General features: G+C 42.2%; 1 protein-coding gene across 4 annotated transcripts; it reads right to left on the bottom strand.

The window, feature by feature from the left end:
• Positions 1-70,161: 70,161 nt before the first annotated feature.
• On the bottom strand, positions 70,162-192,686 carry HOMER1 (homer scaffold protein 1). 4 transcript variants are annotated; one of them, XM_075838762.1, is made up of 11 exons: positions 192,533-192,686; positions 191,257-191,515; positions 189,776-190,337; positions 170,849-171,005; positions 166,154-166,285; positions 157,508-157,600; positions 142,771-142,913; positions 80,237-80,396; positions 78,993-79,103; positions 77,359-77,439; positions 70,162-73,462 (listed from the first exon to the last, which is right to left on the bottom strand). In XM_075838762.1, the coding sequence occupies exons 3-11, from the start codon at positions 189,778-189,780 to the stop codon at positions 73,274-73,276; spliced, it is 1,071 nt and encodes a 356-aa protein (XP_075694877.1). In that variant the 5' UTR covers positions 189,781-190,337; positions 191,257-191,515; positions 192,533-192,686; the 3' UTR covers positions 70,162-73,273. The 4 variants fall into 4 exon arrangements, with proteins under 4 accessions (XP_075694877.1, XP_075694885.1, XP_075694871.1 ...); XM_075838770.1 differs by lacking the exon at positions 191,257-191,515 and having other exon boundaries at positions 192,553-192,686; XM_075838756.1 differs by lacking the exon at positions 191,257-191,515.
• Between the last annotated feature and the right edge of the window lie 95,672 nt (positions 192,687-288,358).

Below are 288,358 nucleotides of genomic sequence, written 5' to 3' on the forward strand. Positions count from 1 at the left end.
AGTGTGAATAGTTTTAAAAATTTTCATTTTCAGCTCTTGTAGTAGTGGTTCATAACTTAGATGTGATAGATTACAGGTGGACCCTGTGTGCCAGAGACACTGAACTCATCAGGTCCGCGGGACTGCCGGATTCAGTGAATAGCGCTAGATACAGTTGCTCTGTATAGAGAATACAGAGCGGCTGTATGTAAAAAAAAAAAAGTAAAATTTATTTTTAATACGTATTTACAAAGTTACACAAAACACACTGATAGGCATTTCAAAGACTTTCAAAGGTTTACATAGCCTTTAAAGAGGCTCTGTCACCAGATTTTGCAACCCCTATCTCCTATTGCAGAAGATCGGCGCTGCAATGTAGATAACAGTAACGTTTTTTTTTTTATTTTTAAAACGAGCATTTTTGGCCAAGTTATGACCATTTTTATATTTATGCAAATGAGCCTTTCTTATGTACAACTGGGCGTGTATTGTGTTCGTTACATCTGGGCGTTTTTACTTGTTTTACTAGCTGGGCGTTGTGAATAGAAGTGTATGATGCTGACGAATCAGCATCATCCACTTCTCTTCGTTAACACCCAGCTTCTGGCAGTTCACAGACACACAGCGTGTCCTCGCTCATCCGACGCGATGAAGTTCCTGTGGGAGGAGTACCTGTGACGTCACAGCGTGATCTCGCGAGGATACGCTGTGTGTCTGTGAACTGCCAGAAGCTGGGTGGTAACGAAGAGAAGTGGATGATGCTGATTCGTCAGCATCATACACTTCTATTCACAACGCCCAGCTAGTAAAACAAGTAAAAACGCCCAGATGTAACGAACACAATACACGCCCACTTGGACATAACTTTAAACACGCCCAGTTGTACATAAGAGAGGCTCATTTGCATAACTATAAAAATGCTTATAACTTGGCCAAAAATGCTCGTTTTAAAAAAAAAAACAAAAAAACGTTACTGTTATCTACATTGCAGCGCCGATCTGCTGCAATAGGAGATAGGGATTTGAAAATCTGGTGACAGAGCCTCTTTAAGGACGCTGCCTCTTCTTCTTTTTTTTTTTTTTTTTTTTAAGTCAGACATGTCACTTTATGTGGTAATACAGTTGTATCAATCCTTATCTTGACTGATAACTTGCTACAGCATGACAACTTATTTCTTAAGCCACTAACCCCTTCACGACTGCCATACGGCTATATACGTTCTAACTGCCGATGCCCCGTGCAGTTAGCACGTATATAGACGTTTGCAGCGTGCATCGGGGTTTGAGTGCAGAGCTGCTTCAGCGGGAGCAGCTTTGCACTAATTGAATTTATGTGTCTGCTCTCTTTACAGGCGTCCACCCGTCCCTCCTCCCTCCGTCGGCTTGTGCACACAGATAACAGAGCCGATGTGCTCGTTATCTGGGCAGATAAAATACTAAAAGTTTTGTTTTAACTCTTTAGTCTTCTCTCTCCTGGTCAGTTCACACAAGTTGTTTTTTTACGCGGAAACCGCGTTGGGAAACGTGACAAAAAACGGCCGAAAACGCCTCCCGGAAAAAAAGCTGCTCGCGGGAAAAAGGGACATGCCCGATCTTCGGACGTTTACGTCTCTGACCTACCATTGACATCAATGGGAGGCAGAGAAAGCGTATTTCGCTGCTTTTATTGCCCGCGGCACTCAATGGCCGTGGGTGAAAAACGCCGCGAAAATCTGCGTGCAGGCAGAGCAAAATCTGCCTCAAAATTCCAAACGGAATTTTGAAGCAGATTTTCTGCCTGCAAAAAACTGTGAACCCAGCCTAACTGTTAAGGAGCTGCAACAGTGTGTGTGTGTGTGTGTGTGTGTGTGTGTGTATGTATATATATATATATATATATATATATGTATGTGTGTGTGTGTGTATATATACACACACAACAGATCAATATAAAAAAAAATGTTTTTGTTTTTTTTGTTCCATATTTTTAGTGATTTGTCTGCTCATAATAAAAATGTAGAACATGGAATTAATTCAACTAATCTAGAAAATTAAAGCCTCGTAAGTCTTGTAAAAAAAACAAAGTAAAGATAGTTAGGATATTAAAAGCGGTTGCAAAGATATTTTCGTTTAAATAAGTGCACATCAGAAATGAAAAATTGTACCTGGACAAGGGCATCAATGGCCCTTTGTCATGAAAGGGTTGAGGACCATTGAAAAAAAAGTTAGTTTCTTGCCACGGTATATTGAACACGTTAAAGTATAATTAAATATCACTACATCTGTAACTTTGGAGCGCAACAACTTGTCCCACTGGAGTCACACAACCCATACATTTTTCTTTGGTATGGTAATACCCCACCCCACATATGGCTGTAATTATTTGGATTTTGGTTTAAGCGCCATGTTCATTTGCATAGTATTTTAGATCCCAGTGCAGTGGAAACCCCAGAAAAGTGACCCCATTTTGGAAACGACACTTTTAAGACTATCCTCTAGGGGTGTAGCGAGCAGTTTTCCAAAATGTAATGCGGTGGATGGTGCAGAGTAAAAAAATTCAGATTTTAAACATTCATGCTATTTCCGTGCCTAATAAGTTGCACTTGGCTTGTGCAACCAGAGATGCACACCACATTAATTGAAATGTGGGTTCTTCAGGGTCCAGCAATACCCCACATGTGACTGTAACCTGCTGCCTGGACACCGGGCAGGATAAGGAGCGCCGTTTGGTTTTTGGAGCACAGATTTCCCTGGGTTCAAATAAATAATACATTTCAAGAGACGTACGGTTCGTTTTTAAGCAATCCTTTTATTCACAGGCTAGGTTGTGTGGTGCATGTTTCACAATAGTGTCTTTTCCCCCTTTTTTTTTTACACACTTTCAGCACTTTTGGGTCCTGTCCTTCTCAGTGGAGGGTATTTCACTTGGAAGGTGTTGCCCTGGTATAATGGGTGTAGCCTTGCTTACAGAAGTATTGGGGGCCCCCCTCTCCCTGGTTGCCAAATATTAGGGACTTGATCACCACCTCTTGGAAGTCCAGAAATGTCCCTCTCTGGCCTGCACTTCGATAAGGCACATATGCATTATACAGTACCACCCCCTTGTTTTCTGCATGCCGTGCTGTACGGCTGCAGCACTTGATCTGACAGATCAACCCCTCCGATGTACCTATTCTAGTCCAGGATGATAGAGTTGCTGCTATGACCGTGTAATGTGTTCACCACACAGGACATTCCTCTTGACCTTATACTTGATGCATAATAAAATGTTGCTGAATAAAGCTCTGCTTTTGACTTTTCTGATTGTTTGCCCAAGCAGAGACCTATGGAGGATGATTTTTTATTTAACAGTGCTGCATGTTGCAGTACTTTTGGAAACAAGGTACTTAAATAGGGGGTTGCTGGTGCTGAATTTAACCAGGTAAGTGTGGAGACCCTGGCCCAGCAGTGGGCATACCAAATACCACACTTTCCAGTATCTCCCAGGAAGGGAGGGCATTCTGAGGGAGTCAATTGTGGTATCTTTCTCTTCACAAATATTAAACCTGTGGCTGTGCCATATGTACTTTCGTGCAGATAAGAAATATGAATGCCATACCTTGGTCTTTTTCTTGGCAGGTACTGGCTGAATTGAAGCCTCCTGTCACGAAGGGTCTGTGGATCCACTGGGCCGTACTGCCTTGGCGGGAAGGCGGCTGGCCGACAGGGTGCAGGACAATGTCTATAGTTCGTATAGGGTACCTGTGGCAGTTCGGACAGTAGCAAGGCAGGCTCGGCTAGGACTAGGCAGCAGGTAGACGTCAGGCGAGGTGAAGCAGGTCAGACGTGGAACAGCACGACACGACTTTGGCACAACAGGGTGCTAGACAGGGTGGTATGGAAATGCAAGGAACAGGAACACGTACAGGAACTGGAACACACTAGGAGGCCATCACATAGACAAACTTATAGGGAACAACAACAACAACACTCAGCCATAGAAGCTGGGGACTGGACCCCTCTTATAGTCTAGGGTACTCAAGGGTCATCAGAATGTCCGGTGCGCGCTGCTCCTACGGGATCCGGCTGAAGTGAGTGGACGCGAGCGCTGGCGTCTCTTGAGGAGGCTGGGGCCAGCGCTTGCCAACTCGTGGCTGCGCCTGTCAGTGGGAGGTAGGAGCTGACGGACATTACACTTCCCTTTAAAATGTACCAGGGACTCCGACAGAAATGCACTTCAGGGTGTAAGCCTGGGCAAACTCGGCAATGAAATTGTCTAAGGGGCCCAATTTTATTCACGCGGTTAAAGCTGGGATCATTTCGGGGTGGGCACTACGTATTATAATAACATTAGTATAGCGTCAAAGCATGTCCTGGCCATGCAGTACATCAGGGTCTAATACAATATATCTGTGCTTCAGTAGGACCTAATGCTTGGCTTCATTAATATAAAGCCCCAAAATTTGACCAGCTCCGCTACATATAGGGGGTCTACCTATGGAGTTTGGCATAAACTTAACTTGGGTTTTAATAGTTAAATTGTTGGGTATTCAAATTAGTCTAGGCCACAATTACATCGATGAAATTGTCCGGAAAAAAGTTACTTAAAGGGAACCTGTCACCAGCATGTCACCTATTAACCCGTTAGTGACCGCCAGTACGCCTTTTCACGGCGGCCACTAACGTGCTATATTCCGATGCATAAGCCTTTTCACGGCGCTGCATCAGTATAAATAAACAGGGCAGGGAGCCGTTAAATCTCCCTGCTCTCAGCTGCCAGATGTAGCTGAGAGCTGGGGGCGTCCCTGCTCGAACGGGTGAGATCGATATCAGTATCGATCTCACCCGTTTAACCCCTCAGATGCGGCGCTCAATAGCGCGTGCTGTATCTGAGTTGTTTTGGAGAGAGGGAGGGAGCTCCCTCTCATCCCACCGACACTCGACGAATAAAGGCCCCCCAGGTCTGCCTTTAGTAAATGCCTGTCCATATTAAACTGACAGGCAGTAATACACTGCAATACAAAAGTATTGCAGTGTATTATAATAGTGATCGTAGGATCGCATATTAAAGTCCCCTAGTGGGACTAGTAAAAAAGTTAAAAAAAGTTTAATAAAGTTAATAAAAAAAAGGAAAAACCCACTTTTTCATCCTTACAAAATTCTTTATTAGAGCTATTACATTATTTAACCCACACGGTGAACATCGTAAAAAAAATAAAATAAAAAACAATGGAAAAATTGCTCATTTCTGTGAATCCTGCCTTAGAAAAAATGTGATAAAAAGTGATCAAAAAGTCGCATCTACTCCAAAATGGTACGAATAAAAACTACAAGTCGTCCCGCAATAAAAACTCCCTCGTACAACTGCTCTTCAAATATGGAGACACAAAAACAAATAATTTTGAAAACAGAGTGTTTTTACTGTGTAAGGCCTCATGCACACGACCGTGCTCGTAATTACGACTCGTAATTACGAGCACGGGCAGCCGGCCGCTTTTCCGCACCGTGCTGCCATTATAAAGTATAGCAGCACGGCCCGTAAAATAGAAAAATAGAACATGTTCTATTTTTTTAACGGCACGGGCACCTTCCCGTGAGAAAACGGGAAGGTACCAGTGGCTAACAAGTCTGAGCCCGTTATTGCGGGTTGTAATTACGACCCGCAATAACGGGTGTTTTTACGGTCGTGTGCATGAGGCCTAAGACCCCATTCACACGACCGTAATTACGGGCCGTAACTACGGCCCGTAATTACGTGCCCATACACTTCTATTGGCTACGGGTACCTTCCCGTTTGCGTACGGGAAGGTGCCCGGGCCGTTGAAAAATATGGAACATGTCATATTTCAGGTTGTAATTATGGCACGGGTAGGCCCATAGAAATCTATGGGGTTCCCGTAATTACGGCTGGCTACGTGTGTGCACCCGTAATTATGGGAGCGTTGCTAGGCGACGTCAGGGGATTAAAATTTTTGAATAAAGAGAAGCAGAGAAAATGGCGTCTGAGCGATCATGTGACATCATTTCCATCATTTATGGGTACATAAATACGGGTGGAATACGGATGACAACGGACCCGTAAATACGGGTTAAATACTGGTTAAAAACTTGTGACAACGGAGCTGTATTTATGGCCAGTATTTACGGGAGGGAAAAAATAAGGTTGTGTGCATGACAAAAAAGTGTTTTTTACTGTGTAAAAGTAGTAAAACATACAAAATCTATACAAATTTGGTATCGTTGCAATCGTGACAACCCGCTGATTAAAGTTATTGTGTTATTTATACCACACGGTAAACGGCGTAGATTTAGGATGCAAAAAAGAGTGGCTAAATTTCTGGGTTTTTTCTATTCCCCCCCCCCCCCAAAAAAAGTTTATAAAAGTTAATCAATAAATTAGATGTACCCCAAAATGGTGCTATTAAAAAACACAACTTGTTCCGCAAAAAACAAGTCCTTATACAGCTATGTCGATGCAAAAATAAAGAAGTTATAGCTCTTGGAATGCGACGATGGAAAAACGTAAAAAATAGCTTGGTCGGCTGGTCATTAAACCAGCAATACCTGGTGGTAGTGGGTAAAAATTCATTTCTATATAACCTATAATTGTCTTTTTAGTCGGCTCTGTAGCTTTAGTATTCAGTTTTTTGTGTTCCCACACCGTATGCTAATGATCATAAAAGTCACATCTTCATTTGAAAAGAGTCATATCTTCATTCCTCAAGTCTTTCCGAGTTTACCCCGCCTCCTTACTTTTCATTGACAGTTCCTCGCTTTCCCCCCGCACACAAAATCCCACGCTCGTGCATTGATGTTCTCTTCTGGTGTGTGCGCACAAAGGGACACCGGATTATTACGATAAAAATCTCGAAATGTTTGCAGATCATTATTTACAGTCGGAGGAGGAGTTTAGGAGCGGGGATAACAGCAATAAACTTTTGATAGCAGCGGCCAGTGAGGGATAAGTAAAGTTCAATAGGTGAAATGCTGGTGACAGGTTCCCTTTAAAGATGCTGTCGCCAGTTTATAACTGCCCTATCTTCCTTCCACCTGATCTAATAGGCGCTTTAATGTAGGTAAGTTTATTTTTGACAAAGTTATGAGCATTTTAAGTGTTATACAAATTTGTTCTTAATGCCCAAGTCATTAGCCATGCCAAAAGACATTCATTCTCCCGACACTCCGGTAAAGTTAATGTGGGACTCACGCTGTGCTGTCACTCCCACGGTAACTTTACCGGAGTGTCGGGAGAATGAAACGACATCGCCTCCTGGCATAACAATTAAAATGCTCATAACTTTGTCAAAAATAAACGTTTTTTGTTTTTTTTAAAACAACACATTACTTATCTACATTAAAGTGCCTGTCAGATTAGGTAGAAGATAGGGCAGTTATAAACTGGTGACGAAGCCTCTTTATAATCCTGCTCTATGAGCCCTGCTATACCCCTGAGTTTCCAGTGATCTCTAATCTGGAATACAAAATTGCTGGGGGTTATACATATGGGGTCAGAGGACTCGGGCTGCGTCAGTGGCAGTTCTGGGACGCTTTCTCAGGAAGAGAATGACCGGAGGAAAGGTTTGTGATCCTAGCTAGCTGACACACAGCAGGGAGCCGGACCCCTAGCATCATAGTTATCTATGATGCTAGGAGTCCCTGCCTCGTTGTGAGAAATCTGTCCCTTAGGCCTTATTCACACGAACGTGTGCATTTTGCGCTCGCAAAAGATGCAGCATTTTTTGTGCGTTGCAGTGCCGTGTGTCATCAGTAGTTGGTACGTGATTTTCGCGCATATGACATCGAGTGTCAGACACTCTGTTTTTATGTTAATAAACAGAAATGAAGGAGGTGGTTTTATTTGTCCCTTCATTTCTTTAATAACTGTTGCGCGAATCACGCGCAGCACGCGGAAGTGCGTCTGTGTGCCGCGCGTGATTTTCGCGCACCCATTGACTTCAATGGGTGCATGATGCGCGAAAAACGCCCAAGTATAGGACATGTCGTGAGTATTACGCAGCGGACACACGCTGCGTGAAAATCACGGACTGTCTGAACGGCCCCATTGAGTTACATAGGTCCGCGCGACACACGTGATTTTAACGCGCGTATCACAGCCGTGAACTACGTTCGTGTGAATAAGGCCTTACTGTAATCATGTTTTCATGACTGCGTTCCGTTCCCACGGGGAGTTTTTTACGTGGGCATTTTTAAAAACGGCCCCGTAAAAAAACGCCTTGTAAAAAGAAGTGCATCTCACTTCTTGAGCCGTTTTTGGAGCAGTTTTTCATTGACTCAAAAGAAAAACAGCTCCAAAAATGGCCGTAAAAAACGCAAGTTGCTTAAGAAACGGCTGAAAATCGTGTGAACATTGCCTAATAGAGCATCCTTGGGATGCAGCCTGAATGTGCAGCCAATAAAGCTACAGAAACGACATGATGTTATTATGACAACATTGACCAGAATCTCCAAGGAACAATAAACTTTTAGTGATCTTATTGCTATAATTACGAAGGACTTTTATTAACCTCTTACTCTTTGTGTTTTATAGTGTGAAATAGTCATGAGATGACTTGGAAAGAAAGAAAAGGTAAGGTAGTAAATGAAGGAAGTTGTCATAGAAACTGGTTTCTTGCTGCACATGCAGATTTCACAAAACTACTAGTTTAGTTAAAACGACTACATAGTCACACGCCTTTCTAGCGGCACTGTAATAATGTGTGTTCCCGGGCAATGCTGTGACACTGGATCTTGTCTGCGTGTGTGTATGACCTCTCTGGTCCTATTTGTTTTGCTAGGGTGGTCTTGTCTCTTAGGCCTCATTTACACGAGCGTATGCGTTTTGCGCGCGCAAAAAACGCTGCGTTTTGCGCGCGTATGCATGGCGTATGCACTGCGTATACGCAGCCTTGTTGCGTTTTAAACGCGCAAAAGGCATTTGACAGCTCCGTGTGTCATGATGCGCGGCTGCGTGATTTTCACGCAGCCGCCATCATAGAGATGAGGTAGTCGAGGCCCGTCACTGTCCAAGGTGCTGAAAGAGCTAACTGATCGGCAGTAACTCTTTCAGCACCCTCGACAGTGAATGCCGATCACAATATACACCAACCTGTGAAAATAAAAAGACTTTCATACTTACCAAGAACTTCCTGCTTCCCCCAGTCCGGGCTCCCGGCCGTTGCCTTGGTGACGCGTCCCTCTCTTGCCATCCGGCCCCACCTCCCAGGATGACGCCGCAGTCCATGAGACCGCTGCAGCCTGTGATTGGCTGCAGCCTGTGCTTGGCCTGTGATTGGCTGCAGCTGTCATTTGGACTGAACTGTCATCCCGGGAGGTCGGACCGGAGTTATCGGTAAGTCAGAACGTCTTTTTTTTTTTACAGGTTCATGGATTTTCGGAGCGGAAGTCACTGTCCATGGTGCTGAACCAGTTTAACGCTTTCAGCACCGTGGACAGTGACTGTCTCCTGACGTCGCGTACCCGAACATTTTTTACCGGTTTCGGTCAAAACGAGTTTGGCCGAACCCGGTGAAGTTCGGTGCGCTCATCTCGAATTTGACACTCCGTTTGGATGTTTGTAACCAGAAAAGCACGTGGTGCTTTTCTGTTTACATTCAGGAGTTTGACAGCTCTTGCGTGATTTTCGCGCATGCAACGCAGGACCGTCAGTGTGGCATGCGTTGTTTTCACGCACCCATTGAAGTCAATGGGTGCGTGTTGCGTGAAAAACGCAAGAATATAGAACATGTCGTGAGTTTTACGCAACGCACTCACGCAGCGCAAAATTCACGCATCGTCTAAACAGCCCCATAGACTATTATAGGTGCGTACGACACGCGTGAAAAGCACGCGCGTCGCACGCGCGTATAATACGCTCGTGTAAATGAGGCCTTATATTGAGGGTGAATATTAAAGGTTATGGAAACCTTTTGGTGACCATTTTTTTCTTTAATGTATATATTTGGTAATAAGCACTTTTCTCATATAAGTTTATAAAACATTTTGCCCTGCAGCTTCTATGAATCCACTTTACGTAGACTAACTGCAATTATTCCTATATTTAACAGGAGAATTATCAATCGTTATTCATATACATTAAAATAATTATAACCCCCATAAAGAAGATTTATTTTTCAAAATTCCACAAGGAGTGCTGAGCTTTTCCTCATGAATGTTGTTCCTATAGCGTGGAGATCGCTGTCTTCTTCGTGCACCTGGGAGGGTGAGCTGACATTTCTACTTTTATTTATTAAAGAGGCTCTGTCACCAGATTTTGCAACCCCTATCTGCTATTGCAGCAGATCGGCGCTGCAATGTAGATTACAGTAACGTTTTTATTTTTAAAAAACGAGCATTTTTGGCCAAGTTATGACCATTTTTGTATTTATGCAAATGAGGCTTGCAAAAGTACAACTGGGCGTGTTGAAAAGTAAAAGTACAACTGGGCGTGTATTATGTGCGTACATCGGGGCGTTTTTACTACTTTTACTAGCTGGGCTTTCTGACGAGAAGTATCATCCACTTCTCTTCAGAACGCCCAGCTTCTGGCAGTGCAGACACAGCCGTGTTCTCGAGAGATCACGCTGTGACGTCACTCACTTCCTGCCCCAGGTCCTGCATCGTGTCGGACGAGCGAGGACACATCGGCACCAGAGGCTACAGATGATTCTGCAGCAGCATCGGCGTTTGCAGGTAAATCGATGTACCTACTTACCTGTAAACGCTGATGCTGCTGCAGAATCAACTGTAGCCTCTGGTGCCGATGTGGCCGACACGATGCAGGACCTGTGAGTGACGTCACAGATCTGCACTGCCAGAAGCTGGGCGTTCTGAAGAGAAGTGGATGATACTTCTCATCAGAACGCCCAGCTAGTAAAAGTAGTAAAAACGCCCAGATGTACGCACATAATACACGCCCAGTTGTACTTTTACTTTTCAACACGCCCAGTTGTACTTTTGCAAGCCTCATTTGCATAAATACAAAAATGGCCATAACTTGGCCAAAAATGCTCGTTTTTTAAAAATAAAAACGTTACTGTAATCTACATTGCAACGCCTATCTGCTGCAATAGCAGATAGGGGTTGCAAAATCTGGTGACAGAGCCTCTTTAAACCCTATCAAGGACATACAAAAGTGAGTTAAAAATTAATCCATGGACTCCCTTATTTTTGAAGATATGAATATTATATTTTGAATCTGCTAATCAGCAGATATAGCTTATAGGGGAGAGAGGAGAATGTGTTTACACATGTTTCCTTGTGAAATTAAAGTTAGTACTCCAATTGGGAGGAAAACAGTCCATTTCAATGACGAGAGGCAGTAACTATGATATGGAAAAAGATATACTAATAGTGGTCTGTTCATTTGAGTGCAACTGGAGACATTCCTCTTAGAAGAAACCCTTTACCCTAAATTATCTAAGGTAATCGATATTCTCAATATTGAAAAATGGAGGCATTCATCCCAGTGTTTCAGCAGACTATCTAGAGTAGGGGTTTCAAGCACGCGGCCCGCGGGCCGCATGCGGGCCCTGGGGCTGTCATCTGCGGCCCGCGGGACCCAGAGCTGCTTGTATCGGCTCTGCTCCGAGACCCTGGAATTCCCTGATATCGCTGTCCACATATGAACAGTGATATCTGCGGGCTTCCCCAGAGCTGCAGTCCAGGGCAGAGCGCTAGTACAGGCTCTGCTCCGGGACTCTGTGGAACTCCCTGACATCGCTGTCCACATATGAACAGCGATGTCTGGGGCTTCCCCAGAGCCGGAGTCCCGGGCAGAGCGCTAGTACAGGCTCTGCTTCGGGACTCTGTGGAATTCCCTGACATCGCTGCCCATATATGGACAGTGTATCAGGGTCTTCCCCAGAGCGGAGTACCGGGCAGAGCGCTAGTATAGGCTCTGCTCTGGGGAAGCCTCTGACATCGCTGTCCATACATCGACAATGATGTCAGGGGCTTCCCCAGAGCAGGAGTCCAGTGATGTCAGGAGCACAGCTGGAGTCCCAGGAAGAGCCTAGTAGCGCTCTGCCCGGGACTCCAGCTCTGGGGTTGCCCCTGACATCTCTGTCCATATATGGACAGTGATGTCAGGAGCAGAGCTGGAATCCCAGGCTGCACTCACAACTCTACTATTATATCATGTACTTTACTCCAGTCACATCCAGAGCTGCAGTCACCACTCTACTGTAACATGTTATACTCCAGTCACATCCAGAGCTGCACTCACAACTCTACTGTAACATCATGTACTATACTCCAGAGACACCCACAGCTACACTCACAACTCTACTATTATATCTTGTACTTTACTCCAGTCACATCCAGAGCTACAGTCACCACTCTACTGTAACATGTTATATTCCAGTCACATCCAGAGCTGCACTCACAACTCTAGTGTAACATCATGTACTATACTCCAGAGACATCCACAGCTACACTCACAACTCTACTGCAAGATCAGTAGATGCAGATGCAAACATCTTGTTTTATACTCCAAACAAATCCAGAGCTCCAGTCACAACTCTACTATTATATAATGTGCTATACTCCAGTCACATTCAGAGCTGCAGTCACAACTCTACTGTAGCATCATGTCTTATACTCCAGCCACATCCAGTGCTGCAGTCACAACTGTACTGTAACATCAGGTCCCATACTCCAAACAAATCCAGAGCTGCAGTCGCAAATCTACTGTAGTTCGAGTGCTAGAAGCGGCTCTGCTCTGGGACACCAGCTCTGGGCAAGACCCTGACATCACTGTGGTAGCATCTGCGGAGGGCACTGTGGCCTTATCTAGGGGTGTGTTGCATTATCTACAGAGGGCACTGTGGCAGCATCTACTGAGGGCCCTGTGGCAGCATCCACCCAGGGCACTGCGGCAGCATCCACCGAGGGCACTGTAGCAGCATCCACCGAGGGCACTGCGGCAGCATCCAAAAAGGGGCTGCCCAATCTTGACATGTGTGTCTGCCAAACGCTGCGAACTGAGCCGCCGGACTGCATTTAGCGACACTTAAACTGGAAAGCTGGATTGTTGAAATAAGCACGTGGAGAAATATCTCACATTTTAAACCTAGCGGTATTATTATAGTAATGTAGTATTATTATTATTATTATTATTCTAGTAATATAGTGTTATTGTAGTTCAAATAACTAATTGATTAATAATTTTGTATTGTATCAAATTTGAAAGTAATGCGGCCCGTCAACTTCCCATTTTTTCTATATGCGGCCCACTTACCCGGCCGAGTTTGAGACCCCTGATCTAGAGTCAATATATAGACTCCAAACAAAGTTGTAACAAGGGCTGGGAGCTGTTTGAACCAAAACTGTCCCCCCATATCATCTAGGCAGCTCCATGATAATCCATATACCATAAAGAAACAAATCAGAGCCTTTAAACACCAGTGTATATATATAAAAGTTTAAATCTTTATTACACAAACACAATAAATAATTAAAATGACATAAAGAGACGATTCTAGTATAAACGGAGACCGCACCAAATATTGTTACTACCCATCATCTAGGGGTAGCTATATAAATGGTTAGATACACATCTACTTTAATTACATCATAACAGTAGTACACCATTTCTCAAGAATAAGAAAAGTAAGGGAAAGGCGTAATATCTCCATAGATAGGAGGTCATAAGCAGGAAAAGGTGCAATACATATCATAGGAAGTAGTGATTAGTGATTAATCGAAAACATGACTACTAAGTCACAAAGCTTACCCATAGATAGAGTCAGGTAAGTATGGAAGGGTGATGTCCACTCCGCTGCATAGACCCCGACACGCGTTTCGCCACGTAGTGCTTCCTCAGGGGGATGCCATCATAAAGTAAACATATGGTAAATGTTAACTAGTAACTCTTTTGTGTAGTATTACTATCTGTCTTACAAGCATATACATTTATATTTTAAAAAAAATCCTTATTTTTGCTAACTTTCTCAACATTTTTGTGTTTTTCACAAATAAACACTGTATGCATCGACCAAATTTTGCCACTAACATAAAGTACAATTTGTCACGCGAAAACAATCTCAGAATCGCTTGATAAGTTATTGCCCCCTAAATTGACATATGTCAGATTTGAAAATAGGGGCTTTGTCCATAATGCTAAAATTGTCTGTGTCCCCGAGGGGTTTAGTAAGCATCTTACCAATTTATCTCACAACCTAAATCAATGATTCTTATTGACTTATTTGCTGAGAACGACAAAAACTGCTGTTTCTATGATATCTCTAGAGAGGAAATAATTGTGTAAGCAGATATCAAAACAAACATAAAATGTCTACTGCTCGGAAATGAGGAAAAAAAATCAAAGGATAGGTTTCTGCCTTGTAATGGGATCCTTGGCAATACATTCGGCCTTATTCACCACAAGCTGATGTCCCTTTTTTATCCATCTGAAAATTGGGAGTAATGCAACTGTGAAGCTTAAGTAAAATCCTGGCTTTTTGGCTACATACAGAATATATTCTGCTTTTTATTAGTGTCACTTTGTTTTACTTCTTGTCACCTTGACTCTACCTTAAATAAATTGAGTACGATTATTTTAGCTATAGTCATCTACTCACACGGTACATCTGTTTCTTAGCGACATGGTTGCCTCGTTTTTTGAAAGGATGTAACATCAAAATGTTATTTAAGTATATTGACATTTAAAGTAGTATGTAAGAAATAATCAATTCTAAGCCATGAATAAGGACGGAGACACCATCCGAAACGCGTAGGCTACCTACCTTCACATTTTTCATTGCAAGATATATTATATACGCCATTGAATACCCTCTTTTAATCAAGAACGAATAAAACTTGGAAAAAGATTCCTTTTACCTCTGCCAGCGCTGGATCCAACCACTCTTTCCTAAAAATAGCAAGTTTTCCGTGTGCCACCACGAGGATCCGAGCGCCAGGATTACTAATTACAAAACACACAACTTTCACAAGGTGAGCTGGAGAAATCCTCCCTATTTTTACTTAAGAAATAATCAGTGTCGTATGTAAATCTTGTGTCTGCAAAATAGATATAAAACTGATGAAGTCAGCCAACTGTGGTGGTAAACGCTGGCATTCCACTTTGCCTATACTTAGTCTTTGCCTCATTTGCCTCTTAGGAAATGAGGCAAATCTTACTCTAGCTACAGTTATGAAACACCAGTCTTAAAGAGGCTCTGTCACCAGATTTTGCAACCCCTATCTCCTATTGCAGCAGATCGGCGCTGCAATGTAGATAAGAGTAACGTTTTTTTTTTAAAAAACGAGCATTTTTGGCCAAGTTATGACAATTTTTATATTTATGCAAATGAGGCTTTCTAAAGTACAACTGGGCGTGTTTACAGTAAAAGTACAACTGGGCGTGTTTACAGTTAAAGTACAACTGGGCGTGTATTGTGTGTGTACAGCTGGGCGTTTTTACTTCTTTTATTAGCTGGGCGTTGTGAATAGAAGTGTATGATGCTGACGAATCGGCATCATCCACTTCTCTTCACAACGCCCAGCTTCTGGCAGTGCACAGACACAGCGTGTTCTCGAGAGATCACGCTGTGACGTCACTTCCTGCCCCAGGTCCTGCATCGTGTCGGACGAGCGAGGACACATCGGCACCAGAGGCTACATTTGATTCTGCAGCAGCATCGGCGTTTGCAGGTAAGTCGATGTAGCTACTTACCTGCAAATGCTGATGCTGCTGCAGAATCAACTGTAGCCTCTGGTGCCGATGTGTCCTCGCTCGTCCGACACGATGCAGGACCTGGGGCAGTAAGTGACATCACAGCGTGATCTCTCGAGAACACGCTGTGTGTCTGTGCACTGCCAGAAGCTGGGCGTTGTGAAGAGAAGTGGATGATGCTGATTCGTCAGCATCATACACTTCTATTCACAATGCCCAGCTAGTAAAAGTAAAAACGCCCAGATGTACATACACAATACACGCCCAGTTGTACTTTAGAAAGCCTCATTTGCATAAATAGAAAAATGGTCATAACTTGGCCAAAAATGCTCGTTTAAAAAAAAACCAAACGGTACTCTTATCTACATTGCAGCGCCGATCTGCTGCAATAGGAGATAGGGGTTGCAAAATCTGGTGACAGAGCCTCTTTAAAGGGTGTCTATCACCAGATGTCCGTATTGAACTAGCAACAGGGTATTATACTGTAGATTAGGCTAACCTGATTCTGACGTGTATTATCTTTTTCTATAGAGTGCCTCCTTTGCAGAGATAAAGCTTTGATTCCATTTATGCAAAATGCTCTCTCGTCATTCCCCAGTTTAACCCCCTCCCTGCTTCCTTTTATTGACAGGGGCCAGGCAGCGTACTAGGCGAGTTCAATCCTGGCCCCGTAGTACAGTGAACGTGCGCACGTCTTCATCCTAATCGGTGCATGATCAATTTTTATTCGATTTTGTGGGAGATGAGGTGACCGGAAATCAGCAATTCTGGCGCTTTAATTTAATTTTACTGCGGTCACTGTGCGGGTTAAAATATTGTATTGTATTGTAATAGCTCTGACTTTTACGGAAAACAATTTTTTATTAGTTCCTCTAGGGGACTTGAACCATCGATCGTTGCATTGCTTGAACGATATACTGCAATGCTAATGTATTGCAGTATATCGTGACTCTGACACTCCCGTATTAAGCCCTGCCGTAGGCAGGACAAAATTATAAATGTGATGGGATATATCAGTAATATTACCTTGTGTCTTCCAGTTGCCCCGCTCTGACGTGGATGCGCCATTGTCCCCTCTTTGTTGACTCAAAATGGCTGCAGCGCTTCTCAGACGGAGTCTAAGACAGACCGTCTGTTCACGGATTGGATGGAACTGCTCAGGAGAGCAGCTCTAGCCAGTCCGAGAACAGTGGGAGTGTCACAGACTCGTAGTCTAATAGCGATACGTCCAGTTTGGGACAGCACAGAAGAGACCCTAAAATGGTGGATAGACAGCAGTGGGGCAGAACTGGGGGGCATCAGATATTATTACTCCATATACACCATCATATTTAACCCTTTAAAGACCAGGCCAATTTGAGTTTTTTTCATTTTCATTTTTTCCCCCTCTTTCCAAAAGCCATAACTTTTTTATTTCTTCGTTGGCATAGCCATATGAGGGCTTGTTTTTTTGCACGACAAGTTGTAGATTTCATGGCACCATTTATTGTAACTGTAAAGGATCTGCCAGGCACAGCTTCTGTATCCACGCCAATAGGTAATCAGTCTGCACCTGCTTCTATGTCTGTGAGACTGACTCCTTCTTCCACCACTCAGGATGGCAGGCTTAGGAGTGGGAGAGCCTATCGCAGCCTGGCCAGACGGAGCTAGCTTCCGCCCTCTGTCTATTTATACCTGCCTTTCCTGTTCCTCCTTGCTTGTGATTCTTCTCGTTTGGTTTCCTGGCCCTGCTGCAGCTTCTTGTACTATTTGTCCCTGCTTCATATTGACCCCGGCTTACTGACTACTCTTCTGCTCTGCGTTTGGTACCTCGTACACTCCTGGTTTGACTCGGCTTGTTCACTACTCTCCTGCTCTGCGTTTGGTACCTCGTACACTCCTGGTTTGACTCGGCTCGTTCACTGCTCTTGTTGCTCACGGTGTTGCCGTGGGCAACTGTCCTATTTCTCTTAGCTTCTGTGTACCCTTGTTTGTTTGTGTGTCGTGCACTTATTGAGTGTAGGGACCGTCGCCCAGTTGTACCCCGTCGCCTAGGGCGGGTCGTTGCAAGTAGGCAGGGACTGAGTGGCGGGTAGATTAGGGCTCACTTGTCTGTTTCCCTACCCCTATCATTACAGTAACGCATAATGTACTGGGAAGCTGGGAAAAATTATTTGTGGGGTGAAATGGGCAAAAAACAGCGATTACCCCATTTTTGGAAGGGATTTGTATTCACCTTATTCTACAGGTTAATTAAATTACGGAGATATCAAATTTATATGTTTGTGTTATGTTTTACCACTAAAAAAATAAAACTGCTTGCTAAAAAAATGTTTTGTGTTGCCATATCCTGAGAGCCATAACTTTTTTATTTTTTTTCCATCAATTTAGCAGTGTGAGCTGTAGTTTTCACCTATACCATTTTGTGGTACGTGCGACTTTTGATCACTTTTTATTCCTTTTTTTTGAGAGCTAAGTTGACCAAAAAATAGCAATTTGCATGTTTTATATATATTTTTACGGCGTTCACCAAGCGGGTTAAACAACGCCATATTGTGATAGTTCGGACTTTTACGGATGCGGCGATATAAGTTTTTTTGTTTTTTTAACCCCTTCCTGCTCCTGGACGTACTATTAGGTCATGGTAACTATAGCGTTCACGCTCCTTGACCTAATAGTACGTCTCGGGAGTAACGGCCATTTCGGCCGTCCTCCCGACACATACAGGAGCTGTGACAGCTGCTGTCTTGTTCAGCAGCTGTCACAGCTCCTACAGCGGGGACCGATCGCTGTGTCCCCGCTGATTAACCCCTTAAAAGCCGCGTTCTATAGAGATCGCGGCTTTTTAGGGCTTAAGCTGCCATCGCCGGCCTGCTACACGATAGCGGCCGGCGATGGTGACTATGGCAACCGGACACCAAACAATGGCGTCCGGCTATGCCATAGACGGAAGCCTAGTGGGTCCTGACAACGTCAGGACCCACTATGCTTGCTGTCAGTGAGTAGCTGACAGTTCTAATACATTGCACTACGCATGTAGTGCAGTGTATTAGAATAGCGATCAGGGCCTCCTGCCCTCAAGTCCCCTAGTGGGACAAAGTAATACAGTAAAAAAAAAGTTAAAAAAAGATGTGTAAAAATAAGAAAATAAAAGTTTTAAAAGTATTAAAAGTAAAAATCCCCCTTTTTCCCTTATCAGTCATTTATTATTAATAAAAATATATAAACAAACAAATAAACTATACATAATTGGTATCGCCGCGTCCGTAACGGCCTGAACTACAAAATTATTTCGTTATTTATCCCGCACGGTGAACGCCGTAAAAGAAAATAATAATAAACCGTACCACAATCACAATTGTTTGGTCACTTCACCTCCCAAAAAATGGAATAAAATGAGATCAAAAAGTCGCATGTACCGAAAAATGGTACTGATCGAAACTACAGTTCGTTACGCAAAAAATAAGTCCTCGCACGGCTTTATTGATGGAAAAATAAAAACTTTATGGCTCTTAGAATAAGGTAACACAAAAAGTGAATGATTTTTTAAAAAACGTATTTTATTGTGCAAACGCCATAAGACATAAAAAAAACTATAAACATCTGGTATCGCCGTAATCGTATCGCCCCGCAGAATAAGGCTGGGTTCACACGAGCACATTAACGTCCGTAATGTACGGACGTATTTCGGCCGGAAGTCCCGGACCGAACTCAGTGCAGGGAGCCGGGCTCCTAGCATCATAGTTATGTACGATGCTAGGAGTCCCTGCCTCTCCGTGGAACTACTGTCCCGTACTGAAAACATGATAACAGTACGGGACAGTTGTCCTGCAGAGAGGCAGGGACTCCTAGCATCGTACATAACTGTGATGCTAGGAGCCCGGCTCCCTGCACTGAGTTGGGTCCGGGACTTGCGGCCGAAATCCGTCCGTCCTTTACGGACGTTAATGTGGTCGTGTGAACCCAGCCTAAAGTGAATATGTCATTTATAGCGCACGGTGAACGCTGTAAAAAAAATAGAATAAAAAAACAATAGTAGAATTGCTGTTTATTAGTCACCACGCCACCTAAAAATAGAATAAAAACTGATCAAAAAGCCGCATGCACCCCAAGAAAACTACAATGGATTCCTCAATGGGTCTAGTTTCCAAATTGGGGTCACTTTTGGGGGGTTTCCAATGTTTTGGCACCACAAGACCTCTTCAAACCGGACATGGTGCCTAATAAAAAAGAGGCCTCAAAAATCCACTAGGTGCTCCTTTGCTTCGGAGGCCGGTGCTTCAGTCCATTACCGCACTAGGGCCACATGTGGGATATTTCTCTAAACTGCAGAATCTGGGCAATACGTATTAAGTTGCGTTTCTCTGATAAATCCAATTGTGTTGTAAAAAAAATGGAATAAAGAGGATTTTCTGACAAAAAAAAAAATTTTTAACTTCACCTCTACTTTGCTCTAAATTTCTGTGAAACACCTAAAGGGTTCATAAACTTTCTACATGCTGTTGTGAATACTTTGAGGGGTCTAGTTTCTAAAATGGGGTGTTTGATAGGGGTTTCTAATATATGGGCCCCTCAAAACAACTTCAGAACTGAACTGTAACCTTAAAAAATAAATAAATGAGGCAATACTTCGCTTCTTACATTATACTGATAATGAGCCGTGCCCACCCCGAGATAACCCCAGTATTCACCTTTTGTATAAACGGAGACCCCTATTAGACCGTTTCAGAGCCCGGTTTTCCCAAGAATTCACCCCCAAGAAGTGTATTTCTATTGATGAGTCCCTGGTACATTTTAAAGCGAGGGTTCAATTCCACGAGTACCTGCCGGGTAAGAGGGCAAGGTATGGCGTGAAGATGTCTAAGCTGTGCGAGAGTGCATTAGGGTATACCTACATGTTTAGGATATATGAAGGAAAGGCCACCCCCAAACCTGACTGCATCCTGGACTACAATAGGTACATGGGAGGGATGGACTTGTCAGATCAAATCCTGAAGCCCTACAGCGCCATGCGGTGTGGTATAAGAAGCTGGCCGGGCACATCATACAGATGGCTTTGTACAATGCGTACGTGCTACGTCGATGTGCAGGCCAGACGGGAACTTTCCTGGAATTTCAAGAGGTGATTATCAAGAACCTAATCTTTAGGGACCAAGAAGGGGGGGCACCCAGTGCTTCTGGAAGCGGGGCCACACGCATCGTACCAAAGCGGCAACACTTTCCAGGAGAAGTTCCCCAAACTGGCAAGAAGGGAAAAAGTCATAAGAGGTGCAAAGTCTGCTATAAGAGGGCGATAAGGGAGGACACAATATATCAATGTGACACGTGTCCCGAATAACCAGAGCTCTGTATGAAAGAGTGTTTTAAAATGTATCATACATCCCTTGGTTTATAATTTACCCCAATTTTACTTACCCTGATGCATTCCGCACAGCTTATCCCCCCTCGTCTTTCCCCTCTGAGCCCTGCTGTGTGCCCAGGCAGCTGATAACAGCCACATGTAGGGTATTGCCATACCCGGGAGAACCCACATTACAGTTTATGGGGTGTAGGTCTCCTGTCAAAATGCTCACTACACCTCTAGATGAATGCCTTAAGGGTGTAGTTTTTAAAATGGGGTCACTTCTTGCGGGTTTCAACTGTACTGGTACCTCTGGGCTTCTGCATACATGACTTCGCACTAGAAAATCCCCAGTAGACCAAATGGTGGTCCTTTCCTTCTGAGCCCTCCGATGGGCCCAAACGGCAGTTTATCACAACAAATGGGGTGTTGCGGCACTCAGAACAAATTGCGCAACAGAATGGGGTATTTTGTTTCTTGTGAAAATAAGAAATTTTCAGCCAAAACTACATATTATTTGAAAAAAATAATTTTGTTTTCATTCCCAGCCCAATTCAAATAAGTTCTGTGAAAAAACTATGGGGTCAAAATGGTCACAACACCCATAAATGAATTCCTTGAGGGGTGTAGTTTCCAAAATGGGGTCACTTCTGGTGAGTTTCTATTGCTTTGCTACCTCTGGGGCTCTGCAAATGCGACATGGCACCCGAAAACCAATCCAGCAAAATCTGGACTCCAAAGAACAAATAGCTCTCCTTTGCTTCTGAGCCCTCCCATGGGCCCAAACAGCAGTTTATCACCACAAATGGGGTATTGCCGCACTCAGGACAAATTGGGCAACAAAATAGAGTATTTTATTTCTTGTGAAAATAAGAATTTTTGAGCTAAAATGACATATTATTGGAAAAAAAATATATTTTTTTCATTCCCAGCCCAATTCAAATAAGTTCTGTGAAGAAACTATGGGATCTAAATGGTCACATTACCCATAAATAAATTCCTTGAGGGGTGTAGTTTCCAAAATGGGGTCACTTCTGGTGGGTTTCCATCGCTTTGATACCTCTGGGGCTCTGCAAATGTGACATGGCACCCGAAAACCAAACCAGCAAAATCTGCACTCCAAAGAACACACAACGCTCCTTCCCTTCTGAGGCCTCCCATGAGCCCAAACAGCAGTTTATCACCACAAATGGGGTATTGCTGCACTCAGGAGAAATTGGGCAACAAAATGGAGTATTTTGTTCCCTGTGAAAATAAGAAATTTTGATCACAAATGACATTTTATTGGAGAAAATGACATTTTTTTCATTTCACAGCCCAATTCAAATTTGTGCTGTGAAAAAACTGTGCAGTCAAAATGGTAACAACAACCATAAATGAATTCCTTGAGGGGTGTAGTTTCCAAAATGGGGTCACTATTGGGGGATTCCTACTGTTTTGGCACCTCAACACCTCTTCAAACCTGGCATGCTGCCTAAAATATATTCTAATATAAAAGAGGACTCAAAATGCACTAGGTGCTTCTTTGCTTCTAGGGCTTGTGTTTTATTCCACGAGCGCAGTAGAGCCACATGTGGGACATTTCTAAAAACTGCAGAATCTGGACAATACATATTTAGTAGTATTTCTCTGGTAAAAGCTTCTGTGTTACAGAAAAAAAAATGAATAAAATTGAAATTCAGCAAGAAAAATGAAATTTGCAAATTTCACCTCCACTTTGCTTTAATTCCTGTGAAATGCCTGAAGGGTTAAAAAACTTTCTAAATGCTGTTTTGAATACTTTGAGGGGTCTAGTTTTTAAAATGGGGTGTTTTATCAGGGTTTCTCATACATAGGCCCCTCAAAGCCACTTCAGAACTCAAGAGGTACCTTAAAAAAAAGGCTTTTGAAATTTTCTTAAAAATATAAGAAATTGCTGTTTATGTTCTAAGCCTTGTAACGTCCGAGAAAAATAAAAGAATGTTCAAAAAACGATGCCAATCCAAAGTAGACATATGGGAAATGTGAACTAGTAACTATTTTGGGTGGTATAGCAGTCTGTTTTACAAGCAGATGCATTTAAATTCTGAAAAATTCTATTTTTTCAAAATGTTCTCTAAATTTTGCAATTTTTCACCAATAAACACTGAATATATCGACCAAATTTTACCACGAACATGAAGCCCAATGTGTCACAAGAAAACAGTCTCAGAATCGCTTGGGTAGGTTTAAGCATTCCGACGTTATTACCACATAAAGTGAAATATGTCAGATTTGAAAAATGGGCTCTGAGCCTTAAGGCCAAAACTAGGCTGCGTCCTTAAGGGGTTAACATTGCTTTAGGGAAAAAATGGGAAAAGGTTTTTTTTCTTGAGCTTTTACTATATACACTGCGTTCCAAATTATTATGCAAATGTTATTTTTCGCTGATTTTCATAAATAGTCGATGCAAATGACAGTCAGTATAATCTTCAAGCCATCAACCGTTAGAGTATAATGCGAATTTTATTGAAAAAATCTCCTAATGAGAACACATTTTTTTTTTAGAAGTAAAAAACTCAAAATGCACTGTTTTAAATTGTTATGCACAACAGAGATCAAAACATTTTAAAGGTTGTAAAGAGAACTAAAATGGTAATTTGTTGAATTTGCAGCATCAGGAGGTCATATTTACAGAAATCAAAAGCTCTTTCAATAAAAAAAAACTTAGCAGGCCAAGTTACATGTTAACATAGGACCCCTTCTTTGATATCACCTTCACAATTCTTTCATCCATTGAATTTGTGAGTATTTAGACAGTTTCTGCTTGAATATCTTTGCAGGATGTCAGAATAGCCTCCCAGAGCTTCTGTTTTGATGTGAACTGCCTCCCACCCTCATAGATATTTTGCTTGAGGATGCTCCAAAGGTTCTCAATAGGGTTGAGGTCTGGGGAACATGGGGGCCACACCATGAGTTTCTCTCCTTTTATCCCCATAGCAGACAATGACACAGAGGTATTCTTTGCAGCATGAGATGGTGCATTGTCATGCATGAAGATAATTTTGCTACGGAAGGCACGGTTCTTCTTTTTGTACCATGGAAGAAAGTGGTCAGTCATAAACTCTACGTACTTTGCAGAGGTCATTTACACACCGTCAGGGACCCTAAAGGGGCCTACCAGCTCTCTCCCCATAATTCCAGCCCAAAACATGACTCCGCCACCTCCTTGCAGACGTCGCATCCTTGTTGGGACATGGTGGCCATTCACCAACCATCCACTACTCCATCCATCTGGACCATCCAGGGTTGCACGGCACTCATCAGTAAACATTTGCAATGTCATTTTAGCAGCTGCTCTCCTAATCCTATTAATTTGTCTGACAGAAACCTTCCTTTATCTGAATGAACCCGTCTGTGCTCTGAATCAGCCACAAATCTTTTCACAGTACGATGATCACGCCTAAGTTTTCTTGAAATATCCAATGTTTTCATACCTTGTCGAAGGTATTGCACTATTTCACGCTTTTCGGCAGCAGAGGGATCCTTTTTCTTTCCCATATTGCTTGAAACCTGTGGCCTGCTTAATAATGTGGACCGTCCTTCTTAAGTAGTTTTCCTTTTATTGGGCACACCTGGCAAACTAATTATCACAGGTGTCTGAGATTGAGTACAATGACCCAAAGAGCCCTAAGACACAATACCATCCATGAGTTTAATTTAAAAATGAATAATTAAATGTTTATGACACTTAAATCCAATGTGCATAATAATTTGGAACATGGTGTAGATAAGGGATAGTATTATAATAGTTATATTATTGAACATAGAGGCTAGTATTATAGTAGTTATATTCTTGTACATAGGGGATAGAATTGTAATAGTTATACTGTTGTACATTAGGGGGTACAATATATAGATGGTACAATTGTGATCAAATAAAGTAATAAAATAAGACTGGGTGATAACAGATCGACAACAAGGTATGCTATGCCCCCATTTATATATGTATGTGTGTTATGTGTATATAGAGCTATGTGTGTAATGTGTATATATATATGTCTATAAGTGTTGTGTGTGTATATATAAATGTGTAAAGTGTTTATGTGTGTAATGTGTATATATGTATATGTGTAATGTGTAAATATGTATGTGATGTGTAAATATGTATGTGTATTTGTGTAACACGTATGTGTGTAATGTTTATTTGTGTAAAACTTATAAATATATTTATATAATGTGTATATATGTATGTATGTAATGTATATATGTAATGTGTATATATGTTTGTGTGTAATGTGTATATATGTATGTGGGTAATGTGTATATATATATATATATATGTATGTGTATATATGTATCTGTGTAATCTGTATATTTGTACTGTATGTATATGTGTATAATGGGTACCGTATATGTGTATAATTTGTACAAGTATGTGTGTAATGTGTATACATGTTTGTGTGTAATGTGTATACATGTATGTGTGTAATGTGTATATATAAATGTGTATATATACTGCATGTACATGTGTATAATGTATACTGTATATGTGTGTAATGTGTACAAGTATGTGTGTAATGTTTGTGTGCATGTAATGTGTATAAATGTATGTCTAAATGTGTAACACGTATGTGTATAATGCATATGTATATAATGTGTATGTGTGTAATTTGTATAAATGTATGTAATGTGTATATATGTATGTGTTATGTGAATATATCTGTGTGTTGTGTATATATCTGTGTGTAATGTATATATATATATATATCTGTGTAATGTGTATATATGTATGTATGTATGTATGTGTATCCGTAATACACTGTATATGTACGTGAGTAATGTCTATATATGTAGAAGTGTTGTGTGTGTGTATGTATGTATATATATATATATATATATATATATATATAAATGTATATGTGTGATGTGTATATATGTATGTGTGTAAGATATATACACACATATATATATGTGTGTGTAATGTATATGTTAGTAATGTGTATGTGTGCAATGTGTGTATATATACTGTATATGTGTGCAATATGTATGTGTGTAATGCTTATATATTTATAGGTATGAGTATAATGTATATATATATGTATATATATGTATATGTATGTGTGTAATGTGTATGTGCATGTATGTTTATTTGTGTAATTTGTCTATATATGTGTGTGTGCAACATGTATGTAATAAATGTGTATATATATATATATATATATACATATACAGATGTGTGTAATGTTTCTACAGTATATGTATGTATATTAGTGTAATGTGTATATATGTTTGTGAGTAATGTCTATATATGTATAAGTGTTGTGTGTGTGTGTGTGTATATATATATATATGTGTGATGTGTATATATGTATGTGTGTGATGTGCATATATGTATCTGTGTAATATGTATGTATATGTTAGTAATGTGTATGTGTGCAATGTTTTATATATATATATATATATATATATGTAATGTTTATATATGTATGTGTGTATTGTGTATATATGTATGTGTGTGATTTTTATATGTGTATAGGTATGAGTGTAAAGTGTGTGTATACATACATATATATATGTATGTGTGTGTATTGTGTACATATACAGAGGTATCCCCCTGCTCTGCAATCTACTAGCGCCACTGTAGCTCCCTGAAGGAGCAAAATCCCTGTGTGGCCGGGGGTTCCGCTCCTGGTGTGCTACTCTTGATGTCTCTGTCCGTATATGGACAGTGACATCAGGGGCAACTCCTGAAGGGGAATCCCTGTCCACAGCATTGCCGACTCTGTGACCGGAAATTCCACTCCAGGAGAAGCCCTTGACGTTACTGTCCATAAATGGACACAGACGACAGGGGCTTCTCCTGGAGTGGAATCCCCGGTCTCCGCGTCGACAACGCTGTGGATGGGGATTCTGCTTCAGGAGTTGCCCCTGATGTCACTGTCCGTATATGGATAGAGACATTAAGTGGAGCGATCCAGGAGCGGAATCCCCGGCCACAGGGTGATTCCGCTCTTTCAGGGAGCTACAGTGCCGCTATCTACAGGAAGGGGGCTGCTATCTACAAGGTGGCCGTGGGCTGTGTGGCACTACCTGCAAGGGGGCTGTGTGTCACTACCTACCATGGGGCTGTGTGGCACTAACTACCAGGGGGCTGTGTGGCACTACCTACCAGGGGGCTGTGTGGCACTACCTACCAGGGGGCTGTGTGGCACTACCTACCAGGGGGCTGTGTGGCACTACCTACCAGGGGGCTGTGTGGCACAAGCTACCAGGGGGCTGTGTGGCACAAGCTACAAGGGGGCTGTGTGGCACTACCTACAAGGGGGCTGTGTGGCACTACCTACAAGGGGGCGGTGTGGCACTACCTACAAGGGGGCGGTGTGGCACTACCTACAAGGGGGCTGTGTGGCACTACCTACAAGGGGGCTGTGTGGCACTACCTACAGGGGGCTGTGTGGCACTACCTACAAGGGGAATCCGTGAGTGACGGGCTGATGGTCATTTTACTGTGAGTGGGGGGCTGATGATCATTTTACTGTGAGTGGGGGGCAGATGGTCATTTTACTGTGTGTGCTGGGCTGATGGTCATTTTACCGTGAGTGGCGGGATGATGCTTATTTTACCGTGAGTGGCGGGCTGATGGTCATTTTACCGTGAGTGATGGGCTGATGGTCATTTTACTGTGAGTGGGGGGCTGATGGTCTTCAAGTGGTTTCCACCTCTGACCTCAAATTTAAATTAATAGCGGGCAGTAAATACCTTGTGTATGGCACAATCTACAAGGGGAGGTGGGGGGCTGCATGGCACTATCTACATGAGGGAGGTGGGGGACTGTATGGCACGATCTACAAGGGGGAGGTGGAGGGCTGTATGGCACTGTCTGCATGAGGGAGGTGGGGGCTGTATGGCACTGTCTACATGAGGGAGGTGGGGGCTGTATGGCACTGTCTACAAGGAGGAGGTGGGGGCTGCATGGCACTGTCTACATGTGGGGGGTTGTATGGCACGATCTACAAGGGGGAGGTGGGGGGATGTATGGCACTGTCTACAAGGGGAGGTGGGGGGCTGTATGGCATGATCTACAAGGTGGAGGTGCGAGGATGTATGGCACTGTCTACAAGGAGGAGGTGGGGGGCTGTATTGCACGATCTACAAGGGGGAGGTGGGGGATGTATGGCACTGTCTACAAGGGGGAGGTGGGGGCATATGGCACTATCTAAAGGAAAGCTGTATGGCACAATCTACAGGGGGCACTATATACAGGGGGGCACTATCTACAGGGGGGCTGTGTGTGGAAGCCAGGGGAGGGGGCATTATACTGTGTGGGGGCCACTAAGCGGACATTATACTGTTATGGGTACTACATGGGGGCAATATACTGTGTGTGGCAGCCTAGGGGAGGGGGCATTATACTGTATGGAGGCCACTAAGCAGACATTATACTGTGTAGGGGCACTACAGATGGCATAATACTGTGTGGGCACAATTAGATCACAAAATACTGTGTCCTTCTAGGGGTTATAATATATTATTATTATACTGTATGGGGGGAACTAAAGGGGCATTATACTGTGGGGAGCATTATACTTTTTTTATGGGGCATTTTTTATATTATGGGGTGGGGCGCTGAAAGATAATTTTGCACGGGGCGCCATCTATCCTAAGGCCGGCCCTGTCACTACCCACCATAGGTTTGAAGGCTATGTAAAACTTTGAATGTGTTTTTTGTTGTTTGGTGCTACTTTGTAAATACTTTTTATTAAAAATTATTTTTACTTTATGAGATACAGCTGCTTTGTATCCTGTATACAGAGCAGCTGTATCATGCACTGAAACCTTTATCTGTCAGGTCAGCGGAACTGAAGGGTTCAGTGTCAGCGGGTCCTGCGTGTCCCTGTTCATAATTTAGATTTCATCGATAACAGGTGGATCCTGATCCGCCGATACTGAACCCGTCAGTCCCCAGACCTGACGGATACAGCTCTCAGCGCACGATACAGCTGTTCATGTATCTCCAAAAGTCAAAATTATTTTTAATAAAAAGTATTGACAAAGTTTCATAACACACACTAATAAACTTTTTCGTATATAAAAAAAAGGTGTCCATAGCCTTAAAGATCTCTCCCCCTCCCCCAGGTATCCTCTCTCCTTCCTCTACACCTCCCTTCAGATATCCTCTTTTCCCCCAGTTATCATCCCCCTAGTATAATGTCTCCTTTAGTGTCATCCACCCTCCATTATTATCTCCTACCAACTACACCATCATCTCCCTGTCCCCATTGTCATCTAACCTTCCATAGAAAGCAAGTGTCTTACCCAGGTCTGTATGATCCTCCGGACACTGAAGCTCCGCATTGTATCACTAGCAGCGACGGCTCTTATCTCCTGTGCTGCGGGACAATAAACCTGTCTTCTCCCTACACAGCATGGGAGATCAGAGTTAAAAACTGCTGCTGGTGATACAAGACCATGAACCAGAGCTGAGAGTGTATAGTGCCGACATGAGTAACATTACTTTGTATTGGGGGGATGTGATGTGAGGAGGCTCCAGGCAGCAGCAGCCTGACAGACATTACATACTGACTGCGTCAGGAGTCTTCTGCTGCTGCTTGTCGCCTCCACTGCATTGAAACCTCCCGCCACCTTCCTGACGTCTCCCCTCCTCGTCTCCTCCCCACACGCTGTCACGCCGCTGTGGAGGAGCGGGAGGTGTGGGCTCTATGTGAACAGCGGAACCTTATGATTTTACTTTGATGCAAAGAACGGTGATGGGACCTGTTCCTTTCACCAAAGTGAAATCATAAGGGCCCGTGATCAAAAGAATTCCAGCAGTGGAGCGCGGGCCCCCATTTTTTCCACATTTTTTCACAGTACCGCCAGTACTGCCCTGATGGTGGCCATGGACACAGCAGTATTCACAATGTCTCTCTTTTTCTAGTTGTAGGACTCCTCTTCCATCTGTCAGCTAGGATCTCCTTCTCTATGTTTGTTGGTGTCTTCTGGATGTTGGAGGCGGTTTTCTTCTAGGTGTATGCTGGAATCTTGTAGTTGCTAGCCGGAGTCTAGATTTTGGTCAGGACTCCTGGAAATCTCAAAGACTGGGATGAAGATCTCCTGAAAAAACAAGAAAAATATTTTGAGAGAAAAAACTTTACAAGGCGTAGGATCCTTGACAGAGACATAACTTGAAGCTCTTGGGCCCTAATACAGAATACATAACAGCGACTCCCTATATATGCTTAATTTGTAGTACTGTTGTTCTACTATGGGGCAGAGGGAACTTTTAGGGCCCCTCAGGCTTCATTGCTTGGGTGAGTCTAACACCACTAAATCCACTAATATTCCGGAGTATCAGCCTGGGTCCTCACGTCGTGGTTAAAATTCAATTTTGCAGCTAACTACAGTTGGCAGCAAGAAATGCATTTTAACCGCGATGTGAGGACCCAGCCTTAATAGATATTATTTATCTAGAACCTGCACATAATTCTTGTATTATATGATTGTCTGTATACATTTTAGTCCAAGCAGAGAAGCAGTAAAAGTAATTTTTATATAAAATCTATTGCAGGTCCTATGGGATGACAGAGGGGGCCCCCTCCACTCTTTCTAACAGCTTAGATGCAGTGGTAGCTATTGACCTGCAGCATCTATGTTGTTAAATTGCCAGGATCGAAGTTATCTCCGAGCCCGGGCGTTTCATGTGAGGTGTTGGCTGTAACATACAGCCTACACCTGCTGGTTATGGAGTGGGCTCAGAACGTAAGTTACGTCAAAGTGTTGTGTTAGAAGTTATAGTGGGGCTTTAAGGCCAGCAGGTAGAGTATTTGAGCCGGCATAGGCTTGGCTGATATAAGGAGGGAACAGAGGGAGGGGTTAATAGATGTGCCGCCAAAAGCAGGAAAGTTTCCGCCCATCTACCCTTTAATAAATATTTGTCGGTGAGGTTGATTAAGTCATTGCAGCAGAGGACAAGTGGGTCTTTGTCATGGAGTAATATTACCTGGTGCCCTCCAATCACCCCCTCTGCCATGGATCCGCCGTTTTAGGGTCCCCACTGTGTTGTCTCAAAATGGCCGAAGCGCTTCTCAGACTGAGTCTGAGACACTCCCTCTGTTCACGGATTAGACGAAAGCTCTTGCCAATCTGAGAACAGTGATAGTGTCTCAGACTCGTAGTCTAAGGCTGGGCTCACACGAGCATGTTTCGTCCGTAATGGACGGAACGTATTTTGGCCGCAAGTCCCGGACAGAACACACTGCAGGGAGCCGGGCTCCTAGCATCATAGTTATGTACGACGCTAGGAGTCCCTGCCTCACTGCGGGACAACTGTCCCGTACTGTAATCATGTTTTCAGTACGGGACAGTAGTTCCACGGAGAGGCAGGGACTCCTAGCATCGTACATAACTATGATGCTAAGAGCCCGGCTCCCTGCAGTGTGTTCGGTCCGGGACTTGCGGACGTAATATGCTCGTGTGAATCCAGCCTAAGAAGCACACAGCATACTTAGCGGGTGTCGGCTGTGCAATACAGCCGACACCTCACTGCAATAGGAGGAATCAAAGATAATTTTTGTTCCACCCGTTTACCCGCATCTAAGGCCTGATTTACACGAGCGTGTGCGTTTTTCGCACGCAAAAAACGCGGCGTTTTGTGTGCGTAAAAGGCACTTAACAGCTGCATGTGTCATCAGTGTATGATGCGCGGCTGCGTGATTTTCGCGCAGCCGCCATCATTATGACACTTTGTTTGGATGTTTGTAAACAGAAAAGCACGTGGTGCTTTTCTGTTTACATTCAGAGTTTGACAGCTGTTGCGCGAATCACGCAGTTCGCACGGAAGTGCTTCCGTGCGGCATGCGTGGTTTTCACGCACCCATTGACTTCAATGGGTGCGTGATGCGCGAACAGCGCACAAAGATAGGACATGTCGTGCGTTTTTTTCAGCGCACTCACGCTGAGCAAAACTCACGGACTGTCTGCACGGCCCCATAGACTAATATAGGTGCATACGACACACGTGAAATGCACGCGCGTCGCACGCATGTATATCACGCACATGTAAACGAGGCCTAAAGGTGTTAGAAAGTGGGGGGCGGCCCCCTCCGACAACCCGTCGCCGTCCCCATGACAGCCGAAGGCTTCAGGTCTGCCTTTTATCTGCTCCTGTTAACCCCTTAGTGACCAGCCTACTTTAGGGCTTAATGACCAAGCTATTTTTAAGTTTCTCCATCGTAGCATTCAAAGAGCTATAACTTTTTTATTTTTGCGCCCACATAGCTGTATAAGGACTGTTTTTTGCGGGAAGAGTTGTATTTTTTAATAGCACTATTTTGGAGTACATATAATTTATTGATTAACTTTTTTTGGTAGGATAGAAAAAAAAAAACAGCAATTTTGCCACACTTTTTTGCATCCTAAATTTACACCGTTTACTGTGTGGTATAAATAACATAGTAAAACGTATACATTTTATTTGATAACTCTCTAAAAACAGGGCCCCACCGTGCTATTTAAAAACGTATTAAACAAATACTGCAATTACTGGTTCATTTGTGAACCCACATCTAACTGAGCATGCTTGAAAGATATATATGGGATCAGCGTTTAAACATTGGTGTATCAGTGGATTGGACCCTAAAACACACCAGAGTCTGCAGTTACCGCTCCTAAATCACCTGGTGTTAGGGTAAACAACGATGCCGCCGTCACCTACGCTATGATCCCTCATTAAACTGACCCTACGCGTTTCCGTTTCTATACATATATTTCATCAGGGGTCTATAACTTCGTCATTCTGGCTATGATGCCAGCGATATTTAGACAATAACAGATATTCTGCTACACAACACGGAAGCGTGCTCGCATGGTTGTCAGCGGCACGCTTCATTCGGGACCAGGAGTTAATATAGCTAATACTCCTCCCCCAGGGCTGAGGCAATGCCCCTACAAACAGCCAATCACAGTGGCCCACCTCATCTGTGACGTCTGGCCATGTGAATCCCGGCCGTCAGCTGACATACCCGGAAGCCAACCCACCACCATCAGCCAAACGCGCAGGCGCAGTGAGAGACCAAGAGTGCATCTCATTACTGCTCTAAAGCTCTAAAGCCCTGCTCTAAAGCCCTCTATTGCCAGGGACGGAATATAATGATCACATTGGAAAACATTGCGGATCAGCTCAAAACCGCAACTTAGCCAGAATGACGAAGTTATAGACCCCTGATGAAATATATGTATAGAAACGCGTAGGGTCAGTTTAATGAGGGATCATAGCGTAGGTGACGGCGGCATCGTTGTTTACCCTAACACCAGGTGATTTAGGAGCGGTAACTGCAGGCTCTGATGTGTTTTAGGGTCCAATCCACTGATCCACCCAGAGGCGTAGCTAGGTTCTCCAGCACCCTCAACCTCTTTCCCGACATCTCTTGCCCTTGCCATGTTTGTTTTCTCTACCAATCGACATGTCATTTATTTTTATGTAACGCGAGCATAAAAACATTTGTACATTTTACAAGCAATATGGTTCTATACACAACACCAGAACCAAGCTCAGTACATATATACAGCCCCAGAAGCAAGCTCACTATATATACAACACCAGCACAAATACAGCTCAATTTAGTGCAACCCCTGCCGTATAGGTGTGTACGGCGTAAAACTACAGCTCCCAGCATGGCCCAAACAATGATAAGGATATGCTGGGAGATGCCGTTTCACAAAAAATAAATCCTATCATAATCATACCACCCATCATCTCGCTGCAGATCATCCAGTGACTACAGTGCTGATTAGAGGCAGAATGAACATTTACATTAAGTGACTCACCGGTGACGTCTCAGATTCTAGTTCTTTTTCTCCATCCGGTCCAGACCTCTATGATGAATTCTCCCGGTCTCAGGCCATTTCTGCAGTTTGCTGCTCAGATGTCTTCAGCTTCTCACTTTTCCAACATTTCTGCACCTATAAATAAATATAAAGTTATCATTATACCACACACACTACGCCCCTAAATATAATAGCGCCATACACTGCACCTCTAATTATAATAGCACCATACACCGTGTCCTACACACACACACACACTGTGCCCCCTGTAGATAGTGCCTGCCATAGAGCCCCCTGTAGATAGTGCCTGCCATAGAATCCCTGTAGATAGTGCCCCCTTACAGACCACCCCTGTATAGTGTCCCACAAATAACTCCCCCTATAGTGCTCTACAGATAGCCCACCCCTGTATATAGCCCCCTGTAGATATAGCCCACCCCTGTATATAGTACTCTACAGATAGCCCAACCATGTATGTAGCCCTCCTGTAGATATAGCCCACCCCTGTATATAGTGCTCCACATATAGCCCACCCCAGTATATAGCCCCCCTGTAGATAAAGCCCCCTTTGGTAGATAAAGCTCCCCCTGTAGGTAAAGCCCCCCCCGGTAGATAAAGCCCCCCATAGATAAAGTCCCCCTGTAGATAAAGCAACCCCTGTAGATAATGCCACACACTTTTTTATTACGATAAAATAACAAACTATTCAAACTTACCTTAATCCCGCTCCCACGCCGTCCGGCAGCAATGGAGACCTGCTCTCTTCTGCGCAGGTCCCCTGTATATAGTGCTCCACATATAGTCCACCCCTGTATATAGTGTTTCACAGATAGCCCACCCCTATATATAGCCCCCCTTGTACATATAGTCCACCCCTGTATATAGTGCTCCACTAGATAGTCCACCCCTGTATATAGTTCTCCACAGATAGCCCACCCCTGTATATACTATATACAAGGGTGGGCTATCTGTGGAGCACTATATACAGGGGTGGACTATATGTACAAGGGGGCTATATACAGGGGTGGGCTTTCTGTGGAGCACTATAGGGGGAGCTATTTGTGGGATACTATATACAGGGGTGGGCTATATATACAGGGGGACTATATACAGGGGGACCATATCTACAGGGGGACCATATCTACAGGGGGACCATATCTACAGGGGTGGGCTATATCTACAGGGGTGGGCTATATCTACAGGGGTGGGCTATATCTACAGGGGGCTATATACTATATAGCCCCCCCTGTAGCTATAGCCCACCCCTGTATATGGTGCTCCATAGATAGCCCACCCCAGTATATAGTCCCCCTGTATATAGCCCACCCCCTGTAGATATAGTCCACCTGTATATAGCCCACCCGCTGTAGATATGGTCCCCCTGTAGATAGCCCACCCCAGTATATAGCCCCCTGTAGATATAGTACCCCTGTATATAGCCCACCCCTGTAGATATAGTCCCCCTGTATATAGCCCACCCCCTGTAGATATAGCCCCCCTGTAGATATAGTCCCCCTGTATATAGCCCACCCCTGTAAATATAGCCCCCTGTAGATATAGTCCCCCTGTATATAGCCCACCCCCTGTAGATATAGTCCACCTGTATATAGCCCACCCCTGTAGATATAGTCCCCCTGTATATAGCCCACCCCCTGTAGATATAGCCCCCCTGTAGATATAGTCCCCCTGTATATAGCCCACCCCTGTAAATATAGCCCCCTGTAGATATAGTCCCCCTGTATATATAGCCCCCTGTAGATATAGTCCCCCTGTATATAGCCCACCCCTGTAGATATAGCCCCCCTGTAGATATAGCCCCCCTGTAGATATAGTCCCCCTGTATATAGCCCCCCTGTAGATATAGTCCCCCTGTATATAGCCCACCCCCTGTAGATATGGTCCCCCTGTAGATAGCCCACCCCAGTATATAGCCCCCTGTAGATATAGTCCCCCTGTATATAGCCCACCCCCTGTAGATATAGTCCACCTGTATATAGCCCACCCCCTGTAGATATAGCCCCCCTGTAGATATAGTCCCCCTGTATATAGCCCACCCCTGTAGATATAGCCCCCCTGTAGATATAGTCCCCCTGTATATAGCCCCCCTGTAGATATAGTCCCCCTGTATATAGCCCACCCCCTGTAGATATGGTCCCCCTGTAGATAGCCCACCCCAGTATATAGCCCCCTGTAGATATAGTCCCCCTGTATATAGCCCACCCCCTGTAGATATAGTCCACCTGTATATAGCCCACCCCCTGTAGATATAGTCCCCCTGTATATAGCCCACCCCTGTAGATATAGTCCCCCTGTATATAGCCCACCCCCTGTAGATATAGCCCCCTGTAGATATAGTCCCCCTGTATATAGCCCACCCCTGTAGATATAGCCCCCCTGTAGATATAGTCCCCCCTCCCGCGCAGATACAGACACACACTTCTATTACAATTAAAAAAAATAAAAAATATTCAAACTCACCTTATTCCCGCTCCCACGCCGTCCGGCAGCCATGGAGACCTGCTCTCTTCTGCGCAGGTCTCCAGGGGGTTGAACACAGCGTTTATGAAAGGCGCTGATTGGCTGGGCAGTATGACTTTCCCTGCCAGTCAGTCGGTGTCTTTCATCGACGGAAGCGTCACTGGTACAAAAGGTACCAGTCGCTTCATTCGTGGAGAGGCGCTGAATGGCCGGGCACGGAACGTGCCTGGTCATTCATTGCTTCTAATTGTACCTGTGTCCTTGCGACACAGGTACAATTATAGTGAAGGAGGTGGCGCTGGCGCCCCCCTCTGAGCTGCGCCCGGGGCATGTGCCCCGCCTGCCCCCCCCTAGCTACGCCCCTGGATACACCAATGTTTAAACGCTGATCCCATATATATATTTCAAGCATGCTTAGTTTGATGTGGGTTCACAAATGAACCAGTAATTGCAGTATTTGTTTAATATGGTTGTAAATAGCACGGTGGGGCTTTTTCACAGTGGTGATTGTACCCCTGTTTTTAGAGAGTTATCAAATAAAATTTATAAGTTTTACTCATTTATCACTTCAGTGAATCACAATCTCCTATACCTTGTGGGAGCACAAGTAAAAAATATCGTAAATAACAGTGAATTATGTATAAATAACATAACTTTATTCAGCGGGTCCTTACGATTGGGATGATACCAAATGTATATGTTTTTTTTATCTTTTTCTAATTTATACTGTGTAGGGGTACTACAGGGGGCATACTACTGTAGGCACAATTAGAGGACAAAATACTGTGTCCTTGAAGGGGTTGTAATATATTATATTATTAAATATTATTATTATACTGTATGGGGGTGGGGCGCGAAAAGATCATTTAGTACGGGGCGCCATCTATCCTAAGGCCGGCGCTGAAATGCTTTGTTTTTTAAATGGACACCTATGAAGGACGCATGTCACTCAGAGGCATCTGTTTTTTAAACAGTTTAATGCATCTGCCGGCAGCTTTATCAGCACATACGTTACCCTGATAGAAATACTGTGAGGTGAAAGCCGACTAAGAGCGTCCAATGCAGATGTGAGCACAGCCCAACGCTGACAATGATAAGGCTGCATTATTAGATCTAATACCAATGTGGCTACAGCTAACGGTTTCCTGACTCCACCTACTTGTGTTGACTCTCCCCACTACATGGGGCCACTTTTAGATGTTTTTCCAGGGCCACTTTAAGTTTCCAATCCGCCCCTGTCACCTGCAACTGCCCTGCCTACGCACAGCAGAACTTCAAAAGTGTAGTCCCTAGTATGTTAATATAGCAGGACTGTCGAGACCTGATTCTCTGATGTCAGCATGCTGAGAGATGCTAAATGCATACCTCCCAATCGTCCCGCATTCAGCGTAATAGCTTCCCCTATACAGTATAATGCCCCCATATCTGACCCCATACAGTATAATGCCCCCTTAGCTGCCACCATAGAGTATAATGCCCCTTTAAAAAAAGTTTCCTTTTAAACCACACCTAATCCCGCCCAATCCCCGCCCATACACACCAGGTTTAGTCCACGCAGTGTCATTCTCCCATAGTGCCTCTCACACAGTATAATGCCAAATAGCTGCACCCACACAGTATAATTCCCACACAAATTCTTCCATAGAGTATAATCCCCTATAGCTGCCCCTACACAGCATAATGCCTCCATATCTGCCCCATAGAGTATAATGCCGTCATAGCTGCTTCCATACAGTATAATGCCCACATAGATGCCCCCATACAGTATAATGCCCAGACAGATGCTCCATATAGTATAATGCCACCTTAGCTGCCCCCATACAGTATAATCCTCACACAGATGCCCCTATACAGAATAAGTACCAATACCGAATAATACCAAAACAGAAGCCCCCATACAGTATAATGTCCCCATAGTTGCCCCCATACAGTTTGATTCCCCATATCTGCCCCATGCAGCATAATGCCCCGATATCTGCCCCATTGAGTATAATGCCCCCATAGTTGCCCCATACAGTATAATGTCCCTATAGCTTACCTTATAATGTCCCCATAGCTGCCCCCACAGAGTATAATGCCCTCTAGCTTCCACCATACAGTATTTTACCCCCACAGTTGCCCCCATACAGTATAATGCCCCCATAGATGCACCCATACAGTATAATGCCCCATAGCTGTCCCATACAGAATAATGCCCCATAGCTGCCCCATACAGCATAATTCCCCAATAGCTTCCCCCATACAGTATAATGCCCCCATAGCTGCCCTTATACAGTATAATGCCCCATATTTGCCCCTATACAGTATAATGCCCCCTCTGCTGCCCCATACAGTATAATGCCCCTATAGCTTCCCCATACAGTATAATGCCCCATTGCTGCCCCATATAGAATAATGCACCCTCAGCTGCCCCCTTAGCCGCCGCTAGTGCCAGTGCCCAGGTAGATAGTGCCGCAATGCCTTTGTAGATAGTGCCATAATGCCCATGTAGATAGTGCCACACACAGTGCCCATATAGATAGGACCACAGTGTCCCCTGTAGATAGTGCCCCTTGAAGATAGAGCCAACACCCTGTTGATAGCGCTACCCCTTGTAGGTAGCGCCATTGGGACTCGCTCTAGGAGCTGAATCCCCAAACAGAGCATCGGCCATGCTATGGCCGGGGATTCCGCTTCAGGAGGAGCCCCCTGACATCACTGTCCATATGTGGACAGTGATGTTAGGGGTTCCCTCTAGGAGCGCAATCCCTGGCCAGAGCATTGCCAACACTCTAGCATGGCATTCCGCTCCAGGAGTAGATCCTGATGTCACTGTCCATATTTGAACAGTGACGTCAGGGGTTCCCACTAGGAGCAGAATCCCCGGCCAGAGCGTCGGCACAGCTCTGGCAGGGGATTCTGCTCCTAGAGGAGCAACTGACATTGCTGTCCATATGTGGACAGTTACATCAAGGGCTTCCCCTCAGTAGCGCTGTGCCTGTGGAGTCCTCGACGAGTAGGGGAGCTCCCTCTGCTCCTCCGCTCTGTACTAAGGCCGGATTCACACGAGCGTTGCGTTTTTGCGCGCGCAAACAACGCAGCGTTTTGCGCGCGCAAACACTATTTGACAGCTGCGTGTGTCATCCGTGTCTGATGCGCGGCTGCGTGATTTTCGCGCAGCCGGCATCATAGAGATGAGGCTTGTCGACGCCCGTCACTGTCCAAGGTGCTGAAAGAGCTAAATCTTTCAGCACCCTCGACAGTGAATGCCGAACACAACAGCGAAAAACCTGTAAAAAAAAAAGATAAAGTTCCTACTTACCGAGAACTTCCCGGCCGTTGCCTTGGTGACGCGTCCTTGGTGACGCGTCCTTGGTGACGCGCCTCTCTTGACATCGAGCCCCACCTCCTTGGATGACGCGGCAGTCCAAGTGACCGCTGCAGCCTGTGATTGGCTGCAGCCTGTGCTTGGCCTGTGATTGGCTGGAGCTGTCACTTGAACTGAAGTGTCATCCCGGGAGGTCGGACTGCAGGAAGGAGACAGGAGTAATCGGTAAGTTAGAACTTCGGTTTTTTTTACAGGTTCATGTATTTTGGGATCGCAAGTCACTGTCCATGGTGCTGAAACAGTTTAACTCTTTCAGCACCATGCACAGTGAATGTCTCCCGACGTCGCGGACCGGATTTTTTTTTGCCGAGTTTGGCCGAACCCGGTGAAGTTAGCTTCGGTTGTCGGGTTTCGCTAATCGCAAAGACACTCCGTTTGGATGTTCGGAAACAGAAAAGCACGTGGTGCTTTTCTGTTTACATTCATCCTTTTGACAGCTGTTGCGCAAACACGCAGTTCGCACGGAAGTGCTTCCGTGCGACATGCGTGGTTTTCACGCACCCATTGACTTCAATGGGTGCGTGATGCGTTGAAAACGCTGAATCAACGGACATGTCGTGAGTTTTTTGCAACGGAGCAACGCTGCGCAAAAAACGCTGCCATGTCTGCACGGCCCCATTGTCTAATATAGCTACGGGCAACGCACGTGAAAATCACGCGTGTTGCACGCGCGTATTTTACGTTCGTCTGAATAAGCCCTTATGCTGAAGCAGGGAACTGACAGTTCCCTGCTTCAACATTGGGTTCAACTGTATCTGCATTCTAAGGACGCAGATGCAGTTGACACCAGGACCTACCAGCCGCACGGAACAGCTAGATACTGCCCGGAATCCGGGACTGTCCCGCTGAATCGGGACGGTTGGGAGGTATGTATTCACATGATATTCACATAAACTCACCTTTTTTTGCAGATGGGGCACCTAGCAGGAGAGAGAGCCTTCTGTACTTGTCCTACTTTCTGCCCTGCAGTGTGTTTTTTTTCAGAGACCCTTCCCCCTCCATCCTGAGCTCTGGCTGCTCTAATTCATTGCCGTTTGAGGGCTGTACAGGAGATGGTGTAGGGGCATAAGAGTACACTTAAAAACATGAACTGCTTCTGACTAACTGTTCTCTGCTTGTTCCCACTGTTTGCTGCCAGCCTAGTCTCCGGAGGCCCCTCTCAGCTACGCCCCTGCGTAACACACACAGCACTCAGTCTCAGAGCACGAATATATACTCATATATATATATACAAACACACACATATACACACACACACACACACACACACACACACACACACACACACACACACATATATACGCACGCACGCACACACACACACACACACATACATACATACACACACACACACACACACACATATACACACACATATATATATATATGTGTGTGTGTGTATGTGTATGTGTGTTTGTATATATATGAGTATATATTCGTGCTCTGAGACTGAGTGCTGTGTGTGTTAAGCAGGGGCGTAGCTGAGAGGGGCCTCCGGAGACTAGGCTGGCTGCAAACAGTGAGAACAAGCAGAGAACCGTTAGTCAGAAGCAGTTCATGTTTTTAAGTGTACTCTTACGTCCCTACACCATCTCCTGTACAGCCCTCAAACGGCAATGAATTAGAGCAGCCAGAGCTCAGGATGGAGGGGGAAGGGTCTCTGAAAAAAAACACACTGCAGGGCAGAAAGTAGGACAAGTACAGAAGGCTCTCTCTCCTGCTAGGTGCCCCATCTGCAAAAAAAGGTGAGTTTATGTGAATATCATGTGAATACATACCTCCCAACCGTCCCGATTCAGCGGGACAGTCCCGGATTCCGGGCGGTATCCAGCTGTCCCATGCGGCTGGTAGGTCCTGGTGTCAACTGCATAGCTCCGTGTGACATGAGCAAACAAGCACCGATCAATGATGTCTCGTTAATCGGCACTCACTGCACCATTATCGGCTAGTGTAATAGGCTCTTAAGGCTTTGTTCATATCTCCATCCAGACTCCGTTCATGGGTTCCATCGGACCTTTCCGTCAGGGAAACCCATGAACGAAATCCAAACTGGAACAAACGCAAACCACAGGTTTCCATTTGCATCACCATTGATTTCAATGGTGACGGATCCGATGCAAATGGTTTACGATTGTCACCATTTGTTGTTTTGATGGAAAGAATAGCGCAGTTGACTATATTATTGATTCCATCAAAACAACGGAACCCTTACACAACGGTAAGAAACGGAAATCATTTGCACTGGATCCATCACCATTGAAATCAATGGTGATGCAAACGGAAACCTGTGGTTTGCGTTTGTTCCAGTTTGGATTTCGTTCATGGGTTTCCCTGACGGAAAGGTCCGATGGAACCCATGAACGGAGTCTGGATGGAGATGTGAACAAAGCCTTAAGAGCCTATTACACCAGCCGATAATGGTGCAGTGAGTGCCGATTAACGAGACATCGTTGATCGGTGCTTGTTTGCTCCTGTCACACGGAGCTATGAATGGGGACGAGCAGTCGTTACTTCGATCGCTCATCCCCATGCATTATTATCATTTCGGTAGCACGTCTCCCTGTTTACACAGGGAGATGTGCTGCCGACAACGATAATATTTTACTTTTTTAAAACAATACAATCAGCAGATGTTCATCCGCTGATCGCTGCCCTGTTTACACAGGGCAATTTTCGGCAACGAGCGTTAATCACCCAGTGTAAAACCCCCTTTAGTCCCCACATACACAGATGTATGCAGGACTCTACAGGAAAGTATTAGAGCAGCCCCTGATCAGTAGAGCGGCCGGTCCACTGGAAAAATTCCCGGCTAAGTACATTGGCAGTCCACTCCTGGTAGGCACATAATCTTTAATGCTGCTGGGCAGCTCACCTATGAGGCACATTAGGGAAGAAGACTTCTTCTTTCTCCAACCAACCTAATGTACCTGCAGTGCAAAGAAAAAAAAAAGTGACGGACAAGAACCCTGCCAACAATACGGGTGGCCCTAAACATGTACTGGGAGACCGGCCCAGGAGGCACATGCCTTTTTGCCTCCCAGTCGAGCCTACCCCTGCAGGCTGGGTATGAATCTAACCAAGGGCAACATTAGAATGAAGTTTGTATTTTCCTGTCTGTGTGGGTTTCCTCTGTGTACTCTGGTTTCATCCCTCACTACAAATACATACAGATAGGAGATTTGGCTTCCTAGGAGATACAGCGCTGCGGAATAAGTTGGCGCCATTTAAGCACTGGGAAATAAAGTTCTTATCGTTCAACACAGAATGAATATCTGGGAATCTGGGACTGGTGAGGGACCCATTCAACAGCTGTATGAGCTGTCTATACCATCTCACCCATAGGAGCTTCGGAGCTGTTATAGATGTCTTGCTCTTCTTGTTCCCTGGTACACAGATTGTAAAGTATATTTAGCTCTAGGAACACTTGCAGCTTTGGGGTTTTAATGGACAGGACCCCTCCCCCAAGTGCGTCCCTGCCTCTATGATGTTTATATGAACTAATAGAGCATTAAGAGTCACTGTATAGGAGTAATAAAAATATTTGGCATATACCTGTTGTAAATTGTATTTCTGGAATTGCTGCTGGACCTGTTCTCCATTATTCCAAATTTAGCAATTGAAAGCACAATCAGCTAATTGATTCCCATAACAGAACAATTTCCATATTTTTCATCTTTATGCTTGCTCTGGGTTTGGCAGTTGTCACTCCATGTGTAATTATGCCAATTGGAAACTGCCCATCGTAGCAGATGCTATACATGCGGATCTCCTGCTAGCCTTAAATTGCTTGTCGGTAAAGAGTAAAATGAATGGACTTTTTACGTTTAAATATATTCCCGTCATAACTGGAATAATAAAAACTATTATCCTGTATTTGCTTCATTGAGTATTCTGCTTATATCTTTAAAATATTATCACATCCAAATAGTACAGACTTCACCCACATGTACAGAATCTGTAGTTGTCAGACAAATCAGGAAAGCATTGCAATAAGAATATCATTATTTCTACATTTCAAGTACAGTTTATATAATGACATTGAGTAAGTGTTCACCATGTCACACATCAATAGGCCTCAGATCTTACAATATCTTATGCATGTGTATTGCAGTGCCAATTGGGCAGGTAAAAAGCTGGGCTTTTGGTTCCCCTCCCCACTACATAATACATACAAATCCATATATGCTGATGTGCATACATAGGTTTGTAATTTTTTTGGGTCTAATTCAGAAGAGTGTGATTCTCATTCATGTGCTGAGCTTTGAACTAACGCACAGCACACAAACCCATTAATTTCAATGGCCATGCGTGAGTTTTCACGCAACGAGTCTCCGTTGTGTGAAACTCACTGCAAGTCCTAAATTGCTGCGTTTTCACGCACCTAGTCACCCATTGAAGTGTATGGATGCGTGAAAACCACAGACAGCACACAGATGCACATCCGTGTGCTGTCTGTGTTTCACGCATCAATTACATAGAAATGCAGAGAATTGACACAAAAAAAAAAGAAGTGCTTGCACGGATGTTAAAAATGCATGCCACACGCAAAGCACACGATGAAATATAGAAAGAAACGCTGCGTCTGAGGAGCAGAGGTCATTACTTTGTTTGGCAAAACAGCATTTGATTCATTTTTTCATTCCAAATTTAGCAGCCACCGCATTCAGGTTCACATTACTTCAACTACAAGAAGTATTTTTCTGTGGTCCTCATGGCGGTGACTGATGCATCGCACAAGTTTGTAGCTATTGACGTTAGCACCTATGGAAGCACTGGTGACTCCCGGGCGCTAGTGAGCTTGGATTTTGGGGGACAAATACTGCTTAATCAAGTGACTACCTCCTCCAAAACGTCTTCCGGGTACCACACATCCAGTCCCCTTCGTGATGGTATCGGATGAGGATTTCCCACTGATGCCCAACATGCTGCGCCCATACGCACGGAGGAGACTAGATGCCCAGAGGAGAGTCTTCAGAGAAAAGCTGAGCCTGGCACGATGCTTCGTGGAGTGCACCTTTGGGATCATGGTGAGTAAATGGAGGGTCTTCATCTGTGCACTTCAGTTGGATGAGGCGACAGTTGATGCTGTCATTAAAGCTGCCTGTGTTCTCCACAACTATGTGCGTGATCACGATAGGCCTGACGTAGGGGTTGAGACACAAATAGCTTTCAGTGACCCACACTTCAACTGCTGCTTTGGTAGACTATACAACCATGGAGTACAGGTGAGAGAGGCCTTCACGGACTACTTTATGAGTCCCGAAGATGCAGTGCCCTGCCAGTACTCCAGCCAGACTGATCAGCAGTCAATCCAGGACTAACAATACATTACATTTTAATGAAGATTGCTGCCTGCCATGTCCTGTCTATTGTATAATGCTGGGCACTGCCAAAGTGTTCATGCAGTTATTTTGTTGTGCTGGAGAAGTGTGCATCCTTTACCCCTTCAATACATCAATATGTGGTGTATTATATCCTTTTAATTAAATTTTTTTAATGTGTCAGATTTATTTATTGAAGGGTTGTTTATAGTGTATATGAATAATAAATGAAATAATTTAATAATGAAAGAAGTGTTTTTTTGTCTTTTTTTTTTTAAAATAAAACTTTGAATGTTCAAAATGTCATGAATGTCCCATTTTTGTGTTATAAATAAAAAACATTATTTTTACATAAACACATACAACAGTTTATATCCCTAATCACCCAAAAATTATTTATTGATTATAAAAATTGTAAAAATAAAATGCACATTTTTCATATATTATTACTCCACCCCCCACCCAATCAAAATATCCATAATAACAACAGTGTTACATTTTTCAAAACTATATATAAAATTAGAAACTCTACCACCATTCAGACTAAATTAATAAAAAAATTAAATCAGAAATGAATAATATGGTGAATGTTGGGTGGAGCCAGGAGTATAACTTTGGGGAGAGCCACTGCTGGTGTATTGGGAGGGTGGGTAAGGGTAAAAAGAGTTATAAAATTCAGCACCAGGAAAGGACATGGAATGGGAGGGAGGAGGGTGAAAATTGTTAACGTCGGTCTGAGTGGAGGTGGATAGTAGTCCGGGACGCATCAGGTTTTCTGAAGGAGCCTCCCTATGACCCACTCCTCTCTGCCTTTTTAAGATCCTTCTGAAAGTGGTCTCATACAAACTTCCACCTATTTTGAAAACAGGCTCTAACCAGAGTAGAAAGAGAAGTGTGAGGCCCCGCTGCACAACCGAGCAACAAGACAAGTACATTAGAGTCTCTAGTTTGAGAAATAGACGCCTCACAGGTCCTCAACTGGCAGCTTCATTAAATAGTACCCGCAAAATGCCAGTGTCAACGTCTACAGTGAAGAGGCGACTCCAGGATGCTGGCCTTCAGGGCAGAGTGGCAAAGAAAAAGCCAAATCTGAGACTGGCTAATAAAAGGAAAAGATTAATATGGGCAAAAGCACACAGACATTGGGCAGAGGAAGATTGGAAAAAAGTATTATGGACAGACGAATCGAAGTTTGAGGTGTTTGGATCACACAGAAGAACATTTGTGAGACGCAGAACAACTGAAAAGATGCTGGAATAGTGCCTAACGCCATCTGTCAAGCATGGTGGCGGTAATGTGATGGTCTGGGGTCGCTGTGGTGCTGTTAAAGTGGGAAATTTGTACAAGGTAAAAGGGATTTTGAATAAGGAAGGCTATCACTCCATTTTGCAACGCCATGCCATACCCTGTGGACAGCGCTTGATTGGAGCCAATTTCATCCTACAACAGGACAATGACCCAAAGCACACCTCCAAATTATGCAAGAACTATTTAGGGAAGAAGCAGGCAGCTGGTATTCTATTTGTAATGGAGTGGCCAGTGCAGTCACCAAATATCAACCCCATAGAGCTGTTGTGGGAGCAGCTTGACCGTACGGTACGCAAGAAGTGCCCATCAAGCCAATCCAACTTGTGGGAGGGCCTTCTGGAAGCATGGGGTGAAATTTCTCCAGATTACCTCAGCAAATTAACAGCTAGAATGCCAAAGGTCTGCAATGCTGTAATTGCTGCAAATGGAGCATTCTTTGACGAAAGCAAAGTTTGAAGGAGAAAATTATTATTTCAAATAAAAATCATTATTTCTAACCTTGCCAATGTCTTGACTATACTTTCTAGTCATTTTGCAACTCATTTGATAAATATAAGTGTGAGTTTTCATGGAAAACACAAAATTGTCTGGATGACCCCAAACTTTTGAACGGTAGTATATATATATATATATACATACATACATACATATATACACAACACACGTTGTCAGGACACCTTCTTAATTAACATCCACAGGTAACCATGAATGAAGAACAGTTGTCTCAAGGGTTTGTTTTCAACAAGACATATGTTGATTTGTGACCATTACATTATAGTGTATATATTAGAATTATTTGTATTTTAAGAAATTTTGGCAAAAAAATGTACAGTATGTAAAAAAAAAAACTTGCTGTTAATTTGGGCATTAACAAATTATCAACTTACTGGTGGAGTGCCCTGTTGGGCAGGAGGAATAAAAGCTGATGATGGAAAGTTTATTGACTACTTTACGAGGGAGAAGACCCACTCCTCTCTGCCTTTTTAAGATCCTTCTGAAAGTGGTCTCATACAAACTTCCACCTATTTTGAAGATCTTTCTCCGTAAAATTAATTCAGAAAAAAAGGGTATAATAAATTTACAATATCCGTGTGTTTATTTTAGACATTATAAGTTTGTGAAGAATTAATAAATGTGCCATACAAACACATAAAATAGAAATGGTATGCATGTTACATTTGGCATGCTCCTCAGAGGCATTCCCTACTACAATGTCATCACAAACTTATTGTGTTGCTGTCACACACTCATTTCTTGCTATTTTGGCGGAAAAAAAACATGTTCCAAAGACTATTTACATTTGTTTCAAACTCGCCAATTTCCCCCTGCTCCTGTCTTTTGCGATCCGCCCAGTCCGAGTACAGTGCCACACAAATTTCCTCCCATGCCTTTTGCCTGAGGGTACAGTTTCTGTACCCGGATGCCCCTTTGTCCCAGAGAATGGGGCGAGCCGGTATCTGAACAAAAAAAAAAAATATTTATGATATGATATGTAATGAAACAATTATAAATTTAAAAAACAAATTTGCATTGCTGTCTCCTCAAGCATTGCTATTGGCCTTTGGCAAAGAACCAGTGGAATCAATAGCGCAACATGCAAACAAATTGATTCACACACAACCACATATACAGGGGGGTGCAGGCGGGGCATGTGCCCCCCGGGCATAACTTAGAGGGGGGCGCCAGCGCCACCCCCTCCTGAACTATAATTGTACCTGCGTCTATAGGACACAGGTACAATTAGAAGCAATGAATGGCCGGGTACGTTCCATGCCCGGCCATTCAGCGCCTTTCTACGAGTGAAGCGACGCTATACTTTGCACCGCTTGCGTCGTTGAAAGGCGCTGATTGACAGGGAAGCGTTCAACCTCAGGAGACCTGCGCAGAAGAGAGCAGGTCTCCATTGCTGCCGGACGGCGTGGGAGCGGGATTAAGGTGAGTTTGAATAGTTTGTTATTTTATCGTAATAAAAAAGTGTGTGCCATTATCTACAGGGGTTGCTTTATCTACAGGGGGGCTTTATCTACGGGGGGAGCTTTATCTACCAAAGGGGGCTTTATCTACAGGGGGGCTATATACTGGGGTGGGCTATATGTGGAGCACTACTTACAGGGGTGGGCTATATCTACAGGGGGGCTATATACAGGGTTGGGCTATATGTGGAGCACTATATACAGGGGTGGGCTATATCTACAGGGGGGCTATATACAGGGGTGGGCTATCTGTGAAGCACTATAGGGGCCGCTATATGTGGGATACTATATACAGGGGTGGGCTATATGGAGCACTATCTACAGGGGGCCCTATCAGGGGCACTATCTACAGGGGGCTCTATGGCAGGCACTATCTATAGGGGCACTGTGTGTGTGTGTGCGTGTGTGTGTGTGTGTGTGTGTGTGTGTGTGTTTGGGACACAGTGTATGGTGCTAATATAATTAGAAGTGCAGTGTATGGCGCTATTATATTTAGGGGTGTAGTGTGTGGTATAATGAGAACTTTATATGTTTTATCTAGGTGTAGAAATGTTGGAAAAGTGAGAAGCTGAAGACATCTGAGCGGCAAACTGCAGCAATGGGCTGTGACCGGGAGAAGTCATCATAGAGGTCTGGACCGGATGGAGAAAAAGAACTAGAATCTGAGACGTCACCGGTGAGTCACTTAATGTAAATGTTTATTCTGCCTCTAATCAGCACTGTAGTCACTGTATGATCTGCAGCGAGATGATGGCTGGTATGATTATGATATGATTGATTTTTTGTGAAACAGCAACTCCCAGCATATCTTTACCATTGTTCGGGTCATGCTGGGAGCTGGAAACAATTTAGTGCAAACCTATACGTCAGGGGTTGCACTAAATTGAGCTGTATTTGTGCTGGTGCTGTATATATGTAATGAGCTTTGTTCTGGGGCTGTATTTATGTACTGGACTTTGTTCTGGTGCAATATTTATGTACTGAGCTTGGTTCTGGTGCTGTATATATGTAATTAGCTTGGTTCTGATGCTGTATTTATGTACTGATCTTTGTTCTGGTGCTGTATATATGTACTGAGCTTGGTTCTGGGGCTGTATTTATGTACTGAGCACTATTCTGGTGTTGTGTATAGAACTATATTGCTTGTAAAATGTACAAATGTTTTTATGCTCGAGTTACATAAAAAGAAATGTGGAAAAGAAATGGCACGTCGATTGGTAGAGAAAACAAACAAACATGGCGAGGGGAAGAAGATGTCGGGAAAGAGGTTGGGGGGGGCACCAAACGGAATCTTTGCCCCGGTGCTGGAGAACCTAGCTACGCCTCTGCACATACACATCGATTGAATCTTTATTTATAAAACAATGCTTACTGACGACCGCTGGTGTTGTCCGTGGTGCTAAGCACTGTAAAAAAAAAAAAGCGTTTTCGTTTTTTTTCATTGCTACGCTCCTATCACAGAGCATAGGAATGCATAAGACCAAACACACATATGCACATAGACTAAACTTAAATTTATTAATTACATTTATAGAGAAACACAGGAAAAAAATACATGTTGTAAAATGTGTAAAAATAGTGTGCATGATCATTTAAGTGGCATTTAATATAACTGTATGCTGCAGAAAAAGAAAAAAAAAATCTTTAAATTAAGACAGCTATTAAGGGTTGTACAGTTAGCTGGTACACACAGGCCCTAATGGCATCTCTACATAATAATTAAAAACAGTAATGTAATAACTAGAGATGAGCGAACTTTTCAAAAGTTCGGTTCGGCTAGTTCGCCGAATTTCACAAAAAAGTTAGATTCGGACCGAACTAGTTCGGACCGAACCTGTCACTTCCGTGCACCGAGCATGCTACTGTCCAGGGTGCTGATAGAGTTAATGGGCTGCACTAACTCTTTCAGCAACCTTGACAGTACATGCTCGGCACGCGGAAAAGAAAATTTTGATGTAATAAAAAAATAAAAATAATATGTTCGTACTTACTTTCCTCCTGTCCGGCCTCCAGCGATGACGTTTCATCCCTTTCGCCGCTGCAGCCAATCACAGGCTGTAGTGGCGGTCACGCACGTCAGGGTGACGCTTCATCCCACGTGACCGACTCTGCAGCCAATCACAGGCTTCAGCGGCGACATGGATGAAACGTCATCGCTGGAGGCCGGACAGGAGGAAAGTAAGTATGAACGTATTATTTATTTTTTTTGGCATGTATGTATGTTGGCATGTATGTATATATGTGCATGTTTTGTATGTATATTTGCATGTATGTATGTTTGCATGTATGTATGTTTGCATGAATGTATGTTTGCATGTATGTATGTTGTCATGTATGTATGTTGTCATGTATGTATGTATGTATATATGTGCATGTATGTTTGCATGTATGTTGGCATGTATGTATATATGTGCATGTTTGTATGTATATTTGCATGTATATATTTGCATGTATGTATGTATGTTTGCATGTGTGTATGTTTGCATGTATGTATGTTTGCATGTATGTTTGCATGTATGTATGTTGGCATGTATGTATATATGTGCATGTGTGTATGTATATTTGCATGTATGTATGTATGTATGTTTGCATGAATGTATGTTTGCATTTATGTATGTTTGCATGTATGTATGTATGTTGTCATGTATGTATATATGTGCATGTATGTTTGCATGTATGTTGGCATGTATATGTGCATGTTTGTATGTATATTTGCATGTATATATTTGCATGTATGTATGTATGTTTGCATTTATGTATGTTTGCATGTATGTATGTATGTATGTTGTCATGTATGTATGTTGTCATGTATGTATGTATATATGTGCATGTATGTTTGCATGTATGTTGGCATGTATGTATATATGTGCATGTTTGTATGTATATTTGCATGTATATATTTGCATGTATGTATGTTTGCATGTATGTATGTATGTTGTCATGTATGTATGTATGTTTGCATGTTTTTATTTTTGCATGTATGTTTGCATGTATGTTTATATATATGTGCATGTATGTAATTATGTTTGCATGTATATTTGTGCATGCTTGTATATCTGTATGTATGTATCTTTGCATGTTTGTTTGTATGTATGTTTTCATGTGTGTGTATGCATGCATGTATGTATGATAGTTTGCATGTATGTATGTATATATGTGTGTATGTTTGCATGTATATATGTGCATTTGTGTATGTTTGTATATATGTATGTATGTATGTTTGTATATATGTATGTATGTATGTTTGCATGTATGTTTGTTTGTATATATGTCTGTATGGCCATGTATGATACTGTCTGCTGGCGCCCTGTATCTAAGTCAACTTCGCGGCAGGCTTCTATACATGGTATAACAGTCAGTATCACACATTAAACTGAATCTAAGCCTACGACATGTTTTATTTCACTTTTATTTTTTTTCTACAGGTTTGGTGTTTGGACTACGTCGGTTTCGAGGACTACTTCGATGACGGTATTTTTTTCTACAATAAAATTGTTATGTTGTGTTGTGTTGGGGGTGCTTTATTTCAATAAAATATTTTATCAATATCTTTGTCTTTTTGTTTTCAAATTTTATTACTACCACTTTAGTAATGGCCGCTGTCTGAGTGACAACATCCATTACTAAGGCGAGGCTTAGTGTTAGCCGGTGCAGAGGCTAACACTAACCACCATTATTACCCCGGTACCCACCACCACCAGGGGTGCCGGGAAGAGCCAGGTACGATCCAGTACCCGACCATCTGTTGTGATGGTCGGGCTCTGGGGCGGCCGCAGGCCGGTATTATGAGGCTGGGAAGGGCCAAAAACAGTGGACCTTCCCACCCTTGTAATGCTAGGCTGCTGCTGCTGTGTTGTATCTGGCTGGTTATAAAAGTGGGGGGGACCCCACGTCATTTTTTTAAATTATTTATTTATTTTTCATTTTTTTTTAAAAAGACATGGGGTTCCACCCAATTTATCATAACCAGCCACATACAACACAGTGTTATTAGCCTGGGAATGGACAAAACCAGTGGCCCTTCCCACCCATGTAATGCCAGACTGCTGCGGCCTTGTATATAGCTGGTTATTAAAAATGTGGGGGACCCAACGTCTATTGTTAAATTTGTTAAATGAAAAAAAAAAAAACGACGTGGGGTCCCCCCCATTTTTATAACCAGCCCGATACAACACAGCAGCAGCAGCAGCAGCAGCCTAGCATTACAAGGGTGGGAAGGTCCACTGTTTTTGGCCCTTCCCAGCCTCATAATACCAGCCTACAACCGCCCCAGTACCCGACCATCACAACAGATGGTCGTGTACTGGATCGTACCAAGCTCTTCCCGGCACCCCTGGTGGTGGTGGGTACCGGGGTAATAATGGGTGGTTAGTGCTAGCCTCTGCACCGGCTAACACTAAGTACCGCCTTAATAATGGACGCTGTCAATCAGCCAACTGCCATTATCTAGGCACTAATAAAGTTTTAAAAAAAACACAAAGACAATTCTTTTTTATTGAAATAAGAAATCCCCAACAAAACCCTTGTTAAGCATTTTATTAAAATTTGAAAAAACGTAGATCTTCGCAGTAGTCCAACGAATCGAAGATGTAGTCCAATCGGTACATCAAAATCTGCAACAACCTAAAAAAACAGTTATCAATGTGAACAATACCAATACTTCTACTCACCTACACACATATATACACGCACACACAAACAAACAACCATACACAAACACACACATATACACAAACACACATATACACAAATACACACATATAAACAAACACACCCATATATACACAAACACACACACATAAACACACACCCATATACACACACACACACACACACACACACACACACACACACACACACACACATATACAAAAACACACACACACAAACATCTACACACAAACATATACACAAATACACCCATATATACACACACATATACACAAACACACCCATATATACACAAACACACACATAAACACACACCCATATACACAAACACACACATATACAAAAACACACACACACAAACATCTACACACAAACATATACACATACACCCATATATACACAAACATATACACAAACACATATACACAAACACACCCATATATACACAAACGCACATAAACACACATATACACAAACACACATATAAAAACAAAAACAGACAAAGACACATACCCAAACACACACACTGTTTCTTTTAAATGCTGCTGGGGGACCTGCTCGATCCACTATATAAGGCTGCGCTACAGTGCAGCATTTAAAAGAAACAGGACCCTGACATGTCCATAGAGTTTAAGGCAGCACAGAGTATTTCAGGAGATGAGCGTGCAGATTCAGTGCTGCTGTGAACTCTGCTCTTACCACTACGTAGCTCTCAGTCTGTTACCTCTCCTCCACTCCTGTCCTCAAGAACACCTTCACATGATTGGCAAGTCATCACGTAATGGTAAGAGCAGAGTTCACAGCAGCACAGAGTATTTCAGGAGATGAGCGTGCAGATCTTGTGCGGGGTGGTGACTTGCCAATCATGTGAAGGTGTTATTGAGGACAGTAGTGGAGGAGAGGTAACAGACTGAGAGCTACGTAATGGTAAGAGCAGAGTTCACAGCAGCACTGAATCTGCACGCTCATCTCCTGAAATACTCTGTGCTGCCTTAAACTCTGTGGACAGGTCAGGATCCCGTTTCTTTTAAATGCTGCACTGTAGCGCTGCCTTATATAGTGGATCGAGCAGGTTCCCTAGCAGCATTTAAAAGAAACAGGATCCTGACCTGTCCACAGAGTTTAAGGCAGCACAGAGTATTTCAGGAGATGAGCACGGCCGGCCACAGGCAGCCGGTCGTTTTTCCAAGCCGTGCTCCCATTATGCACACGACCGTAAAAACACCCGTTATTGCGGGTCGTAATTACGACCCGCAATAACGGGCTCATAGACTTCTGTTACCCACGGGTACCTTCCCGTTTTCTCACGGGAAGGTGCCCGTGCCGTTAAAAAAATAGAACATGTTCTATTTTTCTATTTTACGGGCCGTGCTGCTATAATTAGGGTATGTTCACACGACAGCGTCCGTAACGGCTGAAATTACGGGGATGTTTCCGTAATCCCCGTAATTTCAGCCGTAACGGCATGTGCAGGCGCTTGAACGCCGCGTCCATTACGGACGTAATTGGCACTGCTATTCATTGGAGTCAATGAATAACGGCTCAAATTACGGCCAAAGAAGTGACAGGTCACTTCTTTGACGCGGGCGTTTATTTACGCGCCGTCATTTGACAGCGGCGCGTAAATATACGCCTCGTGTGAACAGACAAACGTCTGCCCATTGCTTTCAATGGGCAGATGTTTGTCAGCGCTATCGAGGCGCTATTTTCGGGCGTAATTCGGGGCAAAAACGCCCGAATTACGAGCACGGCCCGTAAAATAAAAAAATAGAACATGTTCTATCTTTTTAACGGCACGGGCACCTTCCCGTGAGAAAACGGGAAGGTACCCATGGCTAACAGAAGTCTATGGGCCCGCTATTTCGGGTCGTAATTACGACCCGTAATAACGGGTGTTTTTACGGTCGTGTGCATGAGGCCCCGTAATGACGGGTGGCTACATGTGTGCACCCGTCATTACGGCAGCGTTGCTAGGCGACGTCAGTAAATAGTCACTCTCCAGGGTGCTGAAAGAGTTAACTGATCGGCAGTAACTGTTTCAGCACCCTGAAGAGTGACTACCGATCACAATATAGAGTACCTGTAAAAAAAAAAAGACGTTCATACTTACTGGGAACTCCCTGCTTCCTCCAGTCTCCTTGGTGACGCGTCCCTCGCGACATCCGGCCCGACATTCCTTGATGACGATGCAGCCCATGTGAGCGCTGCAGCCAATCACGGCTGTAGAGGCTTCTGCAGCCAATCACAGGCTGCAGAGGCCTCTGCAGCCAATCACAGGCTGCCGCGTCAGAAAAGAAGGTCGGACTGGAGGAAGAAGAGGGACTCGTCACCAAGGCAACGACCAGGTACGTATGAAATGCTTTTTATTTTATTTTTAATCAGCAGCCTCTTTTCTCTATCAGTGATTGATAGAGATAAGTGGCTGCCGATTTGTATAATATTTTTGACCGGGTTCGGTCAAAACGGGTTCGGCCGAACCCGGTGAAGTTCGGATTCGCTGCGAACCGAACTTTTCCGGAAGTTCGGACCGAAACCGGGTTCGGTTGTCCCGGTTCGCTAATCTCTAGTAATAACATTTAATTTGGGGGACATACAAAAATAGCACTGAGGCATAGAAAGTTTAAGTCTAGGTCTCAGACATTACATGAACACATTATAATAAGTGGCTATGCACATGTTGTACTTGCATAGTGTGTGGAAAAAGTTCAAACACATATTGCTTAAAAATAGGATTAAAACACATCAATACACAATAAAAAAACAAAACATAATTTGATTAAGGTGGTCCTTACCTCAGAGATCAGTGCATCCACATCTATGTTCAACCTCCGGTACGGTCCGGGTGCCATTGGGAAGCTCCTTCAGTTTTCTTTGCCAAATGGCAGTTTGCCATATGAAATAACCAAAGAAAATGGCTGCTTTGGCAACACCCCTTTGGGAGGGTTTCCAAAGCAGAGGCGTTTTTATAAGCGTATTTTGAGCCGTAAACGCCTCAAAAAACGCTCCAAATGCTTTGCCAATTATTTGAAATGTTATTTTATGCCTCCCAAAATGAGCATCAAAAACAGCTTAAGAAGTGACATGTTTCTTCTTTTTACGCACTGTTTTTTTTAAAACAGTGGCATAAAAATACGCCCCGCCTGAACTGAATGCCGTTTTTCCCATTGAATTCAATGGGCAGATGTTTGTAGGCATTTAGCTAGCGTTTTTCAAGGCGTATTCTGAGGCGTTTATGCCACGAAATACGTCTGAAAACACTGCGTGTAAATATACCTTTAGGTCGGGTTTCCACGTAGTGTATATACTGCGGAATATCCGCAACCGAATTCTGTGCGAAAATTCCTCCGCTTTTACTGTAGCAGCAAAGGATGAGATTTAGAAAAAAACGCAGCGTAAATGTTAATAACTTGACCTGCGGTGCGGAATTTAATTCCGCAGCATGTCAAATTATGCTGCATTTTTGTTCATTTTCTATTGTGGGTTTTACCCATTGAATTCAATGGGGATGCAAAACCCATAACAGAAAGCGTTGCGGTATTTACGGCGTAGTCACAGCGTTTACGCCGCAAAAATCTCAACGCCAGAAGAAAAAAATTAACATACTTACCCAGAACTCTTCATGCAGTCTGGCCTCCTGGGATGACGTTTCGTCCCATGTGACCGCTGCAGCCAATCACAGGCTGTGGCATCACATGGCCTGAAACGTCATCCAGGGAGGCCGGAGCAGAAGTCATAGGAGGGAGGGGGTAAGTATGAACGGCTTTCCTCCGCAGCAGAATTTCCGTCTGACAAATCCTGCGGGTTCCGTGTTGGACACGCTGCGTGATTTTTACGCAGCGTATCCGTCCCGTGGTAACCCAGCCTTAGGATATATTCCCACACACAGGATACACTGCAGATTCTCTGCAACATAAAATCTGCAGCACAATCTCTACAAAAACGCTGGTAAATCTGCCACAGAAATCCGCACCAAATAGTGCGTTTTTCTGCTCATATTGCTGCATAAACGCTGCGATTTTTTCTGCAGCACTTTTACCTGCGTATTTAGTGTTAAACATTGGTTATAGCAAAGTATATATATACCTGTGGATTTCCAGCGTTTTTTTTTACTGCGTTTCCGCTGTGTAAACGCTGTGAAAACCGCAACAACATAAATCTGTTGGAGAATTTCTGCACCCCATTGAAATCTAGGGGCCAAACACGCAGCATCTCCGCACAGAACACACTCATAAATTGACATGCTGCGGAATTGAAAAACGCACCGCAAAACACTTTCCGCACTAATTTTGTGCGTTTTTTTTCCCACAGCGTTGGCATGAGATTTTCTAAATTTCATTCACTTTGCTACTACTGTTGTGAGGGATCATTAGCATGTATATTGCTTGCAAAAATATTATTACCTTCCATAAGCTACATATCAGTATATTTCACAGAGAATCTATGCAACAAGATGGCACCTGCATCTGAGACAACGCCCATAGAAGACACCGCCCTGGAATGCAAGAGGAGTGCGCAGATGAACTCACAACTGAATAGAACCAATGGGGCTTAAGCACGTCCCACATTTCTAGGGAGGAAACTTGTAATTCTTGGGTAATAAAGTTCAGTTGCATTTCCTACTCCACTGAGAGAGGACCTGTACCAACTTCTCTGTCTGGTGTAATTCTTCTACGCATGCACTCCGTTTCAAATCTACAGAGGTGGTTATTCGGTGTGAAATCACAGGGAAAGGAACCATGACAGTTGGCGACCAATGTGGGGCTACACTCGAGGGGATCTCGGAATCCGGACAACCGACGACCACAGGGTGAAGCATCGGACAACCCGTGACTGCCCACTAAAGGAGACTGATCACCTCTGCAATAACACGGTAAGTCAGTTGATTTTATAAATCTTCGACTTATCTGTGTTAGTGGACGGTCTTGTGGGAGTCTGTAGATCCCTGGTCGACTGGCTTGATTAAATCAGGCGACAGGAGAGACATCCCCGCTGTGTGGTCACGAACCTGTAAGAAATTAGTCGCGCCTGACTAACCATCCTCTGGGTAATTAGGGACTAGATAGAAAATATAACCTGTCCTATACAGGGGCACGTGGGGTGTGTAGAACACTGATAAGACGTGTGATAAGTCGTGGGTAATATTATAACCTGTCTTATACAGGGGCACGTGGGGTGTGTAGAACACTGATAAGACGTGTGACAGGGGCACGCGGGGAGTGTAGAACACTGATAAGACGTGTGACAGGGGCACGCGGGGAGTGTAGAACACTGATAAGACGTGTGATAAGTCGTGGGTAATATTTTGGCCAGACCACGGTAAACCGGTCACTAGAGGGTTGCAGACCAAAAGTTGTTATAGAAATTACGTGAAGTATATAGAAGGTTAGAATGGATGGTTTACGCTCCATATTTAAATCATCAGGATCACCCGTACCCGGACGATCCTATTCGTATGATTTGGTAGAGCGAAGGGAAGGGAAACAGTATGTGAGTAAAACGAAGAAATGTCAAAGTGATTAGAATATGTTTAAAAGATAACATTTTGCATGGACTCCATCTTGTATGGTAGGCGTTCATTTTGGATTGTTGGAATCCATGTTTTGGCCTGAAGGAGCCATCTTGAGATTAATAAGTAAAAAGTAATATGTCAGCAGATGTCTTGAAGCAATTATATGTTGTGTTCTTGAATTGAATGTTTTATTACTCTTGTAAGGAGCAGATCAAATAGCCTTGGTGGAATGGACAATGACATTGTTTACCACGAGGGAGGGGATTCAGCCCTGGAGAAGCGCTCTGTTTAAATGATTTAATCTTATCTACAGTCCATTCTCTAGTGAGATAAGAAGTAGAGACAAATTAACTTGTAGGAACCTTGGAGGGTGAAGAATTATTATAATGCATTGAAATATTCTCATTGGCTGAATCAGAGTCATTATCATATTGTAGATTGGCTGTAATCAAAGCCGACACATTTCCTGTCATTATACTTATATACTTGTTAGGATCAATAAAGAGCAGAGAAGGATTTTGAGCATACAAGCACTGTCTCTTGTGTCGTCTTTTCTCTCAGATATATATATATATCTCACCTATGATTTGGAAACTGGATAAATCACTGGAGGGCGGGTATTGGTTGACATACCCATTACAAATTTCAGTCTAATATATATTTTGGCCCATGATTGCATTAACAGTTTTTGGTGCCGAAAACGTGGGAGATTGCTCGTCTGATACGCTGTCGCTGGAGGCCTGACGGCATATGCATCAGTGAATATCAAAAACCGGCCGGTACGTAAGAAGCTTATTCTAACAAACATGGTTCACTCATTTATTGCCGAGGCCGGAATTAGCAGTCATGACGTCACATCTCCTGACACGCAGTGTTTATCCAGCAGGTATGTTGAAAGCTTTTAGTGTGATGAATGATTACAGATACGTACGTTACCTTGAGTTGTTGTACAGATGTGTGAATCTTGGAGGTTCATGGTATGGGAGAAGTTTTGCCGGCATTGAAATTGTTAAGATTGTGAGAACAGAAGATGTAAGGAGTGAGTGCCTGACCCCCTCCTGTAGAATGTGATGACGTAGTAAAAAAAAAGAGAGAAACTTGTGCAGAGGTAGTGTGAATCCATGTTGTACATCTGTCTGTGTTAAATGAGGAAGCTGAATGCTGTTTTGTCAGGAGAAAGTCACTTTTGTTTTAAGCTATTGTGTATTAAAAGGGGTCAAACTAGTGCCCTCAGACAGAGTGCCCGGCCTTATTAGGTTGAGATATGTAGTTTTGAACCCTGCTACATTACTTTAGCAGAGTCCAAAAAGGAGGGAGTAGTGAGGTGACTGATCAGGTACAATTTAATTTTGTTTGGAATTAATGAATTTGTTTTGAGGAGACCTACAAAATGTGTATGAGAGTAACCTAAATTTTGAGGTTTTTCTGTGTAGATATTTCCAGAACAGTAAATCTGGCACTGGGTATGCTGTGCTGTAGTCTCCACCCAATATGAGGTATTGTGTAAGAGACCATGAGTCTTTACAGATTTAGTTGGGAAGGAGGTGAAAATTATCTGAACATTGTTAATTTTATACCAGATTTTTATGAAATATAATTTTTGTTGTGGTACTAATTTGTGGTAATAATTACGTATTTATATGACCTGATTGGGGTGAAATTCTCAAGTGTTCTGGATTATCAGATGAGTGTGGAGAAGTGTATAACATTTGTTTTTATTTTTGAGAATGAAGACGCCACCCCTTTGAAATGTTCTATCTATATGTGACATGGGTTTTTAATGTAGAGATACTTCATCATATACAGTATGTATAAGACAGGATACGAGGCACAAGGTAAATTATCCAGAAACCACTCTCACCTTCTTGTTCATCTCAAGAAGTGGAGCTGAAGGTGTTCGCTGAGACTTGTAACCTGGCAAATAGAGTATGTGCAGCCAGGTCTCAGTAAATTGGCTTGTCCCTGGATACAATAATGCCACCACTAGGTTTGTAGCAGCCTGCATGATGTGCGCACTGTATGACATAGGTAAAACAGCAAAGGTACCTATGAAAAGTGCACCCCGGCCAGATTACCTGTCCCAGCGACTGCAGAACAAACAACTACCCGAGGTAGAAGTGTATGAAAATGTGGTCGTATGTGTAGACCTGTTCTCAGGGTGGCCTGAAGCCTGGCCGGTATCTTCCCAAGTGCAGACGTTGTGTGTAGTGACAGGGGAACAGTGCTTATCCAAAGTATTGAACTGGTGTTTGTACAATGATAAGATGTCAGCAGTTCTCCAGATGTTATTCCAAAGTTAGTTTGTTTAATAACAATATTCAAAAAGTTTTGTGGGAAAATTAAATACACAGGTTAAGTTTTATGTAAAGTTCTGGATCAGCCTTAGCATTGGACTATTGGAGGCATGCGTCAGTGTTATGTTTGTGTAAATGATAACTTCTTAGTGCAAGTAGATTCCCATTTGAAAATATTTTTGTTGTGAAAGGAAAATTTTAGAGCAGAGAATTCTGTGTAGTATATAAAAAGAACAACAGTTTGTATGTATCAGTTTTACTTACTGCCCAGTGTGAACGTTTAACATAAATATGTAATTTTTAATGTTTTTCTTCAATTGAATAATCTGATTAAGATCAATTACTGATTATGCGATGAAAAGATTGTTCTCCACAGGAAGTGTCCAACTGGGAGCGAAAGGTGTAAGAACCAGATTCCAACAGAATGTGGACGGATAAAGGAAGGTAAAATGGTAGCACCCAAGGCACTCTTGATGGCGCTTGCATTGATGGTGTGTGACCTCACATATGCCCCAAGACTGCAAGGATCGATTTGGTAAGATCTAATTGGTATGTCCCAGGCTTTACAACTGTTGCTGCTAAATTCTGTTAGAGCTATTTGATTTGCCTACAGAACAGTTCTGGAAGACCGGTGCCAACCTTATCATACCCACCTCCCACGAAGAGAACAGACCTTGAGAGGCCTTCCCAGGTAGAACAAACCAGAGTAGGAAAAAATTGGTTTGAGACACTTATCAGATAAAACGTATGGTATCTGTGAATATTTCTGTGAGTAGAAACTCTTAAAGGTAATCAGCTCATAATAAGGTATACATCCTGCTAAAAAGTGTAACACCAAGTGCAAATACAATGTACCCAGTAACTACACATTTTCTAGGTGCCCTGTCCAGTGGAACAGATTCGTTTTTCTTATATAAAGGTGTTTGTTTGATGGAGTTTAAGGGCCTGTCATTATTATTGTATGTACTTAGAACAACGTTTATAGTGTATGCGGATGATGTTATCACAAGATTAGCATTTATTTTAACAATTGACAAGGGTTGGGTCCCCAGCAAGTACCAGTAAACATGAACTAGAAGACTTTTAATATGATGAACTCCATCACTGAGATGTGGCAGGCGCAGCCTGAGCCAATACAACGCGTTTGTCATGAACTGACGGCAGTGTCACAATTCTAAGCAGCCGTGCAGACAAGTAACTTGCCAGAGGAAGAGGACAGATGCGGAGGGTTTGTGGTAGTCACAATAAAACTCCACTACTCCGTCTAAATGGGATCTCACCCCGGGCTCACAGCATGAGATGCTATGTGCTATGTACAGCCCTGTGACGTATACTAAAAGAGATGGTGTCTGAAAGAGGAGAAGGACCAAACCAAGTCTTGATGACATCAGCAAAGATCAAAGTAAAGACCAAAGACCTGAGTGAATCCGTCAGCAGTATCCAAGTGTTTTAATAAGTAAGTGACCAGGAGGAGGATAATAATAATAAATCCCCCACTGGACACCACCGTACAGTCTGACTCCACAATTGTGTGGGTTACCCTAAGGGCGACACAGTCAGTGAAGAGCAGAAGACAAAAGAAGAAAAGGACGATGATTTACAGGACTTGCAATGAACTGATGGGACCCAAAACCTGAGGGTGATAGCATGAGATTGGTGATAGCATTATATTATTAATTGAGGCCCTATTGTTTATATTGTCTGAGGTTTATTATTATAATGTATGTAAATATGCCATGGTACTGCAAATTACAATCTGAGGAGTTTTATGTGGAGGTGTGAGGTGAAGGTCACTGGTTGTTGTCACTCATATATAAGAAGTACATGGCAGCAATGAGAGCCCGGAGGTTATGTTACCTGGGTGTCTTTAGGTTTGAGGAAGATGCTGCCCATGACCTGTTATATCTGCAGGGGTAAAAGTCCCATTAGGACAGTAAGTGACTGTGCGACAATTATGATCAATACAAGTGCCGTGGAGGAGAAGTTTGGATTATTGCCAATATTGGTAGGTTTAACAGTAAAGAATGCGAGGGACCTTAGAAGCCAGATTCGAGGGTCCATACCAGGTCCTCCTGATCTCGCCCACTGCAGTTAAGCCGGAAGGAAGGCCAACATGGCTCCACGCCTGGCACTGCAAGAGGGTCTCTTCCAAAGAATGACTATCACCATATACATCCTTATCCTTTTTCGTGTTATTGCACAGAGTGCTGAGGGGGGACATGTAGCAATCACCCAGGCTGATGGGGTGACCACCTTTTGGTATAATTCTTCTAATACACATGTAGCTACATACCAGTTTGAATTTGAGTCTCTTATCCCAATTATTACCGTTAATAAGAATGTAGACTGGATTAATTATATATATATTACAACCAGCAGTGGTTTGTAAATTATACCCGAGATGCTTTACAAGGGTTAGCCGACCAACTAGGGCCCACCTCAACTATGACATTCCGGAATAGAATGGCTCTTGATATGGTATTGGCTGAAAAAGGTGGGGTATGCAGAATGATAGGGACAACCTGTTGTACGTATATCCCCGACAACACCGGGCCCAAAAGAAAAGTCACAATGGCCATACATAAGTTGGAGAGCTTATCTCAAGAGTTGAAAAGGAACTCAAGTATTACCGACCCATCTGACCAGTATTTCTCATGGATAACGGGATGGCAGAAAATATTAGCACAAATAGGAGTAGTGATAGTGGTCTTTTTAATACTATTATCTGTCCTTGTGTGCTGTGTTCTCCCTTGTATCAGGAAAATGATGACGAAAGCTGTAGAACAGACTGTGCCCACTATGTTTAAACAAATAGACGAGGTGACACCGACAGTCCCTTTAAAGATAACCATCCTGAATCTTGAGGAGAATAGGGAAAGTTAGGATCATTTAGAAACCTTGGAAGTCCAGGTACAAAGGGGGGTTACTCATAAGGAGTAGCTCGTCTCAAGCTGGTGAAGAAATCCAAAACCCCTACCCGCCTGGTTCGAATGATCAGTAGTAGGTTGATAGGCAAGACTCAGGGATAGAGTAATAGAGTAATAATATTTTTAGGGGGGACTGTGAGGGATCATTAGCATGTATATTGCTTGCAAAAATATTATTACCTTACATAAGCTACATATCAGTATATTTCACAGAGAATCTATTCAACAAGATGGCACCTGCATCTGAGACAACACCCATAGAAGACACCGCCCTGGAATGCAAGAGGAGTGCGCAGATGAACTCACAACTGAATAGAACCAATGGGGCTTAAGCACGTCCCACATTTCTAGGGAGGAAACTTGTAATTCTTGGGTAATAAAGTTCAGTTGCATTTCCTACTCCACTGAGAGAGGACCTATACCAACTTCTCTGTCTGGTGTAATTCTTCTACGCATGCACTCAGTTTCAAATCTACAGAGGTGGTTATTCAGTGTGAAATCACAGGGAAAGGAACCCTGACACTGTAAATGCTGCGGAATTTCCGCACAGAATTCCATTGTGAAAATTCCTGAGCGTTTACACTACGTGGGAACCCAGCCTTAGGGTAATCCCAACGTTAGGTGATAGATAAATGCTATCAAATCAGTTCACTCTGTGTTCCTAATTGTAATGGACGACAGCTGTCGGATAGTACACACAGACACACAGTGCTGTATTATGGTGTCTCTAAGGACATTCTTTTCTATGGCCCCATGCACATGACGGATACTACTAGAACTCTGCCTGAGACACTGCTCTGGTCCTGACATCACCGTCCATATATGGACAGTGATGTCAGGAGCAGAGCAGGAGTCCCAGGCAGAGAGATAGTAGCACTCTGCCCAGGACTATGGCTCTGGGGTTGCCCCTGACAGCACTGTCCATATATGAACAGTGACGTCAGGGGCTTCTACTGAAGTGGAATCCCCAGCCATAGCATAAAGAATGCCCCAAAGGCGCTACCTCCAGGGAGGGGGGCTATGTGACACTACCAGGGAGGGGGCTGTGTGGCACTACCAGGAAAGGAGGCTGTGTGGCACTACCTGGGTGGGAGGCTGTGTTGTACTACCTGGGAGGAGGGGGCTGTGTGGCATTACCTGGGGGGGCTGTGTGGCACTACCTGGGAGGGGGGCTGTGTGGCACTATCTACAGAGGGCACAAAATTTATGGGGGTACAAACTGGGGGCCTAACTTCTATAAGGGGCCATATACAGGGCCTAACATCTATATGGGGGCATAAAGTGAAGTTTCCTGCATGTTACTGCTGCCGTGAGTTCCCCGGAAAAATGGCATACTAAGTCTGTGTTGCCCAAGGGCCAACATAAACTTGGAGCCGGCCCTGAACACATGAATCAGGAAACACCAAGCTTTTTTCACTAAAAGTATTTATCATGTTCCTATGAAAGAAGATGGTATATATATAAAATGATAGAGTAACATGTATTTATTAATGTAATGTTGCAAAGAGCATTTTATACTGCTATGGAACATGTATTACTGTTTTATATTTAATTGGTTAAGTATATACTGATGCGTTGAATGATTTTTGTTCTCCATATATACTATATTTGCACCATAAACTTGCTTGAGAAAGGTTCCAGATTAGGAACCGAAACATCACGCATGTAATAAACCCACTGGATTTATTTTAATTCTTTTTTTGGAATGCTGCCTCTTTTTTGAACATATTGACACAGGACTCTGGCCCGTCTCCTGTGGCGTGCACCTTAAAGTTTGTTACTTTTACATATATCTTCCCACTGAGCTGCTTTGGATCTTTATTTGACATTTTTGGTGCTTGAGCTTGCACGTAGAGTGTTTTTTACTTTTTGTTTTTTAACTTTTTCAATTTTTTCTTGTCTGTTCCACTATGGAACAAATACAGTTGGATTTAAACCATTGTTTTTCCTAAACAGAGGGGGGGGGGGGTGAGGAGAGGATACTCAGTGGGCTTCAGGGAGATGCTTCATTCCTGAATACTCAATAGCCAACTGAATTGAGGAGGTATGAAGCTAATTCAAAAAGGTTGGTGACTGTAAAATTACATCTAACAACTTTGGGCGAATATTATAAGGCACAAAATATTCCTAGGGGCATGAGATCAAGAATATTACCTAATGGCGAACCTGCCCCTACCTACCCACTGCAGTTGAGGCTCCACAAAAAGGTTGTCACAGCTGTTCCTCATTGAAACTAAAATGTCAGATTTAAGTATGCCACTTTAGTTTGTGAATATTGGCAGTTAAATGGTTATATGTAGCAGAGCTGGATTAGTCATTTACTGTAAGTCTTTGATATGTGTAGATCAGCAGCACAGGATAAATTTTTCAAGAGGGTGCACGTCTCCTGGGTCACAGTCCGAGTGACCCCTCAGTCAAGACAAAAAAGAAATGGAGACAGCACTACCGAATTTTCAAAGTGAAGATCCTTTTATTCCACGGTGCAACGTTTCAGCTCAATACGAGCCTTTCTCAAGCATAATAATGTGACACATAAGGCGCATATATATGCAATACAGGGTCATAAAGCCAATTACATACATATAATAAACTTGTGCAATAATGCTACAACAGGTATACAAAATTTTTTATATCAATAGGATCCCCTATGGATGTGCTGATACATGAATAAAAAAATAAATTAAAAAACATTACATATACATAGTATAAATAGTGCATTCACTGTAATAAGGCCAATCAATCAGATGGGCTACACGTGTATAATGACATGTGATAGTGTAAGAAAACAGGTGTATAAAATAAAGTTAAAAACATCTTACCCTCGCTGGATCGGCTGATAGCGTTGTGCACTTTCCTACTACATGAAAACTAGGCATTGCGTAATCCTAGCACCTGTGTGTATGAGTCATCGCATGATACGTCATTATACGCATGCGCATTATCTACTAGAGGCGCTAGTCGCCATATTGAAAGAGGGCTATACACCCACAAATGTTTCCCATGGATGACGTCGGATCCTGTCCGTCTCAAATATGAGTCATTGGACATATCGTGGATTCGCATCTGCGCAATGCCCATTAGGGATCGTCGGACCCATTTTGAAAGAGGGCAACATCATTCCATATGTTGCACATACATCCCATCTACTATGGAGTCCAATTGGTCAAATATAAAACGATGTGATCTATATATACTATCTCTGTAAACTGTGAATAAATATTATATCTCAGACCAGTAATCCCTATGCCTCATCTGTGATGATGGGGATTTAGGAACACATATGGCTATATATAGAACTCATAATATACAGACACAGATTTACACATCGTCTTAGAGATCTTGACGCAAGACATGAATAACATATATGGAAACACTTTTCAAAAAATAGGATGCATATAATCAGTTATAATGACGTATCATGCGATGACTCATACACACAGGTGCTAGGATTACGCAATGCCTAGTTTTCATGTAGTAGGAAAGTGCACAACGCTATCAGCCGATCCAGCGAGGGTAAGATGTTTTTAACTTTATTTTATACACCTGTTTTCTTACACTATCACATGTCATTATACACGTGTAGCCCATCTGATTGATTGGCCTTATTACAGTGAATGCACTATTTATACTATGTATATGTAATGTTTTTTAATTTATTTTTTTATTCATGTATCAGCACATCCATAGGGGATCCTATTGATATAAAAAATTTTGTATACCTGTTGTAGCATTATTGCACACGTTTATTATATGTATGTAATTGGCTTTATGACCCTGTATTGCATATATATGCGCCTTATGTGTCACATTATTATGCTTGAGAAAGGCTCGTATTGAGCTGAAACGTTGCACCGTGGAATAAAAGGATCTTCACTTTGAAAATTCGGTAGTACTGTAAGTCTTTAGTGCTGCATTGTTGGTTGTGCATTGTGATAACTTGGCCTATGTTAAACCACACCTAACATTGTGATATGATAATTTGTGCCTAATGACAAGCTCATCTCTGCTACATCTGTAGGTTGCCATGGTAATCATTCACCTGCTTTGTGTTCTACTCTCATTTACATTTGTGATACTGTGGGGTAGACAGTTTTTCAGCTCCTCTTGTTCGCTTCCAATATAAATAGTTTCACTTATTCAAATCCTCCAATTTCTACAAGCAATCCCCAATTTTAAGATTTATTCTCATACCAAATCTCACTTTTATTCTTTATCTTGTATAAGTGATATCTTAAATCTTGAAAATATATAAGTACATATAGTATCATGGCATGCTGAAGACAAAAGTATTTTATGTATATATAGGTGTAGTATGTGCCGATAGAAGGCTATCAGGGTTGTATATATCTATAGGAACAGTAGGCATGTACCTGTAGGCGGTCCTGGGGGAAGGGCACATTTCTGGTAAACTCCATATCTAGTGTATACTAACAGTAGTAACATTTTATGTAGTTGATGTCTCTATGAGTTTACTCTACTTTTGCATTCAGTCATCAGGGGTCCCTTTTTTTTATAACTGTGTGCGTGATCGATGAGGTAATTATGGGTGGAATTAAGGGCTTTACGCCAATTTTCTAGTGATAAAAAGTTGTAAATTATATTTGAGAAATAATTTACTACTTTTCGGCGTTTCTTGCTGCTCACGCTAATTTTACAAAGAGTGGGCAAGGTTTAGGGGCGCAGCCACCGGAGGCCTGTCAAAAAATGGCGTAAATTATATCACTTTGTTCCGACCACATAGAACGTGAATGTAATAAGATGTACATTATAAGTGCATTATTTTTATCAGTGCTGGATGTAACCGAATACCATTTTTACCCAACCTGTGGAAAAAACAAAGTGAGCAGCCATGTTGTTTAACCATTTCCTAATGACGTATCAGAATACCCTTTGTTTTGTGGTGTCTATTTTTGTCCAGTGAAACAAGTGACTACCTGAATTCAAAATAATTCCACCTTTATAGTTAGATCTTGAAATGGCTTATTCAACATTTGACTTGATTGATCAGTTATTGCATTTTTTTTGTGCATTATAACAAGCAAGACAGTTCATGATTCTGAAAATAAATAAACCAACACTAAAACAGAGTAAGAAGGATTTTTTTTTTGTTTTTAAATCAGTGACATCAGTTTAAAAGAACTGTAACACCTCTGGGCACCGCCAAGGGAGATAAAATACTCCTCTGCACCTTAAGGATTTAGGCCCACTGTACAGGTAATTGTGAATTTACATAGAATTCTCAAAATATGTACAGAAGGGAAGAAACAGATATATAGTAAAATAATTCTACCCTCATCCCACATCAGAACCTTATAACATCCACATCACGTCCAGGTGGGGACCCCACATACATATAGTCTTTGACCCCCATGAGGAAAAAGATCTTTTTTTACAGTAATACTATTATATTATAAAGTTTGCATTTGGTAAACAGGAACAAAAAATTATCCCCCAAACATGTTTCTTAAAATAAATATATTATAAAGAAATGCATGGTGTCAAAATGTAGTTAAAAGTACAACTTTAAAACCTTAATATTGAGGAAATGAAACCATTCGATTCAAGGTTTGCATTTAATCTTCAATGAACAGTTCAGAGTAATGCTGGCTGTAATTGTAAAAGGTGTTCATTAGAGAGTACTCCCATCTAAATAAAAATCCCTAGTATATATAACTGCGCTTCTGTCAAGCTGGGAACATTTCTATTCAGATGTTTCTTTGTTATACCTCTTACTGAAAAATATGTATGACAATCTATACATACCTGCCAATAGAACCATTCCTCATGGGAGTGTCTAAAAAAACAGTACTGGAAAAGGGGTGGTGCTTATATAAATTGGCACAAGGTTGTTTCTGGTCAGTTTTGGGAGCTCCTATGCAAAACATAAGAAGGGCTGAAATTCCCTTCAATTTTGTATTTAAATGTTGAGAAATATGCCATAATACAGTTCCCCCAGGGGGTATACATCAAGTTTTCTTAGAGCCCTGATTGGATAGTATGGAAAGTCCCCACTATCAGTGTATGACTAAGCAGATTTATGATTCAGGAGTCTAGGAGTAACCAATATGGCCACCATTAGAGCTTTAATAGGGATTGCCAGCAAGCTTTCCCAGACTCCTGATTGTCATTTTTGCCTAGTTATGCAATGATATGGAAGTGAATGACGTATCACTGCAACACTCAGTGATTTCCAACCTTATTACTGTGGGGGACCCCCAGAAAAGTATGGCATGGCCAAATATATTTGTAATTCAAGACTCTAGTAAAGCCAGGAGACAATCCTTGTGGGAACTGTAAAATGGTTGTCATTCAGCCGTGCTGAAATGCTTAGTAGAAACATTTTAACATCTTGAAATACTAGGGCAACTCAAGGACATATATTTTATGGTATTTCTTTTTCTTCTATTAGATGGCAATGCTCTTTAATGACCACCAAGCAACATTTATTTAGCCCCTTCATCCTTATCATCCACTCTTATTACAATCTACGTATTCGCACTTAAGACGACCTCCCCCTGACATAGTCTCAGAATGACCAGAACAAATACATTTTGAAATACATCATAGTACATATTGTAATTTCCATGGTGTTTTGTTGGGGTTTTTTTTACGCTGCATTTTGGAGCCAACTAAAGACATGTAACGAAGAACAATTTCTTTATTTGAAGCATCAATCTTTCTCACTTTAAAAAATAATTTAAGTTGCGTTAATGCCACAATGATTGCAAGAAGCAATTTCTGTATATTACAGTGTAGTGGTTAAGGCAGAGATTGCACCAGTATTATATGTAGATATCAGCAAAGTGTGTCTTCACTACTTACGGAATAAAAAATATATATATGTATAATTTGATGGCTGAAGTACAAGAGAAGAGCTGAATTAATAAATCACCTATATGCATTCATTCAAAACTCTCAATACACAACCAAATCTGGCAGGAGACTAAATGGGTATTATTGCTTTCAAATACATTTGACTTTACAGCTCACTGCTGGGTACACAGTCTGCCATTTGCGGGACTTTAAAGCCTACAAGGGAGCATTACTGAAACTCAATGTGTCATAAAAAGACACTGGGAAAAAAATGGAAAAATTACTAAGCACTATGATTCAATAATACAGAATAGCTGGCTTTAAGGCTCCGTCCATACTGACGTCCATCAAGTTTCCTTAAGGTTGCTGCGCTATACTTGCCTTCAGTTAAGGACAGAACACTGACGGATGCTCCTCACAACAATGTAAACAGAGCCCGTTTCTGTTTTGTTAGTTTCTTCCATCAGGTTTAGAACTAGGTTTCTTTAGAAAATAATTCTGTCATAGGGGAGTAAATAGAACAAAGGGCTTCCCTTGGTTCTGGCTCATGCCACCAAACATGGCCATTTAGAGAGAAGATGAGGACAACCCCCTAATTTGCTAATGTTGGGAGTCTTTGGAAAGGGAAAAAAAAACCTTCCAGGCTTAGGCCTCATTCAGATGCGCTTATTGTATTAATGTAAAACAGTTCATTTCCCAGATGTAACACTCAGAAACCTACTGTTCTACTGAACCAAACTTGCAGCACCATAGGGATCTATGGTTCTGTAAATTTGATTTAGTAGAACCGGGGGTGGGGGGTCCAGTTCTTACAAACACTAGAGCAATATACCCGCCTGATTGATTGAGGCATTACACTGGGTAAACCTGAACTAATGACCCGCTCTCTAGGGTTCCCTTAGAGCCTGCCTTGGCTCTCTATGATACATATGCCCTAGCTGTATAGGCTATAGATTAGACTACATCTTGTTTTTTCAACTCCTGGAATGGTTATGGCTTCACAAAGAGGCATCGTCATAATGAAATTTCCATATTTTTTTTTCTTAAGAGGCATGGCCCAAACGTTCTCAAATCAGTCAGCGTGATACATGTATGACTTTAACATGAGATAAAATGTGACCTCATTATATAGTACTGTGCACCCATAGTGGATATTAAAGTAGACTGTTCCAGTAAAATATTAAAAAAGAAAAAGATTAGGTGCTATGGTCATTTTTATGTAGCAATGTGTTACAAAAAATGCCACAAAAACATTAGTCTTCCAATTCTTTTGTTAAAAACTAATAATATTGGGGAAGCTTTATTTTTACATTTATACAAGATGCTTACCCAAACTTAGAAGGGGACATTTAAAATGTAACAGTAATTGTATAGTTTATAAATTTATGTACATTAAATAAAGTATATTTTTTGCATTAAGACACAGACAAGAGCTTATAACTAATAAACGTATATTTTGAGGTATTGAAACCCAGAAAGTGCCTACGTATATGCTTATAAATGCAGCACCAGAAACATACTGTGAACATCTCCTGATCTCCCTCTTAGAAACCCAATTACATTATTCTGGCAATTGGTACAAGAAAAATGTTACCAAGCTGGAAAACCCATTGGCATTTTGGTAGAGATTCATACCTATCCCATGGGAGGTCTTTGTAATGAAGATGACCGTATTCCAGGAAAACTGCAGAAATGGGCTTCATGGATGAAGGGGCTAAACTGGGATCATTACATCTCCGAGAAATTTAGTTCACAGTTTGATCAATTAAAATGAACAGCTTCCCAATAGAAGTACATCCTTAAATATAATTAGAAACAAACAGGATTTCCTATTATCACTTACTACATACATTGAGATGCATTGGACGCTCAGAAATGATGTCTTCCAAAATACATAAGTAAACATTTTGCATTCATTTCAAAACATACTCATATGCAGTTAAAAGTCCATATATTAAACTCTTGTTAAATATTCTTAGTAATACTCTTCAAATATATACTAATGTAACAACTTTAATCTCCATAGTTTTCAGCTGCCTTTGGAGTTGGCTTTACAGTGTATAAGAAAATGAGACTGATTTTTTTTTTTTTTGGAAATAAAATTGCCTTAAAATAAACCCCAAAAAAAAAAATGGTAAACTTTACACCAGACGTTCTAGTAAAGAAATAAACACCAGAGTGAAGTTTGTAAAGAGACATGTTCCAGTATAAAAAGAAAGAACATTATACAATGGGTAGCAGGGTACCTCTGACTACTGTCAGTTAAAGTGAAGTCTCTCTCACTCCTGGCTAGGTGAATTAGTAATGCACTTTTTTTCGACAGTGCAAAAATATCCTGAGAAAATGTTCAGATTTCAACAAAAATATAAAGGGCTTCTCCCTTCACTAAGGGTTTTTTTTTGTGTTTTTTTTGCACAAAACACTGCAAGCAGGTATTTCATAGAAAAGAACAAAATAAAAACCTATAATATAAAGCAATATTCTGTATAGTATGTCTGAATAACAAACAAAAAAAAACCACTGGCGACTAATTTTTTTTATATTTATCTGTCAGCAAACCGGAGATGGATTGCTAAAAACTACTGGAAATAATCTTGTACATTCAGGGCTAGACTGTAGGACTACCTGGCACTGAATGTGTTAAAGTTCGTTATGGCCAATAAGGGAATAAGGAGGTAATTTGTAATTCAAGTTTTATTTTTAATTTCCTCTCTGTTAGCTAATAAAGCAAGTCTCAATTTCACACTTCAGCCAACTACGAAATTTGCAATTAAACTCTCGGAAAGGAGTTTTCCCATTCAGATTTTGGGCAACTCTGATACAGAGCCCACCACCGTGCTGTGAAGAGAGACAGTGCGTCTTTAAGAAGGTTGGTGGTGGCAGCCCTTTTTGCCTTTTTAACTGCACTCTATCAACTTGGCCAGGTTGTCTCGCAATTCAGTGAGTTCAAAGATTTTGCCATCCAGAATTTCTAAAAGTGTCTTCAAGTTATTGCGAAATGCTTCCTGCTCGCCCTGACTTTTCTCTAGTCGCTTTTCTAAGTCGGTTAGTTGTCCTTCCAAGTCTTTGTTATGCGTCTCCACTTCCTATGGTTAAAAAGTGAGATCAACAGGTTAACATTTCTGTATAGATTAACTTACTTGCCAATATGACAAAATGGTGAAGTAGTTCTGAATGTCTTGAACATGATAAAGATGTTAAAGGGGTTATCCAAGAAGAACATGGCTGCTTTTTTCCAGAATCAGCGCCACATCTGTCTATGGGTTGTGACTGGTATTGTAGCTCAGCTCCTTTGAAGTGAATGAGCTGCAATACCTCACACAACCTGTGGACAGGCGTGGTGTTGTTTTTTGGAAGACAATCCCTTTGGTTGTGGTGGAGGTCTATGAAAAACGCTCCCAAAGCTGAATATTTAAATTCTACCTTACCGGAGAAGCCTGCTTCTAAGATCTCTGGAGAACTATTCATCTTTCTAGCTCTTTTATGAAACAAAAGTTGACCTTCACCACACTGGCTGATAAAATGACAGCCCTAAGCATCAGGGACTAAGCGTATCTAGAGAATTCTGTCATTGACCATGCTGCTTAGGTTGTACTTCGTGAAAAGGCAGAAATGGGGAATGGGACTGATATCTAATAAAAAAATTCCCTATCCCTTTCTGTTGTCAAGAGCAATGGTAATAGAGTCAGGAAGAAGAAGGAATCCCAGTGTCCCAGGTTAGTTAGCTGTGACAGACCAAATGTTTATATTACATACAGATTTTTAAACATTGGTCAACTTTTTGAACCGACTAAGCATAAAATAAATAAAAAAAACATTAAATCATGACAGTCAATGTGAGACGAATCTCTAATGTATGTTATATATAACCTCGGTGCACATTAGATTTTCCTTTATGTTTGACTATACAAGGGAGATTTAGCACAGATGGTTATCTTCTAAAAATAAACAGATATCCAGGGTTATGCTTATAAAGTTATGTTTGGAAGTTGAATTGCATGTTCATTGGTGTGAGGGAATACTCTGAACAATTTCCATTGGAGCCATCGTTTGCCATGGTTATGTTGTGTATCTGATTTTTTAGCTTTTGGTCAAACACTGACTTTAAGGATCTCAACCTTCTAGTACAAGGGTGGGGAATCATTTTTCTGCCAAGGGCCATTTGGATATTTATAACATCATTCACAGGCCATACAAAATTATGAACTTAAAAATTAGCCTTCTATATATGGTCAAACATTTAATTAACTCATGCCTAATGTGATGGCTGGAACTGCTTCTCTTTGGTGAGGCGTGTGATGTTAGCCGGTATTGGTGATGTTGCTACTGCGTTAGTTAGTCTGGAGCGCAGTCGACTCTTTACAATGGCAAGTTTTAAAAGATCTCGCAGCAGTAAGTTATTCCGACTCACTTACTTACTCTCACCTCTGGGACCCGCACCTATCTCTAGAAGTGGGCCCCCTAAACCCTGTTCTACCTCTCTGTGTTCCGGCTGATTTCCGACCATGAAGAAGAAAATAGCGTAGCTAGCTGAGCAGCGCTTTTTCTGTAACTCCCATAGTAGTGAATGACAGTTACGGAAACAGCGTAGCATGCAAGTTAAGCTGTTTCCATAACTACTATTCAGTTCTATCGGACTTACGGAAACAGCATAGCTCAGCAAGCTACGCTGTTTTCTTCTTCATGGTCAGAAATCACATGAGTAAGCGACAACACGAAGAGAATGAGATTTAGGGGGCCCCGTTCTAGAGATAGATTTGGGACCCAGAGGTGGAACCCGCATCTATCTGACATTTATGACATAACCTGTGGATATATCATAAATGTTTTTGATGGAAAAAAAACACTTTAAATCACCTGACCTCACTTCATGAGTTTACGACAGGTCTTATGTCTAAACTACAGCTAAATTTCTACATTTAGGCCTCAGCTGAGTTTCTAAATTTTACGTCAGGAGCAGGAGGAGGGCAGATGGAGCCAAGTACTGTCATTCACTACTAGTGAATGAGGATGCGGCGGTCTCAGAGAGGAGATCAGGTGACTGGACTGGTCCACTCCGGTCACAGCACGCACCGGCCTAAATTAGACCGCCGCCATACTTGGCTCAGACCGCAGCTCTCCTCTTGATCCTAAATGTGAGTGAATAGGGTGGATCCAATGAGGGAATGACACGGCGGCAGCGGCGGTCAGAGTGAGGTTGTGGTGTGCTGTGACGGGAGTGCACCAGTCCAGTCACCTGGCCTCACATCACTGACAGAGCCAAGTAGTAAATTACGCGGCGGCAGCGTGGTCTGAGTGTGAACCGGCCACACCAAATGATCCGGATGTTCCCCACCCATTTGGTAGTAAGACATGTACCAAATGAAACAAAGTAAAATCACTCCAAAAATATGCAACAACTTCTGTCAAGGGGACTTGTACTTGGCTCTTGCTAATGGTTCTTCGGCTTCTCATCCTGCAAGATTCTAGAGTACTAATTAAAAATGGCAAAGACATGTATAGAATTGCCAAACTACAGAGTGGAAGATTGTTAAAAATGTTTTGGCGTTCTAAGATACAGATTTGAAACATGACTCTTGGCAGTAAGAGGGTTACTTACATTACTTTTTACCTGCAAGTCATCATTGACATAATTTACCCAAAGCTGGCCACAGACTTGTTGTGCTGACAGTCATGTTAATAGATTCTGTACACAGCAGCTTACAGAGTCCCTATGTGTCTGTATTACAGACCTGTACACACTCTGTGGGCCGCCATATGGTACCTCCGTAGTATTGCATACAATGGTGCTTGCCACAATTTTTTTCTCGTGGATACCCACAGAATACAGTATGAGCACATAGCAGGAAATTATAATAAGACAACCCCTTTTATAATGTCCTATTAGGGGATATGTATGTAAAGAGGAAGGTACCCCGCTCAAGAACCCGCTCTTTGAGTCAGATCAGAGAACCACTAACAGAGATCTTCTCTTGTTCTAACGGACTAAGGCCCACCATCTATCCATCTATACTGTACATAGTCATGACATGCCATACTACATATCCCCTGTAGCGGTGAGCCATAATGGTGATAAAGTCTGATCAGTGGGGGTTTCAGAAGTCAGACTTGCAGCGATTAGCTGAATTAATTTTATTAAGGTGTTCTCTTGATTGGCCAACCCCTGTAAAGGGGTTGTACAGGATTAGAAGAAACATGGCTGCTATCTTCCAAAAATAGTGTCACACCTGTCCCTAGGATGTACGTTGTATTGCAGGTCAGCCCCATTTACTTCAATGGAGATGAGATGCAATACCAAAGACAACCCATTGACAGGTGTGGCACTGTTTCTGGTAGAAAGCAGTCATGTTTTTCCAATCCTAATCTAATGACTGTCATGTATGGGAATTATTACGCATTTCTATCTCACAGCTTAAAGTAAATTGAGTCTTTTTACTGTGCCTTTTGTTTTAAGTGCAGTTGTCTATTAGGACAATTAGCCAACCGCTCTTACTAGCCTTCTGCTGTACCCACTTATGAAGAATTCTTGAGTTAGAGAAGAACTGTAATTAATCTCCGTCTACCCTCAACTACAAAGCTCCAAGTTGACTGCCGTGACTTGAAAATATTTTACATTTTATTATTGCAATTAAGTGTCTGTCCTTTTCATTACTCTCTATATTATCCCTGAGCTTTATTTTAAATTAATTATTTAAGGCTTATCAAACGTTCTTTCATATTCATTTAACCAAGATTGCTGTGTCCATATATTGGCTTCTTCATGAACCATGCAATTAGAATCTTATCAGTCTATATTAATATTCCTTTAATGATACAAAGAATCTGAATATTTAAGCAGATTTTACATTTCACGCAGAGCTAAGCATTTTCAAACACGCCACATGATTGTAAAGAAATATTTCAAGTTTTTTCTGTGTATGTACAGTGCTGCTAGGTTAATATATGTCACTTGTATTACTCGGATAATGATCTGGAAAAATACCTGTAATTTTTGGCTCAAAGAATCCCTCTGGTCTTGTAGTTCCTTAGCATGCTCAACTTCTTCTTTCAATCTCTCTATTTCCTAAAACAGCAAAGTTGACAGTATGTAATCCTGCTCGAGGACACAAAATTGTCCCGTTACAAAACACAAAATATAAGGTGGTATATTCACTGGCCAAAACATGTATATATGCACCACCAATATTGTAGATTCTGGGGTTTGCATCAAGTTGACATTACTCTCTCTGTTAATAAGCAATAAGCTGAGTTACAGTTTGTATTATAGTCCAGATGCATTCATATTTCTTCTGGTTGTTATTAGAAACAGTCAGCAAGCTTATTGACATTCACACCCCTAACTGTTAAGCAGAACTTCTATAATCAGAACTTCTATAATGTAGTGGGACAGTTAGTTTTTCCTGAATTATATTACTGCACACTGACTGGTGTTAGGCCTTATTCAAGCAATACAGCTTTGGTGCATTTTTTTCTTAATCAAAACCATAAGGGTATGTGCACACGTAGTGACCAAAAACGTCTGAAAATACAGAGCTGTTTTCAAGGGAAAACAGCCCCTGCTTTTCAGACGTTTTTTGAGCAACTCGGGTTTTTCGCTGCTTTTTCGCGGCGTTTTCGCAGTGTTTTTTACGTCCGTTTTTGGAGCTGTTTTCATTGGAGTCTATGAGAAAACAGCTCCAAAAACGTCCAAAGAAGTGTCCTGCACTTCTTTTTACGAGGCGTAATTTTACGCGTCGTAATTGCCGTACGACGCGTAAAATTACGCGTCGTGGGAACAATACAGCGTTATACCCATAGAAGGTAATGTGCAGATGTGAGACAACGTATTTGAGACGTATTTTCAGACGTAAAACGAGGCAAAAAACGCCTCGTATACGTCTGAAAATAGGTCGTGTGAACCCAGCCTAATTGGATCAAAAGGGAGAAGTCAAAAACTAATTTTTGGATCCAGTTCCAGTTTTTACTAAATAAAATGTATCCAGAAACTAAATGAACATGGCACTGTGGGAGTAAGGCCTAAAGATGACACTTCCCAGAATACAACTCAGATGTAGCCCTGACCCAGCAAGGAATGCAGAGAGATTTCAGCTCTGAAATTTGTAGAATTGCGAACTCAGCTCCCTGCCATAATACATGCTGTAAAAGATAAATAATGCAACATTTGTGTTGATCGATTCTTTAAGAAAACTGTAAAATGACATTCAAATTTGTACATACAAATACTAGATATCAAGTTATCAGCTTAACTAGTTAATTAAAAACTCAATAGCAGATCTCAGTAATGGACAAGGCAGCAATAGCATTGGGAGTAGCTCCTTCTATCTCTCTGGACATTTCAGAAAAGCCAACACTTATTGACTTGATATATGGATAGTTCTGTATTTGGCCACTTTGAACATAATCCAGATCTGATGGTAATGACAATGGCAATATGCTGCCCGTTTAGAGGAATATTTAGGAAATATGATCTCTGGCATAGACATAAGAAAAATAAGGGGACGCTGGAGGAAACCAGCAAAGTCTCACATTCCAGTGAGTGAAATCCTTTGTATGAATAGTTATGCATGTATCATGCAATATTGTGTAATACACCTATAACATGTAGAAATACTATACCTCTTCTTTCTTCTTCAGTGTGGACTCTAATTCTTGTATTGTCTGGTTCAGTTCTGTTTTGTGCGATTGCACTGCATTTGCTTGACTGCTGAGACATTCTAACTCACTCACCTGGGGAAAGATTAGATAACAGTGATCGATTATTCTCCTATATTTCTACTCTGGTGGGATGAATTGCTATGTAGTGTCCTATGTCCCATTCAATAAGTTTGAGGACTAAACTAAGACATGATTCTTATATTTTATTTACAAGTTTATTGGCAGAATTACTCCTCTTTATAATGGGAGAGATTGCAATAATAATAATATAAAACGTAAAATGTTCAAAATACAAATCCCAAATATTATAACTTAAGTTTGTGTGATACTATTTATTTCCCATTGCTCATCTAAAGCCAATTTATTCCACATTAGTCCCTGTCCCCAATGGGGCTTACAGTCTAATTTTTCCTCAATCTTAGGCTAGATTCAAACAAGCGTGGGGACACTCGGACATGAAAAACGTGACGTTTTTCACACCCGAGGTCCCCCCATGCAGGTTCAGTTTTCAAAATGGAAGATAATATGACGTCTGAACGGCCCCATTGAAAAACATGTGTCCGTGTGATGGCCATTGTTTTAACGGCCGTCACATGGACGTATTCAACGTTCGTGTGAATAAGGCCTTAAACACACACACACATTTATGCCATTTTCATAGAACGGTATTACATTCTGAGGTACTGTGTGAGGCCATGGATTTATATGGGTGCCATATGGTATTATGGATCTGTAATACAGCCGTGTGCATGAGCCCTTACTTATATTTCTAGTGTTATACTGCTATTCCTTTCACTGCATATAAAATGCATATGAAAGAGATATTGGTGACAACTTACATAAGTCAGCCAATAAAAGCAAAAATAAAATATGCTATTTTAGTGGTTGTCACTTGTCAATCTCAAAACCTGAAAAAGACAAAAATAGATGCTGGTACCCAGGACTTACTTGGTTTTCACATCCAAAAACAAAGCAAAATGGATCCTTGTATTACACTGCACCTGGAGATATCTCTCAAAAAAGAAAGCTACATAAAAACTGGCGAAGGTAATTATAAGTTCATTAGAATGTACAGAAATTTACAGGAAATGAATATATCATGTCATTATCTGTGAATATAATACATCAAAAATAGTTTGGTCCGAGTTACCACTGGAGGGTCTTTCATTTTTGACCCGGCACTGGTACAAGATGTCACTACCCACCCGTTTGTGGAGACGCTCTGCTTCTTCCTGATACGCAGCAAGCTGTTGTTTCCATTGTTTGACATTGGCAGTAGACTCCAGCAAGGCTGCTGTGAGCTTGGCATTGTTTCCTTTGAGTGTGGCCAGTTCTGCTTCCCAGTGCTTGTTAATTACAGAACTGCTATAAAAATACAAAATAAAAGCAATGAGTTACAATAGCTACAACCTATAGCACTAACTGAAAAACAAACTAAATAACAAAATAAAAAATATAATTAGGAAGAGTCAAGTCTGTAGCATTTAATATCATAGTCAGTCTCTAAAATCATAAACAAGTATTACAATTTTAGGCTTAATTGACATGTCTATTGGAGGCTCCGTTAGTGGCCTCCGTCACAGATTCCGACGAAAATACCTGAAATAATAGTTCAGCATGCAGCACTGTTGTTTCCGGTAAAACCACGGCCTCCACGACAGAAAACTGATGGAACTTATTAAAGTCAATGGGTTCAGTCGGGCGCCGGTTGTCTTTGTTCAACAGAACCTACGCTTCCGGCATTTTCGTTGTTCTGCTCTTCTGACGGAGTAGAACAACAGAATGCCAAACGCAAATGTGAACAGGGCCTAAAGCTACTACCTGCAAAGCATATCCACTTATTGAGAACATGGGTCTTGTTACACACTGTGAAGAAACCAGAGAATAAGGTGAAGGAGAACCGATCATATGCCTTTCCTTCACTTCATGAATTGTTCTATTTCTATCCTTCTGCAGCATTACTTTGTTTCAAATATTGGTGCCAAGTGTTAAAAAAAAAAGGACAGCTAGGTTCATCTTCCTTCCCAATTAAAAAAAAATAACAAATAGCTCCATTTTGCAGGAGGCTGTTCACTTGGTGGGACGTCAGATAGAAGTCCTGTGTCTTCCATTTATGTATTTATAAGGTCTATGTCTATGGTTTTGTGTTTGTAACATTGGCTAACTAATAAACTTAGAGAACATGCAGTGCCCAAATAATAACACTGTACAGTATGCCCCTAATATCATAGTGTCCAAATAATACTGTCATGTAGTGCTTAAATAATACTACTATAATTATACAGTACTCAAATATATCAGTACCCAAATAATAGTGTTGTGTAGCTCTCTCCCACTCCTGTGCTATCTCTTGCTCTCTCGCAGCCACTCAGTTGCCACTGTATGAGCAAATATAAATCTGGCTTTTTAGAAAGGGCTATACTTAAACTTAGGACAGGGAGAAAGGGGGTGGTTTAAAGGGAATGTGTCGCTAGAAATTTCTATTTAATTTTTTTTAGTTAAACAATTATTATTTCAGTGATTACACATTGTTTTAATTTTTTCACAAGTCAGGAAATATTATAAATTAGATTCTAATTTATAACATTTCCATGTGCTGGCCACTAGAGGGAGCAGTTCCCAAAATTGCAGCATGGTCAATGTGGTAAAGCAACCTCATTGATTTATGCTGCAAATTTGGGGTAGACACACTCTCTTCTAGTGTCCTCACACAATACCCCCTCCCTTATTCTGGCTAGTGCCAGGAGAAGGAGGAGTTTGAATCTTCAAACCTCCTACACTGTGTGCCGCCATTTTCTGAGCGACTGCACAGTGTAGGAGGATTAGATACAGTGCTAAGCAGACAGTATAACACTAACATACCCGAACATAATACACACATCCCATACACAAACATAACTTACCTGCTCCTTGCGCCTTCGCTTCCTTGAACATATGGACGGAAGCCGCAGCTGGAAGTCGTCATCTTACTGTCCGGCAGCGGCTTCCGGTCCACATGAAAATGGTGCCGGATTTCGCTCTGTGAACGAGCTTCGTTTTGGTCTGTGTGGGAGCGGCGCATGCGCCGTTCCCACACAGACGGCGTACGCTGCAGAGAATGGAACGGCTCCCGTTCGCATTCTCTATGGGTTTGTATGTGCCGTATTCCATCTCTGTATGTGTCGTTAATCGACACATACAGAGATGGAAAAAAAATGGCAGCCCCCATAGAGAAGTAAAAGTAAGAACAAAGTAAGAAGTAGAACACGAGAACACAAATAAATAAAAATTATTTTAATATCATACTAAAAGCAATATGATAAAAAAAATAAAAAATTCATGACACCTTCCCTTTAAGCCAGGAGTGATGTGAGCACTGGCGTAGCTATAGGGGTCGCAGCGGTCGCAATTGCGACCGGGCCCCGAAGCCAGGGGGGCCCACAGCCCCCCGCACCACATCAATAAAAAGTTACTATAGTAACTCGGGCCGCGGGCCCCTGTTACTATAGTAACAGACTTTACTTACCTTCCTGGATCGCAGCGGAGGTTCTGACGTCAAGCGCTGTGCGCAGCGCATGACGTCACAGCGCTATCCGCCGCGCACAGCATCGAGAAGACAGAACTCCCGCCGCGGCCGAAGAGGAAGGTAAGATTAGCCCTGACTGGCGGGGTCCGACTACCGGGACCCGCCAATCAGCTGTTTTGAAGGGGCCGCAGCACTCGTACGAGAGCTGCTCCCCTTCATTCCGACCCCTTCATTCCGGTCACACTGTGAATCTGTGTCGGCGATTCACAGTGTGAGCGAGTAGTGAAATGAAGGGAAGCAGCTCTCGTACGAGTGCTGCGGCCCCTTCAAAACAGCTGATTGGCGGGTCCCGGGAGACACATCAGCTATTGATGGCCTATCCTTTGGATAGGCCATCAATGTTTAGGGACTGCACAACCCCTAAGCCTACGATGTAGCAGGCTTAGGGGGCCCATGAGACAGGATCTCAGATTGTGTGATCCTGTCTGCTGGGCCCTGTATCTAAGCCAATCACATGGTAGGCTTAGATACATGGCCCATGTGTGATCCTGTCTGATGGGCCCTGTATCTAAGCGTACCACACTGTAGGCTTAGATACAGGGCCCCAGCACACAGTAATCTTATACTGTATAAGATTACTGTCAGCTGGACCCTGTATCTAAGCCTACGTTGTGGTAGGCTTAGATACAGGGTCCCACAGACAGTATCACACATGGGCCCTGTATCTAAGCCTAACACATGTGTTACTAATCGTTTTTCTTGTGTGTTTTCTTACAGGTTCGGTCGTTGGACTACGTCGGATTCCAGGACTACTTCGATGACTGCTTTTTTTTTTATTATCAATAAAATGGTTAATGAGGGTTGTGTGTTTTTTTTTTATTTCAATAAAATATTTTTTGTATGTCTTTGTGGTTTTTTTTAAAACTATATTACTACCGCCTTAGTAATGGCCGCCGGCTGATTGACAGCATCCGTTGCTAAGGCGGGGCTTAGTGTTAGCCTGTGCAGAGGCTAACACTAACCCCCTTTATTACCCCGTTACCCACCGCCACCAGGGGTGCTGGGAAGAGCCGGGTACCATCCAGTACTTGACCATCTGTAGTGATGGTCGGCCACTGGGGTGGCCGCAGGCTGGTATTATCAGGAGGGGAAAGGCCAGATACAGTGGCCCTTCCCACCCTGGTAATTCTAGGCTGCTGCTGCTTTATTGTATCTGGCTGGTTATGAAAAATGGGGGGGGCCCACGTCATTTAAAAAAAAAAATAATAATTATTGAAAAGAACGATGTCGGGTCCCCCCCAATTTTCATAACCAGCCAGATACAACACAGCAGCAGCAGGCAGCATTAGGTGCCACTGTTTTTGGCCTTCCCCAGCCTAATACTACCAGCCTGCGGCCACCCCGGTGCCTGCCCGTCACTACAGATGGACGGGTACTGGTTCGTACCCGGCTCTTCCCAGCACCCCTGGTGGCGGTGGGTACCGGGGTAATGGGGTTAGTGTTGGCCTCTGCACCTGCTAACATTAAGCCCCGCCTTAGTAATGGAGGTTGTCAATCAGCCAGCGGCCATTACTAAGGCGGTGATAATAAAGTTTAAAAAGATACAAGCACATATAAAAAATATTTTATTGAAATAAAAAAACACAGCCCCCATTAACCCCTTAGTGACCAGCCCATTTTAGGCCCTAATGACCAAGCTATTTTATTCGTTTTTCTATAGTCGCATTCAAAGAGCTATAAAGTTTTTATTTTTTCATCTACATAGCTGTATGAGGACTTGTTTTTTGCGGGATTAGTTGTGCTTTTTAATAGCACCATTTTTGGGTACATATAATTTTTATATTAACTTTTATTAACCTTTTTGGGGGGGATTATAAAAAAAAACTGAAATTCCGCCATTGTTCTATGCGTTTTTAAATTGACGCCTTTCATTATGCGACGTAAATAACATGTTACCTTTATTCTATGGGTCGGTACGATTACAGCGATACCACATATGTAGAGGTTTTTTTATGTTTTACGACTTTTGCACAATAAAAACACTTTTGAACTAAAATTATTTGCTTTTGCATCGTCGCTTTCCAAGAGCCGTAATTTTTTTTATTTTTCCATCAATGTAGTGATTTTTTGGGCTTGTTTTCTGCGGGACAAGACGTAGTTTTGAATGGTACTGTTTTGGGGTACATGGGACTTATTGATTCATTTTTATTATGACTTTTTTGGGGGGCAATGGAAAAAAATTGCAATTCCGCCATGGTTTTTTGCGTTTTTTTTTTACGGTGTTCACTTCGCGGTTTAAATTACATATGAACTTTATTAATGGAGTCATTACGGTCGCGGCGATACCACATATGTGTACTTTTTTTTTTTTTTACACTTTTACTAAATAAAACCACTTTTTATGGAAAAAAATTGTTTTATTTATTTTTTTACTGTACTTTTTATTAATAATCTTTATTTCACTTTGATGATTTATTTTATTAGTCCCACTAGGGGACTTTACTGTGCGATATTCCGATCGCTGCTATAATACTCTGGTATACTTCGTATACCAGAGCATTATTGCCTGTCAGTGTAAATCTGACAGGCAATCTGTTAAGACGTGCCTCCGGTGCGTCCTAACAGGAATATGTCCAGGGCAGACCTGGGGGCTTTTATCAAGCCCCCGGCTGCCATGACACCCCATCGGAGACCCGCGATTTCATTTGCGGGCCGCCGATGGGTGACAGAGGGAGCTCACTCCCTCTGTAAACAAAGTTAAATGCCGCGGTTGCTATTGACGGCGGCATTTAACGGGTTAAACGGCCACGATCGAAGTAAACTTCGATCGCGGGCGTTGGAGCAGGAGCTCAGCTGTCATCAGACAGCAGAGCCCCGGCTCCTGCCTGCACGGGAGACCCGTGCAGGACTTAGACTAGGCTGACGTGAAAAGGCGTCAGCCTAGCCTAAAGCCCATTAGTGACCGACGTAAAAAGGCGTATTAGTGGTCACTAAGGGGTTAACCATTTTATTGAGAATAAAAAAAAAGCCGTCATTGAAGTCCTCGAATCCGAAGTCCAACAACCGAACCTGTAAAAAAACACAAACACACAAAAATAATCAGTAACACATAAAGAAGCTAAATTATTATTCTTACCTTTCCTGGGTCCAGCGCTGGAGCCGCAATGTCAGCAAGCTGAGCCCTGTATCTAATCCGATCATGTGTGATACTGTCTGCTGGGCCCTGTATCTAATCGTATCATGTGTGATACTGTCTGCTGGGCCCTATATCTAATCCTATCATGTGTGATACTGTCTGCTGAGCCACTGTATCTAATTCTATCATGTGTGATACTGTCTGCTGGGCCCTATATCTAATCCAATCATGTGTGATACTGTCTGCTGGGCCCTATCTCTAATCCTATCATGTGTGATACTGCCTTCCGAGCCACTGTATCTAATCCGATCATGTGTGATACTGTCTGCTCAGCCACTGTATCTAATCCTATCATGTGTGATACTGTCTGCTGAGCCACTGTATCTAATCCTATCATGTGTGATACTGCCTTCTGAGCCACTGTATCTAATCCTATCATGTGTGATACTGTCTGCTGAGCCACTGTATCTAATCCTATCATGTGTGATACTGTCTGCTGAGTCATTGTATCTAATCCTATCATGTGTGATACTGTCTGCTGGGCCACTGTATCTAATCCTATCATGTGTGATACTGTCTGCTCAGCCACTGTATCTAATCCTATCATGTGTGATACTGTCTGCTCAGCCACTGTATCTAATCCCATCATGTGTGATACTGTTTGCTGAGCCAATGTATCTAATCCTATCCATAGTTATAGGGTCGTAGTGCTATAGATATGCTGTCTCCTATACACACATTTTTTTGGGGGCGGACACATATGTATTGGGGCTATTTCCCCTGACATTTTAAGCCCTGAGGGTATGTTCACACGGCAGCGTCCATTACGGCTGAAATTACGGTGCTATTTTCAGGAGAAAAAAGCTCCGGAATTTCAGACGTAATGGCATGTGCAGGCGTTTTTCGCTGCGTCCATTACGAACGTAATTGGAGCTGTTTTTCTATGGAGTCCATGGAAAACGGCTCCATTTACGTCTGAAGAAGTGACAGGCACTTCTTTGATGCGGGTGTCTTTTTTACAGCGGCGCGTAAAAAAAATGACCGTCGGCACAGAACATCGTAAGACCCATTCAAATGAATGGGCAGACGTTTGCCAACGCTTTTGAGCCGCATTTTCGGACGTAATTCAATGCTAAAACGCCAGAATTACGTCCGTAAATAGGGTGTGTGAACCCAGCCTTAGTGATGCCCCGGCCTTAGTGATGCCCCGGATGTAACCAGGTGTGGACACACCATACGTGCTAGCTGCACAGGGCCCAGTCGATTATGTGTGGGGGCACTGCCACCTTAAAATCAGCTACTTAGTTTTATAGTACTCAATTACTGGTGAATTGTTAGCAAGACATAAGTGGGTTGGTCTATAATTAGCCATTTGAGACCAAAGGGCCAATACATTGCTATTGCACGGCACCCTCTGCCTTCTGTTCTTGCCCCTTGATGTAACAGTGGGGACTTAGGGTTTATTGCACCTATTGTCCTCCTAATCCAGCTTTGTATATGTGTAGCTGTGCCACATGTGTGTTAGGCTTCGTTCACACCTGCGTCAGGGCTCAGTTCAGGCGTTCCGTCGGAGCTTTCCGTCAGAGGAACTCATGAATGGAACCCTGACTGAAACAAACGGAAACCATAGGTTGATTTCAATGGTGACGGATCCGGTGAAAATGGTTTCCGTTTGTCTCCATTGTGCAAGGGTTCCATCGTTTTGATGGAAGCAATACCGTAGAACACTGTTACTGTATAGATATTAAGCCTCATGTATAAAAGGGAGAGAGTGAAGCTTCCAGCATCCACTACAGTAACTGAATACAGACACATTTGTGATTGTTACACAGTGTCTCTTTAAGAATTATCATTCAGATCAGTAGGAAACATCAGCTCGCTCATATCCCTTAGGACAGGTTTCGGCATCAATTCTATAAATTACTTTTGATCTCTGCAGTTAATGTTCAACCTTAATCATTCATAAATCTGCAAACAGTTCAAAGCCGATCTCCCATTTCATTCAGAGCGGGAGGGACAAGTTTATTTAACCAAGGAAAAAGCAGTCATCAATTGTATACAGATCTGCCAAAATCACCTCATTAGATGCAGATTATAAATAAAAGAGAATAGTAAAGGTAAATCAGAGAACGCATTCATGTTATCTGTACAGATCCTACAGTAGTTGAACATATACAGATTCAATATGTGCTGTGTCGTCTCGGGGGTGTAGTCAGTCATAGCTAAAGGATCATGGGCCCCCGATGCAAAGGTTCTTCTTGGGCCCCCTAAACTTCAAGGCCGATGGCCCGCAGCGTTTAGCTGCATCGCTGGGTCTCCTAAGTGACCCAACGATGCAGCACTAGCAGCCAGGGGCATCACTAAGGTCTTAAAACATCAGGGGAAAAAGTCCCAATACATATACCCCCCCAAAAAATGTGTGTGTGTATGTATATTTGTATATAGGAGACAGCATATCTATAGCACTACGACCCTATAGCTATGGATAGGATTAGATACAGTGGCTCAGCAGATAGTATCACACATGATGGGCTTAGATATAGGGCCCAGCTGACATTGTGGCTCCAGCACTGGACCCAGGAAAGGTAAGTATTATTTTTTTTTATGTGTAAGGCCCCATGCACACGACCGTGTTCGGTCCGTGATATACAAGTCCGCATGTCGGCCTCATCTCCGGGACCAAACACAGTGCGGGGAGCCGGGCTCCTAGAATCACAGTTATGTACGATGCCAGGAATCACTGCCTCGCTGCGGAACTACTGTCCCGTACTGAAAACATGATTACAGGACAGGACAGTTTTCCTGCAGCGAGGCAGGGACTCCTGGCATCATACATAACGATGATGCTAGGAGCCCGGCTCCCTGCACTGTGTGTTTTTTGCGGGACAAGTTGTATTTTTTAATAGCTGCATTTTGGAGTACATATAATTTATTGATTAACTTTTATTAACTTTTTTTTGGGGGAATAGAAAAAAAAATCACCTCCCTTTTTTGCATCCTAAATTTATGCTGTTTACATTATGGTATAAATAACACAATAACTTTATTCAGTTACGATTGTCGTGATACCAAATTTATATAGTTTTCTTTTGTTTTACTACTTTTACACAGTAGAAACACTTTTTTTTATTATTTATTTTTGTGTCGCCATATTTTAAGAGCCATAAATATTTTATTTATCCGCCGATACAGCTGTATGAGGGCTTTTTTTTTTTTTTTTTTTTTGAGAGACGACTTGTATTTTTTTTTTGTTCCATTTTGGAGTACATGCAACCTTTTGATCACTTTTTATCAAATTTTTTTGAAGGCAGGATGAACAGAAAACAGCAATTCTGGCATTGTTTTTTATTCTATTTTATTTTTTATGGCGGTTAAATAATGTAATTGTTTTATAGTTGGGGTCATTACAGATGCGGCGATACCAAGTATGTGTAATGTTTTTGTTTTTTTTTCATAATGAAGCATTCTGTAAAGGGAAAAAGTGGCCTTTTCATTTTTCTTTACTTGGGATTTTTATTTATTTATTATTAACTTTATTAAACTTTTTTTTTTTTAGTCCCACTAGGGGACTTTAATATGCGATCATTTGATCGCTTTTATAATAAACTGCAAAACTTCTGTATTGCAGCGTATTATGCCTGTCAGTGTAAAACAGGCATTCACTAGAAGTAAGGCTGCCATAGAAACCATCGGCACCCAGCGATTGCATTGTGGGTATGCCGATGGGGTGAGAGAGGGAGCCCCCTCCATCTAAAACCACTCCGATGGAGTCGCTATTGACCTCTGCATCTGAGGGTTAAACGGGCGGGATCCATGTTGATTTCGATCCCGCCTGCTCAAGCAGGTCTGCTCGAAGCCCTCAGCTACCTCTGGTAGCTGAAAGCAAGGCGCTTTAACTGCTCCCGGTGGCACTTCTTCATTCTGATGCAGCGCCGTAAAAAGGCTACTGCCTCAGAATAAAGCCCATTAGTGACCGCTGTGAAAAGCCGTATTGGCGGTCACTAGCAGGTTAGAGGGAATCTTTCAGCAGTTTTGATCCCTCAAAACGGCTAACAGTGCTATATACAGGGTGGGGAGAGCAGTGTAACTAAACCTACATTTTAATGTTCCCAGGTGCTGCGATTGCAAGTGTCATGGAGGCGGACTCTTCATGTTCAAGTGCTCTGGGCTCTCTGAACTGAAAGCTCCCCATCCCCTTCCCTCTGCTCTAGGGTCCAACCAGGAGACAGAAAGTGGCACTTATGATCGCGGCTTCACAGACATCCAAATGTAGATTTCTCAGCCATGCAACTTTCATGACCTACAACATAGATATGTGTAAGCTGCCCTACCCACCCGGTATATAGCACTGTTAGCAGTTTTGAGGGCTCAAAACTGCTGACAGGTACCCTTTAAGTCATGTTTGCCATTAAAATATTTATCTGCTCTTTCAAAACAGAATATTGCATTGCGCTTCTCACAACATCTAGCACCCTCTGGAGCATTTACCTTGTCCCTTCCTCTTATTCTGATTGCCTATTTATCTTTCTAATCATACTTAATTTACATTAGAATACACACTGTTCAGTATATGAATATGTAAACTTTCCCTTCAGCAGACACCCCTCCCCCAAGCCATATATAGGGCAGGCCCACTATGCCAATTGGTAAATCTGGCCCTGCAGATGACATCAGAAGCCTATATCTGCAGCTTAAAGAAAGCTTCCAGCATGGATACATCGCTCGGGTCCTGGCTCTTCCTGAGTCAGTCATGAGATCAGCACAATAATTCTTCATTAAGGAGTCTCTAGGTCTCCCTAATGGACATTTACAATGAGAAAGTCTATTATTCATACATACTCACCAGATATGGTAAATCTATAGTGATCTAAGTTCAGTTTAGTAAAATAACATGGGGTCTATGTATTGAAGTCAAAATATAGACCCTAAAATGCTCAAGCAAGCAAACTGTTGGAGATGGGACAAATTATAGAATATGAATTAAAACCACGTTGCTGTTTGTTTCCCTATCTGCATTGATGGTCTGGTAGAGCATACATCTATTCCATACATCTGAATGGGGATGTTTTGTACAGCATGTGCATTGGATTTTTGCAAACCCCATTCAGATGGATGCCACTTGTGAACATACCAATCTTTGTCTGAAGATTTTATTAGCGTCCTTAGGGGGCATGCAAATGGAAAAGCTGTGTGCGTGGACCTTGTATGGTGGCACATGGAGTCCCTCTGGGTCCCTACTATAAGTACACTGTGTGTATTGTATGGAGCCTCTGTGAGGCACAGTATTCTCCTCTAAAAGCAATGCTTCTGGGTTAGAATACCTGAAAAATTTGACATGGGACATGCAGAAGCTATGAGACATAACCTCTGTGTGGCACCATAAAAAGCACAGGTACATGCAGCTACTGTTTGGCCCCATAGTAGGCTATGGGCACCATACTACGGATCTGTACCACGTGAATCCGTAATACTGCCTTGTCCATGAGATCTTACTCTAGATCAATGGGACACCAATTGACTTATAACATTTGCAGTCTCCACGCATATGGTTCCCTGAATGAGAATCAAACCCAAACCCCCAGAGTGGACAGTAGCAGTGATAGCCATGATGCCATCTTGGTATATCATCTGGGATTCATGGTGCCTTATTTAGAACCACTGAACATGGACGGACATGAATATTGTATTACCTGTGCAAACCATTAAAAGGAAAGCTAATAATCTTCCAAGTATCTTAACCTATGACATTTCAATACTCTTTCAAGTGAAGAATCCTCGTTATGGTATAGAAAGTAATTAAAACACCAATGAAAACAAAACTACTGATGGAATTAGGGTTCTTTTAAAATAAAACACAAATGCATCCCAGTCAGTCCTATTTCACATACCCACAGCTCTCCTGATTAATTTAATGGCGTACATCAATGCTATTTCACGCTGTTAGACCATAAACCCAGCTGAACGAGCTTCTCTCCATGTTGGAAATTATCATTAGAATTAATGTGAGTCATTAAAGAAGTACCTTCTCTATCTGTGCGTCGGATCAGAATTCACTGCCAAAGGCTATGAAAGCAGTTTTATTTTCTGCAAAGTAGGTCAGTTATGAAAAATAAATCCCATTAGTTTCACCATATGGAGTATTATTTGGCATAGAAGATAAGCATACAATTATTTAAGCTCACCAAAAAAAAATGCAAGCAAAGAGAGTATTAGGGACATTCTATAAAAGGTAAGAGAAGCAAACATTCTCCTAAGATCTGAAGTGTAGGCTCTTAAAGAAATCTAAAATCTGGACTGAAAAGATGATCTGTTAATTATTAGAATATCTTTAGTTATCAAACGAATATGTTTTATTAAAGCAGCTTCAATCTTTTTAGTCACTAACAAACAGGGACGCAGTTATAGGGGGTGCAGAGGTAAGAGTCGTACCCAAGCCCTGGTGACTGGGGGGGGGGCTAAATTTCCCTTTGCCCACATACGAAGACACAAGTATTATAAATGGCACATGGTAGGTGGGGTCCCTGTTACAGGTTGTCTCCTTCAGTGGACTTGTTCTTACAATTGTACATCAGCATTTTTTTAAAGGCAATGCTTTGGAATATTCTTCACAGTGTCAGGAGAAATGTGATTTGTGGCAGGATAAAAAATGAAGACAACCACATAAAATCAAAAGCAAAAACAGATATGATTAATACAAAAAAGCTAATCTCAAATAACTAGAATAACTTTTATCTAGTGAAATGAAAGATTTATGAAAAATGTCTTTACTTAAACAATATTTAACTTGTGAGACAGTCTCCATAAGGCTTGGTAATTACGAAAACTCTAGTCCTTGATTTAGATCAAACACTAATTTTACGTGGCAGGAAATGTTTCACAGTTTTTCAATAAAAACAACAGAATTTGTGATAGAAAAATGTAATACCAATCAGGAAATTAAACATCTATTTAAGAAATGAAAACTATATAAAGATCATCCACAAAAATAATCTCTGCGACATAGATGAAAAAATCAGCAGGAATTAAGGTGGATACCATCACATGGAATAGTACTTTTATGCTAGTGAATTTACTGTCCAAATGTAACTCCTACCTCCAAGCTTCGAGAATTATTCTGTACGAATTGTATATGACACCTCATCTCCTTTCGTTGATCGATTCAACGTCCTCTAATACTTATTGGTGCTGCTCTGGAGTGGTAGGTGACAAGAAGCACATATTTTGGGATCGTATACCACGTAAATGTTTTAGAAAAAAAGTGGAACATTTAATAAAAGATGATGATCTCTCTAGAGAGGTCCCCGGCCCTAGCGTTATTACATATAGGTATCAGTGACCTTGCTTCACATGAAAGAATGATTGTATTTAATATCTTAACCTCTGCACAAATCATCACTGCTAAGCTCAGGAAAAGTATTGCCATCCTCTCAATAAGCAAACGTATTCATTATGAAAATAATAATTGTATTATGAAATGCTCTGTTTCTTCCATGCAAGGGAACTATCCTTCTTATACTTTTAGATGGGAAAAGAGAACTTCTTCTCCACACTATATGAACTCGTGACAATTAAATAATTGAGATTGTACTTTTTTGTAATATGATAGATCAGAAAATGGTGGTTATTTTAACCTGGACTAGGACAATGTTATGTTTTGTTCTGTTTTATAATAGTGTGTTTCTTTCACAGAATTTTGTTTCTCCTTCTTTATGCTTCTGATGCATTGTGCATATAGCCCTATATATGACTCTTCTCAATTATAATACACCAGTACCGCTATTGTACTGATGGGTCGCTTGAAATGATAAGCAATGTACTTCTCTGCTCCTTTTTCCCTGTATTGCTGATGCTTTTCCATATATAGGAGTTGTTTGCACAACATAATTTCCTGTATGCTAACTGTATTTTAATACTAATAAAAAGTTTGTTAAAAAAAAATAGTGAGGATAAGATAATACAGTACACAAAAGGAGCAAAACATTTTCAAGAGATTATGTTAATTGCAGTGTGTTTATTGCTAAATAAAATAATTTCGGCACGTTCCAACAAAATATACAGGACTCTTTGACTCGTCGATCTTACAACATTGTTAGAAATTTCCATACACTAAGTCACACAAACACCTGAACAAATTAGAAGAACCCCGATGTCTCAAGAGATAAATATATGTAGCGATTTAGGAAAGGGTACGGAACACAATAACACTAATAATAATGAGTTGGAAAGCAATTTCAGTGTACCAACAACTAATGCGTTTTAGTTCTTAGGTAAAATTATGGATCAGGAAGGATAGTAGAAACAGCAGTACACACAATAGAGACATTCGCCAACAGACTCATAGTAAGTAACATAAGACAAGATATGACAAAAACAGTAATATTAACCCCTTCCCGATATCCATCGTATATACACGGGGCTGTTGGGCAGGGCTTCCCACAAAGTACCGTAACATTACGTCGCAGTGATAGTGCAGGCTCAGGAGCTGAGCCCGCACCATCACCTCCGGGTGCCAGCTGTATTTTACAGCTGGCACCCTGATGTAATGGTCAGGATCCGAGCTAGCCTCCGATCGGCCGATTAACCCCTCAGATGCTGCGTTCAATAAAGTTAGCAGCATCTGAGGGGTTTTTAGCCACCAGCACTCAAAGCAACGTGATCGCTGGGTTGTCGGTGGCTGCAATGGCAACCGGAGGCCTAATACTAGCCTCCCGGTCTGCCAGCAATGGAAGCCTCCTATGCCCCGTTCCGAGGCGGGGCCTAAAAGACTTTTGGTACCAACTGCAAGATGCCAGCTCAGCTCCCGGCTCATAAGCTGAGCCGGCGTCATCAGCAGTTAGTGTTCCTGTAACAGCAGGAACCAGAGCTTGCTCCAATCTCTGCCATTAACCCCTTAGATGCAACGATCGAAAGCGATCTTTGCATCTTAGTGGTTGTTTTTTGGTCACCTTGTCTTACAAAAGTTGAAATAAAAAGTGATCAAAAAGTCGCATGTATCCAAAAATGGTACCTATAAAAACTATAGCTCGTCTCGCAAAAAACAAGCCCTCATCCAGCTTCTTCGATGAACTTGAGACGCATGGTGAACGCTGTATAAAAAAATAACTAAAAGACTATGCCAGAATTGCTATTTTTTGGTCACATTGCCTCCCAAAAAAAAAGGATAAAAAGTGATCAAAAAGTCACATCTACCCCAAAATGGTACCAATAATAACTATAGCTCGTTCCGCAAAACAACAGCCCTCATACCACTACGTCTATGTAAAAATAAAATAAGTTAAGGCTCCAATAAGTCAGGAAAGAAAAATATGCAGTAATGCACCCGAGGGGAACATTTCTTCTATTTCACGAGGCGATTTATCAAGGCACTAAACTTAGGAAACCAGGACGGGGAGGACTCTAACACATCTGCTGGAAGCGAGGGTGCGCGTATTATACCAGGACAACACTTTCCCAGAAAAATTCCCCAAACTGCAAAGGTGCGGAGTGTGGACCAAAAGGGGGATAAGAAAATTCACCATTTATCAGTGTGACACTGGCCTGTGTATAAAGGATTGTTTCACAGCATAACACACATCTATGGATTATTTTACCCCAATATTATACCACCTGACTATGCCCCTGATGTACTCTGCACAGCTTACATATGCCCGCACATTATAAACTAAAATACCAGTAAAACTCCAACCCAAACTACTACCAAGCAAAATCCAGGCTCCAAAAGCCAAATGGCGCTCCCTCCCTTCTGAACCCTACAGCATGCCCAAACAGCAGTTTACTTCCACATGTATGGCATCACCAAACCAGGGAGAACCCTTTTAACAATTTTTGGGGTGTGTGTTTCCAGTGGAACAAGCTGGGCACTACATATTTGCCACTGAAATGGCATATCTAGGGAAAAATTTGTATTTTTACTTTGCACCATCCGCAGCGCATTCATTTATGGAAAAGACCTGTGGGGTAAAAATGCTCACTATACCCCTTAATAAATGCCTTGAGGGGTGTAGTTTCCAAAATGGGGTCACTTGTCAGGGGTTTCTTTTATTATTTCACATCAGAGCCTCTGCAATTGTGAACCAATACTTTGTAAGTTGCCAAATTAGTCCTCGATTTCGCATGGTACTCTTTCACTCCTGAGTCCTGTCGATCATCCAGGCAAAAGACTAGAGCCACATGTAGAGTCTTTCTAAAACCGGGAAACACCGCATAATAATTAGAGACCACTGTTTTGGTCCCACAGGGGCTTTGCAAATGTGACATAGCACCCAGAAACCAATCCAGCAAAATCTGCACTTCAAAAGCCAAATGGCGCTCCTTCCCTTCTGAGCCCTACTGTGTGCCCAAACAGCAGTTTATGACCACATATGGGGTATTGTCATACTCGGAAGAAATTGCTTTACAAATATTGGGATGGTCTTTCTCCTTTTATTTTTTGAAAAAAGAAAAATTTTGAGCTAAAGCTACGTCTTATCGGGTATAACTACAAATTTAGGATAAATGAAGGGAAGGACACCAGTATTCAGCCCCCAGAATGCCCCCCCCCAGCATCCCACTCTTCAAATGCCTCGCTTCCAGAAGTACTGCGGCATGCGGCACTGCTAGAAGAAATCTGAGAGGCCTCCCTAAGACTCTGCTTGGGCAAACACTCAGAAGGGGTGAGAGCGGGGCACAATCCACCAGCAACATATTGTGTGTTAAGTACAAGGACAGGAGAGATGTCCTTGTATTGACAACAATACATGGCCACACCAGTCAGTACCCACGTACCGTACGAGGTACCAGTACAAGACCCCCAAACCAGACTGCATCCTGGACTACAATAGGTACATGGGAGGGGTCGACTTGTCAGATCAAGTCCTGAAGCCCTACAGCGCCATGCGGTGTGGTATAAGAAGCTGGCCGTGCACATCATTATCAAGTACCTAATCTTTAGGGACCAAGAAGGGGGCACCCAGTACTTCTGGAAGCGAGGCCACACACATCGTACCAGGGCAACACTTTCCAGAAGAAGCTCCCCAAACTGGCAAGAAGGGAAAAAGTCAAAAGAGGTGCAAAGTCTGCTATAAGAGGGGGATAAGGGAGGACACAATATATCAATGTGACACGTGTCCCGAAAAACCAGGGCTCTGTATGAAAGTGTTTTAAAATTTACCATACATCCCTTAGATTTTTCATCTACCCTGACGCACTCCGCACAGCTTATCCCCCTCATCTTTCCCCTCTAGGCCCTGCTGTGTGCCCAGGCAGCTGATAACAGCCACATGTAGGGTATTGCCGTACCCAGGAGAACCCACATTACAGTTTATGGGGTGTATATCTCTGTATATTGGACACTGAAATGGCATAGATATATTGAAAATTGCAAATCTCACACTGCACCATCTGCTGCGTATTACCTTTTACACAGTACCTGTGGGGTAAAAATGCTCACTACACCTCTAGATGAATGTCTTAAGGCAGGGGTCTCAAACTCGACAGGGTAAGTGGGCCGCATATAGAAAAAATGGGAAGTTGACGGAGCGCATTACTTTCAAATTTGATACAATACAAAATTATTGTTAATAAATTACTTATTTGAACTACTATAACACTATATTACTATAATAATGATAATAATACTACATTACTATAAAATGAATACTACATTACTATAATAATACCACCCCCTTTTTAGATAGTGCCAAAGTGCCCTCTGTAGATGCTGCCACAGTGCCCTCTGTAGATGCTGCCACAGTAACCCTCTGTAGATGCTGCCACAGTGCCCTCTGTAGATGCTGTCACAGTAACCCTCTGTAGATGCTGCCACAGTACCCTCTGTAGATGCTGCCGCAGTGCCCTCTGTGGAAGCTGCCGCAGTGACCTCTGTTGATGCTGCCACAGTACCCTCTGTAGATGCTGCCGCAGTGCCCTCTGTGGAAGCTGCCGCAGTGACCTCTGTTGATGCTGCCGCAGTGCCCTCTGTGAATGCTGCCGCAGTGCCCTCTGTGGATGCTGGCGCAGTGCCCTCTGTGGATGCTGCCGCTGTGCCCTCTGTGGATGCTGCCGCAGAGTCCTCTGTAGATGCTGCCACAGAGTCTTCTGTAGATGCTGCCACAGAGTCCTCTGTAGATGCTGCCGCAGAGTCCTCTGTAGATGCTGCCACAGTGCCCTCTGTAGATAATGCCACAGTGTCCTCGGTAGATAATGCAACACACCCCTAGATAATGCCACAGTGCCCTCTGTAGATAATGCCACAGTGCCCTCTGTAGATAATGCAACACACCCCTAGATATTACCACAGTGTCCTCTGTACATACTGCCACAGTGCCCTCTGTAGATGCTGCCACAGTGCCCTCTGTAGATGCTGCCACAGTGCCCTCTGTAGATGCTGCCATAGTGCCCTCCGCAGATGCTGCCACAGTGCCCTTCGCAGATGCTGCCACAGTGCCCTCCACAGATGCTTCCACAGTGATGTCAGGGGCTTGCCCAGAGCTGGAGTCCCGGAGCAGAGCCGCTTCTAGCACTCTGCCTGGGATTCCAGCTCTGCTCCTGACATCACTGTCCATATATGGACAGTGTGTCAGGGTCTTCCCCAGAGCTGGAGTCCCGGGCAGAGCGCTAGTAGGCTCTTCCTGGGACTCCAGCTGTGGTCCTGACATCACTGGGACTCCTGCTCTGAGGAAGACCCTGACATCATTGTCGACGTATGGACAGCGATGTCAGGGAATTCCACAGAGTCCCGGAGCAGAGCCTATACTAGCGCTCTGCCCGGGACTCCGCTCTGGGGAAGACCCTGCACACTGTCCATATATGGACAGCGATGTCAGGGATTTCCACAGAGTCCCGGAGCAGAGCCTGTACTAGAGCTCTGCACTGGACTCCGGCTCTGGGGAAGCCCCAGACATCGCGTGTCCAAACATGGACACCGATGTCAGGGAATTCGACAGAGTCGCGGAGCAGAGCCGATACTGGCGCTCTGCACGGGACTCCGCTCTAGGGAAGACCCTGACACACTGTCCATATATGGACAGCGATGTCAGGGATTTCCACAGAGTCCCGGAGCAGAGCCTGTACTAGAGCTCTGCCCGTGACTCCGCTCTGGGGAAGACCCTGACACACTGTCCATATATGGACAGCAATGTCACGGAATTGCACAGAGTCCTGGAGCAGAGTCTATACTAGCGCTCTGCCCGGGACTCCGCTCTGGGGAAGACCCTGACACACTGTCCATATATGAACAGCGATGTCAGGGAATTCCACAGATTCCCGGAGCAGAGCCTGTACTACCGCTCTGCTCGGGACCCCGCTCTGGGGAAGACCCTGACACATATATGGACAGCGATGTCAGGGAATTCCACAGAGTCCCTGAGCAGAGCCTGTACTAGCGCTCTGCTCGGGACTCGGCTCTGGGGAAGACCCTGACACACTATCCATATATGGACAGCGATGTCAGGGAATTCCACAGAGTCCCGGAGCAGAGCTGATACTAGCGCTATGCACGGGACTCCGGCTCTGGGGAAGCCCCAGACATCGCTGTTCATATGTGGACAGCGATGTCAGGGAATTCCAGAGTCTCGGAGCAGAGCCGATACTAGCGGCTGTGTCCCGCGGGCCGCAGATGACAACCCCAGGGGCAGCATGCGGCCCGCGTGCTTGAGACCCCTGTCTTAAGGGGTGTAGTTTTTAAAATGGGATCACTTCTAGGGGGGGTTTCAACTGTACTGATACCTCAGGGGCTTCTGCATACATGACTTAGCACCAGAAAAACTCCAGTAGGCCAAATGGTGGTCCTTCCCTTCTTAGCCCTGCCGTGTGCCCAGGCAGCTAATAACAGCCACATGTAGGGTATTGCCGTACCCGGGAGAACCCACATTACAGTTTATGGGGTGTATATCTCCAGTGGCACATGCTGGGCACAATATATCGGACACTGACATGGCATATATATAGAAAAAAATTCAAATCTCACTCTGCACCATCTGCTGCGCATTATCTTTTACACAGTACCTGTGGGGTAAAAATGCTAACTACACCTCTAGATGAATGTCTTAAAGGGGTGTCGTTTTTAAAATGGGGTCACTTTTCAGGGGTTTCAACTGTACTGGTACCTCAGGGGCTTCTGCACACATGACTTAGTACCAGAAAAGCTCCAGTAGGGCAAATGGTGGTCCTTTCCTTCTGAGCCCTCCCATGGGCCCAAACGGCCGTTTATCACCACAAATGGGGTATTGCCGCACTCAGGACAAATTGTGCAACAAACGGGGTATTTTGTTCCCTGTGAAAATAAGAAATTTTGATAAAAAAATTACATCTTATTTGAAAAAAAATTTATTTTTTTAATTTCACAGCCCAATTCAAATACGTGCTGTGAAAAAACTGTGCGGTCAAAATGGTCACAACAAAAAATAAATCAATTCCTTGAGGGGTGTACTTTCCAAAATGGGTTTCACTTCTGGTGGGTTTCCATTGTTTTGATATCTCTGGGGCTCTGCAAATGCAACATGGCACCCGAAAACCAATCCAGCAAAATCTGGACTCCAACAAACACATAGCGCTCCTTTCCTTCTGAGTCCTCCCATGAGCCCAAACGGCAGTTTATCACCACAAATGGGGTATTGCCGCCCTCAGGACAAATTGGGCAACAAAATGGGGTATTTTGTTGCCTGTGAAAATAAGAAATTTTGATCAAAAATTACATCTTGTTGGAAAAAATGTCATTTTTTTAATTTCACAGCCCAATCCAAATACATGCTGTGAAAAAACAGTGCGGTTAAAATGGTAACAACAACCATAAATCAATTCCTTGAGGGGTGTAGTTTCCAAAATGGGGTCACTTTTGGTGGGTTTCCATTGCTTTGATACCTCTGGGGCTCTGCAAATGCGACATGGCACCCGAAAACCAATCCAGCAAAATCTGGACTCCAACAAACACATAGCCCTCCTTTCCTTCTGAGCCGTTCCATGGGCCCAAATGGCAGTTTATCACCACAAATGGGGTATTGCCGCACTCAGGACAAATTGGGCAACAAAATGGGGTATTTTGTTCCCTGTGAAAATAAGAAATTTCGATCAAAAAAATTACATCTTGTTGGAAAAAATGATTTTTTTTTCATTTCACAGCCCAGTTCAAATACGTGCTGTGAAAAAACTATGTGGTCAAAATGGTAACCACAACCATACATGAATTCCTTGAGTGGTGTAGTTTCCAAAATGGGGTCACTTTTGGGGGATTGCTTCTGTTTTGGCACCTCAACACCTCTTCAAACCTGGCATGCTGCCTAAAATATATTCTAATAAAAAAGAGGCCTCAAAATGCACTAGGTGCTTCTTTGCTTCTAGGGCTTGTGTTTTAGTCCATGAGAACACTAGAGCCAGATGTGGGACATTTCTAAAAACTGCAGAATCTGGACAATACATATTTAGTAGTGTTTCTCTTCTAAAACCTTGCGTGTTAAAGAAAAAAAATTGAATGAAATTGAAATTCAGCAAGAAAAATGAAATTTGCAAATTTCACCTCCACTTTGCTTTAATTCCTGTGAAATTCCTAAAGGGTTAAAAAACTTTCTAAATGCTGTTTTGAATACTTTGAGGTGTCTAGTTTATAAAATGGGGTGTTTTATGCGGGTTTCTAATACATAGGCCCCTCAAAGCCACTTCACAACTGAACAGGTACCTTACAAAAAAGGCTTTTGAAATTTTCTTAAAAATATGAGAAATTATTGTTTATGTTCTAAGTCTTGTAACGTCCAAGAAAAATAAAAAAATGTTCAAAAAACGATGCAAATCTAAAGTAGACATATGGGAAATGTGAACTAGTAACTATTTTGAGGGGGGTATAACCATCTGTTTTACAAGCAGATGCATTTAATTTCAGAAGAATGTTATTTTTAAAAACAATTTGCTAAATTTTGCAATTTTTCACAAATATACACTGAATATATCGAACAAATTTTACCACTAACAAAAAACCATCTCAGAATCGCTTGGATAGGTTTAAGCATTCCGACGTTATTACCACATAAAGTGAAATATGTCTTATTTAAAAAATGGGCTCTGAGCCTTAAGGCCAAAACAAGGCTGCGTCCTTAAGGGGTTAAGGGCTCATTCAGACGAACGTGAAGAACGTCCGCGTGTGGCGCAGGAAAATCACACGCAGCACACGGACCCATTGATTTCAATAGGGCCGTTCACACATGCAAAAGTTTTCAAGCAGCATGTGTCTGTTGCGTAAAACTCACTGCATGTCCTATATTAGTGCGTTTTTCACGCACCTATTGCCCATTGAAGTCAATGGGTGTGTGGAATGAACCTCACAAGCACACTGATGCTTAACGGACCAGATTCACTCACGTTTTTCACGTGCGTGAATCTGATACTCTCGTGTGAATGTAGCCTAAGAGCACTGGCACCGGCTACATCAGCTGCTCCTTCTACTATATATACAGAGCTGAAGAACCCATTTAGTAATTCTGCCTTCTCTTGATCACCTGTGACCAACTCCCCATTACCACTATTTAGGGGTCCTACATGTTCAGACCTTGACTTTTTTGCATTTATATACTTGAAGAATTTTTGGGGATTTGTTTTGCTATCCTTGGCCACCTGCCTTTCATTTTGTATTTTTGCTGATTTTTTTACTTTTTTATAGATTTTATTAAGCTCTTTTATTAAGTTCTTTATAATTTACAAAGGCTACAGCTGTACCTTCGGATTTGTATTTTTCAAATGCCCTTTTTACAGAAGGTGTAAGCTATGTAGGGTTTAATTTTAGTGGTTACCTATAGAAATAAATTTTGCACTATAATTATACAAAGTGTATTTTAAGATCTCCCATTTATCATTTGTACCATTAACCCCTTCCCGACATTTGACGTATCCATACGCCAAAGTCGGGTAGGGGAAGTATGGAGCGGGCTCACGCAGTGAGCTCGCTCCATACGATGACGGTGTCGGCTGTATGTTACAGCTGACACTTCAGAGTAACTAGCGGCATCGCGCTCGAGCGCGATCCCGCTAGTTTAACTCGTTAAATGCTGCGGTCAATACTGACCACGGCATTTAAATTGTCAGAAAGAGGGGGGCTACCCCTTCTAACAGCTCATCGTGCCCCCCGCAACGCAATCGCGGGGGGGCGATGGTTGCTATGGCTGCCTGGGGGCTTAATGAAGGCCCCCAGTTCCGCCATCTTTGTACACCTATTAAGCCTTGCCTCCGGCAGAATCACAATTTACTGCAATACATTAGTATCGCTGGTTGAAGTCCCCCAGGGGGACTAATAAAAAAAGTAAAAATGAGTTAAATAAAGTTTTTTTGGGTGTAAAATAAAAATAAAAAATGAAAAGTTAAAAAAAAAACATTTTCCCCCTAGAGCATAGTAAAAAAAATAAAAAAATAAACATAATTGGTATCGCCGCGTCCGCAAAAGTCTGAACTATTACAATATATCATTATTTAACCCACACAGTGAACGCCGTAAAAAAAAAATTGTAAACGCCAGAATGTCTATTTTTTGGTCACCTCATCTCCCACAAAAAATGAAATAAAAAGTGATCAAACTGTCGCATGTACACCAAAATAGTATTACTAAAAACTACAGCTTATGCCGCAAATAATGAGCCCTCATACCACTTAATCGAAAAATAAAATAGTTGTGGCTCTTGGAATTTGGCGACGCAGAATAAAGTTTCTTTTTTACACTTAGGTTTTTACATGTAAAAGTAGTAAAATATAGAAAAAACTATATATATTTGGTATCGCCGTAATCGTATTGACCCACAGAATAAAGTTAACATGTTGTTTTATTTGCACAGTGAATTCCGTAAAAACAACTCGCAAAAAACCATGGAGCAATCGCTGTTTTTTTCATTTTCTACCCCACAAATAATTTTTTCCCCGTTTCCTAGTACATTATACGGCAAAATAAATGGTGCTACGAAAAACTACAACTTGTCCCGCAAAAATCAAGCCCACCTAGTACTGAAAAATAAAGACGTTATGGCTTCTGGAATGTGGGGAGGAAAAAACTAAAATGAAAATCTGAAAGTTGTTTACGACGGGAAGGGGTTAATTGACATTAGTTCTTCCCAGTCTATGTCCTGAATTGCAGCCCTCATCCTGGGGAAATTGGCCTTCTTAAAATTAAGTGTTTTTGCCCTCCCAGCCTGTGTTTGTTTTTTACAGTATATGTAAAATATAACTATATTGTGATCACTGTTACCAAGGTTTTCACGAACATTGACATTCCCAACAAACTCTGCATTATTAGAAATTAGATCCAACAGAGCTTCACCTCTAGTTGGGTCTCTTTCCTGCAACAGTGAACCATGACACCAATTAATATTTGGGTAATGAAAATCTCCCATTATCACTAGAGTACACGCCTGTGCACCCCACTCCATCTGTTTATATAGCTGACCTGCCATCGCTTCAGTTGTATTGGTGGGGGGGGGGGGGTCTATATATTACACCAAAAAATAATTCTTCACTGTTTACCTACCTTTGTAATTCCACCGACAAGGTTTCAACCTCCTCACAATCTTCACCCACTATTGTCTCTTTCCCACTCGCCTTCATATCACTTCTCACATACAGACGTACTCCCCCACCTTTCCAATTTCCCTGTCTTTTCAAAATAGTGTAAAACCCTGTAGATTTACAGTCGAGTCATGCGAGGAGTCTAGCCATATTTCAGCAACACCAACTATATCAATGTGTTCCTCTAGTACCAAGGCCTCAAGCTCACCCATTTTGCTTGCTAGACTTCTGCCATTTGTGAACATACACTTTTAGGCCTTATTTACACGACAGTGAAAAATGGCAGAGCGACGGCCGTTCTTTGAACAGCCATCTCGCGGCCGTTTTCAGAACAATAATATTCTATGCGTGTATTCACACGGCCGTTTTTCTAATGGCCCGTGAATAATGGGCGTCAAAAAATAGGACATGTCCTATTTTTAGCCGTTTTCACGATGGCCCCCATAGAAGTCAATGGATCAGTTTTTAACGGCTTTTAATACAACCGTTAAAGACGGACCTGTGACATTGGGATTGGCAAGGGAACTACTAGTTCCCTTGCTGGCTATCGGCGACATACTCACCGATGCTGTGCCCTCTTCTTCAGGTGTGGGCTCTCGTCTTCACGAGTTTTGTGAAGGCGACGCGATTACGTCATAGCGCCACCTTCGCAGATCCCGTGCAGACGAGAGACCTAACCTGAAGGAGACGAGAGACAGCACTGCATCAGTGCATATGTAGGGCAGCCTACAGTTAAATGTAGTGTATTGTTGTGCTCACTACAAGGGTAGTGTGGCGCTAGTACAGGTGGCATTGTACATAGTGGTCAACTGTAGTGAATTTTCTGGGACTGTCCAGAATTTACAGAGACAGTCCCTGAAAATTCCTGAAGGGAGGGTGGGGGTGGGTGTGTGTGGCATTATCTACAGGGGGTCTGTGTGGCATCATCTACATCGGGGCTGTGTGGCATTACCTACATCGGGGCTGTGTGGCATATACAGGGAGTCTGTGTGGCATCTGATACAGAGAGGTGTGTGGCATCATCTGCAGGGAGGCTGTGTGGCATCATCTACAGGGGAGCTGTGTGGCATCATATACAGGGAGGCTGTGTGGCATCATATACTGGGAAGTTGTGTGACATCATATACAGGGAGGTGTGTGGCATCATCTGGAGGGGGGCTGTGTGGCATCATCTACAGGGGGTCTGTGTGGTATATACAGGGGGTCTGTGTGGTATATACAGGGAGGCTTTGTGGCATCATCTACAGGGAGGCTGTGTGGCATCATCTACAGGGCGGCTGTGTGGCATCATCTACAGGGGGGCTGTGTGGCATCATCCACAGGGGGTCTGTGTGGAATATACAGGGGGTCTGTGTGGCATCATATACAGGGAGGTGTGTGGCATCATCTGCAGGGGGGCTATGTGGCATCATCTACAGGGGGTCTGTGTGGTATATACAGGGGGTCTGTGTGGTATATACAGGGAGGCTGTGTGGCATCATCTACAGGGAGGCTGTGTGGCATTATCTACAGGGCGGCTGTGTGGCATCATCTACAGGGGGGTTGTGTGGCATCATCCACAGGGGGTCTGTGTGGAATATACAGGGGGTCTGTGTGGCATCATCTACAGGGAGGCTGTGTGGCATCATCTACAGGGGGCTGTGTGGCATCATATACAGTGGGTCTGCGTGCCACCATCTACAGGGGGGCTGTGAAACAATCATGACAATGACCTTCCTTTGGGTATTTTCAGGGGGTTGGGACAAAAAAAGAATGACAAATGAAATTCATCAGTTTTTTTAACGGCCATGAAAAACGGATGCAAAATGGATGTCAAACGGCCATTAAAAACAGACAGACGGACTGGAAATGGATGAAAATTTGGAGACACAATGATGCAAAATGGCCATGAAAAACTGACAGTTGATCAGTTTTTAATGGCCATTTTTTTTCCCACTATCGTGTGAATATAGCCTACCTTGCCCTTCAATTTTCATCAGAAGTGTAATTATTTGACATTATTTGGGCATTTTTATCTTCAATGTTGTTTTGTAACAAAAGGATCTCCTTATCCTGTTGTCTAGTCCTCTCCCCACAGTCTATTTCTCCCCCCACCAATTTAGTCTGAACCCTCTCTAACCTAACTACCCCTTTATTTTGTACATTGACCTCCCTCCTCAGCCTTAGTTTAAATACTCTGCCACCTCTGCTATAATTCTCTCCCCTAGCACCTTCCATTTAGGTGCAAATCATCTGCAGAATACAGTTTGTACCCCAATGAAAAGTCAGCCCAGTGCTCTAGGAACCCAAAGCCTTCTCCTCGACACCAAGACTTAAGCCATGCATTTAACTCCCTGAGCTCCTGCTGTCTTTCCTGTGATGTGCATGGCACAGGCAGTATTCCTGAGAATCCTACTTTGGAGGTCCTTCCCTTCAGCTTGTAGCCTAGTTCTTTAAAATTATTCTTAAGGCTCCTCCACCTACCATTGATTCGGTCATTGGTTCCCACATGGACCACGACAGCTGGATCATCACCAGCCCCTCCCAGTAATTTATCCACCCGTTCCACCACATGACGAACCCCCGCAACAGGGAGACAACAAACCATTAGTTTGAGGCGGTCTTGGCGACATATTATTCTATCTGTCTTCCTGACTAGAATCCCCTACAACTACTAATTATCTTGCCTTACCTCCATTGCCATCCCACCGACTACTAGCTGGGCTGTTCTCCTGGCTGTTAGGGAGATCAGTATCCACTAAGACTGCCATTTCTGAGACTGACACATTCGCATCATTACCCAACTTGGCAATTTTGCTAGGAATATCAGAAACAGGATTGGCCTTCCTTTTCTTGGACCCCTTTCTACTGACCCTAATTACATTAACCCAGCTACTTACCTGGTTCTGCTGACACATATCTTCAACCTTTAGATCTAATAAATACCTATAACTGTATGTGAGGACAGATATATGCACTCCTAAGGGTAAAATATAAAACCCAGTACAACCAAAGAATTTGCAAAAATATATAATCCTTTATTACAATAAATACAAGAACATTTTGGCCATCAAGACCTAAAAACCACAAACAATTAAAATATACACAGTGGACAAAATGGGATTTATTGACAAATGGCATATATACAATAAATCAAAAAATGCCAAACAAGAATCATACTGTCAGTCATGCCATAAATGTGTATACTCAAATGAATATATAGCAGAAGCCTGGAACTGTATCTCCAGAAAGATATGCAAAGACTTAACAGTATAGTGTAGACCCTGGTCAAAAAATGACATGCAAAAAAAGCTAAGTAGCCAACACTGAATAGTCAGTGTGAATATGTAGGTATAGAAACCAGAAAATCACCTAAAGTCATAATAAGTCCCAGAAGCCATACCAACCAATATATTGCATGCCAGATCAGTGTAAATGAATGTCCACAGCAGGAGCCCCGACGCGCATTTCGCGGTAGCTTTTTCAAGGGGTACCGCGAAATGCGCGTCGGGGCTCCTGCTGTGGACATTCATTTACACTGATCTGGCATGCAATATATTGGTTGGTATGGCTTCTGGGACTTATTATGACTTTAGGTGATTTTCTGGTTTCTATACCTACATATTCACACTGACTATTCAGTGTTGGCTACTTAGCTTTTTTTGCATGTCATTTTTTGACCAGGGTCTACACTATACTGTTAAGTCTTTGCATATCTTTCTGGAGATACAGTTCCAGGCTTCTGCTATATATTCATTTGAGTATACACATTTATGGCATGACTGACAGTATGATTCTTGTTTGGCATTTTTTGATTTATTGTATATATGCCATTTGTCAATAAATCCCATTTTGTCCACTGTGTATATTTTAATTGTTTGTGGTTTTTAGGTCTTGATGGCCAAAATGTTCTTGTATTTATTGTAATAAAGGATTATATATTTTTGCAAATTCTTTGGTTGTACTGGGTTTTATATTTTACCCTTAGGGGTGCATATATCTGTCCTCACATACAGTTATAGGTATTTATTACTTGTTTTCCTTGATATGTGTGGACGTTTACCATAACGTTTATTGTTAGGTCTGGTTCTATATAGGTATTTATAACCTTTAGATCTAGCCCACTAACTGCTTGCTCAGTGAGCATCCTTCGCTCTATCACCCTCAGTATTGCATTTTGCTCCTCCAGATCTCTAATGTGAGCTTCCAGATAAACAACATGCTCATATCTGCCACAGAGGTATTCACCCTGAAACTCCGGCTCCAGTCGTGCATACATATGGAAAACTGTGCACTGGAGAAAACCTCCAATATTGCTATCCATTATCCCAGTTACAAAGAACAGTGCACAATTGAAAAAGTAAAAGAAAAGAAGAGTACTTACAAGGGACTTGAACTCCTCTTTTCAACTCTGGTTTATTAACTCCACTTATTTCACAAGCCACTTAGGCTTCGTTCACATCTGCATCAGGGTCCCATTCTGACGTTCCGTCTGAGTTTTCCGTCAGAACAGGACCCTGACTGAAACAAACGGAAGCCATAGTTTTCCGTTTGCATCACCATTGATTTCAATGGTGGCGGATTCGGTGACAATGGTTTCAGTTTGTCTTAGTTGTGCAAGGGTTCCGTCGTTTTGACTAAATCAATACCGCATGCACTGACAGCTATAGACTATGTTGAGGATCAACGTAGGTTGGTTATTTCAGTCAAAGGCAGTTATCTATATTGAATGAAGTTGCATTGCCTATAAATATTTCAGCTACTGTTTTGGCCTAGAAGGACTTTTGGGGCCTGTGGTCCCAAAATGACTAGAGAACCCTGGGTGGCATAAACTTATCATAAGGGTACTAGATCCTGGAGATTGGGCATTGTTCCTGGGATTTATTCTGATTGCCATATTTGCCACATTTAAAATTGGGGAGGAATTTTTCCCCTAATCAGGCAACTGGCGTCCACCTCATGGGAGTTTTCGCATACCTCTGGATCAACAAGGTAGGATTAAATGTGCGACTTGATGAACCTTTGTCTTTTTTCAACCTTATCAACTATAAAACTATGATAAGAATTAGAAATTATTTTCTGGATTGTCGCTTATATGAATAGAATAATTGATGGCACGCAAATAAGTTGTGAACATTGAAGCATAGCAATATTTAATGTTTCTATGGCGACAAGATGATTTTTGTTTTACATAGCACATAGATATTCCAATATATCCAAGTACTAAAATACAAAGGATTATGCTTTGATTTTCTTGGATTCTCATGAAATACATTTGGGTCCGGAAGTATTTGGGCAGTGACACAATTTTCATAATTTAGCCTCTGTACACCACCACAATGGATTTCAAATAAAGCAATACATATGTGATAAAGGTGTAGACGTTCAGCTTTAATTCAAGGGGTTTAACAAAAACATTGCATTAACCTTTTAGATAATACAGTCATTTTTTACATAGTTCCTCCATTTTCACAGGCTTAAAAGTTTTTGGACAATTGACTGATAAGCAGTTTTATGGCTGGTGTGGTCTGTTCCCTCCTTATTGAATGACAAATTAAGGCGATAAAAGGTCTGGAGTTGATCCCAAGTGATGAATTTGCATTTGGTAGCTGTGCATGGGAACTCTCAATATGCAGGCTAAAGAGGTGTCAATGGGAGTGAAGGAGGCCACCAGTAGGATAAAAACACAAAACAAACTTTTCAGAGGGTTAGCATCAACAATTTGGTCAACACCAAAAGGTCTGGAAGACCACACAAGACAACTAAAGTGGATGATCACAGAATTCTTTCCTTGATAAAGAAAAACCCCTTCAAAACATCTAGACAAGTCAAGAACATCCTGGACGATATAGGTGTATCATTGTAAAGGTATATAATTAAGAGACACTTTCATGAATGTAAATACAGAAGCTTTATCTCAAGATGCAAATAACTGGTAACGGTAACATTTAAGAACAGAAAGGCCAAATTATATTTTGCCAGACAACATCTAAAAAAGTCTGCCAGTTCCGGAACAAGATTCTTTGGACAGATGAAAACATGATGAACTGTTCCAGAATGATGGAGGGAGAACAGTATGGAGAAGGAAAGAAAGGACTTACGATTTGAAGCATACTACATCATCTGTTGTTTACTGACGATGTAACTACAGATAGAAGTAGCAGGATGAACTCTGAAGTGTATACAGCTATACTTTATGCTCAAATTCAGTCAAATGCTACAAAACTGATATGCGCTTCATAGCACAGATAGATAATGACCCAAAATATACAGTGAAAGCAACTCAAGAGCTTCTTGAGGCAAAGATATGGAATATTCTTCAATGACTGAGTCATCTGACCTCAACTTGAATGAGCTTTTCACTTAAGACAAAACTGAATCAGAAAGACCCACAAATAAGCAGCAACTGAATAAATCTGTTGCATCCTCCCACTGGCCGTGACTGTGGCCATGTGCCATGATTGTGGCGCAATGATCGCGGCATTGCGCCATACATTACCCCATCCCCACAATCAGATATAAAGTGAAAAAATTGTACTTACCTCAGTGCGCTTCTTCTTCCCTCTGGCTCTGCATGCTGCGGCTCATTCAAAATCCTAACGCCAAGCAGCGTCAGTGCCTTATATGCGAAGCAGCACTTAACTTCATCAGTGCTGCGTCACATACAACATACTGAAACTGCACAGTGTCAGTACGTTGTATGAGCCGACTCATGCTAAGGGACCCGGAGGGGAGGAGAGTAGCTATGAGATGAGCATAATTATTTTTTTATTTAATTGTTCAAAGGGAGGGAGGGGAGTTGTCTGATCTAGGGGGCAAGGTACGGGCCCAGCACAGTCCTCTAACTTGCTACGCCCCACAAAGTGAAATATACGCCAGTTAATAACCGGTGTAGATTTTCACTATCATTTATGCCAGTTTTCTGGCATGAATTATAATAAATTTGTTGGGCAGTTGTGTCCCTGCCCCTTTTTTTGAAGCAATGCACCTTTCCACAAAAGTGGCGAGAAGGGCATAAAAAGGCCCTTTTGTGACTCTTCTATGGCAAAAGAATGGCATGGAAATGTTCAGAAATTTACCCCATAGTCTTTACTTCATACTTTCCCTCTGTTTCATATCCAGTCCTGGGAACACATGGAAAACTACAGTACACCAAACTACCCTGTGTGAACCTGACCTTAGAGGCAGGAAAGTAATTATGACTAACTGGTCGTAGTGCGGATGGATGTGTTTGTATCTGGCAGAAGAAAATCACAATGTCACATGTTAAAGTTAACCAGTTTATCTGCTAACACTTTACCTAGGGAAAAAATTCCATATCCGTCATAACATTCCATGTCCATACTGGGATATGTTCAGGAACCTTCACCAATCACACATCTAAATTAAGAAAGTATATTCTTATCACCTACACTCATGATAACAGAAATATCTTCCCTGTCACACAGGTCCTAGTAATGTCTCATGTTCTCCTCACTTGTAATGGATTATTTTACTTTTTCTTTGCCAAATTTCTCTTATCGTTAAGTATCATTCTACTTTCTGGTCAAATTGTAATAAACTAACATGAATTTCTTCACCAGACACCAAATGTCTTCTTCATAGACCAGCGACATGGTGAGGAAATGTAAGACACAAAGGAAAAGCAAATGCTAACTGTCTATGAAATGGGACTGGAAAATGTTATCTGCCCTTGTATGTCTGTTGTGCAACTAGTTCCGCCATCAGTTATTCTTCATACTTTATGATCAGGGGTTCACCATCTATGAGGCGAGAACTCAGGTGGCACCTTTCCATGATGGACGGTGGGCAGAATTTTGACAGATACTGTATACAGTCCACATCCCAGCACTTTGCCATCTCCAATTTGGGCCATGGGGGAGGGGCACTATTAATTTTTTTTGCCTCAGGCATCAGTGTAATATAAATATTTACTGCAATGTCATTCTGTTGTAAACTCCACAAACCAGTTATGGTCCCAAAAAAATCTAAAAGTCAAATTTATGCCTTATATATTTTATTGAGTTCTCTATCGATAATACAGGAGTCAGTAACTTGCAGAAATGAGAGCAAGACAAGTTGGATACAACAGAAATCCACGTGACGTAAGAGACGTTACAAATAGTAAAGCTTTGTTGAGAAAAATGATAACATAAAAAGAGGGGACATTGAATATTTGGAAAATGCACATACAGATGTAGCATAGTTTAAGTTAACTCTAATCATTTTCTGCAGCGTGATAACACACAACAAAAGCCATGGAAAAAGTCAAGTGAAAGTTTCTTGCCACGGTGTATTTAACACGTTAAAAGTCAAGTTAAAGATTGCTACATCTTTAACTTTGCAGTAGTTGCATAAAGATCAAAAGAACAAGTAGAATATAACCTTCATTATATTGAATTATTATAGTAAAAGATACGGGCAAGAAAAGAAAAGTAACTGTATCTATGTGTAGGTAACATGAGCGATTGAAACCGGGTATGTAAAAAGTGTACCTTCAACTAAAACAGGGAAGAACCCAGAAAAATGTGATAAAAGTATTCCCACAGCAATACAGTTAGGTCTAGAATTATTTGGACAGTGACACAATCTTCATGATTTAAGCTCTACATGCCACCATATTGGATTTGAAATGAAACAACTGTGATGCAATTGAAGTGTAGACTTTCAGGTTTAATTCAAGGGGTTGAACAAAAATATCCTGTGAAATGTTTAGGAATTGCAACCATTTTTCTACACAGCCTCCTCATTTCAGGGGCTCAAAAGTTATTGGACAAATTAACATTACCATAAATAAAATATTTTTTTAATACTTTGTAGAGAATCCTTTGCAGGCAACGACTGCCTGAAGTCTGGAACCCATGGACATCACCAAACGCTGGGTTTCCTCCTTTGTGATGCTTTTCCATGCTTTTACTGCAGCTGTCTTCAGTTGTTGCTTGTTTGTGGGTCTTTCTGCCTTAAGTTTTGTCTTAAGCAACTGAAATGCATGCTCGATCAGGTTGAGATCTGGTGATTGACTTGGCCATTGCAGAATATTCCACTTCTTTGCCTTAAAAAACTCCTGAGTTGCTTTCGCAGTATGATTTGGGCCATTGTCCATCTGTACTGTGAAGCGACGTCCAATCAACCTTGCTGCATTTGGTTAAATCTGAGCAGAAACTATATCCCTGAACACTTCAGAATTCATCCGGCTGCTCGTCTTCAGTCACATCATCAGTAATCACTAGTGACCCAGTGCCTTTGGCAGCCATGCATGCCCATGCCATCACACTGCCTCCACCATGTTTTACAGAGGATGTGGCGTGCTTTGGATCATGAGCCGTTGCAAGCCTTCGCCATACTTTCTTCCTCCAATCATTCTGGTACAGGTTGATCTTAGTTCCATCTGTACATAGAATGCTGTTCCAGAACTGGGTTGGCTTCTTTACATGTTGTTTGGCAAAGTCTAATCTGGCCTTTCTATTTTTGAGGCTGATTAATGGTTTTCACCTTGTGGTGAACCCTTTGTATTTGCTCTCATGAAGTCTTCTCTTTATGGTAGACTTAGATACTGATACACCTACTTCCAGGAGAGTGTTCTTCACTTGGGTAGATGTTGTGAAGGGGTTTTTCTTCATCATGGAAAGGATTCTGTGATCATCCACCACTGCTGTCTTCTGTGGATGTCCAGGCCTTTTGTAGTTCACGAGATTTTTTTCAAGAATGTACTATACTGTTCATTTGGCCATTCCTAACATTTGTGCTATCTCTCTGATGGATTTTTTTCTTTTTTTTCAGCCTAATGATAGTCTGTTTTACTTGCATTAACCCGTTAACGCTCCATGACCTACTATTAGGTCACGCTAACTAGAGCGTTCGCGCTCCGTGACCTAATAGTAGGTCATGGGAACAACCGCCCTTCTGCCCCCTCTCCCGGCACTTTTATGAGCTGTGACAACTGCTGTCTTGTACAGCAGTTGCCGCAGCTCTTTCAGCGGGGACCGATCGCATTGTCCCCGCCGATTAACCTCTTTGAAGTCGCGTTCAATAGCGATTGTGGCTTCTTAGGGGTTAAAGCACCATTGACGTCCCACGACAGTATCGTGGGCGGCGATGGTTGCTACAGCATCCGGAGGCCTAATAATTGCCTCCGGCTATGCCATCTACGGAAGCCTAGTGGGTCCAGACAAAGGCGGGACCCACTATGCTTGCTGTCAGCGAGTAGCTGACAGCTCTAATACACTGCACTACGCATGTAGTTCAGTGTATTAGAATTGCGATCAGGGCCTCCTGCACTCAAGTCTCCTAGTGGGACAAAGTAAAAAAGTTGTATAAAAATAAAAAAATAAAAGTTTTAAAAGTAATAAAAGTAGAAATCCCCCTTTTCTCTTAGCAGTCCCTTTTTATTAAAAATATAAATAAAATAAATAAATAAACTATACATAGCTGGTATGGCTGCGTCCATAACAACCTGAACTACAAAAGTATTTAGTTATTTATCACTCACGGTGAACGCTGTAAAAAAATAATAATAAATCATACCAGAATCACAATTTTTTGGTCACTTCACCTTCCAAAAATGGAATAAAAAGAGATCAAAATGTTGCATCTACATAAAAATGGTACTGATCAAAACTACAGTTCATAGTTTACACAAAAAACAAACCCTCGCACTCCTTTCTTGACGGAAAATTAAAAAATGTATAGCTCTTAGAATAAGGCAACACCAAAAGTAAATGATTTTTTATAAAAAGTATTTTACTGTGCAAACGCAGTAAGACATAAAAAAAAACTATAAACATATGGTATCGCCGTAACCGTATCACCCCGCAGAATAAAGTGAATGTCATTTATAGCAGTCACCATGCCTCTTAAAAAATAGAATAAATGCTCATCAAAAAGTTGCATGCACTCCATGAAAACTCCAATGAATTCCTCAATGGGTCTAATTCCAAAATGGGGTCACTTTTAAGGGGTTCCCCCTGTACTGGTACCTCAGAAGCTCTACAAATGTGACATGGCGCCCAGAAACCAATCCAGCAAAATCTACACATCAAATAGCGCTCCTGCCTTTCTGAGCCCTGCCGTTTGTCCAACCAGCAGTTTATGACCACATATGGGGTATTGCCATAACCGGGGAAATTGCTTTTCAAATGTTGGGGTGTTTTTTCTCCTGTATTCCTTGTAAAAATTTTAATTGTGTACCTTTTATTGGAAAAATATGTGATTTTCAATTTTACAGCCTAATTCCACAAAATGCAGCAAAAAAATTGTCTGGTCTAAATGCTCACTATACCCCTTGATAAATTCCTTGAGGGGTGTAGTTTGCCAAATGGGGTCACTTTTGGGGGTTTCCACTGTTTTGGCACCACACGACCTCTTCAAACCTGACATGGTGCCTAAAATATTATTGAACAAAAAGGAGGTTTCAAAATTCACTAGGTGCTCCTCTGCTTCGGAGGCTGGTGCTTCAGTCCATTATCACACTAGGGCCACATGTGGGATATTTAAAAAAAAACTGAAGAATCTGGGCAATAAGTATTGACTTGTGTTTCTCTGGTAAACCCTTCTGTTTTACAGAAAAAAAAATGGAATAAAAAGGATTTTGGGACAAAAAAAATGAAATTTGTACATTTCCCCTCTACTCTGCTTTAAATTCCTGTGAAACACCTAAAGGCTTAATAAACTTTCTAAATGCTGTTTTGAATACTTTGAGGGGTCTAGTTTCTGAAATGTGGTGTTTTATGGGGGTTTCTAATATATAGGCCCCTCAAAGCTGTTTCCGAACTGAACTGGTAACTAAAAAAAGAGGCTTTTGAAATTTTATTAAAAATATGAGAAATTGCTGCTTATGTTCTAAGCCTTGTAACGTCCTAGAAAAATAAAAGAATGTTCAAAAAAATATGCCGGCATATAGTAGACATATGGGAAATGTGAACTGGTGACTATTTTGGGTGGTATAAACCTTTGTCTTAAAAGCAGATGCATTTAAATTAAGAAAAATGCAATTTTTTCCAAATTTTCTCAAAATGTTGCTATTTTTCACAAATAAACACTGAATATATCGACTACATTTTACCACTAACATGAAGCCCAATGTCTCACGAGAAAACAATCTCAAAATCGCTTGGATAGGTTTAAGTATTCTGAAGTTATTACCACATAAAGTGAAATATGTCAGATTTGAAAAATGGGCTCTGAGCCTTAAGGCCCAATCTAGGCTCCATCCTTGAGCTGCTTTGACTACATGTTGTGGGTTCACAGCAACAGTTTGCAAATGCAAATGCCACACCTGGAATCAACTCCAGACCCTTTACCTGCTTAATTGATGATAGGTTGACGAGGAAATAGCCCATGCAGGCCATTAAATAGCTTATGAGATAATTGTCCAAATACCTTTAGTCCTTTGAAAAAGAGGCAACTACATATTAAAGAGCTGTAATTCCTAAACTCTTCCTCAAATTAGGATGTGAATACCCTCAAGTTAAAGCTGAGAGTCTGCACTTTATTGATTATATAACTGTATATTCAATATGTTTTGGTAAACAGCTAAAATGGCAAAACTTGTGTCACTGTCCAAATAATTGTGGACCTAACTGTATATAAAAGGCATAAGCAGAAGTATATAAAAGGCATAAGCACAAGTATATAAAAGGCATAAGCACTCGGATCCTTAGTGGGAGGGAACATGTCTGACATCCTAGGAGAACGTAACAGTGATACAACTTAGGATTGTAACTTAAATATGAATAAAGAAGTTTGGATAAACAACAAAACGGGTAACATATATATATATATATATATAGACACCCACTAGGATATTTATATAATGCCGCAATAAGATGCTAATGGTTTAACGTCAATGTTGTCCTTGTTGTAGTGACAGGAGACAGTCCTAGGACATGAGGATAGGTAGGCATTATTGAACGTAACCCCAACAGACAAGTTTAGGGAATAAACTGATTCAGGCAATGTGGGCACTAGAGAGCTGATGTTAAGCTGATGGCCGCCGACCACCGCCATCCTACCTCCCCTGGCGCTCACAGCTTCTCTCATCTCTATGCCGGTGTCTCCCTTATCCTCCTCGGGGACGCCGGCGTGTGTTGTTTCCTGGTCCCCGCTCCTGTAGGGTGTGGGCACGCGCTCCGGTGGTCTCTTAAAGGGCCAGCGCACCCTTTAAGAGACCACCATGTTTCCCTAGCCTATCCCTGTATACCCTGGGATATATAAGCTGGCCTGCCCTATTCCCCAGTGCCTGAGCAATGTTGTGTCTTTCCTTTGATTGTTTTGCAAATGGTTCCTTAGCTGTATCCTGAAGCCCGTATCATGAATCCCGTTTCCCGTATCAAGTATCTGTGTCTAGTTCTAGTAGACAAGTCCAAGATGACTGCACTACTCCAGTCCGGTGTCATAGCCAAGACCGGTGTCCTAGCCAAGTCCAGTGTCCATGATGATTACACTACTCAAGTACAGAGTCCTAGCCAAACGCCATTATTCTGCACAGGCCTGCTTCCACCTGACTGTCTGGCAAAGGCCTAACCCACTCTAAAGGGCACCCCACCAGCTATGGTAAATCAGTGCCTCCAGGGATTCATAGATTGCGTCATACTTCTTTACTGTGGTTGATCAGCCATCGCAAGTCTAGCCCTCGTTGGCGTATCCTCCATAAAAGCGAAAGACTAGGGACATTTCCAAACCTGCTGCTTTTCTTAAACTACAAACCGATTCCCTGTCCCCTATTGCCATACACAGAGGAACCACACAACGTTGCCCACTATCCCCAGTGCTATTCGCACTTGCAATTGAATCATTGGCTATTATGATATTTATGAACCTAAATATTTCGGATGTATTAATAGGGGATCATGAATATAAAGTCAATCTATTCACCGATGCAAAGCTCCTTTTCCCAACTGAACAAATAACAATACTTCATCATTTTTCTGAGGTTCTATCATCTTTTGCCAGGTTATCCGGTTTGAAAACAAATACCTCTAAATCGGAAATCCTCTTCTTTTGTGGTCTGACTAGACCACTATATGCCTCATTTGGGAATGAAAATCTCTAAAACCATTGATTCTGTCTCTAAGTAGAATTATCTTGATATTTTTCCTAAAATGGCCAAGGACCTAGAATCTTGGAATTGTCTGACATTATCCTGGGGCGGTAGGATTCACATAGTGAAAATGGTGACATTACCCAGGGTCCTTTACTACTTTAGAAGGCTTCCTACTAGAACGACTATGTATTTACATAAATGGGTAGGTGGGTTATCAATCCCGAATACCATCTTGCTTGTTGGTTTCACAGCCATTTATAATAAGGAAAAACCGCCACAGTGGGCGCCCTGAATTCCTACTTATCCTTACTACACCTGTTTCCCTTCAGGCCTGATATGGTCCCCTTATTTAACAATATCCCAATTCAATGTCGCTGCTAGGTACATTTATTATATGATACAGCTATGGCGATGGGTTCAATTTTCCTATAAGCTACAACCCATTTTTTTCTAATGGTGCTTATTTTCCACATTCCACTTTTTCCCTCAGGTCTTTCACCCAGTGATTTCATCTGGTTGAAACATAACAGACTAAGGATCCTTATTGACCTTGTCAATCAAAATAAGGTTCTCTTTAAAACATACCTCAACACTCATTATCTTCCACCTCCCACTGAATCTCTTAAGAGTCCATCAAATTCAGAATTTTTTAAACTCCTTCCACCCACCGGACACCACTGTAAATTCCATTGTGTTTAAAAGACTATGCCTTTATAGGGCTGGGGACAGGGGATCTTTATCCTATAATTATAGTGAACTGAATTCCTCCCACCCAGTTAAGCTGGGCTTTATATATGGATGGGAAACTGACCTAGGATTTACACCACCTCTAATCCAATAGCACCTGTGATGCCCTTTGATTAGTAAGGGTAGTTGGCAGGTAACACTAATGGAATCTTCTCTCAAAGTCCTCCATAGAACTTATATGGTTTCGTCTAAAATTCACAAATTTTACCCTAAAATCTCCCCTTACTGTTTTAGATGTTGTCAAAGTTCAGGACCTAGTTTCCATGTATGGTGGTCTTGTCCGAATGTGAAATGCTTTTGGAAGGCTATAAGACGTCTCCTATATCAGATTTTTTTGGTTGCTATTCCTATGACTACAACAGCCTTTCTGCTAGGAGATAAACCACCTGGTTTCTCCTATGCATCCTATATGAAAACTCTTGAAATACATACTTATGACCGCTAGAATACATATAGCAACTAAATTACATACCCCTAACCTCTATGTCTCAGAGGTGATCAATGGAGTAAATAAGATAATGCTCTTTAAGAAAATTAATGCAACTCTTCCAGACACTAGAGATCACTTTAACCAAGTATGGGCACCATAGGTGGGTAGCACATGGACTCCTAACTACCTATTACCTGCACCTTTACTACTAGAACTCGACACTCCCAATGTATTCTATTCTATAAGGAGGAGGGGCAAAGTGGAAAGGCCGTACGGAGGAAAGTAGCAGACAAATGAGAACATATATTAAAGGGAAGTGCCTTTTTTTATTTCTCTTTTGCATACATATTGACCGAAATCATTCTGTTAATGATGATTTTTTTTCTTTTTTGTTCCTTTATTATTTGTACATGTTACTCTGTTGTTTTTTTCTTTTTTTCTTTATCTGAATAGATACATGTCTTTATTGTATGCGATATTATTCCAAATGTAATTTGAACTTGTATCTTGTATAATGGCTTTTCTTGCACACACATGATGGACAATAATTCTTGTAATAATGTATGATGTATACATTCAAAAACTGTCATTTTATTGACATATCTTTAATAAATATCTTTTGAAACTAATAACTAGGGACATATTAGGATTAAATCATCCACGTGGCTCTTTCTCAGGTAGCCTATGTTCAATATTTAGGATTTTACTCGGTAACTCCATAGAGTGGGGAAGAGCTGTTTAAAAACGATTATTCTTTCCTGCATATTCAAGCCAAGACTTTCCTCAAGTCAATTTTAATCTGGAAGTACCCAACCAACTTGGAATTTTTAGGAGCTAATTTTGACGGTGAAGATCCTCTGACCAGCATAAATGAATAGACGTTCCCCTGGACAGTGAATATGTTTCCTTTGAATTATATCAAGCTGACTTGATGATGTTTTGTCCTACATCTGCTGGAATAATGGAATTGAACTGTACAGAGATCATAATATTGAATCTTTGGACCTATACTACATGTATAGCACAACCAAGTTCTTACTCAATTTACATTTTAAAACTTACATTTTTAACTAGAGTATTTCGAGGGAATATTTACCAATGGGATCTTCTGGATGGAGAAAAACCTACAAAGTACTAAAATAAACCACTGTTCCACCTCATAAATGACAAGGTAAAAAAGTACAAGAAATAAAGTTAAAGTTTAGTAACGTACAGTTATAGTTGGATTATTTATTAAGAACAAACATGTTCCTTCATAAGCATTAAAAGAATAAAAAGCAGAAACAGTCTCTAGCAAACAAGCCTACTTAGACATCTGCCAAAGCGTTGGTGGGTTGTTGGTTAAGAGCAAAGTGTATGTAAGAACATGAGCTTGTCTATTAGATAACTCAGTAATGCACAAGGAAACCAAGACATGATAAATCATAAACTGTCACGGGGTACGCTTATTTTTATTAAACTGATTATGTAAAATTATAGGTAGCCGCACTGTACTGAAATTTCAACCAATACATGTTTGACACCTCTAAGGCATGGCTATACAGGTGATATATGGCTCAGGAAACATTACAGCCATGCAATGTTTTGTGATGTAGTTTGACCATTGTTTGGATTTATTTGGTTCCTACTGTTCCTGGATGAAGGTACAATTAAAGGGATGTATGAGATTAGCAAGTATAGCTGTTTTCATCTAGGAATAGCGCCACTCATGCCCACAGGCTGTGTCTGGTATTGCAACTCAGCCTCATTCAAGTTCATGGGGCTGGGCTGCAATACTAGAGCCCAATGACAAAAGTGGCATGAAGAAAGCAGCCATACTTTTCTCATACAACCACTTTGTTGTTTGGGGAAACACCTAAGTCAGGTTCAGAGGACACAGCTTTACAGCACTTTAGCTTTAATCTATAGGGATGTCCCCCGTGTTATCCTAGGTTAAAGGGGTTTGTCACGTAATTTTCTTTTTAGTTCTTCTTATTTTTTGCTTATAGCAGATGTGCACTAATACCAGCCATTTACTTTCTTTAGGGCTGACTTCTTTTTATTTTGGTTTTGCTTGTAGCTCAGCTTCATTAGCTCAGATTTACTGCATTGTCTAATAAGAATTTGAGATAGTCTGAGTTACTCTAAAATCTACTCTGCTGCTTTATCCCCATGCTTTATACTGTAGTCTGCTTTTTCAGAGCCATAATACCTACCTGGAACTTAGGCTACTGATTTCCATTACAGAGAGGGTAGAACAAGTATAAACGACTAATCCACCACTGAAAAAAAGAGCCTTAGTAAAAATAGCCTGAAGATCCATGTTAAGAAATGAAAAATATCTGTTGTTTTTTTTATTTGCATGTTTGTTTTATTACATATGACATTGATCAAATTACAGATAAGGAATTAATACTGTGCACCATATAAAGAAGAGGAGGTCATCTCATTTGATCCAACAAAAGATGCTGGGAACACAGATTTCTCTGGTCTCATAGAATCTCCAGAACTGATGACAAATCATAGATAAAGGCATGTATGCTTATAGCGTCAGTAGCCACCAACATACACATTTTGAAATCTGTTGGGTTTTCCTGAATATATGTGTATATATGTTGGTTTTTACTAATATTCCTTTAACCTTAAATTAATGTGGTTAAAAAAGTATTTTCACAACGTTTCGGTTCACCACAGAACCTTTCTCAAACTTTCTCAAGCTTGAGAAAGATTCTGTGGTAAACCAAAACGTCACCCACTTGAGGTGAATAAAGCAACCGTGTTTCATCTTCATTGACGACCTGGAGCCGTTCCTTTGTCCTATGGTTTCTTCTACAAATTCATTGGGGAAGTGATTCATCCTCTGGTAACGTGCACATGGCCTAATATTTAGCTATGTTGGAGTGCTGTGTTCATCTGGACTGTATATATATAAGAAATCCCACAGCACTCCGATGTAGAAAAAAAGTGGTTTATTCAGTCAACCCACAACTGCAACGTTTCCGTCCTACTATGGGACCTTTTTCAAGCATCCATGACTGAATAAACCACTTTTTTTGCTACATCAGAGTGCTGTGGGATTTCTTCTATATATATCTACAATCCTTGGATCGGGATTACCCGCTTGCACCCATTACCATTGTGGATTTGGACATAGAGTGCTGCCTATTTCTGTTTGTATATATATATATATATATATATATATATATATATATGTCCAAATCCACAATGGTAATGGGTGCAAGAGGGCAATCCCGACCCAAAGATATATATATATATATATATATATATATACACACACACACACAGTCCCAGTCCCAGTAAGCTGGATCTAAACAGTGCATGCCTGTGGGGTGAATAAACACACCTCTTTTTTCATCCACTACTTTGGAGTGCTGCCTCAATTCATCTGCTTGCTGTGTATCTGAGGGCTCTTAGCCTGAGCCTGGGAGGATTTGCACCCACCACTGGAGCGGTGCTGCTTTCCTATTTTTTCTATATATACATATATATATACATACATACTGTGTATGTATGTATATATATATATAAATATATTAAGTATTGTGGATTAGTTTGTTGTTTGTTCACCCATGAAGGAACACAATATAAGGTTAAGTTGCTAATATCCATATAACCTTGGAAGGAATAATAATTCTGACTATTACTGCTTGTGGCTGCATGATATTATATTGGTTCACAGAACTTCTAGATTGCTTATAATTAATAATTGAAATGTAGACCCGGTGACCAGATGATTTATAAACATTACCTTCTGGCCTGGAATAGGTAACTAATTATATTTTTACATTTTAATATAGTAGTAGCCAATTTCATAGAGGTGATTTTTAGCTGTCCAGAGAGAAAGTTAAGAAAAGTGTGTGTTATCCTGAAACTTGTCTCAGCAGGTAGGTAAAAACTATATTATGATAGTTCTTATGAAAGGCAGGTAGGGATATGGAGATACCAAATTAAAGGTTTATTCCTATCTAAGTCATTTATGGCATATCCATGGTATATGACCTAAATGTCTGATAGATGCAAATACCAGCACTGGGATCTGCACCCATCTCCATTCTAATAATTGCCATAGGACTTGCTCTCCTATATTCACACCACTGCCAATACTAACTACTTCACTATCCAATTTTATATAAAGGACAACTTGAAGGGCACTATATCCATAGTCTGGGACTAAGGAGTAAACTTTGGAAGCAATAAACATATATGCTAGGAAAAATTACTTCCTTGAAGAAAATATATCCGATACAGAAGAAGCATATAATAACAAACTGCCTATTTTTATTGGGGGCTAAGATAGTTTGGTTAAAACCAAAACTCCACCCTACCTGCAGATGGTCCTTTTGGCTGTTAATAAGTTTTATTATAGAGGCAGAAGCTATAACTTAAATATACAAAATTCTTCAACTAGCAGGGAATGTGTTTGTCTATTCTACTGTATGCAAATCATTCTTCAGAAGACATGATTTCCGAATCACACAACTTCAATTTAGTATATGTGCTCATCTTAAAGAGGTATTACCAATAGAAACCATAGAATATGGCATAAATGTCTGATAGATGCAAATCCAAGCTCTGGGACCCACACCTATCTGGAGAACAGGGGTCATCCAACCCTCATTCCACCTGCATCAAGGCAGATAATAAATGATGAGGTGGCGAAACAGCTCTCTGTTCATTTCTCTCTACCACTCCATTTATTCTGCAGCCACCCCGCCATTCATTCTCCCCTGTTTTCCAGAGATCTGCAGGTTCCAGAGCTGGGACCTACATCCATCAGACATTTATGGCATATCCTGTGGATATGAGATAAATGTTTCAGTTAGGAATACTCTTCAAGTCATAGAAGGAGGACCATATATGCCTTAGTGACTCCATCCTTCCCCTGTTAGCAGGTCCCTGTTAAAAGGATTGTCAGCAGAGCATTGACTATATCGAGAACTTGATTTGTTAGAAAGTGGCCATAGTTCCAGAACATGATAAAAATTCTAACTTGTGTCAACATTAACCGCATCACATCATAGGTCTAGTGACAGAAGCTCCATATAGTGATTTAATGATGGCAGCAAGCATACTAAACAACCAGACCAGGGTCAGGAGGCCCAATTGTGGAAAGTTAAAAGAAAATGGCAACACTATAATCATATATATATATATATATATATATATATATATATATATATATAAAAATGAATTTCTGTTATCTATTCCTTATGCACGGCCAAATGACTGGTCCGATCTGCACCAAGTAAATCAGGCACTTTCAAAGGTTTTAGACCGTGTTTCAGCTCTGTCGGGCCTACCGTTCTCGACATATTCACAAAAAATTGCAATACAAAAGCAAATATGGCACTACTGGCTTCCACATCAAGAGTCTGCATCCATATCACATCAGATGACCCATATTAGCCAATAGAATCTCGCAGGTTCTTCATTCTTAGCCTCACCCACATACGGACAGTTTACATAACACTTACTCCCGCAGTTCCTTCACCGGAGCGATGGGAGAATGACCAGACATCGCCTCCAGTCGTCCCAGGACTGCTACTGAGGAAGATAATCGTCCTGGCACAGCTGGAGCCGATGTCTGGTCATTCTCCCATCTCCGGTAAAGGGACTGCGGGAGTAAGTGATGTCACAGCGCGATCTCGCAAGATCACGCTGTGCTGTGAATAAAGCTGGGCATGAATGAAGAGAAGTGTATGATGCAGATTGGTCCTACACTTTTCTTTACAACGCCCACTTGGTGAAACGGAAAAAAAACGCCCGGATGGGCATTTAGAAAAAATTAGCATAAATCTAAGAATAATCAGAACTTTGTCACTAATAAACATTTTTTAAAAACAAAACAAAACAGTAGTTACCTACATCAAAGTGTTTATTAGATTAGGTAGGAGATAGTGAAGTATTAAACTGGTGACAGAGCCTCTTTAATACTATATGGTTCATTCTAGGATATGTGATGCACTAGAAATGTAATATACTAACTTTTGCATTGGCATGAGACCTGATCTTTACTGATAAAGAAGGGCTTGGATCTCAAGATGACCATTTACCCTAAGACTATCTTATACTGTTCCATAGATTCTATATCATGGATCTCTCTGTCCCTTCCTTCTGAGGGTACCTAATTCTGCTCAATCTTCTCACCAAACCTTCTCACCACTATATACCATAAATGTTTATTGCTTCTGGGTCAGATATGTCTTATTGTGTACCTCTTCTTGTACTCCAGTGTGAGTCTATGTACATGTTTTAGTTATATTTATAATTTAAGGGTATGCAAAATAGTTCTCCAGAAGGATAAAAACTGTCTCTCTAGTACCACATATATGTGGCTACCCTATAAACCTGATAATCTAAGTCATGTTTTAAGACTTTTTAAAGGGGTTTTCCCATCAGGGACATTTATGACATATCTACAGGATATTTCATAAATGTCAGATAGATGCGGGACCCAACTTTGGGATCCGCACCTATCTCTAGAACCGGGCCCCCTAAACCCCATTCTACCGCTCCGTGTTGTGACTGAAGCGTGTGATTTCCGATCCTCAAGAAGAAAACAGCGTAGCTCAATGAGCTACGCTGTTTCCGTAAGTCCCATAGAACTGAATGGTAGCTCGCAAGCTACGCTGCTTCTGTAACTGCCATTCACAACTTATGGGAGTTACGGGAACAGCGTAGCTGCTTATAAATATGGTTATTCATTTTATTTACAATTATATTCTGACAAATAATTACAGTTGGGAAACAGGATTAATTAATAATGATTGAGCTTTTAATAGGTTTGTACTGTATAGTTCTGCCAGCTGCTACCTACAGAGGGATAGTAATGACTTCTCGAAAACACTGTATCTAATGATAATATAATAATTACATTTAGTAATTGCACCACCTTCTGATAATTCAGGTTTCCTATATTGTTGGGTTAACTGTGGGCCGCTAATGTGTTTTTAATTCTGTTGCATCTGATACCCCTACTATCCCTACATAGCTATGCCGCTGACTACCTGGAAACTGTAAAATAAGTTTTGTGCCTACTGTGCCATCTTTTCCACCTTGTGGTTCACATCATACACAACGAATTTTAGGCTAGATTCACACGGGAATTGCGCATCTCGGACGTGAAAAAGCGTTTTTCACGCCCGAGGTGCATCCGTCCTCTGCGCTGCGGGATGCGATATCACGCATCCCCCATAGACTAGAGTGTATCGGGGGATGCGTGAAGCGTGAAAAAATAGGACATGTCCTATTTTCTCACGGGCCCTTCACACAGTCCTTTGAAACAACAGCCGTGTGAACGGCCACACTGAATTATATAGGTCCGTGTGATGGCCGTTGTTTCAACGGCCATCACACGGACGTTTAACACGTTCGTGTGAATAAGGCCTTAGAGTTAGGTGGATCTGTAAGGATTGGTTTAAATGACACAAAATACTTCTTAACTAAGCAAAACACAGAAACAAAGGCGTAACTTGAAGCCCCTGGGCTCCAATTCATCATTTGTAAAGGTCCCCACCTATCATGTGCCCTTTATAATACTATGTGGCAGAAGGGCCTTTAGGCCCCTTCAGTCATGAAGGCCTGGGTGTTACTGCTACCTGGGCAAGCTCTAACCCAGCACAGAAGGTCACTTTCATCGCATATGCAGAAAAAAAACACTTTTTATGCCTTAAAGCGGCTGTCCTACCAGTAAATATTATATTTATTTAATAATTGAATAAATCAGCAGTACTCAACTGGTAGACCGTGGTCCAAATCTGGACCGAGGATTCCGTTTGTCCAGACCCAACCTGTCATAGATGCATTGGAGGAGAGCAGTGTCTCCTTAAATGCATCTATGACGGTATATTTGCAATACGGAGCATAAGTACCACTGAGGCCTGGCAAACAAGGTCGAGACGATGGTCAGCGTCAAGAAGTTGTGTGCGGCGGTGACTAGAAGCGAAGAGGACCCGGGAGCGGTGAGTACATTATATATTTTTATTTTTGTCTGATCTGGAGTCTAAATTAGTTTAGGTGGCTGGTCTGGAATGAATTTTCCAGGCTGGTCTAGGGTCTGAATAATTTTGGAGGATGGGTCTGGGCTCTGAAGTAGTTAGAGTCCTGCTTTATTCTTCCGTTTACAACTCGGATTGTGTAACATGTCACAAGGACACCATTTTATTGAAACATACAGATAATATGACGTTGATTCGCCTGATTACAATGTGACCGGGTACTGGTCTGAGATACAACATCTGGAGAGGTGGTTTAGGAAGAATAATTTGTTTCTGAATGTGGAAAAAACTAAGGGGATGGAATTTTATTTCCAGAAGAAAGCACCGGAAAAATCCCGGATTAGTTGGGAGAAAGGTGGGGAGGGTCTGGTAGGGGTGGTGAAAGAATTAAAAATTCTAGGAATTACTATCTGTTATGATCTGACATGGTCTGCTCCAATATATGTTACAGTCAAAAAGGCCCAGCAGCATATTTATTTTTTAAGAAATGTGGGTTCAGTGCTAAGACCTAGCAGAGATTTTATCAAGCCACTATTGAGGGCTTTCTGATATATGGTATTACATTATAGTTTGGAATGGCAATTTTGAGGGAACGGAATTTGCTATGTAGAGTGATAAAGACTGCCGCTTCCATAATAGGCTGTAATGTTATAGAATTATCAGACATTTTTGAGAAGCAGTGGTGTTGGTGCTGTGAATAAAATTCTGCGGGACTAGTCACACCCCTCTCATAATTTGTTTGAGCTATTACCAGCGGGCCGGAGGTATCGGGTTATTAAGGCAAGAAATTTGCAGGTTTAGAGAGAATTTTTATCCATCTGCAGTACATTTTTTAAATGTGTATAAGTGAATGTATGTGTATAATTGTAAAGCACTAAATCTAATGTATTTTTACAATTGGGAATTGAAATTTTTGCGATTTTCAGTGTTTGGCAATAAAGTTTCTATTCTATAGTATGGCAGGGCAGAGCAGAACCTGTACAAATTCTTCTTAGCTTGTTAGGACTGTAAAGTTCTGCTACATGACAGCTGATATGAACCCTGCACATGCCCACTCAGTCTTTATTGTTAGATTTTATTATATTTTCATTAGTTTCTAGAGGAGTGCAAACTATGGAAGTCACAAAGTATGCAGCTATAGACACCATTTCTCGACTTTTAAAATGAAAATGAATTATGGGATAATTCCCTTTAAAGCACTGCTCTCTATGAACTTATATACTAACATGTGAATATCTATAACTAGCTAGCAAGTTTGTAGCAGCTGTAAGCAAGTTTAAATAAATAGCGCTGACCTTATAAACTGTATCTATGAATATATACTAGCGCTTCAAGAGGCTTAAAAAAACAAATTTGTGTCTCCACCCACTATCCTTAAAGGAACATTCCAGGCAAGGCCGGCCTTAGGGGTATGCGACCTGTGCCATTGCACAGGGCGCATCACTCCAGCAGGTGGAAGGGGGCGCTGCCAGTATAGCAGAGAAGGGAGGTATCTTATATATGGACAGAGACAAGCGGAGCACTCCAGTAGCGGAATTCCCAGCCACAGGAGGATTCCGCTCCTTCAGGGAGCTACAGTGGCGCTATCTACAGGAAGGGGGGGATACTATCTACAAGGGAGTTGTGGGCTGTGTGGTACTACCTACAAGGGGGCTGTGTGGCACTATCTACAAGGGGGCTTTGTGGCACTACCTACCAGGGGGCTGTGTGGCACTACCTACCAGGGGGCTGTGTGGCACTACCTAAAAGGGGACTGTGTGGCACTACCTAAAAGGGGACTGTGTGGCACTATCTACAGGCGGAATCTGTGAGTGGCGGGATGATGGTCATTTTAGTGAGAGTGGCGGGCTGATAATAATTTTACTGTGAGAGTGGCGGGCTGATGGTAATTTTACTGTGAGTGGTGGGCTGATGGTTATTTTACTGTGAGTGGGGGGCTGACGGTCATTTTACTGTGAGTGGGGGGCTGATGGTCATTTTACTGTGAGTGGGGAGCTGATGGTCATTTTACTCTGAGTGGTGAGCTGATGGTTATTTTACTGTTAGTGGGGGGCTGATAGTCTTCAACTGGTTTCCACCTCTGATGCTGTATGACCGGGGATTCCACTCTAGGAGAAGCCCCTGTTGTCTGTGTCCATAAATAGACAAAGCCGTCAGGGGCTTCTCCTGGAGTAGGATCCCAGATTCTGTGACCAGGGATTCCACTCCAGGAGAAGCAAGTGACGTCACTGTCCATAAATGGACACAGATGACAGAGGCTTCTCCTGGAGTGGAATCCCCAGTCACAGCGTCGGCAATGCTGTGGACGGGGATTCTGCTTCAGGAGTTGCCTCTGATGTCACTGTTCATATATGGACAGAGACATCAAGCGGAGCGGTCCAGGAGCGGAATTCCCAGCCACAGGGGGATTCCGTTCCATCAGGGATGCTACAGTGGCACAATATAGAACAAGAAGGGGGGTGCTATCTACAAGGGGGCTGTGGGCTGTGTGGCACTATCTACAAGGGGCTGTGTGGCACTACCTACCAGGGGGCTCTGTGGCACTACCTACCAGGGGGCTGTGTGGCACTACCTACCAGGGGGCTGTGTGGCACTACCTACAAGGAGGCTGTGTGGCACAAACTACAAGGGGGCTGTTTGGCACTACCTACAAGGGGACTGTGTGGCACTACCTACAAGGGGGCTGTGTGGCACTACCTACAGGGGGCTGTGTGGCACTACCTACAAGTGGGCTGTGCGGCACTACCTACGAGTGGGCTGTATGGCACTACCTACAGGGTGTTGTGTGGCAATATCTACAAGGGGGCTGTGTGGCACTACCTACAAGGGGGCTGTGCGGCACTAACTGCCAGTGGGCTGTATGGCACTACCTACAGGGTGTTGTGTGGCGATATCTACAGGGGGCTGTGTGGCACTACCTACAAGGGGGCTCTGTGGCACTACCTACAAGGGGGCTGTGTGAAACTACCTTAACTACAGAAGGCTGTGTGGCAGTACCTACAGAGGGCTGTGTGGCACTACCTACAAGGGACTGGGTGGCACTATATACAGGGGGCTTTGTGGCACTACCTACAAGGGGGCTGTGTGGCACTATCTACAGGGGGAATCTGTGAGGGGTGGGCTGATGCCCATTTTAGTGAGAGTGGCGGGCTGATGGTCATTATACTGTGAGGGCTGGGCTGATGGGCACTTTACTGTGAGTGGCTGGCTGATGGTCATCTTTTTTCCAAAAAGGTTGGGAAACTCTGTACTAGGCTACAGGATCACGCCGGGCTATGCAAGGATCACATCGTGGAGCAGATCAGTTTGTCGTGGGAATGGGGCCTAGGTGAGTAAAAATGTTTGTTTGTTTGGGGGCACTGTCCACAAGGGGGAGGTGGGGGCTATATGGCACGATTTACAAGGAGGAGGTGGGGGATTATGGCACTGTCTACAAGGAGGAGGTGAGGGATTATGGCACTGTCTACAGGGAGGCTGTATGGCACAATCTACAGGAGGGGATGTGTTAGGCAGCCAGGGGAGGGGGGCATTACACTGTGTGGGGGCCACTAAGCGGACATTATACTGTGTAGGGGTACTACAGGGGATAATATACTATGTGTGGCACTTAGGGGTCATAATACTGTGTGGGCACAATTAGAGGACAAAATACTGTGTCTTTGAAGGTGTTATAATAGATTATTAAATATTATTATTATACTGTATGGGGGGCACTAAAGGGGCATTATACTGTGTGGGGGTACTATATAGGGAATTATACTGTGGGGGCATTATACTATTTTTATGGTGCATTTTTTTATGATGAGGTGGAGCGCCGAAAGATAATTTTGCACGGGGCGCCATGTATCCTAAGGCCGACTCTGATTCCAGGTAAGACTGATTCACTGTGTCACCCCTAGTGCAGGGGCTGTTGCAGATGGTATAACACTAGTATTAAAATACTCATGAAATACGATGAGCTGGATCCCGAGGCCAGATAGATAAGTAGACACTAGCAATCCTTACATAGAATTATCAATGCGGGGAGACACGTCAATTAAACTAAAATGATAATAGATGACTAAGAAATATTTACATGACATATAAGCGGATATCTACTAATCCCTCAGCACATGACAGATATCCCCAGATCTACACATGGAACTCCATCTTGTTTTGCCATTCTAATTTCCTGAAGATCATAACGTAACCCTCTTACAGGATTACATTGTTATTTGTGTAATGCAGGCTAACACTCTACTTTGCGTAAGGCACATTGCTATTACTTAACTCTTTGTGGTCACCCTGATTTATTCATGAAATACAAACTAAACCATTTCACGTCTATTTCATGCTTTGTTCCGATAAATACTTCAGGGAAACCAACACAAGAAAGAGAGTCATAGGCTGTGATAATCTTTTATTTAGAAAAAAATAATGCTTTTTCCTGTTTTGTGTGTTACTAATTTACTAAAATTGTAAGTATTCTTATACCAAAGAGAAATACATGTTATAGCAACCATATTGTTAGATTACGGGGAGACTTGTATTATATATAGATCAAAGTCAATAGATAATGAATGTAAGTCAAAGGAAAAAGAAAAAACAGTATCTGCAGCAAACGCTCTATTCTCATAGCCTCTCCAAAGGAAAATCCGGATGCACAGTCACAATGGAATCCCTCTTAAACCACCAACCGCAAAGACCAGATTGTAAATCGAAGACTAGAATAGAATGAAATGGGGCATGGCTAAGGAGGGTTCTGGTTACAAGGGGAGATGCCCTCAAACCACTCTACATTGGCTTTAGATACAGGACTAGGGTAGCAAACTGAATCTTTGCACCAGGTGAAGGAAAGCCTAGCTACAACTCTAATATAAAATATTAAAGGTCATTCCTCAAATTCTGGAATTTTCTTTTCTGTAGTTGTTAAAAAATGTCAGTTGTTTTTGGTATCCTTACTTTTATGGATTCAAGGTTATGCTCTGTTCACACTAGTGTCATGGCTTCAATTTATAAGGGAGTCATGACAGCTATGCCAGATCTGTTTTTGAACACAAATCTGTGAATCCAGATGGACGCCATTGACTTTAATGAAGTCCTTTGGGGTTTCATCGAGGTTCCATTATATTCTAAGTCAAAAATACCACTACAGACTGCACTATTTTTGCTGTAAAAAAAAACAAAACAGATAGCCTGAAGGAAACCCAGATGGACCCCATTAATGCAAATATGAACAGAGCCTAACACAGAAGTGGACATGGTATAATAAGGATTTGTAGTGTAATTCATACACGTGATATTTGTTTATCAGGTTAGTCAATTCTAAATTGGCAGAAATGTCTTGAAATTTTCTAATATTTTTGAGATGATCAGAGAAGATGTTTATGGCGCAACTCTGAGTATCTCTGAACTTCAATCACTGTTGACATTCAATTTTGCTTACTTATTAAGTAAGCCTGTATACCATGTGCCAATAATGGCTTAAGTATCTGAAGTCAGCAATTTTTGTATTATGCCATCTGTTCTATCTCCTAAGTAAAAGCCAACAAATGTAATAGTACTCAGTAATCCTACACAATTCTCCAAGACCTTAAATTGTTGGTTAAGAGATACAAGATGTATTAGATGGAATTTCATTTTCTTTTTTTTTTTATTTCCACATGATCTGTCCCAGAAGTTGTTTCAGACAAGTTTGTGAATTTAGTCTAAGACTAAAAGGACAAAAGAAACAAACAACCATTTTGAGTACAATTTTGTGATATTCAGAACAGAACATTTCCGTTCCCCTAAGGGTATGTTCACATGGCTTATTTTCTGCTGTTTTTCGGGCAGTAAACGGCCGAAAAACGGCTGTAAAATTGGAGCCAAAACACCTACAAACATCTGCCCATTGATTTCAATGGGAAAAACCGGCGTTGTGTTCCGACGGGTCGTTTTTTTACGCGGCCATTTTGAAAAACGGTCGCGTAAAAAAACGGCCGCGAAAAAGAAGTGCATGTCACTACTTCAGCCGTTTTTGTAGCCGATTTTCATTGACTCTATAGAAAAACAGCTCCAAAAACGGCTGGAAAAAAACGCAGCAAAAAACACGAGTGGCTTAAAAAACGGCTGAAAATCAGGAGCTGTTTTCCCTTGAAAACAGCTCCGTATTTTCAGATGTTTTTGGTTAAGCGTGTGAACATACCCTTACAGAGAGGTCAGCTAGACATGAGATCACACAGTCTGAACAAAACAAAAGTCTAGGAGATTTTTGAGCTACCATTGTCCTCAAATTTGGCACTATGTAATGAAAGGTCTAAGAATAGGAAGATCTAAAACAAAATGTAAACATTTTTCGAATAGCCAGTGACCTCTATTGATGAGACTTTAAAGGGGTATTACACTGGATAGGTGATAAATGTTCGAGTGATAGCGGTCCAACCACTGGGACCGCCACCATTTTCTAGAATGGAGGACCCCAATCTCACGTCTCTACCCCTGCTGTTACATATCACCATGTGGGAGTTACAAAAATATACATGTTATCTCTAGTGGTTAGGTAATAAATGTTATTGGCAGAAATACACCTTTAAGCTAGTAAAGAAATAGGGGTACTTTGGTATTGTATGAGCCATAAACTTATTAATAAACTATATTGCAAGGAGAAAAATACATAACGAATCGTAACAATAGAAATATTATTAGATCTAGAATCCAACTGCTTCATTATGTAATAGTAAATTTAGCATTGAATAATATGTAATTATGTTATGTGGCCTGTGTTCAAATTCAGTAAAACCTGGGAGCCTTTTATCTGTAAGTCAACAAGTTTACAATATACAAATAAAGCAAATAAAGAGGTCCTCCGCCTATTTTTATACAAAAATCTAATCTATGATGGGTGTAAGGAAAAAAAAGTGATTTGGTTCTGCAAACACTTCTTGCCCGTATCTGCCCTCAGCTCTCACTTTAGAGCTGAAGACCTGAATAATATGAGAAAGACTGGTTGCTAAGTATACTGTGTCTGACAGATAGTGTATCCATAGCAACCAGTCTGTCTCAAATGCCTTAGCTGAGAAACTCAAACATAGATTGTAGCAGTTGTAAAACAGCATAGAGGGATAAAAGCAACTTGGTATAAGGACTCCTGCACATTGTTTTATTTGGGTTCCGTACATGATCTGATTTGTACAAAGCTGTAATACAGACTCTATACAAGTTTACGGAACCCTACTTTATCTCTGTATGCCTTCGATTTCATACAGAGACGCAAAGAGGTTTCTTTTATCACATCCGGTATGAATCTGACATAAAAAAATTGAGCGATTTGGATGGCATGCTTCCTTTAGGAAGAATAACTCCGTAATATGATATTGTACGGAGCCATCATACAATGGAACATGGAGCCGTATGATCGACATAAAGGCTCATTCACACGGCAAACCATTGTTAGCCATTGTTGTCACACAGATTTTTCTAAAATTACATTTTGGTGGAGCAGAACCTTAAGTAACAAATTGGTCACTAAAATAGAGTGACAACATATTTCATTATTAATAAGCAGTGTAAGCATTATAAGCCATATAAGAGAGAATATTGTATTTAGTGCACTAGCCTATGATTCTCAATGTGATGTAGAAAACATTATGTGGATATTGTGCATAATATGCGCCTTTAATAGACTAAAGCACAACATTTAAAAATACTCTTTAATGTCGACATCAGAACATTTAATCGGTTTGCACACATGCGGTACACTGATATAAGGAGATCAGACGTAGAACCAAATTGCAGATACTACCCAAAAGTTAACAGTATCATTTCAATTTCTTTAAATGAACAACATCTTCAAAAGTTTACTGCTGTTTTTATTACTATGCTGCAAAATAAACACAAATTTGATATTTGACATTTCAGTGCAGACATGCAGGTGTTTGTTAATGCCTATATACATTTTTGCTACATAATATATCCCATAAGTTTACTTATTTGTGCTGACTGTTGTCTGAGTGGGGGGAACATAAAACAAACCTGTGTAGCGTGGAAAGGCAGTGTATTGTATAAGAGATAGAACTTCATGTGACGACTTAAATACATGTAGCCACAGGTGCCCATATGGTGGTCATCCAGATGGGAAGGAAACCGGTTGTTAGGCAACCAAACTATGAATACAAAATACATAAAGGAGGTGCTATAGGATAATAATTAAACACAGTCTGCAAAGGTATGTAATACTAATAACAACCTATAGGCAATAATGTATAGGTACATACTACAGAGCACTTAGTCTTCAGTTTAGAAATAATAAAAACACATATCCAGAATATATGTAGCTTTTCTCTATACAGGTTTTATAGCACTCACTGCTTAGAAGAATTTATTATGTTGCTAAAACCTGTGGTTAACGTGACATTTATATATATTTAACAGTGAAATCCCACAAGCTTTATTATAGAAGGTCTATAATAGAAATATTTGGCCAACATTAATTAGAAAAAGTCTCCAGCTAAATGTATTATATAGTCTACTATAGCTGAATACAAATACGGTCCAGATACATACTGTTAGTTGAGTTTACCCACAAGAACATGAAAACATAGATAAGGACTTGGCAACCACTCAAAATAGTTAATTGCTTCTTGCAATTTAGAATGTAAGTGAATGTTGCTTGCTTTTCTTTACAGATCTTTATATGATCTCTCTCGATCGATCTAGCAAATCTTCTCTAATGAAGAGCATGTAATGCATAGCACCATGTAATGTATTCATTATATTTGTAAATTCATGACTTATATACTAAAAGTGCATGTAGTAGAACAATTTCCAACATGTGGTGCCAAATCTTAAAACTGCTTGTAGCCAATAAATGATAAACTAAAAGTCAAACATTTTATAAATGTAGCCTAAAGCTGGAGACTCGGCAACTGGTGGTTCATGGTCTAGAGTTTAGACAATGACCTTAAAGAAAGACTATACCTTCCCTATAATTCCGTCAGTCTACAGATAAATGTTGACAGGCAATCCTCTTTCTTATTTATCATAACATTCATTACTTTTTTAAATCTTTTCTGGTAATTTTTGTGCCCAGCAGCCATAATTTTTTTTTGTGGTCTCTCTATAATGAAGCTCCTACTTTAAATGCTAAGTTGCTCCAGCAGAAAGAGACAGGGAGGCACAACTACTATAGTTAAGTACTACTACCACTAGCAGGCTGACTACCATATTACACTAAAACATAAGCACAGAGATAGTGGTCACCTCATTGCCACATGACAGCCAAAAAATTAATGCCTCAAAAAGGGGACATCATTCAGGTATATGTGGAAGGTGTGGAGTATAATAAAGTATTATCTTTAGCACTTTTCTTTATGGCACAACCACCCACTGTAACCTCCATAGTCTCCATTGCATGACATCACATTTAATAGTAACTGTTCTCAAAACACGTCCTGACAATATACATATATGAAAAATAATTCAATTAGAAACTTCAGCCATAGTTCATGAGGTATTATTTTTGGTTTGTCGTTAGTACAGTGCTACTTGGGTTAAAGCACTGGATAAGGGTTCTAGGTACATTCATTTCTGATTACCTTAGTTTTTAACTAAGAACAATAGTTTTTCAAGCTCTACATGAAAACTGAAAACAGCCCCCCTCTCCCACAGGGTAAGACTGGCCAACCAGAGGATCCGCCAGAGAGACCAACCTCTTAGACAATAGTGAGCCAAAAAGGTCCACCCGAAGACAACCCCATTTAGAGTTGACTCTGGAGCCAAATACTTGCCACTTGGGTCTATTTCTTATCAGATGATTCACATATAACCTATTATACCTTATTATATTATAATATTAGATATGTTTATGAAACTTGATTGATTGACTTTATTATCCACAGAGCAGAACATGGCTGCAGAAGAAGTGAATTGAAAAACTTGGGTGGATGTACTCACAGTTATAGCTGAAATTTTGAGAATTTTTGCTGGAGGAATGGGCGTACAAACATTTTTATCTCATTTTTAATGTAAATCTTAGTATAAAATCTCCACATATCTATGGTGTGAAACAAAGCAAGGTGTCCAGTAAGTTCTCATAAATATCTCCTCTACTTCCATGGCCTGGTTATTCTAATAAAACCATCAAGGAGGAAATAATAACATTTTATTGCTATTTTCTGAAATCCTTTTTGATCAATTGCTTTCCCATTTTATCCTGCTTTTTGCATCACGTGTATTATGGTACAAAATACTATGGTACTATGGTAACACACCAAAAATATGTGATTTGCATTTCTATATAAATACATTACTTTATAAAGGCTGTATAAATGCTACTTTAACATATTTACAGGGGTTTTGTTGTATGATATTAATAAGTTTCAAATAACATGTAAGGTGTATATAATTGCTAACATATAAATTTGATCCTTGAAAGCTGAACTCGGGGACTGTGGATGCTGGTGGGAAATTACCTATTTACATAACGCACTATAGGCTATCTCTATGGATAAGATATACTGCATATAAGCATAGAGGCCTATGGAGAGCTCATTATATGCAACCCTTCAGTACTATTTTGCTTTCACCCCATACACTCCTATGGGTGATGTATTACAGATCTGTGCAACTCAGAGGTTGTACGGACCCATAATACAGTCGTGTGCATGAGGCCTTAGACTCCTTATGAAATGGGGCATTGACTTAAAGGGTAGCTATTTAAATGGCAATTTAAATACAGTTTTCCTTCTTTAGAAGTAAAGCTATTTGCTTTCCTTTTCTGTTAAAGCTTTAGCAATATGTATATTTGGATGGGAGGATTTGCAATATTATGTATTATATAAAGTTAACTGGTCCACCTACCATATTAAATAAAAGAAAAATTGTAAAACATAGTTTTTTAAAGTACATACACAATACAAATATAATATTTGCATAAATATATGCAACACAAGAAACACATTTTTACAAAAATACTAAAATAATTTACTGCATTGTCATGCTACCAAGATAATATAAAATCTCTGCTTGTTTACCCTATAACAAGAACAGATACCAAGTCCAAAAATTGCATGATTATACATTGGACAATATTTCTAACAAACAAACCATGTAATATCTAATTTCTCAAGCACTTAAGTGATTATAAATGATTGTAAATATCTACATTCCTAATAACCACAATACATGTATTTGCTTAAAGAGAAGCCTGCAGACCGAGGAGTGCAAAAGAGAATAGACACATTGTATAATACCTTTCAAAAATAGAAATTGTGATCAATAATTAAACAGGACACTCAATGTCAAAGGAGCAAATAATAGATTCAAACCATTTACACTGCGTGCACACTATTTACACTGTATAGTAATCTGGTAGCCAAAAACTGTGTATAAAGTACACGGTGCAAAACTTGCTATGACAACAACCTTAAACACATACAGTAAATACTAAAATGAAATAAAAAATGAGTCTGCGTCCATAGTTGAGGAAGAGATTGCACCATAGTTAGCAGCTTAAGTACAGGGCATTGAAGTGCACACTAACATATTACATAGCTTCTTCTTTTAAATATTTTTATGCATTAATTTCTGTGTTATTTATCACAATCACAATTTTGTTGCTAACATTTTGGCAATAGTAACATACTTTCTCTAGGACTCGCGTCAACCTTATCCTCACATCCCAAAAACTGATTTGTGAGTACCAGATCTATTTCACCCTGCCTCCTTATTATGTCAGACCAATCGTTTGCAAACTCCCTTATGCACCAGACGTTTTCCCTTGACATTGTGGTGTCAGACCACTCCTTCAGCTGTCTATGTAGGACGGCACTTCATTCCATTTCTAGCACGAATTTCTGCCAGACCACTCCTTCTCCAGTTCAACTATGTGCCTGACCAGTCCTTCCCCAGTTTACATATGTGCAGGACCACTCCTTCCTCAGTTCTCCTATATATTGGATCCCTCCTTCTTTAGATCTCCTTTGTACTAGATGAACAACCTCCATAATCCGAATCCAGCCCCCCTTCCGTCTCCAAGATTTTTCTCATGCTGCACCAGTTGTATGGAAAGCACTACCCTGGACAATCAGATCAATTCCCAACATCCACAGTTTCAAACATGCCCTGGAAACACATCTTTTTAGACAGGCCTATAACATTCCCTAATCTGACTCCTTTCCTTAGCCCCCCTTTTACATTAGTCATAAGAACTTGACCCCTTCAGTCAGCAGTATCCCCTACACTCCTTGCACCCTAATGCACTTCATGTCATACACAGACACTGGCTGGTGACCGGCTCATGCAGCTTTATGTGTACTACCCCATATGTATAAAAGTTGGCTGGACCATAGCACGTAACAAGCACTTTCTACATTTTGTGTCTCCCTTATTTCCTCATAGATTGTAAGCTCTTGCGAGCAGGGTCCTCACTCCTCTTGTTTGAATTGTTAATTAGTCACTATGTAATGTCTGATATTGTTTGTTTCATGTCCCCTCTGAATTGTAAACTGCTGCGTAATATGTTGGCGCTATATAAATAAAGATTATTATTATTATTACTAGATCACTCCTCCAGTTTTCTTATGTACATATGAATTCTTTCCCTACTTCTCCTATGTACCAGACTGTCTTCTCCAGTTCTCCTATGTACTAGACAACTTCTTCTCCAGTTCCCCCCATGTGCTAAACCACTCCACCTAGCTTTTCTAATGTGCCAGACCACTCAATCTCTGAATGAAACCATTTCAGAGATTACATACTGTCTTCTTCTAGGCTGCAGCTGAAGCCTGTGCCGACTTGGAAATGTAACAACCGATTGGCACTAACATGAGCCACCTGGCATGCTGCATAGGAAATACTACAACTGCCGACTACTGCAGTTTTCCTATGCTGCCCGCCAAGTGGTATCATTCTGGTAAGTAAAAATTTGGGGAGATATAGAGCCCTATGGGATTAGCCAAAAGTACATTTTTCATTTTCACTTTAAACTATTTGTCCTAGTACTAAAATACATTTGGTAAAAAGAAGAAACCAGTAAGAAAATGCTAATTATTTACACTTAAAAATTACACGAGAGTGAATGGAAGTCATATGAACAAGAACTTTTTAAAGAAGAAAACTGTAAACATTATCAAGACACCAATATAAATACTAATAACTCAAGGCACACGGACATCAATCCAGTCATGTTGCTTTATCTAATGCAGATGAATGAACATTATACCAGGTACAATAGAAGAACAGGGAAATGCACTCACATTTCTATTGGGTTTGCCCGGTTAAGGTACAGTTATTTGTATGGATACAGTTTGGAACCCCAGAAAACCCCTTTAATGTACATTGTGTGCTCATATACTGCAATGTACATTACACTAACAAGCCATACTGATGTGGTATAGTTGAGGCCTTAAAGTAGTGTATACACACACACGTATGAATCAATACAAATACATTCATATTTTTAAAGAGTAAATATTAAAATGCATTAAATGTATCCATTTTCCCATGTGCATAAGTTAAAGGGGTTATCCCATGATTACATTTTACACTTCTCTGTTAGATCACACAAACCATAAAAAAATTTCAATTAAACTTGTTCCTAGAGTTCTTTTTATTCTCTCTTAGAACGTCCACCTAATGTGTTCAGTGCCGGTGGGTGGTCACACATGCCCAGTAGCTCAGTCTCCCTGCCTGTATTCTCTTGTACACTGGCAGAGGAGTGATTCCTTTTATTGTGCAGGCCAGCCAATAAGAATCGGTGCACTAGAAGTGGCTTCTTCTCACCTGCACTTGAGACTTTAGGTGGACATTCTAAATGGGAATCAAAAGAACACTGGGGGTACCATAACAAGTATATAACAGCAATATCTACACGCAGAGAATTTTAGAGTAACTCTACTTTCAGAAAATTGTTGATATGTCATAGAGACATATCAGAAGTTTAGATAGGTTGGGGTCTGGGTGCTAAAACGGAGGTGCAGAAGAGCTAAACTGAGAACCCTGCGTCTTTGGCTCTGATTGGCACTACCTGTTAGGCTAAAGACAAGCTCATAGACGTTTTCTGTAAGCGGTCTCCAGCCTAACAATCAGCGCTGATCATAGCCGAAGGTCCAGGGTGCCGAACAGAGCACTTCTGCTACGTCGTTTCAGCAACTGTGTGGGTCTCAGCACCCGGATCCCCACCAATCCAAATATCTTATATGTCTCTTTGACATATCAAAAGTTTGATGAAAGTACAGCCACTCTTTAATATTTATTAATGGGACTACCCCTTTAAAGGGGTTTACAGGAGTAGAAAAAGTGTATGATTTTTTTTTCCAGAAACATTGTCACTCTTGTCCATGGGCTGTTTCTAGTATTGCAGTACAGTTCTATTCAAGACAAAGTCGTAATGCCATACTAAGCTTGTGTGCATGAGCCTGAGCACTAAGAATAGCTCTGCTCTCTCTTTTTTGAGATATGAGAAACTTACATAAAATGCCAGTACATAGTAACATCGCAGGAGAACCTTACTATATTACTATGTAACACTTTCATGCATTCTGCATTGGCAATGAATTAGGGTCAGTTCACACAGAGTTTTTTGACATGTTTTTTGACGCAGAAACCGTGTCGGAAAACGCACCAAAAAACGGCCAAAAATGCCTCCCATTGATATCAATGGGAGGCAGAGGCGTTTTTTTTCCCGCGAGCGGAAAAAGAAGGGACATGCCCTATCTTCGGGCGTTTATGTCTCTGACCTCCCATTGACATCAATGGGAGGCAGAGAAAGCGTATTTTGCTGCATTTTTTGCCCGCGGCGTTTAATGGCTGTGGGCGGAAAACGCAAGCAGAATTTTGAGGCAGATTTTCTGCCTGCAAAAAACTCAGTGTGAACCCAGCCTTAGACATTTTCCTATAACAAGAGCTCTAGTTCCGTTACTTTTGCCTATATACTTTGACTCAAGCATATGGAATAGGGATCAATGACCCCTATATGTGCTCCAATACTTACTATTCTATACTTTTACATGCAGAATACACCATTAGTGTCTGAACCACACATAGGCATGTACACGGAGAAAGAACCCCCGATTTCACGTTAATCACTGTGAAATTATTGTTCAACAACATGTAAGTAAATCATATAGGGTTATTTAGTACCAGAATGTAAAGGCCCATAGAAACTAATTCAATCTCACCACTCAGCTTGCATTGGATTGCCGACCACTGACTGATCAGTATGGGTGACTACACATTTGCGCGTTGAAGGTAAATTTTGTTGTCCGCTGTACCATGTCGGACCAGTACGCTACAGCAGATAAAGTATTGCATATAACCTGCCATCTATTCAGGAGGTAATGAGATTATCAAGAGTTCACACAGCACAGGATTATAACCCCACATATTAGTAGTAGATACACATCAGTTAATCAAGATTTGTGAACTGAATTGGTACCTATGTGTAAATGGCAATGCATTCTGCGTAGGTTCAGCCCTTGGTTCAAAATTTTGCGTCACATCAGGGGTTGTTCTTTCGTCATCCGTTCCATTAATACTTTCTGGTGTTAAAGGAGACTGAATATCCCCTCCGGCAGATTCCTTTAATGAAACATATACAGAATTAGTATCAAGAAAGGACATGACTCAGAGACTATTTAGATTAATCTTAAAAAAGAGGGTATAGTGTTTTGGACAACCCCTTCTCACTGTGCAGGTCGTCCCTGCTAGAAGCAAAACATGGGGGAGAGACTGCTGTTGCTGGGAGTTGTTATACCTCATGAACATAGATGCATTACAGATCCATGTTGTACAGACAGGCCCATAAGGGACTCATATGGAATTCATGAGAAAAAAATGGTCACATACTCCATTGCATTCTATATTATGGAGATATTCTCCCTCACGGCAGCACATGGAGCACCTATAAGTCCGCAAGTACTACATGTGCCTTGGGCCCGTGTACATGTCTTTGCAGGGTGCATGAGCCCTTATCTGTGGCCGAACCACAATATCAATGTTCATTTGACATTGTGGATAAAACTTCAGCAAGACATGGTTCCCTCAAAACTAACAGGTGCAGTATATGTATTAACCAGACGTCTTCAATAATAAAGATGAGACCTGCAAGGATATCAATGTATTTATTGTTTCATTGTAAAACTAGAGCTCAGCAGCCTTGGAATAGTCAACAATCAGGTTGCTTATTTTCCAATGCCAGATTAGAGCTGAAATCGTTTTCGTTGGCTATGGGTAATGTCTCTACTTTTCACTTGCACTAGTTTAGATAAATTGGAGTTGGCTCAGGATAGACATTGATAGACATCACTAGGATATGCCATCAATGGCCGATTGGCAAGATGTTGACCGCTGTGTGAGGGTAGAAAAGTGCCATTTCATCTCCTGTGGCTCCACTCTGCTTTTTCAGGCTGCATGGTTAGTCATATATTAGAATAGGCCAACCATGCAGCCTCTGAAGAAAGCCAAGCTGAGCCAACAGGAGATTAAATGACATGGCTCTCCTTAGACAACAAAAAAAATAGAGAAACCGCAGAACATCTTACTTGAGGTATCAAAAAATTTTAAAAAAATATTTATTCCACCATAAGGCCGTATTCACACGAGCGTGTTCAGTCCGTGATATACGGTCTGCAGGTCGGCCGCATTTCCCGGACTGAGCACACTGCATGGAGCTGGGCTCCTAGCATCATCGTTATCTATGACGCTAGAAGTCGCTGCCACGCTGCGGGAAAACTGTGACGTACCGAAAATATGTTTTCAGTACGGGACAGTAGTTCCACGGAAAGGCAGGGACTCCTAGCATCATAGATAACGATGATGCTAGGAGCCCAGCTCCATGCAGTGTGGTCAGTCCGGGAAATGCGGCCGACCTGCGGACCGTATATCACGAACTGAACACGCTCGTGTGAATCCGGCTTAATAGACAGCGACGTTTCGACCCTAAGTGTGGGTCTTTCTCAAGCAGCTTTGAGTGGACTTGGCTATGACTTATATTGCGTGCACCAAATATATACCTGAAAATTGAAAACCATCTCCCATAAAGTTACTGGGACTGTGATGTGCTGCTATTTCTCTTTTTCAATCCGGAGACAACCTCTTTACAAATCATAGTCTTTCTAACCACATATAATCACAATTCTAAAGGACTGTATTAGCAATCGGTAACTGAATTTCTCATTCTCAGTTTAAATTTTGTCATATATTGAATGTTCTTACCCCTCTCTGGAGTTGGGGTGGCTGACGTATGCAAAGCAATTCCACTGAACTAGGCACAGTTGTACTGAGTTTAGGCAGTCTAGTATGTGCAGCATATTATTAATGGGGGAAAATACAATGGCAAAAATATGATGCAGCAAGACACTAACGGGTTATGCACAAGACCGAGTGTGCCGTCCAAGTCCCATCAGTGATCCGAGGAAAGAGAGGACATGTTCTATGTTTCCTCGGATCGGTGACTCTGACAATTTTTCACGGACCCGATTCACCTGTCAAAGTGAATGGGTCCGTGAAGCCGATCGGGTGCCACTCGGATGCCGTCACAACCGTCGTGTGCAAGAGGCCTAAAACTTAAATAATTTTCAGAAACATATTAATGTGGCTCGTAAACTTTGGCTACATATTAATATTTAACTTTGCCAACTTTTGAAAATACTAAGCTGATTTTGCTTTTTTTCATTTCCTTGCTTGTTGCTTCGTGGAAACCATCAACATGCAGCTGCTGATGTGACCTTTTACAGCTTTTTATTCTGATTATAATGAATTTGAATACCCAGGCAGCTCAGCTTATCAACTCATCAATGTCTGCTTTCCATTAACACGTCAGAAATAAATGGTTTCAAATGTTCCACATGATGCCATATTACGAAGGTATTTTCCATAATGCAGTTGTAACGGCCGTGGTCGCTGACCACAAACTCCTTCCATTGAGTCAACGCCCTTCTCTCCATAGATGTCTGCACATACGGCCGTCCTGTTCCACAGTGACCACCAGGGTGCGTTCGCGAGCTCAGTCCAGACTTAAGAAGCCAAAGTGCACACATGTGGGAGATTGAGCTGATTGCTCCCAGAGCACCCTGGGCTATAAGAAGGTCCCAGCCCCATCCTCCCATGCCGGAGCGTTGTTTGTCGTATCCTAGTTTGTCTATGTAAATGGTCTTCTAGTGTCTTCCAGTTACCAGTGTTTCCCGTACCTGTATCCTGTATCCTGTATCCCGTGCTATCCTGGTCAAGTGCCGTCCTGAGCTGTAGTCGTGCTGTGCTGCATACCACGCCTGTCCTGCTACTCCACGCCTGACTTCGGCCTGTTGCCTAGTCCCAGCCGAGCCTGCCTTGCTACTCTCCGAGCTGCCACAGGTACCCTATACGAACTATAGACTGTTTCCTGCGCCCTGTTGGCCAGCTGCCATACCGCCAAGGCGGTAAGTTCCAGTGGGTCCACGAACTCAACGTGACAGTACGCTCAGGCCATGGACCCCGCAGGTCGATCCAAGACCAAGATGACGTCACAAGAGATGCGGGCGGATATGCTGGACCTCCTGTCTCGACAGGACCGACTCCTCCAGGCCTTGAACATTCGCACATCGGCAGGAAGCACAAGCTGCCGTTCCTCCTACTACACCTCCTGGCAGTGTTGATCCTCAGACTACACCTCCTGGCAGTGTTGATCCCCGTTTTTCTTTGCCACTTCCTGACCGCTATGATGGTGACGCAGGTACCTGTCGTGGATTTTTGAACCAGTGCCAGATACACTTCAGCCTGTATGCAAGGGCATTTTCGTCTGATGGCGCAAGGGTCGCTTTCATCATCTCTATCTTCACTGGCAAGGCTCTTGCATGGGCGAATTCTATCTGGGAGAGACGAGGACTTTTCGCATGGTGTTTGAGGAGCCTGGACGAGTCTCATCTGCAGCGGCTTCCTTGCTAAACATACGCCAAGGAGACACCTCCGTGGGCGAGTACGCAATCCACTTCCACACCCTGGTGGGAGAACTGTTGCGCAACAATGAGACCCTGGTGGCTACATTCTGGCAGGGACTGTCGCCTAAGATTAAGGACGAACTTACCACTCGAGATCTACCATCTACCCTGGATGACCTCATCCTTCTGTCCGCCTGGATTGATATGAGGATCCGAGAACGGCTCCAAGAAGCTCGTCAGGAGGGAGGCCTTCCTAGTCCGGTCCCACCCTTGCAGCAACCTCTGCTGTCCTCAGGTGCCACATCCTCCTAAGGAGTCTGTGAGGCTGGACCAGTGTAAGCTATCAACCCAGGAGAAACAACGAAGATGCACTTCGGGACTCTGTCTATATTGCGGCCTCGGAGGCCATCTTGTGCGTCTGTGTCCCCAAAAGCCCAGAGACAACCTTGGGTAAAAAAGGACTTCCGTCTAAATTGTCCATACCCGTGACCATAGTGTCCGGCGAGAAAACGCATCGGGTCTCTGCTTATCTGGACTCTGGATCCGCTGCTAATTTCATTTGTAGAGACCTGGTGGATCTTCTTCAATTATCCACTACCCCTCTGGAGAGGTCGTTGACGGTTGCATTGGTAAATGGACTACCTCTGCCAGACCCAGTTATAGCTGTGACCAAGCCGCTGAGGCTCCAAGTGGGAGCTCTCCACTCCGAGCTGTTATCGTTCTTTGTCTTGTCCAAGGCCATTAACCCTGTGCTGCTGGGCCTGCCTTGGCTCCGATTACATGCCCCAGTCCTGGACTGGAACTCTGGAGAAGTTCTCCGGTGGGGCCCCGAGTATCACAACCGTTGCCTGGGACAGATTAATTTGGCTCCGCCTCCTCTGCCTCAGTAATTGGCAGGATTGCCTGGTCATTATGCTGCACTTTCAGACGTCTTCAGCAAGAGGGAGGCGGAGACGCTGCCCCCACACTGGGCGTATGACTGCCCTATCGAGCTGATTCCTGGTGCATCCCTTCCCTGTGGTAGGGTATATCCTCTCTCCTTACCAGAGACTCTGTCCATGTCCGCCTATGTTAAAGAGAACTTGGAGCGGGGCTTCATACGGAAATTTTCCTCCCCAGCAGGAGCCGGGTTTTTTTTCGTCAAGACAACCAGATCACGGTGAAAAATAAGTACCCGTTGCCATTGATCTCTGAACTATTTGATCGTATACGCGGTGCCAAGATTTTTTCCAAACTAGACCTGCGTGGGACTTACAACCTAATCCGGATTCGCCAGGGTGACGAATGGAAAACTGCATTTAACACCCGTGATGGACACTATGAATATCTAGTAATGCCCTTCGGCCTGTGTAATGCTCCCGCGGTCTTCCAGGAGTTTGTTAATGACATGTTCCGTGACCTCCTCTATGTTTGTGTAGTAGTCTATATTGATGACATCTTGAATTTTTCTCCAGATCCTATGACTCATCAGAGACATGTCCGTCAAGTTTTGCTGTGGTTAAGGGAGAATCATCTGTACGCCAAGTTCGAGAAGTGCATGTTTGAGAGAGATGCTCTACCCTTCCTGGGCTACATCATCTTGAATCGAGGTCTCGAGATGGATCCTGAAAAGGTAAAGTCCGTCCTGGAATGGCCACACCATCAAGGTTTGAGGGCCATACAGCGCATCCTGGGATTCGCCAATATTTACAGACAGTTCATCCCAAACTTCTCCTCACTGATATATCCTATCCCTAACCTCACCAAGAAGGGCATGAACGCCAAGGTGTGGACTCCTGAGTCAGAGTCCGAATTCAATAGTGCCTTCACGTCAGCCTCTATCCCCCATCATCCAGATGTTTCCCTACAGTTCTCGTTGGAGGTGGACGCCTCCTCTGTCGGTGCTGGTGCACTCCTGTTCCAGAAAGGTTCCAAGGGCAAGTCAATGGTGTCTGGATATTTCTCTAAGCTCTTCTCTTCCGCAGAATGAAACTACTCGATTGGGGATCGGGAGTTACTGGCCATCAAATTGGCTCTGGAGGAGTGGAGACATCTACTAGAGGGTGCAGCTCATCCCATCCTAATTTTTACGGGAACCACAAGAATCTCGCCTATTTCCAGACGGCCCAATGGCTGAATCCTCGTTAGGCCAGGTCGTCGCTGTTCTTTACCAGATTCCAGTTTGAGCTCCATTATCGCCCAGCTTCCAAAAATGTGAAGGCCGATGCTTTGTCCAGGTCTTTCGAGACAGAGGACACCATGGAAATTTCACAGAACATTATTGATCCGTCTTGCATTGCCTCTGTCAACCCCCTGCAAGTTGGGGACATTCCTCCAGGGAGGACTTTTGTGCGCCTGGCTGACAGAGGGAGAATCCTCCGCTGGGGACACTCCTCTAGACTGGCAGGTCACGCGGGGACCCGTAAGAACCGAGATGTGATTGCCCGTCATTTCTGGTGGCCCACGCTGCCCAAGGACATTATGGACTTTGTTTCTTCCTGCTCAGTGTGTGCAGCTAACAAGGTCGCTCACTCCAGACCTGCTGGCCTGCTCCAGCCATTGCCTGTGCCCGATGCTCCCTGGCAGCGTATAGCTATGGACTTTATCACTGACCTGCCTCTCTCTGCTGGATGCAGTACTGTCTGGGTGGTGGTGGATCGATTTTCGAATATGGCCCACTTCGTTCCTCTGACCGGTCTTCCTTCTGCTCCTCAACTGGCCAAGCTTTTCATCCAACACATCTTCCGCCTGCACGGCTTGCCGCAGCATATTGTGTCTGATCAGGGGGTTCAGTTCACCTCGAAGTTCTGGAGAGCCCTCTGCGGTCTACTAGGTGTAAAGTTGGACTTTTCCTCTGCCTACCATCCTCAGTCCAATGGTCAGGTTGAGAGGGTCAATCAGATCTTGCAGAACTACCTACCTACGCCCCTTCATCTACAAGCAGCATGACGACTGGGTACAGTTGCTTCCGTGGGCTGAATTTTTTTTATACAATAATCACACCAGCGAGTCCACAAGGAATACACGGTTCTTTATGTTCTATGGCCAACACCCACAAATTCCTCTCCCGGTGCCTGATACGTTCGAGGTACCAGCAGCTGACACTGCTTTTAGGGACTTTCTGCAGATCTGGCAGCAGACTCGATCCTCCATCCTGCTGGCGGTCGACCGCATGAAACGGAAGACAGACACAAGGAGAAGAGAACCTCCTCATTTTCTCCTTGGCACGAAGGTCTGCATGTCCTCCAGGAATATTTGACTGAGGGTGCCATCATACAAATTTGCTCCCAGGTTCCTCGGACCCTTCGAGATCCTACAGCAGATCAACCCTGTCACCTACAAGCTTCGGCTGCCTCCTACCCTCAAGATCCCCAACTCCTTCCATGTCTCCCTCCTGAAGCCGGTGGTTCTGAACCGTTTTAAAAAGACTCCTAGCCCTGCGGTTGCCTACAGCGGTCCTTCAGACACCTTTGAGGTTAAGGAGATCCTGGACATTAAAAAAGTAAGAGGAAGAACCTTTTATTTAGTGGATTGGAAGGGGTTTGGTCCAGAAGAGTGGTCCTGGGAGCCAGAAGAGAATCTCAATGCTCCTACCCTCATTAAGAGGTTTCTCTCTCGTTCTGGTCCCAAGAAGAGGGGGCGTAAGAGGGGGGATACTGTAACGTCCGTGGTTGCTGACCACAAACTCCTTCCATCCAGCTGACGCCCTTCTCTCCATAGATGTCTGCACATACGGCCGTCCTGTTCCACAGTGACCACCAGGGTGCACTCGCAAGCTCAGTCCAGACTTAAGAAGCCAAAGCGCACGCACGTGAGAGATTGAGCTGATTGCTCCCAGAGCACCCTGGGCTATAAGAAGGTCCCAGCCCCATCCTCCCATGCCTGAGCGTTGTTTGTCGTATCCTAGTTTGTCTATGCAAATGGTCTCCTAGTGTCTTCCAGTTCCCAGTGTTTCCCGTACCTGTATCCTGTATCCCGTGCTATCCTGGTCAAGGGCCGTGCTGAGCTGTAGTCGTGCTGTGGTGCATACCACGCCTGTCCTGCTACTCCACGCCTGATGTCTGCCTGTTGCCTAGTCCCAGCCGAGCCTGCCTTGCTACTGTCCGAGCTGCCACAGGTACCCTATACGAACTATAGACTGTTTCCTCCGCCCTGTTGGCCAGCTGCCATACCGCCAAGGCGGTAAGGTCCAGTAGGTCCACGAACCCAACGTGACAACAGTACTCCATTATGGCACCATATGGTGGGACATGGAGTGCCTACAGCTCCACTGTACAGAGGTTCAGCGACTCTGATTTTAAATACATTTACCTTATAAATTCCGTCCCGGTCTACCACTATTTTGATTGGAAACTAGTGATGTGACTTTGATATAGATATACATACGTGACCACGGATGGCATACACTACTTTTCAATGAAAATCGAGGACTTGTGCGGCACAATTATATTGTTTTAAATAACCCATTTAAAACAATAATTATAGATTTAAACTACAATAGACAGTCTTTAAACTGATCATAAATTGTCTCCGGATTTTCTCTGACCTTACCTGTATTCCAGGAAACCTGGTGTCTACAAAATATTAACATTTAAGTGTAACTCCACTACTCTGCAGAAGATAGAAAACGACTCAAATCCCCAACCATACTTTATTAATACAGACAAAATAATAAAACAACAAACTAAGAAAGATAAAATTTACGGGAGAATACAGCACCTTACAGAGAGGCTATATGGCAGAAATGGAGTTCCTACTGCTCCATAATACTGACCAATAGGTACACTTCCCACAGTATAAACTCTGTGCATACGGCTTGGTCGTGTGCCAGAGGCCTTAGGATATAAGCCTAGTAAATTTCCAACATGCCTAACTTTAACAACTGCAACAAAAGCTGGAATTGACCAGACGATTGAGAGAGAAAGACAACCAACTATGGGACTACAATGATAAAAAAAATAAAAAGATTGTATAAGATTTATGTTAGCATTTCGTTTTGGACCACTAGGAAGTAGCCTACCTCCCTAAGTAAGTTTTTATATAGTTTTATATTTGATTATCCAGAATGCCTAATAGTCCAACACCTGTCAGCTCCCATTAAGGCAGGATTAAAGGAATTTTACTTCATCTGCTTATTCCCACTCTTCAATGATATGAAAAAAATAACAGTGAGAAATAACCTTGAAGTTATTTCCAAAATATCACCTTGTAAATAACTATTTATTTGTAGAATAAACCAGCAGGGCATACATAATCCAGCAGTGTGACTTCGTTTCAGAAATATAATGTCAGTTCAGAGCATGAATAACATGTCCCTCTTAAACAAAAGAACCAAAATAAAGGGACCGATATATACATAATTGGATTAGAATTTTGTGTCAGCAGGCTCTCAATCTCTCATCTCTCGGTGGAGATGGCTAAATCATGCCAACTGTGATTACAGCTTTTTCCAGCCAATTTGGACACCTGTGTTGTAAAAACTGGACCTCCACCAATTCTTTACTTAACAGGAAATGACCAGATGTCAGATGCAAATGGCCTTCAATCTACTAAACTGGTAAGTGAAGAACGTACACTATTAAGGGACACAGGATGTTCAAGTTCATGTTTCTTTTAGCATATAAAGGAGACATGTTGTAGGATATTTATCAAATTTATGGTAAAATAGCAACAAAATGGATCAAAGAGTAAACATTAACTTTTTTCTATGCATATTTAATAAATTATAAACATATTAAATACAAAGTAGCAATATCGGAGTGTAAAGGTATTTTTTTAAATGTATTTATTGACACTGTAGATAATAGACAGATTGCTAACATGTTGCCACAACCAAAATCATTATTGGCAATCATAAGGTTTACAAAGGTGAGCTCTAAAGTTATTAGAGCTCCCATTAAGTGTATAAGGCCTTTACTGTAACTACGTATTAATCCAACAGAAAAAAAATTGTGGCATGCTCCATCGAATGCCATAGGTCTTCTCTTAGAAGCAATAGATCTAGAGGAGAATGGCTCTGTACATACATGTTGAAGCTTGTAAAACAACATGTCCTCCGTGCACTTCCATATAGACTCTGTGGACATAGCTCTGCCATGTGCATTGTGCTTACTTGTTACATGATGTACAACGCCCACTTGGTCTAAAGTAAAACACGCCAACTTGGGCATTAAGAGAGTCATTAGCATAAAGCTAAAAATCGCTCATAAAGTGGTTTAAAATAGATCGTTTTTCTAAATAAAAGGCATTACTGTCACCTACATTATAGTGCCGATCTTCTTACATAGGAGATAGGGCACTTATAATGTGGTGACAGAGCCTCTTTAACATTGAAATTGCAACACCAAGAAGGAAAAGTTTTGGAATTGTGGAAATCACAGGATCGATAGACATGTTAATGATATTCAAATGGTTGTCTGAGGAATGTTATGCCACGCTGATTGCACTTTGGCAAACAAATCATCAAGATTGGCTGCTGGCAGCACCCTTTGCAATTTCCGACCAATGATGTCCCAGATGTGCTCTATGGGAGACAAGTCCAGAGACGCTTCAGGCCATGGCAGCACGTTTAGGCCATGCCGGCTGCTCACAGTAGCACAAGATACATGCGGCCTGGGATTGTTCCGTTTAGAAATTGCTTCTGGAACACTTTGAAGAAATGGCTGTACCACTGGTTCCACGACCAATGTCGAGCTGTTAGTGTACCTGAAATGAAGGCTAGAGGTGTCCGGCTGCTCTACATTATGCCACTCCACACCATAATCCTTGGAGTAGGACCGGTGTGACATTCCCTTGTGAAGGCCTATTCATGGCGTTGCCCACATGGCCTCCAGACCAATCTCCGGCTATCATTTCATCCGAGACAAAAGCAGGACTTATTGCTGAAGAGGATATACCTCCATTCCAGCCTCCATTGCCATCTTGCTGTGCACCAGGATAGCCTATGAGAGCAGTGGCGTGTAGTCAATGGAACATCTCTAACTGGACATCTGGCTCGTAGCCCAATGTTATGCAAACGCCTTCTGATGGTTTGTGTCGACTAGTTACCGCACTAGGCTTGGGTTGTGACGTCCAATTTCACTTATAGTACAGAATGGATCACTACGCACCATTCTTCCAATCTGACTATTTGTCTTTGCAGAGGTTCGGCTCCGCGAACCTCTTGCTGTCATTCCCGTTCGTTGTTATTCTGGAAACCTCTGGGAAAAGCAACGTTGAACAGTGCTGACTTCTCGGCCTAGGCGCGTAGTGATCTGCCAGAGTGATAAACTAAGGTCTCTCAGTTCTAAGATTCTGTCCCTCTCAGTTTGCGATCAGTGGCGATAACTGGCATGTCAATGAAGATGAGAAATCGTACAATAATCCCACACCACTTAATCCGATTTTTGAGGTTTCATGTGGCTAAAAAACTTTGCTTTCAAATTGGCTTTTATGCCCCTCCCAAATGCCACAGATTGGACCGAGGTACTTGAAAATTTCATAATTTGCAGAATTTAGCGACAACTGCTACTTCCTTGATTTGCATAACCTTATGGCTTGTCCTCCTTGAAGTTGCAATTTCAATGTTGAGGTGTGTGTGTAAATATATTATATATATACACTACCGTTCAAAAGTTTGGGGTCACCCAGACAATTTTGTGTTTTCCATGAAAACTCACACTTATATTTATCAAATGAGTTGCAAAATGACTAGAAAATATAATCAAGACATTTACAAGGTTAGAAATAATGATTTTTATTTCAAATATTAATTTTCTCCCTCAAACTTTGCTTTCGTCAAAGAATGCTCCATTTGCAGCAATTACAGCATTGCAGACCTTTGGCATTCTAGAGCTGTTAATTTGCTGAGGTAATCGGGAGAAATTTCACCCCTTGCTTCCAGAAGCCCCTCACACAAGTTGGATTGGCTTGATGGGCACTTCTTGTGTACCATACGGTCAAGCTGCTCCCACAACAGCTCTATGGGGTTGAGATCTGGTGACTGCGCTGGCCACTCCATTACAGATAGAATACCAGCTGCCTGCTTCTTCCCTAAATAGTTCTTGCATAATTTGGAGGTGTGCTTTGGGTCATTGTCCTGTTGTAGGATGAAATTGGCTCCAATCAAGCGCTGTCCACAGGGTATGGCATGGCGTTGCAAAATGGAGTGATAGCCTTCCTTATTCAAAATCCCTTTTACCTTGTACAAATCTCCCACTTTACTAGCACCAAAGCAACCCCAGACCATCACATTACCTCCACCATGCTTGACAGATGGCGTCAGGCACTCTTCCAGCATCTTTTCAGTTGTTCTGCGTCTGACAAATGTTCTTCTGTGTGATCCAAACACCTCAAACTTCGATTCGTCTGTCCATAACATTTTTTTCCAATCTTCCTCTGTCTAATGTCTGTGTGCTTTTGCCCATATTAATCTTTTCCTTTTATTAGCCAGTCTCAGATATGGCTTTTTCTTTGCCACTCTTCCCTGAAGGCCAGTATCCCCGAGTCGCCTCTTCACTGTAGACGTTGACACTGGCGTTTTGCGGGTACTATTTAATGAAGCTGCCAGTTGAGGACCTGTGAGGCGTCTATTTATCAAACTAGAGACTCTAATGTACTTGTCTTGTTGCTCAGTTGTGCTGTGGAGCCTCCCACTTCTCTTTCTACTCTGGTTAGAGCCTGTTTGTGCTGTCCTCTGAAGGGAGTAGTACACACCGTTGTAGGAAATCTTCAGTTTCTTGGCAATTTCTCGCATGGAATAGCCTTCATTTCTAAGAACAAGAATAGACTGTCGAGTTTCACATGAAAGCTCTCTTTTTCTAGCCATTTTGAGAGTTTAATCGAACCCACAAATGTAATTGTTAAGGATCTGCCAGGCACAGCTTCTGTATCCACGCCCATAGGTAAACAGTCTGCACCTGCTTCTATGTCTGTGAGACTGACTCCATCTTCCACCACTCAGGATGGCAGGCTTAGGAGTGGGAGAGCCTATCACAGCCTGGCCAGACGGAGCTAGCTCCCGCCCTCTGTCTATTTATACCTGCCTTTCTTGTTCCTCCTTGCTTGTGATTCTTGTTTTGTTTCCTGGCCCTGCTGCAGCTTCTTTAACCATTTGACCCTGCTTCATATCGACCCTGGCTTACTGACTACTCTCCTGCTCTGCGTTTGGTACCTCGTACACTCCTGGTTTGACTCGGCTTGTTCACTACTCTCCTGCTCTGCGTTTGGTACCTCGTACACTCCTGGTTTGACTCGGCTCGTTCACCACTCTTGTTGCTCACAGTGTTGCCGTGGGCAACTGCCCCTTTTCCCTTGCTTCTGTGTACCCTTGTCTGTTTGTCTGTCGGGCACTTATTGAGCGTAGGGACCGTCGCCCATTTGTACCCCGTGGCCTAGGGCGGGTCGTTGCAAGTAGGCAGGGACTGAGTGGCGGGTAGATTAGGGCTCACTTGTCTGTTTCCTTACCCCCATCATTACAGTAATGCTCCAGATTCTCAACAAGCTCAAAGGAAGGTCAGTTTTATAGCTCCTCTAAACAGCAAAACTGTTTACAGCGGTGCTAACATAATTGCACAAGGGTTTTCAAGTGTTTTCTAATCATCCATTAGCCTTCTAACACAATGTACCATTAGAACACTGGAGTGATGGTTGCTGGAAATGGGCCTCTATACACCTATGTAGATATTGCATTAAAAACCAGACATTTGCAGCTAGAATAGTCATGTATTTCTGATTAATTTAATGTTATCTTCATTGAAAAAAACTGTGCTTTTCTTGCAAAAATAAGGAAATTTCTAAGTGACCCTAAACTTTTGAACGGTAGTGTATATATATATATATATATATATATATATATAAAATCAGAATCTGTACGTAAGGGTGGGGGCTGTGGTTGGCAATGAAAATGTAGATACAGTTCAAGTTTAAAGTCCACGCTAGGCTTTATTCTAGTACAAAAATAAACAAGTGCTTATTCACTTGTTCAGCATAAGACTTGTGGCATATAAACAAAATAAACACCTGGCCCATCTGGGCACTTACTAAACAGCAGGTTCCCTCACCTATTATAAACCATGAGTACAGTATTCCGTGTATCAGCCTTTCAACACTATCTTTGTGTGGATTCCCAGGCTCTGACCCTCTCTGTACAAACTGCAGAGCTTTCATGGCTCAGTAACGAGCCCAGTAGCTTCACCTGTACTGATTTGGACTAGGGTAAACCCTGTACTGGAGCGGGAAGGGAATGGCAAGTTCCACTGCCACTCTTACTTGTCATTTCATAGAAATCCAGGCCTGTACAACAGACTTATCAAAAGCCTCAGCAAATTAAGTTTGGAAGAGAAACACAACTATCCTAGATTCCTCATGTCACCCATCTTAACCAGCCGAATAAATAATAAACCCTCTCCAGTACTTTCCCAGCCACAGCCATAAAATAAATATATATATACAGTATATAAATATCTCACTACCATTTTTGTGCAATTACCTTCCATATTGGCTCCAAACAATCTCGCTGTCTAATACTGATCAGTCATATCATTACTATTCAGGGTGTAACTTGTCATCTAGAGTAGTTATTGGGTATCGCTACTGAGTAGTAATCAGATACAATAAAGTCTCCAAGAATCCAAGTACTTAGCCTGAGACAACACGTGGGTGATTTCATCATGGTGTATAGGTGTGTGTAACAAACTGAAAATGTTAAACTGGGCAAGATGCCTGATATTTTAAAACAAATTTTAAAGCTAAGGTAAGGTTACAAACTAAACTTCATTGAGTCCTGAGTCATAATTTGCAGGGGTTCTCTCATTTGTGTGTCCATTGTTATACTATCACTATAACTGTGTTGCAAATAGAATAACTGAAATTATGGGCTCTTAATATCTTCAGTTTGGAACCATCACTTTTAATAGGAAACCAAGAGATGATGTCCTGAATTTACAAAATACCCTAACATGTACTGGACATTTGTCCTGTTTTTTTTCATGCTGTGCAATGCATAAATGTACTGAAGTCTGCCCCTCACCCTACCAGACAGGTGTTCTGGCAGTGTTAGGCACGGAATCAGGGGCAGAGCTTTATTGCAGAATTTGCATGAAAATTGCATGCACCTTGAGAGTGAACAATGATGCAGGTCCTCAAATGAAAGATAATAGAAGAAAGACGGAGAATTGTTCATTTTAACTTCAATTGTCAGGTTTCCCTTAATGTGTGGTTAAACAGGTAAGACTCAGCAGGTCACATATGTACTATGAAACCGTTTATAACAATGATAAATATGATAGAAAGGAATATTACCTGGGAAGGAGTACTAGTCAACTCCATCTTTTCTTGGGATTTCTCCTTTGCTAGTCGAGCAGCTTCTTTGAATTCCTGAAATTTTTCTGCAAACTAAATAATAAAATGGAAAATAAATTAAATCCAGTAGATAAATACACAGTGCCCTGGGCAAGGTGCAGAGATGTATTTGAAATATAAGCCAGTATAATTGCATGTATAAACATATAATGTAATAGTCAAGAAGGATATAACATTGAAAATTAGTATATTAATATTAGAAAGAAAAATATGCACACCGGTACACTGTTACATAGCGAACATGCGGCTTTAGGTGTGGGCTACACTTTCGTTGTGTGACTTTAACAGCAGCTGTCACACTACTGCCACATCATTTATTTAACCCCATGCCTTTCATATCGGTATTCTATTTATTTTCGTCATATGAAAATTTAATCAAATTTGCATGTACATATTACTCAATGTATCATACCTTCCAACCATCAAATTTTTTGCGGGATTGTCCCAAGAAATGGCTCGCAAAGGGAAAGGGCTTTCCAAATGTGCCCAGAGGGAAGTATTTTCGATTTTGTGGGCATTCCTGGGGGTATAGGATGAGGGGTTTAAAAATGTTCAGCAACTGGGGATTCTAATGTTGGTAGGTATAAATGTCTCACTATGGACTGAGACCATCACCCGATAGTTACTATCACAGCTCATGCACCACAAAAAGTCTGTGTTTAGACATTTTCAAACCCACGGTAATAAATTTGATGAAATACATTTTTATTGTCTTCTGTCCATGGCAGTTTTTGGTCATCAACACTTATCAATTAGCTTTAGGGTATGTTCACACGATGAGAGGCATTTACGTGTGAAAAGACAGACTGTTAACAGCTGCCTCGTTTCACACGTAAATGCTCCTCCTCGCATTTTGCGAGCCGTCTGAGACACTCGTAAATCTTGAGCTGTGCTTCATTGAGTTCAATGAAGAACAGCTCAAATTACGTGGCAAAGAAGTGCCCTGCACTTCTTTGCCGAGGCAGTCCATTTACGCGTCGTCGTTTGAAGGCTGTCAAACGACGACGCGTAAATTACAGGTTGTCGGCACAGTACGTCGGCAAACCCATTCAAATGAATGGGTAGATGTTTGCCGACGTATTGCAGCCCTATTTTTAGACGTACAACGAGGCATAATACGCCTCGTTTACGTCTGAAAATAGGTCGTGTGAACCCAGCCTTACAAATCACATTTGAAACATTATTTGAAAATGTATTGAAACAAGCACATGATGTGCTCCTACATTGTAACATTGGTGATGCACTAGTTTATTACCTGACAGAACATCTTGGAGACTGTGATCACCTGGCCATCCATAATGGCATACGGATGCACTACGGAAGTTTTTTTGCGCACAAATCGACTGCAAATACAGATAACGGATCCCTTTTTTGCGGACGGCAAAATCACCACGGTCACGTGCATTAGACCTAAATAGTAAATGCATGAGGCCTCAGATTGTAGACATACCATTTACAACCTGTGCAACTTTACAAGGGTCCTGCAGGCACAGGGGCCCACTGCTATCTTAAAGAAATCATAGCACCCCCTACAGTCTATTACTGTCTAGTGGCTAAACTAATGATTCTCATCCATGGCTTACCATTACTGGTTGATTGTCAGAGCAGAGAGGGTTTTTCTGCAAATGTCCTATGACTATTGCCTCTCTCAAATCAAATTATCAGTTGGAAACCAATGGGCCCAAATACCAATGGACCCTGTACTTGCACAGCCCGGTTCTCCCCTTGTGTATATAATTGCTATGTTTGTATTAGTTTTTGTTTTTCTGATAAATGTACTGGCAATTTTATTTGTATCCATGTTTCTCTACCATACTATACAGTGCCACGAAAGATGATGGTGCTATATAAATAATAATGAAAAGGATAAAAAATGTATATGGTAAGTTGCAGAAACACAGTTAAAAATAGGCAATGGCGTCAAACAAGAGCAGCAACCGCAAGAAAAAAGCAACACTCATGTATTGAAGCAGATTTATCAATGTGTGTAAATGAAAAACTGACATAAGGATGATACTAAAGACGGTCACATGCACTATATTTATTAAACAGCTACAACATTTTTGAAACTACTTGTGATACCTGAAATGTTTATATTTTATCTTTCCCAAGGGGCATGACGGGGGTGTGCAGTGGACTGACGTGCCTTGGGCAAACCAGGGTAAAAGTTTGTGAGGGCCCACCCTCCATCTATACAGAACATGTGCATGTCCACTTTTATCTTCATCCTCAACCATGCTATTACGTTTGTATACACGGGTCATATTCTTAACCCCTTAATGACCGGGCATGTTTGTACCTTAATGACCAAGCCAGATTTGTCAAATCTGGTATGTCTGACTTTATCAGAGAATAACTCTGTGAAAGTTTTGAATATCCAAGTAATTCTGACATTGTTTTTTCGTCACATGTTGTACTTTGTTTTAGTGGTAAAAGTAGACTGATACAATTTGCGGAAATTAATAAAAAAATAGAAAAATGGAAGAAATTTTGTAAAAATTTAAATTTTCCCTATTTTTAACTGCAATATGTCACATATGTACACACATACTGTACAATTTTTTTAATTAAATATATATTTCCATCTCTTTACTCTATTTTGGCAGCACTTTTGAAAAAATAAAATAAATTTTCAGCAATTTAGAGGACTTACAAATTGAATAATAATTTTATAAATTTTGAAGTACATTTTGTTTTCCTGCACCAAGCCAGGTTTTCAGAGGCTCATAGGTCTCAGAGTGATGGAAACCCCCACAAATGACCCCATTTAGAAAACTAGACCCCTTAAGGTATTTACCTAGGGGTATAGTAAGTATTTTGACGCCACAGTTTTTTGCTAAATTTAATACATAGCAGGTGAAAAAAAAAAATGTTTTTCATAAAAGTATCAGTTTGAAGACCGATTTCTTTGTAAAGCGAACATGAAAATGAAGAAACACACCCCAAAATCTATCACCCTCTTTCTCCTGTTTTCAAAAATACCCACATTGTGTCCCTAATGCGTTGTTTGGACACACGGCAGGGCCCAAAATGAAGGGAGCCCCCGGAGGCTTTCAGGACTCATATTTTGCTTGAAAATGTTTTAGGCCCCACTGTACATTTGGAGAAGCTTTGAACTGCCAGAACGATAGAAACTCCCCATAATTGACCCCATTTCGAAAACTAGACCCCTTAAGGTATTTATTCTGGGGGTATAGTTAGCATTTTGACCAGACAGGATTTTCGCTAAATATATTGGAATTAGTCTGTAAAAATTAAAATGTACTTTTTTTCTGAAACAACAGAAATTATTCATATTTACAAGGAATAACGAAGAAAATGCACCCCAACATTTGTAAAGCAATGTCTCCCGATTACGACAATATGCCATATGTGGTAATAAACTGCTGTTTGGACCCACAGCAGGGCTCAGAAGGGAAGGAGCGCCATTTGGATTTCTGATTTTGCTGGAATGGTTTTCGGTGCCATGTCGCATTTGCAATGCACTGGAGGGACCAAAACAGTGGAAACCCACCAAAAGTGACCCCATTTTGGAAAAACCTTCAAGGAATTTTTCTAGGGGTATAGTGAGCATTTAGACCCCACGCGTCTTTTGCAGAGTTTATTAGAATTAGGGCGCGAAAATGAATATCAAAATTTTCCACTAAAATGTTGAATTTTCTCATTTTTACAAGGGATAAAGGAGGAAAAAAACAACCATTTTTTATAAAGCAATTTCTCCCGAGTACGGAAATACCCCACATGTGGTCATAAGTTTTTTCATTAGAAATGAATTAAACCTTTCAGGACTGATCCATTTTTTGCTTTCTTATTTTAGATTTTCACTCCCCGCTTTCCAAGAGCCATAACTTTTTTATTTTTCCATCAACAGAGCGGTGTGAGGGCTTATTTCTTGCGGGAGGAGCTGCAGTTTTTATTGGTACCATTTTTTGGTAAACAAAAAACTGTGATTTTGCCGGTTTCAATTATTATTTTTTTTTAAGGTGTTCACTGTGCAAATTAAATAATGGTATATTGTAATAGTTCTGACTTTTACGGACGTAGCGATACCAATTTTGTACATTTTTTTACATTACTTTAGAAGAAAAATGGGAAAAGGTGTTTTTTTTCTTTTACTTTAAAAAAAATAAATTCTCACTACTAATAACTATAATTCTTCTACACATTTTATTAATCAATCCCCTTAGGGGACTTGATCCAGCGATCATTGGATCACTGGTACAATACGCTGCAATACTAATGTATTGCAGTATATTTTTATTCTTACAGGCAATCTGTAACAGAGCGATCGCTGTACCTGTCCGTTAGTCCCGGGTGTCAGCTGTAATACACAGCCGACACCCGCAGCGTATGGAGCGGCCTCAGCATGTGAGCCGGCTCCATACATCAACCACCGCACCATGATGGGCAATTAAGTCATAGTGCGCAAAGGGGTTAGTGCACAGCGGATGGTTCAAAGTGAAAATTGCAATTTTCCACGGATATGCCATTTTAGTGCATAATATGTTGTGCCCAGTTTGTGCCACAGAAGACAAATACCTCATAAAACGTTAAGCGGGTTCTCCCGGGTATGGCGATGCCATATGTGTGGGCGCAAACTGCTGCTTGGGCACGCTGCAGGGCTCAGAAGGGAGTGAGAGCCATTTGGCTATTGGAGCGCAGATTTTGCTTGGTAGGTTTCTGTTTGGGGTTTTACTAGTATTTCAGTTTATAATGTGGGGGTATGTGTAAACTGGGCAGAGTACATCAGGGCATAATAAGAGGGTATAATAATGGGGTAAATAAATAATAATCCGCTGATGTATGTCCAGTGTCGCACTGATAAATGGCGCCCGATCTTATCCGCTTTTGGAACACTCTACACATTTTGCATCACCATATTCTGAAAGCCAGAACTTTTTTATTTTTTCACCACCGGAGCCATGTGAGGGCTTATTTGTAGCGAGACAATCTGTAGCATTGGGGGGGTACATGCGATTTTTTTTTTTATCACTTTTTATTACATTTTTTTGCAATCCTGACCAAAAAACAGGAATTCTGACACCGTTTTTTTGGTTTTCTTTTTGCGGCGCTCACCGTACGCTATAAATGACATTTTTACTTTATTCTGCGGGTTGGTACGATTACGGCGATACCATATGTATATAGGTTTGGTCCTTTTTTTTAGCGTTGGCACAATCAAATCACTTATTTATAAAAAAATATATTTATAAAAAAAATTATTTTCTGTGTCACCATATTCTGAGAGCCATAATTTTTTTATTTTTTAGTCAAAAAAGCTGTGTAAGGGCTTGTTTTTTGCGGGACGGATTGAAGTTTTTATTGGTGCTATTTTTGGGTACATGCAACTTTTTGATCACTTTTTATTCTTTATTTAGGGAGCGGTGGTGACCAAAAAAAATTGCGATTCTGTCGTAGTTTTTTATTGATTTTTTTTGGGGTGTTCATCGTGCGGGAAAAATAACATTACAGTTTTATAGTTGGGGTCGTTACGAACGCGGTGATACTAAATATTTGTACTTTTTTAACGTGTTCATTTTTTTTCTATAATAAAAGTCTTATTATAGGGAAAAAAAGCATTTTGTGTTTATATCACTTATAACTTTTTTTTTTACACTTTTTTTTAAAATATTTTTATTACTTTTTTACTTGTCCCACTAGGGGACATTTAGACTTGCAGCTTTGATCGCTGCTAGAGTACATTACACTACACACATAGTGTAATGTACTCTAACTGTCATTGTGACGTAACTGTCACTCTGACAGGAAGCCGAGGAGGAACGGCCGGAGGCTGCTACTCCGAGGCTTCCGTACATGGCAACCCGGAGGTCATTGTCTGACCTCCAATTGCCACGACAAGCATCGGTAGCCCCCACGATCATTTGGTGGGGGCTGCCGATGTCCTTCAAACCACTTAAATGCGGCGACGGCCTTAAGGGGTTAATTGCCGAAAGCAGCGGCGATGGTCCGCTGTGCGGCGAGACTGATGTGACAGCTGTCAGCGCGCGCCTGTCACTCTGTGTTTACACAGAGTGACAGTTTGAAATACTGACGAAAATGAACGTCATGGTGCGGGAACTAGCAGCCGACCGTGACGTTCATTTTCGTCATTCGTCGTGAAAGGGTTAATACAGTTTAAAAAGTTACGTGTAAGGCAACCCATAAGAAAAGCATCCATTATCAAGTGATCGGTGCCAAATCAGCTCTTCTGCTGTAGCTTTAGGGACATTTAGGGCATGACCACACGTGGCGGATTTCGTCCGCAACTGTCCGCATCAATGCCGCACAGAATCTGCGTTGCAGATTCTGCTGCGGATCTGCACAAAATGTGCAGTAAATTGATGCGGACTAGCTGCTGCGGACTGCGGGAAAAGTGCTTCCCTTCTCCCTATCAGTGCAGGATAGAGAGAAGGGACAGCACTTTCCCTAGTGAAAGTAAACGAATTTCATACTTACCGGCCGTTGTCTTGGTGACGCGTCCCTCTTTCGGCATCCAGCCCGATCTCCCTGGATGACGCGCCAGTCCATGTGACCGCTGCAGCCTGTGCTTGGCCTGTGATTGGCTGCAGCCGTCACTTAGACTGAAACGTCATCCTGGGAGGCCGGACTGGAGACAGAAGCAGGGAGTTCTCGGTAAGTATGAACTTATATTTTTTTACAGGTTGCTGTATATTGGGATCGGTAGTCACTGTCCAGGGTGCAGAAACAGTTACTGCCGATCGCTTAACTCTTTCAGCACCCTGGACAGTGACTATTTACAGACGTCTCCTAGCAACGCTCCCGTCATTACGGGAGCCCCATTGACTTCCTCAGTCTGGCTGTAGACCTCGAAATACATAGGTCCAGCCAGAATGAAGAAATGTCATGGCAAAAATGCAAGACGCATCCGCAGCACACATAACATGTGCATGACAGCTGCGGACTTCATTGCGGAACTTAGAATCTCCATTGAAGTCAATGGAGAAATTCCGCCATGAGTCCGCCACTGCTCCGCAACAGACAGAGCATGCTGCGGACACCAAATTCCGCTCCGCAGCCTATGCTCCGCAGCGGAATGTTACGCATCGTCTAAACGAACACTTCTAAATAGAAGTGGAAGTCAATGCAGAAACGGCTCCGCTGCGGATTAACGCTGCGGAGTGTCCGCAGCGGAATTTAAGTGAAATTCCGCCACGTGTGAACCCAGCCTTATTGTGTGAGAACCTGGGCTCACCTGAAGATTTTCTGATACTCTGGTGGATGAGGACAACTTGGGGGTGTAGCTTGTCTGCAATATATTCTGCACAGTATATATCAATGCCTAAATACAGTATATTCAAAAGTGAAAAATGTGTACAAAATTTTGGAGCTGGCGCAGTTTGTTCTCATGCTCACGACCGTAGTGGTGTGCACGGGCCGTTATTTGCGGCTCGGACGTCCGCGGATTGTCACCCGCGGCCGCCTGCAAATCACGGGCCGTGCACATGGCCGTGTGCATTAATTTCAACGAGCCTGGACTGCAACATGCAGCCGTAATAAGACATGTCCTAACTCTTTGCGGGCCAGGATCCCGGGCAATGCACGGACCGTGGAAACCACGGTCGTGTGCATGGGCCCATTGAAATGAATGGGTCCGCAATTCACCCGCAGATTTGTGGGTGAATTGCGACCGCACAAATACATTTGTGTGCATGGGGCCTCTGTGTTCGTTTTATAACAGTGTATTATAATAGAGACATTTATCATGAGCTATGCAACAAATTAAAAAAAACAAAAAAAAACATAACTTTTACGTAGCACCAAACCTCCCCAAGGCCATATTATTAATAAATCTGCTCTTCTGAGCTATATTATATGTGTTAAAGCCCTGCTATAGCTCAAATTAAAAGAAAGGATACAAAAACATTCCATATATGATAAGCCTTGTTAACACGGTGCAGATTTGATGCATGTATTTTTTAAGACAAAACCAGAATTGGATCTAAGAGAGGAGACACTTTAAGGTCTTCCTTTATATATTTCATTTGTTTAAATTCTGTTCCTGGCTTCAGATTAAAAAAATACATGCAAAATCTGCATTAAATCTGCATTGTGTAAACAAGGCTTTAAACATAAATTGGTGCCAGCAGAGAGAGGTGAATGTAAAAGGAGTATCCATACAACGTATCTGGTTTATTTTTGATTATTGTTATTTAGGACAGCGGCTAATAACCTGAAGCTTTCCAGCTGTTGTAAAATCTCAACTCTCAGCATGCTCTGACAGCCACCCGCTATTTAAAGCATGCTGGGAGTCGAAGTTTGATAACAGCTGGAAAGCCACAGGCTGCAAATCACTGAGTACTGTCACCTATACAGTATAGGTTTTATGTGCAGTTTTCATTATCTCATTACAGGTTCACTTTAAATTGACAATAAATAAACTGCTGGGTAAATGTACAAAAAATGCACAAATGTCTTATATACATTCATTTTATTTTAGTCTTTTTTAAAAAAAAAATTGTATTGAAATAAAAAAAAAGTTGGGTTGCTGCACAAAGGTTTAGCTATGAAGTCACCACCAGACTACGCAGTGTAGCAACCAGCATTGCTCTATCGTAGTATATTCACCTTTGTGAGATGATGCTCAGAGGAGAAGCCAAGGCCATATACTGTGTTAGCCCTGCTGTCCGCCCATTGGCCAAACTTCTGGGATGTTTTAGTGAATGTCATGTTGGGACTGATGGTGCTGTTTATTATTGCCTGGCAGAAAAAGACATAATAGTTTAAACATGAGCAGTAAAAATGTAAGCGCCAATCCAAAATTAAAAAAAAAAAGAAAACAAGAGTGAAAAAAAGTAACGTGGCATTAAAAACGAATTAATAGAGCATAGTTTATTACATACATAAAAACAACTACCATATACTATTCCTACCTTCAGTTGAGCCACAATTACAAGGTAACATAATCCCACACACTATTTTTACATTAGCAATTTCCCTAGATATAACACTTTATAAGTCCCGGCTTTAGTGCAATACTAGCACCATTTCCAACCTGTTGGATAAGACCTGACACCGCTCACATCTCTGGGAAACAGAACTTCTGTGAACTTAGATTCAGGTTTCTGTGGGTGACGGTTGGAACATACCAGTTACATGTATAAACCGTCACAGCTTAACTTTTGAGACAAACTTAAAAACATTACTTAACGGGTGCCAGATATTGGAAGGATTAACCATTAGGTACTTTCTAATGTGTTCACTAGACATTCCAAGGCCTCTCTGTCGCATCAGGTTGTAAGACAGGTTGCTGACTCACCTCTCCTCCCTCACTCCAGCGATGCCTTCTGCTGGCAGATGTAGTAGACCTGTTCCTTGTCTACAGCTCCCCTCCTTACCGCTACTATCCACGTTGGGTTGTCATGGCGATTTAAAGGGGAATTCGGCCTGAAAAACTCGCCTGAAGATTAAGGTGCATCCTGGTTTGGCTCTTTGTTCCTCATCCTAACACTGAAGTTACATTAATCCTGATCTTGGCTTTATCTTGCATTTTGCTTCTGTCTTGCTCCTTCGATTGAAAGTAAGAAAATCCAAGACAGAATCCATGGTGAATGCGGTGATGGATTTTGCTGTAACGGATGGATGCGGATGGATGAATTCACAGATTTTCTTACTTTGGATATGAAGGTCTGAATTAGTTTTTTTTTTGGACAAGGTAGATTTTGGCATCCTAAGACATTCCAGTTTATGCCAGTACTGCTAGAAATCAACTTTTATTCTTGCTCTTTGGATTTGTCGCCTGGTACCTGTTGTCCTACTCCTGGTTCTGACCCTGAGCCCGTTCTCTGACTACGATTCCCATCTCATCTTCTGCATTGCATCCCGATTGTTTCTCTGGTGACATCTATTGGCTCAGTTCCTGACTACGCTAAAGTTCCATCAGCGCACTTACTGTCAATCAATCAATCAATGACTTGGGAATCCCACCGGGAAAGCCCACAACTCCTTAGACGCCACACCTGAGTCTAGCCAGCGCCAAACCAATTGTAGCAATGATGATCCACAGCTTTAGAGGGAAATGTAACAAGTTGATAATAAAAAGCCCCTCAATAGACTTTCAATAAATCGATAGGGCAAAAAAAAATAAAAAAAATACATAAATATTGTTTGGACAGACACTTCGGCTAACATTTTTACATTTTGAAATTTCTAAGTTTCAGTCGTCTGTAATGATAGGGCTTATTGACACTGTTAATGCTCCTTAGGAGTGGGGGGGGGGGGCATATGTCAGTTCTGCCAATACATCAAATAAAACTTGGCATTACACTGTATTTAGCTAAAACCAAAGAAAATTGTGCACACACATAGTATTGTATACCAGTAAGAGGTATCTGCAATTTGTACTGACTTACTGTATATATTTTTATAATGTATACATAGAAATTCCCAAGTTGTAGTCTATTTAGTGGAGGGTTCACTGCAGCCAAATATGACAATTTTTAGGGAGACTTAAAAGTTTTGCTTTACATGTATTAATCATTTGGCTTCCTCTATTCTGCTGCCGTATACAAGCATGCAGTTATGGATGGATAAGCAAGTTTCATTCACAGCAAGAAGCAGAATCATCACAAAAACTCAAACATCTGTACGAGGAAGCCGAAAATGAGTATTTGCTGACGAAGTCTCAAATCCACAAATGTAGCTTCGAGCCAAAAGAAAAGTTAATTAAACTGCCGCCTGACCAAAATGAATGTATTTATTTAGAATGTGTCTGGTAGACGATGTACCTCTCCATCAATGTTGATATTTTTAAATAGTAAAATAGCAGACTGCTACGGAAACACTCAGTGGTATGACATTTATATGAATGGGCCAGCCTGGCAGATGTATGTACCACAACACTGAAACAGCCGTTTACTTAATGGAAATAAATGTAGTGCTGGTAGGAATGCCAAGCTTCGTCACCAGGAGTCAGAGCTTGATGTTGTCATGGGTTCTATAGAACCGCTCAATAAGTAGACAAGAATAAAAGCAACAGGGTTAATGCCACAAAGTCAAAGCCCACCTATTCAGGCTAGAGCTCCAACATGGCTTTTGGTGCCCTGCGGAAAAAATTGTGGCATTAACATGACTGGTGAGCAACTTCAATGTTCCCTTATGAGGGCCAAAGTTCAACCATGTTGGGATTTTTGCGACTGTCGCACTACTTTTTCCCCCATAAAGAAACATTGAAGTTGCGATTTTACTGCCGTTAACACTGAGGAGTCCTAGCCTTAAAGCCTAACTCCACTAACCCCTCATCCATCTGACCCTTCTTTTCATGCTCTTTGATGCCAATCCTCACAGCTTATGCAATAACCAGACACCATCTTGCTATCTTCTGTCTATATCACTAACATTGCAAGGTATTTTATAATAAACAGGATCTTAAAAGTTTTGTTTTTGCTTACAAAAAAGCGGGTTTTCAAAAGTAGCGTAAAACAGGCCATACTGGACAATAAAATTAAATAGTCCATTCCTGATGAACCAATGTGCATGAAGGCAGCCTGACTGTCCCCGGCAGTCAACACTAATGGAAAGTAGAACCGACCATGTTGGATAAGATGCTTGCAGGGGTTTTCAGGCAGCAGCTTATATCCTTCTCCCCATGCTAGTTCAGCCTACTGCTATGTATTGTATATGGCTGTCTTTAGGCTTTGCTTTAAATTACCTTCTTATAGCAAGCCTGTATCCAGAGGCAATAAGATAAAGGAAACTTTTATCGATCCCTCATGGATTGCAAGTCCTCACGGGCAGTGTCCTCTCTCCTTCTGTACACGTTTGTCATTCATTAAGATCATGTTTATTGTACTTGTTTTTAGTGTCTCATGTTATGTACTAAAAACACTTTTATAATTCCTATGTACAGCACCCTGGAATTAATGGCACTTTAAAATAAATATTAAATAAATTAAATAATGATTTCATTTATTTTATGTTGTTGTTTGTCTGCTGAAAGGGCCCTTTTGTTAGGACAGAAGAAACCTTTTGGAATCAAGGCAGATATCAACAACAAGTGTTTGTTAAAGAGGCTCTGTCACCAGATTCTCAAATCCCTATCTCCTATTGCATGTGATCGGCGCTGCAATGTAGAGAACAGTAACGTTTTTGTTTTTTTTAAACGTTCATTTTTGGCCAAGTTATGAGCTATTTTATATATATATATGCAAATGAGCTTTGAAATGGACAATTGGGCGTTTTTTTTTCGTTATGTCCAACTGGCCGTGTATTGTGTTTTTAACTGGGCGTGTTTACGTGTATGACGCTGACCAATCAATGACCAGTCAGCGTCATACACTCATCTCCATTGATTTACACAGCAGCGATGTGCAGCCACATACACAGAGATTAACGTTAATCGAGTGTCCTGATAATGAATACACATGAAATCCAGCCTGGACGTCATGTGTATTCAGAATCCTGACACTTCTGAATCTTTTCTGTGAGATTCCCGCAAGCCATGCATAATCTCGCGAGATTACGAGGTAAAAGAGATTTTGTTTCCCTTGCTGGAAATCTCAAAGAAAAGATTCAGAAGTGTCAGGATTCTGAATACACATGACGTCCAGGCTGGATTTCATGTGTATTCATTATCAGGACACTTGATTAACGTTAATCTCTGTGTATGCGGCTGCACATCGCTGCTGTGTAAATGAATGTAGAGGAGTGTATGATGCTGACTGGTCACTGACTGGTCAGCGTCATACACGTAAACACGCCCAGTTAAAAACACAATACACGCCCAGTTGGACATAACGAAAAAAAAAACGCCCAATTGTCCATTTCAAAGCTCATTTGCATATATATATAAAATAGCTCATAACTTGGCCTAAAATGAACTTTTTTAAAAAATAAAAAAAAACGTTACTGTTATCTACATTGCAGCGCCGATCACATGCAATAGAAGATAGGGATTTGACAATCTGGTGACAGAGCCTCTTTAACATTACACACATCACCTGGAATTACTGATGCCAGCCAGTGGGAAAAAGGAGTGATCAATGGATGAACACTCCCCCTCACTAACAATGCCAGGAACCACATGGCATACCGCAACCCATCAACCTGTGCTAGTGATGCAGGCAATGACACTAGATGCCATCCATGGTGGTCTGGTTACATTTTATTATGATAGGGTAAGTCAATTATCACAGGCTAGCTCATAGTTATGTACAGAGTTATGAGTCTTTAATAATTGACAGTAGAATAGAGCTTTACTAAAAGGGTTCCAACATCAATATTGCTGAAAATTAAAGAAAGATTGGAAAACGTTATTTTTTTTACCTTCGACCCATCCAGACTAATTATCCTGTAGACATTCCTTGTGCTATCGTAGAAATAGGACACAGTAACTGCATGTTTGCTGGTGGGGACCCAGTTCTTCTTTGTGTTTGGATCAATCTGGAAGACATGGGCTTTGGTGCTAAAGATGGGTTGCTCTCTAAGGAAAGAAAAAGAAGACATGTTTTGATAAAAGAATATATGACAAAAAATAGTACATAGGATTCCTCAGTGACTGATATTCGAACAATCGGATGACTTAGTAGAACTTATTATGAAGAAATGTGGTGTTCCTATCTTCAAACATGGCTGCACATTCATTGTGTGATGACTATCCTTCAAAGTATCACACTCATGGAAATATTATTATACATGAGATTGCTGAGTACAGGAATCTGCATCAAAAGAATGCTACCCGAAATGTAAAACCTAGTTTCGTTTCAGAATTGTTTTTAGAAATATGAATTACAAAATGTGTTACACTAGATACGGAATACAAAAAATAAAGTGTTTCTATTGTTACAATTTTAAAAAAAAAAATCCCTCCTTAGGCAGCTGTAGATGTGTATTAGACTGCGCAGCCAGAAATGTAGTGTTTGTCCAGCATATTTTGGGTCTTTTTCTTTCTTCCATCTGTTTTTTATAATTATACATTTTCGGTCATCCTGGTCTGATGTCAGCCAATCGGATACGTTTCCCTGCTGTTTTCCCTCTTACAGCATGACACCTACACAGACAGAGGGAGAAATACTGCTACAGACCCCCTCCCTGTCCAAGATTTTCTTTTTCATTGTAGACAGATTTTTTTTATGAGCAAACAGGTTTGTACACCTAATTTTTTAGCTGACTGTAGAGCCAATCACTTGTCATTAGGGTCTATTTCTTATTATTTGATTCACAAATAACAAATTAGACCTTTTGTGCCTTTTATTTTGTGCGCAATGATAACAACAAACATTACAATAAAATTTAAATTAAACATACACAGATTCTGTATAGATGTAGGGTGAGCCCTTTACAATAATTTCCTCTGGTGGAACCATAAAATCCAAGTCCGACGCTGGTGTCAGTATATATTGTGAGTGGCATACATTATACAGAGTGATTAGTATTATAAATTATATATGGTCAATGTGCAAAAAAATGGGACGGGGGGGGGGGGGGGTTGTCCGGTGGTGCATAATTGCCAAATGATAGGCTGCCAGCTTTGTATGGAGATCTATGAATCACATATACTATAAAATGAAAGATACTGGAGTATGATGTGCTGCTTTAAATGCCACTGAAGAGCCCCTAGTCTTACTAAAAATTCTCGGAGAATGTGTGATGACAAACACCAACGAGGAAAGTTTGCAAACAGTGAGTTAAAGTGAAAATAAACTGCATGCATTGGAATGGGCTTTGTTCACACTATTTAAGAGATACTGTGGTTACAATAGGGATGTGTTAAGGTGTGTGTGGAAAAATATTGCATTCACTGAAACCTCATTAACTCTTTTAATTAAGCCTGTTTATTTTTATCAGATGTAAATTTATGCAGTAAGGCTACACAATGTAACTGTATTGAAAATGGCAGCCAAGAAGGGTAAACCAACAGTCAGGTATGTTGGAAATTACAGCAACCCCAATGTTGCCCTACAAATCGATCAGTAGATATCAGCTGTTTTACGATAAACATACGATAGCTTGCAATAAATATTATACAATTCCCTTAGTCAGATTGGAGAATAGTTCTTTAATTTGGATGGTCGCCATGTAATTCTATATATTCCCTGCAGTAGCCTGCCAAATCTAGCTTCCCCCGGTGATAATAGCTGGTCGCTGGGGTTGGAGATGCCGGACTCGGCTTCCATTTGAAAAGGTTGTCTTTATAAGATAACCTCTTTAAAGAGGTATTCCCATCTTGGATAATTTATGGCATATCCACAGGATATGTCATAGATGTCCGATAGATGCGGGTCCCACCTCTGGGATTCACACCTATCTCTAGAACTGGGCCCCCTTACCCCATCTTACCTTCTGCCGCTGGGCACCAGCCACTAACTTATGAGGTGGCTGGGTTTTCCCGAAACAGCCGTATGTATTTTGTTATGCTCTTTCAGGAACTCCTATAGAAGTGAATAGGAGTTATGGAAACAGCGTAGCACAGAGACCTGCACTGTTTATGGAACTCGGGATCTACGGAAACAGCATAGCTGGCATTGCTACGCTATGTCTGTAACTCCCATTCACTTCTGTGGAAGTTCCGGAAAGAACATAACAGAACGCGCTTAACTGTTTCCAAAAAACCCGGCCCCTTTGCCAATAAGTGTCTGGAGGGCAGCAACAGGGGCAGAAGGTAGGACGGGTTCTGAGGACCTTGTTCTAGACATAGGTGCGGGCCCCCGAGGTGGGACCCACATCTGTCGTACATTTATGGCATTACCTGTGGATATGCCATAAATGTCTGAGATGGGAAAACCCCTTTAAGCCTTGTAGAATAGTACAGAGAGCTACTTCATTAATACTGCAATACCAGGGAATATTACATGATAAGTAGGGTTGATTGTTTACTTCTTTTCAGCCCATAAGCTGGAAAAGAGTAGAATAGATTTCCTACAAGAAAAATGTTCAATTGCAGCAAGAAAGATATTGGGGCTCCAGCTTCCTCTATAAACCAATTTATAAAATGAGGAGAGTTAAAGGGAAGCTATCATCTATATATTTTTTTCTTATTAAAACCAGATCCTGAAACATATTCTTTTTTGTAATCTGTGTTTATATTTTGGATTTATATTCTTTGTATTCTATTTTCCATATGTTATTGTTGGGCCAGACATCTTGTTTGAGCTGAGTGTTGTGGGCATGCTCCGTGACATGTGCAGAAGTCACTGTGCAGGAAGAAAGGTGAACTGTTCCCATGAGCTATTGTCAATGGTGTGATCTTGCGTTTTCTGCCTATAATAGAGGTTTTAGCTGTCATTATAACCCTGCCTGTGATAATAATGAGATGACTGCTGAGAAGTGATCTCTGCAGAACAGGAAGTGGCAGTTTTATTGTGAGGCTTGGTGGCCAGAGTGAAAACTCCAAGATTTCAGGAATTTTATTTTATATAGATGGGAAATAGATGACATAAGAAATTAAACAAAATACCACCCAAATTTTTTTAAACATGTTTCTGCTCGTACATTACCTTTAATCCACATTATTGTGTAGAAGATCTTTAGGCTGGGTTCACACAACCTATTTTCAGACGTAAACGAGGCGTATTATGCCTCGTTTTACGTCTGAAAATAGGGCTACAATACGCCGGCAAACATCTGCCCATTCATTTGAATGGGTTTGCCGACGTACTGTGCCGACGACCTGTCATTTACGGATCGTCGTTTGACAGCTGTCAAACGACGACGCGTAAAATGACTGCCTCGGCAAAGAAGTGCAGGACACTTCTTTGAAATGTCATTTGAGCCGTTGTTCATTGAAGTCAATGAAGAACAGCTCAAGATTTACGAGCGTCAAAGACGCCTCGCATAATGCGAGGAGGAGCTTTTATGTCTGAAACGATGCAGCTGTTTTCTCCTGAAAACAGTCTGTCTTTTCAGACGTAAAAGACAGTTCACGTGTGCACATACCCTTACACTGCCCTGTGTTTGGTTCATATAATGAAATGACTGGTCCTCTTCATGTACTTTCTAAATCTATTTGTATAGGTTGTATGCATAGAAATCCTTGCAATGAATGGCATGTACAATTATTTGTCACTAAAGGGAGCATAGGAGCTCCCTTTAGTGTCATACTGTTATACAGTGTACTCAGTAATAAGACAGTATGCAATAAGCTCCTAAGCTCCCTCTAGTGGTGGCTGCAGCTAGCTAGCTTTGGAGCCACTAAACCACCAGCATGTCGTTATGCAGCTGGGGTTTAGTGTTCCAAACATGTCAACGTTGAGACCAGTTGTTTAAGCAATAGTAAAATACCTTACACGTTGCTGAGATCATTCCGGGAGCGGCATTAGGCAAATGCACATATCGCACTTGAAGGGGACAGGGGACAGTACCTGCGCAGTGAAGCAAGGTGCACTGTCCTTGGCTTCATGTGCGCAATGCGCATGTGCATGATGCCGACGGACTCCTCTCAGTACTTGTCAGTTATTTCACAAACTATTGCATAGATGGCCAGTTTTGAACACTAAACCCCAACTGCATAATGACATACTGGGGGTTCAGTGGCTCCAAACCTTCTGACTGGTTCCCTTTAACTCTGTATATGCAGGGGATCTTCAACTTCGTATCATAAAAACGGATCTCTGACTGCAATAAAGATATATTAAGAAATTTGTCAGTACAGAATTTTGTACCTTTTTAGGTTGAAAAAAAAAGTTTTGAATGTTTCAACTGGCAGCTTGATTATCAAAACCCATGTTCAAATATCTGGGCTACTTGACAATTTTGATTGAACCGACCCAGATGTCATATACAACTGTAATTATGACTTTGAGAACTGGCTCACTATTCTTTTTGGTCTGCTTAAAATACAGATAGATAGATAGATAGATAGATAGATAGATAGATTTGGAGTGCTGCTATCTTTTCTTCCATTTTATATATATATATATATATATATATATATATATATATATATATATACATATATATATATCAAGCAGAATAATGGAAACATCTGATTGATAATTTACTGTTGAATTCTGGATCTTCATATCCTGCTCTGAAAAGCTCTTTGGGAAGCGCCTGTGGAATAAACTGTACATCTCCCTGACTCAGCTGAGTGGTAAGGTCTGTGTATGCCAGTTGTATCAATGGGCCAAAATAATTGATTTGCATTAGTCTTTTTACAAAAGAAGGTTGGAGATTAAAACTGTGTCTGTACAGATATGCTATGGGGCCCTACTGTTCCTCTGTGTACCTACAAATGTGCTTGCGACTTTACAGGGTCCATGTACATGGCTTTGCTGTGTGCATGAGCTATTTGATTGTGAGCTGTTATGTACAGGGTCATCCCTCATTTTGTCTAATTATTGATGTTTAGTTGCCTAGCAACAAGTCCCAGAGAAAGCTGGTGACAACACCGGAGATCCTTAGGCATGTGTAGCTGGTGTTGTGAACCAACAATTTACAGGCGGGCTAGAAGGCTTTTTTATGCCATGCTGTCAGCCTTTGGATTCCTGCTGTGAAGAGGGCTGCCAGTGTGCCAATTCCAGGTGTAGATAAAAAATATTAAAGGAAAGTTTTGCTTCTTTTAAAACTTGGCTGGTGTCAAAGGTGGGTATTATTGGAAGCACACATGTTCTGGCAACTTTAAAAGATTGTCTTCAGCAATTTAGTAAAGTTTTCATGAACTGTGCCCTATTAATAGCACCACTACCCCATGCAAAATCCTAAAACACTGCTTCTTTAGCATATAAAAAAAATGACTCTCTTTGTACAATTATTAGGATATGAATGGAAGCCAATACATCTAAAAGTTTATAATACCCCCATTCTCATCTGACTGTACATAGAAATGTATATTCACAAGGGATCGGGGGTGTCAACATTTGCCTGCCCTTGATTTACACAAATGGTGACGGATGTCATTTGACCGAGAAGCAGATTGTGTTTTATCTCAGAATAATGAAATGTGCAGATAGTTGTAGCATGTACTGCTCCTGATATTGTAAATGGGTTAGAAACATCAGCACATGGAATGTGCGCCATTTACCAGGACTTATAGCGATATTTTATCTGCTTATACAGATAGACTGGTGGTTTAATCTCTGCATTATAAAATGCAGCTCGAAAACAAAGGCGATTTTCATGCTGCTGACAATTCACAGATCTGCTTTCAAAATCTGTATTATAAGAAATCAATTACAGGCTAGAGAACTCATACAAAACGAGCAGTTTCTCATGTGGAAAGGTTTTCTTCCGAGTGCTTTGTCCCCAAGGCAAAAAAAAGTGGGGAGGGGGCATTAAAAATTATTTGGAAAGCCAGCATGTTCAAGCGACTCAATTAAAGACATAATAACACATAACGTCTCCAGTCTCTATATATTTTTCATATGGTCTGAAATGCATGTAATGACCTATTTTTCTTTCTATACATGGTGTTACTTAATGATAACCAATTTTTTTTAAATATATTTACTTCTCCCCTGAAGAAATGAAATCTAAACATTACATGGACAGCTTTTTCTTCTTAAATTGGTTGTATGAGATTAAAAAACACATAACTGCTTTCTTTCTGAAACGGTGTCACTGGTGACCAAGGGTTGTGTCTGGTATTGTAGCTCAGCCCCAATTAAAATAAATGTAATACCAGACACAGCCCATGGACAAGTGTGGCGCTGTTTCTCAAAGAAGTCAGACATGTTTTCCTTTCTACTACAACCCCCTTTTAAGCGGGAAATTCATCTAAAATGGTCTTCTAATATACCCAAAAGAGTGTTTATACATTTGTGTTCTATCTACAAGACTGTATCAATGATTTCTAGCCACTGAAACGTTTAAATGGCTTTGAAGTGGGCAGGGTGCCCTACAAAATGCCATGTCCCCTTTCTTTGAGGAATCTTCTAAAATGTCCTTATGATCTGTCAGAAAATTTTATGCCTTGTAGCTCGGTTGCCTGGTTGCTGTGGATAGTTCTCATAAGATATTAACAGGCAACGGGTTATACAAACAGCAATGGATTTTTAAAGTTTGTCCCTATTGAAAGAATTCAAACTGGTCACATAGTAATTCAGTGCTGTGACGTAAAAAATATTGTGATAGTGTACAGGGAGACTATCTGCACTCTACAAAAACTTTTGATATGTCAATGAGACATACAGTATCAGAAGTTTTGATTGGTGGGTGTCCGGGTGCTGAGACCCTCACTATTGTTGTAAGGAAGGGACAGAAGCGCTCAGCATCCTGTGATCAGCACTCATTGTCAGGCAGAAGACGGACTCATAGACCTTCTATGTGAGTCGTCTTTAGCCTAACGAGGAGCACCAATTACAATTACAGCTCAAGATGCCGTTTTAGCGACAGTGGGCTTCCCATCAACCAGACCCCCACATATCGAAACTTCAGATTTGTCTCTATGACATATCAAAAGTTTTTTGAAAGTGCAGATACTCTTGACGATAATACTTGTATAATCTTTTCAAACATCTATGTGGATTTCAGAGTTTGTTAAATTACTAGACGGCCTCAGCGATCATTACTATAACTTCTACTGAACTGATATTAGTTGTATTATACAGAATATAAGTTCAGCCCATTGACCTGCAGGTAAAGAATACAACAGACTAATCCAAATGATGAGTCAATTTAATGGGGCAGAAAAACGCTTAACACTAGTGACTAAGTTTGTTATGTCCAATTGGAACATCAAAAGTGAATCTACTGAGCAGTACTGGTCACACAATGCTTTACTTGAAAAAGTAGACCTAAAAGAACTGTGCTATGACCATTTGCAATTTTAGCTGACCAGATGTTCCTCTGACACATTGTCCTATGGTCAATTATGTTGGTTCATGCCCAAAACTTTTTGCTTCTGCACGGCTGAATATGTATTTGCCCCACTCCCGAGATGTTGCAAATCATTCCATATTTGTCATAAAGTATGGATTCTGACTGGATTTGTAACAAAATGTCGCATTAGGCATAAAACAAACTTCAGTAAACACATAACTTTTATTAAATTATTGCCATTAGTATTGCAATAATGTAAACTGATCTAATTTGAGGTCAATCTGCCGCATCCTTAAACCACACTACATTTTGACCTTTAGGGTATGTTCACACGACTTATGTTTGGCCGTTCTTCAGGCCGTAAACGGCTAAAAACGGCCGGAAAATCGGAAGCAGATTTTGAAAAACGTCCGCGTAAAAGAAGTCATTTCTTGAGACGTTTTTGGAGCCGTTTTTCATTGACTCTATAGAAAAACAGCTCCAAAAACGGCCGTAAAAAAACGCTGCAAAAAACGCGAGTTGCTATAAAGAACGTCTGGAAATCAGGAGTTGTTTTCCTTTGAAAACAGCTCCGTATTTTCAGACCTTTTTGGTTAAGCGTGTAAACATACCCTTACAATGGGAGAAAAGTACGAATAGTCTGCTCCACGGAAGTTTTCTGTCAAAAGAAATTTCAAAATAGCTGAGAAAAACGGTATCATTTTGGGAAGAGTTATGAGAACCACCAGTATTATTGTATGGAATTCAGTGGGAGATCTTAAACACAAAGGGATTTGGTAGTTAGGCCACAGCTGCTAGAATGGGAGAAGAAAGTGACACTTCTACCCCACCAATAGTCTGCCAGGTAGATTCTGATCAGAGACCAATGATGTTAAGAAAATCTTCAAATGTACAAATACTATACATTAAGGCTCTAAAATATTAAACGCTAATACTCCTAGCTTTTTCATTGATGGCAGAATACAGGAATCACCTTTTAGATTTTTGCCAGATCAACTGACCACTGTGATGATCACGTCAACAGTATTTCCCAAAATTCACTTATTGCCACATTTTTCAAATATTTATTGTCCATTTTTGTACTGTTCCAAACAAAAAATGACATACTGATGCTGGCAATTCAATCTCAAGGTTTGGAGGCTGCCCTGAATCAGTCGTCTGTATCCTTGAATTTTGACTTGTGTTTGCCAAGGTTCATACCTGCTACTGCCAATAAAATCATATGTACATTTTTTCTTGCCTCTAATTGATTCGATATGCAAAATATAGTTTGCAAGAATCAATGCATGAAAAAAAAAAGTGGCGTATTCAGCAACTTAGCAAGAGACCCCTCAGCAGGTTTCTCATCTTCACTATAAACTAACACTGAGGGATAAACCATCACCTTACCACAAGAATATGATCTTCTAGACTAAGCCTTGCTTAGGGAACATGAGTATTCCTTCTAGGAGTCCCTCTATGGTGTGCAAGACTCTGTCAGTTTAGTGAGTGTCCGCTGGCAGAATGGACTTAAATTGGTCAGTGTTATGCTGGTAGTAACATATATTTTTTGCTATTAATGATACTCTAATATTCCAGATAGTTTGTTCCGGTGTTGACTTTTACCTGTACCCTTCAATACATTAAGGCCCTCAATGACAGCTCGGACCATCATGTCTAATTGACATCCCTAATAAAACTTGGGTAGTACCAATAGTTTCTAAAATACTTACACTTAAGGCCCTCACATTTGAGCTGTATCTCTAACCTGTATTCCATTCCTTGGTTTTTCCACCTCTTGTATTAACCCTTTTTTCTGTATTTTTCCCATGTCTCAAGTGTCTACTGATTAAATGGACCCACCAATTTTTGTAAAAATAAAATGTTACATTTTTTCTTATCGCCCTCTTTGAGGCATTTATTTAGACATTTGATATTGCAATAGTTTGCAACTTTATTACTTGTAGAACATTTCAATTTGTAAAAGTCACTATCTTTATGTTGCAGTTCATTTCTTTATTCGGTAGACTTGAACAACTTTCTTGTTTGATGACAACATATTGGAATTAACCCATTAATGACCGCCAATACGCCTTTTCACGGCGGCCACTAATGGGCTTTATTCTGATGCAATAGCCTTTTTATGGCACTGCATGAGAATAAGTAAACAGAGCAGGGAGCCTCAGCTGCCAGAGGTAGCTGAGGGCTGGGGGCATCCCTGCTCTAACAGGTGAGATCAATATCAGTATCGATCTCACCCGTTTAACCCCTAACATGCGGCGCTCAATAGCGTGCGCCGCATCTGAGTGGTTTTGGAGAGAGGGAGGGCGCTCCCTCTCATCCCACCGACACCCGGTGATGAGATCACCGAGGGTCTGTGTCTCCGATGGCTGCCGGGGGCCTAATAAAGGCCCCCAGGTCTGCCTGTAGTAAATGCCTGTTAGATCATGCCTCTGGCATGTCCTAGCAGATGCCTGTCCGTTTTAAACAGACAGGCAGTAATACACTGCAATACAGAAGTATTGCAGTGTATTATAAAAGCGATCGGATGATCGCATATTAAAGTCCCCTAGTGGGACTAGTAAAAAAGTAAAAAAAAAGTTTAATAAAGTTAGTAAAAAAATTTTATGAAAAACCCACTTTTTCCCCTTACAAAATGCTTTACTATTAAAAAAAAAACAGAATTAAAGCAAAAAAGTTACACATATTTGGTATCACCGCATCCGTAACGACTCAGACTATAAATCTATTACATTATTTAACCTGCACGGTGAACGCCGTAAAAAATAAAATAAAAAACGATGGAAAAATTGCTGTTTTCTGTGAATCCTGACATAAACAAAATGTGATAAAAAGTGATCAAAAAGTCGCATCTACTCCAAAATGATAGCAATTAAAAACTACAAGTCTTCCCGCAAAAAAAAGCCCTCATACAAATGCATCGGCGGAACAATAAAATAGTTATGGCTACACAAATAATTTTGAAAAAAAAAGTGTTTTTACTGTGTAAAAGTAGTAAAACATACAAAATCTATACAAATTTGGTATCGTTGCAATCGTAACAACCCGCTGAATAAAGTTATTGTGTTATTTATACCACACGGTAAACGGCATAGATTTAGGACGCAAAAAAAGAGTGGCGAAATTTCAGGTTTTTTTCTATTCCCCCCCCAAAAAAAAGTTAATAAAAGTTAATAAATAAATAATATGTACCCCAAAATGGTGCTATTAAAAAATACAACTTGTCCCGCAAAAAACAAGACCTTATACAGCTGTCGACACAAAAATAAAAAAAGTTAGAGCTCTTCGAATTTCAGGTTGGAAAAACTTCAAAAATTGCTTGGTCATTAGGGCCCAGAATGCAAGCAGGGGGAAGGGGTTAACTGAAGAAATAAATAGTATAGTAAACATACCACCAGAATGACTACGACATAATTAGACCAATGGCTACAAATGATCCTCTAGTCAGTCTTGTGAATAACTGAACCATTTTTACTTTCCATACATAGGAAAAATCAATAGGTGACTAAAAATAGCCAAAAGTAGCACAATAATAGTAGAAGCAACAATTAAAGCAAAGTGTACGAGAGGCACAAATGCCAATGCATTTATGTGTAGACATTTTCCGGAGTCATAAAGGAGTTTAAGTGGGTATGGTAATCTGTATACTCATTCATACATAATCATCTTCTACAAAACAGATAGTAACCCATTTGGGCACCAGGACACCACTTTGATAGTAGGAGGCATAAAGGTATGTGCAGGCAGATGCAAATTTACCCCACCGAATATAACATTTCTTCTTCTTGCTATATAATTCAAGCAGGTGGCATGGCAATGGGCAGCTTTGTTTTGCAAAACTGTCTTCCTAGAGTGCCATTCACAGTGCCACACAATCTCACTTGCAGCCTCAAGGAAAAAGGAAATAACAAAAACACAGAGTATAAGCAGACTGTGGGCACACTCTGGTTTAAAGCTGTGACTTTCCATTCTTCACCTCAGTGGGAAAGGCTTTGGCAGAGAACATTGCAAAAGTTTTACATAAAAAGGGACAGCTAATATGCGCTTGCCTAGTTTTACTCCATTTAACTGCCATTGGGTCCTGGAGATAGACATTTAGATTTGTGCTATACAACACAGCGTCACTGAATCATGGTGCAAGTGAATTTGAGATGTGTGTGCTAACAATAGAAACATGGATTTCTATAGGCTAGGCATATTTCTCTTGAAAATCTAACAATAGAAATGTAAATGCATAGGAAAAACAGGGACAGTGGAGAAGATTCTGTATGAAGAAATACATATGTATATTGTCAGTAATGCTAATACTGATGAGTACATCACAAAAGTTAGAATTTCCAATCCATGGACACTAAACGCCCTGAGAAGGCAAAGTTACAATAACATTTCTATTTCTTTACTCATAGGCAGAGGCATTGAAAAAGACCCTTAACGGTGGCATATTTTGCCAACCCTGACAGAATGGCCTGTTTGTTTCCCAGTCCGCACTGTTTTCATGACTCTTGGTCCAATTGCCCACCCCCTCGTTTGCTAACAATGTGATCCGTCTGTAGAGGGGAGTCCTTCAGAGCTCTCGGGACCCAACAACTAAACTTAAAAAGGCTCTGTCACTAGTTTATAACTTCCCTATCTCCTACCTAATCTAATAGACACTTTGATGCTGATAACGTGTTTTTTTATTTATTTTTAAAAACATTTATTATTTACATAGTTATGAACATTTTTAGATTTATGCTAATTTTTTCTTAATGACCAGTTGTTTTTTTCGTTTTACCATGTGGGCACTGTATAGAAAAGTGTATGACGCTGACCAATCAGCGTCATACACTTCTCTTCAGTCCAGCCCAGCTTCATTCACAGCCCAGCGTGACCTCCGCTAGAATCGCAAGATCACGCTATGACATCACTTACTCCTGCAGGTCCTTCACCGGAGTAACGGAAGACAGACCAGACATCGCCTCCAGCCATGCCAGGACGATTATCCTCCTCAGCAGCAGCTGGTAATCGTCCTGGCACGGCTATAACTTTTTTTTTTTTTTAAACACAGTAGATATCAGAATCAAAGCGCCTATTAGATTAGGAAAGAGATAAGGAAGTTGTAAACTGATGACAGAGCCTCTTTAAGCTATTTGTAACAAAAATTTGTGGCCAAAAATCTAAGATTTGACCACAATAAGTTGAATATTTTGCTATTGTAACATTTGTCTTTAGAGAGTATGGGTCTAGAAATCTATGTTTAAGTAATCAGTTTTTTTCTTGTGTGAACTAGTTGTCTTTTTCTAACAGAAAACCAGGTGGTCATCCAGCTTTCAGTAGACCACAATTCAGATGTGAACTTGCATTGTAATGCACATGTACTTGTTATTCACGGTCTGTTGAAAGATGGTTGACAACCTCTATAGGTAATGTAATGTAATTGTTGTTACCTTTAGAAATCCAGCATGTGTTAGACCAAGATAAATGAAAAGAATATCAGAAGATGTCACACTAGAGTACAACTTAGGAACATAAAGCATATGTCCACTCTGAACTTCATTTTACAGTTACATTTAGAATTGTTCATAAGAAGTTGAGTAACTTTGGAAATAAATTGCATTACTTATCTTGTGCCGATCCTGAGTTACAGCCTGCATTATATTCCAGAGCTGCATTCTCAATTCTGCAGGGTTTAGAGCTAAAATCTCCCAGCATTCCTTTCTGGCTCAATGTCCACACAGCATGTGCTGTGGAGATTTGCATTCTGGGAAGTGTAATCTTTGCGCCAGTCTCTGTACAGTAACTGGATGTAGGAAATACTAACCCCTGCATTGTAAGAGCTCAGCTACGCTGTTAAAAGGGTTGTCCGCTTTGGTTAATGCCGTTTTGTAAGAATTTATGTTAGTGACAATAAGCTGATTGTAATGTCCGTGGCTGCGGGCTGTCAGCTCCGTTCCCCCCCTGACAGCGGCAGCCACGAGCCTCAGCCGGATCCTGTAGGGATCCACGTCTGACCCGCTTCACCTCGCCTGACGTCTACCTGCTGCCTAGTCCAAGCCGAGCCTGCCCTGCTGCTGTGTGAGCTGCCATAGGTACATATACAAACTATAGACTTTCAACTGCTCCCCGTTGACCAGCTGCCTTACCGCCAAGGCGGTATGGCCCAGTGGGTCCACAGACTCTTCGTGACACTGATCACTGGGTGTTCCGCTGCTCAAACCTCCAATGACTAGCTTTAAACTGTAAGGTATTCTTGCACTAAATGTTCAATTCTCCAGCAACACTACCAAAGTGGGAATGAAGCTTTACACATTTTTTTTACTGAAATCAACTGGCTGTAATGCAGGGACATGCCGGGTCCTCCAGAGCAATAGTCGATCTTTGCAGCTTTTCTCAGTTCTAGCTAATTGAAAGAAGTCATTAACATGGGACCCCCTGTCTATTAACTCAAAATTCCCTAATATGGTATTTAAGGATGGGTTTCCTAAACCAAATGACCTCTTCAAGGGTTTGTTTGTTAGCAAGACTGTTGACCGTTTCAAATGCCAACCAGCAGAACTGTTAATGCAACATTGGACTACAGTACAGTCTGTAATTCAAGATCATTACAAGATAAGCAATGCAACCTATTATTATTCTAATAGAACTTTTCTATATCAAACATTTTTATAGCGCTTATAAAAAGTATTAAACGCCATGCTTATATCCCATTAAATCATGTTTTATTCTGTTACAGCATTAAATCACATTGAAATTTTATTAGGACTGGAAACACTGATTCCATTATTTTGTGTTCAATAATTTTATGTATGATAATTTACCCCTTTAAAGTCAGTATTTATTCAAGAGACTATTGCTAGCAATTGAGTCTGTATGAATTGGTTTCTATCAGCTTTTTACACATGTGGATACTAAATCTTTTCAAATGCTTCTTTGCAAAACTGTTCCATCTCTGTTAAGTTACATTTAGACTGTGAGGTAGTAGCTATTTTTAAGTCCAGCCACAAACTTTCCTTGAATTAAGGTCTGAACTCTGGGATATCCACTTTGTTTTTAAGACATCTTTGTATATCTTTAGCTTCATATTGGGGTATGTAGTCTGAAGAATAAATTTTCTCGCAAAGTTTTCCTCTAGAATTTCCTTAATTTTGCTGCATTTATTTTACCTACTACCTACACAAGACTTCTAACACCTGTGCTACATTCTGCACGCCATACTATGATGCTGCCAAGCTTTATGGTGGGAATGGTGTGGTTTTGGCCTGCGTCCAATGTAGAATATTTGTTTCATTTTATTTGATAACCCAAAATTGTTTAATTTTGGAGTCATGAAAACAAAATAGCCTTTTCAGTTTGTCTTCCACGTGTTTTTTGGCTAAATATGTCCAATATCTAATTTAAAGAAAACCTATCTTTTCAGGTGACTTTTCAGAATAAGCTGTCATGTGTGTGTACATGAAGAATAATACGAATTATGGCCATTATATGACTTGTCTTCTGCATTTCTTAGCAGTTTTCCCCTCTGTAGGTTCTATCTCTAATTCTTAGTTTTTCTCCTGAGTTAGTGAGTGGAACCTAACTGCTATCATGTCTGCCATACATTGCACACATAGGGTAAAGAACATCCTGCTCCTCTATGTCAATGTAGCACAACCTCAGAAACAGCAGAAATATGGAGGACATCACACAGCAGTACTGAGCAATGTAGCTGTGAATCCAGCACTGGGATGAGACATAACACTTACTAGAAGCTGCAGCAGCATCTGTGTGTCTCTCTGTCTCTCCCTCCCTGTGTTTCTGCTCCTCCCTCCTCTCTCATAGACTTTTATGGGCAGCTGTAACCGGATCCTCCAATGAGCAGATAGTCCGACTCATTTTGAGGAGACGGAAGAAGTAGTAAATTCAGTGTGAGTGTATAGTAAAAAGGTAGGGGGAAGATCCTTCCTAAAAGGCGGAGAAAGAGGCATTTTTCTCAAATAAGATATATTACAAAGTTTCTTATATTCGCTTGTAATATTGGTTTATGCAAAGTTAGTGACCATTCAATTTCTCTTAAAATCACTAATATATTTCTCTTTGGTTCTCTTCTGCCATAAAGTCATGACTCGAATAGCACACAGAAGTTGTATGTACTGTACAACTGTTGGGCTTGAAAAACTAGAAAAGTGTTGATAGTAGTCAGAAATTTCTGGGTGGTCTCCCTCTCTAGTGTCCTCCTTGTATGGTCACAGTTTTTGAGGACAGATCCACATACAAGAAACAAGTCAACACATCCAGCAGAAAAAGGGAATTTATTCACTTACCAATGCAACGTTTCAGTCCAACTAGACCTTTCAACATTTCAGTCCAAGGTCCAGTTGGACTGAAACGTTGCATAGGTGGGTGAATAAATTCACCTTTTTTCCTGGATGTGATGCCCCGTTTCTTGTATGTGGATCTAACCCAAGGGACTTTGGCTCGTCTCACTGAGGCCTTCACCTGGTATTTTTATTATCTTTTTCTCTGGTGCTGTGATAATCTCCCCAGTTTTTGAAGACAGCCTGCTCTAGGCTAACTACAGCTGTGCCGCATCCTATCTACTTTTAAGTGACTTAACTGTACTGGGGCTATGATCAGCGACTTGCCAAATTACATGTATCCATCCCCTGATTTGTACTTTTCAGAGTTGATTGCTTTCTTTCCCGGGTGTAATTTTTCCTATGAAACTGATTCGTCCACAGTCGGACATTCCAAATACAGACCAGAGTCGTAACTTGCTCCTAAGCCCCAATGCAAAATCTGTAACAGGGCCCCCTACCATTTGTGACTACTACCTCTGTAGTCGCACATACAGATGTTACTGATACAGATGTTTTGATACTTCACTCATTTGAAACACCTTGACTGTACACAGGCGGCTCTTACTTTGACTAATTATATGACTTCCGGAACCAATTGGCTATTCCAGCGATGATTTAGATGTATCTTAGTAATAAGAATAAATAGTTATTATACATTCAATTAATATGCGTTCAATATTTGTAAAGATTTACTTTTATTTGACACTTAAAGTGGTTCACTTTAGAAATCCGCCCCATACTTATGCCTGGGTGCCCATGTAAGGCTTCATTCACATCCGCATTGGAGGCTTCGTTAGGGGCCTCTGTCAAACATTCGGCAGGCATGCTGCACTATTGTGTTCGGTAAAATCGCGGACACTCTAACGGAAAGCCGCCGGAACCTATTGAAGTCAATGGGTTCCATGGACCGCCAGAGGTGTCCTTTGTGCAATGGAACTCTTGCTTCCATTATGCCCTTATTCTGCTCCTCTGACGGAGCAGAACAATGGTATGTCACAACGCAGGTGTGAACCAAGCCTAATACACAGACTAGCCGAATCAGACTAGCCGAATCCTAAAATGGGAGCAGCTCCTTTTTAGCAGCTCTCATCTCTGGCTAATAAGAGGTTGTATTGAGCGGGGAACCCGGATTATGATATCCATATTTCCTATTATCTCTCTCATTGTGAGACAACACCTTTAGGCATACCTATAAAAAAAATATTTGGTCAACAAAAATTAGCTGGTTTTGTGCCAACTCTTTCTCAGTCAGATTGACCTAACTATTGGTGCCTCTATAAAATCCTTAAGATTATAACCTCAGAGTAGGACATATGAGAAAGTGTTGTTAAAATACTTATTGATTGGGAAATGTGACAAAAGTCAGAGAAACTAACTTCTTTCTTGTTGTACTCCGTATTATAACACAACCCTGGTTAAGAAGCCACATCACCTATTTTCAGTAATAAATCTGCTCTAAACATACTTAGATTGTTTTGGATTATTCTATTATGAGCTGAATAAACTAGAAGCACATTATATAGAGGACTCTTGTGCCAGGCATACACAATCTCACCCAGTTATAATAACATAGCAGTGTCTGTACAAGCTATACAAGCATATTTTCTACATGTGCTTTTATTTACCATCTCAAAACACAGTAGATGGTTTCCTACCCAGCACTGACATCAGGTAACTGTCAGACAACATGGGACCAATATCATGAAGCAGTGAGTTGCTCAGTATCTTACAAATAACCATTGTAGCCTGTCAATACCATACTTAATGAAAGAGTCTTTGCTGGGGGGAACAGGCTGTTCATACGCTAAAATAAGGTCCATATTTGTCATGTAGGACACCTTGAACAGCAGAACAACCATTAATCATTCCTTACTTTAAGGTGTACATGAAGGCCTCTTATTACATTGCTAATAATCTATCAATTGTGTGTACCCCCCTTACATGGCCCCATAGGCGTCTGCCTGCTCTGCCTACCTCTGGTCCTGCTCCTGAAAAATGTTCTTTTTAGCCTTTCTCTACAATATTTTGGAGCCACCCCAAAAAGAGTGTTAGATACAGGTTAAACATTTGGGATCATTTTTGCCATAGATGGTCAGCAACGGGACAATTATTGAAGAATGGGACACAGATATTAATTTTGCCTGTGAGCAGCTATTTTTGGCTAGGGAGAGACCGACTCTGTCCAAAAAAGTGTCTGTCCCTATGATCACATTGTTCTTTCTTGTATCTCCAGTTTTGAGACCCTTCACAGACATATACATACTAAGCGTTAATGATATTAGAAGTTGCACTTTTATATGGTTTCTATATTTGTTTGTTGTTTTTTGGCTGGGGAGAGACCAACTGTGTCCAAAAAGTATCTGTCCCCATGATCACTTTTGTCTTTCTTGTATCTCCAGTTTGAGACAATTCAGATACATTTACATACATAGGTGTTAATGATATTAGAAGTTGCATTTTTATATGGTTTTTATATTGGGTATAGTGCACCTTTAATATCTGTACTCGTCCGCTAACAGTCCCACTCGCGAGGCTGCAGTGGACGGCAGACTCCCAGGAGTCGTCTCATCACATACTTAACTCCTTAACTACAGATTATTTATTTTAGAGTAGCTGCCATCTTAAAAGTAATGACCTCTTTTTTTTCCTACAAAATTTTTGTTTTTCATCTCTATATAAGGTATAAATCTGACTAGGTTTCCCCCACCTATTATCAAACATTAGACTGCTATCATGTCAACCACCTGTGATATATATGAGCGATTTGTCAAAATAACATTGGACAAATAATTAAAGCAATGGATTAGTTAACACAGCCCTCTGCTCTGAACCTACAAACCCAGGAAGTGTCCGGCTGCTTTAATAAGGCAAATCATATTATAAAAATAGACAGAGACATCAATGATTCTTAAATGTTATATGTATGTTCTGGAAGACAATAAATCTAATATATTATATCAGTTTACTACCATTAACTATGCCTTAGTGTCACATAAATATTCTATGCCCTGATTTATGGAGCATTTAAGTTGCTTAGACCAGTAAACATTGCACAAGGAAATAAACATCTCTCAAATAGAATCTCACAAAGTAGTCTGGGCAATGAATCATATCAATGTCTAGACTGAATACTCAAGTCAAGGTCATCAATTAAAGTCATGCAATAGAAAAACACGCTTACCCCATTTTGCCCAGATAAGATTTGCACTGAAGTGATGTAAAGAACTGTTATATTGTTTCTTCTTGTACCATTAGCACTGCTCCAAGTTTCTTTAATCAGATTTTATCTCATATACGGTCAACCTCTTCTAACTTGTGTCACTCATCAGAGTAACATGGATACATGAAGTGTCTGGCTTTTAAATCCAAGGATAATTCCAAAACTGAAGGAGAAACCAAATGAAAGGAGCGAGAAGTTTTTTTTTCTTATATAACTTACTGTAGTAAAAAATAACAAGTGTATATTAAAAAAAGTATATCCAACAAAATGAGCGCGCATTCATGTGCCTTCTTCTCCCAGAGTCTTGTCGTTTCAGGCAACACTAGGAAGCCAGCCCAATGCTTATTCCAATCATGTCCTTCTTGACAAAGATCCGCTTCCCACGCTCCTCTTCCCACACACACAGACATATATACAGTATGCACCAGTGTGACCAATAACTGCAGACCTCCCAAGTTTCCTTCCTCTGCTAGAACCAAGCCTCTTCTTCCTCTTGGGACTTCTCTGTAGGATGGATCCAGTACTATATAGCACAATGAAGAAGTATCAGGAGGCAAAGCAATGTGATAACAGTAAGATAGATTGGATGGATGGATAGATAGATAGATAGATATAGGATAGATAGATAGATATAGGATAGATAGATATAGGATAGATAGATAGATAGATAGATAGATAGATAGATAGATAGATAGATAGATAGATAGATAGATAGATAGATAGATAGATTAAGTTAAATAACTTGTAGATTATATTGTGTGACCACTTTTAAAAAATAAAAGATTAAAAATTTGTAAATATCCAACCAATACATGAGACAGATTGTTACTGGAAACTTCTAGTGTTCGTGGAATATACCTGTTTGGGGAGTCAGTTATGCTGCTGTATATTCATGAAGCATAGAAAATGTAATATTATAATCATATTAATTAATGTGCGTTCTGAATGACTTCTGAAAATAAGTAAATATTCTTAGGAAATTGGTTCCAGGACAAGTGGCAGCAGGAAGGGTCTATTCTGTACATTCATGAAGATTATATTATGTAACATTAAGTAAAACTATTTCAATGTGGATTATATTTAAATAATGAATATTCTCAGAGGATGGTGATGTAGAAGCAGTAGACGATTAAGCAAAAGAGCCAGATGACATCTAGTGCCAGGTTAGCATGAGAAGGCTCTGCTGTGCTGGGGTATATATATACCTGACTAGGGACCATGGTGCTCATTCCAAGTAGAGCTGAAGGGTTTATGATACTACTGCAAATCCACGTTGTAACATTAAGTGATATAACTAGTGCATTAAATGACTGCATGGAAGAAAAAAATAAGCCACAGATATTATTGGGGGTCAGTGCTTAAAATAAAGCCAATATTTAAAGGATAGATTGAAGTTTAGGGAAAGCTGGGATGAAGAGAGGTCCAGTGTGCTGGGTATATACCTGTTTGGGCCCGAGGTGCTGGATCCTAGCCGAGTAGCAGCGCTGGAGGGTCGGGGATGACAGAATGTGACATTGCAGGGGCTGCAACGCTCCGCACGCTTATCATCCAGAGCAGGGCTCACACAGGCGGCGCCTTCAGCACCATGGACAGCAGCAGCAGCAGTGGGCGATCGCTGGCAGCAGAGGGAGCAGCTTGTGTGCGGCCATCAGCAGGGCACTGCAAGCAGCCATCCTTCAGCTGGTGGCACCGAGAATGTCTCTGTAACACACATACAGTGACAGGATGGTAACGGGGACGTGGGGCGGAGACAGAAGATATAATAACCCCAGATCGCAAGGACAGCGCCGCCCTCAGCAGCTGATACAGGCCTGGCACCGCTAATCCACAGCCATGCTATTGTGCTGTATTCTCCAGACGAGCCAAGGGGCTGCTATTGCTGGCATTGGTCACTCAGCCTGACTTCCACCTTCCTTTGCCCTTGCACTTGATTCCATGCCAGCTGGGCTAGAAAGGGTTACATGCACAAGTCGTCGCCAGAGCATTGCACCCCAGCACATTATCATCCTTTCCTGCACTGAGTATACCACCACAACGTGGACTATGATATCATGATAAGCATCTTACCTTATGCATGCTGGCATCTACAGACATCGACCCACTGCCTGACTTGTGTGGTATCCATATGTCTCCTGTATCCACAGGTCAGCACGCGTGTTATGTAATAGATCTATAGACATATGTAGCTCTAGCTATATACATAGGATACACTCACCTCCTATTACAAGTGGGGGCCCCAGATAAGAGCTGCTGGATGTGCATATTGTATGTAGAAGCTGCGCACACTCCCCCAGCTGTCACTATAGCATTATAGCACATGCACTATTCCGTCTCAGTACAGTGTGAGGAGGATGCTGCATTGAATGACTGTGTGGAGTGTGAGACATTAATTCACAATCGTGTGTGTTGTGTGTGTATCTCATTGTGCACTGTGTGTATATATAAAGGCTGTGCATGTAAATGCTAGGATTAGTATCAATGCCTGGGTATATTAATGTGCATGTAATGCATGTGTGCAATGCTTGTGATTAATGTGAGTATATCAAGTGCATATCTGCTGCTTGTATGGAAATCATATAAATGGTGGCACTGCAGGTTTAGAAGCATTGCCTGTGTATGTGTATAGAGATGTGTATATATAATATATACTGTGTAGTACAAGCCTGTGCACAGATCTGCAGCACCACATACACATAAACCAATAATGGCAGCACTGACCGCCAGATGATCCCGATTACCGAGGCTCTGAGGCTGGGATGCGGGCCTGGCCGGTGCCGTGTGTCTCCTCAGACCTTCTCTCCATCCCTCTGCTCTGGAGACATTTAAATAAGCAACGTCATCTCGTTCTCCCTCCGCATTGACGTCACTCCCGTGTGGGGGATGACGTCAAAGTGCTCAGCGCAGCCGGAAGCGGTTTCTAAATATGGAGAAAAGGGAGAGACAGAGAGCTGGGGGGAGGGAGGAGGGGGAGGTGAGTGAGGACCCTGGGATAACGCTTTGTTGTGCTGCTCACCAAAAATAGATATGTAAGGAGACATTATGCTGCTGAACTTTAGTAGGAAATCACAGCAACATCCTCATGCCACCCAAACACCACATCCTCCTCCTCCTCCTCATCATCATCATCATCATCATCATCAGCCCAGGCACAGTTGTTAAGGAGCCCACTCAGATATACATCTATCTAATCTATCTATCTATCTATCTATCTATCTATCTATCTATCTATCTATCTATCTATCTATCTATCTATCTTTAGACAAGACAGTCTCGCAGGACATATGAATGTAAGGGTGGGAAACAGAGGTAGCAACCACCCACTTTATCAAAGATAAAGACTCCAAATCATTAATATATAAACAGGAGAAACAAGAAGTCCATAAATATCAAAAGAAGTTGAAAGTAGAAAATCTTTATTACAAATCAAAAAACATGAGAATCTAAAACAAGTCTTTATAACTGGATCACAATATAATACCATATATCACAGATAGGTGAACAATGTAAAGTACACCCAGAAACACATTAAATTGGTCTCCCAAAACAGCAAGGTATGCAAGGTATTCAAAAATAGAGGGTATATGTCAGGTAAAACCAACAATAAAATTGAAGTCTACACCTAATAAGCATAAATAGCGTGAATAGTATCTAAATCACCTGACATAGTCTCCATAATGTGCTTACCCATATTTCCGTGGTGTAGTGGTATGACCCAGAGGATAAGGTAGCGCGAAACGCGCGTCGGGGCGCTACCTTATCCTCTGGGTCATACCACTACACTACGGAAATATGGGTAAGCACATTATGGAGACTATGTCAGGTGATTTAGATACTATTCACGCTGTTTATGCTTATTAGGTGTAGACTTCAATTTTATTGTTGGTTTTACCTGACATATACCCTCTATTTTTGAATACCTTGCATACCTTGCTGTTTTGGGATACTATGTTAATGTGTTTCTGGGTGTACTTTACATTGTTCACCTATCTGTGATATATGGTGTTATATTGTGATCCAGTTATAAAAACTTGTTTTAGATTCTCATGTTTTTTGATTTGTAATAAAGATTTTCTACTTTCAACTTCTTTTGATATTTATGGACTTCTTGTTTCTCCTGTTTATATACTATCTATCTATCTATCTATCTATCTATCTATCTATCTATCTATCTATCTATCTATCTATCTATCTATCTATCTATCTATCTATCCATCTCATATCTATGTAACTGACTCGATAACTGCTGAGCTCCATACTGGCATGGATTTCCATGGCTGAGCAGCTGCATACAAGCCTTACATTACCAAGTACAATGCCAAGCATCAGATGGTGTAGTGTAAAGCACGCCGCCACTGGACTCTGGAGCAGTGGAAACGTGTTCTATGAAGTGATGAATCACGCTTCTCTAACTGGTTGTCTGATGGATGAGTCTGGGTTTGGGGAATACCAGGAGAACGTTACCTGCCTGACTGCATTGTGCCAACTGTAAAGTTTGATGGAGGAGCGATAATGATATGGGGTTGTTTTTCAAGGGTTGGCCTAGGACCATTTCTGTTCCAGCATGACTGTGACCCAGTGCAAAAAGCAAGATCCATAAAGGCAGGTTGGGTGAGTTTGTTGTGGAAGAACATGACTGGTCCCCACAGAGCACTGACCTCAACTCCATCCAACACCTTTGGGATGAACTAGAACAAATATTGTGGGCCAGGCCCTCTCGTCCAACATCAGTGGATAAACTCACAAATTCTCTTCTGGATTAATCGGCAAAAATTCCCACAAACACTCCAAAATCTTGTAGAAAGCCCCTCTCTCTCTCTCTGATATGCCCCCCATATCAGCTCCCCATACAGTATAATGCCCCCCATGAGCTGCCCATTCAGTATAATGCCCCCAATATCAGCTCCCCATACAGTATAATGCCCCCATATCAGCTCCCCATTCAGTATAATGCCCCTCCATATCAGCCCCCATACAGTATAATTCCCCATATCAGCTCCCCATACAGTATAATGCCCCTATATAAGCTCCCTATACAGTATAATGCCCCCCATATCAGCCCCCCATGCAGTATAATGCCCCCCTGCCTTATCAGCCCCTCATGCCATATCAGCCCCCCATACAGTATAATAACCCCCGCCATATCAGTCCCCCATACTGCATAATAGAAAAATAACATCATTACTTACCTAACCCCATTCCCACGCCGGGTGGAGGTTCCTTCTTCTCCTCCTCCGGTCTGTGCTATGAGTGACTCGGCTCAGACAGGCGCGATGACCTCACTACATCGCGCCTGTCTGCATCAAGTTACTCAGGGCTCAGGTCACAGTGAATGCTGGAGCATATAAGTTATTTAATAAATAAGTCATTTATAGCAGCGCCTAGCATATTTCGGTCCTTTTTTCCTTCCTTTTTACTTCAGCTCAGGGCTCAGGTCACAGTGAATGCTGGTGCAAGGAGCCGTCAGCTCCTTGTTCCAGCATTGAATGGAACCGTGACCTCAGTGAGTGACTCGCGACCCCCCAGAGGTTTTCACACAACCCCCCAGGGGGTCGCGACCCACAGTTTGTAATGTATTGTGTTATATTGTGCAGTTTGCGGTGGGGAGAGGAGGGGAGCTGTAATTTAACCCCCCCCCCATCTCCACCGCAAACACAGACAGCGCAATACAACACATTACAAGACAACAGAACACAATACATTACATTACATTACAAAACAACACAATACATTACAAGACATTACAATACAGACTCTGCAGCTCACCTGGAGTCAGTGGCGTAACTACCGCTGTAGCAGCCGTAGCGACTGCTACGGGGCCCGCAGGATGAGGGGGCCCGTGCCGCCCGCCGGCACGGCCCCCCCTCCCATGGCCAGAGGCTCTGCTAGCAGCCGCTATGGCGGCTACAGCGTGACGCCACTGAAGGGGTTGTTCCTACAAAAGACATGCATCCCCTATCCACAGGAGAGGAGATGCATGTGCGATCGCTGGAACGCCCAGGATAAGGAGAACGGGGGACTGAAAGTCCCTCGAAGTTCTCCATAACAGACCTCAGACTTCCGGGGTCTGTCTGCAGCTCCATAGAAATGAATTGCGAAGCGGTCACGCTTGTGCGCATGTGTGACCAGCGCTCCTTTCATTTTTATTGAACTGCGCAGACACCGGAAGTCCCCCGTTCTCCTTATCGCTGCCAGCGATCACACATGTATCCCCTATCCCGTAGATAGGGGATGCATGTAATTTGTAGGACAAACTATAGGCCGTTTTTTGTTGGGGGCTGCATGGCGTTACCTACAGGGGGGGCTGTCTGGCGTTATCTACAGGGGGGGCTGTCTGGCGTTATCTACAGGGGGGGCTGTATGGCGTTATCTACAGGGGGAGGGCTGTATGCCGTTATCTACAGGGGGAGGGCTGTATGCCGTTATCTACAGGGGAGGGCTGTATGACGTTATCTACGGGGGAGAGCTGTATGGCGTTATTTACAGGGGGATGACTGTATGCTGTTATCTACAGGGGAGGGCTGTATGCCATTATCTACAGGGGGAGGGCTGTATGCCGTTATCTACAGGGGGAGGACTGTATGACGTTATCTACAGGGGGGGCTGTATGGCATTATCTACAGGGGGAGGGCTGTATGACGTTATCTACAGGGGAGGGCTGTATGACGTTATCTACAGGGGGGAAGGGCTGTATGACGTTATCTACAGGGGGGCTGTATGGTGCTATCTATAGGGGGCGCTGTGTGGCGGAATCTATAGGAAGGAACTATCTACAAGGGGGGGTTGTGTGATAGCCAGCGGAGGGGGGCCCCCAGCCAAAAATTTGCTATGGGGCCCAGTCTTTCCTAGTTACGCCCCTGCCTGGAGTACTCCGCACCAGCACTTCCACGCTGGCTGGAACGCCCCTCACGTGACGTCATGGTCACATGATACACTTAGTGTACCATGTGACCGTAACCAGGAAGTGCCAGCTTCACGGCACAGAAAATTTATTTAATCAGCACGCTGTATGGCAACGGGGGCCCGTAGGCCCCCCCAGGCTTAGGGGCCGGGTCACAACTGCAACCGCTGCAACCCCTATAGCTACGCCACTGTCTGCTAAGAATACCCTTTATGAGCCAAAGCGTCAAGCCGTCCACGTATTACATAATCAGCTATTCATTTGAATGGCCGACCATGTAATGACAAGTTTTTCCTGTAGTTGTCACTGCAGTACAAACGAATAACTGCTGACAGCAACTTCCCCCAGCAAAATCAGCTGTGAGAAGCCGCAGTCATCAGCTGATTAATGTTGGGTTTGATCTGGGGAATTTGGAGGCCGAGTCAACACCTTAACTTTTCATGTTCCACAAACTATTCCTAAACAATTTCTGCAGAGTGGCAGGGGCATTATTCTGCTGAAAGAGACCACTGCTTTAGGGAATACTGTTACCATGAAGGGGTGTACTTGGTCTGTAAAAATGTTTGGGCAGGTGATACATGTCAAAGTAAGGAATATAATAGAATTCATAATGAAAGCTGTCTAAAGACATAGGATATGTCAATTTTGGTGGGATCTGACAGCAATTTCATGTCTTTGGCCCACCAAAGACATTAGACTGTCTGCAGGTCTCCGCAAAATGGTGTGGATCTTCTAGCAAATATCTTATGCACATGGCCGGGATCGGCCGACCATCTAATGTGTATGGCAGTGTCCCGACTCTCCCCCAACGGCAGATGTCAGGGGAGATAAGGATCGTGCTGTTGGATTTCAACATGCCTGATCCTCTGGTTTGCAAGGGTTCGGAAGGAACAGCTGTCGGCCGAATCTAAAGTGTATAGCCAGGTTAAAGGGGTTTTCCCATCAGAGATTTATGATATATCCACAGGATGTCATAAATGTCAGATAGATGCAGGTCCTCCCTCTGGGACCCGCACCTATCTCTAGAACGGGGCCCTCTAAACCCCGTTCTAGCTTTTTGTGCTCACGCTGCCTCCCGGCCACTTACTGATTACATGTTCGGGAGTTACGGTAACTACGCTGTCTCTCATAGAACTGAATAGTAGTTACGGAAACAGTATACCTCGCATGTTGCTTCCGTAACTGCCATTCACTACTATGGGAGTTACGGAAACAATGTTTTCTTCATTGAGCTTGGTTTAGCAAGTGGCTTGTGTAATAAGTGGAGTTATTCAACCGGAGTTGAAAAGAGGAGTTAAAGTCCCTGTAAGTAGTCTTCTTTTCTTTTACTTTATCAATTGTTCACTGTTTATTGTAAAGGCCCTTTTACACCGGCCGACACTCGGCCGCTGCAGCGAGCGCCGATCAACGATACGTCGTTGGTCGGCGCTCGCTTGCTCCTGTCACACGGAGCTATGGATGGGGACGAGCGGCCATTGCTGCGATCGCTCGTCCCCATACATTATTAATATGTCGGTAGCGCGTCTGTCTCCCTTACACAGGGAGATGTGCTGCCGACATGGATAATCTTATACTTTTTTAAAACGATACGGCTAGCAGATGATCGAGCGTTTGCACGTTCATTTGCTGATTGCTGCCTTTTTTACACAGTGCAATTATCGGCAACGAGCGTTATATGAACGCTCATCTGCTCGATAATCGCCTGGTATAAAACTCCCTTTACTGGGATAATGGATAGCAATATTGGAGCTTTTCTCCAGTGCACAGTTTTCCATATGTATGCACGACTGGAGCAGGAGTTCCAGGGTGAATACCTCTGTGGCAGATGTGAGCATGTTGTTCGCCTGGAAGCTCGCATTAGAGATCTGGAGGAGCAAAATGCAACACTGAGGGTGAGAGACAATCTTGAGCCGAGCATGCTGCTCACTGAGCAAGCAGTTAGTGGGGTAGATCTGGAGGGCGAAGACATGGGTGAGAAAGATCAGGCAAGTAGCTGGGTTAATGTAGTTAGTGGCAGTAGAAAGGGATCCAAGAAAAGGAAGGCCAATCCTGTTTCTGTTATTCCAAGCAAAATTGCCAAGTTGGGTCATGATGCGAGGGTGTCTGTCTCAGAAATGGCAGCCCTAGTGGATACTGATCTGCCTAACAGCCAGGAGAACAGCCCAGCTAGTAGTCGGCGGGATGGTAATGCAGGTAAGGCAAGACAATTAGTAGTTGTAGGGGATTCTATAATCAGGAAGACGGATAAAATAATTTGTGGCCAAGACCGCCTCAATTGAATAGTTTGCCATCTCCCTGGTGCCAGGGTTCAGTATGTGGTGGATCGGGGGGATAAATTACTGGGAGGGGCTGGTGATGATCAAGCTATCGTGGTCCACGTGGGAACCAACAGCAGAATACATGGTAGGTGGAGGAGCCTTAAGAATAATTTTAAAGAACTAGGCTACAAGCTGAAGGGAAGGACCTCCAAGGTAGTATTCTCAGGAATACTGCCTGTGCCATGCGCATCACAGGAAAGACAGCGGGAGCTCATGGAGTTAAATGCATGACTTAAGACTTGGTGTAGAGGAGAAGGCTTTGGGTTCCTAGAGCACTGGGCTGGCTTTCATTGGGGTACAAACTGTATTCTGCAGATGATTTGCACCTAAATGGAAGGGGGTCCGCTGTGCTGGGGGAGAGAATTCTAGCAGGGGTGGCAGAGTATTTAAACTATGTTCCGAGGAGGGGGGTCAATGTAGAAAATAAAGGGGTAGTTAGGTTAGAGAGGGGTCAGACTATATTGGTGGGGGGAGAAATAGACTGTGGGGAGAGGACTAGGCAACAGGATAAGGAGATCCTTTTGTTACAAAAAAACATTGAAAATAAAAATGCCAAAATAATGTCAAATAATCACATTTCTGATACTGAAAGTGAAAAATTGAAATACAAGTTAAAGTGGATGTTCACAAATGCCAGAATTCTAGCAAGTAAAATGGGGGAACTGGAGGCCTTAGTACTGGAGGAACATATAGATATAGTTGGTCAAATAGAAAAAGAGAGCAGCACAGTAGTACAACAACCTCCAGGGTAGCAGGGTGCAAGCCTCCAGGAATCCGTCTTTAGAATCCCCAGGTATCAGGCAAAGAATAGAAATAGAGGCAGCCCTCCAGAAGTCAAAGAAGGGATTTTTATTCACCTATCTGTGTTATAGAATGCAACGTTTCAGCTGCTCAATGCAGCCTTTGTCAAGTTTGACAAAGGCTGCATTGAGCAGCTGAAACGTTGCATTCTATCACACAGATGGGTGAATAAAAATCCCTTTTTTTACTTCTGGAGTGCTGCCTCTTTTTCTATTCTTTGCTAGATATAGTTGGTGTTGCTGAAACATGGCTGGACTCTTCACATGACTGGGCTGTAAATCTACAGGGTTTTACACTGTTTCGGAAAAGGCAGGACAAATAGGAAAGGCGGCGGTGTATGTCTGTATGTGAGAAGTGATATGAAGGCGAGTGTGAAAGAGACATTAGAGGGTGCCGATTGTGAGGAGATTAAAACCTTGTGGGTGGATTTACAAAGGGAGGTAAACACTGAAAATATTATCATCGGTGTAATCTATAGACCCCCCAATATAACTGAGGAGATGGAAGTTCAGCTATATAAATAGATGGAGCGGGCAGCACAGGGGGGAACTGTAGTGATACTGGGAGATTTTAATTACCGGGATATTAATTGGTGTCATGGATCGGCTTCAACTGCGAAGGGGAGACATTTCCTCAACCTGTTGGAGGAAAATTTTATGGGCGAATTTGTGGAAGACTCGACTAGAGGTGAAGCTCTGTTGGATCTGGTCATTTCTAATAATGCAGAGCTTGTTGGGAATGTCATTGTTCGTGAAAACCTCGGTAACAGTGATCATGATATAGTTATATTTTACATATACTGTAAAAAACAGGAAAAAGAGAAAAATGATCCAGCGCTGAGTCGTGCTTTAGTTTAAAAAGGAAGAAGTATTCCCACTTTTATTGGGGTGTTGAAATTAAAATCGAAGGGAGACGCAGTCCCAAAATGTACAATGGTAGTGGGCAGTTGCCCTAGCCTACGCGTTTCAAGCACGTACCGTGCTCTTAATCATGGCAAAGAAATGTGACTGCTCTTCCTGCTTCGCCTGCTTGATATATGTGGGTAACAAGTGTAGAAGATTCAGGTGAGTGGATAACTCTGGATGTTAATTGTTACTGCAGGTGAGATATACCTGCAGGTAAAATAGGCGTTGGTATACTGAATCTAAACAGTACCGTATACTAAAAATTATCGGGCATATTTTTTCCGAACAGAAGACGATACCTCTATTTTAATAAAGCAGCCCAAAATATTAGATGTTAAGTATAGTGCCTTAGATCATATAATTCGTAGAGCAGGCAAAGCAGTATAAGCGTCACAATGTATTAAAAATACATCACAGACATTATGTTTGGAAAACATAAAATTAAAAGCAATATGGATTGCAAAACAATAATTTTACTTAATTATGACTGTTACATATTAAGTCAAGCATATACAATATTTTTACTATATGATATTGGCATACAAACAAGTCAAAAACCAAGTTAAAAAACTGTTTTAGGGAAGAAAATAAATTATTCCCGACATGATAAAAATTATATACACATGTATGACCAGTGAGACCCTATGTTGAAAATATATGTATAGACGTCTGATGGTTGTATACTTCAAGAAAATTCATCACTGAATCCTGGTAGATTAAATTTGGTGCCATGAGTGCTTGATTGGGAGTTGTCCCGAAAACCTGACATCAGTCAGGTCTGAATGAGGGTGTATGTGATATCATGCGATTTGTCACTTGTGTGTATGGGATTTTGATATTTTAAATTTCTTGTTCATAGTGTTTTAATTGAGGCAACAGTTTATGTAATTCTGTTGGCCAATAGGATCTGTCATATATCGTGAGCTTCTGCTCAGAGTTTGTTTCCTATTAAGATGAAATGTATATTTTCCAACATTCATTTTTGCAAAAATACATTTCACTCGTTCTCCTAGTGTTAGGGTGCTGGAAATGAATACGGCCATCGACAACACTGCACCAAAAACGGAACACCGTACACATGCTCCACAAACCTACCCTCTCTGAAGAAAAAGAGAGGTAAAGAAACGTGCCTATATCGCATCAGTGGGTAAGTACCAAACTCTTGTATTTAGTCGGTATATATCAAGAATGTCTATTTGGGAAATATATAATAGATGATATAATATTTATATGCATATGAATCCGACCGGGACTGGATATATATACAGGCTCAGAATTGGAAGAACTATATAGATGTTGATAGTATTCTAGAGTGTAACTTATGGAATGAATACCATCCATTGATGTACCTCTATGGTAAAACGATATTCTTATTAATTCTGGAAAATCAGGCATACATAGAGAGTGTTAAACAGATGCCTCGCATTTCTATTGGTGCTGTCCATAGTATGTGGTGCTGAATCCATTACAACCTGTAAAAATCGATACTATTCATGAGAGAAATTTTTAAAGTGTTAATGGTAACCTATTTACACTCAGTGGGGACCATATTAAACATATATATAAACAGCCAGTATGTTATTTGATAGTTCAGTAATGAAACATGAGTTCCTTTTTGACATTTAGACCAAGTGGAAAGCGTGTTTCCAGATTGTAAATCCAAAAGGCCTCTCTTGTCAAAAGTCGGTGTCTGATGTTACCCCCTCTAGTAGTTCCCCTGACTTTCTCTATTGCATAAGAGCAAAACGAGCTAGTGCATCGGTTATGACAAGAGATTAAATGTCTGGCTATGCTTGAAATATTCAAAATGTTGGGATTCCTAATATAACCTAGATGTTCTAGAACCCGTAGTTTAAACTTCCTTATTGTACATCCCACATACTTTAAGTTACAACTCGTGCATTCGATGACATAGACTACGTTATTGCTATTGCAATTAATATAAGACTTAATTGGGAAGTTGATGTTTCCTGTGGAGTTTATAAACTCTTTTGTAATTTTCGAGAAACTGCAAACTTTGCAGGGTTGTGTTCCACACTTAAAATAACCTTTATGGGTTAACCATGTGGGTTTGGGGAGATTTGTTGTTAGCGTTGAGGGGGCTAGCATGTTCCCGAGAGTGGGAGCTCTTCGTGACACCACTCTACATCCGTTTCCCAATACCTCTTCTAATTTAGTGTCCTCATATAATAGAGGAATATATTTAAGGACCATGTTCTTAATCAAATTGAATTGGTTACTATACTGGAGTACCAATGTTGGTATATTGGGATCTGTTTTGTTGGACCTATTGGTATCTGCATTGCGTTCAGTGGACAAGAGGGAATCTCTATCTTTAGCATTAACTATAGTTTTGGCCCTCTCGAGTGTCCAATTTCTATACCCCCTTGCTGCTAATCTGCGACATATGTTGGACTCTTCTCTAATGTATCCCATCTCCGTACTGCAATTCCTTTTGGCTCTTGTCAGTTCTCCCACAGGTATTGCCGAGATTGTATGTCTTGGGTGGCAACTAGTAGCGTGTAATAAAGTGTTGCCTGATATGGGCTTATGATAGATTTCAGTACAAACTTTAGATCCAATTTCTGAACTGAACCTGATGTCAAGAAAATCAATAGTTGTATTATTTATATTATGGGTAAATCTGAGATTCAGATCATTGTCGTTAATGAAAGCCAAAAAATCCGGTATGGCAGACACATCGCCCTCCCATATAAATAGGAGGTCGTCGATGTATCTGCAATACCAGTGGATGTAGCCCGCATATGGATTAGCAGTGGAAAACAAGACACGTTCCTCCCACCAAGCCATGACCAAGTTAGCCAGGGATGGGGAAAATTTGGCCCCCATGGACACTCCTCTTAGTTGGAGATAAAAAGTGCCAGAAAAATTGAAATAGTTATGTGTCATAAGGAAGTTTGTCACTTCAACCATGTAATTTTGCAGTGTCAAATCATATCCACTATATTTATATAGATGATGGGTAAGGGCTTTGATAGCAACCGAGTGTGGAATACTGGTATATAAAGAGACCACATCGCAGCTTAGCCACGTGTAGTTCACATTCCAGATTTTATTCTGAAAGATAGATAACACATCTTTCGTGTCCCTCAAGTGGCCGGGTACCCTGGAGACAAGTTACATAGTTACATAGTTACATAGTTACATAGTTACATAGTTAGTACGGCTGAAAAAAGACACATGTCCATCAAGTTCAACCAAGGGAAGGGAAAAGGGAAGGAAAAATTTCTACACATAGGAGCTAATATTTTTTTGTTCTAGGAAATTATCTAACCCTTTTTTAAAGCCATCTACTGTCCCTGCTGTGACCAGCTCCTGCGGTAGACTATTCCATAAATTCACCGTTCTTACTGTAAAGAAGCCTTGTCGCCTCTGCAGCTTGAACCTTTTTTTCTCCAGACGGAGGGAGTGCCCCCTTGTTTTTTGAGCGGGTTTTACAAGGAACAGGATATCACCATATTTTTTGTATGTGCCATTAATATATTTATATAAGTTAATCATGTCCCCCCTTAGTCGTCTTTTTTCAAGGCTAAATAGGTTTAATTCTTTCAATCTTTCCTCATAACTTAAATTCTCCATGCCCCTTATTAGCTTCGTTGCTCTTCTTTGTATTTTTTCCAACTCCAGGGCATCCTTTCTATGAACTGGAGCCCAGAACTGAACTGCATATTCTAGATGAGGCCTCACTAATGCTTTGTAAAGTGGCATTATTACATCCCTGTCCCGCGAGTCCATGCCTCTTTTAATACACGACAATATCCTGCTGGCCTTTGAAGCAGCTGATTGACACTGCATGCTGTTATTGAGTTTATGATTTACAAGTACACCCAGATCCTTCTCAACAAGTGAATCCGCCAGTGTAGCGCCCCCTAGGACATATGATGCATGCAGGTTGTTGGTACCCAGATGCATAACTTTACATTTATCTACATTAAACTTCATTTGCCAAGTGGACGCCCAAACACTTAGTTTGTTTAAATCTGCCTGTAATTCATGAACATCTTCCATAGTCTGAACTATATTACATAGCTTGGTGTCATCTGCAAAAATAGAAATAGTGCTATTAATCCCATCCTCTATATCATTAATAAATAAGTTGAATAATAGTGGTCCCAGCACTGAACCCTGGGGTACACCACTTATAACCGGGGACCATTCAGAGTAGGAGTCATTGACCACAACTCTCTGGATACGGTCCTTGAGCCAATTCTCAATCCAATTACAAACTATATTTTCTAAACCTATAGTCCTTAATTTACCCATTAGGCGTCTATGGGGGACAGTGTCAAATGCCTTTGCAAAGTCCAAAAACACTAAATCCACAGCGGCCCCTCTGTCTAGACTTCTGCTCACCTCTTCATAAAAACAGATTAGGTTAGTTTGACAACTTCTGTCCTTAGTAAAACCGTGCTGGCTGTCACTTATAATGCTATTTATTGTCACATAATCCTGTATATAGTCCCTCAATAGCCCCTCAAACATTTTCCCCACGATGGATGTTAAGCTTACTGGTCTATAATTACCCGGGGAAGACCTAGAGCCCTTTTTGAAAATAGGCACCACATTTGCCCTGCGCCAGTCCCTTGGCACTATACCAGTCACTAGAGATTCTCTGAATATTATGAAAAGGGGGACAGAAATAACTGAACTAAGCTCTTTAAGAATTCTAGGGTGTAACCCATCTGGTCCTGGGGCCTTGTGCACATTTATTTTATTTAATTTAGCTTGGACCATCTCTACATTCATCCAATTCAGTATATCAACTGATATATTAACAGCACTGGCACCGGCTACATCAGCTGCTCCTTCTTCTGTTGTATATACAGAGCTAAAGAACCCATTTAGTAACTCTGCCTTCTCTTGATCCCCTGTGACCAACTCCCCATTACCATTATCTAGGGGTCCTACATGTTCAGACCTTGGCTTTTTTGCATTTATATGCTTGAAGAATTTTTTAGGATTTGTTTTACTATCCTTGGCCACCTGCCTTTCATTTTGTATTTTTGCTAATTTTATTACATTTTTACAGATTTTATTAAGCTCTTTATATTTTACAAAGGCTACAGCTGTACCCTCAGATTTGTATTTTTTAAATGCCCTTTTTTTGTCATGTATTGCCCCTTTCACAGAAGGTGTAAGCCATGTGGGGTTTAATTTGAGTCGTTTATACTTATTACCTGTAGGAATAAATTTTGCACTATAATAACTCAAAGTAGATTTGAAAATCTCCCATTTATCATTTGTTCCATTATTTGACATCAGTTCTTCCCAGTCTATATCCTGAATTGCAGCCCTCATCCTGGGGAAATTGGCTTTCTTAAAATTAAATGTTTTTGCCCTCCCAGCCTGCGTTTGTTTTTTACAGTATAGGTAAAATGTAACTATATTGTGATCACTGTTACCGAGGTTTTCACGAACATTGACATTCCCAACAAGCTCTGCATTATTAGAAATGACCAGATCCAACAGAGCTTCACCTCTAGTCGGGTCTTCCACAAACTGGCCCATAAAATTTTCCTGCAACAGGTTGAGGAAATGTCTCCCCTTTGCAGTTGAAGCCGAACCATGACACCAATTAATATCCCGGAAATTAAAATCTCCCATTATCACTACAGTACCCGCCTGTGCAGCCCGCTCCATCTGTTTATATATCTGACCTTCCATCTCCTCAGTTATATTGGGGGGTCTATAGATTACACCAAAAGTAATTTTTTCAGTGTTTACCTCCCTTTCTAGTTCCACCCACAAGGTTTCAACCTCCTCACAGTCTTCACCCACTATTGTCTCTTTCACACTCGCCTTCATATCACTTCTCACATACAGACATACACCACCACCTTTCCTATTTGTCCTGTCTTTACGAAAAAGTGTAAAACCCTGTAGATTTACAGCCCAGTCATGTGAAGAGTCCAGCCATGTTTCAGCAACACCAACTATATCTATATTTTCTTCCAGTATCAAGGCCTCCAGCTCCCCCATTTTGCTTGCTAGACTTCTGGCATTTGTGAACACACACTTTAACTTGCCTGTCAGTTTTTCACTTTTATTATCAGAAATGTGATTTGACATTAATCGGTCCTTTTTATTTACACTGATGTTTTGTAACGAAAGGATCTCCTTATCTTGTTGTCTAGTCCTCTCCCCACATTCTGTATCTCCCCCCACCAATATAGTCTGACCCCTCTCTAACCTGGCTACCCCTTTTTTTTCTACATTGGCCTCCCTCCTCAGCCCTAGTTTAAATACTCCGCCACCCCAGCTAGAATTCTCTCCCCCAGCACAGCGGACCCCCTTCCATTTAGGTGCAAATCATCTGCAGAATACAGTTTGTACCCCAATGAAAAGTCAGCCCAGTGCTCTAGGAACCCAAATCCTTCTCCTCTACACCAAGACTTCAGCCATGCATTTAACTCCCTAAGCTCCCGCTGTCTTTCCTGTGATGCGCATGGCACAGGCAGTATTCCTGAGAATACAACCTTGGAGGTCCTTCCCTTCAGCTTGTAGCCTAGTTCTTTAAAATTATTCTTAAGGCTCCTCCACCTACCATTTATTCTGTCGTTGGTACCGACATGGACCACGACAGCTGGATCATCACCAGCCCCTCCCAGCAATTTGTCCACCCGTTCCACCACATGCCGAACCCTGGCACCAGGGAGACAGCAAACCATTCGGTTGAGGTGGTCTTGGCGACAAATAATTCTATCCGTCTTCCTGATTATAGAATCCCCTACGACTATCAATTGTCTTGGCTTACCTGCATTACCATCCCGCCGACTACTAGCTGGGCTGTTCTCCCGGCTGTTAGGGAGATCAGTATCCACTAGGGCTGCCATTTCTGAGACTGACACCCTCACATCATCACCCAACTTGGCAATTTTGCCTGGAATGTCAGAAACCGGATCGGCCTTCCTTGTCTTTGACCCCTTTCTACTGCCCCTAACTACATTAACCCAGCTACTTACCTGATCCTGCTCACCCATGTCTTCACCCTCCAGTTGTAACCCACTAACTGCATGCTCTGTGAGCAGCAAGCTCCGTTCAAAATTGTCTATCCTCCTCAGTGTTGCATTCTGCTCCTCCAGATCTCTAATACGAGCTTCCAGGTGAACAATATGCTCACATCTGCCACAGAGATATTCACCCTGGAACTCCGGCTCCAGTCGTGCATACATATGGCAAACTGTGCACCGAAGAAAACCTCCAATCTTGCTGTCCATTATCCCAGTTACAAAAAAAACAGCGAACAGGTGTTAATCAAAAAGATAAAGAAGTAGAAGAGCACTTACTTGGGTTTTAACTCCTCTTTTGAACTCCGGTTTTTGGAACTCCACTTAATATACAAACCACTTGCAATTCAAGTCACAGAGCAGGCTCTACAGAGTAGTGAGGCCTGATTTATAGCACCTGGTTGCACCTGGTTGCAGCTAACCCCTCCCCCTTACTCAGCTACTCAGGAAACTGCAAGGGAAAAATAGTTACAAATTATGTCACTTTTGCAAACTTTGTAGCAAGCAAGCAATCAATACATATATCACATACAATGGCCCCCCACTTTGTCACACACAACACAGTAAATCAATCCGGTTTTTGGAACTCCACTTAATATACAAACCACTTGCAATTCAAGTCACAGAGCAGGCTCTACAGAGTAGTGAGGCCTGATTTATAGCACCTGGTTGCACCTGGTTGCAGCTAACCCCTCCCCCTTACTCAGCTACTCAGGAAACTGCAAGGGAAAAATAGTTACAAATTATGTCACTTTTGCAAACTTTGTAGCAAGCAAGCAATCAATACATATATCACATACAATGGCCCCCCACTTTGTCACACACAACACAGTAAATCAATCCGGTTTTTGGAACTCCACTTAATATACAAACCACTTGCAATTCAAGTCACAGAGCAGGCTCTACAGAGTAGTGAGGCCTGATTTATAGCACCTGGTTGCACCTGGTTGCAGCTAACCCCTCCCCCTTACTCAGCTACTCAGGAAACTGCAAGGGAAAAATAGTTACAAATTATGTCACTTTTGCAAACTTTGTAGCAAGCAAGCAATCAATACATATATCACATACAATGGCCCCCCACTTTGTCACACACAACACAGTAAATCAATCCGGTTTTTGGAACTCCACTTAATATACAAACCACTTGCAATTCAAGTCACAGAGCAGGCTCTACAGAGTAGTGAGGCCTGATTTATAGCACCTGGTTGCACCTGGTTGCAGCTAACCCCTCCCCCTTACTCAGCTACTCAGGAAACTGCAAGGGAAAAATAGTTACAAATTATGTCACTTTTGCAAACTTTGTAGCAAGCAAGCAATCAATACATATATCACATACAATGGCCCCCCACTTTGTCACACACAACACAGTAAATCAATCCGGTTTTTGGAACTCCACTTAATATACAAACCACTTGCAATTCAAGTCACAGAGCAGGCTCTACAGAGTAGTGAGGCCTGATTTATAGCACCTGGTTGCACCTGGTTGCAGCTAACCCCTCCCCCTTACTCAGCTACTCAGGAAACTGCAAGGGAAAAATAGTTACAAATTATGTCACTTTTGCAAACTTTGTAGCAAGCAAGCAATCAATACATATATCACATACAATGGCCCCCCACTTTGTCACACACAACACAGTAAATCAATCCGGTTTTTGGAACTCCACTTAATATACAAACCACTTGCAATTCAAGTCACAGAATTGTCTTCCACTGCTAATCCATATGCGGGCTACATCCACTGGTATGGCAGATACATCGACGACCTCCTATTTATATGGGAGGGCGATGTGTCTGCCATACCGGATTTTTTGGCTTTCATTAACGACAATCATCTGAATCTCAGATTTACCCATAATATAAATAATACAACTATTGATTTTCTTGACATCAGGTTCAGTTCAGAAATTGGATCTAAAGTTTGTACTGAAATCTATCATAAGCCCATATCAGGCAACACTTTATTACACGCTACTAGTTGCCACCCAAGACATACAATCTCGGCAATACCTGTGGGAGAACTGACAAGAGCCAAAAGGAATTGCAGTACGGAGATGGGATACATTAGAGAAGAGTCCAACATATGTCGCAGATTAGCAGCAAGGGGGTATAGAAATTGGACACTCGAGAGGGCCAAATCTATAGTTAATGCTAAAGATAGAGATTCCCTCTTGTCCACTGAACGCAATGCAGATACCAATAGGTCCAACAAAACAGATCCCAATATACCAACATTGGTACTCCAGTATAGTAACCAATTCAATTTGATTAAGAACATGGTCCTTAAATATATTCCTCTATTATATGAGGACACTAAATTAGAAGAGGTATTGGGAAACGGATGTAGAGTGGTGTCACGAAGAGCTCCCACTCTCAGGAACATGCTAGCCCCCTCAACGCTAACAACAAATCTCCCCAAACCCACATGGTTAACCAATAAAGGTTATTTTAAGTGTGGAACACAACCCTGCAAAGTTTGCAGTTTCTCGAAAATTACAAAAGAGTTTACAAACTCCACAGGAAACATCAACTTCCCAATTAAGTCTTATATTAATTGCAATAGCAATAACGTAGTCTATGTCATCGAATGCACGAGTTGCAACTTAAAGTATGTGGGATGTACAATAAGGAAGTTTAAACTACGGGTTCTAGAACATCTAGGTTATATTAGGAATCCCAACATTTTGAATATTTCAAGCATAGCCAGACATTTCATCTCTTGTCATAACTGATGCACTAGCTCGTTTTGCTCTTATGCAATAGAGAAAGTCAGGGGAACTACTAGAGGGGGTAACATCAGACACCGACTTTTGACAAGAGAGGCCTTTTGGATTTACAATCTGGAAACACGCTTTCCACTTGGTCTAAATGTCAAAAAGGAACTCATGTTTCATTACTGAACTATCAAATAACATACTGGCTGTTTATATATATGTTTAATATGGTCCCCACTGAGTGTAAATAGGTTACCATTAACACTTTAAAAATTTCTCTCATGAATAGTATCGATTTTTACAGGTTGTAATGGATTCAGCACCACATACTATGGACAGCACCAATAGAAATGCGAGGCATCTGTTTAACACTCTCTATGTATGCCTGATTTTCCAGAATTAATAAGAATATCGTTTTACCATAGAGGTACATCAATGGATGGTATTCATTCCATAAGTTACACTCTAGAATACTATCAACATCTATATAGTTCTTCCAATTCTGAGCCTGTATATATATCCAGTCCCGGTCGGATTCATATGCATATAAATATTATATCATCTATTATATATTTCCCAAATAGACATTCTTGATATATACCGACTAAATACAAGAGTTTGGTACTTACCCACTGATGCGATATAGGCACGTTTCTTTACCTCTCTTTTTCTTCAGAGAGGGTAGGTTTGTGGAGCATGTGTACGGTGTTCCGTTTTTGGTGCAGTGTTGTCGATGGCCGTATTCATTTCCAGCACCCTAACACTAGGAGAACGAGTGAAATGTATTTTTGCAAAAATGAATGTTGGAAAATATACATTTCATCTTAATAGGAAACAAACTCTGAGCAGAAGCTCACGATATATGACAGATCCTATTGGCCAACAGAATTACATAAACTGTTGCCTCAATTAAAACACTATGAACAAGAAATGTAAAATATCAAAATCCCATACACACAAGTGACAAATCGCATGATATCACTTACACCCTCATTCAGACCTGACTGATGTCAGGTTTTCGGGACAACTCCCAATCAAGCACTCATGGCACCAAATTTAATCTACCAGGATTCAGTGATGAATTTTCTTGAAGTATACAACCATCAGACGTCTATACATATATTTTCAACATAGGGTCTCACTGGTCATACATGTGTATATAATTTTTATCATGTCGGGAATAATTTATTTTCTTCCCTAAAACAGTTTTTTAACTTGGTTTTTGACTTGTTTGTATGCCAATATCATATAGTAAAAATATTGTATATGCTTGACTTAATATGTAACAGTCATAATTAAGTAAAATTATTGTTTTGCAATCCATATTGCTTTTAATTTTATGTTTTCCAAACATAATGTCTGTGATGTATTTTTAATACATTGTGACGCTTATACTGCTTTGCCTGCTCTACGAATTATATGATCTAAGGCACTATACTTAACATCTAATATTTTGGGCTGCTTTATTAAAATAGAGGTATCGTCTTCTGTTCGGAAAAAATATGCCCGATAATTTTTAGTATACGGTACTGTTTAGATTCAGTATACCAACGCCTATTTTACCTGCAGGTATATCTCACCTGCAGTAACAATTAACATCCAGTTATCCACTCACCTGAATCTTCTACACTTGTTACCCACATATATCAAGCAGGCGAAGCAGGAAGAGCAGTCACATTTCTTTGCCATGATTAAGAGCACGGTACGTGCTTGAAACGCGTAGGCTAGGGCAACTGCTCACTACCATTGTACATCTTGGGACTGCGTCTCCCTTCGATTTTAATTTCAACACCCCAATAAAAGTGGGAATACTTCTTCCTTTTTAAACTAAAGCACGACTCAGCGCTGGATCATTTTTCTCTTTTTCCTATTACGTACCGCCAGCCGTATCGGGGATCCGAGCGGTGAGTCCTGGAGACGCATCAGACTGGTGAGCTGGAGGTTTCCTCCCTTTCTTACTATTTCGCTGTAAAAAACAATCACTGGCTGGGAGGGAAAAAACACTTAATTTTAACCCCTTCCCGACATTTGCCATATGGGTACGCCATGGAAAGCTATGACTTTCCGCAAATTGCCGTATCCATACGCCAAATGTTTGGCACCGGCTCAGAAGCTGAGCCCGTGCCATCATCGCTGGATCTCAGCTGTATCTTACAGCTGACATCCGGCTATAATGGCGGGGACCGAAATTAGCATCGATCCCCGCCATTAACCCCTTAAGTGCAGTGCTCAAACGCGAGTGCTGCACTTAAGGTGTTTGCAGTTCATCGGAACCCCAGCAATGAAATTGCCGGGGTTCCGGTGGCTGCAATGGCAACCGGAGGCCTAATACTGGCCTCCCAGTCTGCCTAGGACGGAAATCGGTCAAGATTCGCACGGCGGCGGAGCCTGATCGGCTTCCGTAGCCGCCGGCAAGATGGCGCCAGCTCAGGAGCTGATCCGGCGTCATCAGCGGTGGAAGTCAGCTGTATGTTGCAGCTGACATCCACCTGTAACGGCAGGAACTGGAGCTAGCTCCGATCCCTGCCATTAACCCCTTCGATGCAGCAATCGAAAGTGATTGCTGCATCTTAGCGGTTGCTAGCAGATCGCCAGCCCTGACAGGCAATCAGGACTGGCGACTGCTGCTATGGCAAAAGGAGACACAATGGCCTCCTGCTCTGCCATTACGGAAGCCGATTAGGCCCCGCCAGGAGGTGAAGCCTAATCGGCTTGCTGTCAGTGAATAACTGACAGATCTAATACATCGCACTACGTAGGTAGTGCAATGTATTAGAAAAAAAACATCAGGCAGTTGGAACTTCAAGTCCCCTAGTGGGACTTGAAAAAAAGTGTAAAAAAAAGTATAAAAAAAGTGTAACAAAAAGTAAAAAAAATAAAAGTTTGAAAACAATAAAAGTTTCAAGTAATAAAATAAAACACAATCCCCCTTTTTCCCTTATCAAGTCCTTTATTAGCATCGATCCCCGCCATTAACCCCTTAAGTGCAGTGCTCAAACGCGAGTGCTGCACTTAAGGTGTTTGCAGTTCATCGGAACCCCAGCAATGAAATTGCCGGGGTTCCGGTGGCTGCAATGGCAACCGGAGGCCTAATACTGGCCTCCCAGTCTGCCTAGGACGGAAGTCGGTCAAGATTCGCCCGGCGGCGGAGCCTGATCGGCTTCCGTAGCCGCCGGCAAGATGGCGCCAGCTCAGGAGCTGATCCGGCGTCATCAGCGGTGGAAGTCAGCTGTATGTTGCAGCTGACATCCACCTGTAACGGCAGGAACTGGAGCTAGCTCCGATCCCTGCCATTAACCCCTTCGATGCAGCAATCGAAAGTGATTGCTGCATCTTAGCGGTTGCTAGCAGATCGCCAGCCCTGACAGGCAATCAGGACTGGCGACTGCTGCTATGGCAAAAGGAGACACAATGGCCTCCTGCTCTGCCATTACGGAAGCCGATTAGGCCCCGCCAGGAGGTGAAGCCTAATCGGCTTGCTGTCAGTGAATAACTGACAGATCTAATACATTGCACTACGTAGGTAGTGCAATGTATTAGAAAAAAAACATCAGGCAGTTGGAACTTCAAGTCCCCTAGTGGGACTTGAAAAAAAGTGTAAAAAAAAGTATAAAAAAAGTGTAACAAAAAGTAAAAAAAATAAAAGTTTGAAAACAATAAAAGTTTCAAGTAATAAAATAAAACACAATCCCCCTTTTTCCCTTATCAAGTCCTTTATTATTGAAAAACAATAATAAACCATACATATTTGGTATCGCCGCGACCATAACGACCTGAGGTATTAAAATATTATATTATTTATTGCACACGGTGAACAGCGTAAAAAAAAAACGTAAAAAAACTATACCAGAGTTTCTGTTTTTTGGTCACTTTGCCCTACAAATATTGGAATAAAAAGTTATCAAAAAGTCGCACGTATCCAAAAATGGTACCTATAAAAACTATAGCTTGTCTCACAAAAAACAAGCCCTCATACAGCTCCGTCGACAAAAAATGTTTCAAGTTATGGTTCTCACAACTTGGCGATATAAACAATACATTCTTTTTACAAAAGTAATTTTATTGTGCAAAAAGTTGTAAAACATAAAAAAGTGCTATAAATTAGGCATCGCCAGAATTGTACTGAATAAAGTTAACAAGTAATTTATAACACATGGTGAACGCTGTATAAAAAAAACTAAAAAAGCTATGTCAGAATTGCAGTTTTTTGTTTACCTGGCGTCCCAAAAAATAGGCTAAAAGGTGATCAAAAAGTCGCATGTATCCCAAAATGGTACCAATAATCGCTACAGCTCGTCCTGCAAAAAAACAGCCCCCATACCACTACGTCTATGAAAAAATAAGATTAGTTAAGGCTCCAATAAGTCAGGAAATAAAAAATATGCAGTTGTGCCCGAGGGGAACATTTCTTCTGTTTCAAGAAGCGATTTATCAAGGACCTAAAATTAGGGAACCAGGAAGGGGAGGGCCCAAACTTATCCGCTGGAAGCGAGGGTGCACGTATTATACCAGGACAACACTTTCCCAGCAAAATTCCCCAAGCTGCAAAGGTGCGGAGTGTGGACCAAAAGGGGGATAAGAAAGGACGCCATATATCAGTGCGACACCGGCCTGTGCAGAAAGGATTGTGTCACAGCGTAACACACATCTATGGATTATTTTATTGTTTTTTTACCCCATTATTATACCACCTGAATATGCCCCTGATGTACTCTGCCCAGCTTACATGTACCCCCACATTATAAATGGAAACACCAGTAATACTCAAACAAATCTACTACCATGCAAAATCCGCTCTCCAAAAGCCAAATGGCGCTCTCTCCCATCTGAGCTCTACAGTGTGCCCAAACAGCAGTTTCTTTCCACATATATGGCATCGTCATACCCGGGAGAACCCTTTTAACAATATTGGGTGTGTGCCTCCAGTGGCATAAGCTGGGCACGACATATTTGCCACTGAAATGGCATATCTAGGAAAAAATATCAATTATTAATTTGCACCATCCGCAGTGCATTCATATATGGAAAAGACCTGTGGGGTGAAAATGCTCACTACACCCCTTAATAAATGCCTTGAGGAGTGTCACTTCTCAGGCGTTTCTTTTTATTATTTCACATCTGAGCCTCTGCAATTGTGAACCAATACTTTGTAAATCGCCAAATTAGGCCTCAATTTCGCATGGTACGCTTTCACTCCTGAGCCTGGTCGAATGTCCAGGCAAAAGATTAGGGCCACATGTAGGGTGTTTCTAAAACCAGGAAACACCGCATAATAATTAGAGAGCTGTCTTGTTATGGTGGCACAAGCTGGGCAACACATATTGGCATATCTATGGAAAAAAATCCAATTTTTACTCTGCAACATCGAGTGCACACTAATTTCTACAAAACACCTGCAGGGTTAAAGAGGCTCTGTCACCAGATTTTGCAACCCCTATCTCCTATTACAGCAGATCGGCGCTGCAATGTAGATAACGGTAACGTTTTTGTTTTTTTTAAAACAAGCTTTTTTGGCCAAGTTATGACAATTTTTATATTTATGTAAATGAGGCTTTCTAAAGTACAACTGGGCGTGTTTAAAGTTAAAGTACAACTGGGCATGTTTAACCCCTTCAGGACACAGCCTGTTTTGGCCTTCAGGACGCAGCCAATTTTTTCAAATCTGACATGTTTCACTTTTTGTGGTAATAACTTTGGAATGCTTTTACCTATCCAAGCAATTCTGAGATTGTTTTCTCGTGACACACTGGACTTTATGTTACTGGCAAAATTTGCTCGATACATTAAGTATTTAATTGTGAAAAACACCAAAATTTAGCGAAAAATTGCAAAAATTCGCATTTTTCTAAATTTATATGTATCTGCTTGTAAGACAGATGGTAATACCACACAAAATTGTTGCTAATTAACATCCCCCACATGTCTACTTTAGATTGGCTTTGTTTTATGAACATCCTTTTATTTTTCTATGACATCACAAGGCATAGAACTTTAGCAGCAATTTCTCACATTTTCAAGAAAATTTCAAAAGGCTATTTTTACAGGGACCAGTTCAGTTGTGAAGTGGATTTTAGGGCCTTATATATTAGAAACCCTCGATAAGTCACCCCATTTTAAAAACTTCACCCCTCAAAGTATTCAAAACAGCATTTAGAAAGTTTCTTAACCCTTTAGATGTTTCACAGGAATTAAGGCAAAGTAGATGTGAAATTTTCAAATTTCTTTTTTTTTTTGCAGAAATTAATTTTTCATCTATTTTTTTTGTAACACAGAAAGTTTTACCAGAGAAACGCAACTCAATATCTATTGCCCAGATTCTGCAGTTTTTAGAAATACCCCACATGTGGCCCTAGTGCACTTATTGACTGCAGCACAGGCCTCAGAAACAAAGGAACACCTAGAGGATTTTGGGGCCTCCTTTTTTATTAGAAAATATTTTAGGCACCATGTCGGGTGTGAAAGGCTCTTGCGGCGCCAAAACAGTGGAAATCCCCCAAAAGTGACCCCATTTCGGAAACTATACCCCTTGAGATAATTATCTAGGGGTATAGTGAGCATTTTGACCCCGCAGGTTTTTTGGAGAAATTATTGGAAGTAGGCCGTGAAAATGAAAATCTACATTCTTTCAAAGAAAATGTAGGTTTAGCTAATTTTTTCTAATTTCCACAAGGGCTAAAAGGAGAAAATGCACCACTACATTTGTAAAGCAATTTCTCCCGAGTAAAACAATACCCCACATGTGGTAATAAACGGTTGTTTGGACACACGGCAGGGCTTAGAAGGGAAAGAGCACCATTTGGTTTTTGAAGCTCAAATTTAGCAGGAATGGTTTGCGGAGACCACGTCGCATTTGCAAAGCTCTAAGGGACCAAAACAGTGAAAACACCAAAAAAGTTACTCCATTTAGGAAACTACACCCCTTGAAGAATCCATCTAGGGGTGTAGTGAGCATTTTGAACCCACAGGGGTTTCATAGATTTTATTAGAATTGGGCAGTGAAGATAAAAAAAATCCTTTTTTTCCAATAAGACGTAGCTTTAGCTCAAAATTTTTCATTTTCTCAACAAATAAAGGAATAAAAAAAAAAAACAACATTTGTAAAGCAACTTCTCTGGAGTACGGCAATTCCCCATTTGTGGTCATAAACTGCTGTTTGGGCACACGGCAAGGATCTGAAGAGAAGGAGCGCCATTTGGCTTTTGGAGCACAGATTTTGCTGGATTGGTTTCTTGACACCATGTCACTATTGCAAAGCTCCTAAGGTGTCAGTACAGTGGAAACTCCCCAAAAGTGATTCCATTCACAAAACTACACTCCTTGAGGAATTCATCTAGTGGTGTAGTGAGCATTTTGACCCCACAGGTGTTTCATAGATTTTATTAGAATTTGGCAGTGAAAATTAAAAAAAATCCTTTTTCTTCAATAAGACGTAGTTTTAGCTGAAAATGTTTCATTTTCTCAACAAATAAATGAAAAAAAGCACCACAACACTTGTAAAGCAACTTCTCCTGTGTACGGCAATATCACATATGTGGTCATAAACGGCTGTTTGGGCACAGAGTAGGGCTCAGAAGGAAAGGAGCGCCATTTGGCTTTTGGAGTACAGATTTTGCTGGATTGCTTTCTGGGCGCTATGTCGCATTTGCAAAGTCCCTGTGGGACCGAAACAGTGGATCCGCCCCAGAAGTTACCCCATTTTGGAAACTACACCCCTCAAGGTATTCAATTAGGGGTGTAGTGAGCATATTAACACCACAGGTGATTGGCAGAAATTGGTGTGCACTCGATGTTGCAGAGTGAAAATGGGATTTTTTTCTATAGATATGCCAATATGTGGCGCCCAGCTTGTGCCACTGGAGACACACACCCCAAAAATTGTTAAAAGGGTTCTCCCGAGTATGGCGATGCCATATATGTGGAAGTAAACTGCTGTTTGGGCACACTGTAGGGTTCAGAAGGGAGGTAGCGCCATTTGGCTTTTGGAGTGTGGATTTTGCTTGTAGTAGTCTTGTATTGAGTCTTACTGGTGTTTCCGTTTATAATGTGGGGTACATGTAAGCCGGGCGGCGTATATAAGGGGCATAGTCAGGTGGTATAATAATGGGGTAAACAAAAACAATAAAATAATCCATAGATGTGTGTTACGCTGTGACACAATCCTTTCTGCAGAGGCCGGTGTCGCACTGATAAACTGTGTCCTTTCTTATCCCCCTTTTGGTCCACACTCCGCACCTTTGCAGTTTGAGGAATTTTGCTGGGAAAGTGTTGTCCTGGTATAATACGGGCACCCTCGCTTTCAGCAGATATGTTTGGGCCCTCCCCTTCCTGGTTACCTAATTTTAGGGGCCTTGATAATTCGCCACTTGAAACAGAAGAAATGTTTCCCTCGGGCCGGCACAACTGCATATTTTTATTTCCTGGCTTATTGGAGCCTTAACTAATTTTATTTTTTCATAGACGTAGTGGTATGAGGGCTGTTTTTTTTGCGGGACGAGCTGTGGCTTTTATTGGTACCATTTTGGGGTACATGCAACTTTTTGATCACATGTTATCCTTTTTTTTTTGGAAGCAAGGTGACCAAAAAACAGCAATTCTGACATTATTTTTTAAATTCTTTTTATACAGCGTTCACCACGCGTTATAAATTACATGTTAGCTTTATTCTGCGGGTCAGTACGATTCCGGTGATACCTAATTTATAGAACTTTTTTATGTTTTACAACTTTTTGCACAATAAAATAACCTTTGTGAATGGATTTTTTCTGTCTCCATGTTGTGAGAGCCATAACGGTTTTAATTTTTTCGTTGACGGAGCTGTATGAGGGCTTATTTTTAGCGAGACGAGTTATAGTTTTTATAGGTACCATTTTTGGGTACATGCGACTTTTTGATCACTTTTTATTTCAATTTTTGGAAGACAAAGTGACCAAAAAATAGCAATTATGTCAGTATTTTTTAGTTTTTTTTTACGGCGTCCACTGTGCGGAATAAATAACATAATATTTTTATAGTTAAGGTCGTTATGGTCGCAGCGATACCAAAAATGTATGGCTTTATTAATTTTTTCAATAATAAATAACTTGATAAAGGAAAAAGGGCGATTGTGTTTTGTGTTATTATTTGAAAAATTTATTGTATTTTTACAACTTTTATTTTTACTTTTTTTACACTTTTTTTACACTTTTCTTTAGTCCCACTAGGGGACTTGAAGGTCCAACTGTTTGTTTGATGTTCTAATACATTGCACTACCCATGTAGTGCAATGTATTAGAACTGTCAGTTGTTCACTGACAGCAAGCCGATCAGGCTCCGCCTGCGGGCGGGGCCTAATCGGCTAACGTAATGGCAGATAGGAAGCCTTTGTTAGGCTTCCGGTCGCCCCCCGCAACAATCGGCCTCCGCAATCGCGTAGCGGGGTGCAGATGTTGCTATAACAACTTAAATGCGGCGGTCACTATTGACTGCCGCAATTAAGGGGTTAATCGGTTCGGATCACCGCTGTGATCCGACCCGATGTTTTCCCCCAGCACTAAGGCTGCTAGTAGCAGCCTGTACTGGGAGATGCCGGGCTGCGGGGAGCGTCTGTGTGCTCTGTTAGGAGCACACGTGGATTAACGGGCTGCAGGCACAACGACCAGCTTTGCAACCCGTTAATCTACGTGGGGTGGTCGTGAAGGGGTTAAAGTAAAAGTACAACTGGGCGTGTATTGTGTTCGATACATCTGGGCGTTTTTACTTCTTTTACTAGCTGGGCGTTGTGTATAGAAGTATCATCCACTTCTCTTCACAACGCCCAGCTTCTGGCAGTGCACAGACACAGCGTGTTCTCGAGAGATCACGCTGTGACGTCACTCACTTCCTGCCCCAGGTCCTGCATCGTTTCGGACGAGCGAGGACACATCGGCACCAGAGGCTACATTTGATTCTGCAGCAGCATCGGCGTTTGCAGGTAAGTCGATGTAGCTACTTACCTGCAAATGCTGATGCTGCTGCAGAATCAACTGTAGCCTCTGGTGCCGATGTGTCCTCGCTCGTCCGAAACGATGCAGGACCTGGGGCAGGAAGTGAGTGACGTCACAGCGTGATCTCTCGAGAACACGCTGTGTGTCTACACTGCCAGAAGCTGGGCGTTGTGAAGAGAAGTGGATGATACTTCTATACACAATGCCCAGCTAGTAAAAGAAGTAAAAACGCCCAGATGTAACGAACACAATACACGCCCAGTTGTACTTTTACTTTAAACACGCCCAGTTGTACTTTAGAAAGCCTCATTTACATAAATATAAAAATGGTCATAACTTGGCCAAAAATGCTCGTTTTAAAAAAAACAAAAAACGTTACTCTTATCTACATTGCAGCGCCGATCTGCTGCAATAGGAGATAGGGGTTGCTCCCTACACTACTAGGTAAATGCATTGAGGGGTGTAGTTTCCAAAATGGGGTCACTTCTAGGGGGTTTCCACTGTATTGGTCCCACAGGCCCCAGAAACCAATCCAGCAAAATCTGCACTCCAAATGGCGTTCCTTCCCTTCTGAGCCCTGCCGTGTGCCCAAACAACAGTTTATGACCACATATGGGGTATTGCCGTACTCGAGAGAAATTGCTTTACAAATGTTGTGTTCTTTTTTTCCTTTATTTGTTGAGAAAACGAAAAATTTTGCACTAAAGCTACGTCTTATTGAAGAAAAAGGATTGTTTTTATTTTCACTGCCCAATTCTAATAAATTCTATGAAACATCTATGGCGTCAAAATGCTTACTACACCCCTAGATGAATTCCTCAAGGGGTGTAGTTTCCTAAATGGAATCACTTTTTGGGCGTTTTCATTGTTTTGTCCCCTCAGGGGCTTTGCAAATGCGACATTGCCTCCACAAACCATTCCTGCTAAATGTGATCTCCAAAAGTCAAATAGCGCTCTTTCCATTCTAAGCCCTGCCATGTCCAAACAGCCGTTTATTACCACATGTGGGGTACTGTTTTACTCGGGAGAAATTGCTTTACAAATTTTGCATTGCTTTTTCTCCTTCAGTCCTTGTGGAAATGAGAAAAAATTAGCTAAACCTACATTTTCTTAGAAAAAATTTAGACTTTTATTTTCAGGGCCTACTTTTAATAATTTCTGCAAAAAACCTGTGGGGTCAAAACGCTCAGTATACCCCTAGGTAATTTCCTCAATGGGTGTAGTTTCCAAAATGGGGTCACTTGTGAGGGCTTTCCACTGTTGTCTTCCCTCAGGGGCTTTGTAAATGTGACATGGCCTCCGCAAACCATTCCTGCTAAATGTGAACTCCAAAAGGCAAATGGTGCTCCATCCCTTCTAAGCCCTGCCGTGTGTCCAAACAGCCGTTTATTACTACATATGGGGTATTGTTTTACTCGGGAGAAATTGATTTACAAATTTTGCAGTGTTTTTTCTCCTTTAGTCCTTGTGGAAATGGGGAAAAAAATCGCTAAACCTACATTTTCTTTGAAAAAATGGAGATTTTAATTTTCATGGCCTACTTCCAATAATTTCTGTAAAAAACCTGTGCGGTCAAAATGCTCACTATACCCCTAGATAATTTCCTTGGGGTATGTAGTTTCCCAAATGGGATCACTTTTGGGGGATTTCCACTGTTTTGGCACCGCAAGAGCCCTGCAAACCTGACATGGTGCCTAAAATATATTCGAATAAAAATAAAGCCCCAAAATCCACTAGATGCTCCATTGCTTCTGAGGTCGGTGCTTCAGTCCAGTAGCACGCTACGGCCACATGTGGGATATTTCCTAAAACTGCAGAACCTGGGCAATAAATATTGAGTTGCATTTCTCTGGTAAAACTTTCTGTGTTATAAAGAAAATTGGATTGAAAATTAATTTCTGCAAAAAAATATGCAATTTGTAAATTTCACCCCTACATTGCTTTAATTCCTGTGAAAAGTTTAAAGGGTTAAGACATTTTCTAAAAGCTGTTTTGAATACTTTGAGGGGTGAAGTTTTTAAAATGGGGTGACTTTTTGGGGTTTCTAATATATAAGGCCCTCAAAGCCACTTCACAACTGAACTGGCCCCTGTAAAAATAGCCTTTTGACATTTTCTTGAAAATGTGAAAAATTGCTGCTAAAGTTCAAAGCCTTGTAACGTCCTAGAAAAATAAAAGGATGTTCAAAAAACAATGCCAATCTAAAGTAGACATATGGGGGATGTTAATTAGCAACAATTTTGTGTGTTATAACTGCCTGTCTTACAAGCAGATAAATTTAAGTTGAGAAAAATGCAAATTTTTGAAATTTTTCGCTAAATTTCGGTGTTTTTCACAATTAAAGGGAATGTGTGGCAAATTTAACCTTTTTTTTTTCACTGTCGTTACTTATTTCTATTATATTTTATATTATAAGTTTTTTGCTGTATTTTTTTTTTTTCTTCCATGTGGTGGAAAGTATTAAAAATTAAATAATAATTTGACATGTTTTCCTATGTTGGCCACCAGGGGGGGGGGGGAACTTCCCAGAAATACAGCAAGGTGAATAAGGCAAAGCAACCTGACTCACAGGTGCTGTAAATGTGGGAGGGAATCTCACCTCCCCCTCCTATAAGCCAGGAAAAGGTGTCTTCAAATTGCTAAGCAGTGTCCGGTAGCCCTTTTTTTGTGTGATTCTGCAGCTGGCAGAAGTTATAAGACACACCAAAAGGCTATGGGTATGTTCACATGCTTACTAAACAAAGGGAAACCAGATCCTGATTTTCAGCCATTTTTTAATCAAACTCGCGTTTTTACGGCCGTTTTTGGAGCTGTTTTTCTATAAAGTCAATGAAAAACGGCTCTAAAAACATCCCAAAAAGTGATGTGCACTTCATTTTGGCGGGCGTCTTTTTACGTGCCGGTTTTGGAAAACGACCACGTAAAAAACGCCCTGTCAGAACAGAACGCTGTATTTCACATTGAAACTAATGGACAGATGCTTGTAGGCGTTCTGTTTCCGATTTTTCAGCTGAAAACATTGTGTGTGAACATACCCTTAGAATGATGAAAGTGAAATGAATGACTTTTCAGTTGACCAGTTCACACGCCATGTATTTGACGCGTTTTTTTTTTGCACATTTTACGTGCCAAAAACCACATTAAAAAAACGCTTGATTACACTTGATTTTGCGTGTTTGGGGGGATTTGTGTGTGTGTGGGGGGGTGCTCGCCGCTGATTCTTCAAAACAGCTGATAAGCGGCTATGAAGTATCAACCGCGCCCGTGCACACTCCGCTCTGCCACACTCACACACACACACACACACACACACGGGAAAAGTGTTAAAGCGGTCGTCCAGGAAAACATGGTGCCGCACCTGTCCTCAGGTCGTGTCTGGTATTACAGCTCTGTCCTATTCACTTCAATGGAGGTGAACTGCAATACCAGACACAACCTGAGGACAGGTGCGGCGCTGTGTTTCCAATCCGGACACCCCTTCTGTCCTGAGATGACCCGACAGGGGAGGCGGGTGTCAGAGCCACCCACCGCCATCACTGCAGACAGAACCACACAACTACGGCATGAGGGCAGGGCTTGTCCTGAGTGCACTGTCTCTTGTTATGGACAGGTTTATAGTCACATGAACCCCGTCTGCATCAGAACCGGTAACCCAGGTCCGATCACATGACAGAGGGGGATCACCAAAAACCCTGTGCACCCTCAGCCCGTCCATCCAGCCCTTTCCTGGTTATATCTGCTTCTGGGAAAGCTGGGTGACCACCATTACCCCTCCTACTGGAGTGTGTTTGGGGATGGGACTAATGAACCTCTCACACTGCAGTAGGAGGGGTAATGGTGGTCACCCAGCTTTCCCAGACCCCTGAACGGTAAATCTCTCTAGTTGTGCTGAGACTGTTTGGGGATGTGATTAATGAACCTCTCAGTCTCAGCACAACTAGAGAGATTTATCGTTCAGGAGTCTGGGAAAGCTGGGTGACCACCATTACCCCTCCTACTGGAGTGTGTTTGGGGATGTGACTAATGTACCTCTCACACTCCAGTAGGAGGGGTAATGGTGGTCACCCAGCTTTCCAAGACCCCTGAACGGTAAATCTCTCTAGTTGTACTGAGACTGTTTGGGAATATGACTAATGAACCTCTCAGTCTCAGCACAACAAGAGAGATTTATCGTTCAGGGGTCTGGGAAAGCTGGGTACCACACTAACAGCGGGCATATTGTTTATCACCCAGCTTTCCCAGGACAGTTACGTCATGTGTCCTTTATACAGAGTCTCCTGCACGACTAGAGGGGGGCCCATCGGGGGGGCATCGGGGGGGCCGTCGGGGGTCACGCGAGCTGCGGTCTGTGTGAGAGAGAGAGGGACAGACAGAGACACACACCTTAACTGCAGTGCAGCTGGTCTTCATAATGGTGCCTGCTATCTCCCTGCAAACAGCTTCTCTGCTGTGTGACTCTGACCTGCGTCTGCGCAGTACAGAGCCAGAGAGCAGAAGCAATGGACGGGAGCCGCTCATTGACTCCTATGCATTGTAGCCGCCGTATTCCATCTCTGTATGTGTCGTTAATCGACACATACAGGGTTGAAAAAAAAAATGGCAGCCCCCCCATAGAGAAGTAAAAGAAAGATAAAAATAAAAAGTACAAACACAAAAACACAAATAATTTTTTCACTACATTTTGGGGTTTTTCACAATTAAATACTGAATGTATTGAGCAAATTTTGCCAGTAGCATAAAGTCCAATGTGTCACGAGAAAACATTCTCAGAATCGCTTGGATAGGTAAAAGCATTCCGACGTTATTACCGCATAAAGTGAAACATGTCAGATTTGAAAAATGAGGCTCTGTCAGGAAGGTCAAAAGTGGCTAAAGAGGGAAGGGGTTAAGAAAGCCAATTTCCCCAGGATGAGGGCTGCAATTCAGGATATAGACTGAGAAGAACTAATGTCAAATAATGGTACAAATGATAAATGGGAGATTTTCAAATCTACTTTGGGTAATTATAGTGCAAAATTTATTCCTATAGGTAACAAGTATAAACGACTAAAATTAAACCCCACATGGCTTACACCTTCTGTAAAAAGGGCAGTACATGACAAAAAAAGGGCATTTGAAGAATATAAATCTGAGGATACAGCTGTAGCCTTTGTAAATCATAAAGAGCTTAATAAAATCTTCAAATAAATAATAAAATCAGCCAAAATACAAGGCAGGTGGCCAAGGATAGCAAAATGAATTCCAAAACATTATTCAAGTATATAAATGCAAAAAAGCCAAGGTCTGAAGATGTAGGACCCCTAAATAGTAGTAATGGGGAGTTTGTGACGAGATCAAGAGAAGGCTGAGTTACTAAATGGGTTCTTTAGCTCTGTAGCAGCTGGAAATAGCCGGTGCCAGTGCTGTTAATGCATCAATTAATATAGTTAATTGGCTGAATGTATATATGATCCAAGCTAAATTAAATAAAATGAATGTGCACAAGGTCCCACGACCAGATGGGTTACACCCTAGAGTTCTTAAAGAACTTAGTTCAGTTATTTCTGTCCCCCTCTTCATAATATTCAGAGATTCTCTAGTGACTGGAATAGTGCCAAGGGACTGGCGCAGGGCAAATGTGGTGCCTATTTTCAAAAAGGGCTCTAGGTCTTCCCGGGGTAATTATAGACCAGTAAGCTTAACATCCATAGTGGGGAAAATGTTTGAGGTGCTATTGAGGGACTATATACAGAATTATGTGACAATAAATAGTATTATAAGTGACAGCCAGCACGGTTTTACTAAGGACAGAAGCTGTCAAACCAACCTGATTTGTTTTTAAGAATAGGTGAGTAGAAGTCTAGACAGAGGGGCCGCTAAGGATATAGTGTTTTTGGACTTTGCAAAGGCATTTGACACTGTCCCTCATAGACGTCTAATGGGTAAATTAAGGACTATAGGTTTAGATAGTATAGTTTGTAACTGGATTGAGAATTGGCTAAAGGACTGTATCCAGAGAGTTGTGGTCAATGATTCCTACTCTGAATGGTCTCCGGTTATAAGTGGTGTACCCCAGGGTTCCATTCTGGGACCACTATTATTCAACTTATTTATTAATGATATAGAGGATGGGATTAATAGCACTATTTCTATTTTTGCAGATGACACCAAGCTATGTAGTATTGTTCAGTCTATGGAAGATGTTCGTGAATTACAAGCTGATTTGGACACACTAAGTGTTTGGACATCCACTTGGCAAATTAAGTTTAATGTAGATAAATGTAAAGTTGGGCATCCGGGTACTAACAACCTGCATGCATCATATGTTCTAGGGGGAGCTACACTGGGGGAGTCACTTGTTGAGAAGGATCTGGGTGTACTTGTAAATCATAAACTAAATAACAGCATGTAATGTCAATCAGCTGCTTCAAGAGGCAGCAAGATATTGTCGTGTATTAAAAAAGGCATGGACTCACGGGACAGGGATGTAATATTACCACTTTACAAAGCCTTAGTGAGGCCTCATCTAGAATATGCAGTTCAGTTCTGGGCTCCAGTTCATAGAAAGGATGCCCTGGAGTTGGAAAAAATACAAAGAAGACCAACTAAACTTTGTCACTATGTAATGTCTGATATTGTTTGTTTCATGTTCCCTCTAAATTGTAAAGTGCTGCGTAATATATTGGCGCTATATAAATAAAGATTATTATTAACTAAACTAATAAGGGGCATGGAGAATCTAAGTTATGAGGAAAGATTAAAATAATTAAATCTATTTAGCCTTGAAAAGAGACAACTAAGGGGGGACATGATTAATTTATATAAATATATGAATGGCCCATACAAGAAATATAGTGAAAACCTGTTCCATGTAAAACCCCCTCAAAAGACAAGGGGGCACTCCCTCCGTCTGGAGAACAACATGTTCAATCTGCAGAGGCGACAAGCCTTCTTTACTGTGTGAATGGTGAATCTATGGAATAGTCTACCGCAGGAGCCGGTCACAGCAGGGACAGTGGATGGCTTTAAAAAAGGCTTACATAATTTCCTAGAACAAACAAAAATCAGTTCCTACATGAATTTGTAAAATTTTTGTTTCATGCCTTCCCTTTTTCCCATCCCTTGGTTGAACTTGATGGACATGTGTCTTTTTTCAACCGTACTCAGGGCCGGCCTTAGGGTAGATGGCGCCCCGTGCGAAATTATCTTTTGGCGCCCCACGCCATTATAAAAAATGCCCCATAAAAAAAGCATAATTCCTCCCCACAGTATAATGCCCTATATAGTGCCCCCACACAGTGTAATGCCCCTTTAGTGCCCCACACACAGTATAATAATAATATTTAATAATGTAATATATTATAACACCTTCAAGGACACAGTATTTTGTCCTCTAATTGTGCCCACACAGTGTTATGCCCCCTAAGTGCCACACACATTATATTGCCCCCTGTAGTGCCCCTACACAGTATGATGTCCGCTTAGTGGCCTTCACAGAGTATAATGCCCCCACAGCCCCCCTAGTAGAAAGTGCCCCCTGTAGATTGTGCCGTACAGCCTCCCTGTAGACAGTGCCATAATCCCCCATCTCCTCCTTGTAGACAGTGCCATAATCCCCCATCTCCTCCTTGTGGACAGTACCATACAGCCCCCATCTCCTCCTTGTAGACAGTGTCATATAGCCCCACCTCCCTCTTTTACACAGTGCCCCCCACTGCCCCCTTGTAGACAATGTCATACAGCACCCACCTCCCCATTGTAGAAAGTGACATACAGCCCTCACATACCCCTTGTAGAGAGTGACATACAGCACCCACCTCCCCCTTGTAGAGAGTGACATACAGCCCCCCACATCCCCCTTGTAGACAGTGCCATACTGCCCCCCACCTCCACCTGACAGGATCCTTGCGTAGGCCGGCTTTATCCAGAGATGTCATCACGCCAACTGCGCAGGGATCCTGTCCCTGCGCCTCATAGGCTGCAGACGCCTCTGTAGCCTGCTACAGAGTTTGCCAACCTTTTCGGACTTGAGCCACCCCTGGAAAAAAAAAATTCCTCAGGGCCTCCCTACCAAAAATTGTTTAGAGAAAGACAGAAAATAGCTAAAAATAAGCACTACATTCTTAGGGTATGCTCACACAGCGTTTTATGTAAGGCAGAAAAAATCTGCTTTTGAATTGACAGCGTTATTTGATGGGGTTTTTTTTGCGTTTTTTTTTAAGCCGTTGAAGCAAATGCAAAAGACGCAGCAAAAAAAGCTCCAAACGAGCGCCACAGCTATTTTCTTCTTACTATTAATTTCAATTGGAGGTCAGAGGTGGAAACCACTTGAAGACCATCAGCCCCCCACTCACAGTAAAATGACCATCAGCCCCCCACTCACAGTAAAATAACCATCAGCCCCTCCACTCATAGTAAAATGACCATCAGTCCCTCCACTCATAGTAAAATGACCATCAGCCCCTCCACTCACAGTGAAATAACCATCAGCCCCTCCACTCATAGTAAAATTACCATCAGCCCTCCACTCACAGAAAAATGGGTTCACACACACTATTTACGGACGCAATTCGGGCGTTTTAGCCCCGAATTACGTCCGAAAATGCGGCTCAAAAGCGTTGGCAAACATCTGCCCATTCATTTGAATGGGTCTTACGATGTTCTGTGCCGACGGTCATTTTTTTTACGCGCCGCTATCAAAAGACGTAATTGGAGCAGTTTTCCCTTGACTCCATGGAAAAACAGCTCCAATTACGTCCGTAATGGACGCAGCGAAAAGCGCCTGCACATGCCATTACGGCTGAAATTATGGTGCTGTTTTCTCCTGAAAACAGCTCCGTAATTTCATCCGTAACGGAGGCTGCCGTGTGAACATACCCCAAAATGACCATCAGCCCGTCCACTCACAGTAAAATGACCATTAGCCCCCCACTCACAGTAAAACAACCATCAGCCCCCCACTCAGAGTAAAATGACCATCAGCCCCCCCACTCACAGTAAAATTACCATCAGCCCGCCACTCACAGATGCCCCCTGTAGATAGTACCACACAACCCCCTGTAGATAGTGCCACACAGCCCCCTTGTAGGTCGTGCCACACAGCCCCCTTGTAGTTCGTGCCACACAGCCCCCTTGTAGGTCGTGCCACACAGCCCCCTTGTAGGTCGTGCCACACAGCCCCTTTGTAGGTAGTAGGGATGTCACGATACCTGAATTTGGACTTCGATACCGATACTTCGTGTAGTATTGCGATTTCGATACCAAAACGATACTTTGCCAACAGTAATAAAAAAAAGTTCTTCCATTTTCTGATGTGAGGCGCGAGGTGTGATGATGAATTTAACCTCCATTTGCCTCACATTAATAGTAATTAACCCCATCATGTTTCTCAGTCATAATGGGTTAATGTGTAAGGTACATGATGGGGTTAATTACTATTAATTTGAGGCACATGGAGGTTAAATTCATCACACCTCGGGCCTCACATTAATGAAAGATTTTATTTTTTATTTTTTTTTTACAGCGTACACATCATAAATGACGCAAAAAAATTGTTGTGCAGGTTATTACGGCCACGCCAATACTGCATGTGTGTATATTTTATATATTGAGACTTATTTTAATGTTTATTGTAAAAAAAAGGCGTATGTGTATTTTTTTAAATGTAACATTACTTTATGTTTTTACTTTATTTTTAAACTTTAATATACTGGCATATATCAGATATATAGACCTAGAAACGAACCGTAAAGGGACATAACCTTTAGAAAAATAGTGTACTCAATACTATACAAAAGTACAAAAAATCTTTATTGAATATAATGACAAATAACAAATAGTGGAAAAAGAGATATGATACAACATACACGGAGACATATACAACAGGGTCAGATGGACCATTAACCAACAGAATCAACCGTCCACCAATGACCAAAACACGCTCAAATACTAATAAAACAAAATTATAAGCCCAAGGGTGTAGGGTGATGAATCCCACACGTAGTGTAGTGCTGTCAGCTAATAATAACGATATACAGAAATATTATCGTAGCCTACAAAGTATATAATAGTACGTAGAAAGTGCAGCTAAGGACGTGCACAGACAACATAACGGCTCAAATAGCCAAGGAGATGTGACTACCAACAGCTGGACACAATAGCACAATGATATGGAGGCTAAAAAAGCTGAAAAGACATGCACATACCTTGGGACATGGTGAAGAGCGCAAGAGATCAGAAGGATGGGTGGGTGAATAGATGCCTCGACGCGCGTTTCGCCCTGTAGACCGGCTTCGTCAGGAGGCTAAATGTAGTAAAACTCAAAAGGGTTTATATAAGGGTATTTGATGCCCTTATTTCATTACTAGAGGAACAGGAGGTCAAAACTGACCCCAGACTTCCCATGCATCTGTGCCGCCGTTCTCAACATTTCCCCCCTCTCGCGCTGTGCCCTTCAGTGGACATTTTCTTTAAACTAGTTAAGAAAGATTTAGAAACTATTTCTGACTCTGGAACACCGTGTAATCTTAACTACAAAGAAAGGCAGGCAATTTTAGAACTTAGAAAACTCAGGGATGTGATTATCAAACCAGCCGATAAGGGGGGCAATGTTGTATTATGGCCGGCACAGATGTATGAATGCGAGGCCTTTCACCAACTTGATATGAGCCATTGTTACCGTAGGTTACCATTGGACCCCACACTAGTTTTTAAAGGAGAACTTGATAGTTTATTACAAAGGGGTGTGGATGCAAATATTATCAATTCCAAATTGAGGGAGGGTCTTTCTGTGGATTTTCCCATTAAACCTACGTTTTATTTATTGCCTAAAGTGCATAAAAATGTAACTAGCCCCCCCCGTCATCCAATAGTATCGGGGATTGGAGGCTTGTGTGAGAACATTTGCAGATTTGTGGATTTTTATCTACAGAAATTTGTGGAAACCTTGCCGTCATACATTAGGGATACCACAGACATGTTACAACGACTTGATGGGTTGCATCTTGAGGATGACATGTTTTTGGTCACATGTGACGTGGAGTCCCTGTACACGTTTATATGCCACGACCACGGGATCAGAGCATCTAGACATTTCCTACAGATGACTAATCATGACCCGGATCTTATAGAGTTTATATTGTGTCTTCTTAACTTCGCATTGACACATAATTTCTTTGTATTCAAGGACCGCCTCTTCCTACAGCTCCAGGGGACAGCAATGGGGGCTACTTGTACGCCTTCATATGCTAATCTGTTCCTGGGGCTGTGGGAGAGGGATACTGTCCAACAGACCCCGGGTCATGATTCAGTGCTCCTATGGTCGAGGTATATAGACGATATTCTATTTATCTGGCAGGGCTCCACGTCTAATTTGGAATCTTTTCTTAGCTCCCTCAATAGGAATGATATTAATATTAAGCTTACGTGGCAGTACAGTCAAACTCGTGTTGATTTTTTGGACATCTGTATTTCCAGAGATGATAGCGGTTTCATTTCCACCGATATTTTTAGTAAAAAAACCTCCACAAATGCCCTCCTCCATGCTACATCCGCCCATTATCCGAAGGTTACAACATCTATACCTGTGGGCCAGTTCCTAAGGGCAAAGCGTATCTGCTCCAATGACAGCAACTTTGAGCGCCAAGCATTGGATCTGACGGCAAGATTTAAGAGTCGTGGTTATAGTCAGAGGGTTATAAAGAGAGGATATCTTAGAGCTAAAAACTCGACTCGTGATGGACTTCTGGTGAGTAGGCCTAAAAAGCATAATACTGATCAGAGTGTCAGATTTATCACCACTTTTAATCCTCACTGGACTAAAATCCGTGATATCCTACAAAAGCATTGGCGGGTCCTTCTTATCGATCGAGATCTGGCAGGGATTTTACCTAATTATCCCTCCATTACCTGGAGGCGCTCTAAAAATCTGAGGGACCTCTTGACAGCAAGTCACTATATCCCCAGTGCCCCCCTAATCCATTTGGGAGCAAGGGCCCTCCCTGGGGTTCTTACAACTGCGGTAAATGCTCTGCTTGCAAATATGTTCCACGTGCCCTCAACTTCTACAGCTCAAATAGAGGGAAAGACTATAAAATTGTCTATAACATTACTTGTAATACAGTAGCTGTGGTATATTTTGCCACTTGCCCCTGTGACCTTATTTATATTGGCATGACCAGTAGGCAATTGAAGGTGCGGGTATTTGAACATGTAAGTAAAATCCAGTCAGCTTCTAATGCTTTGGATGTGGATAAACTCCAGCCTGTTGCGCGACATTTTCGTGAGTTTCACTCTTGTAATCCAAAGGGTTTTGAGGTACGTGGAATCGATAAAATCTCCCTGGGATGCAGAGGTGGGGATGTACGCCTGGCATTATTGAGAAAAGAAATGAAATGGATCACGTTACTCAACACCGTGGCCCCATTTGGCTTAAACGAAGCCACTAGTTTCAGGCCCTTTTTGTAATTTTTTAACCATGCTTGAATTTTATTTTCTCTAGGGTTTTCTTCTTGTTTTTTATATCTATTTTTTATGTTGCAGTTTATCCTTTCCAGTGAGTGGGTTCACTCTCCTATATACCAGAGAAGATTGTGTATGGTCTTAACCGAAAATCAGAAGTGGAGAAGATTTAGATGTCCTTAATTTTTATATAATAACTTTTTTGATGTATTACGATTTTTTATATTATTGCTCGTTATTGTATTTTCTGCATATATATGTTGAATGCTGTAATGTGGAGTTTCATATACGTATATTTATATTGTATTATACAACATTATATCTCTAGTTTTATATATATATTTTTGCAGTATTTTTTATACAATATATTATATATTATATTATTTATTTTTGCTGTTTACTGTACTTATTATCATTTTATTATATTTTGACGGTTTTGTTTATATATATGTTTTTGTATATTTCTATATATATTTGGATGGTTTATATTTACTATTATATATTGTGTCTTATATCACTAGTTCACTTTATTATATATTTATATATATATATATATTTATTTATATTATTCACTATTTATTTATCACTATTAAATTTCTATTAGTATCGTGCACGTTTTTTCTTTATAATTTTTTTCACCATATATTCACTTGTGCACTTTGTTCACTTCATATTACACTATTTTATTACTTTTTATTATAAGCGCCGTCTTCATTTATATATATTCTTTCATATTCTCCACTCGTTATCATTTATTAGTTATTATTTTCCATTATTATATATCCTCTTAATCATTTCTGACCTGCCCTATCTCCATAGTAATTCCCCACTCTGTCATTGCTACTACCTCAGTTCTGTCTCGCTATTTCTGTTGCCTCTCCTGTGGTGTTTGCACAGACGCTCGACTGCGCGTGCGTGGTGGGGCTCGCATCCGGGAGTGCCGCTTAGCGTCCAGCGTCGTCATGGTGATGTTATCATCATGCGGCGCTCTTCCATCTGACGCGCGGCGCGTCCCGTGATGTGCGCGTCACCGGGCGTGTGTGTCGAGCGCCGATTTTCATCCATCACAGGTGAGTCTAACTTCACTCTACCCTTATATAAACCCTTTGAGTTTTACTACATTTAGCCTCCTGACGAAGCCGGTCTACAGGGCGAAACGCGCGTCGAGGCGTCTATTCACCCACCCATCCTTCTGATCTCTTGCGCTCTTCATCATGTCCCAGGGTATGTGCATGTCTTTTCAGCTTTTTTAGCCTCCATATCATTGTGCTATTGTGTCCAGCTGTTGGTAGTCACATCTCCTTGGCTATTTGAGCCGTTATGTTGTCTGTGCACGTCCTTAGCTGCACTTTCTACGTACTATTATATACTTTGTAGGCTACGATAATATTTCTGTATATCGTTATTATTAGCTGACAGCACTACACTACGTGTGGGATTCATCACCCTACACCCTTGGGCTTATAATTTTGTTTTATTAGTATTTGAGCGTGTTTTGGTCATTGGTGGACGGTTGATTCTGTTGGTTAATGGTCTATTTCATCTGACCCTGTTGTATATGTCTCCGTGTATGTTGTATCATATCTCTTTTTCCACTATTTGTTATTTGTCATTATATTCAATAAAGATTTTTTGTACTTTTGTATAATATTGAGTACACTATTTTTCTAAGGGTTATGTCCCTTTACGGTTCGTTTCTAGGTCTATATGCTATAAGGGACCCCAGTATACGCCATCTCTTGGTGTGAGGTTTTGGTTAGGTTGTCTGATATATCAGATATATGCCAGCACATTAGCCTGTGTACTGATAGCACACAGGTAGTTGTTAGAACATACCTAAGTATGCCCTAACAACAGGAAATATGGTAAGACAGCCCTGGGGTCCTTCAATAGACCCTGAGCTGTCTGCCCATATATGGTATGGCCCTCGATCGCGTCACAGGAGTTCCCTGTGATGCGATCCAGGGGCATCCCCCCTCCTCACTTTCCCCTGAATGCTGCAGTCAGCTTTGATCGCAGCATTCAGGAGAATAGCGGCGATGAGCGGTTTCTCTGATCTCCGCTGTTATAGAGCGGGGCTGCGGCTGTGTAATAGTCATTGTCCCGCTCCTGACATTAAGTGCACGCGCGGTCAGCATGAGGTGATGGGGCCGGCGCTGCACTAATGAGCGGCGGTTCAGGCACTGAAGACAGAACACGGGGGTGCGGCCGCCATGTTCTGTCTTCAGTGCCGCCGCTCATTAGTGCAGCGCTGGCCGCATCGCATCATCCTCGCGGCGCGCACTTGTCAGGACTCAGGAGCGGGGTAATTACACAGCCGCAGCCCCGCTATCATTCATCATGTATTACTACACTTAGCTGTGTGGCTCGAACCATTTGGGGATACACAGTATCGAAACAGTATCGAAGTTTCGATGCATTGTGCATCCCTAGTAAGTAGTGCCACAAATCACCCCCTTGCCGCACAGCCCCCTTGTAGGTAGTGCCACACAGATCCCTTGTAGTGCCACACACACCCTTGTAGGTAGTGCCACACAGCCCCCGTGTAGGTAGCACTCCCTTCCTGTAGCTAGCGCCACTGTAGCTCCCTGTGGCTGGGGTTTCCGCTCCTTGACGGAGTGCTTGATGTCTCTGTCCATATGTGAACAGTGACATCAGGGACAACTAACTCCTGAAGCGGAATCCCTGTCCTCAGCATTGCAGACGCTGTGACCGGGGATTCCACTCCAGGAGAAGCCCCTGACGTGTCTGTCCATTTAGTCGGGGGGTGCTATCTACAGGGGTTCTGCAAAAAAATCTCCTCCTCCTCACATCCATTTCGTGCTATGAGGAGGAGAGAAAGCACGTCCGTGGCAGTTGTCCAGAGGAATGTCGCGGCACCCCTGGAGGGTTCTCATGGGAACCTCATGTTGGGAACCACCAGCCTAGTAGATCACAGAGCAGGGAGATACCTCCCTGCTCTGCTATAGTGTTGAATAGTATCTGAGTCCTTAGCAGGGCCATATTTACATCTCACGCTCCCCTAGGCACTAAGCCTGAATATACCCCCATTAAAGGCCTATTTAGTTTAGCCAATTATCATCATGATTCGCTAGTTTCTGACCAATTATAATGATATTTGGTCAGTGTTAACAAAGGGGAAGATCAATGATAAAAACTTTGCTTATCGTTAATCTCAAATGAGAAAAAAAAAAGGTAATACACCCGGCCGTATTCATCGCGATGCGTATTCTGTTCTGAGCGTAGCCCGGCCTCCAGGGATGACGATGCATCCCATGTGACAGCTGCAGCCAATCAAAGGCTGCAGCGGTCACATGGACTACAGCATCATCACAGCAGGCCGGGCTACGCTCAGAGAGAGAGAGGGACTACGGCTGAAAGTATTAGCTTTTTTTTAAATTTATTCCTGCAGTCTTTCCGCCAAAAAAACTGCACCAAAATTTGGTGCTGTTTTTCAGGTGAAATTCCCTGCGGTTCTCAGGATGTATACACTGTCTAGTTTTACGTATCCGCCCTGTGTGTTCCTACCCTTATAATCAAGTTGCTCTCCCCCACAAATATTATCTCTAAGGGCTTATTCAGACGAACGGGATATACGTCCGTGCAACGCGTGTGATTTTCATGCGCGTCGCACGGACCTATATTAGTCTATGGGGCCATGCAGACATGTGCGTGATTTTTACTCAGCGTGTGTCCGCTGCGCAAAAGTCACGACATGTCCGTTCTTTGAGCGTTTTTCGCGCATCATGCACCCATTGAAGTCAATGGGTGTGTGAAAACCACGCATGCTGCACGGAAGCACTAACGTGCGAACAGCGTGATTCGCGCAACAGCTGTGAAAAGGATGAATGAAAACAGAAAAGCACCACGTGCTTTTCTGTTTGCAAACATCCAAATGGAGTGTCATAATTATGGTGGCTGCGCGAAAAGCACGCAGCCGCGCATCATACGCTGCTGACACACGGAGCTCTCAAGTGCATTTTGCGCAGGCAAAACGCCGCGTTTTTTGCGTGCGCAAAAGGCACACGCTCGTGTGAATCCAGCCTAAGGGTAAGGCCACATGGAGCGGCCCTGACACGGTCGCAACGCAGCTAACAACCACGCCGGCACCATGTTCAGTGCGGCTGTCAAACAGCCTGTTAGTGGCCGCACGTATTCCAGTTACATTTGCACGCGCACTGCCGCTCCATTCATTCTCTATGGGAGCGCCGGAGATAGCCGAGTGCAGTGTTCGGCTTTTTCCAGCGCTCCCATAGAGAATGAATAGGGGGTAAGTTGTTGTAATTTGCAAAATCGTGCGGCCATAAAGGGTGTATTAATTCATAGCCACACGATTTTGCAGATAAAGGGATGGTTTACCCGCGTTAACGTGCGGCCATGAATTGATTACACCCTTTATGGCCGCACGATTTTGCAAATGACAACAACTTACCACCTATCCATTCTCTATGGGAGCGCCGGAAAAAGCAGAACACTGTACTCGGCTATCCCCGGCGCTCCCATAGAGAATGAATGGAGCGGCAGTGCGCATGCGAATGTAACCGGAATACCCCTTAACGAGGTATTTGACAGCCGCTCCTACATAGTGCCAGCGCGGTTGTTGGCCGCGTTGCGACAGTGTGAGGGCCACTCCGTGTGGCCATACCCTAAAGAATCCTTTCTCCCCATACAGAACGCTAAGTTCCCCTCCCCCATGATTCATAATAAGCTCCTACACCACTAAATAAACTATACAGAAGTCCCCCACCCCACAAAATACATTTATAAAGAATCCCCCCACACTCCTATAGCATTTAGGGAAATGTCCCCTCACCCTCAAAATCGATCTGTAAAAAATACAAACACACACAAAGTACCTATAACCTAGTCTCCCCTCCCCCACAAAATCGATCTGTAAAAAATACACACAAAGTACCTATAACCTAGTCTCCCCTCCCCCACAAAATCGATCTTTGTAAAAAAAATTAAAAGAAAACATCCTGTTACACATCACTAAAAGCCCCCTCCTTCCTCCTCCCTCACACAGAACATAAATAAACATAGATTAAGCTAAAGCTGCTGCTCTTCTTACCTGACACTGGAGCTCCGTGGAGGAGTCTTCTCTGTGGCAGCAGCACAGAAGGAAGGAGCTGCGTGATGTGCTGAGTCTGTGTGAGTACAGGCTGTGCCGATTGGTGGAGCAGACAGAAGCACCTGCTGCTGCTCCTCCAATCAGCGCTCACTTCACACAGCCATGGAGAGGAAGGAACGTTTCTCCTCTCTTCGGCTCGTACCCAGTGGCGCCCCCCTTACAGCATGGCGGCCGGCGCCCTGTGCGACCGCACGTGTCGCACATAGTTAAGGCCGGCCATGACCGTACTAACTATGTAACTATGTAACGCTTTCGTTTCACTCTGGGCAGTGTAATATTTTCTGTATGACGCTGTCCAATCAGCATACAGTTCTCCTCTTCCCAGCCCAGCAACACAGTGTGATCATATAGTATACAGCTTCACAAAAATAGAAAGAGAAACACCTCCAGCTCACCTTCGTTGCAAATGTGGTTTGGGACGATCATGCACGGATCCTCGTGTCGGCACACGGTAGGTAGACAAGACTAGGAAAAATAGGATTGGATCCAGCACAGAAATTGGATAAAACGGAAAGAATATTTCCAAGTTTAATGAGCCAGTATGTTTGGCTGATTAAAAATCAGGAGTTAGGAGCACAGCGTGACATCCTGATAGTGTAAGGAAAAAATGGTAGTGATGAATGAGAAGCCTACGCGTTTCAGACGCTCCGAGCGTCCTTAATCATGGCTGAAGCTAGCTGACTGAGATAGATGGCCGCCATATATACTCCAGTCCGCATGTGCTTATCGTTGGCTCTAATTGTAATTTACATGTGTTCACTCCATGGTACTGTCAGTATGTTGACTCTATTATCAGGTGTGGATATGTTGTCGACAGTATGTGTTAGGAGGAATTCAGATGTAGTACAGGCGGATTGGGTGTTTGTATACTAGTATATTAGTTTGGAAATTATTTGATATATAACAATCGTATTAGTTGAAACTGTCATGTTGGAACACATCCGGTTCAATGGTTCATTCGTTGTTGTGCTTGCGTTCCACAGAGTATGGTAACGCTGGACCGCACAACCGGAAGTGGCATCCCTGACGTTGAAGATTGAAAGGGAACAGTGTAGTCCGATCGTGAGTATAAGACATAAACCTATATGTTTTTGAGCTATCTGTATATATACTATAACCTATATTACGTTTAAACCTGGATAATTAGCTTAACTATACAGATACAAAAGATCGGTTGTGCGGTCCAGCGTTACCATACTCTGTGGAACGCAAGCACAACAACGAATGAACCATTGAACCGGATGTGTTCCAACATGACAGTTTCAACTAATACGATTGTTATATATCAAATAATTTCCAAACTAATATACTAGTATACAAACACCCAATCCGCCTGTACTACATCTGAATTCCTCCTAACACATACTGTCGACAACATATCCACACCTGATAATAGAGTCAACATACTGACAGTACCATGGAGTGAACACATGTAAATTACAATTAGAGCCAACGATAAGCACATGCGGACTGGAGTATATATGGCGGCCATCTATCTCAGTCAGCTAGCTTCAGCCATGATTAAGGACGCTCGTAGCGTCTGAAACGCGTAGGCTTCTCATTCATCACTACCATTTTTTCCTTACACTATCAGGATGTCACGCTGTGCTCCTAACTCCTGATTTTTAATCAGCCAAACATACTGGCTCATTAAACTTGGAAATATTCTTTCCGTTTTATCCAATTTCTGTGCTGGATCCAATCCTATTTTTCCTAGTCTAGTATACAGCTTCAATTATCGACTGTGTTTTCAACTGATGATACCTCTGATTCTTTCACAGCTAGAACTGATCTGATGATTAGAATCTCATCATTCATATGCCACCAGTGTTCTAGGTGGTCCACAGCCGGAGATATGGCTATTTCAAGTAATCCCCCTTCCCTCCAGCCTCAGTCTCTCACACTCTGTAAAGCAGCTTCATGCTGATAGGACAGCGTCAGAGGCTGTGACATAGCTCCACCTCAGGGGAATCGCTGGTGTTGACAGCCACTTGTCTATTGGCATTACTAAACTAGTGACATATCCTCTTTAAGCTGCCATAGACATGTTTGTCCAACAGCTATCGCCCCATAAACCAACCCTGTCAGGTCAGCTGAATAAGCATGTTATTTCTACGGTGAGAGCCAGATAAACAATTGGATCAAACATGTTGTAATCCAACCTGCCCTATCCTTGTATCCCCTTATGGAGGACGTTGGGAGACATCTATCAGTCACTAGCTATAAGATTGTCTGAAATCATATCTATGGTCAGCCTCAGTCCCACTGACATGCCTCAAATGTTTATAGTGACAAAACTCACTTGAATCAGTGGTGTACAAAATACTATAGACTTCAGCACCCAGCTAGACCACTCAAGGAACCAACTTTTTTTTTAGTAGCCAGGCAATGAGAACTTTCATAGACATCAAAAGAAAATAACCCAAAAGTCAGACAGCAGTAACACATTTTTAGGCATATGGGTTCCTGAATCCTGGGATTTGTCTACTCCATTAAAAGCAGCATTTTTCTGTATATATAATTTTTTTCAATGTTATTCATGGTCAAAGTTACAGGTCTGAAGCTTCTATACTATGTGGTTTCTTATGTCATCCTTTGAAAATCGATCACATTTCCTGGCACACACAAATTCAAGTTAGTAAGCTGTGCCTGCCAGTCATTTAGCTGACAGCTGTATTATAGAACCTTGAAATGGAACCCTTAACGCATGATTATCTTCATTCAGTACTCCAACAACAATGCTCTGGTGCATAATAAAAATCAAGTTGTACCCACTTTAGATTTTCAGAACAAAGTATGCAAAAAAATGCCTTTAACTCAATTCAACACAAGTAAAGTCCTACACCCAACCTAAAATGCTGAATTTGACGCTAACTGATCTGTGGGAAATAGAAGAAAGGTATAACAGTTATATTAGGAAACTGAACATACAGTATTCACTATAAAAGACATGTCAGGGGAGCTGAGAGCTCCTTTTTAAAATCTGTGGCTCACAGGTGAGGTATTTTCTTATTGTAATCATTCTCTTTCCTATGCTTCTCTATCCTACCCAGACCATCAGGCTGACCACTGCAGAGTTTGCTACCGAGATATCTTTGGCCCCTCACTTCTGCAGTCATCTATAAGAACACAAAAAAATTTACACACCAGACCCCTAAATTATTTCAGACCCCAGACCAGAACCCTATAAAAAAATTCAGACCCCCTCAACCAGACCCCTAAATTAAATCAGACCAGACTTTATTAGACCCCAGACACAAACCCCTAAATTCAGACACAAAACCAGACCCTCTAAATTAATCAGATTGCAGAACAGATGCCTAAATTATTCAGACCACAGACTAGAGAAAATACAAATATTTAGACTCCAGGTCAGATGCCTACTTATACTCACTGTTCGTCACTCCCCAGCCTCTTCAGCTCCAGGCGCGACCTCTGCACATTGTATGCACTGCCGCACACTACGTCCGGATGCTGGATGGCGCCAATACACAGTTTGGGGCACTTGAAGAAGAAGAGGCCTGGGGAGTGAGGAGTGGGGAATTATTGCAGCCGTATTCACAGCTCCACGGGTCGAATCTTGGTTAGAGGGCCCACCAAGGAATTCATTGGCTTCCCGATGGAGCAGTCCGAGGCGGTTTACATTAGCCTGTTTAATCTCCTGTCTTTCTATCATCTTTTCCGCGACACACCTGCAGGGGACCGCACACCACCTAGGTCTGCGTTACATGCCAATTACAGGAATGACCGATTGATTTAAAAAAAAGCACTGTGTAATGCCTATTGAGGACTCGCCGGTGGCCAAGTGAAAGCAGCAGTTCAAGTGCAGGGGACAAACACACCAGTCACACAGGTATTGGTTGACAAAAGCATTGTACAGACAACCAGCAGGGAACACCAAAATTCAGCCACCTCCTAGTCCATGATAAACAACAAAGAAAAATAAAGTATTAATAGATAATGAAACTCCTTATTTAAAGCATATTTTCAGCTGTTTCTTCAAGATTTCTTGTAGAAATGTGCCTCAAGTGTAAATATATAACACTCTATACTTTAAAAATTGCATGCCTTATTCACGTATGTGAAGATTTTTCAGTGCACTAGGAAGCCAAAACCAGGATTGGAGCTACAAAAAGGGCAAATATCTTTTTAAGGCTGGTGCCACATGGCTACATGTGGTTGCGTCATAATAAAATTGTGGGATTACCAAAATGCAACATTAATGTTTCCCTATGGGAAAATCAGCAAAATATTTTAACATATCAGACTTTATGTTATGGTTGCAAGGTAGCACATGATCTTGTTTCCCTTTTTCGTAACATTGAAGTTGCCTTGCAGTAATCCTGCAATTCACGTGCTACCAAATGTTGCTATGGAGCCCCTTCTTATGGATCCACTTCTGGTTAAAACACCACATAGAAAACTGAACTATGTAAACAATGTGTTTGTAGCGTCCATGGCCACGGACCGTCGGGTTTACTCACCACCCGACGGCCGCAGCCATGGATCTGTGAGCGCTAGCTCACATTTTCTTCCCAGGAGATGCCAGCGCTCACTTCCGCTCCAGTCCGTTGCGTCCCATAGGGTGCGCGCGCTCGTGCGTGGCATTAAAGGGTCAGCGCGTGTACATGTGGTAATCATCATCATCAACTGCCCATGATTTCCTGAACTATAAGAAGGGCCCTGCCCCTTCCTTCATTGCCTGTGTTGTTAGTGTATCCCATGTCAGTCTTGCAAACGGTTCCTTAGTGTTATCCAGTTCCTGTTGTTACCCGTGCCCTGCTACCTGTATCCTGTATCCCGTGCGGTGTTCTTGTTCCTGAGCTTATTTGTGTTGGAGTCGTGTCCTACTGCACCTGCTGTCGTCTGCCATGTCCAGTGTCATCTGCCACGTCCAGTGTCGTCTGCCATGTCCAGTGTCGTCTGCCAAGTCCAGTGTGATCTACCACTTCCAGTGTTATCCGCCACGTCTGCCGCAACCTGCTGCACCCACTTCCATCCGTGCTGAAGCCTCGGCCACCGTCTGTACTATTTCAGGTACCCTTGTGTTATGAACTGCTATAAGACTCTTGCATAGACTGTGACTAGGCCAGCTGCCTCTCCGCTACAGCGGAGCGGCCTAGTGGGTCCACATACCCTGTGATCGTGACAGTGTTACCATGTTTTATAGCGGTTTTGTTTTCCCTGTTTTGTCATTCCTTTGAAATTAAAGTTAACCATAAGAGAAGAATAAATTTGGACTGTTATGTGGGCATTCCCACTTCATTGTAGCAATACCTCCACCAGACATAGGAGTAAAAAGCACAGACAGACATGTAGAGGGGAGAGTTGGAGGAGGTAGGAGAAAATAGGTGACCACGTCAGTTTTCCTTTGCCTTCAAAATGGCTGATACTTATTGCAACTTCCTGTCAGCAAAAAATACTGAGCATACGTGATCAAGTTTTAATATTTGGATGTATTGGTGCCTTAAATCTAACAGAAAACTTGGAGGGGTTATTGTGTATTATGTTTAGTGAAACAGCAGCTATATATGGTGCCTATAAGGAAGAGAGGCTATCTTAATGTGTTGCAGCTGTACTACATTATTAGCTAAATTGTTTCCTTGGGAAATTGTTATAAAGTGTATCTGAGACTTGCTGATAATGCAATCCCCTTGTCATGGCCATGGCCATGGGCCGTCAGGTTCACTCACCTCCTGACGGCCGCAGCCATGGGTCTGCGAGCGCTGGCCCGAGTCTCCTTCTCATGAGACGCCAGCGCTCACTTCCGCTTACCTCGGCCGGGTCCCGGGTACCCTGGACTATAAGAAGGGCCCAGCCCCTTCCTCCCATGCCTGAGCGTTGTTGTCGTACCCAAAGTTTGTCTAAGCAAAGTGTTTTCCAGTTCCCAGTGTTCCCCGTACCTGTATCCTGCATCCTGTATCCCGTGCTATCCTGGTCAAGTGGCGTGCTGAGCTGTAGTCGTGCTGTGCCGTATTCCAGGCCTGTCCTGCTACACCACGCCTGACGTCTGTCTGCTGCCTAGTCCCAGCTGAGCATGCCCTGCTGCTGTCCGAGCTGCCACAGGTACACTATACGAACTATAGACTGTGACCTGCACCCTGTTGGCCAGCTGCCATAACGTCAAGGCAGTACGGCCCAGTGGGTCCACGAACCCAACGTGACACCCCTACTCTATCGTTTGACATGACTAAGAGGTGGAGCTGTACGTCAATTCGTGCATATACTGTACTACATGGAGGCACTGCTACTACATATAGCAATTTTGGATGGGCCCTAAAGAGTTGATACAACATTGTGTTTAATTTCCAATGTACTGAGTACACATAAAATACATGTAATATATTGATATACACCGCGTTCCAAATTATTATGCAAATGTTATTTTTCACTGATTTTCCTTAATAGTCGATGCAAATGACAGTCAGTATAATCTTCAAGCCATCAACCATTGGAGTATGATGCGAATTTTATTGAGCAAATCTCCTAATGATAACAGATTTTTTTTTAGAAGTAAAAAACTCAAAATGCACTGTTTCAAATTATTATGCAGAACAGAGATCAAAACATTTTAAAGGTTGTAAAGAGAACTAAAATGGTAATTTGTTGAATTTGCAGCATCAGGAGGTCATATTTACAGAAATCAAAAGCTCTTTCAATCAAAAAAAACTTAGCAGGCCAAGTTACATGTTAACATAGGACCCCTTCTTTGATATCACCTTCACAATTCTTGCATCCATTGAATTTGTGAGTATTTGGACAGTTTCTGCTTGAATATCTTTACAAGATGTCAGAATAGCCTCCCAGAGCTTCTGTTTTGATGTGAACTGCCTCCCACCCTCATAGATATTTTGCTTGAGGATGCTCCAAAAGTTCTCAATAGGGTTGAGGTCAGGGGAACATGGGGGCCACACCATGAGTTTCTCTCCTTTTATGCCCATAGCAGCCAATGGCACAGAGGTATTCTTTGCAGCATGAGATGGTGCATTGTCATGCATGAATATAATTTTGCTACGGAAGGCACGGTTCTTCTTTTTGTACCACGGAAGAAAGTGGTCAGTCATAAACTCTACGTACTTTGCAGAGGTCATTTTCACACCGTCAGGATCCCTTAGGGGGCCTACCAGCTCTCTCCCCATGATTCCAGCCCAAAACATGACTCCACCACCTCCTTGCTGACGTCGCAGCCATGTTGGGACATGGTGGCCATTCACCAACCATTCATGGTGGCCATTCACCAACCATTCACTACTCCATCCATCTGCACCATCCAGGGTTGCACGGCACTCATCAGTAAACAACACGGTTTGAAAATTAGTCTTCATGTATTTCTGAGCCCACTGCAACCGTTTCTGCTTGTGAGCATTGTTTAGGGGTGGCCGAATAATAGCTTTATGCACACTTGCAAACCTCTGGAGGATCCTACACCTTGAGGTTTGCGGGACTCCAGAGGCACCAGCGGCTTCAAATACCTGTTTGCTGCTTTGCAATGGCATTTTAGCAGTTGCTCTCCTAATCCTATTAATTTGTCTGGCAGAAACCTTCCTCATTATGCCTTTATCTGAATGAACCCGTCTGTGCTCTGAATCAGCCACAAATCTTTTCACAGTACGATGATCACGCTTACGTTTTCTTGAAATATCCAATGTTTTCATACCTTTACTAAGGTGTTGCACTATTTCACGCTTTTCAGCAGCAGAGAGATCCTTTTTCTTTCACATGTTGTTTGAAACCTGTGGCCTGCTTAATAATGTGGAAAGTCCTTCTTAAGTAGTTTTCCTTTGATTGGGCACACCTGGCAAACTAATTATCACAGGTGTCTGAGATTTATTACAATGATCCAAAGAGCCCTAAGACACAATACCATCCATGAGTTTAATTGAAAAACTAATAATTAAAAGTTTATGACACTTAAATCCAATGTGCATAATAATTTGGAACACGGTATAATAGAGACAGGGGCATAGCTATAGGGGGTGAAGAGTTAGCAGTTGCACCCAGGCCCTGTTACGCGTGGGGGCCCAAAGCCCTATCTCCCAGATAAGTAATATAAATGGCACATGGTAAATGGGGGGCCCGGTTATAGATTTTGCCTCTGGAGCTGAGCGTTTCTGTCCCATCATTTAAGCGATCGGTGGGGGTCCCCACCGATCAAAACTTCTGACATGTCTCTATGACATATCAGAAGTTTTCTGAAAGAACAGTAACTTTTTAAAGCTTCCAATTGACTTCAATAAGGATAAGGAGCATAAAAAAGCGGGGAAAAAAACAAATCAAAATAGACGTAAACAATAAAAATAGCGTAAAAAACGCATACGTTTTTTACACGGATGAAGCATCTGATTTTTTGTGCTTACAAATTACTCCATGTAAACATACATTTCTAACATTCGCTTTTTTCGAGAGCATGCGGTTTGTAGTGCGTTTTATATTTCACTATAAAAACTTTGAGTGTGAAACCATTATTACATGAAAAAAGTTCCCATGAGAAAAATGATCATGCTTGGATTTCCAAAGATTTAAATTTGATTGCTTATCCTCAGGATAGATTATTCATATTTGACTGGTGGGGGTCCAAGCTGCAGGACCAGACACAGACACCCACTGTAATGTCCGTGGCTGCGGGCTGTCAGCTTTAACCTCCCCTGACAGCCGCAGCCACGAGTCGGCAAGCGCTGGCCCCAGGCTCCTCCTCAGGAGACGCCAGCGCTCGCGTCCACTCACCTCAGCCGGATCCCGTAGGGTGCGCGCGCACGCTCGTGCCCGTTATTAAAGGGGCAGCGCGCGCACCGGACCTCATGGATGAACTTTGACCCGTGAGTACCCTGGACTATAAGAGGGGTCCAGCCCCCTAGTTCTATGCCTGAGCGTTGTTGTGTTCCCTAGTTTGTCTATGTGATGGCCCCCTACTGTGTTTCCTGTTCCAGTCCCTGTCCTTGTCCATATACCTGTTTCCTGTTCCTGTTCCTAGCATTTCATACATTCCCGGTCTAGCACTGAGCTGTGCCAAAGTCGTGCCGTGCTGAATCCATGTCTGACCTGTTTCACCTCACCTGACGTCCGCCTGCTAGCTAGTCCAAGCCGAGCCTGCCCTGCTGCTGTCTGAGCTGCCACAGGTACCTATAGAACTATAGACATTCACCTGCTTCCTGTTGGCCAGCTGCCTTACCGCTAAGGCGGTACGGCCCAGTGGGTACACAGACCCTTTGTAACAGTACGCTCAGGCCATGGACCCCGCTGGTCGATTCAAGACGTCACAGGAGATGCGAGCGGATATGCTGGACCTCGAGTCTCGACAGGACCAACTCCTCCAGGCGTTGAACATTCTTGCACGTCGGCAGGAGGCACAAGCTGCCGTTCCTCCTACTACACCTCCTGGCAATGTGGATCCTCAGTCTACACCTCTTGGCAGTATTGACCAACGTGTTTCTTTGCCACTTCCTGTCCGCTATGATGGAGAAGCAAGTACCTGTCGTGGTTTTCTTAATCAATGCCAGATCCATTTCAGCCTGTATGCTAGGACATTTTCATCTGATGGTGCCAGTGTCAGGTCCGTATTTCACACCGAATAACCACCTCTGTAAATTGAAAGCTGAAGGCATGCCTGGAGAGAAGTACACCACACAGATGTTTGGTACAGCTTCCCTCTCCCAGTCAGGAGGAAGACTGAAAACTTTTTATTCAGAACAAAGAAACACAGAAAGAGACACATGCCTCCTCCCCAGAGATGTGGGAGTGCCCAAGCCCCCACCAGTTTCTCAGACTCACTCTTCTTGCATTCCAGGGGGCGGTGTCTTCCATAGGTGTGTCCAACATGAACAAAGAACTTGTTATATATATCAGTATATTACACAAAGAACTGAAATGTATATACATATGTGTGAGGATAATATTTTTCAAACAATATACATAGTAATGATCCCTGACAGTCCCCCCTAAAAATATTATTACTCTATCCCTGAGTCTTGCCTAGCAACCTACCACTGACCACTCGAACCAGGCGGGTAGGGGTTTTGGATTTCTTCACCAGCTTGAGACGAGCTACTCCTGATGAGTGACCCCCCTTTGTACCTGGACTTCCAAGGTGTCGGAGTGGTCCTAACTTTCCCTATTCTCCTCTGGATTCAGGAAGGTTGTCTTGATATAATCTACAAACCGCTGCTGGTTGTAATATATATAATTAATCCAGTCTACATTTTATTAATGGTAACAATTGTCGCACTGTCACTTACTGTCCTAATGGGACTTTACCCCTGCAGATATGACAGGTCATGGGCAGCACAGTGACCTTCACCTCACACCTCCACATAAAACTCCTCAGATTGTAATTTGCATCACCGTGGCATATTTACACACATTATAATTATAAACCTTAGACATTATAAACAATAGGGCCTCAACTAATAATCATAATGCTATCACCCTCAGGTTTCGGGTCCCATCAGTTCATTGCCAGTCCTGTACACCATCGTCTTCTTCTTCTCCTGTCTTCTGCTCTTCACTGACTGTCACCCTCAGGGTAACCCACACAATTGTGGAGTCAGACTACAGACTGGTGTCCAGTGGGGGAGTTATTATTACCCCCTCCTAGTCACTTACTTATCAAAACACTTGATCCTGACGGATTCACTCAGGTCTTTGGTCTTTACTTTGATCTTTGCTGATGTCATCAGGACTTGGTTTGGTCCTTCTCATCTGTCCGACGCCGTCTCCTTTAGTTTACGTCATCAGGCTGTACATAGCACCTCATGCTGTGAGCCTGGGGTGAGATCCCACGTAGGCGGATTAGTGGAGTTGTATTGTGACTATCACGAACCCTCCGCATCTGTACTCTTCCTCTGGTAAGTTACTTGTCTGGGCGGCCGCTTAGAATTGTGACACTGCCGTCAGTTCATGATAAACGCTTTGTAGTGGCTCAGGCTGCGCCTGCCGCATCTCAGTGATGGAGTTCATCGTGTTAAAAGTATTTTAGTTCATATTTACTGGCACTTGCTGGGGACCCCCAACTCTTGTCAATTGTTAAAATAAATACTAATCTGGTGATAACATCATCCGCATACACTATAAACGTTGTTCTAAGTACATACAATAATGTCAGGCCCTTAAACGACATCAAACACCTTTATATATATATATATATATATATATATAAGGAAAAACTTCTCTGTTACAATGGACAGTGCACCTAGAAGATGTGTAATTATTGGGTACTTCATTTGCACTAGGTGATACTCTTTCAGCAGGATTTGTACCTTGATCTCAGCTGATTGCCTAGAACATCTCCACCTCACAGAAACATACACAGATTCCATATGTTTATTTGACAAGTGTCTCAAACCACTCTTACTCTTACTCTAATCTGGTTCGTTCTACCTGGGAAGGCCTCTCAAGGTCGGTTCTCTTCATGGGAGGCGGGTATGATAAGGTTGGCACTGGTCTGCCAGGACTGTTCTGTAGGCAAATCAAACAGCTCTAACAGAATTTAGCAGCATCAGCTGTAAAACCTGGGGCATACCAATTAGATCTTACCAAATCGATCCTTGCAGTCTTGGGGCATATGTGAGGTCATACACCATCAAGGCAAGTGCCATCAAGAGTGCCTTGGGTGTTACCGGTTTACCTTCCTTTATCCGTCCACATTCTGTCAGAATCTGGTTCTCACGCCTTCCGCTCCCAGTTGGACTTTTGATAGCCTAATCAGTAATTGATCTTAATCAGATAATTAACTTGAAGAAAAACATTAACAATGACAGATTTATGTTAAACGTTCACACTGGTCAGTAACTAAAACTGATACCTACCAACTGATTCCTCTTTTCTTTATATATAGATCTGTACATACACATATATACACTGCACAGAATTCTCTGCTCTAAAATTTCCCTTTCACAACAAAAATAAAAATAAACAAATAAAAATGTTTTCGAATGGGAATATTCCGCTTCTGTACCTTTTATCTGACGCATGACTCTAATAGTCCAATGCTAAGGCTGGTCTAGAACTTTACATAAAACTTAACTTCAGTATTTAATATTCCCACAACACTTCTTAAATACAGTTATTAAACAAACTAACTTTGGGACAACATCTGGAGAACTGCTGACATCTTATCATTGTACAAACATCAGGTCAATACTTGGGATAACATTGTTCCCCCGTCACTTACACACAACATCTGCAGTGGGGAAGATACAGGCCGGGCTTCAGGCCCCCCTGAGAACAGGTCTACACACACGAGCACATTGTTATACACTTCTACCTCGGGTAGTTGTATGTTCTGCAGTCGCTGGGACTGGTAATCTGGCCGGGCTGCACTTTTCACAGGTACCTTTGCTGTTTTACCTATGTCATGCAGTGAGCACATCATGCCGGCTGCTACAATCCTAGTGGTGGCATTATTGTATCCAGGGACAAGCCAATTTACTGACACCTGGCTGCACATACCCTTGTTGTCAGGTCTGTCTTCTCTCGCTCTCTCAATTGGCTTACCCGATGATCCAATAAAGTTCCTACTACCAATGGGCCCATAATTGTGGGCGATGCTAAAAGCGTACCTAGAGTCAGTGTAAATGTCAGCCGTCTTACCTTTCGCCAGGTTACAGCCTCAGCAAGCACCTCCAGCTCCGCTCCTTGAGATGAACAAGAAGGTGAGAGTGGTTTCTGGATGATTTACTTGGTGCCTCGTATCCTGTCTTGTACATATTGTATAATAAAATCTCTTTATTACAAATTTACATTAAAAACCCATGTCACACATAGATAGAACATCTCAAAGGGGTGGCGTCTTCATCCTCTAAAATAAAAACAAATGTTATACACTTCTCCACACTCATCTGATAATCCAAACTACTTTGAGAATCTCACTTTTATCCGGTTCTGCAAATACTTGATTAATACAAAAACAAATAAAAATAAAACATTCCTAAAAACTTTACATCAAATTAACAATGTCCAGACAAATTTTTATTTATTTATTTATTTTTTGTTTTGCCTTCTCCCCCATCTAAATCTGTAAAGACCCATCTGTGAGTGACGTCACCTCTGCCTCCTGTGTAACTTTGCTGGAGGGGGATGGTCTCTTACACAATACCTCATATTGGGTGGAGACTACAGCACAGCTTACCCAGTGCCATATTTACTGTTCTGGAAAGATCTGGAACCATCTACACAGAAAAACCTCAACATTTAGGTTACTCTCATACACATTTAATCTGGATTACTCATTGGGGTCTCATACACATTTTTAGATCTCCTGAAACCAAATTAATTAACTCAAAACAAACAAAAATTGTACCTGATCAGTCCCTTCACCATTCCCCCCTTTGTGGACTCTGCGAAAGTAATGTAGCAGAGTTCAAAACTACATCTCAACATAACAAAGTCTGGCACTCTATCTGTGCGGCACTAGTTTAACCCCCTGTAATGTACGACAGCCTGAAACAAAAATGACTTTTTCCTGACGAAAATACATTTGATCTTTACAATGACATAACTCATGTGTGAAATAAAAAACAAAACAATTGTAGTTAGTTTTTCAATAAAACAGAAAATATTATCTCTGATAACATTAATTACTGCAAACCAATAAACTGTATATAAAAATAGGGACCGGTGGGGGCACATACATTTTCAAAACCCCGTGTCTCACAGTATCTGTAGTTTAATACATCTGAATTAACATCAAAACACATGAAATCTGATCACATCAGAACACATAAATATCGTAACTTTTATAAACAACAGCGCATGCGCAAAGAGAAGAAATTTATTTAGGTTTGTAGACATTACTGATATATATATATATATATATATATATATCTCAGCAGTGCATATTGAAATCCCTTTGTCTCATCAGCCCTGCAGACTGCACCCAGTCAGCCCCCCCTCCTCCTCCCAAACACAGCATACTACAGGGGTAGCAAGGAAGTTGAATCCAGCGCTTTAAGTAGAAATAAAATGGAAAGTTTTTCCAAGTTTAATGGTTTTCGTTAAAAGGTCCAGTGGAGTGTGGTCCTGGTGTGCAAAAAATGGGGGAGTGTAATCCTTTCGAGCCTACGCGTTTCGGACGGCTCTGGCGTCCTTAAACTTGGCTGTAGTGTAGTTTGAATCTGGCGCACTGGCGAATTTATGCTATGTCCGGTATGACAGTTGGGTCTTAATTGCGTTCCAGGACTCGGATAGTCACTTGGAACGCAGACCGGAAGTGGGGTGGTGTTTGAGGTAGAAACATTCACTTGTGTGTCTAGTAAGTAATAGTCAAAAGATTGAATCTCATGTGTCACTTGTTTTGTAATATTGGAGTTTAGATCGTTACATTACAAGAAAACATAGGTCACCAGTCAAAAAACGAGGAAGGAGGGGCGGTAGGAAGCACAAACAGATTAAACCAAGATCAAAATCACCGCCTCCGCCCCCGAAAATTGTAACATTGGTAACATTTGATTAGAATCAAATGTTACCAATTTATCCTCTATTTCTTTAACTACAGAACAAAACGAAGTGTTATCATTGGGCCTCAACTTTGCCCCCAAGAATAATTTCAATTTGTTCAATACATTACTAGATATTAACAAATTTATCCGTAATCTGACGGTCAAGAAAGACTTTCTTACATTAGAAACAACTACCGGGGATACTAATACAATGACACCTTCTTTCAATACAACTACAACTAATACCACTGAAGGACCACAACCAGATAAACATCATATCCAGTCTAACTTCTCCTTCCAGGAGCTTACAACTATAGTCTGTTTGGACCACTTGCGCACTGAAAACCCTGACCAAACAGTAATGACAGCCACTAACTTTGAGACATCCAATCCGAAGTTTTATCCCATTAGTTCACGGACAGACTCAATGGATCAATTCCAAACTGTGATCGAAAAAGAATTACAAAACCTGGCAGATGGTCTCAAATCTCAAAATCAACAAACAAATATGCCGACCCGTCTCAAAAAAGCAGCTAAATCATTACAAGACAACAAAGAACTAACCATCAAGATGTCAGATAAAGGTGGGAATGTCACAGTGATGAACAAACATGATTACAAACTATCCATCCTGAACATGTTATCAGATGAAACAACATACAAGAATTTGGACAAAAATCCAGTGGAAAATATCAAAATCCTCATGAAAAAGTTACTTAATGACGGCCTACAAGGAGGCTTCATCAACCAGAAACAGTTGGACTTTATATTCATTGAACAACCTATTACTCCGATAATCCACGCACTTCCGAAAACACACAAATAAATTCACCCTCCACCAATGAGACCTATCGTCTCAGGCATTGGATCAATTTTGGAAAGACTATCTGAATGGCTCGATACACTGTTGCAACCGCTAGTACAAAGAACACCTGGTTTTCTAAGCGACACCAAAAATGTCCTAAATTCGCTACATAACAAATGTTGGCAAAAGAACTATACATGGCTGACATGCGACGTGGTCTCACTGTATACTTCAATCCCCCATCAAATAGCCTACGCTGCTTTGGAGTACCATCTGTCTATACACAGTATTTATGACAAAAAATTTCAAACATTTATTCTAGAAGTACTTATGTTTCTGATGACAAATAACTACTTTCAATTTGATGGAAAATATTATCTTCAACTTAAGGGTGTCTCTATGGGAGCGAAATTCTCCCCATCAATAGCGAATCTGGTAATGTCATGGTGGGAGCAGTCCCACATTTTCTCCAGTGACAATCTGTATGGCAACTGTATTGAATGGTACGGTAGATACATCGATGATATTCTACTCATATGGAAAGGGGACATTAACATCATCCCTAGTTTTGTAGAAGCTCTGAATCATAACCAATGTAACCTCAAATTTACTTACAGCTACGACACAACCAATATCGTCTTCCTGGATCTAAAATTAACTGGAAAAGAAGGTCAAGTCATATCTACTCAAACGTATCGCAAACCCACATCGTCTAATAATATACTCCACGCTAAAAGTAACCATTCTAAACAAACCATCAGGGCCATACCAGTGGGAGAGATGCACCGAGCTAAACGGAACTGTAGTTCCCCAAACCAGTTTAAAGTAGAAGAACAAATTAAATCCAGACTCACAACAATTGGTTATCCGCAGTGGTCACTTAATAGAGCAAGCGACATTATGTCCAAAAAATCCAGAACACAGCTACTCGAGTACCATAGCAAAACCATTTCCAAACAAACTACCAGTGGTCAGCCTACACTAATCCTCCAACAGAGTAATAAATTTTCTCAAATCAAAAATCTAGTGAACCAATACTTACCCATTCTCATGGAGAACGACAGCTTGCGCACCATCCTGGCAGGAGGAGTCAGAATAGTAGCCAGAAAGGCACCCTCTCTAGGTAGTCTTCTTTCCCCGTCCTTTTTCACTTCAAATGAAAAAACAAAAACAACATGGTTAGAAACAAAAGGTTTTTATAAGTGTGGCCAACACCCTTGCAAGGTCTGTTCTTATGCGTACCCCACCAAAAACTTTAGCAATTCTATCGAAACAGATACATTTACCATCCAAAATTACATCAATTGCAATACTGAATCTGTCATCTACATAATTGAGTGCACAGAGTGCCATTTAAAATATGTCGGCTGTACGAATCGGAAACTAAAAACTAGAATCCTAGAACACCTTAGTTATGTGAGAAATCCGAACATCCTCAATGTCTCAAATGCATCAAAACACTTCATTACATCATCACAACATGACAACTAAAACCTTACGTTGCTATGCCATTGAAAAAATTCATCCGTCTAAAAGAGGAGGAGATATAAAACATAAAACCCATTTAAGAGAGGCTTACTGGATCTATAGATTAAAAACAAGATTTCCAGACGGCCTCAATCTGAGAAAGGAACTTATGTTCCAATATTAACTCAACAGTTAGGCAATTATTATGCATCACCTCTTTTTGCACACTTCTAACATTTCCACCAAGTGATCAAAACGCATATCTAATATCTTGTCCTACAACAGAGCCTCTCCAAGTTACCATTGTTTTTTAAAATATCTCATTCCAGTGCATGCATAACATATGCTAATTGACATGCACAATGCCCTTATACCACCATTTTTTACCTTTCACAATTGCCCTTTCCCTATTTTTGCACCTTTCCTTGATCCTTCAATTCAAGCTAGTGTAATTGAATTTCCAGATACGCACACTATCATCTAAACTGGCCTTCTCATTCTAATATCAAGCTACCACTTATGCTTTGTCTCCTCAGATGATAACCAGCTATGACAACATGTCTAGTCTACATTACCAATAAATACATTATTTATCTCAAAGTCACATAGCAACTTCTGAAAAATTATCACCAACTCACCATGGATCGTTGAATCCGGTGGTACTTTTCTCCGGAGGGACACGTCATGTCCCGGCTTGCTCATTGTTCGTCTGCGTTCCAGATGACCACGATACCTGGAACGCAAACACGAAGATATATAGAAGTCGATCACAAATAACGATCTATACTATAAGTCTCCATTATCATTAAATACTAATTTAACGATCTAAACTCCAATATTACAAAACAAGTGACACATGAGATTCAATCTTTTGACTATTACTTACTAGACACACGAGTAAATGTTTCTACCTCAAACACCACCCCACTTCCGGTCTGCGTTCCAAGTGACTATCCGAGTCCTGGAACGCAATTAAGACCCAGCTGTCATATCGGACATAGCATAAATTCGCCAGTGCGCCAGATTCAAACTACACTACAGCCAAGTTTAAGGACACCAGAGCCGTCCGAAACGCATAGGCTCGAAAGGATTACACTCCCCCATTTTCTGCACACCAGGACCACACTCCACTGGACCTTTTAACGAAAACCATTAAACTTGGAAAACCTTTCCATTTTATTTCTACTTAAAGCGCTGGATTCAACTTCCTTGCTACCCCTATTTCTACATCGTGTGCCGACACGAGGATCCGGGCGCTGTCAGCGACACAATATTGTGTCAGGTGAGCTGGAGGATTCCTCTCCTTCCCCCCTTTCTTACAGCATACTACACTACAGGGGGGAGGGAGGGGGGTCACACACTCATTTCTCACAGCTTCTAGTCTCACAATCTTAACACTTTCAATGCCGGCAAAACAACATACGTATCTGCAATCATTCATCACACCATTGTATAGGAATTATCTACGTTCAAAACATCAACCACATAATCTGTAACAGTATACAATCTGTCGGCCACCATCTCTATATTATGATGACGTGTTGCTTCATCAGTGAACAGCGTCCTGAACACTAGCATGGAACCTAAAAAATAGAAGACACTACAAATGACAAAATTAACAAGGCGTATTTCATACTGATTTGGTTGGGCCGGGCGTGGCGACATCAGGGGTGGGTGGTGGGGGGCAGCCTCTCCCATTGGAAACACATTGCGCAGCTGTGAAGGGGGGGTTTCCCACCCACAATGAGGACACACTCAACATGAGGTACGGACACCATTACCGGGCGTCGGCTGGTCCTGTGTTTTCTAATACATATAACATACAATACCTTTCTTATTCCTAACTTCCATTCACTTCACCAAATCATGAATAGGATCGGGTGATCCTGATGATTTGAATATGGACCGTAAACCATCCATTCTAACAGTCTATATTATACACGTAACTTATATAACAATTTTCGGTCTACAACTCTCTGGTCTGGCCACTATATTACCTACAATTTAATACACGACTTAACAGTTTTTTCTTTTTTTTTCAGTTTATACACCCCGCATATGCCTTATCACACGACGTATCAGTGTTTTTGCATTGCACCCCGCGTGCACCTGTCTCACGTCTTATCACACGTCTTATCAGTGCATTGACCCCGCGTCTCACGTCTTATCACACTTGTACTTATGCCCGCGTGCCTATCCACGACTTATCACACATGTACTTATGCCCGCGTGCCCCTGTATAAGACAGGTTATAATACTATCCACGACTTATCACACATATATATTGTGTCCGCGTATTTTCTATCTAGTCCCTAATTACCCAGAGGATGGTTTGTCGGGCGCGACTAAGGTCTCACAGGTTTTTGACCTCACAGCGGAAAATATCACCTCTGTCGCCTGAGATAATCCAGGAAATCAACAAAAGGGTTCTACAGATCGCCACAAGACTGTCCACTAACACAGATAAGACGAAGATTTATAAAATCAATTCGCTTACCGTGTTATTGCGGAGGTGATCAAATTCCTTCAGTGGGCAACTTTGAGTTATCTGTTTCACCCTGTGATTGTCAATTGTCCGGATTTTGATATTTCCTCGAGTGAGGTCCCATCTGGGGTGCCAAATGTCAGGTCCGTATTTCACACCGAATAACCACCTCTGTAAATTGAAAGCTGAAGGCATGCCTGGAGAGAAGTACACCACACAGATGTTTGGTACAGTTTCCCTCTCCCAGTCAGGAGGAAGACTGAAAACTTTTTATTCAGAACAAAGAAACACAGAAAGAGACACATGCCTCCTCCCCAGAGATGTGGGAGTGCCCAAACCCCCACCAGTTTCTCAGACTCACTCTTCTTGCATTCCAGGGGGCGGTGTCTTCCATAGGTGTGTCCAACATGAACAAAGAACTTGTTATATATATCAGTATATTACACAAAGAACTGAAATGTATATACATATGTGTGAGGATAATATTTTTCAAACAATATACATAGTAATGATCCCTGACACCAGGGTCGCTTTCATAATTTCTCTCCTCACCAGCAAGGCTCTTGCATGGGTGAACCCTATCTGGGAGAGACATGGACCAGAGACCCGTGACTTCCCTGCCTTCCTCCGGACTTTTCACATGGTGTTTGAGGAGCCCGAACGGGTCTCATCTGCAGCGGCCTCTTTGATTAATCTGCGCCAAGGAGACACCTCCGTGAGTGAGTATGCCATCCACTTCCGCACCCTGGCGGGAGAGCTGTTATGGAACAATGAGGCTCTGGTGGCTGCATTCTGGCATGGACTGTCTTCCAGAATTAAAGACGAACTTGCCGCCTGGGATCTGCCGTCTACCCTAGATGACCTCATCCTTCTGTCTGCCCGGATTGATATACGGATCCGTGAACACCTCCAACAGGTTCAACGGGAGAGAGCCCTTCCTAGTCTGGTCCCTACTTTGCAGCAACCCCTGCTATCCTCAGATATCGATCCTCCTAAGAGGTTGGTAATAACAGACCAGTATAAGTAATCTACCCAAGAGAGACAACGCAGACGCACATCTGGACTCTGTCTTTGTTGTGGTCTCGATGGCCATCTTGTGCGCCTGTGCCCCCAAAAATCCCCAAATCTAGGGTTGCTTGGAGTGACGACCTTGGGTAAAGATGGACTTCCGTCTAAATTGTCCATACCTGTCCATACCTGTGACCATAGTGTCCGGCGAGAGAACGCATCAGGTCTCTGCGTATCTGGACTCTGGATCCGCTGCTAATTTCATCCGCAGAGATCTGGTTGACCTTCTGAAATTGCCCACCACCCCTCTGGAGAGCCCGTTGACAGTTGCCTCAGTGAATGGACTACCTCTGCCAGACCCAGTTATAGCTGTGACCAAGCCGCTGAGGCTCCAAGTGGGGGCCCTTCACTCCGAACTTCTGTCATTCTATGTCCTGCCCAAAGCTGTTAACCCGGTGTTGCTGGGCCTGCCTTGGCTCCGACTGTATGCCCCAGTTCTGGGGCCCTGAGTGTCAAGGTCGTTGCCTGGTGAGGATTCTTTCGGCTCAGCCTTCGCTGCCTCGGTCATTGGCAGGATTGCCGGGTCATTATGCTGCCTTTTCGGACGTCTTCAGCAAGAGGGAGGAGAAGACATTGCCTCCACATCGGGCGCATGACTGCCCTATTGAACGGATTCCTGGTGCATCCCTTCCCCGTGGTAGGGTATATCCTCTCTCCTTGCCAAAGACTCTGTCCATGTCCTCCTATGTGAAAGAGAACCTAGAAAGGGGCTTCATACAAAAGTCTTCCTCCCCGGCAGGAGCCGGGTTCTTCTTCGTCAAAAAGAAAGATGGCTCTCTTCGTCCGTGCATCGACTACCGTGGTCTCAACCAGATCTCGTTCCTCTGACCGGTCTTCCTTCTGCTCCTCCGTTGGCCAAGTTATTTATCCAACGCATCTTCCGTCTGCACGGCTTGCCGCAGCATATTGTGTCTGATCGGGGGGTTCAGTTTACCTCAAGGTTCTAGAGAGCCCTCTGCGGACTTCTTGGCGTGAAGTTGGACTTTTCCTCAGCCTACCATCCTCAGTCCAATGGTCAGTTCGAGAGGATCAACCAGATTTTGGAGAACTACCTGCGCCACTTCATCTCCAAGCAGCAAGATGACTGGGTTAAGCTGCTCCCATGGGCGGAGTTCTCCTACAATAATCACACCAGCGAGTCTACTAGGAATACACCGTTCTGCATTGTCTATGGCCAGCACCCACGAATTCCTCTCCCGGTGCCTGATACTTCCGAGGTACCTGCAGATGATTCCACATTTAGAGACTTTTTGCAGATCTGGCAGCAGACTCGATCTTCCATCCTAATGGCAGTGGACCGCATGAAACGGAAGGCTGACACAAGGAGAAGAGAGCCTCCTCGGTTTCTTCCTGGCACTAAGGTCTGGCTGTCTTCCAGGAATATCCGACTGAGGGTGCCACCATGTAAATTTGCCCCCAGGTTCCCCGGACCATTTGAGGTCCTGCAGCAGATCAACTCTGTCGCCTACAAGCTTCGGCTGCCTCCTACCCTCAGGATTCCCAACTCCTTCCATGTGTCCGTCCTGAAACCAGTGAATCTGAACCGCTATTCCAAGACTCCCAGCCCTGCGGTTGCCTCCAGCGGCCCCTCGGACATCTTTGAGGTCAAGAGATCTTGGACACCAAGAGAGTGAGAGGAAAGACTTTTTATTTGGTGGATTGGAGTGGTTTTGGTCCTGAAGAGAGGTCCTGGGAGCCAGAGGAGAACCTCAATGCCCCTACTCTTCTGAAGAAGTTTCTCGCTCTGGTCCCAAGAAGAGGGGGCGTAAGAGGGGGGATACTGTAATGTCTGTGGCTGCGGGCTGTCAGCTCCAACCTCCCCCTGACAGCCGCAGCCACGAGTTGGCAAGCTCTGGCCCCAGCCTCCTCCACAAGAGACGCCAGCGCTCGTGTCCACTCACCTCAGCCGGATCCCGTGATTACCCTGGACTATAAGAGGTATCCAGCCCCCTAGTTCTATGCCTGAACGTTGTTGTGTTCCCTAGTTTGTCTATGTGATGGCCTCCTAGTGTGTTTCCTGTTCCAGTCCCTGTCCCTGTACCTATACCTATACCGGTTTCCAGTTCCTGCTCCTGTTCCTAGCATTTCATACATTCCCGGTCTAGCACTGAGCTGTGCCAAAGTCGTGCCGTGCTGCATCCACGTCTGACCGGCTTCACCTCGCCTGACGTCCGCCTGCTACCTAGTCCCATCCGAGCCTGCCCTGCTGCTGTCTGAGCTGCCACAGGTACCTATAGAACTATAGACATTCACCTGCTCCCTGTTGGCCAGCTGCCTTACCACCAAGGCGGTACGGCGCAGTGGGTCCACAGACCCTTCGTGACACCCACACATATGAGCTGCTGTGTATATCTACACAACAAATGGTACAGGACACCTTCATTCTGCTTATTTGCGGGGGTCCTGATTCAGATCCCTGCCAATCAAATATTGGCGTCTTCTCCTAAGGATTGGGGTGGACAACCTATTTTGCTCTCCTTTAAGGCGCTATAATAAATTATTCTATTTCTAATTAAATACTATAATGAATGAGATATTGTAGCTGTAGAACATGTTTAGCCCTGAGGAAAAATTAATATCATTATACTTCATATACTGAATGTATTATATTATATTTTATATTATATTATATTATAGTGTTGGCATTGAACAGAAACAAGAAAGTATAAAAAAAATGCTATGAATATGATGGATCTATCTATCCATCACTGTCTGGAATGGAATCAGAACATACTTCTTATGATGTCATAATCTACAATCTAGGCATGGAGCATCTGTACACACATCATCTAGAATCTGGGTGTGGTCCATTTACACATGATTCCTGTGACATCATTATATAGTTCAAACATATTATGACATCATCAAGCCTATAAGTATGTCTCACACCTTGATAAATGTGTCAATCTTATCTCTTCAATGTAAAATGGTTTTCTATTCCTAGATCATTGATAACATCTGTTGCCTGGGCCTGTTACCATCGATAGAGGAAAGTGCTTGCAGTAATTAGATTTTCATTACAGAACAGTTCTGGAATTATGTGAATGCTAAACTTAATTTTATTTCTTACAATCTTTACATGAACAACAATTGTAACATCTAGGACATCCATAATAACATGAGGATTAACAACATTAATACCATCTATAAAAACAATCTGTAATACTATCTATATTATCATCACACATAACACCATCTATAATAACATCTATAATATAGTTTTGATAGCATTTTAAATTCTCATGAAGACTCCTCTATAGATAAAACCTTTGTTTAGAGAACAAGAGAAAGATTTGGTAAGTTCTATCTTAATAAATGTAAACTTTTCAAGGTTGCGGTAATATGATCCAAAGCGAGAAGAAAAATGAAATCCCCTTTCGTGGCGCCGTTCCTCTGTGAATAACCTTGGATGTTTCCTCAAATTTCCATATGAGGAGATCGAATGGTAAAGTAAGGGAGGTAGTCCGTAGTATAAAGTTTTTTTGAATTTATTTAACGTGTTTTAAAGTAATAAAGCAACATGTTTCAAGACCGTACTGGTCTCTTCCTCAGGCTAAAACACAATGACTAAAAGCAATACTCATTGTACCTTTAATAGCTGGCCAGAGCTCTTGGAAGGAAACTCATTGGTCAGAGGTCAGGGTTCATGATTAATTAAATGTGTAACACTGGATGGAAGTCTAAATATAGGGTGTATTTTTTTTAAACGCTTGAAAATATATCTGTGCGACTATTTATGCCTATATCAAAAAAGGTGACTTCAAAACTATCTTAAAAAATTTGATTAGTAATAAATAGTTTAAATAAATTAGCTTAAATAAAGTGTCATCTGTTTATAGTGGCATATAGTTTTGCCATAACCTAGTTAGCCCTTTTAGCTAAACAAATAATATTACAGATTGTGAGTACAAGATCTTAGATATATAAACAGGAAAAAGGTACAATAAATAGAAAACAAATCTAAAACATATTACAACTTTTGGATATATATAATAACGCATAAAAAGTGTATAATAACAAAATACATTATAAAATACAGTATAGTCCAGTGGCGTAACTACCGCAGTAGCAGCCGTAGCGACTGCTACGGGGCCCGCAGCATGAGGATGCCCGTGTCGGCACGGGCCCCCCCTCCCATGGCCGGAGGCTCCGCTAGCAGATGCTATGGCTGCTACAGCGCGACGCCACTGAAGGGGTTGTTCCTACAAAAGACATGCATCCCCTCTCCACAGGAGAGGGGATGCATGTGTGATCGCTGGGATGCCCAGTGATTAGGAGAATGTGGGACCGAATGTCCCTCGAAGTTCTCCATGACAGACCTCAGACTTCCGGGGTCTGTCTGCAGCTCCATAGAAATGAATTGCGCACCGGTCGCGCTTGTGCGCATGCGTGACCAGCGCTCCTTTCATTTTTATTGAACTGCGCAGACGCCGGAAGTCCGAGGTTTGTCATGGAGAACTTCGGGGGACTTTCCCGTAGATAGGGGATGCATGTCTTTTGTAGGACAAACTATAGGCCGAATTTTGTTGGGGGCTGCATGGCGTTACCTACAGGGGGGGTTTAGGGCTGTATGGCATTATATACAGGGGGGGCTGTATGGCGTTATCTACAGGGGGGCTGTCTGGCGTTATCTACAGGGGGGCTGTTTGACGTTACCTACAGGGGGGGTTTAGGGCTGTATGGCGTTATCTACAGGGGGGGCTGTCTGGCGTTATCTACAGGGGGCTGTATGGCGTTATCTACAGGGGGCTGTATGGCGTTATCTACAGGGGGAAAATTGTATGGTGTTATCTACAGGGGGAGGGCTGTATGGTGTTATCTACAGGGGGCTGTATGGCGTTATCTACAGGGAAGGGTTGTATGACGTTACCTACAGGGGGGGTTTAGGGCTGTATGGCGTTATCTACAGGGGAGGGCTGTATGGCGTTATCTACAGGGGGGCTGTCTGGCGTTATCTAGAGGGGGGCTGTATGGCCTTATTTACAGGGGGAAAATTGTATGGTGTTATCTACAGGGGGAGGGCTGTATGGTGTTATCTACAGGGGGCTGTATGGCGTTATCTACAGGGGGAGGGCTGTATGGCGTTATCTACAGGGGGACGGCTGTATGCCGTTATGTACAGGGGGAGGGCTGTATGCCGTTATCTACAGGGGAGGGCGGTATGGCATTATCTACAGGGGGAGGGCTGTATGGCGTTATGTACAGGGGGAGGGTTGTATGGCGTTATCTACAGGGGGAGGGCTGTATGGCGTTATCTACAGGGGAGGGCTGTATGACGTTATCTACAGGGGGAGGGCTGTATGGCGTTATCTACAGGGGGAGGGCTGTATGACGTTATCTACAGGGGGAGGGCTGTATGGTGCTATCTATAGGAGGCGCTGTGTGGCGGACTCTATAGGGAGGCACTATCTACAAGAGGGGGTTGTGTGATACCCAGGGGAGGGGGGCCGCAGTCAAATGTTTGCTATGGGGCCCAGTCTTTCCTAGTTACGCCCCTGGTATAATCTAATAAAAAACAATATAATATATTATATATAATTCTTTTGGGATTTTTTTCTTTTTTTCTTATTAGTGAGTGTAAAGAGAGAGATGTAACATCAGTTTATGTTTAGCATTGGTTGATATCATTGATAATATTAGATGATCGTTTCTGATATCATATTCAGACCAACAGGGTTCAACGTATTCAGTTTATACATCCAAAAGACTTCTTTTTTATTTAAATTCTCCATACTATTAGCCTTGCCAGGGTCTATATAGTCTATAAGAGTCACAGTAAAACAATCAAAATCATTATTATGATATAGAGTACAATGTCGGGATACGCTGTGTTGCATAAACCCTTTAGTGCAGTTGGATCTACATTTGTTCAGTCTACAATACAGAGGTTGAACCGTTCTTCCAATATATTGCATTGGACATGTGCATTGTAATAGATAAATTAATGACTTTGATTTGCAATTGAACTGATATTTGATATAAAAAATGTTGCCAGAATATATTGAAAAGAACCTGGTTATATTGTGAGCAATAGATTTGCAGCATAGGCATCTATGGACCCCACTGGGGGCAAGCAGATTTTTCAGAGAAGGTGCCCGTCTGTATGTTACCAGCGTTTGTTTTTTTTAAGTATAGCTTTCAAAAAGGGGTCTGATTCTAATATATGCCAGTGTTTAGCTAGAGTATTTTGTATTTGTTTGTGAGCCACATTGAATGTGGTGATAAAGTTAAGGTTCTCACTGGTTAGCTCTTGGACCCCCTGATGGTCTAGTTTTTTTGGGGGTCTCGGTTGTATACAGTCTATTTGGGACAGATTTTGAGTCTTTCTTAACGCTTGTGTGAGTAATGTTTTTGGATAGCTTTTTTCTCTAAATCGTTTATTTCAAATTTTTGGTTGCATTGCAAAATCGGTATCCATAGTACAGTTTTTTCTGATTCTTTTGTATTAACTAAAAGGAATGTTGGTGATCCATTTTGAGTAATGACCGCTTTTGAAATCTAAGTAGCTATTTGTGTCAACTTTCTTAACCCGTTAGTGACCGCCAATACGCCTTTTAACGGCGGCCACTAACAGGCTTTATTCTGATACATACGCCTTTTCACGGCACTGCATCAGAATAAAATTGCGGCGCCGTGAAAGGAGATAGCTCCCTGCTCTCAGCTACCGGAGGTAGCTGAGGGCTTGGAGCACACTCTAGGGACCGTTGTTTGCGGTCCCCAAACCGGCGATCGCCGGTATTCAACGAATACCGGCGACCGCCGTTACAACTAGTGCAGCGGTGGAAAATGGACATTTTTATCTCCTCTCACCATGAATGTTTGGTGAGAGGAGATAAAACTAACCTGAAGGGCCTCCGATGCCCGCGATCGTGTCCCCCTTCTCTTCTCCTCCCGCAGCTGCCGGGAAGAGAAAAAAAATGGCGCCCGCGCATGCGCACACAATCTAATTAAGATTGCGGCGCCGTGCAGAGGGATAGCTCCCTGCCCTCAGCTACCAGAGGTAGCTGAGGGCTTGGAGCACAGTCTGGGGACCGTTGTTTGCGGTCCCCAAACCGGCGATCGCCGGTATTCAACGAATACCGGCGATCGCTGTTACAATTAATGCAGCATTGAAATCTGACTTTTTATCTCCTCTCACCATGAATGTTTGGTGAGAGGAGATAAAAAACTATTTGTTAGGTCTCCGATCGTGCCCCCCCTCCCCCCGGAAGAAAAAAAAAATGGCGCACGCATGCGCTGTCAGTGAAAGGCAGCTATTCTGCCTGTAAATGGAAACTGATCAGGGACCGTTATAATTGGTCCCTGATCAGATGGTCACTGTGATATACCTATCACAGTGACCATAGTCCCATATTTTCAAAATACAGCACAAGATTTGTGCTCTTTTCCTCCCTCCTCTCACTGTAGTTGATCTGTGAGAGGAGAGAGAGAAATACTATACAAATCTTGTGCTGTATTATACTGTAAAATACACCACATACTTACTCGCCAGTGTTTTCCGATATTATCCGAATATTGTCCGTAATTTACCCCAGATTACCCGTAATCACCCCAGATTACCCGTAATTACCCCAGATTACCCGTAATTACCCCAGATTACCAGTAATCACCCCAGATTACACGTAATCACCCCCGTTTTTTTGTTTGTCTTCTAAAAAAAAACAAAAAACAACAATTATTAGTGTGGTGAACATGAACCGCAGAAGCCGCAGAATGTTCTCTGCAGAGCAGGCATACGCCATGCTGTGCTCTAGCGGTTCCGGCAGTGATACGGACACTGCGTCAGAAGCAGAACTTGGCTCAGAAAGCGACACAAGTTCTGCTTCTGCCACTGGACCCCCCAGCCCTATGGTGGTGGACGCAGCGGTCAGCGGTGAAGCGTCAGGAGACGGGCCTAGTACTGCAGTCCCTTCCGCAATTTGGGATCCTGCAATTGCTTTCTCCCCCCCAAGTTTTGCCATTTACAGCGACTCCAGGCATCAACGCAGATGTCTCAAATTTTAGTCCCTATAATTTTTTTCATTTGTTTATAGGCGATCAGGTCCTGGAACTAATCGTCCAGCAGACGAATTTATACGCCAGGCAATTTGGCACCCAAAATCCCAGGTCTTGCTATGCCAGAGGATGGATCCCCACAACAGTTTCTGAAATAAAAAATTTTGGGGGAATTACCCTAAACATGGGGATAGTAAAAAAAAACTCTATCCGCTCCTATTGGGCTACCAGCGCTATCCATAGCACGCCTGTATTTGCAGCTGTTATGGCCTGAACGCGCTATGAGACTCTAATGCGTTTCATGCATTTTTCTGACAATACACAAATCCCCCCAAGAAGTGACCCAGCCTATGATCGCCTCAACAAACTGAGACCCCTAATCTCCCTCCTAAGTGACTCATTTTTCAATTTATACACCCCAGGCCAAAAACTAGCGGTAGTCCCTTATGTCCTTCAAGGGCCGTCTATCGTTTCGACAATACATCCCCTCCAAAAGAGCCCGATACGGAGTGAAACTCTATAAGGTGTGCGAGAGCACAACGGGCTACACCTGTGGCTTTTTCATTTATGAGGGCAGGGACCGCCATCTTAATCCCCCAGGATGCCCAGAGGATAATGGCATTAGTGGGAAAATTGTCTGGGAACTCATGGTGCCATTTCTACAAAAAGGGTACCATGTGTACACCGACAATTACTACACCAGTGTCCCCCTGTAAGTCCCTCCATGCTGCGAATACAGGGGCCTGTGGGACGGTACGAAAAAATAGAGTCGGCTTCCCTCAACGACTGGTGTCCAGGCGACTAGAAAGGGGTGCGTCACTCTCATTTGCAAGTGACCAGTTGCTCGCTGTCAAATGGAGTGACAAAAGGACGTGTACATGCTCTCCACCGTGCACGAGGACACCACAGTGGCAGTAAGAGAGAGGGGCGCTACCTCTGATAAGAGGAAACCGGTCTGCGTGGTGGACTATAACAAGTTCATGGGGGGAGTCGATCTATCTGACCAGGTCCTACAACCGTACCTGGTCAAGCGCAAAACTAGGGCCTGGTATAAAAAGGTAGCGATCTACCTTATCCAGATGGCCACTTACAACAGCTATGTGCTGTACAAGACCCAGGGAACGCTCAGTTTCCTCCAGTATCAGGAGAAAATTATAGAGCACCTCCTGTTTGACTCCCCCGCACCTAGAGACTCCTTCCAGTCAGAGGATGTCAAAAGGCTCACTGAGCGCCACTTCCTTCACCCCGTCCCTGCCTCTGTGAACCAAAGATACCCCCAAAAGAGATGCCGGGTGTGCAGTAAACACGGAAGGAGGAGCGATTCCCGGTTTTACTGCCCCATGTGCCCTTCAAATCCAGGCCTGTGCAACTACCCCTGTTTTGAGACCTACCACACCGTTTCTAATTATTAATTTTATCTATAATTTAGGGAAAACCAAAAAGGGTGGGGTGGGGGGGGGATTCTTTTTAGGGAGTCAATTTAATTTATGCATATTTTTTTGTTTCGTTTCTGGGCTTTCCAAGGGAGGGAGGGATTCTCATGGGGAGGTTTATTTATTTCAGACTGTAAAACTAAATTTCCCCTTTATGATTTTTTTTATACAATTCTTGGACAATTAAATCCAGGACTTGATCACTCACAAATGAATACAGTTTATTGTGCAGGAGCCCACATCTGTCTATTCAGAACATGGACCCCCACAAGCGTTCTTGAAATAAAAAATAAATGTGGGCATTGCCCGTGCCGCCCCTGAATTAGTGGAAGTCGTGCATTTTAGAAATGGTTACAAGAATAAATTGGGGATGTATTTCCTTTTTCTTATGACTATGTCCTGCCACATACAGCGGTTACATTCCTAATTCTGTACCGTGATACGGGCATGATATTTTTTTTTTGGAGGATCTCTAATAATCGAGCTGTTCCTTATCAATACACCATGGTCTTTGTTACGGTTCTTCTGGAAATACTGACATCATTTTGGGGATTAGTGATCCTTTACTGTTCCTATAGATGGTTTTGGACATTGCCCCTCTATATATTCTGTAGGTGATTGGTTGTTTTGTGCACATAGCGGTTCCTACCTTGCCGGGCAGGGGCCTGTTATGGTGTACAGCGTCACTTGGCACATTCGTCCCTCATAAGGATTGATGGAGCTAAAGAGATGTTGTACAACCAGTCACTGAAAAAAAAATCCTTGTCATGACAGCCCTGCAGGTGTTCTTCTATCTAGTGAACAGACTCGAGTTTGCAACATAGTTGGATACATTTTCCTACATTTGTTTGAAGATATTGCCCGTCACTCCAGTACAGTTTATTTTTTCCTCTCTGACTGATTTTATATTAGGACAGAATTCTGTCCACAATGACATCATAATGGCACCAACTGCTTCTTCAGCAAGACATAGTCATAAGTACAGGCAAATACGTCTATAGCTACATTTATCCGTTATGAATACACGGCTTCACTTCTCTTCTGTATGCCGCACAAATTTATTAATGTGGCGTATTTCTAACAAAATAACCTTCTACCACGTCTCCTCTATTTCATGTGGAAACGTAATAAGAGTTTGAAGAAAACATTATATACCCATAGTGTCTGAAATGATACCCATAATAATTCCTCCTTTAAAAAATTTTTGGTCCGCATGCCCACTACACCACTAGATGAATACCTTTAGGGGTTTAGTTTTTAAAATGGGGTCATTTCTGCGTGTTTTTTTTTTTTGTTCAGGCAGCTCAATGCCTCTAAATGCATGATATGGGGCCTAGAATTTATTCAATTGTGCCCTGAAAGCCAAAGGGTGCTCCCTCTCTTTTTGGCCCAGCCACACGTCTAATAAGCAGATTGGGGCAACAATGAGAGTATTTTTGAAAACAGGAGAAACCGGGTGATAGATTTTGGGGTGTGTTTCTTCATTCTCATGGTCGCTTTACACAGAAATCTGTCTGAAAAGTGATACTTTTATGAAAAAAGTGTTTTGTTTTTTTTTCCACCTGCTATGCATTAAATTTAGCAAAAAAACTGTGGGGTCAAAATACTCACTACACCCCTAGATAAATACCTTAAGGGGTCTAGTTTTCTAAATGGGGTCGTTTATGGGGAGTTTCTATCATTCTGGTAGCTCAAAACCTCTCCAAATATACAGTCGGGCCTAAAACATTTTCAAGCAAAATATGAGTCCTGAAAGCCTCCGGGTGCTCCCTTCCTTTCAAGCCCTGCTGTGTGTCCAGGCAATGCATTAGAGTCACAATGGGGGCATTTTTGAAAACAGGATAAACAGGGTGATAGATTTTGGGGTGTGTTTCTTCATTCTTATGGTCGCTTTACACAGAAATCGGTCTTCAAAGTGATATTTTTATGGAAAAAGTGATTTTTATTTTTTTTTCACCTGCTATGCATTAAATTTAGCAAAAAACTGTGAGGTCAAAATACTCACTACACCCCTAGATAAATACCTTAAGGGGTCTAGTTTTCTAAATGGGGTCGTTTATGGGGAGTTTCTATCGTTCTGGTAGTTCAAAACCTCTCCAAATATACAGTGGGGCCTAAAACATTTTCAAGCAAAATATGAGACCTGAAAGTCTCCGGGTGTTCCCTTCCTTTCGGGCCCTGCCGTGTGTCCAGGCAATGCATTAGGGTCACAATGGGGGCATTTTTGAAAACAGGAGAAACGGTGATAGATTTTGGGGTGTGTTTCTTCATTCTCATGGTTGCTTTACAAAGAAATCGGTCTTCAAAGTTATACTTTTATGAAAAAAGTGAGATTATATTTTTTTACGCCTGCTTTGCATGAATTCTTACAAAAAAACTGTGGGGTCAAAATACTTACAACACCCCTTAATAAATACCTTAAGGGGTGTAGTTTGCAAAATGGTGTCACTTGTGGGGGTTTCCACCATTCTGACACCTATGAGCCTCTGAAAACCTGGCTTGATGCAGGAAGACCAAATGTACTTCAAAATGTATAAAATTATTACTAAACTTGTAAGTCTTCTAAATTGCTCAAAAAAAAATTTTTTTTTTCAAAAGTGCTGCCAAAATAGAGTAAAGAGATGGAAATATATATTTAATAAAAAAAATTGTACTGTATGTATGTACATATGTGACATATTGCCGTTAAAAATAGGGAAAAATGATAATTTTTACAAAATTTCTTCATTTTTTCTATTTTTTTATTAATTTCCGTAAATCGTATCAGTCTACTTTTACCACTAAAATAAAGTACAACATGTGACGAAAAAACAATGTCAGAATTACTTGGATATTCAAAACTTTCGCTGAGTTATTCTCTGATAAAGTCACACATACCAGATTTAACAAATCTGGCTTGGTCATTAAGGCCCAAACAGGCCCGGTCATTAATGGGTTAAAGAATTTGCGTGTGGTAAAGATGTTATTGTTAGATGATACCACAAGATCTAAGAAATCTATTTATTTCTTGTCTATCTTGCTAGTAAAAGAGATCCCCCAGAGGTTATCATTTAGGGAGTTACAGAACTTTTGTGCATCCTCTATGGTACCTTTCCATAGTAAAAAAAGGTAATCAATGTATCTCTTGTATAGTAGGGTATTTTGTTTAGCCCAAATATGATTCCAAATGTGAGTGTCTTCAAATACCCCCATGAACATATTGGCATAACTGGGAGCCACACTTGTTCCCATGGCAGTCCTGCCGATATCCCTAGCAATCCTCTTTCTTTTCCAACCACCCCTATTACAATTGACAACTCTAGTGCCGGCCATGCAGCGTCAGTCCCTTTTTTAACATCTCTAACATCTTTTAACCCAAACAATATCCCAGAGGAAGCAACCACCTCCAGTACTCATACTAACAATTTTTTAGAGAGAACTCACATCCCCAAGGTACCTTTACTGACATCACCTCCCTCTACACTAGAGCTCAAACTACAAAAGAATCAAACAATCAAAGACTTCTTCCCCGTAAGGAACCAGAAAATAAAAACCGTTTCCGAGGAAAAAGAGGAGGTAAAAAGAAAAAAAGATTAACCAGTCTAACCACTGAAAAATACTCCTATCTTTAATCTGTCCGAATATGAGATCAAGCCTGAAGTGTATTCCTTACTACAAAAAGGCCTTTCCTTCTGTCCAAATTCCACTGCCAATGGTTTTGATTTATTTTTAGATCTTCATAAATTCACTAGAAAACTCACTCTTAAGAGACATTTCTACTTACTCTACTAAAAAACCTAAAGAAGTAGGAACTAACGATATTGCAAGTGCTGAAGATGATCCGTTTACACATACTGGCCTAAAACCCCCCTCCAGATTTTACCCTATGGAAAACCAGGGCCAGTTTATACATACCTTTCATCACCTAGTAGCCAGTGACTTAGATCAACTAGAGAGCTACAGATTGCCCCATAAAGATAATCTCACTAGACAAGAACGCATAGCAATAAAAAATATGAGAAAGAACAACAGCATTGTAATTCGGCAGCCGATAAAGGAGGAGGAACGGTGATATAAAATTTTGAGGACTACGAAAAGGAAGCTCTATGAATCCTATCAGATAAGGAATATTACACACTTTTATCTGAAGATCCCACTACCAAAATTGTTGAAAAGGTCAAAAATATTGTGAACTCAGCATATAGTGAAAGGATCTTAAACAAGAATGAAAGAAACTACTTAATTCCCTCCAACGTCCAAACTCCCTTTTTCTACCATTTACCTAAAATCCACAAAACACTGACCGACCCCCCTGGCAGACCAATAATATCAGGGATACATTCCCTGACTAGCCGGCTGTCCCATTATTTAGATTTCTATTTACAAAAATATGTAATCAAATTACCCAGTTTTCTTAAGGATTCAACTCAACTAATCAAAGAATTAAATAAAATTCAATATGATCAGTCCATTATCTTTATCACCTTAGATGTGAGTGCTTTATATACTAACATTAAGCATGAGTTAGGTCTACTAAGTCTGGAAAACTTTCTAGAAAAAGATCAGGAAATGACAACAAAATAGTCTAAGTTTATCCTAGAAAGTATGCAATTCATCCTTAAGAAAAACGTCTTCAGTTTTAAAGAGTCTATATACCAACAAACGAGGGGGACTGCCATGGGAACAAGGGTGGCTCCCAGTTATGCCGATTTGTTCATGGGGGTATTAGAAGACACTCACATTTGGAATTATATTTGGGCTAAACAAAATATCCTACTATATAAGAGATACATTGATGACCTTTTTTTCCTATGGAAAGGTACCATAGAGGACGCACAGAACTTCTGTAACTCCCTAAATGATAACCTCTGGGGTCTCTCTTTTACTAGTAAGATAGACAAGAAATAAATAGATTTCTTAGATCTTGTGGTATCATCTAACAATAACATCTTTACTACACACACACACACACATTCTTTAACTCCTTCCCTCTTTGGCCACTTTTGACCTTCCTGACAGAGCCTCATTTTTCAAATCTGACGTTTCATTTTATGTGGTAATAACTTCGGAATGCTTTCACCTATCCAAGCGATTCTGAGATTGTTTTCTCGTGACACATTGGACTTTATGTTACTGGCAAAATTTGCTCGATACATTCAGTATTTAATTGTGAAAAACACCAAAATGTAGTGAAAAAATTCAAACATTAGCATTTTTCTAAATGTAAATGTATATGCTTGTAAGACAGGCAGTTATACCACACAAAATTATTGCTAATTAACATCCCACATATGTCTACTTTAGATTGGCATCGTTTTTTGAATATTGTTTTCTTTTTCTAGGACGTTACAAGGCTTAGAACTTTAGCTGCAATTTCTCATATTTTCAAGAAAATTACAAAAGGCTATTTTTACAGGGGGCAGTTCAGTTGTGAAGTGGCTTTGAGGGCTTTATATATTAGAAATCCCGAGTAAGTCACCCCATTTTAAAAACCACCCCTCAACGTATTAAAAACAGCATTTAGAAAGTTTCTTAACCCTTTAGACGTTTCACAGGAATTAAAGCAAAGTAGAGGTGAAAATTAGACATTTCCTTTTTTTTGCAGAATTTCATTATTTATCCATTTTTTTTTTTTTAATACAGAAGGTTTTACCAGAAAAATGCAACTCAATATTTATTGGCCAGGTTCTGCAGTTTTAGGAAATATCCCGCATGTGGCCCTAGTGTGGTAATGGACTGAAGCACAGGCCTCAGAAGCAAAGGAGTACCTAGTGAGTCTTGGGGCCTCCTTTTTATTAGAAAATATTTTAGGCACCATGTCAGGTTTGAAGGGCTCTTGCGGTGCCAAAACAGTAGAAACCCCCCAAAAGTGACCCCATTTGGGAAACTGGACCCCACAAGGAAATTATCTAGGGCTATAGTGAGCATTTTGACCCCGCAGGTTTATTGCAGAAATTATTGGAAGCAGGCCGTGAAAATTAAAATCTACATTCTTTCAAAGAAAATGTAGGTTTAGCAAATTTTTCTCATTTTCACAAGGAGTAAAGGAGAAAAAGCGCCACCACATTTGTAAAGCAATTTCTCCTGATTAAAAAACACCCCACATGTAGTCCTAAATGGCTGTTTGGACAAACGGCAGGGCTTAGAAGGGAAAGAGAGCCATTTGGCTTTTGGAGCTCAAATTTAGCAGGAATGGTTTGCGGAGGCCATGTCGCATTTGCAAACCCCTCGAAGGGACAAAACAGTAGAAACCTCCCACAAGTGACCCCATTTTGGAAACGACACCCCTTGAGGAATTCATCTACGGGTGTAGTGAGTATTTTGACTCCACAGGGGTTTTATAGATTTTATGAGGATTCGGCAGTGAAAATAAAAAAATCCTTTTTCTTCAATAAGACGTAGCTTTAGCTAAATTTTTTTCATTTTCTCAATAAATAAAACACCACAACGTTTGTAAAGCAATTTCTCCTGAGTACGGCAATACCCGATATGTGGTCATAAACTGCTGTTTGGGCATACAGTAGGGCTCAGAAGGGAAGGAGTGCCATTTGCCTTTTGGAGTACAGATTTTGCTGGATTGGTTTCTGGTTGCTATGTTACATTTGCAAAGCCCCTGTGGGACTAAAACTGTGGAAACCCCCCACAAGTGACCCCATTTTGGAAACTACACCCCCTCAAGGTAGCGAGCATTTTAACCCCACAGGTGTTTTGAGGAAATTAGTGTGCAATCGATGTTGCAGAGTGAAAATTTGATTTTTTTTCCATAGATATGCCAATATGTGGTGCCCAGCTTGTGCCACCATAACAAGACAGTTCTTTAATAATTATGCTGTGTTTCCCGGTTTTAGAAACACCCTACATGTGGCCCTAATCTTTTGCCTGGACTATCGACAGGGCTCAGGAGTGAGAGAGTACCATGCAAAATTAAGGCCTAATTTGGCAATTTACACAGTATTGGTTCACAATTGCAGAGGCTCTGATGTGAAATAATAAAAGAAACCGCTGTGAAGTGACCCCATTTTGGAAAATACACCCCTCAAGGCATTTATTAAGGGGTGTAGTGAGCATTTTCACCCCACAGGTCTTTTCCATAAATGATTGCGCTGCGGATTGTGCAAAGTAAAAATTTAAATTTTCCCTAGATATGCCATTTCAGTGGGAAATATGTCATGCCCAGCTTATGCCACTGGAGACACACACCCCAAAAATTGTTAAAAGGGTTCTCCCAGGTATGGTGATGCCATATATGTGGAAGTAAACAGCTGCTTGGGCACGCTGTAGGGCTCAGAAGGGAAGGAGCGCCATTTAGCTATTGGAGTGTGGATTTTGCTTGGTAGTAGTTTTGTTTGGAGTTTTACTGGTGTTTCAGTTTATAATGTGGGGCATATGTAAGCTGGGCAGAGTACATCAGGGGCATAGTCAGGTGGTATAATAATGGGGTAAACAATAAAAGAATCCATAGATGTGTGTTACGCTGTGAAGCAATCCTTTCTGCACAGGCCGGCGTCGCACTGATAAATGGTGTAGTTACTTATCCCCCTTTTGGTCCACACTCTGCACCTTTGCAGTTTGGGGAATTTTGCTTGGAAGTGTTGTCCTGGTATAATACGGTCACCCTCTCTACCAGCAGATATGTTTGGGCCATCCCCTTCCTAGTTCCCTAATTTTAGTGCCTTGATAATTTGCCACTTGAAACAGATGAAATGTTCCCCTCGGGCCGGCACAACTGCATATTTTTCTTTCCTGACTTTTTGGAGTCTTAACTTATTTAATTTTTTCATAGACGTAGTGGTATGAGGGCTGTTTTTTTGCGGGACGTGCTGTAGTTAGTATTGGTACCATACTTGGGTACATGCAAATTTTTGATCACTTGTTATCCTTTTCTTTGTGAGGCAAGGTAATCAAAAAACAGCAATTCTGACATCTTTTTTTTTAGTTTTTTTCATACAGCGTTCACCTTGCATTATAAATTACATGTTACCTTCATTCTGCGGGTCAGTAAGATTTCGGCGATACCTAATTTATAGAACTTTTTTATGTTTTACAACTTTTTGCACAATAAAATTACTTTTGGAAAAATAATGTGTTTTTTCTGTCGCCAAGTTGTAAGAGCCATAACTTTTTAATTATTTAGTCGACGGAACTGTCTGAGGGCTTGTTTTTTGCAAGACGAGTAATAGTTTTTATAGGTACCATTTTTGGATACATGTGACTTTTTGATCACTTTTTATTTCAATTTTTGTATGACAGAGTGACCCAAAAAAAAAAGAAGCAATTCTGGCATTATTTTTTAGATTGTTTTTTACAGCGTTCACTGCGAGGGACAACTAACATAATATTTTTATAGTTCAGGTCATTACAGACGCGGCGATACCATATATGTATGGTTTCATTATTTTTTTACAATAATAAATGACTTGATAAGGGAAATAGGGCTATCATGTTTTATATTATTACTTGAAACTTTTATTTTATTTTTTATAACTTTTATTTTTACTTTTTTTACACTTTTTTTTACACTTTTCTTTACTCCCACTAGGGGACTCGAAGGTCCAACTGTTTGATTCATGTTCTAATACATTTCACTACCTATGTAGTGCAATGTATTAGAACCGTCAGTTATTCAGTGACAGCAAGCCGTTCAGGCTCCGGCTCCGGTCGGGGCCTAATCGGCTTCCGTAATGTCATGACATAATGTTAGGCCTCCTGTTGCCATAGTAGCAGTCGCCAGCCTTGCCATCGCATGGCAGGCTGCCGATTTGCTACAAACCACTTTGATGCAGCGATCGCATTGGATCGCTGTATCGAAGGGGTTAATGGCAGGAATCGGAGCTAGCTCCGGTTCCTGCCGTTACAATAGGATGTCCGCTGTAACATACAGTGGACACCCACTGCTGATGACGCTGGCGTAGCTTCTGAGCCGGAAGCTGAGCCGGCGCTATCTTGCCGATGGTACCGGAAGCCTTTTAGGCCCAACTGCCCTTCCATTGCTGGCCGACCGGGAGGTAAGTATTAGGCCTCCTATCACCTTTGCAGCCACCGGAAACCCAGCGATCACGTTGCTGGGGTGCCGGTGGCTAAAAACTCCTCACATGCTGCGATCTCTATTAATCGCAGCATCTGAGGGGTTAATCGGCCGGATCGGATGCTAGTTCTGGTCCTGGCCGATACCTCAGGGTGCCAGCTGTAACATACAGCTGTCACCCGACGGTGATGGTGCGGGCTCAGCTCCTGCCACTATCACCGCGACATAATGGTACTGCACTTTGCGGGAAGCCCTTCCCGATTGCGCCGTATATATACGGCGCATGTCGGGAAGGGGTTAAGAAAGTTGACACAAATAGCTACTTAGATTTCAAAAGCGGTCATTACTCAAAATGGATAACCAACATTCCTTTTAGTCAATACAAAAGAATCAGAAAAAACTGTACTATGGATACCGATTTTGCAATGCAATCAAAAATTCTAAATAAACGATTTAGAGAAAAAGGCTATCCAAAAACATTACTCACACAAGTGTTAAGACAGACTCAAAATCTGTCCCAAATAGACTGTATACAACCGAGACCCCCGAAAAAACTAGACCATCAGGGAGTCCCAGAGCTAACCATTGAGAACCTTAACTTTATCACCACATTCAATGTGGCTCACAAACAAATACGAAATACTCTAGCTGAACACTGGCATATATTAGAATCAGACCCCTTTTTGAAAGCTATACTTCCCAAAAAATCTCGAAAGGGGATTTCATTTTTATTCTCGCTTTGGATCATATTGCCAACGGAACCTCTGTGGATCTCCGTACGAACCCCGGGCTGCAGCACTCCCATACTCTATATACACGTCAGAGCGTTGTGCTCCGAGCACAACGTCTCCAGGTGAGCACAACTTTACTATTGTAATCACCACTCCAAAAATTCCCTGAGATGATGCACTATGTGCGCTGTGTATTTTTTGCTTTTTCCTAAACAGTTAAAGGTTGCGGTAAGACTCTTCCATGTGTGGGGATCATAGTCTGGTTTGGATATTTATGCATTTGTCTTTTCTTTTGTTTTTGTCTTTTTTTCAATAGCCTTTATCATTTCCATTTTGTCCTATGTTAAAATGTTAGGGTATGTGCACACACACTAATTACGTCCGTAATTGACGGACGTATTTCGGCCGCAAGTCCCGGACCGAACACAGTGCAAGGAGCCGGGCTCCTAGCATCATACTTATGTACGACGCTAGGAGTCCCCCCTGCCTTGCTGCAGGACAACTGTCCCGTAGTATAATCATGTTTACAGTACGGGACAGTTGTCCTGCAGCAAGGCAGGGACTCCTAGCGTCGTACATAACTATGATGCTAGGAGCCTGGCTCCTTGCACTGTGTTCGGTCCGGGACTTGCGGCCGAAATACGTCCGTCAATTACGGACGTAATTAGTGTGTGTGCACATACCCTTATATTCTTCAATAGGATATGACTATTCTAGTGCATGAATGAAGACCTGAAAATGTAGAAATATTAGAAAAAAATGCAGCTCATCTCATTCAAGGTTGCAGTCAGGGCCAGACTGTCCATCTAGCAAATGCAAGATGGTCTATTGTCTGCAGTGGGCTGCTCTTCTCCTCATCCCTAGCTTCTGTAGCTCTTCCACCTCCTCTCTGACCTGTCTCTGCATGGGTCAGTTAGTTACCCAACCCTTGCAGGCTCAGTTGTGCTCCTTCTAGGTATTAAATCACAGCAAAGGTTGGGGCCTCTTGAGACAAAAGGTGGGGCCTCCTAGATTACACAACTGTTTATAACAGGAAGCAGCAGTGTGCTTGTCTACACATGTATACAGGTGAATAGAGAGGAGTGAGGGATTGCAGGATGAGACTGTATGTTGGAAGGGGCTGAAGGGATGGATTGTTTTTTTTACATGTGACTATGTTGGAGGGGGCTGAAGGGATGAAATGTATGTTGTTTTTTTTTACATGGGACTGTTTGAGGGGGCTGAAGAAAGAAAGAGGATGTTTTGCACATAGGACTGTATGTTGTGTAGCGTCCATGGCCGTGGGCCGTCGTGTTTACTCACCTCCCGACGCCCGCAGCCATGGATCCGTGGAAATCGTCATCATCATCAACTGCCATGATTTCCTGGTCTATAAGAAGGCCCCAGGCCTTCTGATCCTTGCCAGAGTGTTGTTAGTTTTCCCAGTCTGTCTGGCAAATGGTCCCTTAGTGCTTCCCGTTCCAGTTGTTACCCGTGCCTTGTTCCCTGTTCCTGTTTCCCGTGCTGTGCCTTTAGTAACTAGTGGTGCCACGTCCTGTGTCATCTGCCACATCCGGAGGAATCCGCCACGTCCTGTGTCATCTGCCACATCCGGAGGAATGCGCCACGTCCTGTGTCATCTGCCATATCCGGAGGAATCCGCCACGTCCTGTGTCATCTGCCACGTCCGGAGGAAGCCGCCATGCCTGGCGCAACCTGCGGCACCTGTGTCATCTGCCATATTTGGCGCTATCTGCTGCAACTATCTCCATCAGTGCCAGAGCTGCGGCCACCGTCTGAACTATCCAGGTTCCCTTGTGCGGGACATTGTATTGCTGGGGTTTCCAGTTGTTTGGCCAGCTGCCTCCCCGCTACGGCGGTACGGCCTAGTGGGTCCACTAACCCTCTGCGTGACGGTATGCTCAGGCCAAGGACCCCGCTGGTCAACCTGAGACTTTGACGACACAAGCCATGCTGGCCGAGATGGAGGATCTCCAGTCACGACAAGACCAGCTCCTCCTGTCGGTAAACGCCATAGCCCATCAGCTGCTTGCTCCAACCATAGTCGTCACCGCACCCATTACTGCGGTTCCTCCTGCTACACTTCTTGTCTGTACCAGTACCAATCCCCTGTGTTTCTTGCCGCTACCTCCACGCTATGACGGAGATCCGAGGTCCTGCAGGGGATTTTTGAATCAGTGCCTGATCCACTTCAGACTACATGCCAGGTACTTCTCTGCGGATGACATCAGGATCGCCTTCATCATCTCTCTCCTTAGTGGGAAAGCCCTGGCATGGGCTAATCCTCTGTGGGAACATCAGGGACCAGAGACCCGTGACTTGCAGTGCTTCTTACAGACCTTCCGCTCGATCTTTGAGGAACCTGGGAGAATTTCTTCAGCTGCTGCATCCTTGCTGACCCTACATCAGGGAGACCTCTGGCAGGGACAGTCTTCAGGGATCAGGGACGAGCTGGCTGCTCGCGATCTGCCATCTACCCTGGACGATCTTTTCCTACTCGCCTCCCGGGTTGACATGAGGATCCAGGAGCGTTCCCAAGAGGTTCTCCGGGAGAGAGAACTTCCTAAGCTGGATTCTACTTTTCAGCAATCCTCCTCAGTCGTCCCACCAGAGGATCCGATGCAGAGTAACTTTGTCAAATTGTCTACCCAGGACAGACAACGCAGACGCACTACTGGACTTTGTCTGTATTGCGGCCTCAGAGGCCATATTGTGCGACTGTGTCCCCAGAGGCCAGAGAGACCCCATTGCCTAGGATTGGTTGGAGAGACAACCCTAGATGAAACGGTACCTAATAAAGCCTTCTGTTCCAAGTTGACTATTCCTGTGACCCTAGCATCCGGCGAGAGGACGCATCAAGTTTCTGCCTACCTTGACTCTGGTTCTGCGGCAAACTTCATCCAGAAAGAGCTTCAGTTGCCCACAGTCCCCCTAGAGACGTCTTTGGCTATTGCCTCAGTTAATGGACTGCCTATGCCTGATCCCATCGTTTATAAAACCAAGCCGTTGAAGCTCCAGGTTGGAGTCCTTCATTCTGAACTAATTTCTTTCCTTGTTTTGCCCAAGGCCATCAATCCTGTTCTACTGGGCCTGCCTTGGCTTCGACTACATGCCCCAGTCCTGGACTGGAATTCTGGAGAGGTTCTCCAATGGGGCTCCGAGTGCCATGGTCGTTGTCTGTTGCAGATCCATCCTGTCAAGCCTCCTCTACCTCAGTCATTGGCGACTCTGCCCCCCCAGTTTGCTCAGTCTGCAGATGTTTTCAGCAAAAGGGAGGCTGAGACGCTGCCTCCACATCGGACTTATAACTGCCATATTGAACTGGTTCCTAATGCCTCTCTTCCCCGTGGCCGAGTATATCCACTCTCCTTGCCTGAGTCTCTATCCATGTTGGCCTATATCAAGGAGAATCTGGAGAAGGGTTTCATACGAAAGTCTTCCTCCCCGGCCGGGGCTGGATTCTTCTTCGTTAAAAAGAAGGACGGATCCCTTCGACCCTGCATCGACTACCGTGGTCTCAACCAGATCACGGTCAAGAACAAATACCCGTTGCCACTTATATCTGAGCTGTTTGATCGCATACGAGGAGCCAACATTTTTTCTAAGCTAGACCTGCAGGGGGCTTATATTCTAGTCCGGATTTGCCGGGGTGATGAATAGAAGACGGCTTTTAACACCCGGGACGGGCACTTAGAATACCTAGTGATGCCCTTCGGACTGTGTAACGCTCCTGCAGTGTTTCAGGAGTTCGTTAATGATATCTTCCGAGATCTCCTCTATGTCTGTGTTGTTGTTTATCTCGATGATATTTTGATTTTCTCCCCAGATCCGACGACTCATCGGAGGCATGTCCGTCAGGTTCTGCTACGATTAAGGGAGAATCATTTATACGCCAAGCTGGAGAAGTGCGTCTTTGAGAAGAGTTCTCTGCCCTTCCTGGGCTACATCATCTCGGATCAAGGCCTCAAGATGGATCCTGAGAAAGTGAAAGCTGTCCTCGAGTGGCCACATCCTCAAGGCTTAAGGGCCATACAGCAGTTCCTGGGATTCACCAATTTCTACCGGCAGTTTATTCCTAACTTCTCTTCTCTGATGGCTCCCATCTCTACCCTTACCAAGAAGGGTGTGAACGCCAAGATGTGGATTCCAGAGGCAGAGTCCGCATTTATTAGCCTCAAGAATGCCTTCACTTCAGCCTCGATCCTCCATCATCCTGACGTATCTTTGCAGTTCTCACTGGAAGTGGATGCTTCCTCTGTTGGTGCAGGTGCACTTCTGTTGCAGAGGAGCTCCAAAGGAAAGGCAGTAGTATGTGGTTACTACTCAAGACTTTTTTCTTCTGCTGAGTGCAATTACTCTATTGGAGATCGGGAGCTGCTGGCCATCAAATTGGCTCTGGAGGAGTGGAGACATCTTTTAGAGGGCGCTGCTCATCCCATCCTGATCTTCACCGATCACAAAAACCTTACCTACCTTCAGTCTGCACAACGACTGAATCCCCGTCAAGCCAGGTGGTCGCTGTTCTTCACCCGTTTCAGTTTGTGCTACACTACCATCCCACGGACAAGAATGTGAGGGCCGATGCCCTGTCCAAATCATTTGAGACGGAAGACAAGGTGGAGTCCCTTCAGACTATCATAGACCCGTCCTGCATTGTCACTGCCAATCCTCTGCAGGCTAGAGACATCCCTCCTGGGAGGACTTTTGTTCGGTTGGCAGACAGGAGAAGAATTCTCCGCTGGGGACACAGTTCTAAACTGGCTGGGCACGCTGGTGTCCGTAAGACCCGAGACCTGATTGCTCGTCACTTCTGGTGGCCCACACTACCTAAAGATGTTGTGGACTTCTTGTGCCTCTAACAAAGTTACTCACTCCAAGCCTGCCGGCCTGCTTCAACCTCTACCTGTACCCAATGCCCCCTGGCAGCACATTGTGATGGACTTTGTCACAGACCTTCCCCCCTCAGCGGGATGCAACACCGTCCGGGTGGTGGTGGACCGGTTCTCTAAGATGGCACATTTTATCCCACTGACTGGCCTACCTTCTGCTCCTCGACTGGCGAGTCTCTTCATTTTACACATCTTTCACTTGCATGGCTTACCTCTACACATTGTGTCCGACCGGGGGGTTCAGTTTACTTAAAAGTTCTGGAGAGCCCTCTGTAAACTCCTGGATGTGAGTTTGGACTTTTCCTCAGCCTATCACCCTCAGTCCAATGGGAAAGTTGAGAGGATCAACCAGATCATGGAGAATTATCTCCGCCACTTCATCTCGTCACAGCACGATAACTGGGTACAGCTTCTTCCATGGGCCGAGTTCTCATACAACAACCACACAAGTGAGTCCACCACTTCCACTCCATTTCACATTGTATACAGTCAACATCCTAGAGTCCCTCTTCCTGTGTCGACTTCATCTCAGGTACCTGCGGCTGACTCTGCATATGGGGACTTCCTGCAAATCTGGCAACAGACCCGGTCCTCTATTTTGCTGGCAGTAGATCGCATGAATTGAAAGGCAGATACTAGGAGAAGAGAGCCACCTCAGTATCTTCCAGGGACTAAAGTCTGGCTGTCCTCTCGGAACATTCGCTTGAAGGTACCCTCATACAAGTTTGCTCCCAGGTTCCTTGGTCCTTTCGAGATTCTGCAACAAATCAACCCTGTCTCCTATAAGCTGCGGCTGCCTCCTACCCTCAGAATCCCCAACTCCTTCCATGTGTCCCTCCTGAAACCAGTGGTCCTGAACTGCTACAACAAGACTTCTAGTTCCACAGTTGCTCCCAGCGGCCCTTCTGATGTATTCGAGGTAAAGGAGATCCTGGACTGCAAAAGGGTAGGAGGAAGGACTTTCTATTTGGTGGACTGGAGAGGGTTTGGTCCTGAGGAGAGGTCCTGGGAGCCAGAAGAGAACCTCAGTGATCCTGCTCTTATTAAAAAGTTCCTCTCTCGCCTTGGTCCCAAGAAGAGGGGGCGTAATAGGGGGGATACTGTAGCGTCTATGGCCACGGGCCGTCGGGTTTTCTCACCTCCCAACGCCCGCAGCCATGGATCCGTGAGCGCTTGTCCCCATCTCCTTCCTAGGAGACGCCAGCGCTCACTTCCACTCCATTCTGCGGTGTCCCGTAGGGTGCGCGCACACGCTCATGCCCGGCCTTAAAGGGCCAGCGTGTGTGCAAAGGAAATCGTCATCATCATCAACTGCCATGATTTCATGGTGTATAAGAAGGCCCCAGGCCTTCTTGATCCCTGCCTGAGCGTTGTTAGTTTTCCCAGTCTGTCTTGCAAATGGTCCCGTAGTGTTTCCCGTTCTAGTTGTTACCCGTGCCTTCTTCCCTGTTCCTGTTTCCCATGCTGTGCCTGTAGTATCTAGAGGTGCCACGTCCTGTAACATCTGCCACGTCCGGAGGAATCCGCCACGTCCTGTGTCATCTGCCACGTCCGGAGGAATCCGGCACATCCTGTGTCATCTGCCACGTCCGGAGGAATCCGCCACGTCCTGTGTCATCAGCCACGTCCGGAGGAATCTGCCACGTCTGGCGCAACCTGCGGCACCTGTGTCTTCCGCCACGTTTGGCGCTATCTGCTGCAACCATCTCCATCAGTGCCAGAGCTGCGGCCACCGTCTGGACTATCCAGGTACCCTTGTGCGGGACATTGTATTGCTGGGGTTTCCTGTTGTTTTGCCAGCTGCCTCCCCGCTACGGCGGTACGGCCTAGTGGGTCCACTAACCCGCTGCGTGACATGTTGGAGGCAGCAGAAGGGAGAGGAGTGATGTTTTTTTTAACATGGGACTGTATCTTGGAGGGGGCTGATTGGATGGGAGTGATATTTTGCACATGTGACTATGTTGGAGGCAGCTGAAGGGAGAGAAAGTGATGTTTTCCACATGGGACTGTATGTTGGATGGGGCTAAATGGAGGGGAAGGATGTTTTGCACATAAGACTATGTTGCAAGGGGATGAATGGTGAGGAGTGATGTTTTTTTTTCATTATGGGACAATATGTTGCAGGGGGCTGAATGGAGAGGAGTGATGTTTTTTGTTTTTTTATTATGGGACTATATGTTGGTGAGGGCTGATTGGAGGGAAGTGATGTTTTGCACATGGGACTGTATGTTGGAGAGGGCTAAAGGGAAAGAAGTGATATTTTTTACATCGTGCTATATGTTTGAGATGGCTAAAGAGTGAGATTTTGCACATGTGACTGTATGTTGGAAGAAGATAAAAGGATGGTAGTGATGTATTTTTTTTGCGCTGGACTGTATGCTGGAAGGAGCGAAAGGATGGGGTTATTTTTGCACATGACAAAGTATGTTTTAGGGGATTGAAGGGAGAAGACTGAATGTGGCAGGGGGCTGAGGAGAGTAATGTTTTGCACATGGGACTATGTTGGAGAGGTCTGAAGGGAGGGGAGTGATGTTTTGGACGAGGGGCTGTATATTGTAAGGAATCGCTGTTGCAACCTGTGGGGATTTTATGATCCCTAGGTTAGGTGAGCCCTGCTGTTCTGCTCCACTATATATTGTTGCAATATGTCAGGCTGACCTGACTACCATCTTTACATCATCTAAAGCTCCTTCCACATCTCCTCATCATTCCGGACCTCCATCGATCCTTTCAATAAAGAGGACATCTGCAGAAGTACTAAATGATCATCGTGCTTGACAGTACATACCTCCAAGAATGTGACATTCCACAAGTATCCTCATCTTCCAAGATGCTAGATCCTCCTGCCTCCAGAAATCAGAAAGAATGCCTTCAAAAAATTACTCTGTGACAATGCTGTTAATAAAGGAATGTTTTCTCCACTATCAGTATCGATTGTTTTACAGGGTAACTCTGGCTTTGAACTAAATTTAGTTAGGGAACCTCTATAAGTAATTATTAACACCATACCTCCTACTTAATTGGCCCTTGGAGTAAAACATAGACCCTCTAAACAAGGGTTAAACCTACTCTGTTATTAAATATTTCTATATTACATATACATCTTTGTCATCTGTGGGGTACTTAGAAGACAGGTTTCACTATAACAAAGATCAACATGGGACCCCCCCCCCCAATTATGGCTTTGGATTTTGCCACTCAAGAAAAGAAGGGCCTGCTGTTTGTTTTTCTCGTTGATGCTCTTTCCAGGACCCATGGGCCAATTTTTCCCTTTGCTAACAATGCAGTTCCTCTGGAAAGGAAAGCCCTGCTGTAATCTACTTACCTCTCTGTGGTCCATAACCGTCTCTCCTTTCCAGCAGCCACAGTGAGACTCTTGTCGAGGTTGGCAGGGATGTTGGACGGTGCAATTATCTGGTGGCGAACCCATGCAGACCGGGGGAATGAAACCTACAACTGAACAAGCTTGTCATAGAAATCGTTGTCTCTGCTTGTACTACGATGAGACCGGACACCAAATCATCACCTATTCTAAGCAACAACAGGCAGTACTTCAGCACCTGGGTCAGTCCAGGGAATCTTACCTAGGCGCACAAGTATTACCTACTGATAGTTCAAGAATTTTGTTGCCTGTCAAGCTGTCACATAACGCTAATTCGGTTTGGGTGTATGAAAGTGGCGTAACTATAGGAGTTGCAGCCCTCACACTATAGGAGAGCCCCCTCACACGCCTGTGCAGAGTTAATCTAGTAACTGGGGCCTATGTGATAAACTACACAGGCCCCTGTTACTACATTAATATCTCCATATACTTACCCTCCTTGCTTCTGAGTCGGGTCCTCTTCGGTTTGGGGCTGGGTCCTAATGCTGTTCAGCGTCAGAACATTTTATGTGCGGTGCACATTAAATCGTGTATGGGGAGGGTAAAACATATGTCTTGTGGGTTGTGCCCCTGATCGTTTAAGACCCTAGCAATGCCCCTGGCTGCTAGAGCTGCATCAATGGGACACTTAAGAGATCAAGCAATGCAGCTGAAGTTTGGAGGGCCTAAGAAGAACTTTTGCCCTGGGGCCCATACGCTCCTGAGTAGATGCTATTTGTGCAGGCGGAGCCGGCTCCTGATTTATCTGGGCCCTTGGCCGACACAAGACTTAGTAGGCCCCTTTACGGAGGAACTCACGGCTGCAGTAAAATGGCAGGAAACTTCACTTTGTGCCCCCATATAGAAATTAGGCCCTGTTTATGCCCCCATATAGAAGTTAGGCGGCCCCCTGTTTGTACCCCTATAAATTTAGTGCACACTATAGATAGTGCTACACAGCCCCCCTCGTAGGTAGTGCCACACAGCCCCCTCGTAGGTACTGCCACACAGCTCCCTTCAAAGGTACTGCCACACAGTTCACCCTCCCTGGTAGTGCCACACAGCCCCCCTCCCAGGGAGTGCCACACAGCCGCCTCCCAGTTAGTGCCACACAGCCTCCCTCTCTGGTAGTGCCACGCAGACCCCCTCCCTGTAGGTAGCGCCTTTGGGGCTCCTTCTAGAAGTGGAATCCCCAACCAGATTATTGCCCAAACTCTAGCCAGGGATTCCTCTCTTGGAGTAGCCCCTGACGTCACTGTCCATATATGGACAGTGACATCAGGGGCTCCTACTGGGGAAGAATCACCAGCCAGAGAGTCGGCAACGATCTGGCTGGGGATTCCGCTACAGGAGCAGCCCCTGACATCACTGTCCATATATGGAGAGTGACTCCCTTTAGGAGTGGAGTCCCCAGCCAGAGCATCGGCAATGCTCTGGCTGGGGATTCCACTCCTAGAGGGAGCCCCAAAGGCGCTACCTACAGGGAGAGGGGCTGTGACACTACCAGGGAGAGCGGATTCCGGTCCTAGACAGCGGAATCCCTTGGAGCGGAATCCCCGGCAATGCTCTGACCGGGAATTCCACTCCTGGAGGAGCCATAACGGCAGCGTCAGCACCCGGCGGCCGAGTGGGCCCTCCCCACTAACTTCTCACGATCCCCAGACCAGAACTGTTTACTGTAGGAGACCAGACATGATAAGCACCACCCCCTAGTGAAGCCCTACCAGTTTCGCCATCTGCGAGCCAATCAGGAGAAAATTTACACCTAAGACTGTTTGTTTTAGGAGCTGCAGAAAGTCCTGAAGACTGAGAAAAATTAGGACCTGACTGGGCTAATCTAATATATCTAAACTCCTGGAGTCCCTTCAATACAGAGCTGTGTGCACATGAGCTATATAGAGGCATGTGGCAATGCTTCTAGGGGAGAAAAAGGCTAGATACACCTTTGGAAGCAAATTATTATATGTTTTTTATTATTTTTAAATCAATGTTGTGTATGTTTTTTTAAGCAACTTTTAAATTCACTTTTATTTAACATTTATTTTGACTTTTTACTATACAGCCTCTATGCATCTTATATACGTAGAAGTTGCATCGTTATTTCCCAGCCAAATCTGTCAGTTCAGCTGAACTGACAGTTCGGCTTCCAAAGGCGTACATAGCCTTTAATACAGTTTACGTTTTTTTTTTTTACTGTTGGATTCATATGGGATCCAGAAGGAAAAAGCCTCCATATGTCGCTATATGAGGCATAGCGAGGTACAGTAAGACTTCGATGGGCGCTGTATTTAGGCTCAGTACAACTCAGAAGTTGTATGAAACCATAAGATATCCTTGTGCATGAGGCCTTACTCTTGTGATCATCCAAAAGTAACTATATAGAACGAGGGCATGTCGATTCCGCACTGTTCAGATTATTAAAATTTACCTCAATCAAAATAATTTTGGTATAGTCCACCCCAAGTACTGGGACATTACCTTGCAATCACATGGTACACATCATATAAATGTAGTATATTTTTTATTTTCAGGAAAACAGTTGTTAGCAACTACACTAATTGTGCTAATAAGTGAAATTAATTTGTGTGGATAAGGCACAACAAATATTATTTGTTTTCAAAGCATTACAATGTTTCCAGCAATTAGTTATAAGCGATAAAATCAGACAGTTACTCGAGCATC

Source organism: Rhinoderma darwinii, chromosome 1 (assembly GCF_050947455.1).
Source record: "Rhinoderma darwinii isolate aRhiDar2 chromosome 1, aRhiDar2.hap1, whole genome shotgun sequence".
Lineage (NCBI taxonomy): Eukaryota > Metazoa > Chordata > Amphibia > Anura > Rhinodermatidae > Rhinoderma > Rhinoderma darwinii.

Coding starts and splice junctions, on each gene's coding strand:
- HOMER1 (XM_075838750.1), bottom strand. CDS start 171,028: ATGTCTTCTTTTTCTTTCCTTAGAGAGCAACCCATCTTTAGCACCAAA. Junction 142,914..157,507: donor TGACTAGTACTCCTTCCCAG/GTAATATTCCTT, acceptor GTTTCATTAAAG/GAATCTGCCGGAGGGGATAT. Junction 79,104..80,236: donor CAGAGCGTCTCCACAAACGG/GTGGGTAGTGAC, acceptor ATCTTTCCCCAG/GTGAGTGAGTTAGAATGTCT.